At 51.8% G+C, this 246,054-nt stretch overlaps 13 protein-coding genes across 22 annotated transcripts; 7 read left to right on the top strand and 6 right to left on the bottom strand.

Moving 5' to 3' along the window:
* Positions 1-3,383: 3,383 nt before the first annotated feature.
* On the bottom strand, positions 3,384-8,574 carry LOC309836695 (cytochrome P450 2A13-like; the record flags this gene model as incomplete). Its single annotated transcript, XM_082676795.1, is given in 12 exon segments — positions 3,384-3,565; positions 4,088-4,229; positions 4,778-4,799; positions 4,801-4,844; positions 4,848-4,862; positions 4,864-4,949; positions 5,155-5,236; positions 6,450-6,542; positions 6,544-6,611; positions 6,860-7,058; positions 7,877-8,062; positions 8,413-8,574. Coding segments are annotated over 12 exon segments (1,281 nt in total).
* A 41,431-nt stretch (positions 8,575-50,005) lies between these two features.
* Positions 50,006-62,472, top strand: LOC309836768 (cytochrome P450 2S1-like; the record flags this gene model as incomplete). Its single annotated transcript, XM_082676922.1, has 9 exons — positions 50,006-50,179; positions 51,409-51,574; positions 53,435-53,584; positions 54,086-54,246; positions 54,385-54,564; positions 57,213-57,354; positions 58,044-58,231; positions 61,076-61,217; positions 61,311-62,472. 9 exons carry the CDS (start codon positions 50,006-50,008, stop codon positions 61,490-61,492), a joined length of 1,485 nt encoding a protein of 494 aa, XP_082533048.1. The 3' UTR covers positions 61,493-62,472.
* Positions 62,473-70,423: 7,951 nt separating this feature from the next.
* AXL (AXL receptor tyrosine kinase) lies at positions 70,424-100,788 on the top strand. The gene is made up of 20 exons (XM_082676147.1): positions 70,424-70,699; positions 71,808-72,030; positions 72,359-72,459; positions 73,032-73,208; positions 78,351-78,431; positions 78,563-78,678; positions 82,466-82,676; positions 82,963-83,102; positions 83,799-83,949; positions 84,164-84,190; positions 86,259-86,391; positions 86,685-86,776; positions 89,318-89,413; positions 89,544-89,621; positions 91,700-91,792; positions 92,178-92,299; positions 92,894-93,003; positions 96,927-97,086; positions 97,610-97,746; positions 99,484-100,788. The coding sequence occupies exons 1-20, from the start codon at positions 70,636-70,638 to the stop codon at positions 99,833-99,835; spliced, it is 2,664 nt and encodes an 887-aa protein (XP_082532273.1). The 5' UTR covers positions 70,424-70,635; the 3' UTR covers positions 99,836-100,788.
* Positions 100,789-103,644: 2,856 nt separating this feature from the next.
* HNRNPUL1 (heterogeneous nuclear ribonucleoprotein U like 1) lies at positions 103,645-138,278 on the top strand. 2 transcript variants are annotated; one of them, XM_082676484.1, is made up of 15 exons: positions 103,645-104,054; positions 108,000-108,125; positions 110,202-110,355; positions 112,293-112,366; positions 113,909-114,048; positions 116,098-116,197; positions 117,979-118,091; positions 122,929-123,195; positions 124,324-124,446; positions 124,544-124,672; positions 132,369-132,537; positions 133,163-133,444; positions 134,582-134,871; positions 136,271-136,465; positions 137,049-138,278. In XM_082676484.1, exons 1-15 carry the CDS (start codon positions 103,760-103,762, stop codon positions 137,163-137,165), a joined length of 2,574 nt encoding a protein of 857 aa, XP_082532610.1. In that variant the 5' UTR covers positions 103,645-103,759; the 3' UTR covers positions 137,166-138,278. The 2 variants fall into 2 exon arrangements, with proteins under 2 accessions (XP_082532610.1, XP_082532609.1); XM_082676483.1 differs by having other exon boundaries at positions 110,199-110,355.
* Positions 138,279-140,790: 2,512 nt separating this feature from the next.
* Positions 140,791-151,182, top strand: CCDC97 (coiled-coil domain containing 97). Its single transcript, XM_082676209.1, has 5 exons — positions 140,791-140,978; positions 142,901-143,356; positions 145,589-145,867; positions 146,329-146,458; positions 148,389-151,182. The coding sequence occupies exons 1-5, from the start codon at positions 140,927-140,929 to the stop codon at positions 148,507-148,509; spliced, it is 1,038 nt and encodes a 345-aa protein (XP_082532335.1). The 5' UTR covers positions 140,791-140,926; the 3' UTR covers positions 148,510-151,182.
* A 4,617-nt stretch (positions 151,183-155,799) lies between these two features.
* TGFB1 (transforming growth factor beta 1) lies at positions 155,800-170,392 on the bottom strand. 2 transcript variants are annotated; one of them, XM_082676207.1, is made up of 7 exons: positions 169,171-170,392; positions 165,993-166,153; positions 164,022-164,139; positions 162,149-162,226; positions 161,832-161,982; positions 156,586-156,739; positions 155,800-156,082 (listed from the first exon to the last, which is right to left on the bottom strand). In XM_082676207.1, the coding sequence occupies exons 1-7, from the start codon at positions 169,523-169,525 to the stop codon at positions 155,924-155,926; spliced, it is 1,176 nt and encodes a 391-aa protein (XP_082532333.1). In that variant the 5' UTR covers positions 169,526-170,392; the 3' UTR covers positions 155,800-155,923. The 2 variants fall into 2 exon arrangements, with proteins under 2 accessions (XP_082532333.1, XP_082532334.1); XM_082676208.1 differs by having other exon boundaries at positions 161,832-161,979; positions 169,171-170,390.
* A 676-nt stretch (positions 170,393-171,068) lies between these two features.
* Positions 171,069-184,357, bottom strand: B9D2 (B9 domain containing 2). Of its 4 annotated transcripts, none has more exons than XM_082676565.1 (4): positions 184,202-184,357; positions 177,560-177,651; positions 174,483-174,608; positions 171,069-171,639 (listed from the first exon to the last, which is right to left on the bottom strand). In XM_082676565.1, exons 1-4 carry the CDS (start codon positions 184,249-184,251, stop codon positions 171,326-171,328), a joined length of 582 nt encoding a protein of 193 aa, XP_082532691.1. In that variant the 5' UTR covers positions 184,252-184,357; the 3' UTR covers positions 171,069-171,325. The 4 variants fall into 4 exon arrangements, with proteins under 4 accessions (XP_082532691.1, XP_082532694.1, XP_082532692.1 ...); XM_082676568.1 differs by lacking the exon at positions 184,202-184,357 and adding an exon at positions 178,229-178,294; XM_082676566.1 differs by lacking the exon at positions 184,202-184,357 and adding an exon at positions 178,137-178,263.
* Positions 184,358-187,909: 3,552 nt separating this feature from the next.
* Positions 187,910-190,992, top strand: TMEM91 (transmembrane protein 91). Its single transcript, XM_082677887.1, has 3 exons — positions 187,910-188,128; positions 189,979-190,128; positions 190,669-190,992. Exons 1-3 carry the CDS (start codon positions 187,919-187,921, stop codon positions 190,825-190,827), a joined length of 519 nt encoding a protein of 172 aa, XP_082534013.1. The 5' UTR covers positions 187,910-187,918; the 3' UTR covers positions 190,828-190,992.
* Positions 190,993-193,425: 2,433 nt separating this feature from the next.
* EXOSC5 (exosome component 5) lies at positions 193,426-201,346 on the bottom strand. Its single transcript, XM_082676622.1, has 6 exons — positions 201,146-201,346; positions 197,627-197,740; positions 196,754-196,875; positions 195,591-195,731; positions 194,510-194,599; positions 193,426-193,787 (listed from the first exon to the last, which is right to left on the bottom strand). Exons 1-6 carry the CDS (start codon positions 201,291-201,293, stop codon positions 193,695-193,697), a joined length of 708 nt encoding a protein of 235 aa, XP_082532748.1. The 5' UTR covers positions 201,294-201,346; the 3' UTR covers positions 193,426-193,694.
* A 408-nt stretch (positions 201,347-201,754) lies between these two features.
* BCKDHA (branched chain keto acid dehydrogenase E1 subunit alpha) lies at positions 201,755-220,620 on the top strand. The gene is made up of 9 exons (XM_082677618.1): positions 201,755-201,902; positions 209,809-209,988; positions 210,097-210,183; positions 213,919-214,027; positions 216,359-216,520; positions 218,239-218,445; positions 218,568-218,709; positions 218,946-219,117; positions 220,161-220,620. The coding sequence occupies exons 1-9, from the start codon at positions 201,795-201,797 to the stop codon at positions 220,329-220,331; spliced, it is 1,338 nt and encodes a 445-aa protein (XP_082533744.1). The 5' UTR covers positions 201,755-201,794; the 3' UTR covers positions 220,332-220,620.
* Positions 220,621-221,211: 591 nt separating this feature from the next.
* B3GNT8 (UDP-GlcNAc:betaGal beta-1,3-N-acetylglucosaminyltransferase 8) lies at positions 221,212-222,756 on the bottom strand (the record flags this gene model as incomplete). The annotated part of the gene is made up of 2 exons (XM_082677135.1): positions 222,720-222,756; positions 221,212-222,436 (listed from the first exon to the last, which is right to left on the bottom strand). The coding sequence occupies exon 2, from the start codon at positions 222,403-222,405 to the stop codon at positions 221,212-221,214; it is 1,194 nt and encodes a 397-aa protein (XP_082533261.1). The 5' UTR covers positions 222,406-222,436; positions 222,720-222,756.
* Positions 222,757-227,238: 4,482 nt separating this feature from the next.
* DMAC2 (distal membrane arm assembly component 2) lies at positions 227,239-231,969 on the bottom strand. Of its 2 annotated transcripts, XM_082676989.1 has the most exons (6): positions 231,943-231,969; positions 230,593-230,789; positions 229,100-229,180; positions 228,211-228,344; positions 227,940-228,102; positions 227,239-227,555 (listed from the first exon to the last, which is right to left on the bottom strand). In XM_082676989.1, the coding sequence occupies exons 1-6, from the start codon at positions 231,958-231,960 to the stop codon at positions 227,375-227,377; spliced, it is 774 nt and encodes a 257-aa protein (XP_082533115.1). In that variant the 5' UTR covers positions 231,961-231,969; the 3' UTR covers positions 227,239-227,374. The 2 variants fall into 2 exon arrangements, with proteins under 2 accessions (XP_082533115.1, XP_082533116.1); XM_082676990.1 differs by lacking the exon at positions 229,100-229,180.
* Positions 231,970-235,471: 3,502 nt separating this feature from the next.
* Positions 235,472-238,964, top strand: ERICH4 (glutamate rich 4). Of its 4 annotated transcripts, none has more exons than XR_014298153.1 (4): positions 235,472-235,759; positions 236,882-237,106; positions 238,090-238,125; positions 238,847-238,964. XR_014298153.1 is itself a non-coding variant. In XM_082676564.1 (3 exons), the coding sequence occupies exons 1-2, from the start codon at positions 235,586-235,588 to the stop codon at positions 237,071-237,073; spliced, it is 366 nt and encodes a 121-aa protein (XP_082532690.1). In that variant the 5' UTR covers positions 235,472-235,585; the 3' UTR covers positions 237,074-237,106; positions 238,867-238,957. The 4 variants fall into 4 exon arrangements, 2 of the variants coding, with proteins under 2 accessions (XP_082532690.1, XP_082532689.1); XR_014298154.1 differs by having other exon boundaries at positions 238,867-238,963; XM_082676564.1 differs by lacking the exon at positions 238,090-238,125 and having other exon boundaries at positions 238,867-238,957.
* The last annotated feature ends 7,090 nt before the right edge of the window (positions 238,965-246,054 follow it).

Here is a 246,054-nt window from a genome sequence, read left to right as displayed (position 1 = left end):
GGCAGGTGGGATCTTCCCGGACCAGGGCTCGAACCCGTGTCCCCTGCATTGGGAGGTGGATTCTAAACCACTGCGCCACCAGGGAAGCCCTAGGCAGATTCTTTAACCTTCCTCTGAGTCCGTGTGCTCATTTGTAACAAGGATCATCACAGACTCACCTCGCAGACACTTTATTTGGTTGAATGAGTGCATGCCTAAGTGGTGTTATGGATTGAACTGTCAGGAAGGTACTCTAAAGTCGGAACTCCCAGTACCTCAGAATGTGATCTTATTTGGAAAAAGAATCACTGAAGATATAATTAGTTAAGATGAAGTCATCTTGGAGTATGACTGGTATGCTTATAAAAAGATGGCCAGTAACAAAGAACAAAATAATGTCCTTTGCAGCAACATGGATGGACCTAGAGATGATCATACTAAGTGAAGTAAGTCAGACAGAGAAAGACAAATACCATATGGTATCGCTTATATGTGGAATCTAAAAAAAATGGTACAAATGAACTTATTTACAAAACAGAAATAGAGTCACAGAGGTAGAAAAGAAACTTATGGTTACCAGGGGGCAAAGGGGAGAGGGATAAATTGGGAGATTGGGATTGACATATACACACTACTATATGTAAAATAGATAACTAATCAGGACCTACTGTATAGCACAGGGAACTCTACTCAATACTCTGTATTGATCTATATGGGGAAAGACTCTAAAAAAGAGTGGATATACATATATGCATAACGGATCCACTTTTTTCTACGCTTGAAACTAACACAACATTGTAAATCAACTCTACTCCCATAAAGTTAAAAAAAAAAAAAGATGGCCATGTGAAGAGAGACAAACACAGGGACGACACCATGTGATGACAAAGACAGAGTTTGGAATGACACAGCTGCAACCCAAGCAACTCCAAAGACCAAGAGCTGCAAACTACCGGAAGCTAAGAAGAGGCAAGAAAGGATTCCCCTACAGCTTTCAGAGGGAGCACGGCCCCGCTGACACCTTGATGTTGGACCTAGCTCGCAGAACTCTGAGACAATACATTTCTGTTGGTGTAAGCCACTCAGCTTGTGATACTTTGGTCTGGCAGTTCTAGGAAACATCATACAAGGGGCTCAGCACAGTGTCTGGCACATAGCGGGCACTCCACACATGCTACTTGTGCCTGTCATTACGGCAAGAGCAGGATTCTTGTTTTGGTAGAAGAGAGTAGTGAAAAACAAGCTACCCAGAAACATCACCACTGTCATCCTCCCATTCCTGCAGCCACTGAGTTTTAAAGCTCAACACCAGGCTATGTTTCAATCTTCAAATGATTCCTGTGAGGAAGGAGACAGATGAGAGACTCAGGAAGGTCCAAAGAGTTAGCAGCAAAGCCTGGACCAGAATCCAGGGCTCCTGTTAACATCTCCGCCCCAGCACTGTCTCTTTGCTGGGCTGGGTCACTGGCTCTTCCAGAGCAACAGAGCTGAGACTGCCCTATCTGGACAGGTGAGATCGAGGCATTGGTGGCTAGAAGGTGACTTCTCTTGGCACCTTTGGTCATGCCTTGATGGACTCCTGCTTTTTTTCCCTTTTCAGCTGTAAGTTTGAGGACTCTGGAGATTAATACTTGTTCTCGCTTCCCTCTCGTCTCCCTTCTTGCTGGGCAAAGACTTACTAGCCACTCTACCTTCCCCTGGAGATATGCCTCATTGGCAGAACCCAGCTAGTTCCAGCCCCTCCTTTCCTCTCTTGACTCTTCCTCAGAAGGAACTTTCAGCTTGGAGATCTGACGTTTGCCACCAGAGGGGCTGGGAACGCAGTTCCCAAGGATGTGGCTAAAGGAAACTCTGATGCTAAAACTCTAAGCATCAAGAGTTCCAAGCATCAGTAATTCAAATGTTCGGAGTCTAAGGTTCTGGGAATCCGAGATTCCAAGATTATGAATTGTGGACTCTGCAGTTCCAAGATTCGACCGTCGAGTTATGCCACAATTCTAAGATTCCCCCAGGTGAGGTTTCTAGAAACCTCTTAAAGTGACATGCACAGGAATGGATAAAGTTTGATTCTGACTCTGAATTGTTGAATAGTGTGTTTGTCATAATAAAGAGTGTGACCCTGTGGATCCTTATTTCCCTCCAATGAGTAGGAAGCAGCCAATTTGTGGAAAACGAGTTGCCAGACACAGATCATGGAAATTGAGAAACTTGAGAATCATAGCCTGTTATGAAACTTGCAGGGTTCAAAGGACCAGATTTCCTCTCACTTGACCTCAATCACTGGTCCTTCAAGTGTGGCAAGTTTTGTGGATGCGAGGATCTGTGTAGCATTTAGATCTAAGGTTAGATCTAACTCTAGATCTAACACAAAGATCTACAGCTGATGTGTATGAATGTTCAGATTGTGCAATGCTGAAGGATGCCACTTCTAAGGGAACATATGCTAACTTATCTGAGAGTAAGCAGGTGATTCAGACCCTCACAGATCCCAGATCCACCAGAGAGAGCCCCACCTTCAGAAGCTCAGAGGAAATTTGACTTCCTGTATACACTCAGGAGAACATGCAATCATATACTCGAATGCCTGCACGCACACATGCGCACACACACGCACACACACAGACATGGCTGTGCTGCTACCAAACTTCTCCTGGCATTTTCTCTGAAAGTGTTTCTCTCTCCCACCCATTTCATTAAGAAGTCTGACTCCTGTCCCCAGGTCTGACTCTGATCGGACACAGTCGCCTTATCTGGTGTTGGGCACGAAATATGCTCTCGCATCCGAAGTGTGCGTGAGTGGGCAAGGGTGTGGGCAAGTATGTAGTGAAGCCAGGCCAGCTGCCTGTCAGGGCTCTGGAAAAAATCTCCTGGACAGAGCTGTTCAGGTTGTGTAACAGTATGATGAGTTGTTGCTTTTTCACTTGAGGAAGGGGTGCTTTTTAAGAATCTCCCTAAATGACTGTGTGCTAAGTACGGCCATCCCTATACAGATATGTGTTCATGTACTTGCTGAGTACTTACTTGTGTTCTGTGGGACCTCAGATAGAGACTTAAACTCTCTGGACCTCATCTTTGTTACCTGTAAAATGGGCATGAATACTGTTCCCCGTGACATAGGTTTGTGAGCGTTAGGTGAGTATATGACGCTTTTAGCATAGAGCTGACACAGTGTACTTGCTCAATAAATAATATCTGTTATTGTTACTATTCAATGTATAGTATAAGGTTTCTTTTCCTCTCAACCCACCTCTAGCAAGGTGAACAGAGTCCGTTTGTTTCTTCCTCTCCTATCCATCTTGCCCCTTCCTTCCCCTGACCCCCGTCCATCATCCTCCCATCCTTAGCCCCGCCCTTCCCTCCCCCATTTGCTCCTCCCACCAGCCCCACCCTGGCACAGCCCTGGCTCACCGGGGCAGGAAGCTCATGGTGTAGTTTTGTGGGATGGTGACAAAGCCCACGTGTTTGGGGGACACGTCGATGTCCTGGGGCGACTGTGGGGACTTGAAGTGGAAGTTCTGCATGATGGTGGTGAGGAAGAGAAAGAGCTCCATGCTAGCCAGGCCTTCTCCGAAACAGTACCGCTTTCCTGAAGGAACAGGGGGGAGGCATGGAGGTGAGGCTTGTTTTCATTGCTACCTGCACCCCACTACCGACCCCCGGCTGTATTCTCCCAGGGAGGATGGGCTGGATATCGAGGCCTGAGAGACTTTCAAAGAAGTTGCTACTCCTCTCTGAGCCTGTTTCCCTAGAACATGGGGTGGGGTGAAGCAAAACAGGCTGTAGCAATGGGAACTCTAGGTGCCCCTTCTCCTCAAATACACACTCAAATATGGCTGCTGTGCCATCGCCTTTCTAGGAATCTGAAGAATCTAAGTGACCTTGGACAAATCTCTGACTCACTCTGGGCCATGATATTCCCCATCTCTGAAATGGGTATGATCATCCCTTTTCTTTTGCCTGGGCCCAGGTTCTTGGTAGTTATGGGGGTTGCAGCTGGTTGGCTCCAAGGTATCTGGTAAGAGGGACTTCCAGGTTGGAGAAAGATACTAGGTTACACCTTAGAGATGAAGGAGGCCCCTGTTGGTGTTGGCCTGGCAGTGTGTCTTACCGATGGAGAAGGGCACAAAAGCATCACTCCTCTTAAACTGCCCCTTCTCATCCAGGAAGTGCTGGGGGTTGAAATCTCGCGGGTTGGAGAAGAGCTTGGGGTCTCTCAGCATGGAGCCCAGCATAGGGAACACTTCGGCGCCCTGGCTGGGAGGAGGGAGGGGACTTTGATAAGGTGGAGTGGGGGATGGGTGTGCTGAAAGCACCCGGGGGTGGAGGGGGAATTTGTGTGACCTAGGTGAAGGGAAGTGGGAGGCATGGGAGTTGGGGTCCTCTGAGGGAGGAGCTTTGGGGGACATGAGATTCATGGTCCCGAGGCAGGAAGTTTGGCAGCCATGGGGTTCATGTCCCCTGAGAAGGGAAGTTTGAGGAACATGGGCTCTGTGTCTCCTGGGGCAGAAGTTTTCACAGACATGCAGTTCATGTCTGCCAAGGCAGGAGGTTGGGGGAACAAGGAGGTTATGTCTCTTGAGACAAGAATTTTGGGGGGGACATAGGGTTCATATTCCCTGAGGCAAGAGGTCTGGGGAGATATGGGATTCAGGAGTGCTGAGTGGGAAGGTGGAAAGGACACAGTCGTTGGGAAAGTCTTTGAGGGAGTGGGACAGGGGCTAGGAAGCTTCTAAGGGGAACGGAGTGTGGGGTCACAGGGAGTGGGCTGGAGATCCCTTTAGGCTGGGTGGGGCAGCACCTTGGAGAGGAGGAAGTCTCGCGGTATCCTGGGTGATTCTGCGGGCCGGGCCCATGGGGATCATGTCTCAGAATCTCTGGATCTCAGTGGATCACCGCCTCTGTGTAAGGCATCTTAGCTCCGTCCTTGAACTTGGGCTGATGGTTCTTGTCAATCTCCTCATGGGTTTCGGCTTGGGGAGGAGGGGGAACGTGTTTAGCTATTGGGAGGACTCAGGGCAGGGATGACCGTCCAAGTAGGTACAACATGCATGACATCCACGTGTGGCACGGACATAAAACATTCAGGCCGTAGGCGCTGCTGGTGCAGGGTCTTGCTCACCTGGTCCTGCCAAAGTCACCTGGGAGGTGCAAGGGGAGGGTCTTGGGGGATGGTTTAGAGGAGCAGGCAGTGGGCACTTGGCTGGTTCAGTGTGGGCCCTGGCAGGTATTTCATCACTGAGTAGAACATCTCACAGAGCTGAGGGTGGGGAGAGAAGAAGGGAAGGGAAGGACAGCTGTCAGTGCTCAGGACCCAGTGGGAGTCGGACCTGTCGCAGGGCAAGGAAGGCACTGGGTTAAAGGCACCTACACAGATGTTTAGGTATTTCGATGGGGCTGGATGGGAATAGAGATCTAAGTTTTCACATGAGTTAAGTGTGAGGGACCCTGTCCAAGAATTAAAGTGAGATGGACTGGGACACATAACCAGGTTTCAGACGTTCAGGTGATGCTGGATTGGAGCATACATCTGGTGTTCGTATATTCAGGTGAGGTTGGGTTGGGAGACACCTGTCCAGGTGCTTAGCTATTTAGGTGGGACTTGGAAGGGGGGGTCACCTAAGTGTTTAGGCATTCAGGTGGTCTCAGTTGGAAACAGCTGTGTGGATACTTAGGGAATCTGGATTGGGGGCTTCTGTACAGGTGTTAAGGTGTTCAAGTGGGGCTGCTGTGCAGGTGTTCAAGCCGGGAGATACCTGTTCAGGTGTTCATATATTCAAATGGGCCAATAGGGGGCACTTCTGTAGGTATTTGAGTGAGCTGGGCTGGAAGACACTTATTTGGGTGTTTGGGGAACAATCTGTCCAGGTGTTTACGTGTTTAGGGGTCTTGGTTTGGGGTACCTGTCTAAATGTTGAGATATTTAAGCGAGCTGGGTAGGGGGCACTGTCTAGATATTCTAGTGGGCTGGTTTGGGACACCTGTGTAGATAACAAATGATTTTGGTGGGCTGAATTTTCCTGCACCAGGTGTTCAGGTAGTCAGGATGTGGGCTGAGGTGATCTCTTGTCCAGGTGTTAAGAAATTCAGATGGAAAGATAGAATATCTTAAAAGGGAGCATCTGTTAGATATTAAGGTAAGTTGGGGTGAGGACACCTGCGCTGGTGAGAAGAGAGAGCTGGGTTGAGCACATGTATCTTGCCTGCAGTGTCTATTTTTTTTCATTCTTTTTTTTTTTTTTTGTGGGGGGAGCATCTTTTGAGATATCCAGGTGTGTTTGGAGACTGAGTATTGGCCACCTGTCCCGGGTTCTGGTGCAACTGTTCAGTTGTCCAAGTTCAGTTGTCCAAGGGCTGGTTTTGAGGGGATCCTGTCTGTTGGAGGATGGGAGTTTGGGGCACCTGTCTTGGTGTGGAGGGGCAGTTGGCAGGTTGAGGTAGAGGCATGGTAGAGCCAGGCTGGGACAGGTTACCTGGCCGGTAGACGTAGCTGTGAACTGGAAGCTTTCCGGCATCATACACAGCAGTGACAGGAACTCTTTGTTCTCATAGTCAAAGCGGCCCCCCAAAGACGATGGAGCTGATGACACTGGAGACGGTTCGGCTCAGGAAGAAGATGGGATCGAGGAAGGCGCCTGGGGGATGGGGTGGGGTTAGGGAGAGACAGGGATTTGGGGGAGAGTCAGCGTGGCGGTCTGATGCCAGTCTGCGAATTTGAGGAGGGCGCGGAAGTGCTGAGCCAGACTTCCAGCCTCAGACCCCAGAGCTGGAAGGCCGGAGGCCTTCGCCCAACCTGGACCCCTTCCGGGGCCAGGATGCGTGTGTCGGTGCGGGCTGTCTTCCTCCTCCTCCCCCTCGCACTCTCCGGGGTCCCCCCACTCACCGTGCGTGCCCCGGCAGGCCTCGATGAGGAAGTCCGCCTCCCCCTGGATGCGCTCCTCGATGCCGCGCTTGCCCACGCCCAAGTCCCGCAGTGCGGTGATGGAGAAGCGCCGGAGTTGCTCGGCGCGCTCCCAGCTGCCGAACGCCAAGCCTGCAGAGGGGGCGTAGGAGTCGGGGCGGGGCAGGCCCAGACCAGCCGCCTGGCCCGGAGAGCGAGAGAAAGGTGGGCAGAGAGAGCGAGTGGGAGATTGAGCGGGGAGGGGAGGGGTGGGGAGGGAGGGAAAGAGGGTGGGAGGAAGCAAGGGAGGGAGGGAGGGGGTGGGCGGGGGAGAAAGAGAGAGACAGAGACAGAGAGAGACATACAACTCAGAGAAATGCAGAAAGAGGTAGAGACCGAGTTGCAAGAACAGAATCAGAAGGAGAGAGGCAGGAAAGATACACTGAGAAAAGAGATACAGAGATACTCACAGGAAGAGAAAGAGACAGAGGAGGGAAGGAGGGGAAGTGAGATACTCGGAGATCTGGGAGGCGGATATAACGATTGTGAAGGATTCTAAAACTGAACTGGAGAAGAGAGAAAAATAAGGAGAGAGAAACAGAGAGGGTCTGGGAGGAGGAGAGACTGTTACCAGGAGATGGAGGCATGGGGATTTTGAAACAGAAATAATGTGAGATTCTAAGACTAAGAAAGAAGAGAGAGAGGGAAGGAGAGAGAAGCCTGGGGAACACAGAAGTTGAAAAGGAGAAAAAGACAAAAAGGCATAAGGAGATAGAGGACCAGGGTTCCAAAGCAGAAGTTCCAAGAGCTCCTAAGAGATAGAAAGAAGAGACATCTAGTGAAAGAGAACGGGGAGATAGGAGAGAGAGAGGCAGGGAGAAGCAGAGCTGCAGAAATGCTAAGACAAATGAGAGACAGAGGGGGAGGCAACCATGAACAGGAATGGGGACAGAGAATGCCAGAGGAAGTCAGGACAAGAAGGCTGGGGACACTGAAGCCATCAAGTCTGCCTGGCCCCACCCCCGCTCTGAGGTCCCCCTCCCCATAGCCTTTGAAGAGCCAGTTGAAGTTAGCCTGCTTGCCTCGTCCGCTGAGTTCCTCAGCCTGGTCCACCAGAGCCTCCGTCACAGTGTCATATCCACACAGCACCACGACCCGCCGGGGCCCCGGGTGGACTGTGGACACAGGGCCATAGCGCTCACTGACCTTATGGAGGTGAGTGCGAGTGGTTAGAGCAGCCTCTACTCTGAACTGGCCCTGTACCCAGATCTCACATCCCGAGATGCATTTCCCTACAGGTTCTGACGGTCAAGGAGCTGGACATCCCAAGATGTGGCCTTTCCTGGCCAGGACCCTGACCCTGAATCTTTAAAACTCCCCTTTCCTTTCCTATGACTCTGGTCCAACATTGTCAATTCCCAGCCACAAAGCCCCAACCAAACTGGGCAGGCCACCACCCCTGTCCCATCCCACCCATCTCTCTGCCTTGGGACACCTTCATGAAGCAGTTGTCACCATCTGTCACCATCATGTCACCATCTGTCACCATCTGTCACCATCTGCTTGGTGTTCAGCTGCAGGTGGTTCCCGACGAAGGGCAAAGGGGTGGGTCCAGGAGGAAGTGTCCCCTCGAGCTTCCTCCACCGCCAGACAGACATCAAGACCAGTATAGTCAGACAGGCCAGCAAAGCCGCAGGAAGCAGCCCTGAGGCCAGCATGGTGGCACTGGGGGTGACAGTCAGTTGGTGATGTCTGGGATGGTTTGCTTTTATACTACCTGGGAGAGAAGGGCTGACTTTGGTCCTGACTGCATAATTGTCTCATTTCACCTCCCAGCTATACCCCCCACTATGCTCCCCACCTAGCTTGGGACAGAGCCAGCAAGGAAGGAGGAGGGGGACCTCAGATCAGAGTAACAGAGAGTGGGCCCCAATATGGAATTTGTGGTTCCCTCGGGAGGCACGACCCTAGGCTGTGGAGGGCAGCTGATAAGTTCCAGAGTTGAAGATTGTGGAATATTTGCTTGGGGGAGCCCCTAAGCTTTGGATTTGGGATCTCAGAGTGAGAAGGGACCCCAAAGTGGTGGATTTTGGGGTCTTGGGAAAGAAGCATTCAAAGATCTGGATATAAGGGTATTAGAATGAAACAGGATGTGTGGCTGTGGATTGGGGGGTCTTTTGGTGAGGAGAGATGTAGGTTGAAGGGTCTCATAGTGGGGGGAGATTCCAGGGAATGGGTTTGAGGGTCTTGAGGTGAGAAGGGACCCCGGGCTGCGGATGTGGTGTTCCTGGGAGGAGAGTCCAGCTGGATCATGGAATCTGACCCCAGATGTTGATCTGCCTTTACTTTGGACACAATGCTCCCTCTTGATTCCCAGAATTCTCATTGGGACCTCAAAGTGAGGTCAGGATAGGGGTCATGGAACTGACTATCTGTGGTTGGGCAAGAGGTAAAAGACCATAGCTGCACTTCCATGGAACTTCCCACAGAACTGGAGAAGAGTAACTCACGGTCTCAGCTGGCAGAGGGACTGGCCAGAGCTTGGAAATAGTAATAAACACCAATATGATACTGAAAAATCCCAGCTGTCTCAAGGATTAGAATTCACAGAGAGCCCCAATGGTTCCCTACCCAGATGCTTAGGGAAGCCCTCTACATTGATTGTATCATTTCCGTTATTATTATTGATGTTTCCCATTTTACATGTGGGTATACTGAGGACAGAAAACAGAGAGTGGGCAAGGGGCACACGTGTGAACCCTTTCTCTCCTGCTCTGCACTCTGGGTTTCCCCACCAGTGGAAAGGGAGTATTTGGGAAGCGAAGGTTGTATTTGAGGGTGTGTGAAGTCCCCGTTAGGCGTGATTCCTGGTGTGTCAGGGCTGTTATTAGCAGGCAGAGAGAACTATGTCAGGAGAGATTTGGGTAAACTCCAGTGTCGGGAACAGAGAGGGACCCTAGGATGCTGAAAGCGAGAGTAGAGAAAAGAGGAGTGGTCCTGCTGTTTCTCCCTCACTGACATTTTTCCTTAATAATGTTGGTTACCCCTGGTAAACACCAACTGTGAAGATTAAGCCCAGGTACGTGTGGTGTGATCCAAGAACAAAGAACAAGATAAACTCAAAGGGCCAACATTGCCGGAACAAAGAGTTACAGGACCCCTGTCACTTATGCATCTTTGTGCTGTGTGTGTTGGTGCATAAGTGAGTATCCACACCTCTTTATGGCCATATGTGCACATCTGTGTGAGTGCCTTACAGGATGCCAGTGTGCCTGAATGCATGCCAATCTGCCTGTGGGTAACATGAGTACATGCTTTGGCATATATGTCTGTTGGGGGATATTTACATGTGTGTCTCTGGGTCCAACACGTAGACTGTGCATTCACATCCGTGTGTGCGCATGTACAACTTGTGACTATACATAAGTGGGTGGGTGTTTTTGTGTGTGTATTCTGGTGTGGTATGTAGGCATGCGGGCCATGTTGTGAACATGGGAATTTCTGAGATCTGCTTGTTCCTGTCTGTGTTTGGATTCCAAGAGACCTGGCCCAGATCCATTTCCCTAAGTCTTTATTGAATTTGTTACAATATTGCTTCTGTTTTATGTTTTGGCTTTTTAGCCGGTGAGGCATGTGGAATCTTACCTCCCCCACCAGGGATCGAACCCGCACCCCCTGCATTGGAAGGTGAACACTTAACCACTGGACAGCCAGGGAAGTCCCTCCATTTCCCTTCTTAAAAAAAAAAAACAAATAGTTCCCTTATTTTTCAGGATATTACCTCCTTCAGTCTTCAAGCGTCATACTAAGTAGAAAAACTTCCATAGGACAGATGTGTCCTGAGAACATTCTGAGGAAGGTCACTCCCATTGGATCAACTTCTCAGAAAATTCTCTTTCCCACAATATTATCCCCAGGCTCTTAAGCCTTTTAATAGAGGCATTCAACCAGTGTTTACTGAACCCACTACTTCATGCCAGTTTGTGCTGGGTGATGTTGAGGGCACAGGGGTGACCAAGACAGCCCTGGGACCTGCCCTCATGGAACTCTCACTCCACAGGGGGAGACAGATCAGTCACCAGGCAATGACAGCTCAGAATGGATAGTGCTGGGATGAGGAGGCACAGGCAGAGGGGTCAAGGTCAAGATGGGGGCACAGGCAGAAAGGTCAAGGTCAAGATGGCGGGGCTCAGGGCTGGGACACCTGATTCAACCTTGTAGTTTCTGGGTAAACCACTAGGGGGCTCAGTAGGTATTTTTCCATGGAAGGATAAGGAGAGTTGGGAGGGAGAGTTCCAGGCAGAGGAATCAGCCTGTATAAAGGCCAGAGGCCCGTGGAGCATGGTTGAGAGCTTGTTAGAGCACAGAGATCTGGGGCCATGTTCACTGGTGAGTCTGGAGCCATGAGCAGGTGTCCGATCTGGTGGACCATATGCAACTGGGTTGAGGGAGTTTGGACTCTGTCCTGAAGCTACGGGGAGTCACAGAAGGCTTTTAAGCAGGGGAACAAAATGGTCAGCTTTGTGTTTCAGAAAGATTCTTCAGAGTTTGGGAGATGAGATCATAAGCGGAGAGATGAGGAAGTGACTTCTACAGGTGAGAGAGGACAGGACCATGGAGATGGGGAGAGAGTGCGGATTGGAGAAAGATATGGAAGGAAGAACTAATTCTTACTTGGTTCTATGTTGACTTTGCTGTGGTGAGGGAGGAGGCTAGTGTTGGGGAGAGATGGTAGTGTTGTTTATTGGTTTGGGGACACAGGTCAAGAGCAGGTCTGAGGCAAGAGAAAACGAGCTCGACTTTGGACATGTTGAACCATGGCATAGTCCCTGCTCTTAGGGATTTCTTAGGCTAGTGGGAGAGCAGATCTGGATAAATTAAAGTCCTCAGTGATGCCATTAGTTTTAATTAGTAATTATTAGTAATAAATTACTACTTAGGGTTGAGAATTGGGAAGGCCTGGTAGGGGAGGTGTCATTTGAACTGGGTCTTGTGGGATGAGTTCACAGGTAAGGGAAGAGAGAAGGGCGGTCCAAGCCAGGTCTTGGACATGTGAGATGGATGGAACAGAGCAGGTATATTTCACAGTAACACCTCACCATTCCCTGTCCCAACCTTATCAATTAACTCTCTATCCTCTACCCCCTAGCCTGACCCAAAACTCTTAGGAAAAACCTGGCTCATGCCCACAAGTGTGCCTGAAATGTATGATGCTGTCCAAATGAGAATCTTTTTTTAAAAATTGAAGTGAAATTTATACACCATAAAATGTTCAGCGGTGTTTGGTACATTCACCGTGTTGGGAAACCACCACCTCTAACTAGTTCCAACAAATTTCCAGATGAGAATCTTTTTTTTTTTTTTTTTTGGCCACACCGTGCGGCTTGTGGGATCTTAGTTCTCTGACCAGGAACTGAACCCGCACCCTTGGCAGTGAAAGCATGGAGTCCTAACCATTATACTGCCAGGGAATTCCCCAAATGAGAATCTTAAGTTAGCCTTCTTGTTTTACATTTAAATACTAGTACTGCAATAGTGATATCATTCATTGAACTTAGCATCTTACTGTGTGAAATTTTTAATGAGTGTGATCTTATTAAAGTCCTCATAGCAAGCCTATGGTCTTGGTTTTGTCATCCCCATTTTGCAAATGAGTTAAGTACGGTCCGAAGAGTTGGAAGTGCGTTGCTTTGGGTTTCACAGGCAATAAAGGTAGAGGCTGAACATGGTCTCGTGTGGCTGGCTCTAAATTTCATGCTCTTCACCACCGCTCTAGACTGCCAAGCTCCACCTTTTCTTCTTGATGAACCATCAGAAAACTGTCCTTGATAGCCGTGGTTTTTGATAAACTTCCTTGTAAGCCTGAAACAAAACATTCCAAAATGTTACAAATGTATATTTAAAAGGTCTCTTAATAGGGAGGAGACTTGACCTTCTATTGTTTTTGTATTCTTTGGAACATTAACCAAAGACCTGCTCAACCAGTGTTACCATCCAGGCTATTGGCAGTGAAATGGTGAGTGAGCCTGGAGAACAAGGGGTTTGGTCAGGGAGTGAGATGTTTGTGTTTCAGATTTCAGTGATGACAAGGATTAGGGTAGGGCTGGTGGGAGTGTTGGCTGGAATTAGTGAAGCCAAAGAAGAGAACACAGCCAAGTTTCCTTTTGTCTGATTGTTTGGACAGCCATGGCCACTGAAGAGGCTCCTTCTCAGAAGAATGTCAGGTCTTGGAGTAGAGAGAGGGGGGAAAGTTTGCTAGATGACAGAGATGAAGGAGGCAGACTCAAAAAAGAAAGAATTTTTATAAGTGGATGGAGTGGTCATACTCTAGACGTGCTCTGAGGAGTTTCTGATTCCAGTTATGGTTGAGTAGCTTCTATAGGGACAAGTATCCTGAAAATAACAACTATAAACTCAGAATAAAACATTAAAATAAACCCCAATTCCCTGAAATTGCTGAAAAGTGAATAAAGCAGGCAGATACTGAAGGAAGCTAGAGGCAGAGAATTTCCTGTTTATTATATATTTTGGCCTGAAGGCAAGCCCTGGAAGGTGCCTTAGAGGTGGCTAAAACACAGATAGAAACATCGGAATTTTTCTGACTTGAAGAACCAGAGGACAGAGTTTAGGGTGATCGTTACACCTGGTGGTAGTGGTGGTAGAATCTCAAAAAAGGAGAGAGACAGAGAGGGGGAGCCCCAAATTCTATGTATAAACTCTGTCCAAATTTCTGACTGATTGTTGAACTATTTATGTGCTGGAAAACTCCACGTGGTGTCAACCAAGGCTAACAGAACTGAAATAAGATTTCAGAGCTGAGCCTTTGAGCTCAGTCAAATTAACTGCTCCCTGAAAACAAAACAAAATAAATCAATATTCTTCAGCAGAACATGACAGAATCCAGAGTCTTTACAATGTACCACTTGCAATATCCAGGATAAAATCCAAAATTACTAGGCATATGAAGATACAGGAAAATATAACCATACTTGAGAAAAGGAAATTGATGGAGAACAACCCTAGCATGACCCTAATGTTGGAATTTAGCAGACAAAATTTTAAAAACACCTGTTATGCCTGTGCTCAAGGGTGTCAAAATGGTATTGAGCCATAAGAGGTATTGACCCTAATTCTGACCCTGAGACTCACTGGAGGTGGTTGAATGAGTAACTTTCATTGGAGAGAGTGTTAGAAAAGCTGTGCTATTAAGAGGAGAGACTATTCAGAGTAGGACCGGGAAATGGAAAAAAAATTTGGACACGTGGTTCATTTATTTAGCAGCTATTAATAGAACACCTGTTAAAGTGGCCAAGATGGCAGAGCAGGAAGACCCTGAGCGCACCTCATCCCACAGGCCCACCAAAATTACAACTATTTACAGAGCAACTGTTGATGAGAAAGACCTGAAAACTAGCAGAAAAGATCTTCTACAGCTAAAGGTATAAAGAAGGAACTACAATGACATGGGTAGGAAGGTCAGAGATGCAGCATAGTCAAGACCTATACCCCCAGGTGGTCAACCCACAAACAGGAGGACAATTTCAATTGTAGAGATTCCTGCCAAGGGCCGAGGGGCTCCAAACCCCACATTGGGCTCCCCAGCCAGGGAGTCCTGCCGCAGGAAGATGAGCCCCCAGAACATTTGACTTTGAAGGCCAGTGGGGGTTATTTTCAGGAGCCAAGTCTTGAGCCATGGCCAAAGTTTCTGGCTTTTTTTTTTTTTTGCGGTACGCGGGCCTCTCACTGTTGTGGCCTCTTCCGTTGAGGAGCACAGGCTCCGGACGCGCAGGCTCAGCGGCCATGGCTCACGGGCCCAGCCGCTCCGCGGCATGTGGGATCTTCCCAGACCGGGGCACGAACCCGTGTCCCCTGCATCGGCAGGCAGACTCTCAACCACTGTGCCACCAGGGAAGCCCATCTGGTTTTTTTTTTTTTAAAGCCACTCAGTTTGTGATACTTTGATATGGTACCTAGGAAACTACCTGTCTTAGCAAACTAATACATCCATTAACAGAAAAATGGATAAGCAAAATATGGTATAACCATACAATTGAATTGTATTCAGCCATAAAAAGGAATAAAGTACTGATACATACTGTCACTAGCAGGAACCTTGAAAACATTATGCTAGGCAAAAGAAGCCAGTCACAAAAGACCACATACTGCATGATTCCGTTTATATGAAAGTCAAGAACAGAGAAGCTATAGAGATAGAAAGTAGATTAGTTGTTGCTTAGGGTGGGGGGTGGGGTGACAGAGTAGGGGAGTGACACCTAGAAGGTATGAGGTTTATTTTTGAGGTGATGAAAATGTTCCAAAATCGACTGCAGTGATGATTGCACCTATCTATGAATGTATCAGAAAACATTTAATTATACACTTTAAGTGGGTGGATTTTTTGACATGTGAGTTATATCCCAATAAAACCTTTCTAAAAGCCAAAAAAAAAAAATAAAGAAAATGTCCTCTCTGACTCATATATCCTGATGTGTTCTTCCTACCAGCGAAAGTATAAAGACAATCGATTCACCTAATTTCTGAGAAGAATTTACTCCAAGGAAATAAAAGGGATATCGACTCTCTCAAAACTTTCTCATACCATCTGGTGTCACCCCAAACCCTTGGGCTCCTCTTCTTGCATCATAGCCTTCGACACTATCCTGTCCTTCCATCAGAGCCCTGGCTACTCTTGCTGTCACTGTCCAGAGATGTTAGTCTTTCACTTCACTGTGAGCCCCATGTGGTCACTGAATGAATCTATCCTGGTCACCATTATGGCTTCAGTTCCTTCCACAGGGCCCCATTTAGAATAGGGATGTTTGTTGAATGACTACAGTGCCTTATAGCTCTCAGAATTTCTAGGAAGTTTCTAATTGACTCTCCTCATCAATAAAAGTGAAGGTGGGTACAAGGCATGACCATTTCTTGTCCGACATGAGATACCCCTGACAGCAATCTTCACTACAGAGGTACCCATTAGGTGACTCTCCATGGTGGTCCTAGTCTCTCACTGCCCAACTCTTCTCCCTCCCTTCTTTCCTTTCATGGCTGTCAGATCTGTATCCTTGTCTGAAGACTTTTACTGACGCACTCTGCTTTCTTCCTCTTTTGTCTTTCCCACACATTACCCCCCAATAAAATGATGCACTCCCAGCTCTGTCTGAACCTCTGTTTCCTGAAGGACTCAAGTTACATACTGTCCATCATGGCATTTGTTCTTTATCCCATACCCAGTCTCAAAACTCCTCCAATTTTAGAAAATCCCATATTGTGTGACGCTTCATCAGGGGAAAGTCTTTGTCTCCCACCACAGCAGCTGAAGGGGTAACCATTAATTCTTCCTCACCACATTCTGACTGTGGCTTGGCTAACTGGATCATCCTACTGGGAACTTTGACTCTTGCTGGAGGAAGTGACACAAAAACACAGACACGATTAGGAAGTTGTCCACAGTGGCTTCAATGGGTCAAGAGTCCCAAAGCAGTAGTGTTCAGTGCCTGGGGACTGGGTGGGGTGGCAGTGGCAGCAGCAGCCCCTAGCTGGATGGTTCTGGTCATTACCTTGGCTGATGTCCTCCTGACACAGCTCTTTTTCTTCCTACTCATATTCTTAGCCTAGCTTTCCAGAATTCCTATTGATTTTGTAGGCTAACCAATCACCTTCCAGTAGCTGGCAGACTTTTCTACTTAAATTAGCCAAAGACATTTTATGTTGATTAAAAATAGGAACCTTGACTGTTAGGGGACGTGGGAGTCTCTGGGAGGTATCCTGTTGAGAAAGAAGTTATAAAGGATGAGCTGTTATCCCTAGAGTGATACCTGAAACCCCTCTTTCACTCACGCCCTGTGTTCAATACATTAGCAAACCCTGCGATCTCATGCATCATAATAAATCCCAAACCCATCATCTTCTCCCCACCTCCACTGGTTCTGCTGTGTCTGAGCCAACATCACTGCTTATAGTAGCTTCCCAATTGGTCCCTGATTTTGTCCTCCCTCCCTCCCTCGGTTTATTCATTGTATAATAGCTAGAGCGAGCCATTCAGAACATGTCGATACATGTCACCCTATGTTCCCCAACCTTCCCAAAGACCTCCATCTCGCTCAGGTCCTCACCAAAGGCCACGAGGCCCCACACAGTCCAGCCCTTTAACCCTTTGCCTCATCTCATTCACTCCTACTCTCTCATTTCCTCCTCTGCTCCAGCCACGTGTCTCCTTGTGGATTCACTCACACACACATAGTCTTCTGCCTTATGACTCTGCTCTTCTTAATTGTTCTGCCAGGAGCGCTCCCTTCCCAGATATCTGCACAGCTTGCTCCTCACTGTCTTGTGAAACCACCCATGCCACCAACTGAAAATTCCAATTCTGGAGTTCCCTAGGCCATTTCCCTGCTTTGCTTTTCTAATGCACTATACCATTTAAAAATTTTATTATGCTTATTCTTCATTGGCCGCCTTTGGTCTTTATCAGGGAAAAGTCAAAGGAACAGCATAAAGGTATGGAGTCTACAACAAGAATTTGGCACAGTCGGAAACCTAGCTGGAGGTGAACAAATGAACTTAAAATCTGCACGCCGTTGCCAAAGTCTTGGACAGAGCATTGCTTTTCTGCTGGATGTAGAAGACACACAGCTCCTTATTTCTGGGTGAACCTCGCTGACCTGTGTCCCTTGACAGTGTAATAGTGCCTTATCTTAGGACTGTTGTGAGAATTTAGGAAGATGAAGAGGTTGGGCGCGCGTGGACACGTGGGCAGGGCTCTGTTCTCGGACGGTTCCTGCCACATCCAACAGGGGGCGCTCAGCGGGCCGTGAGGCAGAGCTCATAGGTCGGAGGGATGTTGCCAAAGCCCGAGACCTTGGGCGTGACATCGATGTCAGCGGGTGGCACCGGCGAGCGTAGGGAGAAGTTCTGAAGGATGGAGGTGAAGTAGAGAAAGATTTCCATGCGGGCCATGGCCTCGCCCAGGCAGACGTGCTTTCCTGTGGGCATAGAGGAGGGCGGGAGGGAGGGCCAGAGCTGCACGGGATAATGGGAGCAGGGAGAGTGTTCCGGTCCCACCACCCCTCCGCCCCTCCGCCTCAGCTGCCTCCTCAGCATCTCTGGGGTCATGATAACACCCACTTTTTAGGGTTATTATAAAGATGCAGTGGGTTTCTATAGTAGTTGTGGTTCACGGGCTTAGTTGCTCTGAGGCATGTGGGATCTTCCTGGACCAGGGCTCGAACCCGTGTCGCCTGCATTGGCAGGTGGATTCTTAACCACTGCGCCACCGGGGAAGAGGTCAGAGACTCCACTCTTAAAGGGCACACAAAACCTCATGCTCTGAGGCCGGGGCAGAAGCAGTACTATGAAAGGAGTATAGGTCAGACCCACCTGCTGACCTTGGAGAGTCTGACAGGGCAGCCTCCAGTTGGTAGGTGGAGCCAGGCCCAGGGGGTCCTGGAGAGGCAGGAGGCAACTGGAGCTCACCTTGGAGACGTAGACACTGGGGCAGCCATTCTGAGGGGCTCGTTCTACCGTGAGGACTTTGGTGTTGGCAAATACGATTTTTAAATCCTCTCTTTAGCTTATTAGCCTCAGGATCCAACACTGCCCCCCACCCACCAGACTTTACACACCATTGCTGGGACTTCTCAGGCCAAGCAACTAATTGGGTGGGGACACAGCCCCACCCATCAGCAGGCCAGCTGCTGTAGGACCCCCAGAGCCCCCAGCCACCCCAGGACCCAGCCCCACTCACCAGTGCACCAGCACTAGTGCCAGGACCCCTGAGGCCTCACAGCCAGCCATTCGGACCCAGCCCCAACCACCAGCAGACTGACACTAACTCTGAGGCGCCCAGGGCCTTGCAGTCAGTGACCCCAAGACCCATCAGTGGCTGACACTAGCCCCAGGACCCCCTGGGCCTGGCTCCACCTACCAACTGGAGGACAGCAGCCCTAGGACCACAGCAATCCTGCAGCCTGCCCTGTCAGAACCCAGCACACCCACCAGCACCCCCTGAGCCCTAGCCCTGCCCACCAGTGAGCCAGCACTAGCACCAGGACCCCCTGGAGCTCCACAACCAGCCACCATCTTGTGTCTCAGCCCCAACCACTAGTGGCTGGCCACCTCTACACAAGGCAGGACCTGGCAACCAACCAGACTGGGGCTAGCCACATCTACCAGACCACAGCCCACTACTACCAGAGGGCTCATGCAGCACACATAAGGGGCACCCCTAGATCACACAGTACTGGTGACCAGAGGGGAGTATCCTACTGGGTTGCATAGGACGTCTCCCACAAAAGACCACTTCTCCAAGGTCGGGAAACATAACCTACCTACCAAGTACATTGAAATAAAAACAGTGTATTAGGCAAAATGAGGCGACAGGAATATGTTCCCAATGAAGGAACAAGATAAAGCCCCAGAAGAAGAACTAAGTGAAGTGGAGATAAGCAATCTTCCCAATAAAGAGTTCATGGTCAAAGATGGTCATAAAGATGGTCATAAAGATGGTCAAAGAACTCAGGAGAAGACTGAACGGACAGAGTGAGAAGTTAGAAATGTTTAACAAAGAGTTAATAGAGAAGAACCAAACAGGGCTGAAGAGTACAATAACTGAAATTAAAAATATACTCAAAGGAATCACCAGTCGATTAGATGATACAGAGGAACAGATCAGCAAGGTGGAAGACAGAGTAGTGGAAATCATGGAAGCTGATCAGAGAAAAGAAAAAAGCATTTTAAAAATTGAAGACAGGGCTTCCCTGGTGGCGCAGCGGTTGAGAGTCCGCCTGCCGATGCGGGGGACACGGGTTCGTGCCCCGGTCCGGGAAGATTCCACATGCCGCGGAGTGGCTGGGCCCGTGAGCCATGGCCGCTGAGCCTGCGCGTCCGGAGCCTGTGCTCCGCGACGGGAGAGGCCACAACAGTGAGAGGCCCGCGTACCGCAAAAAAAAAAAATTGAAGACAGTTTAAGAGATCTCTAGGAAAACATCAAGGATACTAATATTTGCAATACAGGGGCCCCAGAAGGAGAAGGAAGAGAGAACGGAGCAGAGAACATATCTGAAAACAGAATAACTGAAAACTTCCCTAACCTGGGTAAGGAAACGACATCCAGGTCCAGGAAACATGGAGAGTCCTAAACAGGATCAAGACCAAATAAGACCACACCAAGACACATAACTAATTAAAACGGCAAAAATTAAAGATAAAGAGAGACTATTAAAACCAGCAAAGGAAAAGCAACAAATTACATAAAAAGGAACACTCATCAGGCTATCAGCTGACTTTTCGGCAGAAACTCTGCAGACCAGAAGGGAGAGGCATGATATATTTAAAGTGATGAAAGGGGAAAAGCTACAACTGAGACTACTCTACCCAGCAAGGCTTTCGTTCAGATTTGATGGAGAGATCAGAAGTTTCACAGACAAGCAAAAGTTAAAAGAGTTCAGCACCATGAAACCAATTTTACAAGAAGTGTTTTTGGGTTTTAGGTTCGGAAATCTTTATTAAAATGAAAAAACAACATGGCTATACAATGACACAACTAAAATTTAAACTTAGATCTGTATTCTCTGAATCACAGATTTCTAAACATGTTCCTCCTGAGGGGAAAATATTGAATCTATGTATTTCCTGGATGTCCCCTCACACATCAATGATCAGAGACCCCCTCTCTCTTACTACAGCTATTCTCCTTTCAGTACGTTCACATAGTCAGTCCCCATGCCCAGTTTCTCCTGACACAGGAGGATCTCCATCTAATAAACATTCACCCCCTTCTCTCCTCAGCTTTACAGATCCATTTACAGATCCATTCTCCTGGGGGAAGCTCTCCCTGCCTGCAGCCTCTGCCTCCTCTTCTAAGCACCCCAACCCCCTCAGGTCCTGTGCTATTTAGTCTCTACCCTCTCCAGGTGAGGGGGCCGGTTATCAGATCTCTCCACCCAATCCAGGAAGAAGGGAGCTGGAGAGGCGTGTCTGAGGCCAGGCTGACGGACTGAGGAAAAAGGAGAGGTTAAGAGGGTGAGAAGGGAGAAAATGTTCCTTCCTGGCCTCCTCCACGTCCCTCACCACCTTGAACTCCTAACAAAGTTACATAATCAGCTCCCTATTACTCCCTCCGTGGGCAGCGAGCCAGATGGGTACGTATGGGGCAAAAACAACAACAACAACAAGCAATGTGTGTTAAGTAAGAAAAGAGCAAGAGAAAGCGATTTCAGAGTGACCAAAATCAAGAGAGAGGAAGAGTGGCAGTGGAGAGAGAGAGGGAGAGAGAGAGGTAGAAAGAGAAGGAGAGAGAGGAAGAGAGGGAGAGGGAGAGAGGGAGAGGGAGAGGGAGAGAGAGAGAGAGGGGGAGAGGAAGGGAGAGGGAGGGAGACAGAGGGGGGGAGAGAGAGAGAGAGCGAGGGAGAGAGAGAGAGAGGGAGAGAGAGAGGTAGAGAGAGAAGGAGAGAGAGGAAGAGAGGGAGAGGGAGAGAGGGAAAGGGAGAGGGAAAGGGAGAAAGAGAGAGGGAGAGGGAGAGAGGGAGGGAGAGGGAGAGGGAGAGAAGGAGGGAGAGGGAGAGGGAGGGAGAGGGAGAGGGAAGGAGAAGGAGGAAGAGGGAGAGTAAGAGAGCCAAGGAGAGAGAGAAAGAGACAAAGTGTCAAAGAGATGAAAAGAGAGAAGTGGGGAGAGGATGAGGGGGAGGGAGGAGGCAGGGAATGATTAACTAGGACCCAGAGAAACAGGGAGAAGGCATCAGAGAAGGACAAAAATTGCAGACAGAGGGAGAGACAGAGCCAGAGATGGAGAGAGACACATACAGAGAAAGGGAGAGCTAGAGCTAGAGAGACACACGCTCAGAGATGTGTAGACACAGATAAAGACTGAGAGAGACCTGGAGAGATCTAGAGAAGCAAGAAATAGAGATTCAGAGTAGAGAGCCAGAGAAACACAAAAGGACTGGGACAGAAAGTCAGAGAGAGGGGCAAAGAGACACAGAGAAGAGAACAGTCCGGGGAAGGACACAGAGACCTGCCTGAGGCAGAAACAGAGGCGGCAGCAGGGAGGAGATATATAATCCAATCAAAGGGGTTGGCGACCTGGCCAGGCCTCGTGAGCAGCCAACTCAGTCAGTATTTTTTCTAGTGTGTCTTACGTGTCTTGCGTGCCAGGCCCCGACAGACTTGATCTCTTAATCCCAGCAACAAGCCTCAGTGATGATAATTGCGGCTAACACTTGGCACTATGTCCCAGGCACGTTCTAAGTCCTTTGCACAGATCTCACCTGGTCCCACAGCAACCCTACATGGTAAGTGCAACTATTATCTCCATTTTACAAAATATGTCACATATGCTGACTAAACCCTACAGATGAAGCCATGCAGAGGATGAAGTTGATCCCCGGTGGCCTTGGCCTGCAGCGGCTTGAAGCAGGATTTTGGTTCCCCGCCAGAGACTGAGGTCGGGCCACGGCAGTGAAAGTGCGGAATCCTGGCCACTACACCACTAGGGGCCAGTGACCAGTGAAAGGCCCTGGCCCGTCAGCTGCGTAGAAATGAATTTCCACGTCGAAATGGAAAGTAGTGAAGCAAATGAAGTATTTATGAGGAGAAAAAAGTCCAGTATGTGTGGACAGACACACGGGCGGGCTCAGAGAGAGAGTCCTGCCCTCGTGGTAGTTTGAATCACTTTTATGGGGAGCTTCGTCTGGGTTTCCTTTGGTCAATCATCTTGCTTTGCCTGGTTCTGCGTCCGTATTTGCTATAACTTAGGCTCCTCATCTGTGTGTGTGTACATCTCTTAGCCGAGATGGATTCCAGCAAAGAGGCCTACGGGTAGCTAGCATCACTTACTATGGGGTGGCGCCCCATCCCTTTTTGACCTCCAGGGAGCCTTTCTGTGCGTGTATTATAGACAGGGAGGTCTCCTTGATTTCAAGAACGAGGAATAAAGAGCCTTTTATCTATTATCTGGGCAGGGCCCGGCCTCCTCTCTTGACTGTCCTGCTATTGATATTTTGGAGTTTCTGTCCACAGGGAACGAACTCCAGCTGCTCAGCCTGGGGCCCATCTATCTCCTGCCTCAAAATCACTTATCTGGGGCTTCCCTGGTGGCGCAGTGGTTGGGAGTCCGCCTGCCGATGCAGGGGACACGGGTTCGTGCCCCGGTCCGGGAAGATCCCACATGCTGCGGAGCGGCTGGGCCCGTGAGCCATGGCCGCTGAGCCTGCGCGTCCGGAGCCTGTGCTCCGCAACGGGAGAGGCCACAACGATGAGAGGCCCGCGTACCGCAAAAAAAAAAGAAAAATCACTTCTCAAGGTCACCAGCTAGTGGTCAGATGCAACACCCAGGCAATCTGTCTCCAGTCCATCATTTCAACACGTACCCTCCCAAGAGAGGAACGACTGAGGACTTTAAGGATATGCCCCCCAACCCCCAAATTTGGAGAAGTGAGGGTTCTTTGCCTGGAATCCAAAGATTGATAGCAGGAGCCCACAAATGCCCCGAAATGATTGTGCAATGTGACTGTCGTGCCCACCTGGAGAAATTGTGCACAAGTATTTTGGATCCCTGGAAGATACAGCTCTTATGTATGCCACACATGGTTATTATGAACCCTATTATGTGCCAGGCACTATTCTGGAGGATGAGGGGTCCACAGGGAGCAAAGCAAATAATCACAATAATGAAAAAATCGGTAAGAATCCCTGTCCTCACGGAGCTGTCACTTGGGTAGGAGGAGTCATTGTCAGAGGCCACCTCTGATGGCTCCTAGAGTTTGTCAAGCTGGCTCTCACCTTAAGGACATTGCCCTTGCTGCTCCCTCTGCCAGGAACATGCCTCCACACACCTTCCCATGATCGACTCTCAGAAGTCACCGCCTCCAAGAAGCCCTCTCTGACTACCCAATCTGAAGCAGCCCTCACCAGTCAGTATCCATCATATTTCCTTCTTTAATTTGCTTCGTGGCATTTATCACTAGCTGAGGTCATCTTATTTATTCAATACGCTGTTTGCTTTAAGACTGTCTCGTCTGCTAAAAGTTACCAATTCCACGAGGCGAGGGGCTTTGAGTTTCTTGTTATTTGCTAGAGTCCCTATGCCTACATTAATATGTCACATATGCTGACTAAACCCTTGTCGATCAGTAATGACAACTAACTCATGTATCACGTTCCCACGGGCCACTAGACGCTCCATGCTTCTTACAAGTATTAACTCAGTTAATCTCCCGGTGACCCTTGGAGGAAGGGATTCTACATGGGGAAAGCGGGACAGAGAGCTTAAGAAACTCACTCAGACTCACAGCGCTGGGCAATGGCAGGGTCATGATCCAGACTCAGCGCTGTGGCTCAGTCCCTGCTCTTAACCACTCTGCCTGGCGGGTCACCTGAGCCCGTGCATTCTGTCCCTCCACCCCCAGCCCTGGAGTGATGGGACCAGGCTCAGCACCTTGACAAGATCGGATTCTGCAGCCTCTAGGGCTGTCTCATTTGTGCCCATGGGATTCTAATTGATGGAGGTGACTGAGTGATAACATGGAGAGGTCAATGCCATTCAAGAAAAGTCTAATGTTGGCCACATTCCCCCCAGGAATGAGAGGCACAGCACGCAGGGCCACAGGAAAAGGCCGCCAGCAGCATTGGTCAAGAGGCAGCAAGGAATAAGAGGAAGACACAGGCCACAGCCTTCACTGGGAAAGGCAGGGCAGAGGCAGCAGCATAGGACTGGCTAATCTGAATCATTCCAGTGGGCTCTGGAGCATAGGGGCTGTCCTAGTCGTCTGGTACCTGGCCCTTGGGTTGATTTAGTACTGGGAAAATATTGGCTTGCCTGTCACTGTTCCAGCGTAAGTGCCTCTCCCACTGGACTTGTCTCAGTCTTTGCTGTGTCCCCACCCCCTGAGAGGCTACTCAATAAATGTTCACTAAAAGACAATTTAATTAAGAAGACAAGGAGTCTACAAAGGCTACGGAAGTATTCCAGGAAGTATCCCCCCTCCCCCTCCCCTCCCCTCCCTCTCCCCTCCCCCTCCCATCCCCCTCCCCTCCCCTCCCCTCCCCCTCCCCTCCCCCTCCCCTCCCCTCCCCTCCCCTCCCCTCCCTCTCCCCTCCCCCTCCCTCTCCCCTCACCTCCCCCTCCCTCTCCCCTCACCTCCTCTCTCCCTCCCCCTCCTCCCTCTCCTCTCCCCCCTCTTCCCTCTCCCCTCCCCTCCCCTCTCCCTCCCCTCCCCCTCCCTCTCCCCTCCCCTCCCCCTCCCTCTCCCCTCCCTCCCCTCTCCCCTCCCCTCCCCTCTCCCCTCCCCTCCCCTCTCCCTCCCTCCCCTCCCCTCCTCCTCCCTCTCCCCATCCCCACCACCTTCACCCATTCCCCACTTGGCCGGATCCTCTGATTGCATAACCTCTGTTCTGGCTCCTGCTGCTGAAACTGCTTCTTTTGGAAACAAAACAAGGGATTTCCCTGGTGGCACAGTGGTTAAGAATCCGCCTGCCAATGCAGGGGACACGGGTTCGTGCCCTGGTCCTGGAAGATCCCACATGCCACGGAGCAGCTAAGCCTGTGTGCCACAACTACTGAGCCTGCGCTCTAGAGCCTGCGAGCCACACTACTGAGTCCACGCGCCACAACTACTGAAGCCCGCACGCCTAGAGCCCGTGCTCTGCAACAAGAGAAGCCACCGCAGTGAGAAGCCCGCGCACCGCAACGAAGAGTAGCCCCCGCTCGCCACAGCTAGAGAAAGCCTGTGTGCAGCAACGAAGACCCAACACAGCCAAAAATTGATAAATGAATAATTTTTTTAAAAAGGGAAGAAAAAAAAAGAAACAAAACAAACACTAACCTTGGTGATACTAGTCCCTTCCACGCACATATCTGGCCCTGGCAGGAGAGCTGATTCTCAGCAGGTGTCTGGGCCAGGTGTTGGGCCGGACAGCTCTGGCCAGTGACCCCTGCAGGCTCAGACTGGCCAACCGTGCGAGTAGCACCCAGCTGGTCACCATGGGGCTAGTGCTCCCTCCTTGCAGGACAAAGGCTGCAACTGCAAGGCCGGTTGAGAGGTGAGAATGCCGGCTGCCAGCAGGTGAGGGAGGGAGGGGCCCCAGACTCTGCAGCCCAGCCTTTCTGCGTCTCTGCGGCTGTCACGATTTGCCCTGAAGAGAGGCTACCATCTTGCTGATCTGTAATGTTCTAGAAGATCTGTACTCGACCTCAGACTCTTACTGTCAGGCTCTCTCTCTCTTCTTTGGGCCTCCCGCCTTCCCCAGCCCTCTCTCCCTCCCTTCCTCTCTCTCTTCCCTTTAGGGGAAAAAAAAGCCTCAGTGGGGCCTTCAGCTGTGTAAAAGGAAAGCCGAAGACTTACTTAGGATCAGAAACATCTAAGCCAATGAGGAGGAAACATGCTGCATAATAATATTTACCCCCTAGATGTGACCGATCGTGCTGAACAAGATGCATCGCCCTCACCCCCACAGGGTGGTCATTAGCCTCTTTCAGAGTGCATTCACCTCAGCTCACAAAAAGAGCCTTTTAGCAAGGAGGGCACACTCACCAGTGCTCGGTAAGCTGTTGACTTTAGGGAGAAAAAAGTTTTTTTGTTTCATTTCGTTTTGTTTTGTTTTTGTAAAAGAGAAAAGGAAAAAATGGGAAAAAATGAAATAGCATGTTTAATGAATAAACCTGTACAATTGTACTCCTTTGCAGTTACTTTCTGTTGGGTAGGGCCACAGGTGAATTTCACAGATGTTGCCATTCAGTGTGTGTACTTTTATTTCAGCCCCAGACTCATTTTCTTTCACTTTGGAGCTAAAGCCAGTTGCATGTCTAGTTTTGAGTGTGGGAAAATAGAATCAGCAAATCACATTCATTGTTCATCCTTTTCCAGTATTTTGCTTGTTTCTGCAGCAGCAGTGTATGCCAACTTTTCCTGTATATACACCGCAGCTTAACTTCTTCCTCTGCCCACTGCCTCGCCTTCCGTTTCCTTCCACAGGTGTTTGTTGATCCCAACCGCACTCCTTAATAAATATCCTACCCACCAAACATCATCTCAAAGTCTGCTTCCCAAAGAATCCAACCTGCAATGGCCATGACTGCTCAAAGCCAGCTGTCTATATGCATAGAAGTTAAGGAGTTCCCTGTGGTCTAGTGGTTAGGATTCAGAGCTTTCTGTGCCAGGGGCCCTGGTTCAACTCAGGGCCAATGGGGGGCCTTTGTGTTAATTAGAAAAAGATTCTCCCTCTAGATGGAAACAATGATTTCATCTGGGCAGAGCCATTAGTCAAAGTGCAGTTTGATGAGTGTTATCGATATTTTCTTGGAAAAAAATGTGTCCTCCTGTGGTTGGATGTAGCTCTGCACCAAGGTGGGTGACTTGGCAGGTGAAGTGTGAGCAGGTTGCATTTGCTGCTCACTCCTTGTGCAGTGAACAGCCTGCACAACCACACAGCCATTCACTGTTTGGAACCCATCCTCGAGAGTTTGCCTCTCAGCAACAGTTATCAGAGCTCTAGACCCCTGAGGGGAGTCAACAGAGCTGGACTTACAGACAGATGTTGGCCACGTTACTAACGGCAGGTGGGAGCAAGGGTATCCGTCAGATCATCTCCAAGAAGAAGGCCCAGAGACTGTCTCTATTAATTAATGTAAAGGCCAGGGAATTTCCTGGTGGTCCAGTTGTTAGGACTACATACTTCCACTGCAGGTTAGATCCCTGGTCTGGGAAATAAGATCTCACATGCCGACTTATGCGGCCAAAAATAAATAAATAGATAAGGAATGTGGCAGGGCTAGGGGACAAAGCTCTCAACCTGTTTGTAACCCTTCCAGATTCTCACAGTCACTTGGGCAGATGGAGAATTCCCTTAGTAAAGACAGGAAACACTGCCCAGAGGCAGATCCAACCCCAGAAACAGGTGTCCCGAAAGGTATGCACGCACCAGGTAATGCGTCAGGCACTTTACATCATTGTCACTGAACCATCCTATAATTGTCCCCACTTTAGAAATGAATAAAATAAAATGCAGAGATAGTAAATGTCCAAGGTCTCACCTAGGAAGCAAAAGAGCTGGATTCATACTCAGGGCTAATCATCTCCTGCGCCGACTCCCTATGGAGCTGGGGGTACAGCGTCACCTGGTGGTGTCTTGTCTGAGCTGCTTCTGGAGGAGCAGAGAAAACAAGATAAAAAGGGAATAGCTAACACAGGGCATTTACAATGTGCCGGGCACTGATTTCAATGCTTTACTTAGATTTAACTTAAATTAACGTCTTTAATACCTCCTCCTAACAACGCTTTAAGGCAGTTAATTAATAATTAATCATCTCCACCCCTCTCCATTGTTATTTTACTCTTCTTGCTTTGAAAAAAAAATTTTATTGTGGAAGATTTCAGGCATATACAAAAGTAAATATAGTGATGTATCCATCATCGTTCAACAATGATCAACTCATGGCCAATCTTGTTTCAACCATACTCTCAACGTCCCCTCCCTCCACAACCCCCCAAAATCAGGACTCTTTTGAAGCAAAGCCCAGGTGTATCAATTTTCACCTGTAAATACTTTCACTTATATACCCCTAAAAGTATCCCCCTTTTGCTGTTGGGGAAACTGAGGCATGAAGAAGTCAAATACCTGATCAAGGTCACTTTGCTGATGGGGTGCAGAGGCTGGATTGACCCCAGTGGTCTGGTTGCAGGGTTTTTGCCATTGGCTATTGTGATACCTCTGGAGTGTGGCATCACTCAGACAACAGTACTACTCAGCCACTCCTTTTCCAAGTTGTCAATTTGCTTCTCAAATTGACGAAGTTGGAATATAAAGAGTAGGAGATGAAAGTATTGTTATCAGCGTTAACGTCACTAAACTTGATAACCAGACTGCAGCTGCACCAGAGAATATCTCTGTTCTTAGGAAATGCACACTGAAATATTCAGGGGTAAAGACCACGTTGTGTGAAATAATGTAGCCTAAATGATTCAGGAAAAGCATTAGATAGATATTGGGCATGGGAGAAAAATGATACTGGGAATGAAATAAAATGTTAACCCCATGTTAATCTGGGTAAAGCGCACCAAATGGATGTTTTTATGCTATATTTATTTTTGAAACGTTTTTAGGTTTGAAATTACTTTGCCCCAAAAGTTTTAAAATTTAGAAAAAGAGGGACTTCCCTGGAGGTCCAGTGGCTAAGACTCCAGGCTTCCACTGCAGGGGGCACAGGTTCAATCCCTGGTCAGGGAATTAAGATCCCACACGCCATGTGGTGTGGCCAAAAAATTAAAAAATTTAGAAAAAGAATGCTTACTATACATAGCATATGATTCCCTTTAGGTGAACGATTTTTTTAAATCTTATAAAAGGACTTTTATTCAGAATTTATAAAGAACTCTCAAAGCTCAGTAATGAGAAAACTTACAATCCAATTTAAAAATGGACAAACAATTTGAACAGATACTTTTTTTTTTTGCGGTACGTGGGCCTCTCACTCTTGTGGCCTCTCCCGTTGCGGAGCACAGGCTCCGGATGCGCAGGCCCAGCGGCCATGGCTCACGGGCCCAGCAGCTCCGCAGCATGTGGGATCCTCCTGGACCGGGGCACGAACCCGTGTCCCCTACATCAGCAGGCGGACTCTCAACCACTGCGCCACCAGGGAAGCCCTGAACAGATACTTTTAAGTGAAGTTTTAAAATAGGCAAAAGTACTCTAGATGACAGACGTCAGAATAGTGGTTCCATTTGGTGAGTATCAGCTGGAAAAGGGCAGGACAGAGCCGCCCTCTGTATATAAAAAATTCTATATCTATTATGAGCATGGCTCATTAAGCTGTATGCTTAAAACCTTTGTGCTTTACTGTATGTAAATTATACCTACAAAAAAATGAAAGCAAAAAAAAAAAAAAGTCAAAGGACCAGAACAGACACATCGTCATAGTCATAAAGTCAATTACTATAAAGCAAGGAAAATGAATGAACTACAGTTTTATACAATAAAAAGGATGAGGAAATTCCCTGGCGGTCCCGTGGTTAGGACTCCAAGCTCTCACCGCCAAGGACCCAGGTTCAATTCCTGGTTGGGGAACTAAGATCCCACAAGCCATGTGACGCGGCCAAAAAGTTTAAAAATAAAATAGAATAAAATAAAATGTAAAATGTGTTCTCTCTGACAAAAAAAAAAAAAAAAGAATCTCAAAAACATAACTTTGAGCAAAGGAACCAGACACAAAACAATATGTATTACATGTTGCACTTATGCAAAGTCCATAAAAACAGGCATTTAAATTTGCATACTTAGGAGGTAAAATGCTAAACACCCTAAAACTCTATGAAAGTCAGGAAAGTGCTTTTCTTTGAGAGGAGAGAGGTACCATTCATGGGGAGGAGGGGTAGAGGGGCTTCAGGGATGCAGGCTACATTCTGTCTCTTTTTTTTTTTTTTTTTTTTGCGTTACGCGGGCCTCTCACTGTTGTGGCCTCTCCCGTTGCGGAGCACAGGCTCCGGACGCGCAGGCTCAGCGGCTATGGCTCATGGGCCCAGCCGCTCCGCGGCATGCGGGATCCTCTCGGACCGGGGCATGAACCCGTGTCCCCTGCATCGGCAGGCGGACTCTCAACCACTGCACCACCAGGGAAGCCCTGCGTTCTGTCTCTTAACCTGGGTTTCACTTTGTAACAATTCATTGAGCAGATACTTGTTGTGTGTACTTCTCATATATACTGAAACAAAATACACATAATTTTCCATCGCAACTAAATCATGAGATACTAAGGGATAAATTTGATAAAATATGGGTAAGATCCATACACTGAAAACCACAAAACATTACTCAAGGAAACTGAGTAAGACAATAAATGAAAGATACACCATGTTCAAGAATCAGATGAGTCAAGACTGTTGAGGGACTTCCCTGGTGGCACGGTGGTTAAGAATCCTCCTGCCAATGCAGGGGACACTGGTTCAACTCTGGTCCGGGAAGATCCCACAGGCCATGGAGCAAATAAGCCCTATGCGCCACAACTACTGAGCCTATGCTCTAGAGCTCGCGAGCCACAGCTACTGAGCCTGCATGCCACAGCTACTGAAGCCTGCGTGCCTAGAGCCCGAGCTCCATAACAAGAGAAGCCACTGCAATGAGAAGCCCACACACTGCAACAAAGAGTAGCCCCCGCTCTCCGCAACTAGAGAAAGCCTACACGCAGCACCCAACGCAGTCAAAAATAAATTAATTAATTTTTTTTAAGTCTACAAAACAAACAAAAAAAGGACTTCCCTGGCGGTGGTTAAGTGGTTAAGACTCCACGCTTCCACCACAGGGGCCGCAGCTTTGACCCCTGGTGGGGGAACTAAGATCCCAAGTGACGTTTGACATAATCAAAAAACAAAAGAAGTCTACAAATAACAAATGCTGGAGGGGGTGTGGAGAACGGGGACCCCTCCTACACTGTTGGTGGGAATGTAAATTGGTGCAGCCACTATGGAAAATAGTACAGAGGTTCCTCAAAATAAACCCCTAAAAATAGAGTTACCATATGATCCAGCAATCCCACTCCTGGGCATATATCTGGAGAAAAGTATAATTCGAAAAGATACATGCACCCCTATGTTCATAGCAGCACTATTTACAATAACCAAGACATGGAAACAACCTAAATGTCCAGACGAATGGATAGAGAAGATGTGGTTCATATAAACAATGGAATATTACTCAGCCATGAAAAAGAATGAAATAATGCCATTTGGGGACTTCCCTGGCAGTCCAAGGGTTAAGACTCTGTGCTTCCAGTGCAGGGGGCATGGGTTTGATCCCTGATCAGAAAACTAAGATCTCACATGTCATGCGGCCAAAAAGTAAAAAACTTAAAAAAAATAAAATGTTAAATAATGCCATTCACAGCAACATGGATGGAGCTAGAGATTAACATACTAAGTGAAGTAAGTCAGAAACAGAAAGACAAATACCATATGATATCACTTACATGTGGAATCTAAAATATGACACAAATGAACCTATCTAGGAAACAGAAACAGACTCACAGACTTCAAGAACAGATTTGTGGTTGTCAAGGGGGAGGGGGGTGAGGGAAGGGAGGACTGGGAGCGTGGGATTAGCAGATGCAAACTATTATATATAGAATGGATAAACAACAAGGTCTTACTGTAGAGCACAGGGAACTATATTCGCTATCCTGTGATAAACCATAATGGAAAAGAATATGAAAAACAATGTATATATATATATAACTGAATCACTTTGCTGTATAACAGAAATTAACACAACATTGTAAATCAACTATACTTCAGTAAAAAAATAAATAAATTGGGTTTCCCTGGGCGCAGTGGTTGAGAGTCTGCCTGCCGATGCAGGGGACACGGGTTTGTGCTCCGGTCCGGGAAGATCCCACATGCCGCGGAGCGGCTGGGCCTGTGAGCCATGGCCGCTGAGCCTGTGTGTTCGGAGCCTGTGCTCTGCAACGGGAAAGTCCACAACAGTGAGAGGCCCGCGTACGGCAAAAATAAATAAATTAATTAATTAAAAAAAAAAATGAATCCTGCCTTTTACTTCATGTGATAGCCAAAATTAACTTGAAATGGATCAAAGACCTGAAAGTACCAGCAAATATGAAATATGGTATAGCCATATGATTTTGATCAGTAGCTGATACAGCATCTCCTTGCTACCTTCTCCAGCCTTCTCTGTGGACCACAGCAATACGTTCAGAAGCCTGTTAGCTAACACTGGAGTTTTGGAACACTTTTCCATTGTTCGTTCACCTGCTCACTGCCTGTCATGCCTGAGGCCTGCTGTATATCCTTTTAAGATTTAAAAGTAAAAACCCAGAGGGGGGGAAAGAAAACCCCCCCAAACAAAAACCCACCTTAGAGGTTTGGGGAAAAACCTTTGCTTCCCTGTTCTCCGCTTAATTGACAGGATCCATACGACCGCTGCAATGACAATTTTTAAAAGTGTCAAGAGGCAGTCAGCACCCAGGTGGGCTTGCAGCATGGTTTCTGTGGCCCAGACAGTTATTCTGGTGGTGCATATCCCTTATATCACGTCTGCCTTGGACAAATTTTAAAAAAAAGGAAAGAAAAAAAATAAGGTATTAAGAATCAAGATCTTCAGCTTAAGAGAAAGTGGGGCAGGGGGTTCCCAAAGTACAGTTTTACTAAAAAAAAAAAAAAAAGCAAAAGAAATGCTTGATTCTTTCTTTTATTTATCAGTTTTCCAAAAAATGAATTTGTTCCTCAGCATCCTTCAAAAGTGACCCATGAGGTTCTTTTTAGTCTCATGATGATTGTCTGATATGCTTGATCACAGTGAGAGTTTCCTGGTTATGTCAGAATCTAGAGATGAAATACTGACAAGCGCCTAGAAAAGTAAGCAAATAAAAGACAAAGCAGTGGGCTTCCCTGGTGGCGCAGTGGTTGAGAGTCCGCCTGCCGATGCAGGGGTCCCGGGTTCGTGCCCCAGTCCGGGAAGATCCCACATGCCGCGGAGCGGCTGGGCCCGTGAGCCATGGCCACTGAGCCTGCGCGTCCAGAGCCTGTGCTCCGCAACGGGAGAGGCCACAGCAGTGAGAGGCCCACGTACACACACACACAAAAAAGACAAAGCAGTGATCATCTTTAGGAAAAACATGCCTGTAGGAGAAAGAACAAGTAGCTATAGGTCACTACATGGCCCAGCTAGAAACTCTATTACACAGTCATAATAATGTAAACACTCAATGTTGATTTAAGTAGAAATGGCGATAAATTCAATTGAGGAACTGAGGAGAGGGGAAGAGGGTGAGGAGAGGGGAATTCTCACCAAAGGCATCCCAGGATCTGGTTCCTGAAGGAATTCTGTAAGAGACTGAGGTCCCTGGATCAGCTGTCTTCCAGAATGGGAGGCTGAATAATGGCCCCCTTCCCAAAAGATGCCTAGGCCCTCACACTCAGAACATGCTCCCTTACCTGGTGAAAAAGACCTTGCAGGTGTGATTAAATTAAGGATCTTGAGATGGATAGATTATTCTGGATTATCCTGGTGGCCCATTGTAATCACACGGGTCCTTAGGAGACAGAAGGGTCGGAGTCAGAGAAGGAGACTGTGACAATGGATTGCACGATGCAGCCATGAGCCAAGGAATGTGCGCAGCCTCTAGATTCTGGAAGACGCAGGGAACAGATTCTCCCCTAGAGCCTCCCCTAGAGTTTCCAGAAAGAACCAGCTTTGCTGGTTAAAATCAAGACACCTTGATTTTAACCCCCTAAGACTCATTGTATTTTTTTAATATAAATTTGTTTATTTATTTATTTTTGGCCACGTTGGATCTTCGTTGCTGAGCGTGGTGCAACACGCTCTAGTTGTGGTGAGTGGGGGCTACTCTTCGTTGTGGTGCACGGGCTTCTCGTTGTGATGGCTTCTCTTGTTGCGGAGCACAGGCTCTAGGTGCGCAAGCTCAGTAGTTGTGGCTCACTGGCTGTAGAGCGCAGGCTCAGTAGTTGTGGCGCGCGGGCTTAGTTGCTCCACGGCATGTGGGATCTTTCCAGACCAGCGCTCGAACCGATGTCCCCTGCATTGGCAGGCAGATTCTTAACTGCTGCGCCACCAGGGAAGTCCCTCATTGCATTTTTTTTTAAAGCACGATCATTATTCCCATTTTATATTTTTTAATCTATCAATTTTTTTTTTTTTTTTTTGCGGTACGCGGGCCTCTCACTGTTGTGGCCTCTCCCGCCGCGGAGCACAGACTCCGGACGCGCAGGCTCAGCGTCCATGGCTCACGGGCCCAGCCGCTCCGCAGCATGTGGGATCTTCCCAGACTGGGGCACGAACCCGTGTCCCCTGCATCGGCGGGCGGACTCTCAACCACTGCGCCACCAGGGAAGCCCAATCTTTTTCTTTTTTATTCTTTTATAGTTATCATTTTTTCTGGGTGTGGGGGGTGGGGCGGGGCACACCGCGTGGCTTGTGGGATCCTAGTTCCCCGACCAGGGATTGAACCTGTGCCCCCTTCAGTGGAAGAACAGAGTCCTAACCACTGGACCCTCAGGGAATTCCCTAAGACTCATTTCAGATGTCTGACTTTCAGAACTCTAAGAGAACAAAGTTGTGTTGGTTTAAGCTGCTAAATTTGTTATAATTTGCACCAATAGGAAATTAATACACCCAAGTATCAAATCCCTCTGAAATGGGATGAAAAGGGGGCCCCATACCTGAATGATCCCCGACCTCAACCTCCTCCCTTCCATATCCCTGCAGTGGCTTTTGTGGCAACAAAGGATTGGGGAGTTCCTCTGGCTTAAACAGCCTCCTGGTCCCCCCAATCAGACCACCTATGTCTCACCTCTTGCTCTTTGCCCAGGCTCTCCCCTCTCCCTGGATTTCCCTCCATGGATGGATTTAGGGTTCAGTGTAGATCCAGGGTTAAGATTCATTCTGGGGCCTGGATTAGCAGTCAGTTTTTACCTGGGGTCAGGGCTCCGCTGATGTGGACTCTCCTGGAATGTCCCCTGATAGTGTAAGATTGGCCAGCCCCTGTTCATTGAGGTCCTGGAAGAGAATCCAGGCTCTTATTGCACCTCTATTGGGCTTCCCTGAAGTCATCTCAGCCCTGCCCCTGCCTCAGGGAGAAATTTCTCAAAAGATTAAGGAACCCAGCTATTGCCTTAGGTGTTTATCTTCAAAAGAAATTGTGCCACCTTAATGAGCCGTGTGTGCCAAACACTACAGGAAGCATTTTACACCCATTACATCATTTAGCACCTATCCCCAAACCCTATAACAACGGAAATTTTAGTATACATATTTTAAGATATTGTTAATTATTCATCCCTATTGTATGCTAATAACTAGGGAGGTTCTAAGATCAAAAGGCAATCAATTCCTTCATTGAGGTAGAGAGATAGTGGGAGTATAAATCCAGATTTCAAGGTTCCAAAGATGTATATTTAAGCACTATAATTCTATCCTAGATCTCTAATCTTTTCCATATGATTCTCATGATATTTCATTACTTTTAACTCTCGGATACCATGACTTTTTAATCCAATTTTTAATCTACCTCTAGTGAGTTTCCATCACTGTTTAACCATATGGGGATCTATTTATCTGTGAAGGTTTAAAGCCCTTTGTCTCTCTACTAACATTTTTCATTCCAGTGTATCACTTTATACATAATTTTCATTACACAGTATTTTATTTATATTTACAGTGATTTTAAAGTTAAGTGTGGGAAAAGATTATAGAAGAAACATTTTATCTGACTTCAAAACATCTGGATGAAACATGTGGACAGGTCAATCCATCAAATTTTTACTACATATTAAAAATGTGTGATTGAGGACTTCCCTGTGGCGCAGTGGTTAAGAATCCACCTGTCAATGCAGGGGACACCGGTTCGATCCCTGGTCCAGGAAGATCCCACACGCCACGGAGCAACTAAGCCCGTGCGCCACAACTACCGAAGCCTGCGTGCCTAGAGCCCGCGCTCCGCAACAAGAGAAGCCACCGCACTGAGAAGCCCGTGCACCGCAGCGAAGAGTAGCCCCCGCTCGCCACAGCTAGAGAAAGCCCGCGCGCAGCAATGAAGACCCAATGCAGCCAATAAATAAGTAAATAAATTTCAGAAAAAAAATGTATAATTGAATGAAGGCTACCCATTTCATTCAGGTATTTAATATCTGTCAGATATAGTGTTTATTAAAATTTACATGCTTTTAAGGTAGGTTCAAGTGAGAGACTGAGTTTGATTACAAAGAAAAATCGAGTTGCTTTCTATAGGTACAAAACCAGTTATTTCCAGTGCTTAAATAAGGCTCCCAGAAATGAAATGCTTTCCGATTTTCCTATGTATATTCGGTACTATGATGTACACACATTCCAACCTTCCCTAAGAATGGATAGCTTTTAAAACGAGTGTCTTTTTACTTACCCTTATTTTGATAAATGTCATTTAAGAAAAAGGAAGTGTGAAGGAACACACTTGAATTTTTCACAATTTCAGAGGACAGAGAAACCGTAGTATGCAGGTGAGTACTTAAGAAATATCTTCAAAGGTGTGAGTTTTCCGTTTGATACAATGTTGCCAAAAAGAAAAAAGCCCAGATTAGGAAAACCTTAGTAGATAATATCAAGAGTGCTTTGTGGGTGTGCAATTTTATTATATTCCTGAGACCCTTGGGCATTAGTTTCAAACAGCCCATTTATGGTTATCCCAGATGAGTTAGCAGACAAAGTTCCTTGGGACAGAGTTCTCCATAGGAATGCTTCTTTTGTACAACTAGTTACCTACGGAATTAAGGTTGGTATCAAGTCTCCTCTACTGCTAGATTTGTTTTAAAATAAACTCATTTGTTTTAAAAAAAAAAAAAAAGAAGAAGAAAGAAATTGTGCCAAAGGTTTAGATATCAGAATGTCAACAGGGAGAGGTTCCCACCAATGCCTCTGGCTTCTCCCATCACACCCTGCACCTGTTAAGCCTGGATGTTTTGTGTATCTGCCACTCCCTGACTCTGGCGTCATACATACTGAGCAGAATTCTGTTAGTAAAATGAGTCATATTTATTCACAGATACAAGAACTAATTAGGAAAAAACTCATTCATCTTAAGAAATATAATTTTGCTTTTTATATTTAACAATTGCATATCAACTTATGGAAAGATTTCTGTTTTGATCACTTGTGTACAAATGAGTTGTATTAAAAACCCAATTCAGGAGGGAAAATGTTAATTGCTTAGAGCCTAATGGTCACAAGAAAAACAATTATTTAATTTCTATTTATTTACATATATTTGTTGGGCATAAATATGATAATATGCCACTAAAAGTCATTTAAGCCCAAAAATATATTAGGATAAAATTGTGTGGTGGCAGTGGAATGAAATAGAACTTCAGAGATAACAAGGAAAATGTTAAATTAAAGAAAAAGATGTTTATGTCTTTTTTTTTCTTATTTCTTTTCTTTAAATGGTTAATAGTGGATCACAGGTCTCAAAGATTCCACTGCACATATTTAAAAGAGTGGCAGGGACATCCCTGGTGGTCCAGTGGTTAAGACTCCTCACTCCCAATGCAGGGGGCTAAGGTTAATCCAGTAAAGATCCCTCACACGGGGCTTCCCTGGTGGCGCAGTGGTTGAGAGTCCACCTGCCAATGCAGGGGACACGGGTTCGTGCCCCGGTCCAGGAAGATCCCACATGCCGCAGAGCAGCTGGGCCCGTGAGCCATGCCTGCTGAGCCTGTGCGTCCGGAGCCTGTGCTCCACAACGGGAGAGGCCACAACAGTGAGAGGCCCACGTACAGGAAAAAAAAAAAAAAAGATCCCTCACACAGCAAGAAATATCCTGAGTGCGGCAACTAAGACCCGGCCCAGCCAAATACATACAAAATAAAACAATAAATAAATATATATATTTTAAAAAGAGTGGCATACCTTTTATTTTTAAATGCCAATATTTACAGTACACCAGAAATTGCAACAATTTAAACTTATGAAAAAAAGTTTGCCATCAATTTAAAAATGTTCAGACATAAACTTTTTCAAAATGTTTTATGTGCTACGTAAGCAAAGGAGTTAGAGGACTACTGGGACTTCCCTGGTGGAGCTGGGACTTCCGTGGCGGCACAGTTGTTAAGAATCCGCCTGCCAATTCAGGGACATGGGTTCGATCCCTGGTCGGGGAAGTTCCCACATGCTATGGAGCAACTGAGTCCGTGCACAACTACTGAGCCTGCGCTCTAGAGCCCATGAGCCACAACGACTGAAGCCCGTGCAGCTAGAGCCCATGCTCCACAACAAGAGAAGCCACCACAGTGAGAAGCCCGGGCACCGCAATGAAGAGTAGCCCCCGCTCGCCGCAACTAGAGAAGACCCAATGCAGCGAAAACTAAATAAATAAAATAAAATAAATTTTTTAAAAATTAAAACAAACAAAAAAAGACTACTGCTCTTCAGGTAACTGAGAAGGAACTCAGTCAAATTGTGGTACCAAATTCAAGGGTTCACAGAGGAGGATCCAGAAAGCTATGATTTTTAAAAACACTCAACTCTGGTCATAAATTTTACAATATTGGTGAAAACTTCCTAGAAAATAGTAAGCTGGGGGGAGTTCCCTGGTGCTCCAGTGGTTAGCACTCTGCACTTTCACTGCTGTGGCCCACACAGTGCAGCCAAAATAAAAGTTAAAAAAATTGTTTTAATAAAAATTTTTTAAAAAGAAAATAGTAAGTGAGAGTAGCAGTATCTCCCGTGATCTCCAAGACTGACACAGAATTCCAAAAAGATAAATGTTAATGCAAAATAAATATTAGCTACACATCGTTTTTGAAAAGTATACAAACTCTGGCAGGGAGTTGGTTGAGTACCTCTCCTCCACCTGCCCGGTGGTGCTATCTTCCTCTCTCTGGAGCCCCTCACCCTCAATCTTCTTGATCCCCCCTCTACTCACCTCCAAAAGTAAGGATTCCAGGGGCTAGGACCCAGGTCTTCTCCTTGCTCTCTCTCCTGGGTGAACCCAGCCGTTCCCAGGACTTCAAAGGCACAGGGCTTCTGTCTGCTAAGGACCCCACACCTATGCCTGCTGCGCAGATCTGGCATCTTCTGGCCCCTGTCTGCCCCCTTCCCATCCAGCCACAAGGCCCTTGCTGGGTGTCCATGCTACCTCTCAGGTCTCAGGACAGGCTGATTCCCCACCTGGAATGTTTGCTCCCCTCTTTCCTCCCAAGTCCTGCCCCTCCTTGAGGTGAGACACCAACTCCCACACTTGCCCCCCAACACTCTGTGCTGGAATCATCATCCACAGCCCTGAGTTCCTCTACTCTGAACCTCCCAACATGCTGTTCCCACTGCAGGGAACACTCTTCCCCAAGATCTCCCTCTACTCATTCTTCAGAAGCACATATGCTCTCCTCCAGGAAGACCTCCCTGATACGCACTACTCCCAGGCTGGGGTAGGCACGTACTCTGCGTTCCCACAGTCCCCTGTGCCTCCCCTTTCCAGGACATGACCCCTCTGCCTGTGCTTTCCCCGTCCCAGCCCAGACCACACTGGGCAGTCAATGTGACTGATCTGACTACCCCACCAGAGGCAAAGCTGTCTCTGTCACCACTGTGACCCCAGCATCGCCCAGCTGAGCTTGGCCATGGAGGCAGCTGGCATCAACTCTGGATGTAAAGAGCTGAGGCCAGGGTTTCCTGGGGCCTCCAGCACTAAGAACAGACAGAGGGACCTTCTGCATCCTCGCCCTCTGGATCTCCTCCAGCCACTTCTTATTCGGGAAGCTAGGGTATGTTGAAATAACACAGATTTAAATGCAGGTGGAATTTACTTTAGATTTGGAGACAAAGGGGGAATGTGACATTCCCAAAGTGACACCAGGAGCCAGTGACCTCCTGACCCTGGGCAGGGCCTTCTGTCAGCTGTCCAAGGGTGGGTCTCCTTTGGCAAAAAGATAGAAAATAATGGAACCAGTCCAGACCTGTTCGGGCAGCTGAGAACTGAGAACATGAGAAAACTTAGGTGTTCCCCCAGATTGAGGGCTGGGCCTGGGGGCTGAAATGGGCAGGTCCAGGGTGTGAGGAGTTGAAGGGATTCTTTCCGTGCAGCCTTTGAGATTTTTCTTTTTTCTTTTTTGGCCGCATCACTTGCGGGATCCTATTTCCCCAACCAGGGATCAAACCCGCGCCTTCCACAGTGAAAGCACGGGGTCCTAACCACTGGACCGCCAGGGAACCCCTAGTCTTTGAGATTTTTAATGAGCTCATAATCATCTACTACTTGTGTAACTGAATTTCTATGGAAAACGATCATGGAGACAATGGCACTGACTTTGGGCTGCTGTGAGATCAGAGCGCCACGTCTGACACATTACGCACACCCAGAATGACACAGCAGTGAACTGTAGCACTCACACGGCCTGCCAGGATTTGCCATTAGTCATGCGATGTCTTTAATCCTTCCGGGAAGGTATGCTGATATAACGTCCCCATTTTACGGATGAGAAACTGTGATAGAGGGAGGTTAGTAACTCGCCTGACCAAGGTCACACAGCTTCTCGAGGTCAGCGCAGGATTTGAACCCAGGTGGCCACACTTGGCAGGTGGAAAAGGCGAAGGAGGGAAGGGAGGGGGAAGTTTATCCTCCGTCCCTCTCAGGTTCTCGCTCCCTCCAGTCTAAGGTTTTCTCCCCCTCTCTGGTCATCTCCCTTCTCTACCCCTCAAGGCTGAAGTCCAATGACCTGTGGGGCGGAGGGCGCCCCCAGGTGGAAGTCGCGTGTGAGCCACGGAGGGAGCTGGAGGGTTGGAGCGTGGGAGCGAATGGGGGTGAGGCCCTTCCGGGGTCCTACCAGGATATGGAAGGGTGGGCATCATAGTGGGGCTCACTCCTTCATTTCTTAAACACTTTTTATTTTTTTTGGCCCCACTGAGCAGCATGCGGGATCTTAGTTCCCCAGCCAGGGATGGAACCCTTGCCCCCTTCAATGGAAGTGTGGAGTCTTAACCACTGGACTGACAGGGAAGTCCCACTCCTTCATTTCTTCATCACAGCCCAGAGCAACCACTCTGTAACAGGCAAGTTGCCGGGTAGGGTTGGAGCAAAACAGTCCTCCTGAACTGAGGTAGGAGGGGAAAGAAACAATCCAAAGCAATAGATATTTATGTGACCCTGAGCAGGTAACCTCGGCTTTCTTCTGCCCCAATTCTTCATCTGATGTAGATGGTATACCAGCTCCTCCCTCAAAGCATTAATAGGGGATAATAGGATTCATGCCTTTTCTAGGAGGATCCCAGGGAGATTCTTTAACCCAGCCTGGGGTGGGAGATGAGGGGTCTGGACTGACTATTTACTTAGGCTTTAAAGCCCAAGGATTCAGAGGTGAACCAAAAACCCAGCCCCTGCTTTTAGGGCTCACCAAAATGTTCTGTGCAGGCCAAGGAGAAGAGTAGCCCCATTATCACATTTGATGGTGACTATATCCCTGGGAGGTAGGTAAATTACGAGCCCGATTTACAGATAGGGAAAACTGAGAGGTTGAAATAACTTGCTAGAGTTACACAGAGAGCTGCGGCAGTGGCAAGGCAGAGACTTGAATTCAGATAATTCCTGTTCTCAAAAGTTTCCAAACTGCAGGCTCCAGCCCTTCAAAGCTCACACTTGGGCCTCCAGCCCATCTCCCCAAACTTTTCCTGTTCCTTTTGAACGCTAAACCATTCAGCTTTCCACTCCACACCCTCCCACCCCACAATCTCCCGCCGGCAACCCCCCACACAGCCCCACCACCCCCATCTCCACCTCACCTCCACCAACTGGCTAAACCACATACTTTCATCAACGAGGCAGTTCTTCCCCTAAGAGAATTCCAAAGTCAGATGCTGAGACTGTACACTTCCATCCCACTTAACGTCTGTGTCTTACTGGCCAGGTGTTGCAGGGTGAGGAAGATGGACCCTGTCCCTGCCCTGGATGCTGTACAGCTCTGGGCTTGGGGCTCAACCAGCATCAGAAATGATCAAAGATGGGCAATTTAAAGACCCTCTGGCTTCAAGTGGAAGGTGGATGGGAGTCTGCAGGCCTGGATGCCAGGAGCTCTAGGAGGAAACTAGGTTGGACCCAAAGGGAAGATAGGAGGGGGCAGACTGAAACCAAATGTTGCAGGCAGAAGAAACCAGACCCCCATGACTCAGGCATTTGAAATGAGGAAATTCTTAACCAAGAGAAAGATACGGGTGCTTTCTGTAAGAGAAATGGAGACATTGTGTCAGAGCCATTCCACGAAATACCTCCCAGAAGTTGAAACAAATGAACCAGAGCTGCATGTACTGGATATGAATGATCCCGAAAACCAAGAAAAAAGGCCAGTTGCAAAAAGATATATGTATGCTATGTGCCACCTTGTGTATCAAGTTCTTAAACCTGCAAAAGAATACTTTCCCAAAAATTGTGTTGGATGCACACATATGTAGTAAAAGAATAAAAAGATATGTCAGAATATTAACAGTAAGAGAGTGGCTTCCCTGGGGAAGGGAGGGAGTGGGGCGGGGCGGGGGGAGGAATATGACATCTGGGAGGGGACACAGGAGACCCCAACTCAGTCTGGAATATTTTCTTTCTCTAAATAAATAAATGGTAATAAATGCTAAGATATAATAAAGATAAGTGTGCAGACACAACTAATTATGACAATTCCTCAAAACCTGTCCTGTCTCTGTATTTGAAATAATTATTTCTAAAACAGAAAGGGAGGGTAGGTGGAACCAGATAATAATCAGATACAGTTGTAAATGGAGGGGAGGGAGCAAGAATCTTCACAGGAAAGACCTGCAATTTTATTTTTCTCAGCCTATGGCTGCCTTCCTGATGTGAATTTATGGGGGCAGTGCCTTACTTATTTTTTTAACTCCCCTCCCCCACTACAGTATGATACACAGAAGGTATCAGGAAAAGAGAGGATGGAGTGAGAGCGTTACTGAACCCAACTTGGGTTCACTCGCCCACCATGTAGCAAAGCCAGTCTACTGATACCAGGTTGTGGTGAAGGAAAGTACAGCATTTATTGTAGGGTGCCAAGCAGGGAGAATGGGCAGCTCATGCTCAAAAGACCCAAACTTCCCAATGACGTTCAGGGAAGGCTTTTTAAAGGTAACATTTGGGTGAGGTTGCAGTTTGTGGACTTTCTTCTGATTGGTTAATGGGGAGGTAACAGGATGATGTTTCAGGAATCTTAATCGTCAACCTTGTGGTTCCAACCAGTCTGGGATCTACTTGCTTGTGGTCCATGTAATCACCATCCTCCACCTGGGTGGGGTGGAGGATCTTAGTTTCTGCAGAACAGCTCAAAGATTGTATCAGATTGCTGTGTATACCAGTTGAAGAGGAATTAGGGCTCTGTTTTATCAGTGAAACCAATGAACCATTGTTTAAGCCATCATTACTTTTCTTGCTCAACTGCTCCTCCTTTGCTTCTGCATTCCCTCACTTCCCTAATTAGTAACTGTATAAGTCTGTTCTTTGGAACTCAGAGAAGGCCTAGGAGACAAAAGCCTTTTTCTAAAAACAAGAAAATGGGGACACAAAGGGGTTTTTGTACCCAAGAAGGCCCCACAGGATCCTGCTCCCTCCTGCTGAGGGGAACAGGGCTGGGACAAGAAAGGGAATACAGTTTTGGATAGAGAAGTTAATCATAGACTCAGCAGGGGAATGTGGTTTTAGGGGGATTTGGTTTCAAGAGCATGGGATGAAGTGGTGAGTGAGAGGTTATATGAGGGGGTGGATGAGGGGATGGATGAGAGATGGGATAAGGGATGGGATGGGGGACAGCAGTAGAAGACCAAACAACATTGCTGCCTGTGGTCTGTGACATAGTCAAGTCCCTCATGTTACTCACAGCCAAGGATGCTCTTGGAATCTGGGGAAGCTCTAAGCCCAGGGTAGCAGGAAGGAAACAAGACTCAACTGAAACTTCCCCTTTGCCCAGTTCTGGGTGCTGGGTGGGGTAGATTTGCAGGAGGGAAGGCAAAGAAACTAAGATAAGCAGAGCTGGGAAAAGAACATTAGCAGGAAGGCATAGGCCAGAGAGCAGATGGCCATGGCTCCTCCCCAGATAGCAAGTCAGGTTCTAGAACTGTAAGGTTAGGAGGATCTCAAGCAAAATAAACGCCCAGCAATTTCCAGAACACACCCACCACTCAACCTGCTGGAACCCTGGGGTTGGCAGCCCCCAGAGCGGTCTTAAAAAATTCATCATAGGACTTCCCTGGTAGCGCCCGGGGAAAACAGGTGGATAAGAATCCGCCTGCCAATGCAGGGCACGTGGGTTCAAGCCCTGGTCCGGGAAGATCCCACATGCTGCGGAGCAACTAAGCCCGTCGGCCACAACCATTGAGCCTGCATTCCAAAGCCCATGTGCCACAACTACTGAGCCTGCATGCTGCGACTACTGAAGCCCACGTGCCTAGAGCCCATGCTCCGCAACAAGAGAAGCCACTACAAGGAGAAGCCCGCGCACCACAACGAAGAGTAGCCCCCACTCGTCACAACTAGAGAAAGCCCACGCACAGCAACGAAGACCCAATGCAGCCAAATAAATAAATAAATTTTTTAATCTTAAAAAAAAAATCCATCATAAGAGGCTAAATTTAAAGTCACCCAGAATTCCCTGGCAGTCCATTGGTTAGGACTCCGCACTTTCACTGCCAGGGCCCAGGTTTGATCCCTGGTCTAGGAACTAAGATCCCACAAGCCACACAGCATGGCCAAAATATTAATAAAATAAATAAATTAAAAGTCACCCAGGTCCTCACCCAGTCCAGATCAGAGGGGGTCTGATGGGAAGTAACAGGTGAGGGGTCAGCTGTCAGCCACAGAACAAGAGGTATGGGCATCTCCCAGTCCAGGGGAGGAGAGGCCAGGATCCACCACAGATAACTCAGTTACTGCAAAATCTATGATAGGAATCTCTGCATCTTTGCCCTTTAGACTGAGAATTTGGGAACCTTTATTGCTCTTTAGATGAATTTGAGAGACTAGCAAACTGTATTCAAATCACTCATTCAACAAAATATTTATTGAGTACCTACTGTATGCCAGGCTCTGGGGACACATCAGTAAACCAGACAGAAGTCCCTGCCATCGTGGAGAGAATATTTTGGTAGGGGAAGGCAGAATGAAAATGTAAATCAATATATAAGATGCGTTCAAGGTAGTGATAAGAGGCTATGAAGAAAATTCTCTATGTATTTAACAAACACATTCAAAGCTGACTATATGTCAGGCACTATTATTGTAAGTGCTTAGAAAATATTAATTCATTTAATATTTATTAAATACCTTATTTAATAAATTAAAGCAGGGTCTGGGATTGGGGAGGGAGCTAATTCAGCTTGTTTCATCTGGAAAAGTCTCTTCTGGAGGGGACCAGCCTTTAAGCTGAGCACAGAAAATGAGCCCATCTCAATCTCCAGGCCAAGCATTTCAGGCAGAGAGCTGGTGAAAAGGCCCTGAGGCCAGCTTGGTGTTCAAAACACTGAAAGAGGGCTAGCATGAGCAGAGAATAGAGTGAGTGGGTCAAGATGATGTCAAACTCAGCAGCCAGTGGACAGATCCCCAAAAAGGGCCCTGTAGGCCTCCATGAGGGACTTGAATTTTATTACTATGGTATTGGGTAGTCTCGTCTTGGAATCTTTAGAATCTTGGGAACTTCTACATTTTCTTATCTGTAGGATTTTGCAATCAAGTTCATCTTAAAACAGTAGACTCTTAGACCTTTGCAATCTTGAAATTTCTATTCTAAGTCAAAACCCTTTCTCTCAAAACATGGCCAGAATGTTCTCTGCAGTCTCCTCGGGCCTTGATTCTAGCCTCTGACATCCCAGGGGCGTCTCCTGAAACCGGAGAGAGATGGGGGGAGGCTGACCTACAGTTTGTTGCCGTGAAGTGGGTGCCAGTTCTTAGTTTCTCCTTTGCATTGTTTTGGAGGGTCTTGGGAGGTCCCAAGTCCAACCTCTAACCTGTCTGTGCTCTCAGCTCTTCTCCTGGGATAGCTAACAGGCATCTCAAACTTCTTGGGGCCAAAAGAGAATTCCTGATTCCGCTCCCTCCTGTAAAACTTCCTGAAAAACTGCTTCACCAGTTTTTCACCTCTGTTGGTCCCCATCTCCTTTCCACTTGCCGAGGACAAAAGCAATCTAGGATTAGGGAAAACATTTGTTTCACTAGAAAATACATCCTTCTGGGTATTGTCTTTGCAATAGTCTCTGTCCCTCTACTGCAATAGTCTTTTGTTTTGTTTTTCTCATACATTTATTTATTTATTTTATTTTTGGCTGTGTTGGGTCTTCTTTGCTGCGCACAGGTTTTCTCTAGTTGTGGCGAGTGAGCAGGGGCTACTCTTCGTTGTGGTGCGCGGGCTTCTCATTGCAGTGGCTTCTCTTGTTTCACAGCACGGGCTCTAGGCCTGCGGGCTTCAGCAATTGTGGCTCGCGGGCTCTAGAGCACAGGCTCAGTAGTTGTGGCCCACGGGCTTAGTTGTTCCACGGCATGTGGGATCTTCCCGGACCAGGGATCGAACCATGACCCCTTCACTGGCAGGCAGATTCTTAACCACTGCGCCACCAGGGAAGCCCCTGCAATAGTCTTTTGTAATACAGTCTCTCCTTACCTCATACCAGAATTACTTGTATTCGACAGAAAAAAACCCGGGTTCCTTCCTTTGCCTTCAAACTCAATTTGTCAGCAAATCCTACTGGCTCTACCTCCAAATAAATCCCAGATGTATCCATTTCTTTCTCTCCCCACTGCTACCCACTCTGCTCCTAGCCATCGTCATCACTTGCCTGGACCTTGCTTGCACTAGGCTCCCAGCTTTTTCTTCCCCTGCTCCCCATTCCCCACAGTTCCTTCTTCAGAAGGCAGCCAGAAGGATCTTTTTAAATGTAAAGAGAGGGGAGTTCCCTGGAGGTCTAGTGGTTATGACTCTGCACTCTTCACTGCCAAGGGCCCAGGTTTGATGCCTGCTCAGGGGAACGAAGATCCCACAAGCTGCGCGGCTGAAAAAAAAAAAAAGCAAAGAGAAAACGAATCTTTGGTGGGGGGCGGGGCGGCATTGATCAGTACAGTGGTGGGAGTGGGGGAATTGACGGGAGAGGTCAGGAGGGAGGTTTCTGGGATGATGGTAACTCTCTGTATCCTTATAGGAGTTTGGGTCACACGGAGGATGTACCTATGTGTCGAAATTTGTGCATTTCATCGTGTGTAAATTTACCCGGGAGGTGGCAAGGAATGACCTGTACACCAATGTTAACTCTAGCAAATGATATGCATGCTGATGTGTTTAGGAGTGAAGGGTACTGGTGTCTGCAACTGTCTGTTTATTTTTAGGTTTTTCTTGGCTGCGCTGGGTCTTCATTGTTGCGCATGGGCTCTCTCTAGTTGCGGTGAGCAGGGGCTACTCTTTGTTGCAGTGCGCGGGCTTCTCATTGCGGTGGCTTCCCTTGTTGCAGAGCACGGGCTCTATACTGGCAGGCTCAGTAGTTGTGGCGCACGGGCCCAGACACTCCGCAGCACGTGGGCTCTTCCTGGATCAGTGCTCGAACCCGTGTCCCCTGCATTGGCAGGCAAATTCTTAACCACTGCCCCACCAGGAGAGCCCTGCAACTGTCTTTGAAACGTATCAAAAAAAAAAAAAAAAAGATGAATTGAGACAAGATTAATAGATACATAACAAAGCAAGGATAGTTCAAATGTTATTGGTGGAAGCTAGATGGTGAATATATAGGTGTCTGGTATGTTTTAAAGGTTTCCTAATAAAATGTTAAATGAAAATGCAAAGCAAACCAAGTAACTTCCTGCTAGAAACCCTTCAACTGCTTCCCCTTGCACTAGAGATAAAATGCCAAATCTTTTCCACAACGTCCCTGCTGACCTCGATAGCATCATCGCCTGCATTCAATCTTTGATGCAACAGATATTTATTGAGCATCTACTGTGTGCCAGGCACTGCTCTAGATGCTGGGGCTACAGCATGGATCTGACATTGTAATCATCTTCTGCCTCAACAAGCCCATTCCCCTGGCAGGCCTTTGCACTTCCTGAAATTATCTTAACTTACAAGTTCATTTGCATGGGGACAAGTGCTCTGAGAGGGCAAGGTCCTTCTCTCTATTACAACTAGACCTCAATAACAATTAATTGGAAGAATATTAGCTTTGCATTTATTTAATGCTTGTTATATATGCACCTGGCCCTGTTTTAAGTTATGTACACACGTACCTATCTTTTTTTTGGCCGCACGGCTTGTGGGATTTTAATTCCCGGACCAGGGATTGAACCCGGGTCCTCGGCAGTTAGAGCCCGGAGTCCTAACAACTGGACAGCCAAGGAATTCCCACACATAACTATTTAATTCTGAAACAGATCCCCATTCTTAAAGAAGAATTAACAGAGAAGCTAGGCTGTGAACTCAAGTGGTCTGGCTTCAGACATCATGTTTCTAACCACTATACTATACTGCTAAGTGAATGAATGATTTAGTCAATCATTCAGACCGGTCTGAATTCAAACCCCAACTGTGCCGCTTTGTTAGCTGTGTGGCCTAAGACTCTCTGAACCTCAGATCCTTTATTGGTTTTCTGTTTGTTAATTAATTAATTAATTGTTATTGAAGTATCGTTGATTTACAATGTCGTGTTAGTTTCAGGTACAGCACAGTGAGTCAGCTATACATACATATATATATTCTTTTTTAAAATTAATTTATTTTTGGCTGCGCTGGGTCTTCATTGCTGTGCCGGGGCTTTCCTTAGTTGTGGCGAGCGGGAGCTACTCTTCGTTGTGGTGCGCGGGCTTCTCATTGCGGTGGCTTCTCTTGTTGCGGAGCACGGGCTATAGGCGGGCGGGCTTCAGCAGTTGTGGCACGCGGGTTCAGTAGTTGCGGCTCGTGGGCCCCAGAGCGCCGGGTGGCCCACGGGCTTTGTTGCTGCGTGGCATGTGGGATCTTCCCACACCAGGGCTCCAACTGTGTCCCCTGCATTGGCAGGCGGATTCTTAACCACTGCACCAGCAGGGAAGTCCCAGATATATATTCCTTTTCAGATTCTTTTCCATTACAGGTTATTACAAGCTATCAAGTATAGTTCCCTGGGCTGTACAGTAAGTCCTTGTGGGTTCGCTATTTTATGTATGGTTCAAGGTCACGTCCCTCCTAGTTCGTGGTGAAGATGTAAGGTGTTGGAGGAAATTGGCTTAAAGTCCCCACACACGCACGCACACACACGCGAATGCACACCGGATAACAGTGAGGAGGGAGGTAGGAGTCGGGGAGGGCGGTGCGGGGTCACCGCCAGGCACGGGGTGTGGCCTCCTGGTGGCGGCCAAAGTCTCTGGTTCCTAGGATCTCCCCGCCTGCCCACGCCCTACCTGTGGCGCAAAGAGCTGTCTCCGCCCCCTCGAACCTGGGTGACCAGGGAGACTAGCGTTCGAGTGTGTCCTGGACACCAGGCGGCGGCGGTGGTCTGGGAGAAAGAAATCCGGCGGCGGGGAGACAATCCTGCCCGGAGGCAGGGGGAAAGGCTAGCTGCCCCGCCTCCCTCCGCCAGATTTCTTCGGGGAAGGAGCCGCCCGGCACCCGCCCCCAACTGGCCCAGCCGCGTGGAGCGTCTGGGAGCCCGAGAAGCAGCCTACCTGCCCAGATGGAGGCGGCGGGCACCTGGGCGCTGCTGCTGCTGCTGGCGCTGCTGCTGCTGGCGCTGGCGCTGCCCGGGACCCGGATGCGAGGCCACCTGCCCCCTGGGCCCACGCCGCTGCCGCTGCTGGGGAACCTCCTGCAGCTCCGGCCTGGGGCGCTGTACTTGGGGCTCTTACGGGTGAGGGGGCGCGCCGACGCCCTGGCTAGGAGGGGGTGGGAGGGTACCAGGGCCAGGAAAGGGAGGGGACCCCAGGAAGACGAACCACGCAGCGAGGCCCTTAGGTATCCTAGGGGCTGCGGATGAAGGGTCCCAGGGCAGAGCTGAGAGAGTTGGAGGAGTCGCAGGGAGAGGGGGTGGGGCACCCAGGCTAGGAGGAGCAGAATCCTGCCCCCCGAATCCTGGAGACGGCGTGAGAGCTGGAAAGCAGGCTCCAGGGGCCAGGGGTCCCGGGTTAGAGAGACTGGCAGAATCCTGGGAAGGTTGAGAGGGGGGAGGGGGGCAGGGAACCAAAGGTGAGAGAGACGAGTCGTCAAGCGGAAGAGAAACTGATGGTGTGATGGTGGTGGCTTGACCCAGAGGGAGAGGTAGAGGGGAGATACACGTGAGTATCCTGAGGAGGGGGCAGAGAATAAAAAAGAGAGGGTGTCCCCGGGGGAGTTGGAGGCAGAGGCTGGAGGATTCCAGGAATTTGTCTGCGGAGACCGATGGGGCTGGGGGGCTGGGGGAGGGGGGGATAAGCGGAGCTCAGCTGGGAGGGAGGGAGCTGGAAGTTCGTGGGACAGAGAAAGGAAGGAGAGACAGGAGGCTGAGGCAGTCTCCAAACTTTTGGCGGGGTGGGGTGGGGTGGGGTGGGGGCGGGGGGGTAGTGAAAAGAGGCCAGAGGTTCCCCATTCCGGTGTCTTCCAGACATGGCAAGGAGGGGGTAGCGAGCATGGCACGAGTGCTCCGTGGAAGCTGCTCCAGCATTTGAGGATTTAGCAGTGGTTGAAAGGGGTAGTTGGGTTTTTTTTTTCGGGGATGGGGAGATGAGGGATTATGGGAGTCCACAGCTGCAGCTGCCCATTTTTGCTGCTATAGGTCTGTGCTGTGGGAGCAGGGGTGGGTTCTGGGTTGTCCCAGTGTCAGAAGTTAGGGCTCTGCAGGGGGTAAGGGAATGGGGACCAGAGAGTGTGTTGGGTGAGGGAGTTTGAGGAAGGAGGACTCTTGTGGGGGAGGGGGGTGACATGCTGGGAGCTTGGTGCAAAACAAGAACTGAATCTTCCAAAGGGACTGCTTCAGTTTGGGGCGAGGCAGGAAGGGCTTCTCTTAGGTGTCTCATCCAGCGACAGGGGCCAGGATGGACACGAGACTTTAAAAGGCAGTAGACTTCCTCACGTCACTCACCCCTTCTCGGTCCCTGCTCCCAGCTGAGTAAGAAGTATGGACCGGTGTTCACTGTGTACCTGGGACCCTGGCGGCGCGTGGTGGTCCTGGTTGGGCGTGAGGCTGTGCAGGAGGCCCTGAGAGGTCAGGCCGAGGCGTTCAGCGGACGGGGTTTGGTGGCAACACTGGACGGAACCTTTGATGGCCATGGTGAGTCAAAAGGGGAGCTGGAGGCTGCTGGGTCCTTCACTCAGAGCCTGCCACCACTTACTCGTACGTGACCTTCCACGCAGTTCAGTGTCTCTGGGCCTCTGTTTTCTCATCTAAAATGGGATGATGACAGTGCCTATTGCATAGGATCGTACTGAGGATAGCACGAAGTAAGCACTCATTAGTTACCTGGTTGTAGTAGTGTTATTAATGTTCCAGGCGAAGCCCCAGGGCTGGGAGGAAGAGAGAGAGCATGTGAGGCACTGGGAATCAGTGGGCAAACACTCAAAATGTACAAACTATTCTCTGTTAAGACTGAAAGCTGGAAGCCGGTGCTGGGCGCTCCAGGGAACACAGCCTTGAATAAACAGCCTCAGTCCTGCTCCCAGAGCGCATGGGCCAGGAAGAAACAGACCTGTCACTAGACAGTGACAGTCCAGAGAGGAATTGGAGGAGGCGCCTGGCCCAGCCTGTCGGGTGGAGGTTGTCCAGGACGTCTTCCTAAAAGACGGGGTGTCTGAGCTGAGACTCATAGGATGAGTGGGAAGGGTGTTCCAGGCAGAGAGACCAGCACGTACAAAAGCATGGAGGTGAGGGAAGAAGCATTCACTCATCAACTGACAAATTTTCATTACACCTGGCTTGGTACTGGGGACACAGAGGTGACAGATGTGGTGACGTGTCTTACTGTGGGACATGTGGGCTTTGCAATAAGACAATGGAGGGAGAGACTAGATTTCTAAAGTGAGAGGTACAGCCTTAAGAGCAGGACATAGGGGACCTTTACTGGCCAGGGGGGCAGAGGGATTTGGAGAGGAGAATGGGAGGAATCAGAGAAGGCTTCCTGGCGGAGGTGACATTTGAACTGAGACCTGAAGGCTGAGTGCAGTCAGTTCAGTGAGGATGAAGAGGTGCGTGATCCAGGAAGAGGGAACAGCCGGGGCAAAGGCCTAGAGGGGGCATCCTGGCACTTTGGAGGAAGTGAGAAAAGCCCAGTGCCATTGAATTAGCAGCAAAGCTGGAGACGTCTTCAGAGCCTGATCGCGCAGGGCCCGCCTCAAACCAGAGTTTGGACTTTGGGTTTTTCTGGGAAAGGGTAGAGTCAGAGTTAGAAAGGTCCTCTGGTTGCTGTGTGGGAGCCCAGCAAGGGGACTGGGCTGGACCAGGGCTGGGGCTGTTGAGTGGGGGAGGGGAGGTGATTGGGAGAGGAATGCAGGGCTCTAGCCAGGGGATGGGATGTTGATGAGAAAGAGAGATGCTGAGGCCAGTTTGGGACACAGTGGAGGGATGGGTGGGCAGGGGACATCCAGGAGGAGGTGCCCAGAAGGCCGTTATAGACTGGCATTCTACAAGTGGAAACAGCTCAGACCAGGGAAGGGACTGTCCAGGCCTCTTGGATAAGGAGGAAAAGAGTGCAATTCCATCCTCCTCCCTCCCTTTTCAACCTCCAGTTGGCATACGGCATGGGACCCAATAATACTCCATAAATGTTGTTATCGATGGATGGATGGATGGATAGAAGGGTGGGAGGGAGGGAGAAAGAGGAAAGAGGGAGGAATGGTAAATGGATGGGTGGGTGAATAGAGGAATAAAAAGATGGATAGCCAGCGGGAAGGAAGAAATCTTCACTCACGCTGGTGAATCACAGAACACAAGGAGCCTGGATAATCCCAGGTACCAACTCCTCAGGAGGAGGTCACCCTCTGATGCAAGGTTAGGCAATTCTTGAGCACCTCGTGGACCCTCCTTCTTGCGCTAGGCTCGTGTGGACTCAGGACAGGGCACCTCACTGGGAGGAAGGGAGGAATCCTGGGGAACGGGGGAGGGCTGGTCCCTCCTTGAGTCTAGCCTTCTGTGCAGGGGTTTTCTTCTCTAATGGGGAGCGGTGGAGGCAGCTGAGGAAGTTCACCACGCTGGCCCTGCGGGACTTGGGCATGGGGAAACGAGAAGGTGAGGAGCTGATCCAGGCGGAGGCCCGGTGTCTGGTGGAGGCGCTCCGGAGGACCAAAGGTCAGCAGGGTGCCCGAGTGTGGTAGGGCCTTCCCTCGCGGACTGGGCTGGGGACTCCAATCATTCCACCTCTCTCCTCCTCCACCTTCTGCCTCTATCCTGCAGTCTCCCTGAAGGTCTCTGTGTCCCTCGTACTGTCACGTCACTCTTTCTGCCTCTCTTCCTTTTTTTTTTTGACTGTGCAGCATGTGGGATCTTAGTTCCCCCACCAGGGATCAAACCCGCGCCCCCTGCATTGGAAGTGCGGAGTCTTAACCACTGGACCACCAGGGAAGTCCCTATTTTTCTGTTTTTCTCTCCTGTAAGTCTGCCTCTGTCTTTCTCTGTCTCTCTCCGTGTCTAACTCTCTCTTTCCCTGTCTGTCTCTGTCTCACTCTTTCTGCCTGTCTCTTTCCTTTCGGGTCTGGCCCCCACTCCATCTTCGTGGACAGGCTTCGCCCTACGTCAGCGCCCCTCTGCCCGTCTCCATCACGACCCCCCTCCCTGTCCCCTCCTTCCCAGGATGGCCTTTTGACCCCTCACTGCTGCTGGCCCAGGCCACCTCCAACATCATCTGCTCCCTTGTCTTCCGCCTCCGCTTCCCCTATGACGACGAGGAGTTCCAGGCGTTGGTCCAGGCAGCTAGTGGCATCGTCGTGGGGGTCAGCTCCCCGTGGGCCCAGGTAAAGGGGTGGGATCCCTCTCTCTCCAAAGGCTCCTGCCCACCTCTTTCAGGTAACCCCAGAGCGCCCTGTCCACCCACCCCTCTGCCTTGGTGCAAGGCCAGGCCCCCGTGAAAACGGCTGCCCGTCCCCCCGCAGACCTACGAGATGTTCTCACGGCTCCTGCAGCACCTCCCGGGCCCCTACACACAGCTCCTCGGCCAAGTGTGCACTGTGGCTGCCTTCGCCACCCAGCAGATACAGCGGCACCAGAGGACCCTGGACGCCTCAGGCCCCGCACGCGACGTTGTGGATGCCTTCTTGCTGAAGATGGCAAAGGTGGGGGAAGCTTAGGGTTGGGGGCCTCCTGGCCAGCCCCTACACCCGGGTATAGCTGGGACACTCTGTCACCCTCCTTCTTTCTCTCTGCACGTCGCTCTGTGAATGTGTGTCTGAGTCACTTGCATCTCTCCTTTTTCTCCTCCCTCCAACCTCAGCCCCCCCCCGCCCAGGCCTGATGCCCAGTGACCTGCCACCGGCAATCCCCACCATGACTTCCCCCAACCCACACAGGGAAGTTCCTATGAATTGCAATCGTTTACTTATGAAACCTTGCAATGTCTAATTAGACTAATAAAGTCCCCTTTATTAGTTATGTGAGAACAATTATCATATGAGAAAATTAGAATTAAGATGATCCCTGTGGAAATAACTCGTTTTGAATTGTACATACTTCGCAATTATGGGAGATATTCAGGGCCACATCCTTTGAATAAATGTTCACGGAGAGAGAGATTTTTTTTCTTAACTCTGTGGCCCTTTTTTTTGGGGGGGGCTACCATGTGGCTTGTGGGATCTCAGTTCCCAACCAGAGATTGAACCTGGGCCCTCGGCAGTGAAAGCACAGAGACCTACCACTGGATAGCCAGAGAATTCCCGAATTTTTTTTTTATACATTTATTTATTTTTATTTATTTATTTTTGGCTGCGTTGGGTCTTCGTTGCTGCGTGTGGGCTTCATTAGTTGTGGTACACGGGCTCAGTAGTTGTGGCTCGCGGGCTCTAGAGAGCAGGCTCAGTAGTTGTGGCGCATGGGCTTAGTTGCTCCATGGCACGTGGGATCTTCCCGGACCAGGGCTCGAACCCGTGTCCCCTGCATTGGCAGGCGGATTCTTAACCACTGTGCCACCAGGGAAGTCCCCTGAATTTTTTTAATTTTTATTTTTTTACTGAAGTATAGTTGATTTATAATGTTTCAAATATACAGCAGAGTGATTCGGTTTTACATATATATATATATTTATTTATATATATTTATATATATATATACGAAACTGAATCATATATATATTCTTTTTCAGATTCTTTTCAATTATAGGTTATTGTAAGACATTAAATATAGTTCCCTGTGCTATACAGTAGGTCCTTGTTTATCTATTTTATATATAGTAGTGTGTATCTGTTAATCTCAAATATAATTAAATCTTTTTAATTTAAGAAATGAAAGGGGGGCTTCCCTGGTGGTGCAGTGGTTGAGAGTCCGCCTGCCGATGCAGGGGACACGGGTTCGTGCCCTGGTCTGGGAAGATCCCACATGCCGTGGAGGGGCTGGGCCCGTGAGCCATGGCCGCTGAGCCTGCGCGTCCGGAGCCTGTGCTCCGCAGCGGGAGAGGCCACAACGGTGAGAGGGGCATATACCGGTTAAAAAAAAAAAAAAAAAAAAAGAAATGAAAGGGAATGGGAATTCCCTGGCGGTCCAGTGGTTAGGACTCCGTACTTCCACTGCAGGAGGCCCGGGTTCGATCCCTGGTCAGGAAACTAGGATCCCACAAGCCGTGTGGCATGGCCAAAAAAAAATTTTTTTTTAATTTAATTATAGTAAAATACACATAACACAAAATTTACCAACTTAGCCATTTTCAAGTGTCCAGTTCAGTGGTGTTAGATATTCACATGACCACCATCCATGTCCAGAACACTTTCAACTTGCAAAACTGAAATTCTATACCCATTAAACAACAGATCCCCATCCTTCCCTCCCCCAGCCCTCAGCCCCCACCCTCCTACTTCCTTAATCCATGAATTTGCCTACTCTAGGGACCTCATATAAGTGGGATCACACAGTATTTGTCCTTTTGTGGCTTATCTCACTTAGCATAATGTGGTCAAGTTTCATTCACACTGAAGAATGTGACAAGATTTCCTTCCTTTTTAAGGCTGAATCATTTTCCACTGTGTGGATATAGCGCATTCATCTATCAGTGGACACCTGGGGTTGCTTTCACATTTTGGCTATTATGAATAATGCTGCTATGAACATAGGTGTACAAATGTTCTTCAAGATCCTGCTTTCTACGCTTCTGGATAAATCCCCAGAAGTGGAACTGCTGGATCACATGGTAAATCTATTTTACTTTTTTGAGGAATCACTGTATCATTTGCCGTAACAGCTGCACCCTTTTATATACCCCCTTGGTGACAGGGGTTCCGGTTTCTCCGTGTCTCCACCAACACTTGTCATTTTCTGTTTGTTTGTTCGTTTTATAATGGCCACTCTCTTTCATTTTTATTTTTTGTTTTGTTTTGTTTTTGTTTTTGTTTTGCGGTACGCGGGCCTCTCACTGTTGTGGCCTCTCCCGCTGCGGAGCACAGGCTCTGGACGCGCAGGCTCAGCGGCCATGGCTCACGGGCCCAGCCGCTCCACGGCATGTGGGATCTTCCCAGACCGGGGCACGAACCCGTGTCCCCTGCATCGGCAGGCGGACTCTCAACCACTGCGCCACCAGGGAAGCCCCTCTCTTTTATTTTTAAAACATTTCACCCCGAGAGAACTAATATCAAAAGCCCACTTCCCAACTTTCTCACACATTTATTTAAACTCCCTGACAAAGTTATAACTTGCTGTGCTGCACCCCAAACCTGGCTGTGCTGGGTCTCTACTCCCAGCAGCCTGTGTTCTCTGAGCCCCTCTGCCTGGTTTCCCCCAGGAGAAGCAAGACCCTAACACAGAATTCACGGACAAGAACTTGCTGATGACGGTCATTTATCTGTTGTTCGCCGGGACGGTGACAGTCAGCAACACGATTCGCTACACTCTCCTGCTCCTGCTGAAATATCCTCAGGTCCAAGGTAGGAAGCTTCTCTACCAGCCAGGCCCTGGGAACAGGAGGGAGGGCTCGAGAGGAAGGATGTTTAGGGGAGTGGACAGCCTGAGCCAGAGCCTGGAGGCGAGAATGAGCGGGCATCCAGTGCGTCTGAAAAGCAAGAAGCGTGCGGACTGCCGGCTGCAGTGAGAGGTCTAGTAAAATGAGAAATGAGGCAGGAGGCGTCTCCGGCCTTGCCGCCTTGGTGGTACATTGTGCACCTAATCCTGAGCCGTGGGGAGCCATGGAAGGTCGTTGAGCAGGGGAGGGCAGGGACAAATGAGCATTTTAGAAAAATCCTTTGGTCTGTCATGAAGAGGTAAGTTGTAGGGTCTGAAAGAGGATGCCAGGAGCCCAGGGCAGAGGACAAGGTAGGGACCTAGGCCGGAGAGAACAAACAGGGCTGGGCCAAGCTGTGGGGAGGAGAGAGGGGTCCAAGTAGGCAGGTGGTGGAGAATGACAAGGGAGGGAGGCATCCAGGGACAGGATGGGACTCCGCACTTTCACTGCCGAGGGCCCGGGTTCAATCCCTGCTTGGGGAACTAAGATCCGTGTGGCACGGCCAAATAAATAAATAAATAAACCTTAAAAAATAAAGAAGATGGGGCATCGGAGGGGAGGATCGTAGGGCCCCGCCCCACCTTTGACCTCCAACTCTCCTCTTCTTGGGTGCAGAGCGAGTGCAGGCGGAGCTGATGCGGGAGCTGGGGCCCGGCCAGGTGCCAAGCCTGGGGGACCGAGCCCGCCTCCCCTACACGGACGCGGTTCTGCATGAGGCGCAGCGGCTGCTGGCGCTTGTACCCATGGGAGTGCCCCGAGCCCTCGTCAAGACCACCCGCTTCCGGGGGTACACCCTGCCCCAGGTGGGTGTGCGGGTCAGCCAGGCCCAGCAGCTGTCTCTGTCTCGGGCCTGAGGGCTGAGTCCGTTGCTATCTTTGTCTCTTTTTCTGAATCTTGGTCAGTTTGTCTCTGCATCTTCTTCCTCTTTCTCTCTCCTCTCTGGCTGACATCTTCCTTTCTTTTTCTGTGCCCGTCTCTGCATCTCTCTTTGTTTCTTTCTGTGTACATTTTTCTTGCCTTTTGACTCTGTCTCTGAGCCTCGGTTTCCCCCATGTGTCCGATGGATCCTAATTCTACCTCCTTCCAATCGTGGTGGGGACAATCAGATAACGTGACAGGCAGGGAAGCAATATGAGAACTGAGGGCCGACGGAGGCCCTCACCCTCCACCCGGCTGCAAACACGATCAGGCTCTCCCTCCTTCCCAACACACACACACACACACACACACACACACACACACACACACACACACACACACACACACACACACACACACACTCACACACTCTTTTTCTCTCTCTCTCTCTCTCTCTCTCTCTCTCTCAGTTCCTGCCCCTTCATTCCAGAGCAACTCAGAACCAGCACCACCAGGGGGCGACCTCTCCCTGGAAACCGAAGGTGCCTTCCGGGCAACCTGCTCCCTCCTTGAGCTTCATTGTAGAATCCAGTTCATAGCAGTTAGAATCCAGTCCTGCTGTTTTCTAGCTGAGACCTTGGGCAAATCACTTCACCCTCTGAACCTCCATCTACTCCTCTTCTTTTTTTTTTTCTTTTAAATTAATTAATTAATTTATATATTTTTGGCTGCGTTGGGTCTCCGTTGCACACAGGCTTTCTCTAGTTGCGGCGAGCGCGGGCTACACTTTGTTGCCGTGCGCGGGCTTCTCATTGCGGTGGCTTCTCTTGTTGTGGAGCCCGGGCTCTAGGCGCACGGGCTTCAGTAGTTGTGGCACGCAGGCTCAGTAGTTGTGGCTCACGGGCTCTAGAGCGCAGACTCAGTAGTTGTGGTGCACGGGCTTAGTTGCTCCGCGGCATGTGGGATCTTCCCGGACCGGGGCACGATCCCGTGTCGCCTGCATTGGCAGGCGGACTCTCAACCACTGCGCCACCAGGGAAGCCCCAAACAGGTGGATTCTTAACCACTGTGCCACCGGAGAAGTCCCTCCTCTTCTAAATTGGGAGTAATAATAGTATCATCTTGGGATTGTAAGGAATCTGTGAAATGATGCTTGTAAAACACCGAATGAACTCTTTGTGCCGGGGGTGGGGCTCCTATGTACACCACAGCAGCGACTATTGCTAAAGCAATGACTCTTGCAACTACAGCAACTACTGATAACGATCATAGCAATAACAGGCATCTGTGATCGAGGATCTGCTCTGTGCCAGGTATTATTCTAAATGCTTTACATGTATTACCTTATTTAATCTTCAGAGCAGCACTACATCATTATCACATCATTATCGTCATTATCACACCCATTTTACAAATGAGGAAACTGAGGCCTTGAAAGGTTAGAAGACTTGGCAAGCTCTCCCAGCCTACAAGCGGTAGGGGCAGGATTTGAACCCAGAGCCTATGCTTTAGCAGTGGTTAAACACTGCTATCTGCCTTTCTCTTATTTTAACAGCATTAGCCTGACCTTTTCCTGAAGCCTCACTCACCTTCCCAACTCGAAGCCCCGTTAGCCAGAATCCCTAACAAAGGAGACCCCTCGCCCTCTCCTCGTACTCCCTACCTTCCTTCACCCTCCACCACAGCCCTGGAAACATGGGGACTCTGATCTCAGCGGAAGGGGCTGCCCCTCTCCCCAAACCTGGGCGGGGGAAGCCTTCACGGGCAGCCCCCATCCACCCACCCTTCACCTCCAGAAGATCATAGTGGCAGAAAGCTGGACTCTTAGCCAAGTGCCTTAGGACAGCCACAGCTGAATCACAACATAGCCCCAAAGTTTAAAAACAAACATAAAAATAACAAGCTCTGCCACGTCCAAATGTTGCTTTGGGCAAGTTGCTTACGTTCTCTGGGCCTCTGTTTTCCCACTTTTTGTTTGTTTTGGCTGTACCACGCGACTTGCAGGATCTTAGTTCCCTGACCAGGGATCGAACCCGTGTCCCCTATAGTGGGAGCACGGAGTCTTAACCACTGGACCACCAGGGAAGTCCTCCATCTTTTTTTTTTTTTTTTTTTTTTTTTTTTTAATATTCCACACTGTTGCATCCGTGTTAGCCCTATCCTTTAATCCATTTGTACTACCGAGTTACAGACCTGACTGTTCCTAGTACCCTGTTTAACCCGTGGACAGTTATTTTCCCCGCCTTATAAGCAGCCTCTAAGACATTATCTTTCGTTGGTTTGGTTTTTTAAATATTTAATTTATTTATTTATTTGGTTGTGCCGGGTCTTAGTTGCGGCAAGAGGGCTCCTTAGTTGTGGCATGCGAACTCTTAGTTGTGGCATGCATGTGGGATCTAGTTCCCCGGCCAGGGATCCAACCCTGAGTCCCCTGCATTGGGAGCGTGGAGTCTTAGGCCACTGGACCACCAGGGAAGTCCCTCCCCCATCTTTAAAATGGGATCATATTACTAACTGTTCCCTAGACTTGTTAAAAAGATTTAGTGAGTTTGTGTGGACGTTTGTGAGTGTGTGTGTGTGAGTATAATACATGTACCTATTACATATGAGGCGATACGTATGTAGGCTTAATAAAGTGCCTGACACGTAACAAGCCCTTGATAAACATTGATGCCGCTATGTTTCGTGAACCCGTTTCCCCAACACACCAGACTCTTGTGCTCTGCCCTCGAGGACTGAAGGCCTGCGGGGTGAGGGATGTTTGTAGTTTTGTTATGATCTCCCCTCAGGGCACGGAGGTCTTCCCCCTCCTTGGTTCCATCCTGCATGACCCTGAGGTCTTCAAACAGCCCGAGGAGTTCAACCCAGGACGATTCCTGGATGCAGACGGAAAGTTCAAAAAGCACGAGGCCTTCCTGCCCTTCTCCTTAGGTATCTGCTGGGTCCGCCCCTGTCTACCCACTGGTCCTCCCACAGGCCTGGGTGTGAGGATGGTTGGCACAGCGCCATCTGTCTCCCCTCCAGGTAAGCGTGTCTGCCTCGGGGAGGGCCTGGCTCGGACCGAGCTCTTCCTCCTGTTCACCGCCATCCTGCAGGCCTTCTCGCTGGGGAACCCGTGCCCACCGGGTGCCCTGAGCCTCCAGCCAGCCGTCAGTGGCCTTTTCAACATCCCCCAAGCCTTCCAGCTGCAATTCCGGCCCCGCTGACCTCCACCCCACCCCACCGTGTGGACCGGATGAAGAAGGGAAACTTGGGAGGTAGTAGCCTTGGCGGTTGCCATGGACATGGCTGTGTCTCCTGAGCCACACGCCTACACCACAGGCAGCCACCTTCGCACACCTGTAGCTGTTTTCTAGAGTCGGTCACACATATATTCAGCCTACACATCCACAGGGTCATCAGACCACGCAACCACACACCCAGACACACCCATGAGGGCCACAAGGCAACTCGGCCACGCAGCTTTCTACTGACAAATTTAGTCCATCTGGAATCACAACCACATGCCCGGATAACCCACCAACTCATACACAGCACAGCTCCCCCGGACCCACAACCCACGCATGGGGATTCAGCTGCCGCCTTCACAAGCCACGGAAACAGCCACAGTGTGTGCAGCCCACGTGCCCTCTTAACTCATCAGACTTACCAGGGCCACCATCTCTGGGAGCCTAGAGCAGAGAACATGCCCCATGCCACCTCATGTCACCACACAAAGACCATCTCTGTCCTCAGCCCTCAGGTGACCGTACCGCTCTCCAGGCATAAGACTGTCGTCATCCACATGCCCCCAACCACTGAACCACGCAGCCAGCCCATGTGGGACACCCGCCCGCCTCCGGGGTATCTTCCCGCTAAGATATACGACTCCTGCGGAGGCCCAGCCCTGGCCTCCTCCGCACCTTCAGCCCTCAAGGGCACCCCTTTCCAGGCAGCCTGATCCCCCAAATGCTCCCAAATACAGACACACCCCAGTGTGCAATTGTGCACAAGCCTGGGGACAAAGTAAACTTGGACATACGTGGAAACTCAGATCAGGGGAACACACCACACACACACACACACGCACACGCACACGCGCACACACACACACACACACACACTCCAGCTTATATAACCATGTTGAAAACCTCCCCTGCTCCCCCCACCCGCCTCCAGTTAGACCCAGTGGATGGAGCCAGATTCCAACTCCCCGTTGCAGGGAAGAGGCCAGGTCTGACGTCCTTGTGACTCGAAGGTCCCCGTTTTGCAATAAAAGTTTGTCTCTGGCCCAGGGCAGGGCCTAGTATGTGTGTGACAGTGTCCATCATTGTGAGTAAGGAGTGGGGATGGAGGGGGTCCACCCCTCCCTGGAGGCTAGGCGGGAACCGAAAAACATGGCCCCCGCCTACCCTGGCTGTTGACATCAGTAGCAGATGTGGAGGTGGCGGGGCGGGGGGGGGGGGCGTGCGGGGCGGGGGGAGCTGTCCTGGGCCTCACTTCCGGTGAAGCTGATGTTGGGGGGTGGGCAGAACTGCAGGCCTAGGGCAGGGGGTGGGAGGCTTGCGGGTAGGAGAGTTGGGGGCCTCAGTTAGGGAAAACCCGAAGGTGACCGCTTCCCACCCTGGGCGCCCTCCCAAACTGAAAGCACACGCCGAAACACAAACCCTACCCTCACTCTGGCCTCTCCTGCCACCCGTTCCCTCCTCCCTTCTCTTCACTAGAGAGCCAGAAGTATCTTTTTCTTTGTCAATTATCTAATAAGGAAGTTTTCAAACACACACCAGTAGAGAGAATAGTACAATGAACCCGTGGGCCCATGACCGGGCCTCATTCGATAATCATCAACTTTCGGCTAATTTTATTTCATCTATCACTCTCTTACAGTGATTTTAAAGCAAATCTCAGAAAATAATTGAATACACATTTCTCATAGTAAAAGACATTTTCCCCCCCAACATTTTATTATGACAATTTTCAAACATGCAGCAAAGTTAAGGGGATTATACGGAAATACCCATGGGCTACCGCCTAGGCTCTCCCACTTTGGTTGCCATGCTGCATTAGCACACTTCTTTCCACCTGCCCAGCCAGCTCATTTTTTTAGGCATTTCAGAATAAATTGCAGGGAATTCCCTGGCGGTCCAGTGGTTAGGACTCCACATTTCCACTGTGGAGGCGCAGGTTCGATCTCTGATCAGGGAACTAAGATCCCGCGTGCCACGCCGCACGGCCGAAAACAAACCAAAAAATAAATTGCAGACATCGACCTCTGAATGCTTCAGCAATGCATAGATCGTTAGCTAAAGTTTCCTTTTTTTTTTTTTTTAATTTTCCATGATGTTATCACTTTATTTTTTGGCTTAAATTCTACAGAGGTAGCACAAAACAGTGATATGATGGAAAATAGAAAGATGTGATGGGGATCAGATCTTAACTTTGCCACTTTCTAGTTAATGACACCTTCACTGAAGATTTAGCATCTAAAAGACTTGCCAAACTTAAAAGAAGAGACGTGAAAAATTCTGGAACTTAATAGGAACAAAATACGTGCTAAGTTCTTGGATTTATTATTACTACTTTTTATGTCAGTGTGATATGAAAAGGAATGAATGAGGTTTGATGTTTCCTCCTTTTAAATTAAGGCAATGACTTGCTTTCCTTTGCACTCAAAATTCACATTCAGGGAATCTTGGGATCAGAAATACCAGCAAATTCATTTATTTGAGGAAGGATGGACCTTGCACTGCATCAATATGAAAGTTGACATGAATTAGGATGATTCCAGGAGCAGGCAAAAGAAAAACAAAAACTCAAAATGTCTTAAACAATAATTATTGGACCCCAAAGTAAAAGTCTTTACAATCAGTGTGGGGTTCAGTTTGTTTTTTTTGGGGGGGTGTAAAATATATATAACATAATATTTATCATTTTCACCACTTGTAAGTGTACGATTCAGTGGCATTAAATATATTCACAATGTATAACCTTCACACTATCTACACCCAAAACTTTCATTACGCCCAACAAAGACTCCTAACTTATTAAGAAAATAACTCCCCTTTAAAATCCACTCTTTTGTTGTTTTTTTTTTTTTTGGCCACATGGCTTGCAGGATCTTAGTTCCCTGACTGAACCCAGGCCCACAGCAGTGAAAGCATAGTCCTAACCACTGGACCACCAGGGAATTCCCTAAAATCCACTTTTTAAAAGTCACAACTGGGTTTCCCTGGTAGCGCCGTGGTTGAGAGTCCGCCTGCCGATGCAGGGGACGCGGGTTCGTGCCCCGGTCCGGGAAGATCCCACATGCCGCAGAGCGGCTGGGCCCGTGAGCCATGGCTGCTGAGCCTGCGCGTCCGGAGCCTCTGCTCCGCAACGAGAGAGGCCACAGCGGTGAGAGGCCCGCGTACCGCAAGGAAAAAAACAAGAAGAGTCACAACCGAGATACCATTTTCACACCTATCACAGTTAGCAATTTTGCTGTGTTAGTGTTCACGTTTCCCTGATGGTTGCAGAAATGTACTTCATAGGCGTGTTTGTTCAAATCTATATCCAAAGGCTCATCATTCAGTGCCTCATTTGGATGCTTAGGTCTTCTAAAGCTGTAACCATTCCCAACCTTTTTTATGCCACTTATTTTTTTAATTTTTGTTGAAATATAGTTGATTTACAATGTTGTGTTAGTTTCAGATGTACAGCACAGGGATTCAATTATACATATACATAAATATATATAATTCTTTTTTTTATATTCTCTTCCATTATAGGTTATTACAAGATATTGAGTAGTTCCCTGTGCTATACAGTAGATCCTTGCTGGTTATCTATTTTATATATAGTAGGGTGTATATTTTAAGTCCAAACTGCTAATTTATCCCTCCCTGCCTTTCCCCTTTGGTAATGCCACTAATTTCTTCAAGAAACTAGTCACACAGGTCGTTTGCCCTGTGTCATTTTTCACATCCCAGATTTGGCTGATGGCATCTTTGGGGTGCTCAAGATGTCTTTCCATTGCCAGGAATTCTCTGTAAACTGGAAGTTAGATCAGATTTGGGCTCATTCTGGCCCAAGAGCTCCTCACTGGGTGGGCTGGGCCCCTTCCAGGCTCATCATATCTCAATAATAAATGTTCCCATATAGTGTGTCCAGGTCCTGATCCCTCTGTTAGAAAGTTTCCCATCAACTTTTCACTTACTGGCCTTTAAAACCAAATCAGGGCTTCCCTGGTGGCGCAGTGGTTGAGAGTCCGCCTGCCGATGCAGGGGACACGGGTTCGTGCCACGGTCCAGGAAGATCCCACGTGTCGCGGAGCGGCTGGGCCCGTGAGCCATGGCCGCTGAGCCTGCACGTACGGAGCCTGTGCTCCACAACGGGAGAGGCCACAACAGTGAGAGGCCCGCGTACCGCAAAAAAAAAAAACAAAAAAAACCCAAATCAAATCAGGTCTCTCCCCTGCTCTGCCTCCCAGTGGAGAACCCTTGTGCACCGTTGGTGGGAATGTAAATTGGTGCAGCCACTATGGAAAACAATATGGAGGCTCCTCAAAAAATTAAAAACAGAATTGTCATAGGATCCAACAGTCCCTCTCCTTGGTATATATCCAAAGGAAACAAAATCAGTGTCCCAAAAGAGATATCTGCACCCCTGTGTCCATGGCAGCATTATTCACGATAGCCAAGATACAGAAGCAATCTAAGTGTCAGCAGATGAGTGGATAAAGAAAGTGTGACAGGCTTCCCTGGTGGTACAGTGATTAGGAATCTGCCTGCCAACGCAGGTGACATGGGTTCAAGCCCTGGTCCGGGAGGATCCCACATGCCATGGAGCAGCTAAGCCTGTGTGCCACAAGTACTGAGCCTGCGCTCTAGAGCACACGAGCCTCAGCTACTGAAGCCCACGTGCCCATGCTCCGCCCAACAAGAGAAGCCACTGCAAGGAGAAGCCCGTGCACCACAACAAAGAGTAGCCCCCGCTCGCCGCAACTAGGGAAAGCCCACGTGCAGCAACGAAGACCCAACGCAGCCAAAATTAAAAAAAAAAAAAAATTAAAAAAAAAGAAAATGTGATATAGATATATAACAGAATATTATTCAGCCATAAAAAAAAGGAAACCCTGCCATTTGTGACAAACATGGATGGACCTTGAAGTCATTATCCTAAGTCAGACAGAGAAAGACAAATACTGTGTGATCTCACTTATATGTGGAATCTAAAAAAGCTGAATTCATAGAAACAGAGAGATGTCATGTAGCATGGTGACTATAGTTAATAAAACTGTATTATACATTTGAAAGTTGCTAAGAGAGTAAATCTTAAAAGTTTCATAACGAAAAAAAATTGTAACTGCGTAGTGATGGATGTTAAGTAGACTTACTGTAGTGATCATTTCACAACATATACAAATAGAGAATCACTGTGTACATCTGAAACTAATATAGTGTTATAGGTCAATTGTCTCGCAATAAAAATTAATTAATAATTACTTAATTAAGTAAAAGAATTGTTGTTGCCAGAGGCTGGGGGTGGGAGAGAAATGGGGAGATGTTGATCAAAGGGTACAGATCTTCAGTTACAAGATGAATAAGTTCTGGGGACCTAATGTACAGCATGGTGACTATAGCTAATACTGTACTGTATACTTGAAATTTACTAAGAGAGTAGATCTTAAATGTTCTCACTATACATGCCAAAAAATGGTAACTATGTGAGGTAATGGATGGGTTAATTAACTTTATTGTGGTAATCCCTTTGCAATATATACATGTAGTAAATCATGGTGTACACCTTAAATTTATTATTTATTTATTTATCTATCTATTTATTTATTTATTTTGGCATGCTGCATGGCTTGTGGGATCTTAGTTCCCCAGTTCCCCAACCAGGGATCGAACCTGGGCCCTCAGCAGTGAAAGGGCCAAGTCCTAACCACTGGACCGCCGGGGAATTCCCCATTAAATTTATACATTTTGACCAATTATCCCTCAGTAAAGCTGGGTGGGGGGAATAGCCCCTTAGTGCATTCTGTCATATTTAGGATAAAAGCCAAAGTCCTCCTCCCCAGGCCAATGCCCTCCCTGATCTCACCTACTCCCTGACCCCCATCCATTCCAGCCACGCGGGTCTTCTCCTTGAAGTTCCCTGCAGGCCTGCCCCCAGGCCTTTGCACCGGCTGTTCCCTCTGCCTGGAATGCCCTTTCCTATATGACTCACTTGCTAATTTACTTCAGAACTTGATCATAACCTCAGAGAGCACTTCCCTGACTACTTTCTCTAAAATGGCACTGCCCCCGCTCCCCTTGATATCCCTTCCCCAACTTTATTTTTCTTCGCTTCCCGTGTTGCAATCTGATAAACATTTCTCTGGCTTTTCTCCCTCTTCCACTTGGAATATGAGCTCCATGAGGGCAGTCTTGCTCACTGTGGAATCCCCGCCTCTGGCACAGGGAACATTTCTATCCACCTGTCCATCTCACCTTTCTTTTTTTGGCCGCGCCTCACGACTTTCAGGATCTTAGTTCCCCGACCAGGGATCGGAACCTGCACCTTCAGCAGTTCAGCAATGAAAGCACCGAGTCCTAACCACTGGACCGCCAGGGAATTCCCCCATCTCATTTTTAAAATGCATTTGAGGGACTTCCCTGGGGGTCCAGTCGTTTAAAAGACTCCGTGCTTCCACTGTAGGGCTAGGGTTAGGGTTCCATCCCTGGTGGGGGAATTAAGATCCCACATGCCGCACAGCGGGACCATAATAAAATAAAAAATAAAATAAAAATACTATGTATAAAAAATAAATAAATAAAATGCATTTGAAAGCCAATTGCAAACACATATTAGATACTCAGCAAATAGTTCTTGAAAGAACGAACACAGATTCAAGTTGGCCACGCACACAGCTGGGTCCACTGTGTCCTAGGTGTGTAGGGCCACCCAGCGTATTCAAACAAGTGGGCAGATCTTTGCACATATTTGCGTCCCCCCAAAATGCCACAATAATGAATTGGCCCCTTTAGGAAAGGTCTTTTACATGGTGGTGTGGACACAGTGGTATCCAAGATATACCCAGTGCCTACACTCCCAGAGCCCGCAGACCATGAGACACACAGTCACACCAATAAATATATTGTGACAACCCAAGCCAAAGAAAAGGACAAAGTGTTAGGAGTGAACAACACGGGGACCTAGAGTTGACTGGGAAGGACCAGGCAGTGATGCCAAGGAGAAGGGACAATTGAGATGGGGCTGAGGGTGTGTAGGAGTTGGGGGCATAGAGCTGCAGGAGGAGGCCCTAAAGCTTGTGAACAAGAGAAAGGAGCCAGGTGGACATGAGGGGTCAAGGCAAGCAGTTTCGGGGTTTATCTTGGAAGGTTTGGGGCAAAGGTGGAAAAGGGTTTGATTTGGGATTGAGAGACATTCTTCTTGCTGTTGACAGGTTAGAGGGAGAGAGAGTGGAGGCCAGGAGACCAGGGAGGAGGCCAGAGCAGGGGTCCAGGTGGGAGAAGATGGGGCTGGACCAGGGTGAGACCATGGGAAGGACAGCAAGGCCAGGCAGGAGAAAGGTTTGTGGGGCTAAATCGAATCCTCCTTGGCACCTGGAAACTTATTGAGGGTGGGGGCTGTCCAAGAGGACCCTGAGGGTCTGGCTTGGGTGGCAGAATAGATGCTGAGGCTGTCACTGAAATGGGACACAAATGACACAGCTCAGGAAAGCTGATGGGGAAGAGCCCTGAGTGCCAGGTTGTGGAGCCGGGAGCTCGCCCTGAGGGCAGTGGGGAGCCAAGGTTAAGCAGGGAGGGGACAGGGTTAGATTTGAGTTTCAGAAACATCCCTCTGCTTATGAATGGGAGATGGGTTGGAGGGAGTAAGAGTGGAGGCAAGGAGGCCTGGGGGGAGGCCAGGGAGGAGGCCAAGGCAGGGTCCTGGTGGGAAAGGATGGGGCTGGACTCCTCGGAGTGAGAAGAGGCAGGTGGGAGAGACATTGGGAGGCTGAAAGGAGAGGAGTTTATAAGGAGCTGTAGGGATGCCAATACACAAACAGAACAGCCAAGAGCAGAGAGATGGGTGGCCAGCCCCCTCCTACACAGACACTCAGGCTTGCAGAGACCCCCCCAACACCGCCACCTCCACCACGTGCAAAACACATGGTGGGAAGTAAACGGACAAGCAGGAGAACCAGCACACAGGCCTTGGATCTACAAGGATCAGGATACACAATCCACCAGAGGGAGACAGCCATGCAAGTGCACAGAGAGACATACAGATGAGATGCAAAAAATCAAGGGCACCTTGTCAGCTGTCGTCACCACGTGCAAAAAACTGCACGTGCACTGTCCCAGGACAGCTTCTCCATAGCCTGCTAAGTGGGTTCTATTGCTGTTCCCACCTTACAGATGGACAAAGCGAGGCTCAGGGAGGCCAGTCACTTGTAAGGTCACAGGGTTAGTGGTAGAGGCGGGATTCCCACCCAGGTCTTTGGGCACCCCTGTGAGTGCCCATCCACTGATGTCCTGTTTCCGTGCCCATGTGGATCTCTTTTGTATGAGGATCCACGTCTCCCCAAGTCCTCCCCCAGGGATGCCCACGCAGCAGTGTCCTCCCGTTTCTGGTTTCTCCACGAATGGAGGAGCTCCTGACCTGGCTTGTCTGAGTGTGAGCCGGTGGCGTGCCCCTGCGTGTCTCCTCCTGTCCCAGCCTCTGTGTGTGGATGACATCTGTGAGTGTGTGTGAGTGCGTGTGTGTGTGTGTGTGTGTGTGTGTGTGTGTGTGTGTCCTTGTCTGAGGAGCTGTGAGTGAGAGGGGGAGTGCCTGGCTGGGCTGGGCTGGGGGTGGAGGCAGGGGAGGGGGGCGTCGCAGAGGGGAGAGGAGTTCTGGAGGAATGTTTACCAGACACTGAGAGAGCCCAGAGGGACAGCGCCCAGAGCCGGGATAGGGAGACGCACAGCTTCCCTGCCTCGCTGGCCCACGATTAGGGGCGTAGCCACCTGGGGCCCCCTTCCCCCTCCTCAGCCTCCCTCCAGGGCCCCTTTAAGACAGAGCTGGTCCTCTTCTCTCCGCGTTAACCCCTTGAAGTCCAGGTGGCCCCTTGGGCTCCGGCTGGTGGGCGGAGGCGGGGAGGGGGGGGGGAAGCCAAGGGCGGGGAAAGCCTTGCCCAAAATCTGGGAGGGAGAGAAGGAGGCAGGGGAGCTGGGAAGGCGCCGCTGAGCAGAGCCGGGTGAGGGCGCCCCCCGCTCCGCTGTGCCAGGCGGGCAGTGCCAAATCCGGGGAGCCCGGAGCTGGGGGGAGGGCCGGGCACAACCCGGCCCTGCCCCCTCCCCCACGGGGTTCCCAGCAACTTCTGAGGAAAGTTTGACATTGATTGCGTGGTGCCCCGAGGATGGGCAGGGTCCTGCTGGCCTGGTGCTGGGCGCTGTGCTACTGGGGGTGCGTGGCTCCCAAGGGTGAGTGATGGGGGGCGCTGGGGGAGGAGGGAAAGGAGAGGGATGGATGGCAGGTGTTTGAGGGGGGTGAGTCGGGAGTCCTGGTCTGGCTCAGGGAGTTTTCTTGGGACAACAGAGGGGGAGGGTATACACAGAGACAGACCAAGAGAGGGAAGGAAAAAGGGACTCTTGAGAGAGCAGAAGGGCAAGAAACAGAAACTAAGAGGGTCAGAGATGGGGAGAGATGGACACAGACAGACAGACAGGAGAAGCTGAGGGCAAGGGTAGGGGCTGGACTTGAGTTGGGGGCCTTGGGGAGAGGGGCTGAGCTGGGGGCTGCCTGGAAAGGAATCTTCCAGAAAGGAGCCCTAAGTCAGGCAGCGGGATGAGGAGGCTCCAGAGCCCTAGGGGAAGTCCCTCGTCACTGTCACCCCCACTTCTCCTTACCCCAGGGCTGTTTGTCTGCGCGTTCCACCTCTGGGGCCAGGGGCTCTGCCTCCAATCCTACCATCTCTGTGGGTCTCCATTTCTCTCTCTCTCTCCAGTCTCTGTCTTTATCTCTCCCTGTGCCCTAAGTGTCTCTATCACTGTCTCTGTCAGTCTGTTTTTGTCTCTTTCTGTCCATTTCCCTCTGTGTGTCTCTCCTACCACTTTTTCCCCTCTGGGGTGTCTCTCTCCATCTCTTATCCTCTGTCGCTCCGGGTGTCTGTCCCTCTCTGTCTGCCTGACTTTCTCTGGTTCCTCTCTCTGACTCTCCTTCCCTGTTTCTCTCTCTCTCCTCTCCCTCCCATTCCCTTTTCTTCCCCACCATCCACCAGCCTAATCTGTCAAGTCTCTAGAGACGCTAAGGGAGGGCAGGCCTGCCGGGCAGTCAGGGCGTGGGAGGCTGCCAGACCCCGGGCCTACTCCCAACGGACGGAGGCTGGAGGCCGGACCCCAGTCCCCAGGGAAGGCTCCCATCTTCCCCTCAAAGCCTCTACCCTCCACACCCCCTGCTGAGGTCACTCTGCAACTATGTGGGCCTAAGGGCCTGGCGGGGTCCTGGCAGTAGGCAGGCCGGCACGGGTGGAACCAAGGAGTCGGAGGGGAGCAGGGTTTCCTGAGTGAATTCTTCCCCATCTCCCTGCAGGCCCACAGGCTGAGGGGCACCCCTTTGTGGGGAGTCCAGGGAACATCACTGGTGCCCGAGGACTCATGGGGGCCCTTCGGTGTGAGCTCCAGGTTCAGGGGGAGCCCCCCGAGGTGACCTGGCTTCGGGATGGACAGGTCCTAGAGCTGGCAGACAGCACCCAGACCCAGGTGCCCCTGGGCGAAGACGGGCAGGATGACTGGAAAGTGGTCAGCCAACTCAGGTGCCCGGCCTCCGCTAACCAGACGCGACCCGCATCCCTCCTGACCCCTGTGTCCCCACCTCCACCACATGGTGGCTGCAGAGTCACTCGCAGGAGCCCACCTGGGTTGGACCCCAGTGTGGCCACTCGCTAGCTGCATGGCTTTGAGCATGTGACATAACTAACCCTGGCTTTCACTTTCCTCTTCTGTAAAATGAGTTAATAATAGTACCCACTTACTCGGTCTTACGAGTTTCCAGCCCAGACTCTCCTCTTTCAGTTCTGAGGACCCCCTCCCCGGGTGCAGCTTTGACCCTGAACCTCTCTGTCCCTCCTCTTGCCCTGTCAGAATCTCGTCCCTGCAGCTCTCAGACGCTGGATGGTACCAGTGTGCCGTGGTCCTGGGCAGAAAGACCTTCGTGTCCCAGCCTGGCTACGTCGGGCTGGAGGGTGAGCCCTGGGCTCAGAGGTCGTGGGAGACCAAGAATCCTGAGGGGTCAGAGGGTGCTGGAGGATTCACGGCGTGCGTTGGGGACGTACAACCTAAGAATGTCAGAGATCTTGGAGGGTCAGGCAGCTGGAGGGGTCTATAAATTATTGGGGGCAGGCCTGCACAAGATTATATGTTTTGGGCGGGGGGGGGGATATCTTTGGGTCTGTCAGCTGTCCTGAGGTCACACATGGTTGGGGCAGGACATTCGGGGGTCAGATCAAGGGTCTGAGGCACAACTTAACCCTCTCCCTCACCCCCCAGGGGCCTCACTTTCCACATAGATAAGGTGGCATGAAGAGCAGGAAGGAGTAAGACATTCTGGAAAAGAGACATGAGAGGCTCAGATGTCCTGGAGCTCAGACATGGGTGGGGAGAGTCGGATATTGGGATCACGTTTCCTGGGGGTAGAGGTGTCCTGAGGGGTCAGACATAGGGGTCAAAGACCCTGCACCCTACAACGTCCTAGTGGTGAGTCAGACACCTGGGGGGCTCAGAGGGACCCCAGACTTCACCACTGCCCCCCGCCCAGGTCTGCCTTACTTCCTGGAGGAGCCTGAGGACAGGACTGTGGCTGCCAACACTCCCTTCAACCTGAGCTGCCGGGCCCAGGGACCCCCAGAGCCCGTGGACCTACTCTGGCTCCAGGATGCTGTCTCCCTAGCTGCAACCGTGGACCACGGTGCCCAGCACACACTCCGTGTTCCAGGTGAGTCCAGGGATGTGGTCAGCTCAGTGTAGAGGGCCAGACAGAATGGAAGTGGGGAGCCCTTCATGCCTCTGTGTGAGGGTCTGCTCGTCCCGCTGTCCTTCTCTGTCTGTCCCTGTTTCTGAGTCTCCCTCTAGTTTTTTCTCTTTGTCTCTGAGTATCTCTGTCTCTGCATTTCTGTCCCCATCTATCTCGTTTCCCTCTGTATGTTTTCTTTCTGTCTCTGTTCTCCATCTCTCTCTGTTGCTCTGTGTGTCTCCCTGTCTCTCTGCTCTTTCCCCCTCCATTCATGCCAGCCTCTCTGCAGAGAATTCTTTGTCCTGGGTTTCCTCTGAGCTGCTCCATGGCCAAGTGTGTGGAGGTCTGATGCCCCTTGTGTCAGCCCTTGACCCTAAGCAGGGCACAGGAATCAACTGGGCCCTCCTCTCCCCTAGCTCCTTACAGAAGTAACCCAAGATGGAGAGAGACACGACAGGTCTGAGTGACAGGAGAAACCCTCCCAGCCTCAGGGTGACCATCCCCTTCCACACCTCACAGATGAGGCAGGACCTAGTTTGGGGTCACACAGCGGTCAGCCAGAGTTGGGGGACCCTGAGCACGGGGGGTTCCCCTCACTGAGGAAGGAGAGGCAGAGGAACACAGATGGGGGAGGCTGAGTCAGTCAGAGGGAGGCGGCTGGACCTTGGAGGGCATCGGCTTCCAGCATCCCCAACCTGCTGCTTCCATCTGCTGGCATGGGGAGGGGACTCCTGACGGAGAGTCTCTTAGGGTGGAAGGAGGTGCTCACATTCCCAGCATTCCGGGGGCCCTGAGTGTACGAGGAAGCAGGGGTGAGCATGACGGCCTCCAGAGGGGTGACTCAGGCCCACAGCTCTGGGGCCTGAGTCAGCCTGGCAGGACCCGGGCAAAGGGGAGGGAGAGGGGGATGGTTCCCCCACCCCATCCCAGGAAGAGGGAGAAATGGGGGACGCAGGGGGACGCAGGTGTGAGGATCTGTGTGTGTATCAGCGTGTGAGGGAGCTGCCAGGTGGGGATCTGTGTGTGTGTCTCTGTGTGTGGGGCGGGGTGGGGGGTCTGGGTGTGTCCCTGTCCCTCTCGATCTGTGTCTCAGTGCAACTACCTGTTTGTACGAGGGTGTACCTTAGTGAGGGCTGGCTTCTGTGTATGTCTCAGAGTGTGTGTGTGTGTGTGCGCGCGCGTGCGTGTGTGTGTGAGACTAGGTATGTTACTGTCGCCTTAGGTGTCTGTCCCACTGTGTTTGGGTCTTTATGGCATGTTTCTGTAAGTTTCTCAGGGGCTGTCAGTGTGTGTGTGTGTGTGGCGGGGGGGGTGTGTGTGTGACTAAGTACTCCAGTGTCGGCCAGCTATCTGTCCCTCTTTGTGTTTGTGTGTTCACAGCTGTGACTCTCTGTGAGAGGGTGGAGTGCACATGTGTGTGTGAGGAGAGATGGCAGAGTGATGGACGGCAGTGTGCCTTGTGGCTATTTTCCATACCTCCCTGTATAGAGACGATGCCAGCTTACAGGCGTGTGCCTCTAGGTGTCAGTGTGTCTTAGTGGGACCTTCTGTTTCTTTGTGGACTCAGGATGTGTCATTGGACAACCTGGTGTGTTTCTTGGTGTGGTTCCACTGCCTGTGGCTGTGTATGGATGGCTCTGTGATATCTGTGTGTATGTCACAGGGTGAGCATGTTGGTATGTGACTCTGTCCCGTGGACCCCTATAGACGTGTGTGTGTGTGTGTGTGTGTGTGTGTGTGTGTGTGATTCACAGCAGGTAGTAACAACACCCTTCTGCTTCTGTCTGCTCTCCTGCTATGCTGGTCCCAGCCCTGACTGCCTCTTTGTGGACGAACTTGAGGTACTCACCAGCCAGTGTGTATATATGTGTCTGTGCCACCTATATGCACAAGGCAGCGTCTCCACGTTTGTGTGTCTGCAGCAACCCCGTGTGTCGATGCAAGTGTGTGTTTCCGTATCAGCCTGCATCTTGAGGAATGTGTCTGAAGCAACCTGAGTGTGTCCAGATGTGTTTTGAAGGCTTGGGTGTGTTTCTGTGTGAGCCAGTTAACATCAACCTGATTTGTGTCCTGTTGTGTATCCGTTTGTCCACTTCAACCTCAACGTACGTGTGTTGCTTGGTGGGTGTATCTCGCGCTGCGGGGAGGTTTGTGTGTCTGTCAGCTTCAGCCTAGGTGTGTATTGTGCTGCTAGGTGTTTGTAGTCAGCGTGTGCTCGTTCGATTGCGTGTTTGTGTTCGTGTGTGTGTGCGTCTCTCTTTGTGTATGTGCGTCAGTGTCAGCCCCTTGTGTATACATGTCAGTCATAGGGAATGTTTTTGTGTCACTGCGTGTTGGCAACAGTGTCCTCCTGTGTAGTTAACCAGTTTTCTGTTTTAGGGCCAGCAACGTGCCCTGTAGGCCCCTGTATGTTAAGTGTGATTCACTGTGTGTGTAGGAATTCGTGGTGTGTGCTGCCTCAAGGAATTTCGTCCGTTTGTGTGTGTCTGTCCCTGGATCTGACTCAGGGCGTGCCCCCTCTCTCCTTCCATCCCTCCAATTCCCTCGGAAAAAGCAAACTGCGCTCTGGGGTGGGGGATGGTGGCGCCGGGCGCCGAGGGGGAGAGGGACGGTACATCTGGAAAGCACATCTGGAGCTGGTCGTAGAGGGAGAGCCCGCCGGAGGGGAGGGGGTCCTAGGCCCTTTCGGCCCTGTCTCCCCCCTCCCTCGAGGTGCGGGCCGCTGGGGCCCCGGGAAGGGGGATCCCAGTCCGGCCGGAAGTGCCGGGTGGGGGGGGCGCCCCGGTGACTCACGCGGGGGCAGGAATGCTGCGGTCGGAACTGGACCGGGCTCCAGACCCCCATCCCGCCCCAGGGCTCCAACGGCGGCGGGCAGCGCGGTCCCCGCGCGGTGACCCTGGCGGACCCCCACGTGCCAGGTGGCTGGACGGGACCCAGGTTCCCCGCCCCCTCGGGCAGCTCGCCCGGGGCTGTCCTGTCCCTCCCCGGGGCAGCGGGGGCTGCGGGCCGGGCACCTGACCTTGGCTGGGAACTGCGGCCTGGGCAGCGGAGCTGGGGAACTTCCCTGCCCACCCCCCTTCCGGCCTCGCCGCCTTTCCCTCCTTCTACTCCCTCTGCTAACTGAGAAAAGGAAACTTTGTGTGTGCGGGTAGCTGGTGGTGGTGGGAACACAGCACAGCGCAGAACAAACGCAGGAGACGCACGCGTTTAGCATCCACAGACACGCAGAGAAACACAGGCAGATACAGATCTGCAGTCACACATAGATCGAAGACTTGGTCCTCCTTACATCCTATCACCCAGACATTACGGGTGTGCGTGTCTCTGTTGCCGTGTGTGTGAATCTGTGTATGTTGTATAGCTCTGTGTGTTGTGTATCTCTCTGTGTTTGTGTGTCTGCGTCTCTTGTGTTTGTCTGTGTACTTGTACGTGCCTCTGTGTGCGTGCATGTGTGTGTATCTGTCTGTGTTCCCACCACCACCACACTGAGAAAGGGGAGGCAATCCACCCCCAGACACGCAAAAACACACGAACTCACCCACGGAATTACACATGCTCACGTTGCTACGTACACACCCGGAAGTGCTCATAAGTACATAAATTCATCCACTCATTCAACAAACATTTGTGGAGAACCTACTGTGCGCCAGGCCATCTTAGGCCCCTGGGGGGATACAGCAGGGGGCAAAACAGACAGAAACCCCTACCCTCCTGGGCTGACGTGCTAGTGGGGTCAACGCACAGTGAACAGGATACGTAGGACTGTGGGAAGGGTGCTGTGATGAGAAGAATCAGAGAGAAAGTAAAGCAGGGAAGAGGCTAGTTGTGGAGGGGAGGTTCCAATTTTCAACAAGGTGGTTGGGGACAGAGGCGACTGGAAGGTGGAATCTGAGTGACAAATGTGAAGGTGGGCAGGAGGGAGCCACGTGGATGTCTGTGGGAATGCTGTTCCAAGCAGAGGGAACGGAAGTGCAGATTTCCCGAGGTGGGAGCATGCATAGTACCTTCTAGAAACATCAGGAGGCCAGTGGAGCTAGAGTGAGTGAGTGCGGGGGAGAGGGATTGGTAGCAGCTAAGCTTGTCAATGAGCAAACACCTCTACATTTCCACACCCCCATGAGGGCCTGTTTCTTAAGTGTGTGTCTATTAGATGTGTATGCCTCGAGACAGGTGTCTGTGTGGCTCAGTGTGATTGTGTCTATTCTTGTGTGTATATGTGAGTGTGTGTACGTCTGTGTGTTTGTCTAGGTGTGAGTATGTGCATTTCTTTTTTTGATTACCTTGTGTTTTTTTTAAATTAATTTATTGTTTGGTTATTTATTTTTGGCTGCGTTGGGTCTTCATTGTTGTGCGCAGACTTTCTCTAGTTGCAGCGAGTGGGGGCTACTCTTCGATGCGGTGAGCGGGCTTCTCACTGCGGTGGCTTCTCTTGTTGCGGAGCACAGGCTCTAGGTGCGTAGGGTTCAGTAGTTATGGCGTGCAGGCTTTCGTAGTTGTGGCTCGCGGGCTCTAGAGCACAGGCTCAGTAAATGTGGCGGCGCCCGAGCTTAGTTGCTCCGCGGCATGTGGGATCTTCCCGGACCAGGGATGGAACCCATGTCCCCTGCATTGGCAGGCGGATTCTTAACGGCTGCGCCACCAGGGAAGTCCCCGAGTATGTGCGTCTCTGTATGTGAGTGTGTGTTTCTGTGTGCGTCTGTGTGTATAACAGTGTGTGCTGGTGCGTGCGTCTGGTGTGTCTGTGTGTGAGTATGAGTGTTCCTGTGCATCTGTATATCTGTGTATGTATGTGTATCTCTGTGCATAAGCGTGTGTGTGAGTGTGTGTGCCTGTGTGCGTCTACGTATGTGGTTCTGAGTGTATATGTCTGTGTGTGTGCGTGTGCATGTGTCTCTGTCTGTGTGGGTGTCTGTGGGGTGGGGTGTTAGCTGGCCTTGTGTTTGGGGATGGAGACCTGTGTTCCCAGTGTATTATCTCCCTTTCCCACAATCTCCCTTCAAGCAGGTGCCCCTGGGTGCCAGACTGACCCTGCCGGGTAGGGCGTGGTGGAAGGGATGCTCAGCGTGGCCCGGGAGCCCCTCCTTCCCCTTTCTGACTGGACCCCTCCCTCTTATGACTCCCCAGGCCTGAACAAGACTGCTTCTTTCTCCTGTGAAGCCCATAACGCCAAGGGGGTCACCACGTCCCGCACAGCCACCATCACAGGTGACAGGAAAGGGAGCTGGAGAGCTGGGTGTCAGAGGGTGGGGCATTGGGGTCAAAGGTCAGAGCTGGAGTTGAGGGCAGGGTGGGGAGCTTTGGGCAAGGGGTCAGCTTCTCCCCTCTTCTGTCCACAGTGCTCCCCCAGCGGCCCCGCGACCTCCACTTGGTTTCCAGCCAGCCGACGGAGCTGGAGGTGGCTTGGACCCCAGGCCTGAGTGGCATTTATCCCCTCACCCACTGCACCCTGCAGGTGAGACCTCAGGCTTTCCTCACCTCCGTCTCAGCCCTCCTTCCATCCACAGCCACAGGCCCTCATCCTCTCCCTGGGAAACAAGCCCTTCCCACCCATTCGTGTGTTGAGAAGCAGTAGAGCCTTGGGTTAAGCCAGATGTCCTGGGTTCAAATCCTGACTCCACCAGCTGCTGGCCGCATGAGCTTGGGCAGGTGACCCAACCTCCCTGGGTCTCAGTTCTCTCATCTATAAAATGGGCATAATGGTGGTACCTACCTGATAGGCTGGCTGTGGGGATTCAATGAGTGAATGCAATTAACAAAATAGTATCTGGACCTTTGGAAATGTGTAATAAACTATTGGCTGCTTTTGGGAATTCCCTGGTGGTCCAGTGGTTAGGACTCTGTGCTTTCACTGCCGAGGGCGTGCGTTCAGCCCCTGGTTGGGGAACTAAGATCCCGCAAGTCATGTGGCACTGCCAAAAAAAAAACAAACAAAAAAAACCACTATTGGCTGTTTTCATTTATTTAGTGTTAGTGATATTGACTCTAGCTGGAATGGGAGCCCTGAGACAGCAGGGCCCAGAGTCATCACCGGGTACCCACAGCCCTGTACTTCTCCTGTCCCAGCCCTGACCACCCTGGGTTGTCACTGTCTGGGGGTGAGTCTGTCTCCCCCTGGACTGTGAGCTCTGGGAGGGCAGGGCTGGCCTGGTTTAGCCACCACTGGGTCCCTATTATTTATTGCCCAACGCAAGGCCAGACATCGACTAGGGAATGTTTGCTGGAAGAATACCTAACAATTGAGATGAGCTAGACCCAGCCTGCGGCCCTGAAGTTGTTCCTACTCTAGAATAAGAAAAACAAAGCGACACACATCTCTGAATATGAGATCCAGTTCTGGCCTGAAGTTCTCTGAGATTTGAGAGTTTAAGTGAGGATGGGACAGTGTCTGTGATGGGAGATGACAATAATGGAAAATGACCAACTTTTATTGAATGTCACCTATGTGCTGTGCCTTGCGTTACAGCTTTTCACACAGCCTCTCAAGTGTTTGTGGAGCAGGGTCTATGGATACACTCATTTTCCAGATGAAGTAACTAAGGCTCAGGGTAGTTAAGCAACTTGCCCAACGTCACAGACAGGAAGTGGCAGATGTGGGATTCGAACCCTTGTCTCGCCAAACCCAAAGGGCACTCCTGACCTCCTAAAGACCATTTAGAGCCAGTGCTTGATTGAACGGGAGCTGCCTTTCTTATAAGACAGACTCTGGCCCTGGAGACAACCTCACATTGAATTGACATTTTAACCCCAGAAAGGAGTGGCTGTTCATCTTCCCATTTTCAAGATAAGAAACTGAGGCCCAGAGAGGGGAAGTGACCTGCCTTCCCCAATGGCTAGAAAGGATAAAACCATTTCAATCCCAGAGGCCAGGCTGATTTGGGAAGACCTCAAATGCCAGGTCAGGCACCGACTGTACCCACAACCCACATCCATCCAGTGTCCCCAAGAAAGCAGAAGTGTGCCCTCTTCCCTCTCCAGGTCTCACTTCCTGCTGTGCCTGGGCTAAGGGTTCAAGTGGGAGGTCACAGCCGTCCCAGGGAAAAGAGAAGTGGAGTGGGCAGGGGGAGCCTGACTGTCTGCACCCACGTCTCCTTTGTCCCAGAAGAGGTTCCCCTTCTGGTCAGTCACTGTGGGTCAGAGATCAGGCATGGAGACCTACTCCCCCCATCCTGCTACCCACCATCTGCTCATTTCCTCCCCAGGCCTTGCAATGCTGTTGTCTCCCCACATGGGGGCTGTGTGACTTTGGGCAAGCTGCTGAATCTGGGCCTCTGTTTCCTCATCTGTAAAATGGGAATGAAAAAAGAAATTGACCCCATAGGGTGGTGGTAAGAAGGCAATTTGCTCATCCAGGAGTGTGCTTGGCAAGGTGCTTGGGACACAGCTGGCACTCAGAAAATGTTAGCTGTTGACAGGATGGCAAGCCAGTTCACGTGCATCATTTCTTTAAACCTCGCACCTTGACAGGGAGGGACTCTTGGAAGCTCATTTTCCAGAGACAGGAACTGAGACCCAGGGAGGTTAAGACACTCACTCTAAATCACACAGCAAATAATATCCAAGCCAAGATTTGGACCCAAAGGAATCTGGCTTTAGAGCCTTAAGCAATAAACTTCCCAACACACTGTGTGGTGTGGTTACATCGCCTGATTGCTCCCCAGGGTGAAGGCAGCACCCCTGAGCTGTGTGGCTGTGGGTTGTGTGGCTGTGGCGGGTTGTGGTTCTGTGGGGAAGGGCTGTACAGACGTCTTCCCCAGCCGTGGCCCCTGCCATCCTGATGGTGCCACTCCTGGCAACCAGGTGGGTGTAGCAGCCTGTGCCTCTGTGCAGGGTGTGCAGAGGTTGACACTCATGGCCAGACAACCTCACACACACAAAACGATAATGACAAACTCTCGACACGCACAAACACTCTTCTACACACTTACGAGAGTCAATTCAGTTAACCCTGCGAAGTAGGGAAACACTGTTGTGATCCCATTTTACAGATGAGGAAACTGAGGTGCAGAGCTAGGGAGTGGGAGAGGCTGGATTTGAATACCAGATGCGGTATCCGTGCTCTTCGGCACTAAGCTGCATTGCCTCTCTGAACAGAAGAGAAGTATTATTACTATTACTGATGCTCTTAAATGGACGTTCTTGTTGTCAGTAGGGCAAAGGTTTTGAAGACAGGATGGGGTTCAGGTCCCAACTTCATCAGTGACAAGCTGGCGTCCTTGAGCCAGTGATTTCATCTCTCTGAGCCTCAGTGTCCTCATCCGTATAACGGGCACAAACACAGCACGTACTTACAGCGCAAAGCGGAGGTGAGGATCAAACGAGTTCAGATTTGTAAAAGGCTTTTCTTATTTATTTAGTTAGTCATTTGGTTACACCGGGTGTTCGTTGCGGCTCGCTGGCTCCTTAATGGTGGCATGTGAACTCTTAGTTGCGGCATGCGTGTGGGATCTAGTTCCCTGACCAGGGATCGAATCCAGGCCCCCTGCATTGGGAGCGTGGAGTCTTAACCACAGTGCCACCAGGGAGGTCCCAAGGCTTTTGTTTTTTTAAATTAAGGTATAACATACATAATGTGCGTAATCTTTGGTGTACACCCAGATTGCTTAACCTATGTGACCTCCCTCTGAATCAAGATGCAGACACTCCTCAGCTCCCTTGAAGGCTCCCTCAGCCCCCAGAGATGCCCACTCTTCTGACTTCTTTTTTTTTTTTGGCTGAGCCGCTCGGCTTGCAGGATCTTAGTTCCCTCACCAGGGATTGAACCGCGGGCTCACGGCAGCGAAAGCACAGAGTCCTAACCACTGGACCACCAGGGAATTCCCTCTTCTGACTTCTATTGTGGGACATTGCTTTTGCCTGTGGTTGACCATCACTGTCATTATTGTTGATGCTGACCACCTGCCATGCACTGTGCAACTGTCCTACATTGAATCTTTAAGCAGCCCTGGAAGGCATTTGCTCCTCTAAGCCCCCATTTTCCAGATGAGGAAACTGAGGCTCAGAGAGGGAAAGTCTTGTCAGAAGTGACATTTGCAAGTGATGGCAGAGCCACATTGCGCAGCTGGGTGGTCTCCTCGCTTTGCAAACTCAGGTGCCCGTGTTGCCCTAACATGGAGTTGTGACACACACACACATCCTTGCAAAACTGTGTCATCACAGCAGGATCACCACCACTGAGAGTTGTGTGAGCACCTCCAGTGATTGCGTGGCCACCCTGTCCTCACGCGCCCCTCTCTCCCCAGGCTGTGCTGTCAGACGATGGGGTGGGCACCTGGCTGGGAGAGCCAGACCCCCCAGAGGAACCCCTCACCTTACAAGCATCTGTTCCGCCTCACCAACTGCGGCTGGGCAACCTCCATCCTCACACCCCTTACCACATCCGGGTGGCGTGTGTCAGTAGCCAGGGCCCCTCACCCTGGACCCACTGGCTTCCTGTGGAGACACTGGAGGGAGGTAAGAAGGGGCTTGTGGCCAGGAGACGTCGCTCACTGCCCCACTGACCCTCGCGTACATCAGTATGATCCCCGGCATCTCCTCTCGCCCGTTTAACCCCTTCCTGCCTCGTCCCCGACTCCTCAGCATGGCACACTGGCATCTCTCCCCCGTGCTTCTGCTCACGGGAGGCCTGCACGAGGTGCCCACGTGCATGCCCTCTGTACCCTGGCCCTACTTCCTGGGAACAGGGGTGGGGGTCAGGAAGAGGTGGGGATGCCAGCTTCCCCTCTTCCCTGTCCTCCAGTGCCCCTGGGCCCTCCTGAGAACGTTAGCGCCATGCGGAATGGAAGCCAAGCCCTCGTGCATTGGCAGGAACCAAGGGCGCCCCTGCAGGGCACCCTGTTAGGGTACCGACTGGCCTATCGAGGTCAGGATACCCCCGAGGTGGGTGCTGCTGGCTAGGTTGGGGCGGAGTGGCTGTGGAGGAGCGAGGAGTGGTGGGGAGAAGATGACAGGACAGACATGGACAGTTGAGCGGGTTGGGTAGGACACCATCACACTGTGCTAGGAGGGCACATTGTGGGACGGTTAAAGGGGTCCGGGAGAGGGTTAGGGATGGCTATTTCTGAATCACGTACAAAGCGTTTCAGTAGACCTATATGTACCAGGACAGTTTTCCAGCAGATAGTGGCATAACATCTTGAGGAAGGGGTGCCTCTTCCTAATTGGCATCAAGGTACTATCTGAGCAAGCAGCACCCTGGGGTGGAGAGATGGGGTGGGAGAGGGGGTGGGGAGTTAGAAGGGGATGGAGCGATGAGGGTGAAAAGATGAGAATTCAGTTCTTCAACACAAGTACCGTGTTCCACGCATCATGCTAGGACTTGAAGACGTGGGAGTGAATGAGACAAAGTCCCAGTCCTGGTGGAGCTGTTATTTTAGTGGGTGTAGAGATGGAGAATGGAAAGGAGAGGACGGGATGGGGGATGAGAAATGAAGGGTAGGAAGAGGTAGGGGATGAGGGACTGCAGATGAGGAGAGAGGAGAGGGCTTTGAGAACGATGGGGAGTTGAGGCTGAGGGTGAAGGCTCAAGCGTTAGGGGCTGGAGCTCTACTCTGATGCCACGTCTGGACGTCCTAGGTGCTAATGGATGTAGGGCTAAGGCGAGAAGTGACCTTGGAGCTGCGGGGAGACAGGTCTGTTCCCAACCTGACGGTGTGCGTGGCAGCCTACACCGCCGCTGGGGACGGACCCTGGAGCCTCCCTGTGCCCCTGGTGCTCTGGCGCCCAGGTAACTCCAAAGCCGTGCTCAGCCCCCTTCAACCTGCCCACAGGGACCTCGTCTCTCCCAGATGCCCGTGACTTGCTTGCTGTACCTTTGAGCATTACCCCAGTCTAGGCTCTGTTCCTACCTGGAACCTTACTGAGAGCCTCACTCCCTCAGCTGTGTCTCACCAGTCTTGCCCTCTCTGAGCATGTCCTCCCTCTGTCCTTTCTCCTCACAGGACAAGGACAGCCAATCCACCAGCTGGGTAAGGACTTCCGCCTCTTCTCCCTCCCTTCCCTCATTGTCGAGTGAGGACCCCATCACCACACACACTCTTTGCACATCCCTTTCGTATTTCTCAGACTCATCACTCTAATCCTCTGCTTCTTGGGTTTGTGTGGTCCTTGGTGGAGGTGGCTGGAATGACCCAGTGCATTGTAGGTACTCAGTGAATGGTGGATGGATGGATGGATGGATGGATGGATGGATGGATGGATGGATGGATGAATGGATGGATGGATGGATGGATGGATGGATCGGTAGTTGGGTAGATGAATCAATTAGTAGGTGGGTGGGTGGGTGGGTGGGTGGGTGGGTGGATAAATGAACAGACAGGTGAGTTATCCCCCTCATATCCATCCTTCTCAAATATTTCTCCAACAATTCTCAAACATTCCTCCTACACCCATTGTACCCTCCTAGCACTATTACAGCCCCTCTTGTAACTCAACCCACGTTCCTTACATGCCTTCCTGCATTTCTTTGCATACCTTTCCACACTAATCCCACCCTCCTTTCACGTTCATCCCATTATAACCCTTCATTCGTCACACGTGCCTCCCAAACCCAATGCACACCCACACTTCTCATTCACACACTCTGCATACTTTTTACACACTCACCGTACCTCCAACATTGCAAGCACTGTAAAACTTTCAGTCCACACGATCCCACATTCTGCAACTCTCCTTGCACACTCACTCGACACTCCTTACACGTTATTCCCTCACCCCAAGCCGATCCTAACCCATGTCCGCTTTCTGCACACACCCACACCAAACTCCTGGTACACTCAGCACATACCCATCCTCCGTTCCTTACACACTCACTCCCACCTTTTTGCACACCCCTTCCATTCATCCCGTGCTTCTCATCTTCCCTTCCCATGTCCTTTGCGCACTTGTTGCACACTCACCTCACATCCAAGTTACATCCTTACGAATACTGCTCTTCCTTGTATCTAAAACTCCTTGAATACTCCCTGAATCCTCACATATCCCAGTTCCTCCAGTACTTATCTGACACTCTTTACACACTCCTTTGCACACTATGGCCCTTTACACGTTTATTTTACTCTCATCCCTTGCTTTACGAAAACCCTTCCAGGGAATTCCCTGGCGGTCCAGTGGTTAAGACTCAGCACTTTCACTCCCAAGGGCCTGGGTTCGATCCTTGGTCGGGAAACTAAGATCTCAGAAGGCGCAGGGAGGCCAAAAATAAAAATAAAAATAAAACCCGTCCATAGCCATCACACACTCCTCCTCAAAAATATTCCTTGGCCATTGGTCCCTGGAGCCTCAAACTCCTTGCATGTTCATTGCACATGCCTCGTGCACCCGTCCTACACGGTATGCGTTCTCTCCCCACTCATCTGTCTTCCACACCCAAGTCCCCCCTCCTTGCACGATCATCACACATATCACACACCCATAGACCACTTGAGATTTACTCACGACCATCCCGTGCTCACATTACATTGCACAGCCCACCTTGCACAGGTCTCTCACTCTCGTCCCACACTCCTTCCACACGCATCACACAGTCCCCCAGTGTCCATCCCATTCTTTTTGTTAATATTTATTTATTTATTATTATTTATTTTTTTATCTTGGCTGCGCCAGGTCTTAGTTGCGGCATGCAGGATCTTTAGTTGAGGCGTGCGGGCTTTTTAGTTGCGGCATGCGGACTCTCTTAGTTGTGGCACGCATGTGGGATCTAGTTCCCTGACCAGGGACCGAACCCGGGCGCCCTGCATTGGGAGCGTGGAGTCTTATCGTCCACTGCGCCACCAGGGAAGTCCCTATCCATCCCACTCTTAACTTACCATACTCATCCTACAAGTTTCACACTCTTCCTTGAACATCCACTCCTATCTATCGTATCCACTGCATGCCCTGTCCAGCCCAGCCCAGTCTCCCCAGATAGGGGAACGCACCTGTCACATGCCTCATCAAATATATCCACACCTGCCTCCTTTCAACATCACCCCCTTGGGGCTCAGGGAGCTGGAACCAAGACCTCAACCATGACCTGTCCTGCGTACCCCCTGACAGTGAGTGAACCCCCAGTCCCTGCCTTCTCATGGCCCTGGTGGTATGTACTGCTGGGAGCAGTGGTGGCTGCCGCCTGTGTCCTCATCCTGGCCCTGTTCCTCGTCCACCGGCGGAAGAAAGAGACCCGCTATGGGTGAGTGGGAGTCACGTGGGTTGGAAGGCCAACATGGACTGGGATGGAGGGGCCGGAGGTGGGGACACCATGAGGAGGCTGGTGCAGGAGGAGAGGTTACCGAGAATCAGAATGAGGGCAAGCCTCTGGGGAGTGAATGGAAGGCAGAAAGCCATCCAAGACGTGCTCAGCAAACACTGGAGGAGAGGGCAGGCAGGCCTGGGGGTGGGGATGGCGTTCGCTTTCACTGTTGGTGGAAGGAGGAGGTTCCACATTGTTCTGCCCTGCCCTCATCTCCTCTCTATTCCCCCCAGAGAGGTGTTCGAACCAACAATGGAGAGGGGCGAGCTGGTGGTCAGGTACCGTGTTCGCAAGTCCTACAGCCGTCGGACCACTGAAGCCACCTGTAAGTGAACCCCATGCCTCCCTGCCTGGGTTTGGGATAAGAAGTATAGAGCTTTGGGCCTGTTGGGCTTCTGCAGGTGCATGAACCAAAAGTGTCTGAAGGCCTTGGAATACTAGGATGTTGGAACCACAGACCCTAAGAGCAACAGAATCGTGGAACCACACACCACCTTAGAATCAACCTTAGAATAACTGAATCTTAGACATAGTAGATCTTAGAAAGACCAAGCTTAGAGCCACAGGATCTCAGAACAACGTAATCATGATGATGATGATAAAGATGATGATGATGACCATGAAGAAGACGCTGCTGATGAGATGAGTATGACGCTGATGATAACAGCCAACCCTAGCACTGCCTCTGTGACAGGTGCTGTTCTAAGTGCTCTACACAGGTCCCTTCATTTAATCCTCACAACAACCCAATGAGTTAGGTACGTTATCCCCCCGCCCCACTTCAAAGATGAGGAGGCTGCAGCATAGAGAGGTTAAGTAACTTGCTGGAGGCCACACAGCTTGTAAGCTGGAGAGTTGGGATTCAAACCCAGGCCGTTTTGCTCTCAAGTCCATCCTCTTACCTGCCTCTTGGAATTAAAGAATGTGAGAGAGGTAGAATAGATCTTGGCCGAAAGAATTATAATCCAGGACTATAGACCCTTAGGATCTTAAAAATCATAGAATCTTAGAACTATAGACACTCAGAGGATTGTAGCGTTATGGAGGGTCCCAGCTAAGCAGGGACCTCAGAGGCCATCCAGTCCAATCTCTTAATCTCTCCATTTGGAGAAACAGATCCAGAAAGAAAAGGGACAGAGTTAGGTATCTTCCTAGCACACAGTGAGAAGACCGCCAGGGCCCCAGGGAGACACCAGAAGGGGCTGGGAAAGACATTTATTGAAAAGGAGAAGGAAGAGGAAGTGACGGGGTCACAGCAATCTAACGGAATAACGTGCGGCGGCAGTTCTCAAAGTGTGACCTGAGTCCCCGGGAGTACCCGAGACCTTCGCAGGAGGTCCACGAGGTCAAAATTATTTTCATATTAACACCAAGACATCTTTTGCCCTTTGGCACTCTCATTCTCTCGCAAGCACTCCATGGAGTTTCCCAGAGGCTTCCTAATATGTGATGATGTCATCGTTCTGTTGATTGATTGAACATGTGCTTATGTATGCTTGTGTTTGGGAAATCTACCCGTGGGACTTCCCTGGCAGTGGCGGTCCAGTGGTTAAGACTCTGTTGCTTCCACTGCAGGGGGTGCGGGTTTGATTCCTGGACGGGGAACTAAGATCCTGTATGCTGTGCCACGAGGCCAAAAAAAAAAAGAAAAAGAAAAAGAAAATCTTTCCGTTTTCATTTTGAACACAATAAATACTGGTGTATAGATGACCTACATAAAAGAAAGCTCTTTTCAGGCCTCAATAATTTTAAGAATGTGAAGGGGTCCTGAGGCCAATAAGTTGGAAAACGATTGCTACACAGCAGTGAAAATAATAGATCCGACTACACACGACAACTACATTACAATGATCTCATAGACATTGTGTTGAGTGAAAGAAGCCAGACACAAAAGAGAACATATGATGTGATTCCACGTTTATAACATCCCCAAACAGAAAAGACTCATCTGGGGTAGGAAAAGTCAGGGAAGTGGACTCCCCTGAGAGGGCAGGTCATGGTCTGTTCTTCACCTGGGTGCTAGTTACACTGTAGTGTTTGGTTTGTGAAAATCCACTGAGCTGCTCACTTATGATTTTTGCAGTTTATACTTCAATAAACAGTTAAGAAATATTTCTAACAACTGGTACGGCAGGACGCTAACCAATCAGGGTGCCCGCTAGTGCAAGATTATGTGCCAGGCTCTAACCCTTTAGTTGCTGCTCTGGGGGAAGATTCAGGGGGGTTAGAGGAGAAGCTAGGGTGGGGCTGGGGGGGTGCTCTGGGCCATTAGCTAATTTTGAATGAATGCAGAAGTATTTCAGCATTTTAACGATGGGTATACAGGCATACCTCAGAGATGTGGTGGGTTTGATTCCAGACCACCACGATAAAGCAAATAATGCAATAAAGCAAGTCACACGCATTTTTGGCTTTCCCAGCGCATAGAAAAGTTATGTTTACACTATACTGCAGTCTACTAAGTGTGCAATAGCATTATATCTTTAAAAACGATGTACATACCTTAATTTTAAGTTGCTTTATTCCTGAAAAATGCCAACCACCATCCGAGCCTTCAGTGAATTGTAGTAGTAACATCAAAGATCACTGATCACGGGTCATCATAACAAATATAAAAATAATGAAAAGTTTTGAAATATTGCCAGAATGACCAAAATGTGACACGGAGACACGGGGCAAGCAAATGCTATTGGGAAAATGGCGCCGATAGACTCGCTCGACACAAGGTTGCCACGGGTCTTCAGTGTGTAAAAAACACAATATCTGCAAAGTGCAATAAAATGAGCACGCCTGTATCCCTATGGGCGAGCGTCGTCTGGGTGTCAGCCCCGCTCCATGGCTCTGTCTACCCCTACCTCCCATGCAGTGAACAGCCTGGGCATCAGTGAAGAGCTGAAGGAGAAGCTGCGGGATGTGATGGTGGACCGGCATAAGGTGGCCCTGGGGAAGACCCTGGGAGAAGGTGAGTCCCCCCTTAACACACACACACATCTCCCTGAACCATGAAGTTCTCCCCACCCCCGCCCAGCCACAGGAAATGCAGTCTCTACGACGCCCCCCTGAGGTCAGCATCTCTCTCTGGTCCCCCACAGGAGAGTTTGGAGCTGTGATGGAAGGCCAGCTCAACCAGGATGACTCCATCCTCAAGGTGGCTGTGAAGACGATGAAGAGTGAGTCTGTACATGCATGTGCACACATGTGGGACCCCCATCCCTTAATCTCAGGTCCCTTCCCTGTTCCCCTAAGGAAGCAGAAGAACAGGAAAGGTAACAGCAATTTAGCCCAACCACAGAACCTCAGTGTTTCCGGACAGGAAATGGAGTCCCTGCCAGGTCCTTCAACAGAGGGAACTTAATACAGAGAGATTACTCAAAGGTGTAGGGAAAACTGAAGGAACAGCTGGGAGCAGTGAGACAATTAGCAGCAGCACTATGTCACTTCCACCCCCAGGCCCGAAGGGCAGAGGCAGGAAGTGGTGTTACCAGAGCCCACAGCCAGAGCTCCCTGATGGGATTTAGGAATCACAGAGTTAGGGGCTACCTCGTGGGAGCTCGAAACACAAAGGAGACACAGCCACCGCCAAGGCAATACTGGAAGCAGAAAGAGAGAGGATGAAATGCCCTGACTTCTCCCCTCCACTCGCCCACCTGTCAATCTCCCATCGGTGCTTCCCATTGGCAGGCTCCAACAGGAAACAGCAGGAAAGGGAGCCTGGGAAATGTAGTTTTCAAAGGGCCCAGCCCCCTGTGATGCATAGCAGAGCAGGGTAAGGTCGAGAATGAGGCACACCTGGCTTCATCATTTACCCGCTGTGTGATCTCAGGTTAGTGACTATCCCTCTCCGAGCCTCCCATTCCTCATCTGGAGAAAAGGATCATAACGTCTCTACCTCCTAGGGTGTTGTGTGGCAAAGCACTTAATGCTGGGGTTGGCACATTGAACTCACAATTAATGTGGACTAAAACCCTATTATTTACATCATCAGAGAGGGTGGGAGCCAGTCCAGGTTCACACAGCACAGGAAGTCCAGGGCCAAGTCCTTTCCACATAGGGATGAAGCTTAGAGGGTCAGGCTGGAGGTAAGGGAGAAATGATCCTTTCAAAGTCACAGCGGCTAAAAGCTTGGGTTATGGAGTTATAACTCATTCCCTCATTCATTACTGAGTGCCTCTTGCATACCAGGTTATGTTCCTGACCTGGGTTTGAATCCCAGCTGTGTGACGCTGAGCAAGTCACTTTGCCTCTATGAGCCAGTGTCCCGAGTTGCAAAACAATGGGGACAATGGTAGGGATCCCAGGGCGGCTGCGACTGTGCTGGGAAGCAGCCTAGCACAGAGCTGCACATGGACCCCGGAGCCAGACTGCCTGCGTTTGAGCTCTGTCTAGTCCTCTTGCTAGCTGTGTGTGCCCTTAAGCAGGTTTCTTAACCATTCTGTGCATTGGTCTCCCCCATCTTTTTTTTTTTTAATTTATTTATTTTTATTTTATTTATTTTTAGCTGAGCTGGGTCTTCGTTGCTGCACGCGGGCTTTCTCTAGTTGTGGCGAGCGGGGGCTACTCTTCGTAGTAGTGCGCGGGCTTCTCATTGCGGTGGCTACTCTTGTGGCGGAGCACGGGCTCTAGACACACGGGCTTCAGTAGTTGCGGCACGCTGACTCAGTAGTTGTGCCTCTCGGGCTCTAGAGCGCAGGCTCAGTAGTTGTGGTGCACGGCCCTAGTTGCTCCGCAGCAAGTGAGATCTTCCCGGACCAGGGCTTGAACCCACGTCCCCTGCACTGGCAGGCAGATCCGCTGCGCCACCAGGGAAGCCCCTCCCCATCTTTAAAATGGGGAAAGTAGGGCTTCCCTGGTGACGCAGTGGTTGAGAGTCCGCCTGCCGATGCCGGGGACGCGGGTTCGTGCCCCGGTCCAGGAAGATCCCACATGCGGCGGAGCGGCTGGGCCCGTGAGCCATGGCCGCTGAGCCTGCGCGTCTGGAGCCTGTGCTCCGCAACGGGAGAGGCCACAACGGTGAGAGGCCCGCGTACCGCAAAAAAAAAAAAAAAAAAAAAAAAATGGGGAAAGTAATAGAAACTCCTCAGAGGATTAAATGAGGTAATAGATGTAGAGTGCTGAATACAGCACCTGGTACTTACAAATCACGTTTGATAAAGAAGAGGATGATGATGGTGATGAGGCCGAGGAGGAGGAGGGAAAGAGTCCTCCCTCCCCACCCCTCCTCCTCATACACCTTCCTCTCTCCCCCAAGTTGCCATCTGCACAAGGTCAGAGCTGGAGGATTTCCTGAGTGAAGCCGTCTGCATGAAAGAATTCGACCACCCCAACGTCATGAGGCTCATCGGTGAGGGAGGGCAGATTTAGGGGGTCGACAGGCCCCGTGGAGGCCGCAGCAGAGGGAAGACCCCTCCCTTGGGCACTGAGAAAAATCAAACCTCCAGGCTTCCTCCTCCCTGCTCCCTGAGAGTCAGCAAGTTCCCCCCTTCCTCTCTCCCTCAGCTTGGAATGTGACATCTGACCTTTCCCAGAAATAGCTGAGGTCCCCAGGAGGGCTGGAGAAACAACCCTGGGAACAGTGCTGGAAATGGCTTCTCTGAAGCTTGGTCCGTCACCCCCCTCCTCAACAATTTGGAGGCCAGACTTGAGGGGGAGGGAGAGACAGAGCTGAGAGATGGGGTGGCTTCCCCTTCTGCCCAACTCCAGTGACAGGGCTGCCTGGGGGCACTCAGGCGTCTGTTTCCAGGGTTCCGAACGAGAGGGCTTCCCGGCACCCGTGGTCATCTTACCTTTCATGAAACACGGAGACCTACACAGTTTCCTTCTCTATTCCCGGCTTGGGGACCAGCCAGTGGTGAGAGCATTTTATTGTCTGGCCCACAAGTGTTAATTGAGCACCTACCAGGTACCCAGAGCCGCTCAGACACTGGGAAGGCCAAGGTGACCAGGAGCCTGCTTGCATGGAGCTGTCTGCCAGTGGGGGGACCAGACAATAAATAAGTTAAACAAATAAGCAAGATAATTTAAGTGCTAGGAAGGAAATAGAGCAGGATGAGTGACAGGGAGGCCAGGCAGTTAATTTGGGTGAACAGGGAAGGTCTCGCTGAGGAGGGGAACTTGAAGGAGGAGGTGGGGAGATCTGGGAGAAAGCAGTCCCAGCAGAGGGCACAGCATGTGCAAAGGCTCAGAGGTGGGAACAAGCATGGCTTGTTTAAAGACCAGAAAGGGGGCTCCCTGCTGGAGCATACGTCAAGGACAAGAACAATAGGAGATCAAGACAGAGGAAGGCAGGAGGGGATGACATAGGGCCGTATTAGAAAGGGGTGGGATTTAATTCTTGGGGCCCTGGGAGAGCATCGCAGGGCAGAGCTAGGAGAGAGGAAGGGAGGAGGGATAGATCTCCGGGACTCTTCTGACCCTCTACTCCCTCCTGCCCCGGCCCCCCCAGTTCTTGCCCACTCAGATGCTGGTGAAGTTCATGGCAGACATTGCCAGTGGCATGGAGTATCTGAGTACCAAGAGATTCATACACCGGGACTTGGCCGCCAGGAACTGCATGTGAGTTTCCACCCTTCCAGGAATCCCCCCTCCTTCCGGGACACTGCCCCCCGCCCCACCCTCCTTCCCAGGATGGAAGAGGGCGCTAGAAACACACAGCCTTCAGGCAGGTCAGAGCTCAGGAGTGGAATAGAGAGGTGAGCAGCGAGGCTGGGGCCGGCTTTCTGGAGGAGGTAGGCCCTGAACCGAGATCCTGAAGGAGTACTGAGATGTGAAGAAAAGTGACAAGAGTGAGGGCTCGGTGGGTAGCATGTGGTGAGCAAAAGGGCAGAGGTGACCGATGAGGGTGGTGACATTTAAGCTTCATCTTTGTCCCCCTCCATGCTGAGTGTCTTACCTGGGGCTACCCTTGGGGAGGGGCCACACTGGGTAAAGAGACCACACCCCCTGCCAAGGGACAAGCAGAAAATAGGTCAGAACCAGGGCTAAAGTGAAGGTGAGGTGTGTGTATGTGTGTGTGTACACACAGGCTTAGAATATTAGTCTCATTACACTCTTGGACTCAGAAATAGGAGCTGGAGAATCAGAGAATCTTTGGGAATTCCCTGGTGGTCCAGTAGTTAGGACTCTGCACTATCAGTGCTGAGGACCCAGGTTCGATCCCTGGTCGGGGAGCTAAGATCCCACAAACCACGCAGCACGGCCCCCCAAAAAAGAGAATCAGAGAATCTTCTATAAGACATGCAAATTTTCACAAATGTCTTTATTCCCGCCACCCCCAGTTTTTTTTTTTTTTTTGGCCATACTGCGAGGGCATGCGGGATCTTAGTTCCCGGACCAGGGATCGAACCCGTGCCCCCTGCAGTGGAAGTGCGGAGTCCTAACCACTGGACTGCCAGGGAATTCCACCCCCCCCCAACTTTTTACTTTGAAAAATTCCAAATCTGCAGAAAAGTTGAAAGAATTGTGCAATGAACACCCATATCTCCTCCTTGTTGAGATGTTGCCACATTTGTCCTCTCTTCTCTTTCTCTCTCTCCCCTCAACCATTTGAAAGTAAGTTGCCAAGATGGTGACACTCCACCCCTAAATCTTCAGTAGGTATCTCCTAAAATCAGGACTTATGCCTAAACAACCACAATTCTGTTATCACACGTAAGAAGATTAACAATAATTCTGTAACACAACCTACTATCCAATCCATGTTCCAGTTCCGCCGATTGTCCTTCAAAATGTCTTTTCGGGATATTTTTTCCCCCAAAACCAGGATCTATGCAAAGTTCCCAGATTGCGTTTGGTTGTTGTACCCCTTGGTCCCTTTTAATCTAGAATTACCCTCCACCACCATTACCTGTGTATAGTTGGGTTTTTTTTTTGCAGTACGCGGGCCTCTCACTGCTGTGGCCTCTCCCGTTGCGGAGCACAGGCTCCGGACACGCAGGCTTAGCGGCCACGGCTCATGGGCCCAGCCGCTCAGCGGCATGTGGGATCTTTCCAGACCAGGACACGAACCAGTGTCCCCCGCATCGGCAGGCAGACTCTCAACCACTGCGCCACCAGGGAAGCCCTGTGTATAGTTTTGTGGCATATTCTTTTGGAAGAGATCAGGCCAGTTGTCTTGTAGGATGTCCCATGTATAAGATGTGTCTGTTTCCTTGTGGTGGCATTTGCCTTGTTCCTGTGTTCCCTTTATTTCCTATAAACTGGAAAGGAGGTCTAAAGGCATGAATAGACTCAGTCAAAATGGAAGTTCTTTTATTTCTGTAACGTGGGCTGATCCTCGTTAAGCCCACAATGTAACAGTGACACCAAAAATCAGGGCGGACAATCAATTGTTATGCACCCGTCACATTTTCTGTTAAGTTGTTAAAATATTAAAATACTTCCTTACCAGTTGGCAACTGGCCACTTCCCCAAGCTTCCCATGTGCTCCACAGCCACCAGCTTAGATGCCTGAGTATCACCCATCTCCACCCCCCACCCCCCAGACACAGCAGTTAAAGGTTAACTCCTAGCATATTAGGGGCCTCCGGGGTCTGTTCTGGTTGGTCATTACCCAAGTCCATAACCCTGGGTAGAAATAATCAATTCTTTTTTTTAAAATTAATTAATTAATATTTATTTTTGGCTGCGTTGGGTCTTCGTTGCTGCACGTGAGCCTCTCATTGCGGTGGCCTCTCTCATTCTGGAGCACGGGCTCTAGTCACGCGGGCTTCAGTAGTTGTGGCTTGCGGGCTCTAGGGTGCAGGCTCAGTAGTTGTGGTGCATGGGCTTAGTTGCTCCGCGGCATGTGGGATCTTCCCAGACCAGGGCTCGAACCCGTGTCTCCTGTATTGGCAGGTGGATTCTTAACCAGAGCCACCAGGGAAGTCCCCGAAATCATCAATTCTTTTTTTTTTTTTTGCGGTACGCAGGCCTCTCACTGCTGTGGCCTCTCCCGTTGCGGAGCACAGGCTGCGGACGCGCAGGCTCAGCGGCCATGGCTCACGGGCCCAGCCACTCCGCGGCATGTGGGATCTTCCCGGACCGGGGCACGAACCCATGTCCCCTGCATCAGCAGGCGGACTCTCAACCACTGCGCCACCAGGGAAGCCCATCAATTCTTAAAAAAACAGAATCCCAGATACTCAGATGCAAGAATCAGGGTATCTTCTATTTATATAAAGCACAAAAACAAGCACAAGTAATCCATGCTGCTAGAAGTGAAGATCTTGATCACCTAGGCGGGGTAGTTATACGCTAGGAAGGAAGGACCGGTAACCTTTCTTTCTCATTTTAAAAAATCGATGTCTATTCTACATACACTGAAATATGCACATTTTCTGCATGCAGTTCAATGAATGTTTACGTGTCTATAGACCCATGGAAACAACCACCACTAGATCAAGATAAAGAACATTCCTAGGCCCTTGGCAGGCTGTCACCTGCCCTTCCCAGTCACTGCCCCCAAGGGGTAACCACTATTCTGTACTTTTGTCCCCATCAACTTCTGTCACCTCTTCTTAAATGTCATGTAAGTGGAATCGCAATTTTGACTCCTTTGTGTCTAGCTTATTTTGCTCAGCATGAAGTTTTGAGATTAGTCCATGTCATTGTACGTATCAGTAGTTCTTTTTCTTTGCTGTGTGGTATTGCATTGCACAGATGCCCCACGATGTTCTGTTTCTTAATCTAGTTTCTGGTTACCTGGATGTGTTTATGAAAATTCAGTGAGCTTGGGCTTCCCTGGTGACGCAGTGGTTAAGGATCCGCCTGCCAATGCAGGGGACACGGGTTCAAGCCCTGGTCCAGGAAGATCCCACATGCCACAGAACAACTAAGCCCGTGCGCCACAACCACTGAGCCTGTGCTCTAGAGCCCGCAAGCCACAACTACTGAGCCTGTGTGCCACAACTACTGAGCCCGTGCGCCACAACTACTGAGCCTGCACTCTGGAGCCCACAAGCCAAACTGCTGAAGCCCGTGCGCCTAGAGCCCGTGCTCAGCAACAAGAGAAGCCACTGCAATCAGAAGCCCGTGCACCACAACAAAGAGTAGCCCCCGCTCACTGCAGCTAGAGAAAGCCCGCGTGCAGCAACAAAGATCTAACTCAGCCAAAAATAAATAAATACATTTATTAAAAAAAAAATTCAGTGAGCTCTTCATTTAAGATTTGTGCATGTTTCTGTGTATATAGTATACTTCAAAAACACAGTTAAAAAAAAAATCAGAGACTCCAACCCAAGGAGTCTAGGAAGGACCTTAGAATCTGGCAAAAAGCCAGATCTGGGAAGGCCCATAGCAGCCCTTTTCCCACCCACCTTTTACAGAGGGTATAAGAAGTAACACGGTTCCCTCCCAGTCTGGGGCAAGGCGGGGAAACTGATCCCCAGCCCCAAGCAGGACAGCCAGGGCAAGAGATGGAGACGTGTCTGAGAGTAAGGGCAGGCTTCCTGGTGGAGGGGGCTGATGCTGTGACCCCATTCCTCTCCCCAATCTGGTAGGCTGAACGAGAACATGTCGGTGTGTGTGGCGGACTTTGGGCTCTCCAAGAAGATCTACAACGGGGACTACTACCGCCAGGGACGCATCGCCAAGATGCCGGTCAAGTGGATCGCCATCGAGAGCCTGGCTGACCGCGTCTACACCAGCAAGAGCGATGTGGTACGTGCACCCCTGGCAGGAGTAGGGAGCAGGGGGAGGGCGTGGCCTGATCATCTCACACCAGACCTGGGCTCACAGGGACGTGAGGGCTTCCCTGCGCAGGGGTCCGCCGCAGGGACCACGTGTGGTGGGCATCTGTGAACGGTGGTGTGGACATGCTGGGGGTATGCATAGGCCCATGGGTGCATGGTGACAGGTTGCTACATGGGATATGTAGACAGTTTAGGTTGGGAGAGGCAGTGGTAAGTGTATACATGTGTATAGCCAGGGTGTGGAGGGTGACCCGAGACCACGTGTCCGTGAAGCGTATAATTGTTTGCACGGGTGGGCAGGTCTATGTGTGCCCACAAATTGCCTCCGTAAGTGTGTACCTGTACCAAAGTGTTTCTGTGAATAGCTGTGATGCACCCACAAAGATAGCTGTGAACACATAAGTGTGGGGACACCCATGAATCTGTATGTTGGGTGAGGGCATCTGTGCAGGAGAGACCCCCTAAGTTCTCTCCCTTCTACCCCACCACAGTGGTCCTTCGGGGTGACAATGTGGGAGATTGCCACTCGAGGCCAAACCCCATATCCAGGAGTGGAGAACAGCGAGATTTACGACTACCTGCGCCAGGGAAACCGCCTGAAGCAGCCTGTGGACTGTCTGGATGGATTGTGAGAACCCACAGGATCCCCTCCCCCCATCTCAGATTTTACAACCAAACTCTGAGCACCCCACATGGCCCTGACATCTCCAGGACCCCCTAAAACCACAGAATCCCTCAGACTGTTGAGGAACCCACCTGCCCCCTCACCCATGCTCCACAGAACCACCATTAGCCCATGAGGTATGAATTAGCAAAAGGTGCCCTTTCCTCCTTTGCTTTGTGTGTGGAATAGAGGCTAGAGCAGCACCCCTACCCTGGCCAGGTATCCGTGGGCGATGAATAATGACACGCCCCCACTCACAAAGAATTCTAATTCCTCCCAGACTCCTGGGTACCCACACTCCCCCCACGTGCTCTTCAACACGAGCCCTCCGCCAAACCCTTATAATGAGCTTCTCCAAACTCTCCAGGCTCCTCTGAGACGTTCCCAGAATCCTTTAGGGTGGTGCTTATCAAATTTTGCCATCCCATGGAACACACAGAGGAGAGCACCTTGGGGGTAAAGAGAAGATGTTGCTTGGATCGGGAGGGGAGAGCCCGGGGCTTCAGACTCTCCAGGTCCTCCTTGGGTGCTCCAAGAGCTGAGGGCAGTAAGAATAGCTAACATTTCTATAGAACTTACTAGAAGGTATGGTTTTAAGTGCTTTGCGTGCATTAAGTCATTTGGTCCTTACTACAGCCATACGAAGTGGGTTGGCACCCTTATTATTCCCATATGCAGATGAGGCCCACGTCAAGGGAAAATCATTTGCCAAAGGTTGCATAGCTGGTGTATTAGTTATCTATATCCCCCAAATCCAGTAGCTTAAAACAACAAGCATTTATTACCTCGCATGGTTTCTGAAGGTCAGGAGTCTGGGAACTGCTTAGCAGGGTAATTCTGGATCAGGGTTTCTAATGAGGTTACAGTCAAGATGTCAGCTGGGGCTGAAGCCATCTGAAGTTTGAGACTGGAAGATCTCTTGCAAGGTGGCTCACTCACATGGCTGTGGCAGAAGCCCTCGGTTCCTTGCCACGTGGACCCCTCTATAGCGCTGCTTGAGTTTTCTCATGACATGGCGGCTGGCCTCCCCCAGATGAGCGTTCCAAGAGAAAGAACAAGGAGGAATCCACAATACCTTTCCAACCTAGTCTCAGAATCACACACACTATCACTGCTGCCGAGTCAGAATCCAGTGACTAAATCCAACCCACACTCAAGGGGAGGGAGGGTAGCCTCCATCTTTTGAAGGGAGGAATGGCACAGAATTTGAGTACGTATTTTATTTATTTATTTGTTTGTTTGTTTTTTTGTTTTTGGCCACGCCGTGTGGCATGCGGGATCTTAGTTCCCAGACCAGGGGCCGAACCCGTGCCCCCTGTAGTGAGAGCGCAGAGTCTTAACCACTGGACCGCCAGGGAAGTCCCTGAGTACATATTTTAAACCAATACAGCTTTCAGAGCTTTGATGCTATGGTCTGTTCTGGGGAACCACACTGGGAAGCTTTACTCTAGCAAACCCTCACTAGAACATCACCCCCTACCCAGAGAGATTTCCCAAGACTTTTTCCATTTCCTGAGTGTCTGTCCCAGGACCCACCTCAGAAACTCTTGAGAATTCCCAAGTCCCCATGGATCCCCCCGAACTGCTACAGTTCCCTCCCCTTCCTTGTAATACCCTCAGTCCTCTGAGTGTCCTAAAATGCCCCCAAACTCCCAGAATGCTCCCCTGTTCAGTCTCCCACTCCTCATTTTGCTACCCTAGGTATGCCCTGATGTCCCGGTGCTGGGAGCTAAACCCCCGAGACCGGCCGAGTTTTGCAGAGCTTCGGGAAGATCTGGAGAATACGCTGAAGGCCCTCCCTCCTGCCCAGGAGCCAGACGAAATCCTCTATGTCAACATGGATGAGGGTGGGGGTCATCCTGAACCACTTGGAGCTGCTGGAGGAGCTGAGCCCCCAACTCAGCCTGACCCCAAGGATTCCTGCAGCTGCCTCACTGCCGCTGAAGTCCATCCTGCTGGACGCTACGTCCTCTGCCCTTCTACAGCTCCTGGCCCCGCCCTGCCTGCTGACAGGAGCTCCCCAGCACCCCCAGGGCAGGAGGATGGTGCCTGAGACAACCCTCCACTCGGGACTCCCTCTCAGGACCCAAGCTAGGCACTGCCACTGGGGGACCCCCCCCTCACTTTCCCACTCCAGGCTTTACCCCCAACCTTAGCCCTCTCCTCCTACCCATTCCACTTCCATCCCAGACAGATCCTCTCCCTTTTCCACACCTTAGTGTCCCCATGTGTAAAAGGAAGGGATTGGGCTACAATCCCTAAGGGTCCTCCCAGGTCTAACATTCCAAGATTCTAGATTCTAAGGTTTAAAGAGTCTAGATTCAGAGGTTCTAAGTTTCAAAGATGAGTCTGATTCTAAGGACCTGAAATTCCAAAGTCTCTAATTCTAAAGTGCTAAGGGTCTAGACATGGAAGTTCTAAGGCCTATATTCTAAGGCTGTGAGACTCTATGGCTCTAGACTTTTCTGGTTCTAAGAGTCTTGATAAAGCCCACAAGATTTTAGGTTCGAAAGCCCTAAGATTCTAATTCTAGGATCTAAGGCTCTATGATTCTAGATTTTATTTTTCTAGGGTTCTGAACCCCTAGGGTGTAAGATTCTACAATTGTAAAAATTCTACAGTTCTAGACATGGAGGTTCTAAGGTCTGATGTTCTAAAATTTGATGTTCCGAGCCTCATAGAGCATAATTTCTCTGGTTGTAAAACTCTAGATCATAAAGCTTCAAGATTTGATCTTCTCAAGTTCTAAGATTCTAATGCTGGTCAGTTATAGGTTCTAAGGCTTTATGATCCTCGAAACTTTTGTTATGAGATTCTGAATCCTAAAGATCTAAAATGCTAGAATCTGCAATTAGAAAGTTCTAAGAGTCTAAAGATGGAGGTTCTAAGGTCTAATGTTCTAAGATGCAATGTTCCAAGACCTAGTCTAAGAACCTAGATTCTCTGTGTCTAAGATTCCGGATCATATGCTTCAAGATTCTAGATTATTAAACTCTAAGATTCTAATGTTGTTCTGTTCTGTGTTCCAAGGCACTCTAGATCCTATTGGTCCAAGATTCCGGATCCTCAGCATCTATGGTATAGGATTCTACAGTTGGTGGTGACTAACCAGATGCCAAAGTTTTAATTATTTTTAACGTTAGACACCTTTAAGTTCTATGCTGCATTCTGTCTTTCTAGGATTTTAGTTAAGGAGCCAAGAATTCACAGTTCTAAGTCTTAAGATTCTAGGCACTATATTCTAAGATTCACATGTTGTAAGATTCTAAAAGTCTACAGGTCTAGAATTCTAAGATACAATTCCAAGGTTTTAAACTTATAGTTTTATCCTTTTGGGAATAGTTTTATCCTTCCCTTCTTAGCCACCTCTGCTTCCTCTTCCCCTCATGTGGGGTGTGCCCCCTCAAGCCTGTGCAATGCATTAAGGATGCCTCCTTTCCCCAAAGGACAAACTCCCTCCTTTGGGGCCATGCTGCCCCCCTGAGCCAGTCCCTTATGCCCCTGAACAGAGTGTGGACTCTGAAACCTCCAGAGGGGCTCAGATCACATAAAACTTTGTAACCATGCTTGTCTCCTCTTGTCTCCACTTAGTTGTCATATGGCCCCTCTCCCTGGCAACTCAGTTTCCTCAGTAAAAAGGAGGGTTTGGTGGGGTCTTGGAGTTCTCCCCTCACTAAAGAGGATAGAAATGAACATATACATAGACAAAAAGACAGGCAAACAAAAGCAGAATCACTGAAACCCCTAGTGAGGAATAGGCACATAGATATTCACAGGGTCACACAGAGACCCTACCCCTCTCCAAAGTAACAGACCCATGAATTAATGGACATACTCAAGCACACCTGGTCACAAATACAGAGACACAAATTCAGACACAGAGAAACACAAAATTACTCAGATACAAACACGTTTACAAACATGCACAGGCAGGCAGTCACCAGGAATAGGAAGAAACTAGAGTAACAGATACAGACACAAATACTCAGACATATAGAGTCCGTATAGGGCACTCACAGACCCAAACGTTCAGATTCACATAGAAACACAGGCACAGAGCACCTCCGATAATCACGAGCCCACAAATGGACTCCTGCCAAGGCAAGCCCACTGTGTTTTGCAAGCATCGCAGGCATAAGTTCCTGGGTGTGTCCAGCAGCAGATGGAGAAATCCTTGGCAGCGCCCGGACGCCCCCCGGTGGTGGCTCCTGCGAACCGAAAACAGTTCAATCCGGGCCACAAACTTTTTTAGAACAAATCATTGTGGGAAGCTGGGAGGAAAGAGGAAGTCGGACGTGGGCGAGGGGCGGGGTGTCTGGACTGGAACCTACGGGCCCACGTGAGTGTCTGTCCCGCTTCTGAGTGGGTGCTGTGTGTCTAGGTTTTGCCGTGGTGTAAGCTTGTAGTGTAACTGTCCTGTGTGTCTTTATCATTTGAAGCCCCCTGCCTCTGGCGACCTTAGTGGGCTCATCTACACCGAAGTTTGGTGTATTATCCCCTGAATTGATGCTTCTGATCCCACACACGCCATTTGTTTATCTGTATTGTGTGTGCGCCTTTGTCTAAGTAGAGGTTTTGTGTGGCTTTTGTGGGCTTTAGGTATGGCTCAGTGGGCAGCGGACGTTTGCATTGTGTATCTCGATAGTGTACCTTACAGAAGCTTTGTGTCTTTTGAGTTAGAGGCGACAGGTGGTGTAGTGTTAGACATTGTGAAACTCTGTGGAGTTTAGTAGAGTGAGGCTTAACTACGGACCTGTGTGTTTGAGCTTGTCAATATAGATACCGAAAAGGCGGATCTACTGAACAGCAGTTTAGAGGATGTGGAGTAGAGACCCTTGAAATTGTGGAGGTCTTTCCGGAGGGGAAGGCTCTATGATCGCGTGCAGAGTGCCCATTCCACGTAAGATACCAACCATAGAGAAAGACGGTAGCGCAGCTATAAAGAGGCGCCCCGTGAGATGTACTATCAAAGGGGAGAGAGTGTGATTCCCTTTACAACTTTTCTCCCGCTGTTAGTCTAGCCTCTATTTTCAAACCTTCAGGATTCTCTGAAGTCAAAGGGTTGCTTTTCATAAAGGCAACCGAGTTTCTTCCAGATTAAGAATAATTTATTTACTTAATCTCGATTTCGTATACTTCCCTCTACAGCAATATGCGTAAGGCCGACAGTAACCAGAATGGCCAATCTGGGTAGGTTTTCCTAAAACGATGCAACTGTACTAGCTTTAGTGAGATAAGACAGTAACTGAGATTGGTGGACAGACTGTTTTGAAACCGCCCTAACGGCAAGGGGCAGGTCCTTAATGAATTCATCTCTTTCCGGTTTCCTAAAGGCAATCGTGAAAGGGGGGCGGGGGTGTCTGCCGACCCTCCATTTGATTGGTTTCTAGTGGTTTTACCCGCTTGGACTCCTCTAGGGGCGGGAGATTTAGACCAATCAAGATATGTGTTACAGAGACAGTAGTCTGATGAAAGGACCGCACAGGAAAGGCAGTGGGGGGGGTGGCCCCGCTCATTCTGAGATCTCATCACTGATTGGTCCAAATCTTTACTCCCTTTCCCTCATTTGACCCTACGGGAGCGGGCGCGCGGGCACTACCCAATCACCGCGCGCTCCTCCTCCCTCCTTTTCCCGCCCTCCCGCTTCGGTCCCAGTACCGACGTAGGCCAACGCTTCCTCCCCGGCAACTCCTAAGCCCTTTCATTGACGTTCTTTTGAAAGACGCGCTCTAATTGGCTGAGCTCCTGGGCCCGCGCCCATTGCCCTCATGCGATGGCCAATTGGCACCCGTGTTGCATCGCACGGGGCCACGGAGGAGGGGGGAGGCGGTGGCGGCGGCCATTTTGAGCCGCCGCCGCCGCCATTGGAGTGGGGGCCCCCCCCTTTCCCCCTTCGCCTCCTGACAGGAAAGGTTTAAGGGGGACTGAGCCCTGGGAGGCCGGGCCGGGCTCGGGGGCCGCCCCGGGGGCCCGGGCCATGGATGTACGCCGTCTGAAGGTGAACGAACTTCGCGAGGAACTGCAGCGCCGCGGCCTGGACACTCGCGGCCTCAAGGCCGAGCTTGCTGAGCGGCTGCAGGCGGCGCTGGAGGCCGAGGAGCCCGACGACGAGCGGGAGCTCGAGGCCGACGACGAACCGGGGCGAACCGGGCACAACAACGAGGAGGTCGAGACCGAGGGGGGCTCCGACCTGGAGGGGACCGCGCAGCCACCGCCGCCCGGGCTGCAGCCGCACCCGGAGCCCGGCGGCTACTCGGGGCCGGACGGACATTGTGAGAGTGCGCGGGGCGAGGGCCGGGGAGCCCGGAGTCCGGGCCGAGGAAGGGCTGTGGGACGCGGGATCCCGGCGCCTGAGGTCGGGGAGACGATCTGAGGATCGGGGGATCGCGCCATCCGCCGCTGAAAAGGATCTGGGGACAAGGCCCTTGGGACGACCGGAGGGTGGATCCTGGCGTTCGGTGCAGGGGAGATACTGGAGTGGGGGCTCTCGGTTTCGGAGATGAGGAAGGTCCGGGGGTGTAGAGGATTCCGGAGCCTAGGGCTCGGAAACCGGAAGCCGTGGTTTCTGGAGCCGGAGACAGTCGGAAGAACAGGAGGTTTTCTGTCGGCGGGCTGAGGAGGATCTTGGAAATGGTGATCTTAGGGTTTACAGCTGGGTAGGCTTGGGAGCCATGCTAGCCCAGTCTATGGGCTGGGCGTTGGGGGCCGTGTTTTCAGGGCTGGGAGAGTTTTGAGGATGGAGGGTCCTGGAGTTTGCTGCTGGATGGGGTACCGAGAATTCTTATGGGTTGCTTAAAATCGAGTGCTGATGTCTGACCGGGGAGGGTCTGATGGACTGTGTGTTCTGGTGTTTGACTGGGGAGCACTTAGGGGATGTGGGAGACCACCACGTGATTGTACTAGGGGGGACTTCCATCTGGCTGAGGATGGCCTAGGGGACTCAGATCCGGGGCTGAAAGGCCAACCTTGAGGCATGGGGAACCTGGGCATTTGATGCTGGCAATCTGGGGGCCTTCTGGTTGACTTATAGAGGAGGTATATGGAACCTTGGTGTCCAGAAGCTGGTGGAGGAGAGAAGGATGCTTCACTGGGTGAGGGACCTGGAGGGCTAGAGCTGGGAAGGCTCTGAGAACAAATAACGCAGTGGCTACTGCTGAATGGTCTTAGATTAACAGTATGGGATGTTTGGAGAACAAGGGTAGCTGGGGGTGGGTGGGGTAGATAACAAGTAGATACTCGATGGAGTATCTAGGGGATAGAGGATCCTTGTGTCCAGCACAGGAGTGTGTAGCTGGTCTGTCAAATATAGGGGAGGAGAGAGTGTGTAGCACGTGGAGGGTGAAAGAAAACCTGTTGACTTGGCTGGGGACCTCAGGGTGGAGTAGGGGGGAGTGTTTCTGGGGCTGAGCATCTCCACAGGAGGGCTCCTTGGTCCCCAGAAGCAGTTATTTTTGTGCCCAGGGATTGGAGGGGCCTCAAGGGGTAGCTGGGAACCTGTGCATCAGCCAGAAGGTGTGACTCTGAAGGAGAGGGGATGGAGTAGATCTGTTACTTTCTGAAGGGAGGTGACCCCGGTATGGGAGGGACTAAATCTGGAGTTAGAAAAGGGTGGCTTTCTAGCAGGACAGGGATCGGAGAGGTTGAAGAGTAAGTAGAAAGGACTCTGGCGTTCAGAGTTTGTGTTATTTCTCTGAAAAGAGGGTATTCTCAGCCATAGGGCTAAGGAAATGGGGAGAGCAAGGGGGTCAGAGAAGAGACTGGATTTGGGGTTGGCATTGGGTATTTACTTGTTGAAGAGAGATGGAATCTCCTGGAGCAGGGCAATCTGAGGGTAGATTTGGGGTGGAGAGCGATTGTCTAGGACTCAGATGCTGGGAAAAGTACTTCCCATTGCAGAGACCTGTGAAGGAAGGAAGGAGTGGCCCAGTGTGCCTGCCTAGGGCAGGCGAGACCCTGGCAGGAATGCTAGGAAGAAGGGCCAATGGCTGGAGGTGGTTCCAAAGAAAAGTGATGTGCTTTGGAGCATAGACTCTAGACTCAGATTTTGTCCTGGGCAAGTCACTTCACCTCTGTGAGCCCTGGTTCCCTTGTGTGTAAAATTGGGATAATAATAGTGTCCCCACCCCCCAGGGTTGTTATGAATGAGATTACGTTCATAAGGGGCTTAGCACTGGACCTGTCTATTGTTAGGAGGTGGATGTTTTAGAGAGCGGAGAAGGGCCCCAGAACCATAGCTTCTCTGAGCAAGGCTTCCTCTGTGAGCACAGGAGATTCTCAGAAAGAGAGATGTGAGGCTTCCGTGGCGAGAAGAACACTGTGCTTGGAGCCTGGAAGAAAGAAAGTGGTTTGAAAGGGTCCCTTGTGTTCTAATTAAGGAGTTATTCTGTGTCTTCCTTTCTCCCCTACCCCTTACAACAAAATCCTTTGGGTCCCTTTTTATGCCCCCCTCCAACCCTTCCTTCAACCCTGGTAAACAGACCTGTAGCAGACCACGTGATCTGTGACTTTCCTCCCTTTGGCCGCACCTGGTTTGTGCCCAGATATATTTGTCCTCTGAGAAAGGATCCAATCAGTTAGCAAGCAGCAGAGTAGTCTGCCCTTCCCTGTGGTTCTGCCTCACTAGTCCTGGCACAGCCACTAGTAGGGCTCTGGAGGCACCTAGCAAAGCTTGCCCCTGGGGTGGAGAACCTGCTTACTACTAACCCTAGGTTTCCAGAGTTCCCTCTGGATTTGCCTACAAGGTTCTTGAGGGAGTTTCAGGTTTTAGTTCCACCTCTGAGCTCTCACATGTGTCATCCCAACCCCAGGAATGTTTTCTCCGTTCTCGTCACTGAATTATCATCACCTATGTATCCTTTGAGTCAAGGCTTATCTCTTACTTTCCGGGTCCCTGATCTTAGCCCCTGGTACTTCTTCATAGCCCTTAACCCAATCATAATTTTTGTGCTTACGTATTTGTTTAACGTGTGTCTGTCTTACTAAACTGAAGGTTTTAGTGGGGCAAGCTTATTCTCAGCTGTATCCCAGCATCTGGTATGTAGTATGTACTCCATAAATAGTTGATGTTATTATTCTTTTTCCTTTCTTTCTTTCTTTCTTTCTTTCTTCCTTTCTTCCTTTCTTCTTTTCTTTCTTCCTTCCTTCCTTTCTTTCTTCCTTCCTTTCTTTCTTCCTTCCTTTCTTTCTTCCTTCCTTTCTTCCTTCCTCTCTTCCTTCCTTTCTTTCTTTCCTTTCTTTCTTCCTTCCTTTCTTCCTTCCTCTCTTCCTTCCTTTCTTTCTTTCCTTTCTTTCCTTTCTTTCTTCCTTCCTTTCTTTCTTTCTTTCTTTCTTGTTTTTTTGGCTGTGCCGCATAGTTTGCGGGATCTTAGTTCCCCAACCAGGGATTGAACCCTGGCCCTGGCAGTGAAAGTGCCGAGTCCTAAACACTGGACCTCCAGGGAATTCCCTGATATTGTTATTCTTGCCACCCTTCAGTTGAGTTGGTCCTGGACCCACAAGACACCTTCCTGGAACCCTTCCCACCTAACTCCAAATATTTTAGGATTTATCCCTAATGAGTCTGAAGGCCACTATTATCATGACTCCTGTTTTCTTAACAGTTCCTTTCCTTCCTCCCCCATTTCCTCTTCAACTGAGATGGTTACCCCTGGTCTTTACAGTTATTGCAGGGTGGAAGTGATTCTTAAAGAGGGTTGGCTATGCAGGTGGGAATAGTGAATTGGGTCGGACAGAGGAGTGGTTTGTGCTCTGAACAGTTTTTAAGGTTGTACCCTAAAGGTAACTCTCTAAGCATTATACTACATCAGAGAACAGCTAGGCTGGTAATTTTTAAACTGTGCTCCATGGAATCCCAGGTGTCTGTGGAGTTACCCCCCACCCTAGTGGGGACTTAGAGGGTGAGGTCAAGCTGGACCCCTTCTCTGACTCTCCCATCTCCTTGCTTCAACCAGAGCAGTTCTGCTTCATTTGGTTTTGTATGTTGGGATTCTGTAGAACCCAATCACAGATAGATCTCCAACCTTTTGAGGGGTAAGAAAGCATGTCCTCAGGCAGCTGGGGCCCCTGATTTCCCAGGTGGGTTTCCATCTGAGGGTGTTATCACACCTTTTAGCCTCTGGCAGACTAATTGTCCCCAGTGGGGATGGTGTCGTTTTGCATTAAAAAGCTACCTCTAGTCCCAAGAAACACCCTTCTAACTGGCCATTTTTTGTTTTAAGATGTCATGGACAATATTACCATGCAGAACCAATTCTATGAGACACAGGTCATCAAGAAAGAGAACGAGTCAGGCTACGAGAGGAGAACGCTGGAAATGGACCAGCAGCAGCAGGCCTATCGCCCAGGTAGGAAAACACACATGATCTCTCTCTCTTGAAGGAAATAGAATCTATGTGTGGGTAGCCCTTACCTTCTGCCTAGTGCCTATCTTCCCAGAGACTTTGCATCTTTCTCTTGGGCATTCCACTTGGGCTTTGTCACTCTGGCAAGGTCTTTTTGAAGGAAAGAACTTAGTCCCACTCCCAAGTGTTAGGAGAGGGGAGTCTTCAAGGTATGTTTTCAGATGTTAGTACCAACATCCTAGAGAGTTGAGACCTAGAGGCCAGTATTTGAGTCTTACTTAGAATCTTAGAATGTGGAAGCCAGAAAGGACCTTCTAAATCTAGTCCAGTGTTTCCCATGTTCTGAAGAATATCTTTCCAGGAGATATTATTAGGGACTTCTCAGGAAAAGGTTCCTTGGACAAACACATCTGAAAAATGGAGCGTATTCTATACCGCCTCTGGGAGAGTCACTGTGCTCATTAGAGCATTAAAGATGCTGAGAAGTCCTGGATTGGGAAAAGCTCTGTGTCACATTGTTTAAACCCAGGATTTCCCAAACATGTAAATGTGTCTTTGTAGAAAAAAGTTCCCTGTAGTGCCAGTTTGGGAAACACAATTGTAATGTAGCTGTCTCCCAATTTTACAGATGGGGGAGGTGGCAGGGCTGGGGCTGGAACCAGGAAACTGGCTTCTGGGCCATTGCTCTTGGTCAGTAAGCAGCACTCCTCACCAGTAGTGTCCTAGTATTGGGGAAGCAGGGTCCTACCGTTGAGTAATGACAGAGCCAGGACTGGCTCCCAGTCTTGTGCTCCTTTCACTGTGCTGTGGCCCCAGTGCCTTTTCTTAGTGAATCTAGCTGGTTCTGATTCCATTCTGCTTCATCCACAAAGTGAAATCCCCAGACATTTCTTGTGGGTGGCTCAGGATTTTAATGAATGTAGGTTAAACCGTAGATTTGTGTCAGGCTCTGTGAGACTTGTGGGATCATTTGGCCCAAGGAGAGTATTTTCCGTGCAGACATTTATCAAGGCCTCCTGTGAGCCCAGCTCTGTGCTGGGAACCATGGAAGTTCTCTTCAGGTGAGTGAGCACCATCTCTGCCCTAGCAAGCGAGGAGCCTTCTCTGAGAGGTTTGGTCTGCATGCCAAAGCCAGGGAGTGACCCAAGGTGGTCTTGAGTTGAATGCTGAAGTGTGTAGATGTGAGTGATCCACGGCATCCGTAGATGCTGTGAGAGAGGCGAGGCTAGACTGAGTCCACGGGTTTCTCTAGATGAGGCCAGACTGAATCCACGGGTTTCTCTAGATGAGACTAGACTGAGTCCACGGGTTTCTCTTGGTAGGCACGGATTCTTGAAGTCTGCCCGAGACTGGGATTTCCTGTGGTCCACAGCATGTCATCCCATCCTGACTTCCTATTTGTGGTGTGACTTAATGAGGCCGTCACACCTGTGGGCTGGCTTAACTGCAGACCCTCCCTTCTGAAATGATTCTGGGCTTTGTCATAGAGTGATTAAAGCCGGTAGAGTTAGCTGTGGGACCACAACACTGTTGAATTGACTTTCTCCCCTCCATTGTTAGACTGAAGAAACTTTGTAAGAATTGAAGTGAAGAGATTCTTAGGGAGGAGAAATTAGAGAATGTGGAACTGTGGAATCTTAGAAGTTGTGGGGGCTCCCTCCCACTTGGTGCAGGCCAAGGTAGCTGCCAACTTTCGTGGGGCCTTTGGCAAGATAGCCAAGGCAGTCATTCGCCTTTAGGTAGGCCCTTAGCGAGCTTGTCCTTGTTTAGTGCTGAAGTCCCCTCTCCCTCCCCACGAAGCCTGAGAGTTATCTGACTGACATCTGTTACCCCATCAACTGCTGGTGCTGATGTGCCTGGATGGCCATCCCCAGCCTCCCTTTATTCTAGCCCTGTTCTCCAGGACAGCCGTCTTGGCTCCCTCAGCAGGCTTCTATTGAACTCAGCAAGCTGCCTGTGCCCAGACCTCATCACCATAGTCAGGATCCTTCCAGTATCTCCTGAGGTAAAGGGGACAAGAAAAGTGATAGCTGAGGAGTTTCTGAGTGTCTTGACCATCTGGATTTGTCCTGACAGTAGAAGTGAAGACAGAGATGAAGCAAGAAGCACCCACCAGCTTCCTCCCGCCCGAAGCATCTCAACTCAAACCAGACAGACAGCAGTTCCAGAGTCGCAAGAGGCCTTACGAAGAAAACCGGGGACGGGGGTATTTCGAGCACCGAGAGGATAGGAGGTGGGTCTGTGAGGCAGTGGTCACCCTTTTTCCGGTAGGTCTCTATGTCTGTAGCCTGGTGCCCACTGGGACCTTCGTACTAGCCCGGAGGGGCAGAGCAGAGTTCTCCCTCCCTCACACTCTCCCCCAGTTCTTCCTGCACTCACTACCAGATTCAACTTTGCTAAATATTTGGTTCTTCCCTCAGTTCTTCCCTTCCCATTACTTTCAGGGTAAAGTTCAAACACATGTGAGATGCCAGCCTGCCTTTTCAGTCCTTTGCCCCACTGCCCTGCAGTCCAGCACAGTGTTCTGTTCTTAATGGTTGCTTGATATCCCTCAGTTGAAAGAAAGATTTATTTCCTGACCTACTCCGAAACACACCCCTTCCATCCATCTGTTCATTCATTCATTATCAGCCCTCGTAGTGCTTTCACACGTGCCCGCCCTTGGGATAGTTCGTGGAGGCACAGGTGATTTGGACAGTGGGTTTTGTGTGAGGGTCAGGAGCTCATGGGTGGGAGTGGCCTCCCCCTGGTCATTTCCTTTTCCCTTCCCTGACAAGCCTTCCCCCTCCCTTCATCCCCAGGCCCAGACCTACCCCTTCCTCCTTCCCTCCTTCAGCTCCTGTGTGAAGCCTTTTCCAATCAGGGAAACTAGGAATGATCACTCCTTCTCTATTCATCTTGGCTGGTCATCTGACACATTTTATTTCCTATCTGGTGGAGTCCATCCTCTAATTAGCTTGTGACTGTTTAAGACAGGGCCTGGGTCTCATGACTGTGACTGAAGTCAGGAGATGGAACCCACCTCTTATGAGTTTCTCCTACTACCCCCCATAGAACAGAGGCCTAGAGCTACTTGCTGATGGAGGGCAGAGGAAGAGCACTTGCTTTCATCCAGGGGTGACAGAGAAAGCTTCCTAGGATAGACCTACCATGTGATGATCTCTTTCTTCCTACCAGGCTCTGTGCTAGCCTTGGACTGGCAGGGTAAGAAGGGCACTCTACCAGAGGCAAGCCTGCTGCTGGGGGAGTGCCAGGAACTAGATGGGCACAGTGTACCTGGTCTGAGCATATGGTGGACTGAGGTCATCCAGCCTGGCTCAGGCAGGACGCTGAACATTAGACTCCACACTTCCACCCCTTTCCCTTATTCCCATATGTTGGAAACCACCAGTATTTTCACATAGTCCCTTTTAGTATTTTGGTAGGAGGGACTCTTGTTCATAATTTAGGACACTTTTTTTTTTTTTTTTCTGTACGCGGGCCTCTCACCGTCGTGGCCTCTCCCATTGCGGAGCACGGGCTCCGGACGCGCAGGCTCAGCGGCCATGGCTCATGGGCCCAGCCGTTCCGCGACATGTGGGATCTTCCCGGACCGGGGCACGAACCCGCGTCCCCTGCACTAGCAGGCGGACTCTCAACCACTGCGCCACCAGGGAAGCCCTAGGACACTTTTAAAGAGAAAGAGACTGAAAAAAATGGTTCATTTCAAATCCTTTCAGATGTGGAGTTTTAGGAAGCCTGGAATATGGACAAATTGTAATAAAAGGTTTATCTAAATTCTTACAGATTCCCACTCCTGGCCCAGTACTCTTTGGGCTACCATAGGCTCCCAGAGTTCAGCATGGAGGTAATTCTCAGCGTGTAAAGGGGTGGATCAGAATCTGGGGGTGTGAGAGAAGAGTCTTCTTGGAAAAGCTTCCTAAATGATGCCGATGGCCCTCGTTAGCAGAGCCGGCCCTCTTCAGTCCCTGACCCTGCCCTAGGAGTTAACAGTCATTGCTCTTACTGCAAGGATATAAGGTTCCAGAGTTCTTTTGCTAACCTCTGTGGCAAGAACTTGAAATCCAGGAAGCAGCTTGGAGGCCACTTGTAAATTCAAGCAGAACCTTCAGTTCCCTTCTTCCCTTGTCTGTCCGTTTTCATGTAACGTAATACCTCTTTATGACACAGGGGCCGCTCTCCTCAGCCTCCCGCTGAAGAGGATGAAGATGACTTTGATGACACCCTTGTTGCCATCGACACATGTGAGTCTTTGGAATGCCTGTTTGATACTGCCTTCCACTCAGTATTGGGAGGTTGCCTTAACCTTCACAGAATTCCTGCCCGGCACCATCCAGAGCCAGTGTTAGTTCAGATGTGAGAAACAGCAGAGCTCTAGAATGAGGGTGCTGGTTTGGAGACAGAAGATCTGCTCTCAGCTCTAACTGTGAGATTCTGGGCAAGTCATTCTACTTCTCTGAGCTTCTCTTCAGGGAGGAATAATCCTGCCCTAATACCTCAGAGGACTTTGAGTGACATTCATCAGAGAGTGGATACCAGAGCAAGTTGGAAAACCCTAGCACCCTGTAAACATGGAGGGTTGTCATTTAAGCGGGAAGGGAACCTGAGTGCTGCTGGGGAAACTTAACTCTTTGACGGCCGTTTCCCCAGTTTCCATCAGCTGCTCACGTTCCTGGTGAAACCAATGCCGTTTTGTCTTCTCAGGCATTAACCTGGTCTGTCCTCCAGTTCAGTTTTCTTTCCTCTGGATAAGTGGTTTTCCCCTTGACTGTGCATCTAAACACTTGGGGGAATGAATATAAAGGTCCTGTCCCTCCTCAGACCTCCTAAGACAAATTCTAAGTGGTAGAGCCTGTGAATCCGAATTTTTAAACACACCCAGAAGCCCAATCAAGTCTGAGGGCTGCACTTTTCAACAGAGTGGAAAGTTAACAGAAGTTCATTCGTGTACTTCTTTACGAAGCTCATGTTTATAGACCAGTGGCTACATGCTTTGGAAGAGATAAAGACATCTCGTACACAGTCCCTTCTATCGCAAGATCTCAAAGACATATACCCAGAGTAAAGCTAAACATTTTTTAAAGTATTGGGTGGCGGTGGTCCCTGAAGCAGCATCTGATCAAATGCCAGTTGTACAGACCATGGCACTCAGCCTTTAGAGAAAGGAGAGAGCCTACTGGACGAGATGGTCAGAAAAGACTTGAAGACAGGGGAGAGTCCGAGCAGCAGAGTCCTAGGCCCACTTGAGGAGGTGGGAGTCTGTGGTGCACCTGACAGTGGTCCTGGGTGGTGGGTGTGGATCAGGGTCAGATGTTTGTGCAGCTGTTGGCAGCAGGAGTCTGGCTTCCACACTAATAGAGTTAGCATGGGAGATGGTTGAAGTGTATGGCAGTGGGGATTAACCTTTTTAAATTCTAAAATCCCTTGAAACTGGTAAGAATATGGACCCTCTCCCTAGCAAGTATACATCCCCATCAGAAGCATGTGTGTATTATTTCCAGGGGCGCCCCCGACAGCCATCCTGGGACCTCAGCCAGGTGAAAAACCCTCGTTCCTATGTAGAGTGGCTGTTTTCATCCTGTGCAGGCCAGTTTGCAGTAGTCCAGGGCCTTTGTGCTAAAAGGGAGACTGGTTAGGCGATGCGGCTGGCTTCTCATGAACCTGCCCCCATGATGTGTCAGCTTGTGTACTCCTGGTTAACACTCTTGGGGAACTTACCTCTGCCTGTGCCTGTCCCTCTCGGGACCATTAAAACATCAGCCAAATACAGGCTTTTTCCTCCACAGATAACTGCGACCTCCACTTCAAGGTGGCCCGAGACCGGAGTAGTGGCTACCCACTCACAATTGAAGGTTTTGCATACCTGTGGTCAGGAGCCCGCGCCAGCTATGGGGTCAGAAGGGGCCGTGTGTGCTTTGAGATGAAGGTGAGTGGGAGCAACCAGACGGGATAGGGACAGAAAATAGGTCCATCCTTTGGAATAACCTGTCACCAACCACCTTGGTCAGAGCCATGATTGCAAAAGAGATTTGATTGAGCATAGACTGTGTCCCAGCAAAAAAAAAAAAAAAAAAAAGTAAAATGAACTGAGAAGAACTATGTCATTGCTAAATAATATATGGGGAAAGCAGGCTGACCATACATTGCTTCTTCAAACAGATTTTCCCTTGATGGGGTTTGACCCAGGTATTGTATAGCCAACCATTCTAAGGATGACATACTTGTAGAACTAGGAAAAGGAGCTGTTTGGAAAAACAGTGAGCTAGAAAGAATTGCTCATCACCAATTAAAGGGAGGACAGGGAAGAGCAAGAAAAAGAAAGGTTCTGCCATCAGGTCATCCTCTACCATCATCTCTCCACAGTTCCACGTCCGGTTATGTTTATGAAAATAATATGTGCTCGTGTTTAATAAAGTTCAGAAAGCATAAAAGACTATAGGGTGAAAACCAGAGTTATACTCACATCCTCCCAATCCCCGTCCTACCCTCCAAAGATACCTTATGTGTTAACAATTTCTTGTGTATCCTTTGCATATCCAAACTTATTTATGATAGGTAATACTTACAAAACACATTGCATGTGTTAGATACAGTGCCAAGTTCTTTTCATGGATATCTCTATTAATCCTCACAGTATCATCATGAAATACATACTGTTGAAATACATACTGTTTTTAGAGGTGGAAGCTAAGACCAAGGGTTATCGTATTTGCTTGGCTAAGACGTTGATTCTAAGTTGTGCATTGTTTTGTGCTGCTCGTAGAGAAACACTGCCAATTATACTGACGGGGCTTTCACACATCAATTGTAAGATATATCCTGACTTTGGAGATGTTAAAATGTGAAAGATGTGTGTGCAAAAGTCAGTGACATAGGGTAACTTTCTGAAAGCCACAATCTAATGCAGATAGATATTGGTTATTAGACAGTCTAACCTCTGATTTAATTAAAGGTTAAGTCAGAAGATACCTTTTTTTTTCTTTTTAATTTTTATTTATTTTTGGCTGCATTGGGTCTTCATTGCTGCATGCAGGCTTTCTCTTGTTGCGGCGAGCAGGGGCTACTCTTAGTTGCGGTGCACGGGCTTCTCATTGCAGTGGCTTCCCTTGTTGCAGAGCAGGGGCTCTAGGCACGTGGGCTCCAGTAGTTGTGGCACGTGGGCTCCCGTAGTTGTGACTCGCGGGCTCTAGAGTGCAGGCTCAGTAGTTGTGGCGCACGGGCTTAGTTGCTCCGCGGCATGTGAGACCTTCCCGGACCAGGGATCGAACCTGTGTCCCCTGCATTGGCAGGCAGACTGCGCCACCAACGAAGTCCCCAGAAGGCACCTTTTATTCTTTCTGCTGCTTTTACTTAATACTGTGTCTTGGACATTTTTCCATACCCCAGTGTATCAGCCCTGCCTCATTCTTTTTAACCGCTGCATCATATTCTGTGGCAGGAATGTGCCATAATGTGACCAGTGCCTTATAGGTGGTTTCTACTTGCTTTCTCCCTCCCTGCCTCCCTCCCTTTTCAACATAAACACTGCCTCACTGAATATTTTTGGGTGTATGTATCTATAGGATAAACTGGAAGTTGAATTGCTTGGTTATAGAGCATGTGCATTTATAGTTAATAAAGACTGCTAAGTTGCCCTCCAAAGACATTGTACCAGTTTATGTTTCTACACCAAATGTTATGAGAGTCCCTGTTTCCCCTGCAGCAAGTGTTAAAACTAAAACATAACTGGTTCTGAAATTCCCTTCTCTGTGGCCCTGAACTCTCCTAAGCCCTTTAGAGGCCCTGGTTTCAGTACAACAGGCCCTTCAGAGCAGTGTAGATACCTTTTCCCCAGCAGCAAAAGCCTGCTGCTTTGTTTGTTTGTTTGTTTGCTTGTTTGTTTTTTTTAACATCTGCGCACTTCCCTCCTGTATTGCCTCGTAACCCATCAGCCTCCAGAGAATCACTTCTGAGCCCTCTTGTTCTCTGTTCCCAGATCAATGAGGAAATCTCTGTGAAGCACCTTCCATCTACAGAGCCCGACCCACACGTTGTCCGTATTGGTTGGTCCCTGGACTCCTGCAGCACTCAGCTAGGTAAGAGGAGGTCAGCCAAGCAATCCAGAGAGTAGAGCGGGTGCCTCTGTCCCTGGAATCTCAAGCTTCCTAAGTTTCTCTTTCCCGCATTGGACCCAGAACAGAACCACCCTGGGATGGAACAGACAACAAGGATTAGGCTTGTGCCGCTTCCCATCTTCAGACATACAGGATTCAGTTGGCAGGACCACAGTGATAACAACTTTTCTACAAAAATTTATCCTGCATCTTTAAGGAGAGGGTCCAAAGTCCTCTTTAGAAAACTGTTCCCTTTCTTAAAAAAAACACCAGTTGTCTCCTGTTCTCAAACCAAGCTGAAAGTAATAAGTTCCTCAAGTCCCATTAAGTCCTATCTGGAATTTTCTGTCCAGAGCTTAACCCAGAGTAAAAGAGAAAGCAGAGACCAATGGGGCCAGGGCTGGCTGGTGGAGAGGGGCAGGGGCTGCCTTGAGAGGTTTTGAATTTTCACAGAACCCCAGGCCTCAGTGACCTTCTGACCCCAAGTGACTGATTTCAGTGACCAATGCTGAGAACCTTCTTCCTTGGTCATAAAAACATTCTGATTATGAAAATAATGTGTAAAGAAAAAAATGAAAATAATGTGTGCTCCTTGTGAAAATTCAGGCCATTACAGAGGAGAAAAATGAAAATCCTTCTAAACCTGTGAGATAACAACCAGTGTTAACATTTTCATCTGTAGCCTTCCAGACAGTTTGTGTTTTGTCCTTTGTGTTTCTCAGATGGGGCACATTATACGGACTACTGTAACCTGATTGCTTTTTCCCACTTAATATCCATGGGTATATTTTTGTAAATAAGCATAGCTTTTTTGACCACTGCATAATTTTTCGCTTTACAGTTGTATCACTTATTTATCAATGTTTTGTAGGTCATTTAAGTTGATTGCAAATTTTTGCTGTTAAACACTTGAGCTGCCCTTGTGTGTAATTAGTCTGATCTTTAAAAGTAGAAGTGCTAGGTTAAAAACAGTGAACACTTTTCATTTTGATACGTATTAGCAGTTTTTATTTAAGACTCATGTGTCATCTCCTTTTATCTTTCTTTCACTTTTGAGGTATAAGTGGAAAGTAGTTGATACAGATAAAGATACAAAGCCCAGAACAGTGGAGCAGATGTCCAAGGTTACACAGCTGATTCATACTAGAACTGGGCCTGGAGTTCATGCTGTTGGCTCCTGCTTTACTGGCAGGATGCGCCTTGGGTTCCTGGCCTAGGATCTCTCTATAACCCAGATGTCAGCCAGGGCCCCTGGGGTCTCAGTCATATTGCATCAGCACCCAGTTCTGTAGCCTAAGGCAATCCAGTACCTTTCCTAGGTATTAGACCTTATGGTCTGCAGAAGCAAAATCCTTTTACTGATTTCTGACCAAAACTCATTGGCACCAAAAATTGACGCCATTAGGAGACTTAACTGAATATTGAAGGTCACAGCAAAGGGATGCATCTCAGCATACAACCTTCCTCTATCCCAGCTCCTCTCTTCCCTCCTCCCTTTATTTTTCCAAATTCTCCCTTCTGTGCAAAGCAGTTCAGTTCAGCTCCTACTCCCAGACTTAACATCTAAAGCCATCAAGCCCTCAGAAGTTCTGCATAATGAGGGGCTTCCTTTCAACGGAACCTTTCTTACCTTCCCCGCCAAAAGCATCTGATTAGTAAAACTAGTAAAGAAAATGATTTTTTAATTTAAAACTACATGACAGCCATAAAGGCTGTTGTGACCATCGCAGGTTTAACCTGCCTTTGCCTGTTTCTTCCATCAGGCGAAGAGCCTTTCTCCTATGGCTATGGAGGCACTGGGAAGAAGTCCACCAGTAGCCGGTTTGAAAACTACGGAGACAAGTTTGCAGAGAATGATGTGATTGGCTGCTTTGCGGTGAGTGCTGGCAGCCTGTGGGAGTTGGCAGAACCAAATGTTGGTCCTGTCAGGTCAACCTGCAGACTTTTCTTTTTCAGAATACCTCTGTCCATTGTCTGCCCTGTGTCCAGCCACTCTCGCCATACCTCTTTGTCTCTCTTTGACGCACTGGAATGTTTGCAGTCATTTTGTGCAAAATTCTCCCATTCTACCCCTTCAGGTCTTTTGTGCAAAGCCGTCAGGTGGCAACCCTGAAGAAGTTTGGGGATGTCAGGTGTGCACAACCTTCCTCCCTTCCTACATACCAGAGTTACATTTTCTAAACAGACTCAGGAATTTCTTATCTTCCTTTGCTACAGAATAGCCTATCCATTCTCAAAGGCAGTGATGTTGGCTCTTTTCCCACTTTAGCATCATCTCATCCCAAAACTTCTTCCTTCCTTCACCTCACATTGGTTAAGCCAGGCTTCCAATAGTGCGTTGCCTTTGAGGACGGTGGGGATGGATGCAAAGCAGAACAAGATGGAGGATGCCTGAACTGCTGCTGAACTTCAGTCCCCAAGAACAGTGACCAGCACTCACAGTGCTGTGGAGTGTGGCTGTTGCCTCTGGGTCCAGAATCCCTAGACCCAGACCCAGTCCCTGCTCTTCCTCTCACAGCCCTGGACTACCCTCCCTGTATTTCAGTTTCTTCTCGATGAGAATGTTTGCATCTACTCTAGAATTTCATGTGGAGTCATTAAGTTAACCCATTAGAAGCACTTACAACAACGTCTGGCACATAATAAATGCTCAGTAAATACTACTTAACACTATTATCACTAGAAGTTAAATGTTTGTAAAATGTGCCGTGAAGCCCCAGGGAGGAGTGACTACCCAGGTGGATGCTTCTTCTTGGTTTTGTTCCCTCTGCATCCTCATGTTTGTACACAGGTACTCTTTTTTTTTTCTTTCTTTCTTTTTTTTCCCCTCTTTTTTTTTGTGGTGCGCGGGCCTCTCACTGTTGTGGCCTCTCCCGTTGCGGAGCACAGGCTCCGGGCATAGCGCAGGCTCAGCGGCCATAGCTCATGGGCCCAGCCGCGCCGCGGCATGTGGGATCTTCCGAGACCGGGGCACGAACCCGTGTCCCCTGCATCGGCAGGCGGACTCTCAACCACTGCGCCACCAGGGAAGCCCTTTCCCCTCTTTGAAATAATTTCAAACTTAAGGAAAAGCCATGGAATTCTCATAGAGCCCTGTCCAGATTCTAACATTTGCTTTACCATTTTTCCCAAATATATGTACATATATGTATATGATTTTTATCTGACCTGTTTGAGAGTAGGTTGCCTACATTGTGTCTTTATTCCTTAATACTTTAGCATACATTTCTTAAGAATAGAGCTATTATCTTAACCACAGTACAGTTATCAAATTTAACATTGATTTAATGCTATTGCCCACTCCATAGTCCACATTTAAATTTTGTCAGCTGTCCCAACAACATCCTTTAGAGCAATTTGGTTTCTAGTTCAGGATCACGAATTGCATTCTGTTGTCATGTCTTTTTTAGTCTGAAACAGTTTCTCAATCTTCCTTTGTCTTTCACAACCTCATTATCTTTTTAATAAAAAGCATGTTTTCTTAAAAATTAACCATGTTTATATTCTGCACATTGTTCCAAACCTTGCATTTTTTTTCCATTTAAAAGTAAATCTCTTAAAAAAAAAAAAAGTAAATCTCAGCTATCTTTCCCTGTATGCACAGATAGTATAGATCTAGCTCAATTTAAAACATTGTTGAATAGTTAATAAATTCCTGTGGTTTCCAAAAATATCCAGAAATACAGAAAGGTATAAAGTCTTCTTGAGACCTTCCCACTCCACCCATGGTTCACATATGCCCTCCCCTACACATAAGCCCACTGGTATTCAGGATTTCTTTATAAAAATACAAGAAAGATGATTGTTATTTTTCTTCTTTTACACAAAAGGTAGCATGTTATACATGTTATTTTGTATCTTTTTTTGTTTAACTATGTATCTTAGAGTTATTTTTTTTAATATATCGCTTCACAGAGGATTTCTTTGTTCTTTTATATAGTCCATAGTCATTGTGTTGATCTACCATATTTATATAATCAATCCTCTATTAATGGACATTTGGTTAGTTCTCACCTTTTTACTTAGTAGCTGCCTAGTATTCTGATGCAGGTGTCAGTTTCCCGGGTGGACCTGAAAATTATTTGCCGGAAGTCAGTGCTGCAGTGACAGCTTATCTTTTTCCCACTTATCAGAGTATCTTGGAGGGCTTTTCGTGTTCCCATACATGGATATCCTGTGTGATTTAGTCTCTCCCACTTTCCCTTTGGAGCACATTTAGCAGTGCTGGTGTGAGCAATTTGCACATCTTTGCGTTCTTGTGGGAATGTGGTTGTAATATTTACCTCTGAAAGTATAACTTCTGAGTCAAAGGTGTATTTTTAATTTTTGATAGCTACCATCAAGACTGTACTCCAGGGAGGTTGTAACAATTTAATGTTTCATCAACGTGTGACTGGGTTCCCCAGACTGTCCCATCTGAGCGTGAGGTTCTGTGAGTGTGTGGCAGTTTGGAACTTTAGGCCTGACTCTTGCTTCAGCCTGTTCATTTTTACTTCTACTTTTAAGATTTTATGTTCAGTTTCCTTTGTTTAAAGAATGCCATCACTTTAAAAGACTCAGAGTGAAGGGTTAGAAGGGGTGTGAAAAATCAATGACCTGAAGGAACTGGTGGGGAGGACATTTGTGTCAGAACTTGAGTTCTCAACATTCACAAAACAGAAAGGACAAAATGGCCTTCCAGGTAGAGAGAACAGTGTAACTCACTTCAGCAAACCGTAAGGAGTAAAATACTTGGAGCCTCAGGCTGCAAAAATGGCACACTTTGAATAATGCGAGGCTTAAGGACTTTGGGTCCTTAGGCCCTGGTGTGGCACTCGGGAATGGTTTTGCAGAAGTGACACAGCTACCCTTGCGTCTTTGACAGTTGGTGCCGTCGGTGGTGGGTTTGTCAGTTGAGGGTGCTGGTTTGTGTACAACATGGTAAGTTCCTTTAGCGAAGCTGGTGGACGTAAGGAAGGCTAACCCCCACGCTGCTCATTTCCGCGGTAGAGCAAAGGTGACCTGGGCCACTCTTGCTCAGGTGAGAAGACATGGCAGGGACTGTGCTGTGAGGATCGAGGCAGGATTTAGTCCAACAGATGTTTGCATGTCTGCCCTGCATGGTCTCGACCTGTGTGGGTGCTTACGGACACTTACAGATATAAAGGACTGTGTAGAACTGTGCCCTGTGAGCACTGAGGAGGGTAGTGAGGAGGCTCCTTAGGGAAAGGGGCTTTCACAGCTTCTCAAAGGGCAAGTCCCAAGGTGGTCTCCGCATGCAAAAGGGAGGAAATACCACGTCTTGTACTTTTCTGTCAGGAACCCGACCTGTGCTTCCGTCTTCCGTATGATCCCAAGTTTTGAGTCTCCCTTAATTGTAAACCTTTACCCTGCAGCCAGAGTGATCTTTCTGAAACACAGTTTTGACCAGGCCATTCCCCTATTCAAAACAAGTCAGGAGCTCTGCTCTGCTGCTGTCAGCACGAATTCGAACTTCTGAGGTAACAGAGAGCCCCTCCCTCGCTGAGAACAGGGACCATGTCTCCTCCCCACCACTTTAGCCCAGAGCAGTGCCTGGCATCTTGGAATGAGAGCACGCATTCATAATGCACTCACTCTATAGTAAGCACATTCACCTGTTAGATCCTCAGAACAACTCTATACAGTGTGGAATCTTATCATGGCCCCTCTTTTTTTTTAATAACTAAAAATTATTTATTTATTTATGCTGGGTCTTAGTTGTGGCACACGGGATCTTTGTTGCTGCGCGAGGGCTCTTAGTTGGAGTGTGTGGGAATCTAGTTCCCTGACCAGGGATCGAACCCAGGCCCCCTGCATTGGGAGCTCAGAGTCTTATCCACTGGACCACCAGGGAAGTTCCTGGCCCCTCTTCTTTGATAAGGAAACTGAAGATGGAGTAAATGGTAGAGCTGAAGCAGCCTGCCTTCCAAAACAGGATCTTAACCACTAAACTTCAACTGATCAGTAAGGACTCAATAAACTGTTGAATTAAAGAATATGGTCCCTTCCTGGCTCTCCAGCTGTACCTGAAATCACTCCCCAACCCCCAACCCCCAATCCTTTATGCTTCAGCCAGTCTGACCCTATGTTCGCTCACTGCCAGATATGTACACAAACAACACTTCTCTTTAGGACTCTCTCCTCTCACCCCAGACTTGGCTCCTTCCCGTTTATTGTTCAGGACTTGACTTCCTCCTCAGAGAATCTTGCTCCTGTGTAGGTGCTCTTAACTGAATTAGGATGGTGTCCTTGTCTAATTCCCCACTAGGCTCTGAGCTGTGTCAGGCCCAGATCACTGTAGACATAAGCATCAAGAAGAGCATATAAATGAATGCACGTGTAGAGCAGGGCCTGACTTAAAAGGCCCTGCTGTGGCTTTCTTTCCATCTGTTACCTGCTGGGGATGAGAATGGACAGGACTGCTTTTGCCTTCCTCTGTCTCAGGCTAGGCACAAGACTCAAATACTTGGAGCTTCCTAAAATTACACACTTCACATCCACCAGCTTTTTGGGTCTTGGGCAAGGAGGACTTTGGGCTGCATGTTGTCTGAGCTGTTCCCTGGTGCTTCCCGATGCATCTGTACATTGAGGAGGGACGCACTTGAATCTGGGAGGCCAGCTCTGTTTCCATTCCCTGCGTCTGCTCTGACTTGTGCCTCCCAGTGCCTTAAGCAGAACATTGGCAGTTATCTTTCTCTGGCTTTATTTCCTAGGACTTTGAATGTGGAAATGACGTGGAACTTTCCTTCACCAAAAATGGGAAGTGGATGGGCATTGCCTTCCGAATCCAGAAGGAAGCCTTAGGGGGTCAGGCCCTCTACCCTCATGTCCTGGTGAAGAATTGTGCAGTGGAGTTCAACTTCGGGCAGAGGGCAGAGCCCTACTGTTCTGTCCTGCCAGGCTTCACCTTCATCCAGCACCTTCCCCTGAGTGAGCGAATCCGGGGCACTGTCGGACCAAAGAGCAAGGCAGAGTGTGAGGTGAGTGGGCCTGGAAGCCTGAATTGGTGGCCGCCTCTCCAGAGCCACGTTGCTGCCAAGACAGAGGGGAGACATTCAGTAGCTGAGTGTGGTGAAAGCTGCTGTGAGAGTGAGGTGAGGGCTGTGCGTGTGTGACTTAGTCCAAGGAGGGAGGGGCCAAGGTAAGACACCTAAATGTCAGAAAGATTCCAAAAGGAAGTTGCCACACTGCTCCTTGGGTGTGGTCAGAATCTTGGAAAAGGAGGCTTTCCTCCCAGCGGAAGAGGGTGTGAAGGCACTTCCTGGTGAGCGAGTCCTTGGAGGAGGTTGTGCAGCTCCATGCTCCCATCCAAGGCTCTCCGAGAACAAAAACAGCAACTGGACTTAGAGCTGATTTGGTTGCAGAAGCTGTACTGGTGGTCTTTGTCCTCAAATAATGTTTCTTTCTGATATATAAGTGATTTTGTGTTTATTCTAGAAAATTAAGAAACATAAAGAAAATTAAAGTTCCCTTTAATTCCACCATCCACAAATAAGTTTTCTTTGAAAGTTTTGGAGCTTATCCTATGCCTTTTGCTGTGCTAGGTGCCATTTATACACACACACTTACAGTTGAGATCTTAGGGTGTAAGCATTTTGATATCATGCCCTTTCACTTAGTGTTATTTTGTGAGCTTTGTCCCACCACGTGAACACCTCTTTTGAAACTCATTGTTATTAGCCTCACTATTTTCCTCTTTTTGGGCATTTTGGTTACATCCAGTGTTTGCCAAATTGTAAACGTACTGATTAGAAATGATGCTCGTCCTTATGCATACAGTCTGTCCCCATCTGAGACTCCGGGAAGGTTATACCACTCCTTGTGCCTATTCCGTGGACCTTTCCCTTTCAGAGGCCCCTGAATCCCGCCTAAACAAAAATGTAAATACTCATAAGAGCAGGCCCTCTGCTGAGAGTCTGACAACCCTCATCTCTTTGAATCCCAACAACAGTACTATGAGGTAGACGCTGTTACTGCTTCCATTTCCCAGAGGTGGCCATGAGGTTTAGAGTCACCCTCACGGTCACCATCAAGTCAGGGTGATGCCAGGCTGCCATGCCATACACTGTTTCTGGTTCACAGTGTCCCTCCTGGTCCTGTTCTTATAGATTCTGATGATGGTGGGCCTGCCTGCCGCCGGTAAGACCACATGGGCCATCAAACATGCAGCCTCTAACCCCTCCAAGAAGTACAACATCCTGGGTACCAATGCCATCATGGATAAGATGCGGGTAAGGATAGCCCCTGGTCTCTCCTCTTCCACCTCCCACTCCCTGAATACTGCTCAGCAAACAGGACCAACCACCCCTCACCACCCCCTGCCCACAGGTGATGGGCCTACGCCGTCAGAGGAACTACGCCGGCCGCTGGGACGTCCTGATCCAGCAGGCCACCCAGTGCCTCAACCGCCTCATCCAGATCGCTGCCCGAAAGAAACGCAACTATATCCTAGATCAGGTACTTACTGGTGACTGTCACGCCCCAGGAGAGGGAAGGGGCCATTGGATGCCTGGGAAGTCCTCTCTGGTCCTTGTATTTTTTTCCCTGTAATGCTCTTAGACTGCAGTACTGGTTAGAGGTCAGCCATACATGATGGCACAGTCCCAGACTCTTAACACAGCTTTCTGAGTCTGGTCTGCAAGCAGGGGTCTGGAGCAGCAATCCAGGCCTAGCTCAGGCCACAAGCAGCACAAAAGAACATTTTGTGAGAGCAAATTTTGTGAAATGGAAAGGCATGGATTTCTGAGCCAGACAAACCTGGGCTTGAATCCCAGCTCTGCTGCCTCCTAGCTGCGTGCCTGTGGGCAGCTGACTTTATCCTCTGAGTCTCCTGGTCTGTAAAACACAGCTCAAAATGGTGCCCGCACACCTAACACGGGAACTGGCACATAGTAGCTGGAGGTGGTTGTTAACCTACAGGATAGGTGTGTCCCAGCTTCTCTTAGCATGTTTGTATGACTGTCAGGTACCTATATGTTACATATTTTTTACCTGCATTTCAATGAAGAGCAAGGTTCTTAACATTAGGCAATTTGGGAACTTTTGAAATTAAACACAGAATTTTGTATGAAGATGCAGATATGTTTGTTTGTTTGTTTGTTTTGTTTTTTGGCCTCACTGCATGGTGTGTGGGATCTTAGTTCCCTGACCAGGGATCCCATGCCCCCCTGCGTTGGAAGCGTGGAGTTTTAACCACTGAACTGCCAGGGAAGTCCCAGATATGATCTTTTTTTAACTAAAATGTTTTGAGTTGGGATAGGAAGATCGTCTGTGGCTTTTGGCATTCCCAAAAGTATGAGTGACCCAAACGTGGTTAAAGATCCCTGTCTCAGAGCAACGAGTGCTTCTTGTTTACCACCTGTGAGACCTCCTTGACGTTTGTCCTGAAGGCTTTCTCAAGTAGCAGATTTTGTATTTGAGGATGTACAAACAAGCCTCTGTTCCCCCTCAGCCTTGTATTTGTGTTTTCTTAAAAACCTGTAAGTGTGCAAATATGTAAACTAAGTAGCACCCCCAGCCTGGCAGCCTTAACTGGAGTGCCTTCCGTATGTGTAGTCCTGAGTACTTGGTTACCATGAGTTCAAAGGGCTTCTGATGAGGGTGGAGCTGGTTTTAGTGGTTGATCAGAAAGGTGGTGGAGGGACTTCCCTGGCGGTCCAGTGGTTAGGACTCCATGCTCCCACTGCAGGGGGCCCAGGTTCAATCCCTGGTCAGGGAACTGGGATCCCACAAGCTGCATGGAGAGGCCAAAAATAAATAAGTTAAATTAAAGCCAACTTCCAACCTTTTTTTAAAAAAAAAAAGGAAGAAGGAAACGTGGTTGGAAACTCCAGGGGATCAAGGTGCTTTTGCATAGGAGTGAGCATCTTACACAAAACAATTAAGCAGGAGCTTCTGGGTTGGTGAACAAGTGGACAAGTGCTCTTCAGAAGAGCATGGAAGTTCTGTGCCCCTTCCCACATAGCTTGCCCTTTGTGTTTGTTCCATCTGGCTGTTCCTGCATTATATTCTTTTATAATATATTGGTAATCTAGTGTTTAGAGTTGAAAAATTGATGCCTCGATATCCAACCTTTGAAAGGAGTACAAAGAACTTATTCTTAAAGACAAAAAAAATGGCTACTGGCTGGTGATAGTTCTTTATGACAGAAAAATTAAATGATCTTGCCAAGCAGTTAGGTACTGAGAGTAGAAATCTGGTTTGCTGATGAAACAGTTATGCTCAGTTGGCCAAGGCTATGCAATACAATTGGCATTCTTCTGTGATGGTGGAGATGTGAGATTTACTCTGGGTTCTGCTTTTCTGGAAAGTAGACATGAAAAGATGTACTACTTTTATCCAGTGACCAATGCCGCAACCATGGGATTGAGCCCTGAAGACACATTTGTGAAGAAGACAGAACATGATCCCATAATAGTAAATTTTGATAAAAAAACTACTAATTGGGCTAATGTTTAGAATATATTTATGGGGGAAGGGGACAGTTGGGCACAGGGTAGTCCAAGAGCTACTCAGGGTTGCTGCCCCAGCTCAGCCCCATCAATAATGCGTACAGCCAGCCTTCTCCCCCGTTGAAGACTTTGTTTGTTTGTTTGTTTGTTAACCCTAACCTCACTTTGCCCCATTTTTCTTGTCAGGGCATTTTGGAGCTGTAGTCCAGCTTGGCCTCAGTGGGATTCTGTCCTGAAAGATAGAGCAGTGGTGTTTTAATACCTTGAGAATTCCTTTTTTGGATACCCCAGCAAGTATTCCCTGCCTGTCTTTTTCTCAGTTTACTAGTTAAATCAGCTGTGAAACCCATTTCAAATATGTGGCCCATGGAGAAAGTTTATAATCCTAGAGGTTATAATTGTCTTAACATCTCTGTCCAGCATTTCAAAGTGGGCTTTCTCTAGAGGTCAGGGCCCCAGCCCCTCAGCCAGGCACAGAACAGTTGAGCACAGTAAAGACTTGCCGTTGGCCCTCTCAGCTTATGCTGCCTTGTTCAGGGACAGGGTCCAGGGCTGTTCCAGATGCACCTGTGGTCTTCAGTGCTGCTGGCCTCCTGGTGGAGGAACATGAAGATCAGGCCAAGTGTTCTAGGCCAACAGTGAGGCCAAAGAACGTGAACTCTGAAGGTGGGGGAGCAGGGTTCTCTGGTTGGCCACAGATTGGAGGATTGACTTGGGGCCCGAAACTAGAGATTACTGAGGCATGGGAAGAGGTCTGAAGCCAGTGGTTCGACCTGTTTTGGCTTAAACCCCAAAAAGTGTGTTCCAGAAAACCCTGGGTGGGTGAGCGTGTGTGTAGGAGATACAGAGCAGGCCCCAGGCCAGACCCTGGCATTTCCTACCCCACCAGCCTTGGCAGTGAGGGGTAAGTTGATGCTTAGCTGTCTCCTGAGTTAGATGGGATTCCCAGAGCAGAAACTGGTACTACAGGCAAAGTCCCTGCGGTCCCTGGATCTCAGCCCAGCACCATCTTTTTTCTTCTCTGGTTTTTCCTGAGTGGTCAGACCTCCTCACATTTGGCTCTTCTGGGTCTCCTGTTGGTAGTTTGACCTCAGAAATGCCCCTCCTTGAGAGGGGAGGAGAACGTAGCTACAGAAGCCAAGCTAGGCCAAGTGAACCGTGTAGTTGGGGCTTTTACCTACATTCCATGGTGACCTGAGTACTCTCTTCAGATTATGTGGGTGTTAGAGCAGTGGAACAGCCGAGGAGAAAAAGAAAAGAAAGAAGAGGTAGGCCACATTGCTTCAGGTGGCTCTGCTGCCAGTGGAAATCCTCTGGAATGAAACGCTGCCTGGCCTGTCCCTTGCCTACCAAGGTGCAGAGTAGGAGCTGGCCTCTGTGAGGCAGCAAACTTGCCTTCCTGGAGGCTTCTGAGAAAGCCCCTGCAGGGCCATATGTGAGGGCCCAAACCACCCCCAGGGTTGAGGTCTGCAGGCTAGGAGTTCTCTTAGGATTCTAACAGCCCAGAGCTAGGCCAGGCAGTGATCAGAGGCAGGGCTGGATATGACAACGTCGCTGACCTTGCCTCAGCCCTCAGAACAAGTGATTGTAGTCCTGCTTTGCATCCCTGTTGGCAAGAGCCACGCCTTTGCCTGAAACAGAAACCCAGGGCTACAGTGGAGACCCAAAGTAAACTGCCTCTTGTTGGCAGGCGTTGGAGAAGAGGATGTTTCTTTCCTCTCTCCTCCCCACCCCCAGAGCCTCAGCCCATTCCATTGTTGACACTCTGGCCAAGTCTCTTACCTCACAAGTGGTTCGTTCTACTGGGTTCACCTCACGCTGAGGCTAGAGTGAACTCTTACGTCACCAGCTTTAAGTTTGCTCCCCTGGGATCCAACCCTGTCTCCTGCTGCCAGCCTGACCTTGTTGAGTTGTGGGTGGGGGACAAGAGTTGACAGGGGACAGAGGGGCTCTTAGAGACCTCAGGCTGTGAGCGGCCTGTTGTGTTCCTCCCTACTCCCCCAGACTGTCACACACCAAAACTACCCCCGCAGCTCCTCTGAGAAACCCAGCCCCTGTCCTTCGGCCCACATCACGGGGGCAATGGAAGTAGCCCGGGGCCAGGGAACACAGGCGGCCCCCGACCTCCTCAGAGTCAGCATCTTCAAGCAGGGTGGGGCTGGGAGAAGCAGGAACTAGGCTGAGGGAGCCTGCACAGCGGGAAAAGCTGACCTGCCGTTGTGCTGGTCTCTTAGCAGCAGCCCCCAGTGACCACAGCAGTGCCGGGCCAGCCCAGGGTCTCTGACCTCACTGTGTTTGCTGTGGCAACGGCACCAACAGCTAACTCCCTTTCCTCCAGGGAAGCCAAGCACTTGCATTTCTGCTGGCTGGCCTAGTTGCTCTTCTTTCCTTCCTCAAGCCGAGGAGGGAGGGGAGGGAGGCGCGGTCTTGAAAATTGTCACCAAGAGGGTTCTCAGCACCTCAGTTCCAGAATGTCTGAGGAGCCATTCCTCAGAGTCTAGCCACTTCCCAGGACAGAGACCAGCTGTTTATGAGTCCTGTCTGCTCTGCCCCCATTCCGCCCACTGTGAAGCTGCAGGGACTAGCCCTCTTGGCAGTGATGCTTCTCGTCTCTATCCCCTCATCAGGACGTTGACGGGGTAGGTCTCATCCATAGAAAACCACCAAGAGGTGTTTATCCATGCCCTTGGGGTTCAAAGGAATCAAAATAGGATCACTTCTTACGGGCAAGCAAACAGTGGAATGGATTGTCCACAGAGTGGCTGGGGCCACAGTCACCCCTGGCACCTGCCTACTCTGGGTTTTGTGCCAGGAGAAAACCTCATTATTTAGCTAGAGGAAAGCAAATTCTGTCTTTCTGTGACCAGATGCCACCTGATTTGCTTTTAGGAATGGAGTCTAGGAAGAGCGGTGAGGAGAAGGACTTGACTTTTCCTTTGTAACCTGTGTGCTTTTTAACCATTTGTGGCTCAATGCCTCTCCTTGGGCCAGTGCTCAAGGCACAGATTATAACACGTGTATGCCCACCACACACCCACTTTGAGGGCCCCCACCCCCAGTTAATGTTGAGACGTTTTCCCTGGGGAACAGGGAAGACCATCTTTGCCTGCTGTGTGTGTCAGGGCCACAGAGTTGGGTTGGTTTAGAAAACAGCTGTACCCACAGCCCACATCTCCCAACAGGTGTGCACTGGCGTCCCTGGCCTCTAGCTGACCCATAACCCAGCTTCCTGTTCCTTGTGTTTTGGAATAGGCTCTCTTGTGCCTCATCTTTTCCTCAAACTTAACTTTCCTTGGTCCTTTCCATTGGGAAGCCTCTCCTAGGACAGCGTCAGTCCTGTTGGTCATATTTGCAGACTTCTTTCCCTGCCATTTTCACATCTATAAATCCTCACCAGAGCCAGGAGGAGGGTGATAGGATCTCTGTCTTATAGATGTAGAAATTTGAGACTCAGACTAATTAGGGGACTTGTCTACAGCCTCACAAATAGAGGCCACAGCTGCGATTTCAACCTCAAGCCTGTTCCCCAGAGCCTGTGTTCCTTCCACCCTGTCTCACCATCCCTGCCTTTCTGATGGGAAGTCACTATAGCTTGACGTTCCTTGGTCTGAGTTGCTTCAACTTAACCTTACAGTAAGAAGATCCAGTGCACCCCACCCAGTGACGGCCACATCATATCAACCATTACCTCCATTTGTTGAGTGTTGGCTGTGAGCCAGACCCTGGGCTAACCAAGGGCTTTTACTCACATGAGCTCCTTCAGTGTTAATAGTGACCATATGATCTTCCTATTGTTTTCCCTTTTCAGGGCTTGAGACTTAGTAGGTATGCAGACTGAGGCTCTGAGTGGAAGTCACTCACTCAGGGCCACACAGTGTGACTTGACCAAGTCACCTTAGAGCCAGGGTGTGCTGAGCCATCCCCCCTGCGCTACCTGCCTCTGTCAAGGCAGCTTCCACCCTGGAGGCCACAATGTAGCCCCCACTCCAGGAGTTCCTCACACTTGGTCAGTTGCTTTGTGGTCCTTTTCCTGCTCAGTCCTCACCAGGCCCAGGAGGGAGGCTTTTTTCCCTCCATTTTAACAGATGAAGCAACTACAAGGACTGGCCACACTAGGACTTGATGCTGGACTTTTTCCACCCTGCCAGGCTGCATCTTCAAAATACAACATTTTTTTGTCTGTCTGTGCATGCCCCTTTACAGATCTCTTCCCCTCTGTGGCTTCTCCCTTGAGTACCTTTCAGAGCTACTAAAAGTTGTTTAAATGCAACATTACTTATTACTCCAGTTCTGTTGAGTGTCTGAATGGGAAAAGATACCCATACAGGTGCCTGGGTCCCACCTCCAGAGACGGGTTGGGGAATACTCTGGTGGGGTTTGAGCCACTCTCTTTTTCAGTAGTGTCCGAGTGATTCAGGTACACAGGCTGAGTCCGTGGAGCACTGGGGTTTGACAGATCTGGGCGCCAGTCCCAAAGAGCCCAGCATGTGGGAGGTATTCAATGAACGGAAGCTGTCTTTACTACGGCTCTCAATCAGATGTGTCATAGAGCACCGCTCTATGCCAGCACCAGCCCAGGAAGCACCTAACCATCATCTAGAAGAAGGGAAGAGAAAGTTAGTAGCAAAACTGCACTTGCTAAAAGCACAAGTTATCGCCTTGTCAAGCTCCCTGGTTAGAAGCTTGTGGGTGAGTCTGGTGTTTTAGAGCAGGACTAAGGGAATAAAAGAACCACAGTGTTGATGAAAATGATCTATACAACTGTCAAAGGGGCTGGTTAATTATGGCATCCATTCTATAAATATTATTAAAGGAGAATACCACGGAATTCCGTAAAGGTCCAGTGGTTAAGACTCCGCACTTTCACTGCCGAGGACACAGGTTCAATCCCTGGTCGGAACTAAGATCCCGCAAGCTGCGTGGTGTGGCCCAAAAGGAAAAAAAGGAGAACACCAGCACAGAAAAATGACAGAGAAACATTAAGTGAAAAAAAGACTTCAGAAGAGTGTGTGTTGTTTGATTCCATTAGTGTTAAAAATCACCCTGGTGGTGCGGTGGTTGAGAGTCCGCCTGCCGATGCAAGGGACACAGGTTCGTGCCCTGGTCCAGGAAGATCCCGCATGCCGCGGAACAGCTGGGCCCGTGAGCCATGGCCGCTGAGCCTGCGCGTCCGGAGCCTGTGCTCCGCAACGGGAGAGGCCACAACAGTGAGAGGCCCATGTACCGCAAAAAAAAAAAAAGAAGAAGAAGAAAAAAAAAATCACACAGATATTTCTAGAAATACATAAGAAATTCAATACAGGTCATCTCTGGGAGGTAGGAATGGCAGTAAGTGGATGAAAGGATTCTTACTCTAAACTTTATAGCTTGTACTCTGAATTTTTTTACTGTGAGCATGTGTTACTTTTAGAATGGGGGCTGAGGGGGCTGTAATGCACAGTACCACGAACAAATTGGATTAAAAAAGGAAAGCCCAAACTTTAGGAATCCCTTGTCCTGTTACTGTCAGCAGCCACTTTCCCAAGTCAGTTCATTTTCTGAGGGTAGTCTCAAGAATCTTAAAAGTGAAGAGCAGTTTCCTGAGTTTCTCTGCTTAGGAGAACTAGTATCCCTTTCTCAGTCCCTGGCCTACATAATACCCCACAGAGGAAAAGACCAACTTGTAATGACCATCTCTTGCCTCTTCTGTTACCTACCCCTAGACAAATGTTTATGGGTCAGCCCAGAGACGAAAAATGAGACCATTTGAAGGCTTCCAGCGCAAAGCTATTGTAATTTGTCCCACTGATGAGGACCTAAAAGACCGAACAATAAAGCGAACCGACGAAGAAGGGAAGGATGTCCCCGATCACGCGGTCTTAGAAATGAAAGGTAGGAAATGAGCAGTTCCCCGAGGGACATCGCAGCAGGGTCCTTAAGAGAAAAAGGGCTTTGCACAGTTTTTCCCTTCCCAGCTTCTTGATTATTCTTTTTTTTATCTTGTTCTTTCTGTGCTTCTGCTTTGTCCCTTCCCCGTCTAGTACAGCTGTGAATGGAAAAGCTGCCTGTATCCCTCCTGGGGCAGGGTTTTCAGACTAGATGGGGCTGGGGCAGGATGAGGGAGAGGATGTGTGGGAACAGGTGCTGAGAGACCTGCACGGTTGGCCGTCTGCCTCTGGCACCCACTGGGTGGGCCAGCTGAGCAAGCCTCAGTTTGCTTCTCTGTAAAAATAAGGAAGATGATTCCACCTGCCAGGCTCACTCCCTGGGTTATAAAACATTGGTTTGGTGGGGCTTAGCCACCTCTTCAGGAAAGGGAGGAGAGGGTCTTTGTTAGCCCCTTACTGTTGTCAGGGAGGCTGAGCTTGGGACCCTGTCTCTCATCTGTCGCTCACACTGCAGTCCCCTCCTCCTCCTCCCTTCTGGCAGGCCAGTGTCCTGGGGGTGAAGGAGACCAGACCTCAGAAGGTGCTGACCGCCTCTTCTTGTTCCCTCTGGGGCCCTCCCTTCCTCCTAGCCAACTTCACGTTGCCAGATGTTGGGGACTTCCTGGACGAGGTGCTGTTCATTGAGCTGCAGCGAGAGGAAGCAGACAAGCTGGTGAGGCAGTACAATGAGGAAGGCCGCAAGGCTGGGCCACCCCCTGAAAAGCGCTTTGACAACCGAGGCGGTGGCGGCTTCCGGGGCCGTGGAGGTGGCGGCGGTTTCCAGCGCTATGACAACCGAGGTCCCCCTGGGGGCAACCGAGGAGGCTTCCAGAATCGGGGAGGAGGCAGCGGAGGAGGCAGCTACCGAGGAGGTGAGGCATCTCACACTGAGCTATCCCTGCTTTTGGTTCCTGGTTCAGGGTTGCATTTTGTGAATGCTTCCTCAGTCAGCAGATGACATTTCCCTGTCACCCGCAGTGGGCTGAACTCTGGTAGAGAACTAAGATAAATCAGAGTCTGGGGCCTCAGGGAAACTCTCCCACTGTCATGCTCCCCCTGGACATTGCTCCTGAAGCCCTTGCCCATTTGTATGTCGCATTGCTATTATTTTTATGAATCTTTCCCACCCCTCATCTGACCATGAGCTTCTTGAGAAGAGCGGCCAGACCGAGTTTACTGCCAGTCCTGGGTCCCACCTCAGGACCTGGCACAGGGCAAATATTAGGACTGGTTTTGCTTCTGAAACACATGGAGAAACAGGCTTGGAGAGGTTAATTTGCCCAAGATTCACCCAGCTGAATCCATAGTTGGGATCAAGTGAAGATGGATCCAGAGCCCAGGTTCTTATTAAGTTATGCTGTCTCTGAAGTGTATGATCATGATTTAGTAAGCATGCCCTACTCTGTTTCAGTCTTGTGCTGGGTGGTTTTAGAGACAGAGCCTTGACCCAGACACTATATCACCCTGTAGTGACAGTCCAGAAGGATTCTGGGCTGAATGGCACAGCCCGGGGGTACTTTGAGCTCCAGTGATATCTGATCCAGCCTGCAGGGGAGCAGGGCTCAGGAAAGGCCTCTTGAAATGCTGATATCTAAGCTGAGATCCAGAAGCCTGTAGCAATTAGCTGAGGGAAGGGTTCTGGGCTCATGAAAACTGCACAAAGGCTCAGAAGAGGCCAGCCCATTTGGCCAAGCCTGAAAAGGACTGTCCCAGTGCTTAGATGTTGGGGACACAGTAGAAACTAAGACAGCCCTGGTCCCAGGCTTACAGTCCATTGGGCAAGACAGACCTGTCAGCAGGCCCTAACAACTGAGTGTTACCAAGGCGGCATGGGGGGGTGCTCCCAGGGCTCTGGGGAAGGCCGGAGGGAGTGCTTTACTTGTTCACTGGGACTGGACTCCTGCTCTGTGCCTGGTCACACTGGAGCTACAGTAGTCTTCAAGACAGCCCAGCTCCTGAGGGTCCCAAATTGAGAACAGTGGGGCCTCTCACCTGATTCTCCAATGCAGGTTTCAACCGCAGTGGAGGTGGTGGCTACAATCAGAACCGCTGGGGTAACAACAGCCGGGATAACAACAACTCCAACACCCGAGGCAGCTACAACCGGGCTCCCCAGCAACAGCCGCCACCACAGCAGCCACCGCCACCGCAGCCACCGCCACAGCAGCCTCCACCACCACCCAGCTACAGCCCTGCTCGGAACCCCCCAGGGGCCGGCAGCTACGCTAAGAACAGCAACATCCCTGGCTCGAGCGCCAATACCAGCACCCCTACTGTCAGCAGCTACAGCCCTCCACAGGTGAGAGGATAAGCGTGCGTGTGTGTGTGAACAGGTGAGAGGAGATGGGTCCAGGGAAATCACCAACATGTGCTCCAGCCACAGGTCTTCACTCTTACCTCCAGCCCTGCCCTTTCTCCCTTCCCTGCCAGTGCTTTTGGCTGAGACAGACGCTAGATATTCCCAGATGCCTTCCAGACCCAGAGTAAATCGGGGAACCTACCTGTTCTGTCATCTCTCTCAGGGCGGGCTGTATGTGTTGGTCCCACAAGCAAGTACATTTCTCTTGGCTGCGTTCTCTTGGCTGTGTCACTGGCCTCACTGAATCCCCAAGAAAGCACTCAATTGGAGTTACCCCTTCAACCTAGGCTTGAAGGGGCTGATCCCCTTGTCTTCAGGATGTAGGGACAGACTCTAAGGTTGGTGAGGACTTGACCTCTGCCCTGAGAGCTTCACTGCGGAGCAGCTCCAGGCTTAGTTTGAGTTCTCAGAGAGCCAGTGCTCAGCTCTGGTACACACAGGCCCCTTAACCAGAGCAGTCCCCATTTACTGTGCACCTTCCACACTTCAGGCCTGGAGGCAGCTGCCAGGAGACACAGATGAATGGTTCTAGTCCTGGTCTAACCAGAATATTTCCTAGAACAGGAGTTGGGCAGACACAAATTCAAACCCCAGCCCCACAGCGTTCTGGTTTTGTGACCTTGGACAAACAGCTTCACCTCTTGGGACCTCGTTTTCCTCATAAAGGACTAGAGTTAGTAGTAGAACTTACTTCCAAGGTTTGTTGTGAGGGGAAGATGACATCATAGCTTTGCAGGTAAGGCTCTGGAACTAGGCGGACCTGGGGGCAAGTCACAGCTCTGCCACTTCTTACCTGTGTGGCTTGGGCCTAATGATTTCACCTCCCTGAGCCTCACCTTCCTTCTCTGTAAAACGAAGCCAATGGAGCCTGCCTCAGAGAGTTGATGGGGGGATTAGAGGAGTTGAGGATCCAGCCTGGACATGGGAAGCACTTAGGAAATTGCCACTACTGTTTTTCTTAGCAGGTCTTCCAATAACAAATACCACCATTTATTGTGCCCAATGGATGGTGCACGTAAGCTTAGTGAATACGCAAGGCAATCCAAAGGGGTGGTTCTGTTGTAATTCTCATTTTACAGAGAAAAAAACACTGGGATTTCAAGAGCTGCTGTGTGCCTTGCTCCCCCAGGGTCTCATAGCTGGGATTAGAGTCCAGAATTTAGCTCTTGATCCTACCCTGTCCTGCCATGTCACAGAGCTGACCCATCTCCTTCTCAGCCCTGAAACAGCGTCCACCAGGGAAGTTCCTTTGTGGACCCACTGCTTACAAAGGCCCTTCCTCCATCCCAGCTGAGCTGGCTATTTCACAGAGACTTGTTTTTTTCCCTCCACTTCCCAGCCGAGTTACAGCCAGCCACCTCCCTACAACCAGGGAGGTTACAGCCAGGGCTACACAGCTCCACCACCTCCACCTCCGCCACCACCTGCCTACAACTATGGGAGCTACGGCGGCTACAACCCAGCCCCTTACACCCCTCCGCCGCCCCCTACCGCACAGACCTACCCTCAGCCCAGCTATAACCAGTACCAACAGGTAAGTGCCACAAGCAGAGGGGGGAGAATGGGGAGACTTCTAGGGGCCCCACAAGGGTGTGTATTCCCAGACCTGTGTCCCTGCTTATCCCTAAAAAGATGGGCAGCTCTCTGGCCTTGGGCTGGTGTCCATCTAGTACAGTACAGCCATGCCCGTTTGTTGAACACTTCTACACTGGCTGCTAAGTAGCTGCCATCCTAGTTCCTCTCCCCAGTGCAGCAAGCAGAGGGCTTAGCAGGGGCCTCAAACCCTGATTCAGTACCATGGCCAGTGTCCATTCTGATTGGTTCATGCTAGGCCCCATACCTGCTTTTGAGTATTTTGAACATGGTATCTAGCTGTACCTGAAAGGGCATTAGGTTGGCAAGCCGGGAGACCGGGACTTCAGTCTCTAACTGCCCACCCATGTGACATTAGGTCATTCACTTATCCTCCCAAGGTACCTTGATTTCTCTGTCAGACCTATGTGTTGACTGTCATCACCGTACCCATCTCCACCATGGGTGAGGGTGGGGTCAGGGGAGAAGCCAGATGTGGGTCTGGATGAACGACAACCTGGTGCTCTTGGTTTCTCTCTCCCCAGTATGCCCAGCAGTGGAACCAGTACTATCAGAACCAGGGCCAGTGGCCACCGTACTACGGGAACTATGACTACGGGAGCTACTCCGGGAACACACAGGGGGGCACAAGCACACAGTAGCCAGTGTGTCCTGGAGGCCCCTGCCGGCTTCCTCCACCAGCGCCCACCTTGGCCCCCCTTGTCCACCCCCTCCGGGTCACGTGGTGCTGGGGGACGGGTCCTCCCAGGGCTGCCTCTCCTCCAAGGGGCTCTTCCCCCACACAGGGCCGGGCATTTTCCTCCGGATTCAAACAGGCAACAATGACCATTTATTTTGTTTGTCCCCCCACCCCGCTCCTCTTCCTCTTCCTCCCTTCCTCCTTTTTGACTAAAGACCCCCCCCCCTCCCTTGGTCGTACAGTGAGGCTACAGGGCTGTGGGGAGGGCCCCTTCCTGTCCTCTGGTCCCAGCCCTACTCCAGCCCCTCAGCTTCCCAGATTCTCATGCAGTTGGTTGTAAATTCTTCCAGGAGCTGTTTTACTGTCTACTTTTCAGAATTTAAAAAAAAAAAATCAAAAACTTAAAAACACACACAAGTTTAAAAAAGCAAAACGCAGAGGGAGGAAGAAGTGACATATTTTTTTGGTAATTATGCTTTTTTTTTTAATTTTTAGAATTTGTCCCTTTTTACTGTGGGTCGGCTGTTGATATTTCATCAGGATAACCATTTCTTTGCTGAGTTCAGGTGACCGAGGAAGAGCCACACCCTCAAAACAAAACACACACAAAACAAAACCACAGAATCATCTTTAACCTAACTTTTTATACAATGTCTCAGTTTCCGGTAACTTTGCACACAAGCTTCTGTGTTGAGTTGAATTGTACCTGCCTTTTGTATTTGGAGAGAGTGTGACTATTGAACTTGAAACATTTTATTCTGGGCGTCTTGGTAGTTTCTGGTGGGATTAATCGGGTGAGAGGGAAGAAGGGAGTTGGGGGGCTCCTTCCTTTCAGAACATGAAGTTTCTCCCACTGCCTCCTCTCCAAAGGTCTCCCAGGTGCCAGACCTAAAGGTTTTTCCTACAGTGATCTTCTGATTATTTTTACTTCCCCTTGACCCATATGTTTTAATAGGACTTTAACAAACTGCACTTATTAAGAAATGTGTTTGCCCTGTTTTGTTTTGTTTTTGTTTTGTTTCAATAAATGACATGGCACCTCCTAGCAGGAAGGAAGCAAGGTTTCAACCCTGAAGTGTTACTGCAGTTGGCCTTTAATTGGGGCGGGGGCCTTTTCAAGGGGACATTATTTACTCACTCATTAAACACTTATTGTGGGATTTGTGTGCCTGTCCCCATTTTTGGTGCTGGGGATGCCCCCTTAAACCTGGGGCCCTCAGTTTAAAATCCACTAGTTCATTTTTAACGTGGTTTTCTGGTCTCTGCCCTTTCCAGTTCACCCACAGTCCCAAATCCCTCCTGGAATTTGTGAGTAGAAAAGGATGGAACAAGTCCCTAGGCAGAGAGCAAGGTAGGGTGATGGTTGGAAACTAGGGCTGGACTGTTGGGGTCATCCCTTGGTGTGACTGCCCATCCACATTAGGCCTGGCCTCTGTGTTGGACTTAGGATGGTTCTTGACCGTGCTCCTGGATCCAGGCTAGTGGGGATTCCAGGAGCTTCTTTATCCAGCCAGTGTTAGGTACTTGCTCTGTTCCTTACCCACACCCACTCTGGACAGTGCTGAGGACACAGCATGACCAAGGCAGTCCTGGACCCTGACCTCATGGGGCTCTCAGTCCAGAGGTAACACGGACCTGTCATGGAATGGTGACAGCGCCAAGGTCAGCTGTGAGAGCTTGGGGTGGAGGGGGGTGGTGAGGTGAGGCCTTCGTGGAGAAGGGAACTTTTTTAAAGAGGAATGAGCTGCGACAAAAGACTTTCTGGGGCTTCCCTGGTGGCGCAGTGGTTGGGAGTCCGCCTGCCGATGCAGGGGACACGGGTTCGTGCCCGGTCTGGGAGGATCCCACATGCCGCGGAGCGGCTGGGCCCGTGAGCCATGGCCGCTGAGCCTGCGCGTCCGGAGCCCGTGCTCCGCAACAGGAGAGGCCACAACAGTGAGAGGCCCACGTACTGCAAAAAAAAAAAAAAGACTTTCTGATTGCATCCCCACAGCCTATCCTCCTTCCCCAGCAACTTGAGTCATTTCTTCAATCCCCTTAGGCATGCTGTACTCCTGGCCCCTTGTGAGGGACAAGGCTGGGGCACAGGAGCAGCCAGTTCAGCTCCATCTCTTCCCTCACAGGAACTGTCTCAGAGCCTTGTGAAGGGAACACAGGCTACAAAACAGGGAGGAAGTTTGACTACTTTTGAGGTCAGATGCAAGGCATCTGAACACGAGGCGGAGCCAAGGTTGATGGCTAGTTGGGCTAAAGGGAATCCTAGAGTGGCCTCTCCCTAGGGAGGGCCTCAGGTCCTCTAGGCTGGGAAGTCCCCTTCCCTGCAGGTCCATGTGTTGGGCAATAGTGCCCTCTGCTGGCCTCTCCTGGCAATATGTCTTAAGTGTAGTCAGTCTCCATCTATCCCAAGTGACAAATGAGCCACTTTCTTCCAGATCCCTTATCCTGGGAATGCAAACGGGAAGTTATTCCTCTGCCTTTGGCCTTAATATCTGGGTTACTGCATCAGCCTCCTCACAGATCTCTCTGACTTCCAGTCCCTTACCCTGATACCCCCCTGCTCACTCCCCACAGGATAAAGGAGCTCAAGCTACTTAATATGGCTTACAGGCTCCACATGCCTGGCCCCTGGTGACCTCACTGGCATTACCTTTTACCACTCCCCTTTCAAACTTAAGATCACTAGTTTGTTCTAGGGGAATCACAAATCCCTTTTAGAATCTAAATGCCATGAACTTCTGCCTTGGAAATACATGTGTACGGTTGAGAGGTTGGTTGAATTTTGCATAAAGATTTGTGAGGTTTTCCAATCCTTGCAGCCCGATCATGACCTTCAAGTTAGAACTCCTTTCCTATTACCTGGCCATACAGAAGCAACCAGAACTACTGATGCCTGCCTTCCTCTCCAGGGGTTTGCCTTGCCCATCCTCCTACATGAGACCCTTCTCTACCTCCCTCTTATCCTGATTCCTGATTATTTTTCCGGTCTCATTTTGGGTGTCCTTTACTCTCAGAAAAGAACCTTCCCATGGCCCTCCAGGCTGGGGTGGGCAGCTCCCTTAGCTGGACCTCTGGGTCCATCAGCCCGGCCCACTCAGGGCACTGGTAACACTTGAATGTGAGTCCCTACCCGTCACGTAGGGCAAATCAGGACCAAGGTCTCTCCACACCTGAAGATTCTTCAGGTCCTGGGAGCACAAAGTGGGAAGTTGAGTCTGATCTCACCACCTATCTCATGCTAAGCAGGGACTGGGTGTGATGACAGAAGCAAGCGACAAGGCTTAGTAAATATTCTTGAGGTGGTGAGGAAATATGATAGCCTGGGGTCTAAACCAGAGCCCAAGCCCTCAGAGGCCCTGGAGGGTGGTCATTCAAAACATTCATCCCCAAATTAAGCATGCTGGGCTCTGGAGTCACAGCAGTCACAGGGTGAACAAGGCCTTCCCTCTTGATAGTCCAGTTTCGCAGCGGTTCAAATTGCGGGGGTGCGGCGTGCCGGAAGAATCTATCTGACCCTGGTGCCTTTTTCCTGCCTGGGGTGGGCGGGGCCGGGCGGAAGCACGCATGCGCATAGGAAAATCCAACTTCGTCCCGGAACTTTGGTTCCTGGTGCTGCGGGGCACCCGGCCCCGGGAGTGTGCTCGGCCGGAAGTGGCCGCTGAGGACCTGGGGTGGGTATGGTGTGCGGAGCCTGCCACAGCAGGTAACAAGTCGTAGAGAATCGGGATGGAGGCCGTAGAGACTGCGACTGCGACGGCGGCGACGGAACCCGGTGAAGGTGAGGTCCTGGCCACGCGGAGGCGGCGGGAGGGTGGAGTTGCGGTGTCACTGGGAAATGATTCCCCGTGAAGGCGAAGGAGGACTCTTTAAAAGGGGACACTTGGGTTTCTCTGGTGGCGCAGTGGTTGAGAGTCCGCCTTCCGATGCAGAGGACACGGGCTCGTGCCCCGGTCCGGGAAGATCCCACATGCCGCGGAGCGGCTGGGCCCGTGAGCCATGGCCGCTGAGCCTGCGCGTCCGGAGCCTGTGCTCCGCAACGGGAGAGGCCACAACAGTGAGAGGCCCGCGTACCGCAAAAAAAAACAAAAAAACAACCAAAAAAAGGGGGACATCTGCCCTCGGCCCTAACTGTTCCCTTCACCACTTTGTCAGATTAACCCCTTTCGTTGCAGGCTGACCTCCTTTACCCCATCCCCTCCCCCGAAATTAACCTCTTCCAAGTTCCAGCCGGCTCTTTCCGTGTCCTAGGCTAATCTAGTTCCTTACCAAGCTCTCAGGCTAGCATAAACGTCTCTGTCCTGGGCTCTCCCATTGTCCCAGCCAACCGTGCTTCTTAAGTTCCCTCCTTCCCTTGCTTCCTCCTGTCCCATGCAAACTCTACTTAGACCATACTAACGGTTCCCCCCATTTCATTCTAATTCCCGTTCTCCGAAAGTCCACAGTCCCATCTGCTTCCTCAGGGTCGTTAATCCATTTCTGTGCTCCCCCATCTCTTTTGCCAGTCTCTTTATTTCTCCTGGTGCCTCCCCATCAGTACCTAAAATGCTTTTGTTTTGCTCATCTTAAAATTCTATCCTGGGGGCTTCCCTGGTGGCGCAGTGGTTGAGAGTCCGCCTGCCGATGCAGGGGACACGGGTTCGTGCCCCGATCCGGGAAGATCCCACATGCCGCGGAGCGGCTGGGCCCGTGAGCCATGGCCGCTGAGCCTGCGCATCCGGAGCCTGTGCTCCGCAACGGGAGAGGCCACAACAGAGAGAGGCCCGCGTACCGAAAAAAAAAAAAAAAACCCTCCCTGAAACCCGTTGTGCCTATAACCACCACCCTCTTTCTCTTCCCCACCCCAGCCAAGCTGAAGGAGTTGTCTGTACCTCCTGTCTTCACTTATTTCCTGCTTGCTGTAGCCTTGCTCCAGTTGCCACCACTTTTGAGAAGCAGCTTGCACCAGGGTTTGCCCAGCGCTCAGCTTTTCTGTTCCCAGTGCCTGTGCTGTCTTTGACCTTGCCTGTCTTCCCCCATCAGACAGGGTGCTCCCTGGGAGCTGAACTGGATCCCTCCGGGGATCCTCAGCATTGCCCAGCTCAGGGCCCGGCATAGATGTAGAGTTGCTGAAGAGTGGTTGGATGGATATGCAAATGAGTAGGAGAGAATGAATGAGTGGGTGAGTGAACGCGTTAGTGAATGTATTGATGATTTCGTGAGCAAGGGAAAAGGCAAAATTGGGTGAATCAATGAATGAAGTGGTCAAGGACCAAGTAAATACACCAAGCACACTGTCTCAGGGCCTTTGCACTGGCTGTTCCCTCTGCCAGTTCCCACAGAAATCTCGTGGCTCAGTCCCTCACCACCTCAGGTCTCTACTGAAATGTCACCTTTTTGGCAAGGCCTTCTCTGACTGTCCATTCAAAATTGCAGCCTCACCCCCATTCCCTCCTCCTTCCCTTTTTATTTTCCTACACAGCTCTTGGAACCACCTAACGCACTATATGTTTTCACTAACTATGTTTTCACATGCCTGCGTTCCCCACTAAACTGTCAATCTCTTGCTTACTGTGGTATCTCTAGGGCCTAGAAGGGTGCCCAGAATATAGGAGGTGCTCAATAAATGTGAAATGAGTGAGTGAGTGAGCACCCAGTCCCTTTCACCCACTGCCCCATCCGCTTTCCCATCCCCGGACTGACTGATCTTCCCTCTCCCCACAGGCTGCACGGAGCCCAGTCCTGGGCACTGGGGGGAGCTGAGCTGGACGCCGGTCCCATCCAGACCCCAGGACAAGGCAGAAGCAGCAGAAGGAGCGCCAAGGGCCCTAGACACTGACCTCTCAGAGGTCGAGGACGCGGCAGTGAGTGCTATGCTGCACGCCGTGGCGGCCAGCCGCCTGCCCGTGTGCAGCCAGCAGCAGGGCGAGCCCGACCTGACCGAGCAGGAGAAGGTGGCCATCTTGGGCCAGCTGTACCATGAGAAGCCACTGGTGTTCCTGGAGCGCTTCCGCACGGGCCTCCGGGAGGAGCACCTGGCCTGCTTTGGCCACTTGCGCGGTGACCACCGTGCGGACTTCTACTGTGCCGAAGTGGCCCGGCAAGGCAGCACCCGACCCCGCACCTTGCGCACCCGCCTGCGTAACCGCCGCTACGCTGCCCTGCGTGAGCTCATCCAAGGTGTGGGGGCGGACAGGTTGGGTGGGAGGGGAGACTGAAGCAGAGGAAGTAAGAAACAAGGATGCAGGAACAGAAACGCAGACAGAGATCCTGGGAGATAAGTTTTAAGACAGGGACCCGGGGAGAGACAGAGACAGAAATGTGAGGTGACAGGGTGAGATAGGGAGAGACAAACAGGGCCCCAAGGGAAGAGAATGGGACAGGCAGTGAGAAGGGTCAGAATTTAGTAGATAACAGAAGTGCCGTTTCAGACCAGCAGGCCGAGGACACACAGTATCCAGCACCGTGAGAACTGGTTACCCCTCAGGGAAACCAGATCCCTACCTCACACTGTACACAGAGGCATTGACAGAAACCTAGGGGAATATGTTCCTGACTCAGGAGAGGCAAAGGCCTCTTGAAAAAAAAACACATGTGAAAAGCATGAAGGAAAACATTGGTACATTTCTCTTTTTTATTTGTTTACTTATTTATTATTTTTGTAAGATTGGTACCTTTTTGACCATGATGTAGTTACAAGCAGGTTTGTGACCAAAGACACCAGAACTAAAGTTAAAAGATGAGAGCAGGGGCTTCCCTGGTGGTGCAGTGGTTGAGAGTCCGCCTGCCGATGCAGGGGACACGGGTTCGTGCCCCGGTCCGGGAAGATCCCACATGCCGCGGAGCGGCTGGGCCCGTGAGCCATGGCCGCTGAGCCTGTGCGTCTGGAGCCTGTGCTCTGCAACGGGAGAGGCCACAACAGTGAGAGGCCCGCCTACCGCAAAAAAAAAAAAAAAGATGAGAGCAAATGAAGGAGAGAGTGAGTTAAGATTCTAGTTAGGGAGAAGGCACAGGCTGTAGAGAAAGGGATCCGGAGAGAGTGGAGCACAGTGACCGATGAGGAGCAGGGATGAAGAGAGGAGGGAGGATGAGTGAATGAAAGAAGTGGAGTTAGGTGACAGAAACTGAGAAAGCCAGAGAGACAGAGATGGGTGGAGACAGAGGGGCAGAGGAGGGGAGGGAGAAACTGAGACCCAGAGAGAGAGAGTGACAGTGAAAGATAGGGAGAAGGAGGGAGAGAAACAGAATGTGGTGGGAAACATGGGGAACAGAGAGAGGCGGGTAAGAGAGAGAAGGCAAGATGGAGGGCAGGACAGGGATGGTCCCAGGATTCCTGGGCTCTGAGGGCGGGGCTAGGACCAGCGGCGGGAGGGGCTGGGCAGGCTTAGCTGTTATCTGAGGGACAGAGCTGCCTATGCTGAGAGACATCAGGAGACGTATGAAGGCCCTGGGTTTGGGGAGTGGGGAAGCCAGGCCCTCAGAAGGGGTGGTTGCAGAGAGGAACGCTCTGAGGAGAGGTGAGATCTGGGGTCTGGAAGACCAACAGGGACACCCACACCTGGGCAGATGCCCTGCTAGACCTGACGCTGTGCACACACACGTCTGCTCCATGAAGATGTACACTTATGTGCCCAGCAGTGCAGGCGTGTCCAGGTGTGTGCACCAACAGCCAGAACGGGGCTCAGCAGACAGGCACACACAGTCTACATACTGGCTTCCATGCACAGTATACCTGCCCGCAACGTCCTGCACACCAGCTCCCAGATGCAGGGACCCACAGCAGTGTACACACACACACACACACACGAATCCTGCCCAGGCACAGTCGTACACGGGCCCTAGGCCAGCAGTACACACACACACACACACACACACACACACACGCACGCACGCACACGAATCCTGCCCAGGTACAGTCGTACACGGGCCCTAGGCCAGCACACACACACACACACACACACGAATCCTGCCCAGGCACAGTCGTACACGGGCCCTAGGCCAGCACACACGCACGCGCGCGCGCACACACACACACACACACGAATCCTGCCCAGGCACAGTCGTACACGGGCCCTAGGCCACCAGTGCCTCAGGCCAGGATGTCCAGCAACCTGACTGTGTACCCTACATGTTTGGACACATGAGTCCACACGTAGATACAGGCCTGATCGCGCACACGTGCTTAGACACGTGCATGAGTTCTCGTGGTCACGACCTCAGGCATCTGTGTGTGTTTGTATACATTGCTGAATGTGGACAAACACACTCACACTTGTGTGTCTACGGCTTCCTGTCAGCGCAGTCCCATGCCTGGGTGGACACAGGTCTGCGCAGGCCCACTCACCCTCCGCCCAGCCCCTCGCCTGGCCCGCAGGCCCTTGCCTCCACGCCCACCCTGTCTCCTCCGTGCAGAGGGCGAGTACTTCAGCGACGAGCAGATGCGGTTTCGGGCCCCGCTGCTGTATGAGCAGTACATCGGGCAGTACCTGACCCTAGAGGAGCTCAGCGCCCGCACCCCGGCCCAGCGGCCACCCAAGCCCGGCCCCCCTGGCACTCCCGCCTGCCCGCTGTCTGACCTGCTGCTCCAGTCCTACCAGGAGCGGGAGCTGCAGCAGCGGCTGCTCCAGCAGCAGGAGGAGGAGGAGGCCTGCTTGGAGGAGGAGGAGGAGGAGGAGGACAGCGACGAGGAAGGTGAGGCCCGGCGGTGGGGAGGCCCCAGTGTCGCACAGCCCGGCCCCAGGCTGGTGTGTCTCAGCTCCACAGCACTAGGCCGGGCCCGCTTGCGGGAGCAGATCACGGCCCTGCCCTACCTGGCCTGAGTGCCCTGGCCCTTCCCGTCCTCTCCAGCATCCCTGTCCCTGGTCCTCGAAGATACCAAGCAGTCCCTCACCTCCAGGCCTTTGCTCATGCCGTTCCCTCTGCCAGGAGTGCCTTCCCTTTGCCACCCTTCAGGCGTCAGGTCCTAACCCTGCTCTGTGGCCTCCAGAGCACTGTGTTGTCACGTGTTCAGTGTGTGCCCCGGGAAGGTAGGGACGGGGCCATCTTGGTCACTGCTGTGTTCCCAGTGCCACCCAGCACGAAGGATGCAGCTCTCTGTGGAGGTGTGTTCAGCACAGTCCTCACACACCCCACCCTGGGTGTCTCCCCTACAGACCAGAGGCCTGACAAAGACTTGGAGGCCTGGGTCCCCGACTCGGAAGAGAGGCTGATCCTGCGGGAAGAGTTCACCAGCCGGATGCACCAGCACTTCCTGGACGGCAAGGATGGGGACTTTGACTACAGGTGCTCCCATGCCCTCCCCGCACCCCCCACCAGCCCCCCAGCCCGGCACCCCACAGGACATGGGCTCTGGGGTCACACAGCCTAAGGGGTTCAGATCAGAGATCAGTGGGTGACCTTGGAGTAGCTTTGTCCCTGTCCGAGCCTGTCCCCTCACCTGAAGGAGGGGAGTGAGCAGGGCTGACATTCAGCTCCGTATTGATAAAACACTGGAACATTCCCATTTGGGTAGGTGGTGGTGGTGGCCTGGTAGGATGCCAGTACTCCAAGCTTCCTAAGTGTCCCCCAGGACCCCGGACTTCCTCATGCTGCAGGAAGTAACCCCTGGCAGGGTAATGCCTGGCGTGGAGGGGCCTGTGGTGGGTGCCCCTGCAGCGCTGGTTGTTCATTTCTCCAGTAGAACCCCAGGGATAAGATACCTGGGCCACCTGCTTTGGAAGGATTTTGCCATCAGGGAAAAGGACACAGGCGAGTGAAGTATCAGAGTAAAAGATAAATGGTTTTGTCAGCGGAGGCAGCCTCGCCTTGTGGTCTGGAACGTCACGTGTGGCAGCAGAGGGCCCTGGTTTCAAACCCAGCCCCCATGACATGAACAAGCAGAGCCCCGGGGCCTCGTCAGTAGAATGGCGGCGGGGGCGCGGGGGGTGGCGCGACTGCCACAGCTACAGCAGCGCCTGGTACCAGAGCCTCGCTGGTCCAGTCCGGGATCCCCAGCTCCAGAGGCGAGTCTGGCTGATGCACTTTTCCATTGACTGATCTCAGTGTTCCACACAAGGCAGTGAGTAAAGTCCCTGGGCTGTGGGGAGCCCTCATAAGGGCACCACTGCTGTCATAAAGCCAGGTGCCCACGAGGAAGTCGGCCCTGGTGTGAGGAATGGGGCGTGGTGGGGACCGAAGCCTGTCCCCTCTCCGAGGGGCAGCTGCTGAGCTGCCTTCAGCCACCAGGTGCTCAGCGCTGCTGGGTCCAGACTGGGGATGAAGCAGGGAACAAAACCGATGGAAGGGTTCCCTGCCCTGAAGGAGTCCCACTCTGGCGAGGAAGGCAGCAAGGAGCGGAAGGGAGGTGCTGGAGGTGCGGAACATCTAGTGGCGATGGGGCTGGGAAGAAAGACAGATCAGGGTCCCGGCATTGGGGGTGGGAGCAGGGTGATGAGGTGGCCGGGGAATGAGCAGGTGACATTGGAGCAAAGACCTGCAGGAAGTGAGAGGCAGGCGACATCAATACCCTGGGGAAGAGCGTTCCTGGCAGGGGGGGCAGCAGGTGCAAGAGCCTTGAGGGGCACAGAGGAACAGCACGGTGTGCGAGGGGTGAGAGGGAGGCGGTCTCATCAGGAGGTGGCGGGGCTGGATTGGACAGGGCTTCCTGCACCAAAGACAGTGTGAGGGAGCCTGGTAGGGTTTGGAGCACAACCGGGGGTCCTTCTCACAACTTAGGATCACTTGTTGCCTGAGGGCAAGGTTTCTCAACTTCAGCACTGTGGACCTTTGGGGCTGGATAACCCTTTGTCCTGTGTGTGGCAGGTGTCGAGCAGCATCCCTGACATCCACCACTGGATGCCAGTAGCAGCCCCCCAACTTGTAACCACCAAAATGTCTCCAGTTATCACAAATGTTCCTTGGGGGGGGAGGCAGAATCTTCCTGGTTGAGAACCACTGCCTCAGGGCCCAGATGTGGGCCCATGTGTCACCACATCTTCTGGCTTTTTAAGAGAAACCAGAAGTTTTCATGTAAAATCTCTGCTTTGGAAAATGTTGCCTTTTGTTTGAAGCCCTGAGAGAGGCAACATAACCCAGCTGTAAGTTCGCTCTGACTTACAGCTGCCAGCGTATGGCCTTTCACTTCAGGGGGCCCCGGGCCCCAGCTCCTCTCCACAGAAGCGGGGAGGCTGGGGTGCAGGCAGAGCCAGCCCCTGACAGCTCCCTCCCCCTGCAGCACCGTGGACGACAACCCTGACTTCGACAACCTGGACATCGTGGCCCGGGATGAAGAGGAGCGGTACTTCGACGAGGAGGAGCCCGAGGACGCACCCAGCCCAGAGCTGGACGGGGACTGATGGCTGCGGCGCCCACCCCGTCCCCCGCCCCAGCGAGGCTGCTGGTTACAGGCCAGGCCGGCTCAGTGACTTTCTCTAGGCGACAGCAGGGTGGCTGCCCTATACCACCAAGCCTCGCTAGGTCTGGTCCCGTCTCCACGGCCCCCTCCCCCTTGCTCTCCATTTCCTTCTCCCCCTGAACCCTGGTGCCTCTCTCCCTCCTCTCTCCTCTCAGTCTTTTTCTCACCACCTTTCTGTCTCCCGCTTTCTGTGTCTCTCGCTCTTTCTCCACCTCCCTCTTTTTCCTTTCTGTCTTTCTCTTTCTCCCCCTCTCTCTGTGCCTCGGCCTCTGTCCCCACAGCAGGGCCCAGGATGAACATCCTCCCCTTGACCTAGGCCGGTGGGGCCCTTTGTCGCTGGAGCTGGCCAGGTTGACCCCGGAGCGGAGCTCCGCCTCTCCCTCCCCAGCCCCGCCTCTGCCCTCCTGCCCCTCTGTGCTTGAGGCTCCGTCTCACACGCACCTCCTTGCCTCTGTTGCGTTCCATCTCCTTCGGCCTCCCTCCATCTTTCGCAGCCTCTGTGCTGGCTCTGTCCCTCTCTGTCTCTCAGCCTTTATCTCTGGGTTTCAGTACCCCCCGCAAGGCCCTGAGCATCCCCCATCCTGGCTGCTGTGGGCCACAGAGCCTGACTGCGGAGTGATCGGGCCTCACTGTGGGCAGTGGGGAGACCTTGGGGGTGGCCACCGGCTCTCACCTCTCCCTCAGGACCCAGGTTTGGGAGAGGTGTGCAGGGGCAGCGTGGGATCGTGGGCCTGCCAGGTTGGGTATAGAGGGAGAGGAGGGACTTTCCCCTCCCAGCCCCACCAGCCCCCCTCTGCCCAGCCACAATTTTCCCTCCTTCACTTCCTCCACCTCCCTCTCCCTCTCCTGTTTACACTTCCAAAATATGCACAGGCTGTTATCATGGGTCCTGAGTCATCACACACACACACACACACACACACACACACACACACAGCCGGCCCCAGCATCCCTGCCCCAAGCCGGCCCCACCGAGCCCCCTGCCGCCCTGGGCTAATGGGAGCCAGATGGCCGCCTGGTGACTCAGCCACTGGCCTGTGGGAACCCAGGCATCCCGCCTTCCCATGCCCCCATACCCAGCTCAGGCTCCCCCAGTAGACATACGCAGGGAAGGGGCCAGCTGCTAGCGGGGGAGGACACAGGCCATGTGTTGGAGAGGTGGGGCCCGGGGACCCCTCACTCCTGTGAGCCAGGCCTGAAGGACCCTCAAAACTGCCTTCTCCAGCATGGGGCCCAGAGTGCCGGGGAGACCCCACGGACTCCTGGGGCCACAGCTTTTGACCCCCAGGCCTCGCCTCTGCCCTCTGGCTCAACTGGAATTAGAGCCAGACACAGAAAGTGAGAGCTAGACAGAGGCCAAGGGATGTTCAGACAGACTATTAAATAAGGAAGCTTCCGGTTACTGAGCAGTTCTGTCCTGTGCCAGGCCCCAGCAAGGTGCCCAATGCCGCACTGAATCCTCCACACAGCCCCGCGAACGAGGGGCTCAGCTCCGTTCTGCATGTGGGTCACAGGAGGCCCAGAAAGGAGATGTCACGTACTCAAGGCCACGTGGCCATCAGAGATGGAAACTCGGGTGTAGAATCGTAAGTCCTGGAGACCACCTCCTGGCCTGCCTGTCCGCTCTCAAGGCCACACAGAGTAGACAGACGCACAGACTTCTTCAGGGGTAACGACTGAAGGAGAGTTAGCTGTTGAGGATAACAGCAGCTAACAGCAGCTAACACCTTTGGGGCCCACCTGGCGTGCTAGGCACAGATGGATGGCATCATCTAGTGTTTAGTACCTGAGTCACTGAACCATCACAGAGGTCCCATGCAGTATAAACTGTCAGTACTGATAGGGTGTCTCCCAGAGGAAGCCCAAGGCGATCCAGCCAGCTAGACTCACAGTTGGGAGAGATGTTTGTCTCGGGTGCTTGTATTGCTGCCCTCAAGTTGTGAGAGGTCTTTCATAATACAGGCATCAGCCCTGGGTGATGGGCACATTTTTCAGCAGTCTGTCATTTGATCATTAAATTTGTGATACACTGCGCCATGCCTAAATTTGTTACATACATTTTTTAAGTGATGAGAGACGGCAATTGAGTCAGAATTAGGGTTAGTCAGATGGCAGAGAAAGAGCGTCTGTCTCAGAGACCGAGGTGGAGCCCAGAGGCACTCCCCCATCACAGCCTCAGACCCGCTGAGACCTGGAGGTGCCCAGAGAGGCGCCTGGCCCTCCACTCCTGGTTCTGGGGTTGGGGTGGGCGGAGAAGCTGAGTCAGGGAAGGGAGAGCCCCTCCGAGGGCATCCGGCCCCCACCCCGTGTCTCCTGTCTGTCCTGGCCAGGCTCTGCTGGCTGCCACCCCACCCCCCCATGTCTGACACCTCTTTGCATCCTGCCTCTCTCTCCTCATCCCCTCCAACCGCCTGCCTCGCTGTCCCTTCTCCCTGCTGCTGCTGTCTCCTTCCTCTGCCTCTCCCCTAGCTCCGTCTTCCCTTTCGGTCTGTCTCTGCAGCTCTCTGACTGTCATCGTCTTCCCATCGCTTCTCGTCTCCCCTCTCTCAGCCCCTTCTCTTCCCCCTCGTTGTGCCCGGGCCTCTGCCTCCTCTTCTCTCCTCTCCCTCCTTGTCATTCCCTCCCTCTCTGTCTCTGCGTCCCCGTCCCCATGCCTTTCTGTCAGAGCCCCCCCCCCCCCGGCCTCGTCTTCACCCTCATTTTTTCCTACCCCTCTCTCCACTGTCTCCTGGCCCACCGCCCTTGTCCCATCTGCTGGTCTCTCCCAGATCCTGGGAAGCCCAGCGGGGGTGTCGGGGTCAGGGCTTCACTGGTGGCCCCTGGGAGCCCAGAATGAGGGGTCACCACCTCGCCCCCACCCAGAAAGGGGGCAGGGAGGCTGCGGCCTGTCTGGCCAGAAGGAAGTGACTGTGCTGTGGCCTGGTCACCCCCGCCCCCAAGAGCTGCCCGGCTGCTGCCGCCCCCGGGCTGGGGCCAAGTAAACACAGCCGCCGGCAGCCCAAGATATTTATACTGAGGTCCGGGCGTGGGTCCAGTGCCCACCACAGCCCCTGCCCTGCCCTGCCCGCCACGGCCAGCCCCGAGCCAACGTGGCACCAGCCGGCAAGGGGACGCGCCGCAGGCACAGCCTGCACTCAGCATGGAGGCCGCATCACTCGGGATGCCAGCGGCTTCACTAGGGACACAGGATGCCCCCCATCCCTGGAAACACCAGCACAAATGCAGCCCCACACGTGCAGCTGCTTGTGAACACGAACACACTCACCCCACTGAAAACTCGAGAGTGATAGAGCAAAATAGAGACCCACACGACTGCTTACACACTGAAGTCATCAGCCCACATGTGGGGACACAAAATGCAGACACCACCTGCTCACAGACACCCCTAGAGGCTGAGAACACCAGTCCCGGAGATGGACACACTGGGAGGAGGACAGCAAGCATGTGGGAGACACACCCCGTAGACACACAAACATGCTCGGAATACCCACGACGCACACGCTGATCACAAAACGTAACCCAGAAGCTGCTCACCCGCAGACACAAACACTGGGAACCGCCACACACAGGCAGTGAGAACATCCTGAGTAGGAAACACAATGTACACGCGCACACACAGTACCTCCTGGAAACACTTCTCACAGACCCATGAACATACACGGAAAACACCCATACTTCTCATCAAACTTATGCTAATAATGTGCAAATTTACACCCAGAAAAGAAGAGCAAGTGTGCTGAGAAAAAATCCAGACACATAACACACCCCAGGGATACAACCAACTCGTACACGCAGACTAGCCGAGTCACACAGTGTCCGGACACGGAACCCAAAGTGCACACTGGCTTGTGCAGCAGAAACACAAAACACAGGTGCAGGCACAACAAATGCAGCACAGTCTCACACACACACACACACACACACCTATGCAGCACAGTCACACACACACACACACACGCAGCACAGTCACACACACACACACACACACACACACACACACACACACACACACACACACACACACACACACACACACACACACACACACACTTGAACCCGTGCTGGAGAGACACCAGTTGAAAATCCCCCTTGGTCCATACCCAACACAGCCGTCAGGCACCCAGCCGTGTGTTAGAGACCCCTATGCTGGACACACAAAATTCACACCACAAAGCTTGCTGGGACACACACAAATTCACATTAGAAACACGAAAGACACCAACGCGCTGGATGTCCAGAGATCTAGGGGGAAGGGGGCTTTCTCTCCCTCCCCCCACCTCGCCCCTCCCTTTCTCCCTCTCACGCTGACCCCGTCCCGGGTCCCAGGCCTGTCTGAGGGAGGGGGCAGGAAGGCCTGAGCTGGCCTTCCCCGGCCCTGCTTCCTGCCCCTTGGGGGCAGGACGGGAAGCCGAGGCTCCAGCCGGAACCCAGGCTCCCCCCAACGACTTCCCTCGCCGCCCGGCCTGCCTGCAGAGGCGGGGGAGGGGAGCGGGGCGCCCCGAACCCCCGGGCCTGCCCCTGCGTCTGGCTGGGGGCCGGGCCCGGCCTTCCTGCGGGGCCAGGTGCCGGGAGGGGCGGGGCAGGAGCCGCCCCCGCGGCCGGGAAGGTGCTGAGCCCGCGGCTTTCCCCGTCCCCGGCGCCCGGGCGGGTGGGCGGGGTGCGGCCCGAGGGCGTGGCCAGGGCTCGGCGACCGCGGGAGCGCGCGGCCCGGTGTGCGGCCGGGACTTGTCCTGGGCCGAGGCGCGAGCTGGGCGTGTGAGGGCCACGGCCCCGGGGGTGTGTCTGGGTGTGCGGGACTCTCCGTCTGGGACCCGGGGTGTGACAGTGAGTCTAAGTATGACGGGTCGGCTACCGTCCGTAGGGCCGTGTGGGACTCCCCAGGCCTGAGCGTGTGGGGCCGGCAGATGTCAGGCCGAGTGGGCACGACCGCCTGGCGGTCTGCGAGATCCTGACGTGTCAGATCTCCGTGTGTGGTATGTGTCTGGGTGGGACTGTGACGTGTCAGGCCCTGTGCGTGCACACGGTGCCTGTTTGTGACCGTGACCCCATGGAGGATGTTTGTATAACTGTCGGTGGGTCGGGGCCGGAGTCTCTGTTTCATTTCCTGACGGGGCTCTGATGCAGTGAGGAGTGTGTCTGTGCATGGCACTGCCTCTGTATCTGTGTCCGCAGTGTGGTGGTTGTGCCTAGGATCCTACAGGATGTATTTGTGTGATTCCATCTTGCTGCGTCCCTATGGAAGTCTCTGCTTATGTTGTGTCCCAGCCAAGCTCCAAGGCTGGGCTGTGTGCACGTGATGGGGCGGCTGGTGACAATGGCAGCACATCCTTGGATAGGGAACTCCTCCGGCCCCCACCTCACCCCCAGCCCTCTATGGCTCCCAGACCTGGGCCAGGAGGAGTGACCACATTTCTACCGCTGGGCTGGGCTGGGCAGGCCCCGGGGCCCACCCATCCAGACCTGGTGCCACTGACCCACCTGCAAAGGAAGCTCAGCACTCACACCATCCTCCCCCAGGGCAGTCACTGAGCAAAGCAGGTCAAGGCCCCGGACCTGAGAAGGGCCGGGGAGAGAGAACGGGAACTGAAACCAGGGAGGAAGAGGGGAAGCTGAGAAGCCAGAGAAAGAGGAAGCGGGAGAGAGTTCATCAGCAAGACCCCAGCAGATGGGAAGAAACACAGCAGAGGGAAACCCACCCCGGCTCAGGGTGCTGTCATTTCTCTCCTGGACAACTGGTCTCCCTGCAGTCACCCTCACACCCGTTCAGTCTACTCTCAACCATCAACCAGAGGGACCCTCTGAGCACTTCAGTCAAATCACATCCCTCTTCTGTTCCAAACCCTGTCATGGTGCCTTCCTCTCTCAGAGTACAAGTTATCACAGGTCCCCACAGGCCTGATGTGGTCTGGAAGGCAGGACCAGTGCAGAAGTTGTGGGCATAAGCCCTCAACTCTAGCTGCCTGGGTTTGAATCCCAGCTGTGCCGTTTGCTAACTATGTGACCATAACAAATAAGTTAACCTCTCTGTGCCTCAGCATTCCCATCTGTGGAGTGGGGAGCAAATGATCTCCAAAGCAGGAGTTGGCAGACATTTTCTGTCAAGGGTCAGATAGTAAATATTTTTGACTTTGCACAGTTTCTACTCAACTCTGCCCTAGTAGCACTAAAACAGCCACAGACAGTACAGTACCAAGTGAGCATGGCTGTGCTCCAATAAAACTTTATTGACAGGGCTTCCCTGGTGGCGCGGTGGTTGAGAGTCTGCCTGCCAATGCAGGGGACACGGGTTCGTGCCCCGGTCCGGGAGGATCCCGCATGCCGCGGAGCAGCTGGGCCCGTGAGCCATGGCCGCTGGGCCTGCGTGTCCGGAGCCTGTGCTCCACAACGGGAGAGGCCACAACGGTGAGAAGCCCGCTTACCGCAAAGGAAAAAAAAAAAAACTTTATTTACAGAAACAGGCAGCAAGTCAGAATTTGCCTGCAGGCAATAGTTTGCCAACCCATGCTCTCTTGGGCTGTGGGGAGAATGCCATGAGCTAGTAGAGTGGAGTGGAGAATTGTTGTTATTATCCTCTGGCCTGTGAGTGTTACTTTCTGACTCAGATCTTAACACCCTTCCCCTTGCCCCTCCCTTCCAAATGCACTGGCCCCTTTCCTGCCTGTGTAGCTCACCCCAAGTTCATATTCACTTCCAGGCCTTTGCTTTTGTCTTCCTACCAAGAACACCCTCCCCCAGGCTGCCTTCTTGGCTTCCTTCAAGTCCCAAATGCCACCTCGTCCAAGAAGCCCTCCCTCCTCCCCAAAGCCATCTCTTACCCATCCTGCTTTCCTGTTTTCGCACAACTTTACTATGTCTGTCTCCTCCCCAGAAAGTAGGTTCCTGGTAGGCAGGAACTATTCCCTTAACCTCTCTGGGCTTCCATTTCCTTACATTAAAAGTGGGTGTTATCAGAGTCTATCTCAGAGCTTTGTTATGGTGGTTAAATGAGTTAACATAAGGGTCCAAGGTGCTCAATAAATAAATCTAACCCTTGTTCACCAGGAGTAAGAAACATAACAAGCGCTAAGAAGTGTTTGTGTGAGGAGGGGCAAATGAATGATGGGCAGAGACAGGAGGAGGCAGATGTAAGTGTAAATGTAAGGAGATGCAGGGGGCATTGGGGGGGAGGTCGGGGAACGTCGGAAGAGAAACCCTAGTTAGGCGCCCAACGACACAGAGACCCAGTCCTCTCTCCACCTTTAATGGACCCCAGGTGGGCTTGGGCGCTGTGTCCTTAAATACAACTCTGATGAGGCGGGTGGGGGGCGGGGCCGGGCCTGCCGGGGTGGGCGGGACCTGTCGGGAGGGGCGGGGCCTCAGCTGCACTTGCAGGAGCGCACGATCATGTTGGACAGCTGCTCCACCTTGGGCTTGCGGCCCACGTAGTACACGATGGGCAGCGGCTCCAGCGCCTGCGGCACGCAGCACGGCGCCGCCGACGCGCCCGGGTTGTGCTGGTTGTACAGGGCCAGGACCTGCGGGGCGGGTGGGCGGGGTCAGGGTCGAGGGTCATGGGGAGGGTACCCCCACCCCGCCAGCCTCTCCCCATCTCCCTCTGTCTTATCTCATTCCGTTTCTTTCTGTTTCTCTGCCTCTCCCCAGTTTCCACTCTTGGCTTGTGTCTCATTGTCTTTCTCCTTCCATCTTCCTAATTCTCTATCCTCCTGCCTTTTTCTCTCTCATTGTGTCCCTCCGTTTCTCTCTTTCTCCTTCCATCTCCCCACCTCTTCCCAAGCCCAAGTTATGCATCTCCATGGGTCTCCCCATATCTCTGTCTCCCTCTGCCTCGTGTCTCTAACTGCTCAGACCCTGCCTCTAGTTTCTCTCCCATCCCTTTGCCACCTCCCCGCCAATCTCCCTGTCTCCTCCCTTTCTGACTACTATCTCGCCAATTCATCTGATATTACCTCTTTTTCTCCTTCTCCTCCCTCGGTTCCTGCTACCCTCATCCCACCCCCAGCCAGGGCTCCAGACGCACCTTGCTGTACTGCGTGTCCAGGCTCCAGATGTAGGGGCAGGGCCCCAGGCAGAAATTGGCGTGGTAGCCCTTGGGTTCGTGAATCCACTTCCAGCCCAGGTCCTTGCGGAAGTCAATGTAGAGCTGCCGAACGCAGCAGTTCTTTTCCGTGGAGCTGCAGGCCGGAGGGAGGGAGGAACCCGAGTCAGGAGAGCGGAGGGGTGCCCCTCCTCCCCCGGCTGTGCATGTGTTTCACCCTGGTTGCCCGCCAGCACGGTCTCCATCTTGGTCTCCCTTGCAACCCCTGTGATGATAACAGCAATAACAGTAATAGTAATGATCATCACTAACACTGATAAAGCACTTCCTCTAGTCCAGCACTGCGCTAAGGGCATCCTCATAAACATGATCTCAGGCAATGCTCAAGCCTGTAAGAAGCCAAATGAACGTCCAGAGGGGGCTACACCGACCACAGCACATCCACACACTGGAACATAAAAAACACAACGCAGCGCCACGTGTACTGATACGTTCTACGTGTGCAACAAATGTTCACTGAGCTACGACCGTGTGCTGGGCTGCGGTCTACTGGGGACGCAGTACAAACAAAACAGACAGAAATCCCTGCCTTATGGGGCCACATACTAGAGACTGTCCAGTCGCTCCTCTGCTCTGAACAAGGCAAATGCCCAAGCCCTCGCCATGGACCACAAGGCGCTACCAGATCTGGCTGATCTCAACTCCCTCCCCACTCCCACTCTCACTCTCCTTCGGCCACATTACCATCCTCGCTGTTCCTGAGTCCCAGCTCAGGACATTTGCACTTGCTGTTCCCTCTGCCTGGCTGGCTATTCCCACAGATACCCACTCTGGCTCTGTTTCTTCACTCCATTTGTATGTATGCTCAAACATCCCTCACTCAGGGACCCTTAACTCCTAGAACACTGCCTGGCATGCAGTAGGTGCTCAATAAGTATCAGTCAAACAAATGAATGTCGTCTCCTCAGAGTCCTTCCTGGACCATCCTACCCAAAATACCAATCCAAATGTTTGTTAATTCCATACAGTGTAATAACAGCATTCAGTTATGTGAGAAAACATGAAAATGACTGCAGCTGAAATGGGGCAAATCTTAATACTTGTTGATACTGGATGAGAGTTCGTGGGGGTTCCTTGCACCATCTTGGTTGCTTATGAATACATTTAAAGTTTCCCCTAATAAAAAAAATTTCGATCAGAAGAGGAAAAATAAATCATCACAATGACTTCTTTCTTTCCCCTTCCTCAGATTGGTTTTCCTTCTTGCCACCTGCTCTTTTATTAGATACTGATTTGTTTATCTGTTCGTTTTCTGTCTTCCTCTGAGGACAGGACTTTTTGTCTATTTTGTCCCTAAATGTGTCCCTGCAACAGTGCCTGGCATACAGCAGGTGCTTAGCAAGTACTGGCTGTATAAAATAATTGATCAATATGTTAGGTCTTTTAAAAGCACATTGGAGGGACTTCCGTGGTGGTCCAGTGGTTAAGAATCCTCCCAATGCAGGGGACGTGGGTCCGATCCCTGGTCGGGGAAATAGGATCCCACATCCTGCGGGGCAACTAAGCCTGCACGCCGCAACTACTGAGGCCACACACTCTAGAGCCTACTGAGGCGCCACAACTAGAGAGAAGCCAGCCCACGCGCCACAACGAAGAGCCCGCTCACCGCAACAAAGAGCCCGTGTGCCGCAACTAAAATCCAATGCAGCCAAAAAAAATAAATACTTTTTAAAAAACAAAACAAAATAAAAAATAAAAGCACATTGGAGAGTGGTGGTATGTAAGACTCTACTGCCCTGGACTCATGATCTCTGTCCCAGGCTCGGATGCAAAAGTCAGTCCTCCCCAGTCTGCGGCCCTGGCTCCTTCATGTCTGGAAGGAAATGGGGCATTTTCTGTGCTGGCCCCTGGGGCCATGGTTGAGATGGGCTGGGAACTTAACTAAAAAGCTTGACTCATGGGCAGCTGAGAACGCTTTAAATTCCATGTTCATAACATATGAAAGAAACACTATGCAAAGTTACAGGTACAGCATGATCCAAATTCTGTTTTGAATAGAAGGACTGGAGGGCAATATATTAAAATGTTGACAGTGACATTTCATATGTGGCAATGTGATGGGGGATATCGTTCTGTATTTTCCAAATTCTCGATAGTGGGTATGTGTTACTTTTAGAATCAGAAAATAAAATTTAAAGAAAGAAAATGCAGTACCCCCCCCCCAAAAAGACTATACCATTTGGACAAAATAAAAAACATATACATGGCTATGTGTAAGTGTCTCATACAGAGACTCTCTGGGAGGAGACAGAAATACAATAAAAGCCTCCTCATAGAGGGGCTGGGGGCCGGAGCTGGAGGGTCTCTGAGTATCCTTTCTGGGTTTGATCCAAGTGCATGCATTTTCCTACTCAAGAATCAATAGAGGAAAAAAAAAATCAATAGCGGGAATTCCCTGGCGGTCCACTGGTTAAGACTCCATGATTCCACTGCAGGGGGCACGGGTTCGATCCCTGGTCAGGGAACTAAGATTCCGCATGTGTGCGGTGCGGCCAAAAAAAAATATCAATAGAGAATTCCCTACAAGGCAGGTCTTATTATTATTCCCATTTGAAGGATGAAGAAATTGAGCCTCAGAGAAAGGGGGATGTTGTCTGTTCGCTCGTAGCCTACATGTGGTGGAGTTTGGGGCCAGGTTCACAGCTAACTCTGTCCTGCCCTGGAGTCTGTGCCCTCATCTGCCCAGTGCAACCATGTCAGCTTAAGCAGAGGGGGAAGAGGCAATGTGACAGGATCTCCCAGGGCAAGACAAGGCCTCTCCCAAGAGCCACAGGACGTTGAGAAGGAAGTTAGGAAACTTAGATTCCTGTGCGTTCAGCCTGGCGCCTCCCCAGTCTGGCTGGGCCGCAGTTCCCTCATCTGTACAAAGATGCAAGGGATGTTGGATCAAATAAGATGTTGTTAAGGGCCCAGGAGGCGTCAGGAAATCCATGGATGGGCTGAGGGAGGGGTCTGAGCCCCCCAAACCACAGGCACCTACGTGTGTATGTATAGGCATATTCTGGGGAAAAAAGGTTCCTGGCTTTCGACTTCTCAAGGGGTTCCCGGACTCACAAAAGGGGAAGAACCACTGTCCAGAATAATCTTTCATTTCTGGTCCAACTGTGCCAGGGTGCTGAGGTCCTAAGACTTGAAGTGTGTGATTCTATTATCCAACTCAACTTTCTCCCTGTAGGGTCCCTGGAGCAGCAGCACCGCCTGGGAAATTGTGGGAAATGCAAATTCTCAGGCCCCACCCCAGACCCACTGAATCAGAAACTGGGGGTGGGGATAGGTGGGAGACAGCAGGCCACATTTAACAAGCCCTCCAGGTGACCCTGAGGTGCATGCCTGGGGCCTGCTGCTTTCCAGGTCCTGTGATACACGTAGTCCAGGCCCTTGCAACTCTGCCCTCCAGTCTACCAGGACCCAACAGGGCCTGACGAGTAAAAGAGACCCACTTGGGGGACTTGCCTGGCAGTCCAGTGGTTAAGACTCTGCACTTCCACTGCAGGGGGCAACAGTTTGATCCCCAGTCAGGGAACAACTCAGATCCCACATGCTGCGTGGCTCGGGCCAAAAAAGAAAAAAAAAGACCCAAATATGGTCTATACGTGGCAATTATTTGATACATATTTTAATATTCTTTTTTGAAGTCTACAGAACCATCTCTCTGTTTCCCCACTTTGTATTGTATTTGTTGAAGAAACTGGGTCAGGTTTCCCACGATCTAGATGTTGCTGACTGCACGACCACGGTGTTGTCTAACATGTTTCTCTGTTCTCATATTTCTGGAAAATTGGATCTACCGCACTGATCAGCTTCAGGTTTGATTTTCTGGGAAGATTTCCTAAGTGACGCTGTGTCCCTCATGTGGCTGGCACTCTCTCACTGTAATAGTATAAGCTGCTGGCACTCACGACCTCAATCCATTCATTCATCCACAGGATTGTTGGGCAGAGGGTAGGATCTGGGGGTGAAGGAGTTTGGGAGCAGAGCTGACTTTCCGGCAGGAGAACTGCATGTAACAAAGCCCAAAGGCACCATCAAAATATTAAGCAGGGGAGGGCCAAGGTCACATTATCATTCTAAACTCGCAACACTCTAACTCTGAACTTCAACATTCTAGGACTACAACTTTTCAGTTTTCTTGGACTGCAATACACCAGCCTCTCAAGATTCTAACACACCAACAGCTTTCCAGCTTTCTAGGATTCCCACATTCCAGCTCTCCAAGATCTTGGCATTCTTGAATTCCAATATTTCAAAACTGCATTCCAGGGCTTCCCTGGTGGCGCAGTGGTTGGGAGTCCGCCTGCCAATGCAGAGGACACGGGTTCGTGCCCCAGTCCGGGAAGATCCCACATGCCGCGGAGCGGCTGGGCCCGTGAGCCATGGCCGCTGAGCCTGCGCGAACGGAGCCTGTGCTCCGCAACGGGAGAGGCCACAACAGTGAGAGGCCCGCGTACGGAAAAAAAAAAAAAAAAACAAACTGCATTCCAACATTCCACAATTCTGAGCCCATCACTCAAGAGGTCCAAGCTGCCACGTTCTAAGATCACAGCCTTCCAAGATTCTCACAAGATTCCAGCCCTGAGTCCCAACATTCTAGGTGACCAAGACTCTGGCTTTCTCCAACTCCAACATTTGTGGATGCTAATAATGTAACACAGGACTCCACTATTCTGGGCCCAACAGTCAAGGACTCCAATCTGCCGATACGGGAGACTCCAGTCTGTCAATGGTATAGGAATCCAACACGGGCAATCTTCCAGTTCTGAATTCCCAAGTTCTAGGATCCCAACATCCCTTGAGTCCAACATTCTCAGATTTCAATAATGAATACCGATTCTCACATCCTAGAATCCCCACATGCTCGAACCCCAACCTGCCAGCAGGACAGAAATCTAACGTGGCGACCTTCCAGTATTGAATTCTCACATTCTCAGTGTTCAACGTTCTAATAGTCTCTGATTGCAACCCACCAGCCAGAGAGCCACCTGCTCTCAGCATTCAAGGACTCCCAGTTCGCACATCCCAGCATCCTAGGCCTCGGACCTCATTCCCCGAACGCTCCAGGCTGAAGCAGATGCCAGCCCAAGCCAGGTGCCCAATCTGCGGTGCCTGCTCAGCAGACGGCAAGGAGGCCCCCAGCCCAGAAGGCGTCAGGGAAAGGCTGCAAGGTTCACCTGAAGCAGTAGTTGGTGTCCAGGGCTCGGCGGTGCCGGGAGCTGTGCAGGTGCTGGGCCCTCTCCAGCGGGGTGGCCATGAGGAGCAGGAAGGGCCGGTTCATGCCATGAATGGTGGCGAGGTCACCCCGGCGGCCGGAACTGAACCCTGCTTTGGTTTGGGAGTCAGGCGGTAGGGAGGGTGGGGGAGACATACACACACTCTCAGATGGATGAATGGGAGATGGTCAAGGGGAAGAAACACACACACACACACACACACACACACACACTCATCACTGGTGGGCATGGGGCCGGGCCAGGGAGGTGGGCCTCACCGTTAATGTCCACTTGGAGTGTGTTATCTTTGCTGTCACAGGAACAGTGGGCACTGAGGCGAAAGCCCTCTATTTCCTCTGTGGGAGTGGGGAAAGGGAAGCCAGTGTGAGGGGGCGGCTCACCCAGTCCCTGGGGGAGGAGAAAGGAAGTAGCAAACCCCCGGCGTGGGGGTGGGGGGACCTCCTTCCTGCCCCTTCCCCTGCCTGGCCTCTCACTGCACCCTCGTGCTCCAGTCCTTTGCCTTGCAGCCTCCTCCTCCTGCAGGTCTCAGCTCAAAGGCCACCTCCTCCTGGAAGCCCTCCAGGACACAGCCCCTCCCCCACTATGACAGCACTTTATTTTCTCCATAGCACTTACCCTGACATTTGTATCTGACTATTTATTCCCCTCTTTGTTCTCAGTGGCAAAGCAGGATACGTGGGGGCAGGGATCCTTGTTTTCTTGTTCCCCACTGGGCCTGGCCCACAGTCGTAAAAACAAACATCTCCTGAGTTCGCACTGGGTGCCAGACCCTGTTCTAAACACTTTTTGTGCGTTATTTCCTTTAATCCTCACCAAAGCTCCCCATTTTACAGATGAAGAAGCCAAGGCCCACGGAGAGGGGGTGACTTGCCCAAAGTGGGAAAAGGCAGGGCTGGGATGCAAGTGCCTGGGCTCTTGTCCCAGGGCCGGTGTGGAAGAAAGTTTTCTTGAATGAATGAGTGAATGCCTTTCTAAGCTCCCACTATGTGTTGGACCCTGTGCTGGGGGCTCTGGACTCAGCAATCAGCCCAGGACACTTGTCGCAGCGCTCACCTGCTCCCTAACCCCCATCTTTTCCTCTGGCCAAACCATCACTTATCTCATGAGTCTCAACACAATCATCCTCATCCAGGAAGCCCTCCTGGACCCCTCCAGATGGGTTTGGATGCCCACTCTCGGCTCCCCCATCCCGGCCCTGGTCATTGTGGCCATCACAATGGGAGTCAGGCGGGCTCCCTGCTAGGGCCTTGGCAAGATTTCCTAGGTGTCTAGAAGTGACTGTGGGCCCCATGAGGGCAGGCCTAGAAGTTGTCATGGTTACCACTGTGTCCCCCACACCACCCGCACAGGGCCAGGCACATAGCAGGAATCTACTGGCATCTACTGAGTGAAGGAATGAACGAGACGGAGACTAGGAAGGGAGATGTGGGTACTGTGGACTCAGATGAGACAGGACAGACAGTCCTCTTCTGGACAGATCAGGTGTGTCAGGCTCTCCCTGGACTCAAGGGCTCTGCACAGCCTATCCCTCTGCCCCTATCCACTCTTGCCCCTCCGTCTTTCCCAGGCTGGCTCCACTCATCCCTCAGACAACCGCTCTAATGTCCCCTCTTCCAGGAAGCCCTCCCTGATTTCCCAGGCTGGGTCAGGCACCTCCTCTGGGCTCCCCCTCCCAACCCTGCCCACTCTGGGACATTACTACCTGGTTTTCAGGTCTTTCCCCCAAATCCCTTAACCCGAGCAATGGATGATAAGCTTCACGAGGGCAAGTATGGTGCTGTTTTGGTTACTGTTTTGTCCCCAGCATCACCCAGCACAGGGCAGGTGCTCAGGAAATGGATTTACCATTAATCACTCAGGTTTGAGTGCCTGGAAGGAGGCCCAGGTCTGGGCTCTTTGGCACCAACATGGGGTGGGCGGTGCTAGGCAGGGGAGCCCCAGGACAAACAATGGGGTCAACCCCATTACAAAATAGGGGTTGGGAGGGACTTCCCTGGTGGTCCAATGGTTAACAGTCCGCGCTTCCACTGCAGGTTCGACCCCTGGTCGGGGAGCTAAGATCCCACATGCCACGCAGTGCGGCCAGAAAACACAAAAAAAATAGGGGTGGGGCAGACAAGCGGTCCTCACCTCCGTGGGTCAGCCACTGCCGCACAACTCCAGTGACGTCAAAGGACAGCCACTCGGGCGAGTCGCTGGGGGCCAGCAGTCGGTTGCTGAGGTAGCGCCAGGAATCATTGCTGTATTTCTGGGGGATAATGAATTGGGGGGAGAGACAGTGGGTAGATGCTGCCACACACCCCTCATGTACACTGCACCCCTGAGTCCATCTGCTCCCCGAAAAGGGCTTCCACACAGTCCTGCAGACTGTCCCCTCCCAGACACCCAAACCGAGGGGCCCACAGGAGCCACCCACCCCACAGCAGCCCAGAGGGGAGAGAGAACCCCAGGCTGGGGGGTCAAGGCACCTGGGCAGCTCATCCTCTATGCCTGACCCCGGCGTGGCCATGGAAAATTCCTCTCCCCTTTTGTCCTTGGTTTCCTCACTGATGAAATGCCAGGCGGCCCCTTTCAGCTTGGACAGCCCACGATGCCACGATTCTCCTACTGACATCGTAGGGGTCACTGACTATAGACAGTTCTGCAAATTTGGCCCCCCAAATTCTGAGAGTCTATCACGTTCCTTCTTTTTTGAAAAAAAAGTATTTATTTTTTATTTATTTATTTTTGGCTGCTTTGGGTCTTCGTTCCTACGCGCGGGCTTTCTCTAGTTGCGGCGAGCGGGGGCTACTCTTTGTTGCGGTGCACGGGCTTCTCATTGCGGTGGCCTCTCCTGTTGTGGAGCACGGGCTCTAGGCGCACGGGCTTCAGTAGTTGTGGCACATGGGCTCAGTAGTTGTGGCTCGCGGGCTCCAGAGTACAGGCTCAGTAGTTGTGGCACATGGGCTTAGTTGCTCCGCAGCATGTGGGATCTTCCCGGACCAGGGCTCGAACCCGTGTCCCCTGCGTTGGCAGGCAGATTCTTAACTACTGCGCCACCAGAGAAGCCCCGAGTTATCACTTTCTAGAAGTTATGTTAGAAGTCATTCCATAACGCCAGTGCTCAGTGGCACCCCAAGAATTACACATTCAATGAGCCTGAGACATTCCAGAGGACTCATGTTCTACAAACCCACGAGTCTGACATGCCACAAACCTAGACGTTGCAGACGCCTGACATCCATGTGGAATGATCCCCTGGGAGCTGGCAGGATAAAAGCGAATTCTCTAGACTCCAAGAAGTTAACATCAGACAAAGTTCCCTTGTTTTGGTTTTTTTTTTTTTTTTTTTGCTGTACGCGGGCCTCTCACTGTTGTGGCCTGTCACGCTGCGGAGCACAGGCTCCGGATGCGCAGGCCCAGTGGCCATGGCTCACGGGCCCAGCCGCTCCGCGGCACGCGGGATCCCCCCGGACCGGGGCACGAACCCGTGTCCCCCGCATCGGCAGGCAGACTCTCAACCGCTGCGCCACCAGGGAAGCCCAAAGTTCCCTTGTTGTAAGAGTCTAACACCTACTACTGAATCTAACATTCCACGTGACAGGGATTCTGGGTCACACAACCTTCAAGAGAATCCAGAACTTCTTGAGGCTCCCATCTTCCTGGAGACTCTTCTAGAAAAGAGCTAACCAAGAGATCTTTCCGTGATGATGGAAAAGTTCTTTATCTGTGGTGTCCAAAATAGCGGCTGCTAACCCCATGTGACTACAGGCCACTTGAACTATGGCCAGTGAGACGGACGAACTGAATTTTTTCTTTTATTTAATTTTGATCAACTTAAATGGCCATAGGTGGCTAGTGGCTACTGTGTGGGGACAGAGCACTTTGAAAGTCTGCAACCCTTACAGAGATTCAAACTTTCAAAAGTCCTGAGTTCTTAGAGTCCAACTCCTAAGATTCCGGCCTTCTAAACGTTTAACCTTCTAGGGCTCTAGGAGTCTGAAAGCTTCAGAGCCCTGTGATCCCACAGTCCGTGCCTTCAGGATCGGTCACTATGGACCCTGAAGCCACCAGCCTTCCAGCCGCCCCAGCCCAGGCCACCTCTGGGGCCCTCGCCCCCACCTGGTACAGCTCCACGTGCTGCTCCACTTTTAACTTGAGCCTCAGCAGGCGCAGCTCTGCCCGAGAGAGCAACACAGGTTCGGGCACCGCTTCCCGGAGCTCCGACGTGTTGAAGAGCATATACATGCTGTGTGGACTACGCTTGATTTTCCCATAGATTTCTAGGCACAAGGAGCCGAGAGGGGGGATGTCAGGGTTTGACAGGGTCAGGGGAGCTGGCGCACCCCAAGTCAAAGAGCCCTGGGTTGGAGTCTAACCCTAACACATTTTGGCTGTGTGACCTTAGGTGACTGGCTTCCCCTCTCTGGGTTTGTTTCCACCTCTTTAGACGGGATCTTACCCACCCTTCCCTCCCATCAACTGGGAAGTGCCCCTCAGGACAAAGCTGGCACAGGGCTGGGCACTGCTCTAACTGCTTAGGCCTCCCCAGCACGTGGAGCCTCAAACGCAAGTTATGTCGCAGCCCAGGGATCACGGGCATTTGAATCGGACTGTGCCTCGACTGCCTTCTTTCCTGGGCAAGTCACAAGCCCTCTCGGAGCCTCAGTTTCCTATTCTTTGGGGAAAGATCAACCTGACATCAAGTTCTCTGCCTCCCAACCCAGGCTCTCCTAACTGAAGCGCAGGAACTTTGGGCAAGTGAATTCCTCTCTGTGTGCCAGGTTCTCACCTGTAAGACAAGGACTGATTACAGGTTGCTAGTGTGAAATAAGCGAGATGATGCAGATAAAGTATGTCGTACAGAGTCTGCATACAATGCTTACTCTAATGTGTGTGTTCAACAACCCCATGAGGAAGATACTATTAGTATACCCGTTTTATAGATGGGAAAACTGAGGCAAAGAGATGAAACAATTGGCCCCAAGATCACGCAGCCAGGAAGATGCAGAGTGGGGATTCAAACTCAGCCAGTCTGATTCCAGAGACTGTGCTCTTAACCCCTAGGTTATGCTGCCTTCCTGCTAATGTGACATTACTCTTGTTGTTGTTGTTATTATTATTATTGTTTCCTTCCCCAGCTGGTTAGAAAAGGCAAAGTTCATTCTAGGTAAGAATGGCTTCGGGGGCGGGGGAAGGGGAACAGAGAAAATTAGGAAGTTTTCTAGTCTAGGAAAAGTTGGGGGTTGGGAAAGAGCGGGGCAAGCCATGAACTCCTGGATCAACTGGGACAGCTGCTTTAGGCCTCTGCAGTGGGGGCATGGAAATGGTGGAGACATCCGATGAGAAAAGACAGAGGAAGCCCCTTCTGTGGGCCTCCTTCCCCTACTCCTCCCCTCTCTAGCCGGGCCAGCCCCTGCCCCGCACAAAAAAAGCCCTATCTTGGCCCAGGAGTTACTCAGCAGACCCCAAAGGAAGGGTAGAGCCCAGGCCTGGGAGACAGATAGGGAAGAAGAGAGATAGAAGGGGCAGGAACGGTCAGAGGGAGAGATGGAGAGTAGGGTATGGAGGAGAAAAAGCGAGAGAGAAGGAAGAGATGGAGAGACAGAAACTGAGAGACCCAGACTGGGACAGAGAGAGTAACGGTGATGCGGGAGAGATGGAAAGGCAGAGATGGGAGACAGACACACGGGGAAGAGAGACATAGGGTTTGGGAGCGAGATGGAGGCAGAAGAGGAATGAAGAGAGATTGAAGGTATCAGTGTTGGAAAAATCTCTACAACCAAGGTGAAGCTACGACGGAAAAGGTGAGACGGAGATGTGGGAGGGTAGGGGTGTCATTCGGCTGAAGCGGCAACTGGGTACACAAATGGGCCAGAGACCCACAAGTCTAATGCCCAAGAGGGAAAGTGAAAGCAGGGGGGTCGCCCCCAAGCCTCGGGGCCACGCGGAACGCCTGGGTCTCCGCGGGCGCCGATGGGGCGGGCCCAGCGGTAGTGCCGCCCTGAGCTGGGGGTGAAGGGGGCGGGAGGCGCCGCTGCCACCGCGAGGGCGGGGACCGGACCTGCCTCGTCTCGCCCCAGGCTCCGCGCGCGATCCCCGCCCCCCGAGGCACGGGAAGGAAAGGAAGGGAGGGAGGGCTAGGCGGCCGGACGCTGGGGTTTCCCCAGCCTCCTAGAGAGGAACTAGGAGTTTGGGGTCCAGGCTCTCAGCATTCAGCTCTGCTGGGGTTCTCCTGTCCCCTTCCGGAAGCGCAGGCTCCGCCCCCCGCGCGTGGCACACACGTGGGGCTTCCTCACCCCTACCAGCTCGGTTTTCTCACCCGGGTCTTGTAGAGTCGCACCCACCCACCTCTCCCTCTACGGCTCGACTCCTCACTCAGCCCTCTCCCTTCCATCCCGCGGCGTGGCGGAGGCTCGCTGCTCCCAGCATGGCACCGTCCATCTCTCCTCTGCCCGCTCCCAGGTCCACCTTTCCCACGCTTGTCTCTCCGCTCTGTATACCCCTTCCCACGACCCAGTATTCTAGGTTTCCTGGGGGCTCGCTTCCTCCGCTGGGCTTCCTCCTCTCACGTCCGTCTGCGAAATAGAGCACCTCCCGGCGCATCCCCGGCATCCCCCTGGGGTCTCCGCTTCTCTCCCGCCAGTTTCCCCCACCCTACGACCTCGCGCCCCCTTTTGACCTCGCATTGATCACCCCCTCCCCGCCTCTCTCTCTAAGCCCTTCCCCAATCCCGCGTGTTCTTCGCGCCGTGTGCAAATGCGTCCACTCTCCACTTTCTGGAACCTCTGGGGTTCGCTTCACCTAGTTTTTCTGTCCTTCTTGAATCTTCCTGCCTCATGACCCGTGAGCTCTGGGTCAGCTTTCCCCACTACCTCTCCTCTCCCCAATGCCAGGGTCCTCGCTTCTCCCAAAGCGAGCTCCCTCTCTGCGGGCCCCACCCACGACCCCCGCACTCTAGTGCACCCTGCAAGGGGAAGTCTTTTTCTACACCCCCACCCCGTAACTACTTCGCTTCTCTCCCTCTAAGGGACTCCCCCCGCCCACGATCTCGCATGTTCCTGTAGCCCTCCAAAAGCGGTCCACTCCGCTCACTATCTCCTCTTCAAGACCAGATACCTGGGGGGTAGGGAGCTCAGCCCTATCCTCTTTGAGACTCCCCCTCCCAAGTTCCCGGCGCCCCCGGGGGTCCTCTTCCCCCAGCCAGTTTCCTCTACCGGTAATTTCCTCCCCGTGACCCCTGCACTCCGGCGCCCCCTGGGGGCTCCCCGCCAGGGTTCCCCTGCCCCTCCGAGCTCACCGTTGCTGTTTTCCACCATTAGCACGCGGGTGACCTCCTTGGCGTAGTAGTCCGCCTCTGGCTCAGGCTCAGGTTCGGCACTTTCCCCGGCCACCCGGTCACGGGTACTGTTGTAAAGAGCCAGTACGGCCTCGGGCAGCGGACCGGGCGGCACCTCCCCCTGGCTCGGGGGGCTGGCGAGCCGAAGCTTGGACAGAATCTGGCCGCGGATGGCCTCGATGCGCTTTCGCTTCACCAGCTCCATGTCGATGGTCTTGCAGGTGGACAGTCCGGCGGCCGGCCGGCCAGGCGGCAGCACTAGTAGCCACAGCAGCGGCAGCAGCAGCGGCAGCAGCCGCAGCCCCGAGGGCGGCATGGGGGAGGCGGCGCCCCTGGCACAGCCGAGAGCGCAAGCCGGGCTGGGGTGGGAAGAGGGAGGCCCCGCCCCTACAGGGGCTGGAGGGGGGGTCTCCCGAGGAAAGGTAGGAGGGTCTGGGGAGGGAGGGAGTTGAGGCCCTCAGGGAGGACGGAGCGGAGCTGGAGGGGCGGCTCTGATGGGTGTGTTCTCGGTATCCCACGGCAAAAACCGAGATGAGCGAGATCTGGTACCAAAGGTGGGTGGTCTTGAATAGGAAAGCTGAGGCAGGTCTGAGATTGATCCCGTCTCCTGGATCCCGGAGGAGAAGGGTCCTTGGATGCGCGGGGGCTCAAGAGAGAGGCTAGGAGTTGGGGGCCGTGCGGGAGGGTGCGACCGATGTCTGGGGTCGAGTCCTCGCGGGAGTCGGGTATGAGGCTCCTGAGGGCTGGTCCGGAATGGGGGCGCCCGGGGAACGCCGTGTGGGGGGAAGAAAGGGAGCAAGCGTCCGAGGCAGTGCAGGGCGGAGGTGCGGTCTGGGGTCCCCCAGTCCTGCCTCGCGGAGCAGCGCTGCGCGAAGGTCCCCGCGCCTTTGGCTCCCAGCGGCAGCGGAAAAGTCTCAAAACTTTTTTCCTCTTCTCCCAACCAGCTCGTCCCTCCTCCCGCTCCTCCTCCCCCTCCTCCCCGCAGTGGCGGCGGCGGCGGCGGGGGCGGCGGCGGCTCGTCTCAGACTCTGGGGCCTTGAGCTGCTCCTCGGCGGCTCCCTCCTCCGTTCCCGGCTGAGGCCGGCCCCGCGGGCGGCTTCGAGCCGGGGGGTGCCCCGGAGGGGGCGTCCCCCCTGCCCCCGGCCGGGGGCCTCGCTGTCTGGCGGATCCGCGGCGGGAGGAAGGGAGTGGGACGGCCTGGGGCGCGAAGGGCGGCGGCGGCGGCGACCGGCTGGGGCGGCGGGGGGTTTTTGAAGCCGCCCCGGCCCCACCCAGGAAGCGCGCGGGGCGGGGGCGGCCCTCAGGGGGAGGGCATGGGGGGGGCCGGTCCACAGTCCTCATCTCGCGTGGGCGGGCTCCGAGGGGGGTCCCTTAAGCCCTGGGGGGAGGGGGCGGGCACCCGGCTCCGCCCCACCAACAGGGTGCTGCCTCCTGGCGGCTGAGCGCTACCAAAGCGGGCGGCTGTGCTGCGTGTGGCTTTGAGGACTGTGCGAGGGTCACCGAGGGAATAAAGACCTGGCGGGGAGGGCTCAGTCAGAGGATGGGGACGCAGGGTACAGGGAATCCGAGGACGACCACCCCGAATGGAGAGTGGGAAGCTGGGGCAGTGGGGGAGAGGCTCAGTCAGAAGACAGGGAGCCAGTGGGGAGAGGGGCACAGAGGAGGGGGACCCCCAAGGAGTGGGGGCCATAAGAGCATCACCCAGAGTGGGGAGGGGGTCAGAGGTTGAGGCAGAGGACAGGGGAAGGGGGCCTGAGGAAGGAGGGTGACAGTGAGAGGATGGGGCACTGGACATCCAACAGATGAAGGTCAGAAAAGCACTCACATCTGAAAGAACTGCTCTCCTTTACTGAGCCCTTCCATGTGCCAACAGCTTCTCTGCACCCAACCCCTGTGAGCCCACACATTTACTGCCCCCATTTTACAGATGGGGAAACTGGACCTGGGAGGGGCAGCCACTGGGCTTCAGATGCTAGTCAGGATAGAAGCCACACCAGTCTTGGCTGGGGTCAGGTCAGACAGTCTCCAGAGCCCATGCTTCTGACCCCTGTGCCATCCTGCCCCTCACCGGGTGTCCAGAGATATGGCTGGGGGCCAGCGGTCCACACAGGGTCCTTCAGCATTCGACGCCATAACGATCGAAGTGGCGCAGCAGCAGGCCCAGCTCAAGGTGCACGGTGCCACCGGCAGCAGTGTGCAGGCGATAGCGGTCAGCCCCACTGTAGATGGCATCTCCGTGCAGCAGCTGAGGCCCGCCACCCACGAAGGCCCTTGCCAGCTGCTCCCGCCAGCTGCCTAGGGGCCGCCATGTGGGGCAGTCCAGCTGGTGGGTGCCTGGACTGCTGGGCACATGGCAAAAGCCGTAGCCTGCAAGCTGGCAGCGGCCGAAGCTGTCCTGGGACCATACCTGGAGATGGAGTCGGGGCCAACCTGCAGCATAGGAGGGAGGGAGGCAAAGTGGGATGGGTACAGCCCAGCAGGAGCTCCTGGAGATCCCAGGCCCGTCCTTCCCCGCCAGGTTTCTGCCCCAGCCTCCTCTCTGGACTCCTACCCCCACAGAGCAGCCAAAGGGATCCTTCTGAATCCGTATTCCTCCCCTGCTCAAAACCCTTCTATGATTCCCCAGTGCACTCAGTATAAAGTCCGACCTGAACATTCAAGGTCCTTTAGGTCTGGCATCTGTTGACTTCCCTCTCCGTGGCCTCTTCCTCTGTGTCCCGTCTCAGGGGAGCCCAGTCCCCAGGTGAGTATGTTGGGCCTTGTCCTCGATGCCTCCCTCCTTCCCTCCCCGTGGCCACACCCTGTCCTCTTTTCTGGCCTCAGGGCCTTCTTTCCTGCTCCCTCCAATCCAACTTTCACCTGGCAGCTGGAAGCATCTTTCTCTCCCTTCCATAGGTTTCCCAGTGTCCTCACTCAGAATATAATTCAGCTCCTCAGCCTGTAGGCAAAGCCCTTGGAGACCCAGCTCCATTTCACCCTCCTTTCTGAGTCCCTCCGTGCTAGGCCCTGTTCTAGAAGCTGGAGACACAGCAGTGAACAGAGCAGACAAAAATTCCTGCCCTTGTGCAGCTGACGTCTTGAACAACGAACACAGTAAATACACAAATTATAGGGTACGTCAGATGGTGATAACTGCTCTGAAGAAAAACAAGCTGGGTACGGCGGGGGTAGGCATGCAGTTTTTGTTTTTGTTTTTTTAATATTTATTTATTTGGTTGCACTGGGTCTTAGTTGCAGCAGGCAGGCTCCTTAGTTGAGCCATGCGAACTCTTAGTTGCGGCATGCATGTGGGATCTAGTTCCCTGACCAGGGATCGAACCCGGGCCCCCTGCAGTGGGAGCGTGGAGTCTTAACCACTGGGCCACCAGGGAAGTCCTGGCATGCAGTTTTAGAAAGGGGGTGATCAAGCAAAACTTTCCTGAGAAGGTGACATCTGGGTGAATGCTTAAAGGAGGAGAGGGAGTGGGGGCTATGTGGATATCTAGGGAAGAGCGCTCCCAACAGAGGGAATAGCTAGTGCAAAAGCCCTGAGGTGGGAGCTGCCTGGTGGGGCCGATGTGGCTGGAGCAGAGTGAGATGGGGGAGGGGGGGAGGAGGTGACAGAATCAGATTGAGCAGGGCCTTGTGAGCCATGGTAAGGTTTTGCCTTTTACCCTGAGTGAGATGGGGACCACAGAGGGTTCTGAGCAGAGGAGGAATGTTACCTAACTTACGTGTTCACAGGGGGACAGACTTATGGGGCTGAGGTGGGAATACCAGTAAAGAGGCTACTGTAATAGCCCAGTGAGAGGTGAGGGTGGACAGATCGGGGTGCTGGGAAGAGGGTAGGGGGAGTGGTGGGATTCAGGATTCATTTCAACGGTGGGGCTAATGGGATTTCCTGATGGACAAAATTGGGGCGGTAGGAGAAAAGAGGAGGCAAGGATGATGCCCACATTCAGAGACTCGGGGTCCTTAAGAGCTGAAAGGACTGTTGCCTGCCTCACTTTCCAATCCATCACCCACAAGGCAGCCAGAGGGATCTCTTAAAAGCAAAACCTGACTTGTCAATCGCCTGCTCTGGCTCCCCAGTGCCTTCAGGATATGGCCTCCACTCTGCGGCCTGGCATTCAAGGCCTTGCAATGGCCTGTCCCCTGTCCCCTGCCACCTCACCCCCTGCAGTCCTCCTGCTCTCCGTCGGTCCTCCAAACGCCCCTGGCTCACTTTCCCCCTTGAGGCATCCACACATGGTTTTCTCCCCAGAACCCTCTTTCATCTTTCTGTTTTAATAGCTCCTACTGTCCTTTCACAGCAAAGCTCAAACATCCCCCTCCTCCAGGAAGCCCTCCCTGAACCCCCCAGCAGGGTCAGGCACCTCCGCTGGCCTCCCATAGCCCTTCAAGATCCCCCATACCAGTCCTGCCCACTCTGGGTTACCACTGTCTGAGGGCAGCTCTGTCTCTCCCAAGGGATGATGAACTGTGTGGGGACAGGGCTGGGGAGCTGTCTCAATCACTGATATCTCCCTGGCTTCACCTGACACAGGGCAGGCACTCAGTAACTATTATTTATATGGTAGAAATATATGGCATATTTACCTAGGCTATTTCCTGGAATCCACCCCTCTTTTTTTTTTTTTTTTTTTTTTTTTTTTGCGGTACGCGGGTCTCTCACTGTTGTGGCCTCTCGCGTTACCGAGCACAGGCTCCGGACGCGCAGGCCCAGCGGCCATGGCTCACGGGCCCAGCCGCTCCGCGGCACGTGGGATCTTCCTGGACCAGGGCACGAACCCGCACCCCCCCGCATCGGCAGGCGGACTCCCAACCACTGCGCCACCAGGGAAGCCCCAGCCCTCTTTAATGACCCAAATGTTCTGCCAGAAGAGGTTTTCTGATACCCCTCCTCCCCCACGTATTCATCTCCCCTCTGAGCAGCTGAGGAGCCCTACCTGCACAATAGCTACCAGCCCTCACCTCTCTCTCTCATAACCCCTCCCAGCTTCCTGCTGATTGAAGACTCTCTTGCTTTGTCTCTGTGAAAGCCACCTCCCTCTCCCCCTGGCTCTCCCCTTGACCTTGCCCCGTCCACCCCTGCCTCTGCCCCACTCCTAATGCACTCTACAGCTGGCCTGGGGAGGCCTCAGCTCACCCTCTCCAGGGCCAAGCGTGGTCAGGAAAGGGACCCAAAGGGCATGGGGGCAGGAACAGCACTTGATGTTTCCAGTCCCCGCAGCAGTGAGTGCCTCTAACCCACCTCCCCTTAGTCTAGCCTGGGGCCCAGGCCGGGAACTCACCTTGTAGGCCTTTGGTGGCAAAGTGCAGGTCGATGGGATGGGACCAGTAGGCCATGTCCCCTATCTGGGGGGTGTCCACCTGTGTTTGGCCCTCCCGCACGCCTGACAGGAGCTTCCATGCTGCCCCTGCAGTGAGAGCCAGGACACGGATGAGGCAGGGCGGGGTGGGAGGCAGCCATCAGGAAGGGGATCCCACTGTGGCTATAGGACCCCATTTCTCCCTGGCATTGGGGAGCGGAGGGTTGCAAAGCATGGACCCTGGAGCCAAATGTCTGGGTACAAATCCTGGCACTATTTCTTCCTGCCCATGCAAACTTGGGCCAGTTACCTTTCTCTGCCTCCGTCTTCCCATCTGTAAGGTGGGTGTAATAATAATGCATTCCTCCCAGGCTTGTGAGAAGATTAAATGAGTTAATGCACATGAGGCACTGAGAACAGTGTCTGGGGCATAGTGAGTGCCGGATGAGTACCGGGGATCATTTTACTACTATTCTCACCCCACGCTTAGAGGCCAAGTCCAAGGACTAAGATGGAGCTGAGGCGCTCCTTCACAAGCAGAAGCACAGAGCAAATCGTGAACGGTGCGTCGTAACAGCAATCCTACTGAGGGTGAAAATAATAGCAAAAATGCACCGACTGCTTACTAAATGCCAGATGCTGCGCTAAGCGCTTTAGTAATGAATTCATTTAATCCACCCTCTGGGACTCTTAATCCCCACCCCACCCCCAGTTTTCAGACTCTCCTCCACAGGAGGAGAGTCTACAAGGCCTTACATGGCCTGGCCTGTGCCCCCTCCAACCCCTTCCTGAACTCATCTCCCATCACTTTCCCCATTCCTCACCACCCTCTAGCCTCAATGGTCCTATTTCTTTCCCCTCCTCAGGGCCTTTGCACTGGCTGTTCCCTCTGCCCAGAAAACTCTGCTCCTGGATGTCCCTATGCCTGGCTTTTTTTCATCCTTCAGGGATCAGCTCAAGTGCCACTTTCACAGAGGGGTTCTCCCTCACCCTCTTATCCCAAAACTAACCAGTCCCTCTCACATCATCTCTCATCTCATTTCTTCCTAGTACCTAGTACACTACCTGTAATCATTGCACTCACGTCTTTATCTGCTTATTTCTTTTCTGTCTCCCCTGCTGTGAGCCCCAAGAGAGCAGGGATGTTGTAAACTACTGGATCCCTAGAACCTCAAACCCAGATCTTGGTACACAGAAGGTGTTCAATAAATGTTTGTTTTGGACAAATAAATGATCCTAGGAGGTGGGGGCTAATACAATCCCCATTTTACAGGTAAAGAAATCTTTACCTTTCATTCCACAAACCTTTACTGAACACCTACTCTGTGCCAAGCACTGTTCTCCATGCTGGGGCTACAGCAGGACCACAGCAGACCAAGGTCCCATGGTGGAGCTGATTCAAATGGAGCTCTGCTTTCATTTTTAGGTTTTCGTTATTTTTTTTTTTTTTTTGGCCGTGCCACGCCACATGTGGGATCTTAGTTCCCCGACCAGGGCTTGAACCCGTGTCCCCTGCAGGGGAAGCTCGGAGTCTTAACCACTGGACCGCCTGGGAAATCCCTCAAATGGAGCTCTGACTGACGGCAGAGACCAAGCCCTTTATCTGACCGCGCCTTGGCTCTCTATTGGATTAACTGCCCCCTACCCCGCTTCTCCCTGGCCAAGAGCCCCCTGAAATAATAAAAATCATGTTGGTTACTGCTCCCTTGCAGGCCAGGTGAGGAGAGCACCAAGCCTTCAGTCAGGATCCTCACATACAAGACTTCCTGACACCCCTACGAAGGACAAAGAGTCACACTTTACAGATAAGAAAACTGAGGCTGCGAGAGGGACTAGCACTTGCCAGGTCACAGAGCAAGTGAGTGGAAGAGGGTACTGGAAACCAAGTCTGATTCCAGGCCTTGCTTCTTATTTGCTCAGCTGGAGGATCCCAATTTCCCAGGGAATCTCAACCACCAACCTACCCACCAGTGAAATCGCAAAGAACCCCAGGCCTGAAAAGATGATGATGGCAATGGCCACACTCATTTCTTGGGCATTTATCTGTGCTAGGCAACATACCTAGGGCTTTAGGAACAAGAGCCCATCCAATTTTTACACAAGCCAGGCAAACACTTACTGAGGACTTACAAGTCTAGGCCCTCTTCTAAGTGCTACTGATATTCATTTAGTCCTCACAGCAACCCCATGAGGTAGTGTTATTATTCCCATTTCATAGACAGGGAAATCGAGGCAAAGACAAGTGGCCAGGGTCACACAATTAATAAGCAAGAGCTGGTTTTGAAACCCAGGCAGTCTGTGCTCTTAACCTCAGCACTCTGCTGCCTCGGCTGCCATTAGCTTCATTTTCAGACAAGGAAACTGAGGCTCGGAGAGGTCAAGTCCAAAGGCTCACAATAGGCAAGGGAGTTCGTATTTGAGCCCAGACCTCGTGGCCACCTGGTGGCCTGTGGCCCTAGCCATCACACCACCCACCACACTACACTGCCTCTGATGGAGAGGCGTGAAAATTGAGACCTCCAAGGTCCTCCTGGGCCTGTGTGGATGGACTTGGATAACTGTCAGAACAGCGTTCCTACATTCTCACAGAGAAATATGAATACAGGAGGGTGGCCTCGCCTCTTCATTTCAAGATGGAAACTTCCATTTTACATTAAGAGCTCAACAAATGGAGATGGTTAAGCAAAGAGTTAAGATGGGGGAGGCACCAGAGCAGCCCTAAGACAGTGAATGAAGTCCAAGCAGTGTCGTTACCGCTGTCAAGTGTTTTGAGGACAGGGAGTGTGTGCTGGGGTAGCTGGGTGGGTCCAGCCTATAGTCTCATATCCTTAGGGAATGTGTGTTGAGAGAGTGGGAGTCTGAGTCCCCAGAGATGGGATGGGAAGGGATAATAAGAAGGGAGCCTGAGACTCACATGAACAAAGCGTGGTCAGGGTTAGGAGTCCTGAGAGCCCATGGAAGCTGAGGATCAGGGACTGAGGTCAGGGGATCAAGGAAAGTAGGTGGAGGCGTCTAGGCTGCGGGGTCTTGGTGGGGAAATGAACCACGCTCGGGAATACCTGTGTGGATGCCCCACTTGCAGAAGAGGCTACTTTCCGAGAAACCGGTGGCCCCCATGATCTGCCCAATCACGTGCACCTCAGCCATGGCCCTGGGGAAAATATAATCACAGCCTTATGAGAAAAGTGTACAATTATCTCCACCTAATAGATGGGAAAACTGAGGCCCACCAAGTAAGGAGCAGTACTTGGGATTCCAAGCTAGTTTCGTCAAACCACTGAGGCTGCTGTCTTAACCATGATACTAACTGCCTCTCCAGGAGAGCCGCAGAAAAATGAGGGGCGAGAAACGGACGCTCCAAGGAGCTGGCATCTAACTCTGCCTGCCTCTAAAGTAACCTTTTCATCCCGCTCATTGCAGCAGAAAGTCCCGCCCCAGGGGAACATGGCTCCGCCCACAACACAAAAGCACCGCCTCCTCGGGTCAGATTTCCACCCCCCACCGCCATGAGGCGCATGCGTTCTAAGTGCAGGGCACCTTAGCTCCACCTCTGAGCCCGCGCATGCGTTATTCCTACCTCAGAGCGTCTAACGGTTAGGAGAGGCGAAAGCGGGGATTGGAGTTCATGGACCTGACCTGTCCCTCTCTCCGCAGGCGCTGACTTCCCAGGCCTAGCTCGCGCCTCTCGCAGGACCTTCCCGGCAGCAAGATTGCTGAGACGCCAATACCTCCGAAGCCGCGCCCGCCTCCCGGCTCCCTAGTTGTTGCTGGGGCAACGGCAGCCTCCTCCCCTGGCCTTGTCCCCGCCCTGCGGGTCGCTAATTGGCCCTAGCAATCTGTGGGGGCGGGGCTAACCTGTGATGGACACTTTCTCTCCCCCCTCTCCATTTTGGGAAAGGCGTCTCTCCAACCGCGAACCACGGTTCAGCCATTTGCGGCGTGGCCTTATGTGGCCATCTTGAGCGTGGCTGAGGAAGTTTGTGCACCAACTGTTTGTCCCAGATACTCTCATAACAAAATAAGCAAATCCATCGATGTCCCGTGCCCCCTAAAACTCTCTCTCAATCGGAGCCACAAGTCAGAGACTTGAGCCAGAGCCAGGAGGGAAATCTCCCTCACGTCATTGTGTGCATCCCCCTGCCTCATAACTGGAAAAAAAAAACCTCAGAGAAGTTGGGGAGGGGGTTCGTTTTTAGAATTCCTCCAAGCTCCTCAAGAAATGATAAATTCAACTTCCTTCACTGTTAGTGCTGATTCTGAGCAAGCAGGGGGTGGGTTGGGGGAAGGGGTATGAGAAATGAGGAACTGAGGCCTCTTTATCTGCAAAAAATCCTGTTTTTGAAGACTGGACTCTGTCAGTAACTTGTGACCTTGCACAGCTCTAGGTCTCAGTTATCGCATCCATGTAATGGACACAAGGGGAATGACTGAGTCAGAGGCACTCACACATTGTGATTTCCTGAGCTGGTGCCTTCCCCACCGTAGTTTGTGCCTTATTCCTCCAGCCCAGACCGGGAGTCCAAAAGGAACTTATTCCTCTACTTTTTGCAAAACGGGGACTGCAAAAGTTAGAGTCACCAGCTGAAAGTTATAGGGAGAGGGCAACGTTTCAATAGGATAGTATTTATATAGATAAAATAATTCAATAGGTATACAATTCAATAATATTTCACTAATAGGTATATTTGAAAGCTACCATTTATCAAGTGATTTCTCCGTGCCAGCAGCTGTAAACTGATTGTTTTGCATCCATGATCTCCTTTAATCCTCACAGATATCCCACAGGGTGGGTAATTATCAGCCTTACTTCAGATGAAGAAATTAGGGCAAAATCGTTTGCCCTAAACCAAATTGATGGGCTTCCCTGGTGGCGCAGTGGTTAAGAATCCCCCTGCAGGGGACACGGGTTCAAGCCCTGGTCCAGGAATATCCCACATGCCGCGGAGCAACTAAGCTCCTGCACCACAACTACTGAGCCTGCGCTCTAGAGCCCGCGAGCCACACAGCTACTGAAGCCCGCACGTGCCTGGAGCCTGAGCTCGGCAGCAAGAGAAGCCACCGGCGATGAGAAGCCGGCGCGCCGCAACGAAGAGTAGCCCCCGCTCGCCGCAATTAGAGAAAGCCCACGCGCAGCAACGAAGACCCAACGCAGCCAAAATTAAAATAAATAAAAAATAAATAAATTTATTTTTAAAAAACCCAAATTGATTATAGCTCTGTCTCACTCCGTCCCCACACCTTATGTTCTTAACTTCCTGCTGTCCTGCCTCTCTTGGATACACATCTCCCAGTATCAAAGGAATATGGAGGTTATGGGTGTCATCCTCAACTCCATCACTTACCACGTCCAACCAGTCATCAAAGTCCCGTACATGGGACTTCCCTGGCGGTCTAGTGGATAAGACTCCGCGCTTCCACTTCAGTGGGCATGGAGTTCGATCCCTGGTTGGGGAATTAAGATCCTGCATACCACGTGGCATGGCCAAAAAACAAACAAAAGTCTCACACAATGCTCCTTCTTAAATATTTTTTTCTTCAGTTGGTTTCTTTCCCACTGGTTGACATTAGTGATTAAGAAAATGCTTCCAAGTTCAACTACTGGATTTAAGTCTTAGCTCTAGCTCTTCTGTGTGACCTTTAGCCTCTCTGTACCTTAGTTTCCTCATCTGTAACGTGAGAATGAGTGATGGTACCCACCTTGTTAGATTATTGTCAGGATTTAATGAATGTATGAAGCTGTTTTAAAATATGTCCACAGATTCTTTGACACTCCTTCTTTCACTAGGTGGAGCCTAATTTCCCTCCTCTTGAGTATAGGCTGCACTTTGTAACTTGCTTCTAACCAGCAGAATATGGTAGAAGTGTTGCAGTGTGACTTCTTAGACTAAGCCATAAAAGGCATTGAGGCTTCTTCATCCACCTCTCTATTGAATGGCTCACTTTGAGAGAGACCAGCCACTATTTGTGACAGCAGTGAAGCAGCCAGCGGAGAGACCCAAATGGAGAACAACCGAGGCCCCGTGCCAACAAACCAGCACCATGTGAGTGACCCATCTTGGAAGGACATCTTTCAGCCACATCAAATCTTCCAGTGACTGTTGCACCTGGCCAACATGCTGACTGTAGCTTCACGACACCCTGAGCGAGAACCAGCCAGGTAAGCCATCAACAGATTCCTAACCAACAGAAACTGTCTGATGGTAAATGTTTGTTTATTTATTTATTTATTTATTTTGGCTGTGTTGGGTCTTCTTTGCTGCGCGTGGGCTTTCTCTAGTTGCGGCGAGGGGTGGCTTCTCCTGTTGCGGAGCATGGGCTCTAGGGCGTGCAGGCTTCAGTAGCTGTGGCTCGCGGGCTCTACAGCACAGGCCTAGAGCGCAGGCTCAGCAGTTGTGGCACACAGGCTTAGTCACTCCGCGGCATGTGGGATCTTCCCGGACCAGGGATCGAACCCCTGTCCCCTGCATTGGTAGGAGGATTCTTAACCACTGCGCCACCCGGGAAGTCCCTGTTTGTTGTTTTAAGCCACTAAGTTTTGGGGGATAATTTGTTATGCAGCAATAATAACGAATACAAATGCCTAATGAAATCAGAGCAGGGCCTGGCACATAAGAAGCACTATAAATGTTTGTTATTATTGATGGTTTTTATTGTTTATGTTGTTGTTACTGAAATGGCATATTTTACATTTTTTTACGAGAAGCACACTGAATATTTATGTACTTTTTATTCTTTTTTAAAAAATTTATTGATCTTAATTATTTATTTTTGGCTGTGTTGAGTCTTCGTTGCTGCGTGCGGGCTTTCTCTAGTTGCGGTGAGCGGGGGCTACTCTTAGTTGCAGTGTGCGGGCCTCTCATTGTGGTGGCTTCTCTTGTTGCCGAGCACGGGCTCTAGACGCGCAGGCTTCAGTAGTTGTGGCTCACAGGCTCTAGAGCACAGGCTCAGTAGCTGTGGCGCACAGGCTTATTTGTTCCGCGGCATGTGGCATCTTCCCAGACCAGGGCTGGAACCCATGTCCCCTGCATTGGCAGGCGGATTCTTAACCACTGCGCCACCAGGGAAGTCCCTGTACTTTTTATTCTTAAAGTTTTTAAAATTGTGATAAAATACACATAACATACAATTTACCATTTTAACCATCTTTACGCGTACAATTCAGTGGCATTAAGTACATTCACATAATTGTGCAACCGATCTCTAGAACTCCTTTCATCTTGCAAAACTGAAACTCTGTACCCATTAAACAAAAACTCCCCATCCCTCCCTTCCTCTGGCCCCTGGAAACCACCTATTTACTTTCTATTTCTATGAATTTGACTACTCTAGGTGCCCCATCTGAGTAGAATCATTATTTGTCCTTTTATTACTGGCTTATTTCATTTAGAATAATTTAGCATAATGTCCTTAAGGATCATCCATGCTGTAGTGCATGTCAGAATTTCCTTTTTTGTTGTTTTTAATTATATGACAATTTTTATTTATTTATTTTGAAGTATGATTGACCTACAACACCATGTTAGTTCCAGGTGCACAACATAATGATTCAGTATTTCTATACACTACAAAATGGTCATCAAAGAATTTCCTTCCTTTTTAAGGCTAAATAATATCCCATTTTATATATACACCCCATTTGCTTTATCCATTCATCTGTCGATGTACAGTTGGGTTGCTTCCACCTTTTGGCTATTGTGAATAACGCTGCTATGAACATGGGTGTACACATGTCTCTTCAAGACCATGCTTTCAGGACTTCCCTGGTGGCACAGTGGTTAAGAATCGCCCTGCCAACGCAGGGAACGTGGGTTCGATCCCTGGTCTGGGAAGATCCCACATGCCGCAGAGTAACTAAGCCCATGCACCACAACTACTGAGCCTGCATTCTAGAGCCCGCGTGCCACAACTACTGAAGCCCACGTGCCACAACTACTGAAGCCCACGTGCCACAACTACTGAACCTGCATGCCACAACTACTGAAGCCTGCGCGCCTAGAGCCCATCTCCGCAACAAGAGAAGCCACCACAGTGAGAAGCACGCACACTGCAATGAAGAGTAGCACCCCCTTCACCACAACTAGAGAAAGCCCACACACAGCAATGAAGACCCAACACAGCCCAAAATAAATAAATAAATTTATTTTAAAAATTTATTAAATTTATTAAAAAAAAAAGACCCTGATTTCAGTTCTTTTGAGTATACACCCAGAAGTGGAATTGCTGAGTCATATGATAATTCTGTTTTTAATTTTTTGAGGAAGTGCTGTACTGATTAACAGAATGACTGTTCATATTCTTTTACATCTTGCTTTTTTTTTTTTTGGCGGCGCTGCACAGCTTGTGGGATCTTAGTTCCCTGACAGGGATTGAACCCAGGCCGTCGGCAGTGAAAGTGCTGAGTCCTAACCACTGGACTACCAGGGAATTCCCACATCTTGCATTTTTCACTCAGTGATACATCTTGGAAAGTTATCCATATCTTTAGATCTAACTCGCTCTTTTTCAAAAATAAATGTTTTGAAGTGTACAGAAAAGTGCACAAATCATAAGTGAACAGCTGAATTAAATTTCATAAACTGAACACACCTGGTAACCAGAACTCAGTTCATGAAAAGAACATGACCAGCCCCTCCAGGATGCCCTTCATGCCTGTTCCAGGATGCCCCCAAAGGAAACTACTAACTGGACTTCTAACAATATGGATTAATTTTGCCTGTTTTTGTACTTTATATAAATGAAATCTCGCAATATGCATTGTTTTGTGTCTGCTGTCTTTTGCTCAGTGTTTTTTTTTGTTTTTTTTTGTTTTTTTTTTTTTGCGGTACGCGGGCCTCTCACTGCTGTGGCCTCTTCCGTTGCGGAGCACAGGCTCCGGACGCGCAGGCTTAGTGGCCATGGCCCAGCCGCTCCACGGCATGTGGGATCTTCCCGGACCGGGGCACGAACCCGTGTCCTCTGCATCGGCAGGCGGACTCTCAACCACTGCGCCACCAGGGAATCCCTGCTTAGTGTTTTGTTTGTGAAATTCATCCCATGCTATTGCATGTGGCTGTAGCTCTTTCATTCTCATTGCTATATAGTTTCCTCTGTGTGAAGATGCTACACTTTATCCATCTGTTGATGGGAATTTGTTTTTTGGTGGACATATGTTCATATCTGATTGGACTGCAATTGCTGGGTCATAGGATACATTCAGCTATAGTAGAAACTGCCCAACAGTTTGCCTAGTGGTTGGACCAATTTGGATGCCCACCAGCAGTGTATGAGAGTTTCCCCACTCTATATCCTCACCAACACTTCCTGGTGGTGTCTTCTTTCATTTAGCCATTCTGGTGGGTGTATATTGGTATCGCACTGTGATTTTAATTTGCATTTCCCTAATGATTAGTTGAGTAACTTTTTAAATGTTCCTCTCTCCCTTGGATTTCCTCTTTCTGTGAAGTTTTGTTCAATTCTTTTGCTTGCTTTTCTGCATACATACACACACACACACACATATACACACATATGCAAATATATTATATTCGTAAATATAATTCGTAACATTATATTAGTAAAATTCTCCTAAGAACAAGGGGATTCTCCTATATAACCATAATACCAGTTTAACATTTCCCCAAGTATCAGTTTAAGATTGATAGAAAACTATCATCTAATTTATAGTTTATATTCAAATTTCTCCCATTGTCCCAATAACATACCTTGTCACCATCTGCTTTCCATCCGGGATCACACTTTGTTTAGTTGTCATGTTTCTTTTTTTTTTTTTTTTCCCGGTACGCGGGCCTCTCACTGTTGTGGCCTCTCCCGTTGCGGAGCACAGGCTCCGGACGCGCAGGCTCAGCGGCCACGGCTCACGGGCCCAGCCGCTCCGCGGCATGTGGGATCTTCCCGGACCGGGGCACGAACCCGCGTCCCCTGCATCGGCAGGCCGACTCTCAACCACTGCGCCACCAGGGCAGCCCTGTCATGTTTCTTTAGTCACCTTTAATCTAGAACTGGCTGCCAGCTTTTAAATTTTTGTTATTGTTTTGGTTTTCATGACACTGACATTTTTAAAGTGTACAGACCAAGTACTTTATAGAGTGTCCCTCAGTTGGGCTTTGACCCATGTTTTCTCATGATTCAATTCGGATGATGCATTTTTGGCAGAAAAACACCACAGAAATGATGTTGTGTCCTTTTCAGTGCATATCAGGAGGCACACGATGTTCATTTGTCCCGATACTGGTGATGTTAACTTCTATCACCTGGTTTTAGGTGGTGTCTGCTGGTGTTGTCCGTTAATACTATTTTTTTTCCTTTGTAGTTAATAAGTAATCTGTGGGAGGGTACTTTGAGACTAAATAAATATCCTGTTCCTCATCAAACTTTCACTCAGTGGTTTAGGCTTCTGTTGATGATCCTGGCTGGAATTTTGTGTTTAATATTCCAGGACCATCACAAACCCCAAGAGGCCTGGGCCTCTAGTGACATCCTGGAAGGAGTGGGGAGACTGTACGAGGCTGATGGTGGCCAGAGAGATCTGTTGGAAGTGAATAAATCTCTACGGTGGCCTAGGGGGTCGAAGGGACCCACATTGCTCAGGGATTTGGTAAAAAAACTGAGGCTGGTGAGAATTCATGCCCTCACCCTACAAATATGTATCAAAGTCCTGCTTGGGGCCAGGCACTGTTCTAGGCCCTGAGGCACAGCAGTAAACAAAAGAGATCAAATCCCAGCCACGCTGGAGCTGGCACTGGTGGGAGGATTCAAACCAGCAGAAATGTGTAATATGTTTCATAGTGATAAGAGCGAGGTTAAGGAGATACAGAGTAACAAGGGTGTCTCTCCCCATTAAACAGTTCTGCCCCCTCTCCTTCTCATCTATGCTCCTGTGGGTCTCCCTGCCTGTTGTCTGCCAGAAACTCTGGCTGAGCCAAGGTCACTTCCAGACACCGTCTGTTCTCCCCAGGAGTGGGGCCTGTACCAGCTTCAGCGTCTGGACTCTTGGCACGGAGCCCCAGAGCCCTGGAGCGAGGGAACGCTGGCCTGCCCCACATCAGGAAGGGAATCCTCCAGTTTGGCTGTCTGGGACTGGTGAGATGGAGGGCTTCTGAGAAAGAGAAGCCAGTGCAAGCTGGGTGGCCTCCCTGAAGGAGGTGGAGGACTGCTGGGCGAGAAGAGTTCCTTAATTAGACTGATGAAGACGGATGTAAACAATTATATTCCTAAACACCATCAAACACGTTCAGAGTGCCTAGTTTGGGGCAAATGTTGGACATTTGTTATGGCACCTAATCTAAGTGCTTTATATATGTTATCACAGCTAAGAGGCAGGGGGTATTTACGCTATTTCACAGATGAAGAAATTGGAGTTCAGAGAGGTGATGCCATTTTCCAGAGGTCACACAGCGAGTGCTTTGAAGAGCCTGTAAAGGAACTCAGGTCTGTGTGGGTCCAAACACTGACTCATAACCACCACCTGTACCACCTGCTAAGCAGCACGCCATCCTAGGCCCACTCCCAGCACCGCCCCTTTCCCTGGAAGCCCCCGTCGCACCTTCTGCCTCTGCTTTCTCCCCTCCACTGGGGCCGGCAAGAAATACAGCCCTGGGTTACAATCTGCGGGTCGGTCCTAGTACCAGTCGTTTACCTTGGCCAAGTGAGCACACATCTCTGAGCCTCAGTTTCCTTAACTGCCTAATAGGGATAGAAATAGAGCTACTGAGAGGAGTCCGTGCGTTGATGAACTTAGGGTATCTAACCCCCGCGCCGGACGTAGGCTGCACTCAGTGACCCGGCGGCACGCTTTTAGGCAAGTTCTAACTCTCTGTGCCCGTTTCGTCCTGGGCACGACAAGACAATCAATGATAGTGCCTCTTAGGTCGTTCTCGGGAATAAACGTGTACGTGTACATGTAAAGCACTAAGAACCGTGCCCACAGTTAGCCGGGGTTGCTGTTTTTACTGTTGGGGACGGGGGAGGGCAGTGGGGTGGAAGCAGGGCCAAGCCAGGAAGGCTCTGGAGAATCGGGGCGCCCCGTCCTCCGTCCTGCAGCGTTTGGGTCTGGGTTCGGGATGTCAGGGCCCGCTGACCTCGGAGACCTCCGCCTGCTCCTCCGCACCCGGGATGGCAAAGACCAGCGCCTGGCGCTGACGTCGGCCTTCAAGGCCCCATTCCCCCCCCCCCCCCCCGCGCCCGCCCGCTCACCGCGGCCTCCTCTGAGGGCGGAGCCCGGGAGCCCACCGCCCCGCCCCTGCGCGCCGCGGGCCCGGGGCGCTGAGAGGGGCGCGCAGCGGAGCTCTCAGACCCCGTACCCCGAGGCCCAGACCCCTAGGAGCGCGGGACTCACTGAGTTCCCCCACCCTGAGCGGCAGGATCGGGGAGGGTGTCGGTGCGGAGAGCCCAGGAGGTCCCGGCCTATAGCCGTGGGCTGTGAGAGGCGCAGCTGGGGGGGCACCGCTCTTCTCCCGGGTCCTGGCGCTGGGGACAGGGAGGCAAAACCTTGGCCAGGAAATCGGCTCAAGCCAGGTTTGGACTGAGGGCGGGAGACTTGGGGACCCCCGCAGGGGGACTGTGAGGGCGAGAATAGTCTCCGTGGTTGAGTTGTGTGGTGGGTTGGTGGTGTTATGGGGGAAGTGTGCAAAGGTGGATTGTGGTAAAACAGGAGGTGCCAGCGGAGCGGGTGAGTGTGGGCCATGGATGTGGGTGGAGAAAGAGAGGGGTGTGTGGCCCCGGGTGTTTGGGCAGATGTGCAAGGGAAGTGATGCGGACGGGGGAGAGTGTCCAGGCTGCATGTGTGGGAAGCCTGTACATATATGTGCCTCTGGGGAGAATCTGATGCTGGGGGGATTAGGATGAATGTGCAAGGAGTTATTTAGGGTGAGTGAGTAAGACCGTTGGGAGCTCGTGTTGTTTGGGGCAAGTAGGCAAACAGTCCCTTGGGATGTGAATGTGCACAGGTGGAGGTGGGGACTGGGCTTGCCTGGATGGGTATGTGTGGCAGGTATTGAGAGTGTGCAGGCTTGGGGGCACAGGCGGTGTGTGAACTAAGCATCATTGGGGTTGGGTGTGGGGGAGAGGGATGAGAGTGTCAACCCAGGATGGGTGTGTAGTTCATGGGCCAAGTAAGTGTGTAAGGCATGGTTTGGAATAAATGTGCAACAGGTGTGTGGTTTTTGCCTGAGGAGAGAGAAGCCTGGAACTGAATGTCCAGAGTCCTGAGTTCTCTTCACAACTTGGACCAACCTCTGTTACTCTCTGGGCCTCGGTTTTACTATCTGTAAAATGGGTCTGAGGATGGTTCAGCTACCTTGTCTCTGCCTGGAGTCTCTCCAAAGCCAGGACTCAGGGGAAAGATAAAAGTGAGACTTCTACAACTTGTCTTTTTCTTTCCCCTACTCCCAGGAAGCCCTTCTGGGAGCCTCTCCCGAGCCATGGACAACCCCAGTCTTCCAGATCTCCAACAGCCTCTGCTGGTGGGTGTAGGCGGTGAGCCCCCTGTCCAGAAGCCTGGCGAGCCTGAGCCAGGGCCTCCCTTTCGAGAGACAGCCTTTGCAGAATCACTGAGGGGTTGGCAGTTCCTGCCACCATCTCTTCCTTCTGTGAGTGCTGTACTGGGGGAGCCAGGGCTCCCCGACCTTGAGGTAGGAGCAGGACCACTAAGGTAGGCTCCTTAGTGGGAGCTGGGGGAGGGGGCTGGAGGTGAATCCAGCTGTGGCCAACATCCGGCAGGCTGCTGGCCAACTCCAGCTGCCAGCTGCTGGCCTGGAGTCTCACTTCGCAACTGCGTTTGGCCTTCCTGGGTTTCCAGGTGTGGTTTTTCCTGTTCTCCATCCCCCCTGGCTTCTTTACCTTTTTCTCTCCAGATTCATCTCTCATCTTTGTTCCCTTTGTGTCTGTTTGTCTTCCCTCTGATTTCTGACCCCCCTGTTCTCTATCAGTACATGTCTTTCCAAAGCCAATGCATCTCTGTGCCTCTGTTTGCCCTGGTCTCTCTCTCTCTCTCTTTTCCAATTAATGCCATTTTTTATAATTTCTTATTCCTTGTGCATTTTGTCAAGCTTGTCTTTTATCTGCTAAACATGGTTTTCCAGTTGCTATTGCCACATAAGAAGTCACCCCAAAGCTTAGTAGCTTAAAACAACAACAATCATTATCATGGCTCATGGTTTCCATGGGTTGGGAACTTGGGAAGGACTTGGGTGGTTCTGCCTCAGGGTCTTTCATGAGGTTGCGGTCAGCCAGTGGCTAGAGCTGGAACAGTCAGGGTCTGAAGCAGCTGGGGTCTGGTTGACTAAACTCTCTCTTAATGTAGTCTCAGGGCTTCTGCAGGAGTCTCCCCACGTGGGCTGGTTTGGGCTTACAGCACAGCGCCTTCAGGGCAGCCAAGACTCCTTATGTGCCTCCAGCCTCCGGCAGGAGTGTTTCAGCAAAGCAGAAGCTGCCTCACCTTTTCTGACTTATGCTTGCAAGTCGCGTTGCATTACTTCCACCACATTCTATCAATTACAAATGAATCATAGCCTTCCCAGACTCAAGGAAAGTGGACATAGACCTCACCCCTGATGAGATTATCAGTCACACAGTAAGAAGAGCATGTGGGAGGGGAGAGATGGGTGTGGCCATCTTGGGAAACACGGTCTGCCCCACTGTGGCAGTAAGCTTCACTTTGACATGGTTTGTGTCAAAGAATCCCATTAGTTGAAGACCTCGAGGGCCTTATTACCTAGCTCTCCTCCATGGTTCCTGTCTGCCTGGTTATCTTTGCACGCTGGTCACTGTATTTGAAAAATTGTTTTGAGGCCTAGAATGAAAGTACCTTCCTCAGGAGAGGATTTGGTTTGCTTTTGTCAGCTGTCTGGGGGTACTACCAGTGAAAGATCATTTTTAATCTAGTTCAAGGTCTGAACGAAAGGTTAATTTTTCATTCAGGGATTGGTAAATGGGATTGGTAAATGCCTGCAGGGCGGAAGGGGCCTTCTCTGTTCATTTGACCTCTCTGTTAAATTAACCTTGATTTTCAGTTCAGTTTTGGCTTTACAGTAACTCCTTAAAGTCTTGTGAGCTATTTGATGCAAGATTTAAAAATATATATTTTTAACCTAGAACCTGTAGTTTCAGCAGGCAGGTTTGTCCTAGTAATTTAGGCCACCAGAGCTGGCTCCCCTAATCGCCATCTTTTTGCAGGTTCCAGTCACCATTGGTTTCTGTCTCCACTTCAGCGGTTTTTAACTCAGAGCTTATAAGCGGCTGTAGTATCCATGAGTGGACCTGTGAGCTTGAAACTGAACTCAGAGCTTTTGAGTGTGGGTGAGGCTTTTCTCTGGAGACAGGGTCCAGAGCTTCCCGTCAGAGGGATCCAGGATGTGGGCAAGTGAAGGGCCTACCTCTTGGAACATTTTTCTCTCTTGGTGTCTTTGGGGGCACGGGGAGTGGAGCAGTGGGGCAAGGAGGATGGGTGGAGATGACCACTTAGGCTGTCTCCTGCCCATAGGATGTGTCATCCAGTGACAGTGACTCGGACTGGGATGGGGGCGGCCTTCTCTCCCCACTCCTACCCCACGACCACCTTGGCTTGGCTCTCTTCTCCATGCTGTGCTGTTTCTGGCCCGTGGGCATTGCCGCCTTCTGCCTGGCCCAGAAGGTCAGTCTGTGGGTGGAGCTGGGAGGGGGTTGGATAGAGAAGAGAAAAATGCATTCGAAAGAAAAGAAAAAAAGAGGAGGCCTGCTTGGGGGGGAAAAAAAAAGTGATGGAGAAAGGATTTACATAGAAACATTCAGGGGTAAAATGAGGCATTTTTCACAGAGGGCAGCCCAGAGTGGTGGTTAAGAACCTGAGCTCCAATCCTAGGCCTGCCACCCTCTGGTAAGGTTGTGGGCAAGCCACTTAAACTCCTGGTGCCTCATTTTCCTCATCTGTAAAATGGGAACAAATAATTCCTGCCTCAGGGTCATTGTGAGGCTCAGCGAGTTAGAACTGTGGCATATAGTAATATATGCATATTTTCATTAATCACCCAGTATCCCCAGTGCCCAACTGTGCCTGACCCACAGTAGCTGCTCCCTATGTTTTTGGAACATATGAATGAATACGTGGGTGTGTTGGGTGGGGGAGGGGTCGGGCTGCGGGAAGCAGGGTGGGATGAGGGGATACCTGAGTCACCGCTGCCCAACGCCTCCACAGACCAACAAGGCTTGGGCCAAGGGGGACGTCCAGGGGGCAGGGGCCGCCTCCCGCCGCGCCTTCCTGCTGGGGGTCCTGGCCGTCGGGCTGGGCGTGTGCACGTACGCGGCCGCCCTGGTTACCCTGGCCGCCTACCTCGCCTCCCGGGACCCGCCCTAGTTGCCCCTGCGGTCCCCACTGTGAACCCAGGGGCCGGCCGCCCAGCGCGTCCGCGGTCGGAGTGGAGAATCCAGGTGGATGAGGCGGCGGCGGCTGCGGCGGCAGCAACGTCCAAAAACGGGGAGTGAGTCGGTTCTCCCCCTCCCCCGCACCCCCCTTCCTGGAGGCCGCAAACAGCGATTAAACACCAGACACTCCTGCCGCCAAACCTGTGTCAGTCTGTGTGGGAAGGCGGAAGGGACGGGCCGGAGTGACAGGGTGCCCCCCGGGGTGCTTCCGGACACCTCAGAGCCAGTGAAGAGGGAATCCGAGGAAGCTCGGCGGGCTTCCAAATTGCAGAATATTCTCTTCACAACGTGGGTGATAGGTAGAGAATTAGAGAAAGCCAGGTTCCAAGGCCTTCCTCCTCCAAGTTCACTGTGTAACCTCTGCCCACGTACCTTCTGAGCCTCACTTTTCCTCATCTGCAAAATGGGACTAATTTCTCCCACACCTGGAGCAGTTCTGAAGACTAAATGAGTCATACAGTGTAAACAGCAGCCTCCCACAGAGCTCCTTCGCCATCAAATGGCAAAATCCAACTCAGACTGCCTTACACAACAAAAGGGAAGCTGAGGGAGAACTGGATTGAGGGCCTCAGATAAAATAGTCTGGTCTCCCCATCTCTTGGCTTCACTGCATAGGCTCCGCCTCGTGGGGGAGGAGAATGGAGCAGGCAGCTCTGGTACCCCAAAGGTCCTCTTTCCCAGGCACCCTCTCAGTGGCCCACCCGGGCTAGGAGGCAGCCCCATCACATAGCCTGAGATTGGGAGGGATGGGGCCTTCAGGCCTCAAAGTGCTGGCACTCTGGCAGGCAAAACAGCCCTGTTCTGAGCTTATCAGAGGTACATTAAACGGAGCCTGATATTACCAAGTAATAAAGTGAGAGGGGTTTAGTTTTTTTCATTCCACTTAATGCCATTTAATCGTACTTCTTAGAAGAAAACACTATTCCGTTTGTACTCTCCTGCGTGTCTTCACGGAGTGTAACTTCAAGGTAAAGATATTTATGCATTTCCTTCTTGTTTACTGGGGATGAAAATGACACCTGCTCAAAGGGGCAATTGTGGGCACCGTGTGGGCCAGTTTAAGCATGTGAAGTGTGCAGCACAGGGCCCCCAGATGTGTCATAAAACCCTACACGTCAGTGGCACACAGGACCTGGCAGCCACGTGGCCCACCTGTGGGGACGTTATGCCTTGCTGGATGCTAGCGTGATCTTGGCTCCTGACCCCTGAATGGGAGGGTGGGGATCAGTCAAATCAGAACTGAAAATACACCCATTTCCAAAAGCCCCTCAGGGGGTGCTATCACCCCTGAGAGAGAACCAAGAGGCCTTGGCCACTTCCTTTCACAGACAGGGACCCGAGGTCCAGAATGCGCTGGCACCTCCAGTGTTTGTCTGCACAGTGAGGGCTCTGGGTCTGGACCTTTTTTTTTGGCCGCACCAAGTGGCACGCGGGATCCCCAACTAGGGATCGAAGCCGTGCGCCCTGCAGTGTACGCGTGGAATCTTAACTGCTGGACGGCCAGGGAAGTCCCTGGGTCTGGACTCTTGAGTGGGGCCCGTGCTCCACCACTTAACTAGCTGGTGACCTCTGGTGGATAACTGGCTTCTGAGCTTGTTCCCTTACCTTATTCTTTTTTTTTTTTTTTTTTTTGTGGTATGCGGGCCTCTCACTGCTGTGGCCTCCCCCACCGCGGAGCACAGGCTCCCGATACGCAGGCTCAGCAGCCATGGCTCACGGGCCTAGTTGCTCAGCACGCAGGATCCTCCCGGACCGGGGCATGAACCCGCGCCCCCTGCATCGGCAGGCAGACCCCCAACCACTGCGCCACCAGGGAAGCCCTCTTTCTTGAATTTTATTTATTTTTTTGGCTGCGTTGGGTCTTCATTACTACACGCAGGCTCTCTCTAGTTGCGGCGAGTGGGGGCTACTCTTGTGGAGCACGGGCTCTAGGCACGTGGGCTCAGCAGCTGGGGCACGTGGGCTCAGTAGTTGTGGCTCGAGGGCTCTAGAGCACAGGTTCAGTAGTTGTGGTGCACGGGCTTAAGTGCTCCTTGGCATGTGGGATCTTCCCGGACCAGGGCTCGAACCCGTGTCCCCTGCGTTGGCAGGCGGATCTGTAACCACTGCGCAACCAGGGAAGTCCCTTGTTTCCTTACCTTAAAACAGACTGTAACAACAGCCACACCTCACAGGGTTGTCGTGTGGGTAAAAGCAACATTCAGAGCCAGATTCCCCTCCGAGGCCCACGAAGGCCACTGCCTCCCTGACCGTCTCCTTGCTCTCCTTAGTCCTCTGCTCCAGCCACACTGGCCACCTTGCTGGTCCTTGAACCTCTGCCCGTCTCTGCCAGGGGGTCCTCCCCCCGCATGTCCACGAGTCCCCGAGTTCGTCCCTGGCCTCTTCCTGGGCTTCCCTCAGATGTTCCCCTCTCCACGGAGGTGTCCCCGACTGATGTATTAAATCTGCCCTCCCCCGACTCACCTAAACCCGTCTTCCCTGTTTGTTCTTAAATAGCATCCACCATCCAAAAAACACCAATTTTATTTGTCCATCACATCACTGCTCCTCGAACCTGGGACGTGGGCCTCATTCACTGCTGAGGCCTGCACACTCTAACAGCAGTCCCACTTCACCGGGCTGTTAGAATGAGTCGAGTCAGTCAATAAACGCACCATCCTACTAGTGTTTTCCTGGGGTGGGGTGGAGTCTGTGCCCCCCGGGCCCAGGGGCTGGCTATAGCCACTTTCTCAGCAGGGCTGGGCTACCAGTTTATTTGATGCTGGAGGTGGTGGGAGGGGCAGCTTGCCCCAGCGTGCCTCAGCTCTTCGAGTAACGCCTCTGCAGAGATTCCCGGTAGAAGCGGAAGACGTGCTGGGAGGCAGCCTGGGCTGCAGCCAGGCACTGCTGGAGCTGGGAAGGGAGAGGGGCTTAGTGCTGCGGGCCCAGGCCTGCACCCACACGGCCTGACAGGCCCCACCTCCCAGTTCACCGGGAGCCCCGCCCCCCAAGGGGAGGCAGGTGGAGCGGGATTTACTCTCAGTGCATTTCCTTCTTCCCCACCTCATGGGCTCCTTCAAGGGGAAGAGGCCTCAGGGGTCAGGTTCCAGCAGCTCCAGGCCCTCAGACCAAAGGCATCAGGCATCCTGACCCCTGGACGTGACCCCAACCTTGTTGAGCTCCGGGGCCAGATTGGAATTTTAGAGCCACAGGCCCTGTGACTCCAAATAGTCTTAAAAGCATGGAACCTGAGACCCCAAATCTTTACTGCCTTGTATACCTGGATTCACAGGAGGGCCAGGTGGGAAATATTCTCGGAGACCATTTGGCCCAACAGGTGCCAAACTCTGTTTTTCAGACACCCCGAGTTCCAAGGTGCACAGCTCTGAGCTGGAAGCTGGGAGGCTTCAAGGCGCCCCCATCTCTTGATTTCAATCTGTGCCCCTCTCTTCTCATAAATTGGTCTTCCCTTTAAAATTCCCACAAAGGTTTCTATGGCTACAAAGTTTGAAAACGCCTGTTTACAGAAGGGATGCAAGGACGAGGCCCTCCTCAAGCTTCCTAGGATTGGGACAGGACCTCGTGTCAGGTGGGTGGGAAGGATCTGGCATTCACCCCCAATTGCACACTGGTACCTCAGCATCAGAGTAGAGCCCCTTAGTGGTGGACATCAGCAGCTTCCGTTCCACGCTGTCAAGTGCAAAGGTCAGGACTGCCCGGGCCTCCTAGGGATGAGGGGTACAAGGTGGGGGACCTGGGACTCTCTCCTCAGACACAATCTTAGCTGGTCCCAAAGAGGAGGCTTGCTTTTCCCTCACGTATCAAGTGTATTTTTTTTCTTTTTGGGCTACATACCACCCCTTCCCTGCTTCCTTGAGTAATCACTACCCATGCCAAATTCCACCACATGGTTCTGACAGGGGGTTCAGAGCACAGTATCCTGCGCCACAGGGGCAGCAGCCACAGTGCAGGTCATTCCCCGGTGCCTCCCATCTCCCTGCAGTGCTCTGTACCCCTGGGGCTGGAAGCCAGCAAACTGTACTTCCCAGATTCCCCTGCCAGTTAGGTTCTACCAGCAATCTGGTGGGAGACTGGGAGGGAGGAGAGAGCACCTTGGTCCTCACTGCAGCAGGAGTTTGGGGTATATCACCTGCCACAGGAGGCATGGAGATGGGGTGGGTTCTGGACTTCAGCAGCCAGGGCAAAGCCAGCCCATCTCTGTGCATCTAGATCTGACTGCATCAGTGCCTCCACCAGTACAGAGCAGGAGCTGGCGTCCGGCTTCTAATCTCTGGGTGTCCTTTCTTCTTCCCTTTTGCTCCTTCAGCTCTTCCAATACGGTTATAACTAGTTCCTTGCATTAAATTCTGTCTGAAATCCCCCCAGGGGTTTCTGCTTTCCCGACTGGATGTGACTGTTACAGTCCTGAGCAGATAACTGGGAATAACCAGAACCCTAACACACTGTGACCTTGAGCCAATGAAGAAAAAAAAAACTCTTTCCTCCTTTGCTTTTGTTTTTGAACCTCTTAAAATCAGTTCCTTTTTTGCTTCAGCAGGTTAGAGTTGGGTTTCTAGCACTTTCCCAGATGAACAGGGCAGAGTTTGCCAGCTGAGACTGAGGTGACAAGCCAACTGTTTTGGAGAAGTGAGGCCTAGAGGAGGAGAGGAAGAGTGTCTGCCCAAGGCCTTTCACCACCCTGCCCTTCATACCTACCTTTTCTTGCTTGGCTGTGGGGTCCAGCAGGAGGGTCCCATCAGAGTCCAGAGCACAGGTGACCCCACAGAAGAGGGCCCGCATGGGCACACCTGCGTCCACCAGTGCCATGCAGGCGGCATTCAGGCAACAGGCCAGGAGCTGAGTGCCACAGGCAGTGGTTAAGAGTTTCTTTTTTTTCTTCCTTTTTTTTGGCCGCACTGTGAAGCTTGTGGGATCTTAGTTCCCCAATCAGGGATTAAACCCAGGCCCTCAGCAGTGAGAGAGCAGAGTCCTAACCACTGGACCGCCAGGGAATTCCCAGGTTAAGAGTTTCTACTGGAGGGCTGGTCAGCAGAACATATCCATGCCTCCATTCACCCTGCCAGTGCCTGTAGCAGACATCACTAATTGATCACAGAAAGGCAGAGTAGTTCTGGGATCACGTATCCTTGGGTTCCAGACCTGAATTTGCCACCTCTAAGCTGTGTGACCTTGAGCAAGTTATGTATTCCCTCTGAGCCTCAATCAGGGATCATGATGATATTCAACAGATATGCACCTTCAGGGAAACGGAGGGCAGAAGCCTTCCAAGATCACACAAGTAGGCAGTGGCAGAGCCAGGCCTGGAGCTGGGGTATCTAGAGCATGCAGTGCTACCAGGCGATAGATGGGCAGGGTGACAGAGGGAGGGGTCGGTGTCCTCAGGGAGCCCACAGTCCAGGGGAGAGGTGTGGCCCTGGCATAGTGCAAGGTGAGCACAGGCCTGAGTCAGACAGGTGGCCCCACCTCAGTTTCCTCAAGTCTTTCCTCTCCAGGGCCCAGTTTCACAATCAATCAGTCCCACCTCTGCCACTGACCCTCCATTGCCTCCCCTCTGTGAAATGGGTTCGCAACAGTCCTCCTTTTCCCTCATCTGTGAAGTGTCTGCCCAACGCAGGGCCATGCACCTGCAAAGCCATCTAGAAATGCCTGTTTCTGGTCCTTGGCCTCTACCTTTCTCTACCTCTACCCAAACCACAGCGATCTTTCAAGGCTGAGCTGCTGAACCTAAGGTTCTACCTGCTCAGGGCTCCCCCGGTGTTGAGCCTCAAATCCAAGCTCAGGGTCAGAGTTGAGGTCACTGGCACAGGCTTTGGATTCTGGAGGACTTCCTGGAGGAGGTGGCCTAGAGGAAAGGATACAGAGCCAGCATCGCTGACGACCTGCAGCACCACGGTTATGGAGGTGCGGGGGTGCAGAGCTCCCAGCACCACCGCTTCACACGTGTTTCTGATCAGCCGCTCCCGGCTCTTCTCCGCTACGCCTGGGGAAATCAGGGGTGGGGTGGGGTTGTCAGGCTCTTCCCTTCCATCTGGCTCACCTTCCTCCATATGCCCCACCCAAGCCCTCTGGAAAAGGGCCTGCAGTCCCAGTCCGGGCTGCTGGAAGACCCTGAATGGATAACAGAGGAGTCCCAGTGGGAAGGAGGCAGGGCCTGACTGCCACCCACCAGACCCCTGCCACTTCCAGCACCCACCAAAGGAGCCTCCCGGAGAAGAGAACCTCTGAGCTCCCATGTCCAGTGCTGCTGTCCACTCCCATCCCAGTGGGCCCAGCCCTGGGGAGTGAGGGGGACAGAGTAAAAGAGTGGAAAAACAGGTTAATGGAAAGGAGGAGAGATGGAGCCAGGAAAGAGGAGGGGAAAGTGAAGATGGAGAGAGACAGGGAGAAAGAGAGAAAAGTGACAGAAACAGGGACTCAGAAGCAGAGAGTTGGAGAAAGAGACAGAAATAGCTGAGGGCAGGGGACTTCCCTGGTGGTCCAGTGGGTAAGATTCCGCACACCCAAAGCAGGGGGCCCAGGTTCGATCCCTGGTTGGGGAACTAGATCCTGCATGCATGCCGCAACTAAGAGCCTGTATGACGCAACTAAGACCCGGCACAGCCAAAATAAATAAATATCCAAAAAAAAAAAAAAAAAAAAGGAAAGAAATAGCTGAGGGGTGATGAGAGGGAGGGGGGGAGTGGAGACCAGGAACAGCAGTGAGGCAGACATGGGGTGAGAGGCCCAATTACCAGGCAGACCGATCTTCGGCCTCAGGGTCACCTCCAGTGTGGCCTTGTTGAAGATCTCTTTGCTGACTTTCACCTCTGCTGGCCCATACACGCCTGCCAGGACGGAGGTATCGCCTGGGGAGACAGCATGGGAGGCCTCACCCAACTCTTCCCTGCCTCTGGGGCCCAACGCCTGGCACTTAACATTGTGGGCCCTGAGCCAGGTGGCCAGGGTTGCCCACATCACCCTCACCGTGGCTCACCATTTGTTGGCAGTGATTCTTTGAGCACTTGCTTCATTTCTCTGCCTCCACTTCCTCATCTGTAAAATGGGGATAACTACAGTACCTCCCTCACAGCTGCGAGGGTTACATGAGATAAAAAGAAAACCACTTACGACTGTGCCTGTAAGTGCTGAGTGCCCAAAAGACTTCAGCTATTACTAGAAACTTTAATGGGAAGTTCTTCCTGAGAGCTAAACTTTCTCCCTCTTACTGCTGCTGGTCCCAACTTCTCCATCCAAAGCTTCCCTTAGCCCAGCTCTCTTCCCTCAGGCTCACATCCCCAAACTGTGCGGCAGTCGGGACACCTGAGAAAGAGATAAATATCTGGGGGTGGGGCCTGACGCCTGCTTATTTCCTCCAGGCTCTGTAACCTCAGCCGATTTTGCTCACTTCTCTGGGCCTTAGTTTCACCATCTGCAGAATGAGGAGACTGGACCTCAGCAGCAGCTTGCAAACTTTCCTGACCCTAACTCCCAATAAGAAATACGTTTTAGAGCAGGACCTAAAACTCACCCAAATCTGTGTGCATGTAAATGGAACAAAAGCCTCACAAAACAACTCTTACCGTTATTGCTTTGATATACTCTGATATCTTCTACTCTATTGCAGTTAAAAATAACCACGAATGACGCAGTGGTTCTCAACCCTGGCTGCACAACGGACTCACTGTGTAGCTTTAAAAGATACTGATGCCCAGGTCCCTCCCCCAGAGAGCCTAATTCCATTGCTGGGGGTTGGGGCTCAGGCACCAGCTCCACAGGCCATTCTACTGTGTAGCTGGGCCTGCAACCTGCAGTGGGAAGAAACGGAGCTCCAGCAAAGCTTCAAAACACTGGGCTGCAATCAGACTCACCACAGCAATTAATTCAAAAATGGAGAAGGCCAGCCTTAGTTGGGAGTGGGTAGGTTCTGGGGCTTTGCATTTTTAACCTCATCAGAGATTCTGAGGCCAGAAGCATGTAGGACACACTTTTGAAGGTCTGCAAAGGACCCTGCTCCAGGGTCCTGGGCTTTGGGGTTTTAGAACACAAAAGGGGCTCAGTATTTCTTCAGCGCTAAGAAACTCCAGGCATCTGCATTGAGCAAGAGAGCTAAGCCCTGGGGAGGTCTCCGGTAGAGGCCTTTTTTTCCCTGGGGTTGGCGGGGAGGAGCTGCCACACAATGGAGGGGATTCTCCCGGCTCCAGGAGAATGCACCCGGCTCCAGGAGAATGCACCCGAAGGGGGAAATTATCCAAGCAGAACAAGAGCCACACTGGGGCCTTCCTTCCTGTTACTCCAGTGAGCACAAGAGTCCCTCCCCTCTGGACCCCACATCCATCTAACTCCTGCCCCATGTATCTGGTCCTCTTACAGCAAAGCTCCTGAAGAGCGGTCTCCACTCACTGACTCCTTCTTTTCCTCCTAGACCCCATCCCTCCACCAGAACAGCTCTTGACTGCGCCACCAATGACATACGTCCAAGTTGTCAACCCACAGGTCTAGCCCATCCTCACGTGATGCAGCCTCTCAGTAGGACTGATGCAGCTGGTTGGCCCTTACAGCTCAAACACGTTCTTCTCTGGGCTCCAGGTCACCGCCCTCTCTTGGTTTTCCTCCTACCTTACTATCTTCTCCTTCTCAGTGTCTTTTCCTAGCTCTGCACAAGCTAGAAGACCCAGGGCTTAGTCCTGGGACTGCTTCTCTTCTCCATCTATACTAATTTTCTTGGTGATCCCATCCAATCGGTAGCTTGAAATACCATTTACCAATCGGTAGCTTGAAATACTATTTATAGCCGAAGGATTCCAAATTCCAGACTTGTATGTACTGCTGCCCAGTCCACACTGCCACGGGGATGTCTACTATGCATTGTAAATTTAATGTTCCAAACTGAACTCATCTTCTCCTAGCACAGCTGATCTGGGAAAAAAACTTTTGCGTTATCCCTGACTCCTTTTTTTCATATCCCCAAACCAAACCATCTGCAAAATCTGTCAGTTTTCCCTTCAGAATCTCACCCCCTGCACTGCTTCCACTCTGGTCTGAGCCACCCTTACCTCCCCCTTTCCCCCTCTAACCTCAACAGTGCAGCCAGAGAGATTCTGTTAACATATATTCAGATCATGTCACATGGCTGCATTCTCAATCACTAGGCCTTACATGACGGGCAGGCCTCCTTACCTCCCTCCCGCCTCCTGTCTCTGCTGCAGCCACACTTGTTCCCTGACTATTCCTCACCAAGCAAGTTTTGGCCTCAGAGGTTCCCAATGCTTGGTAAGTTTTCCTCTTGATCTCTTTAGGGTTTGCTCCCTTACCTTTAGGTTTTTATTCAGAAGGTACCATCTCAGTGAGGCCTTTCCTTACCATCCTAATTAAGACTGCAACCCTTTCTGGCACACCCTAATCCTCTTCCCTACTATATTTTTCTCCACCACATTTTACTATATATTTTACTTAGTTATCTTTTGTCTGTCTCTTTGACTAGAACGTAAACTCCATTAGGGCAGGGATTTTAAAAAATTTTTTATCCATGTATTCTCAGTGCTAGCAAAAATACGTGTGTTCAATGAAGGAATGAATGAAAGCAGGTTCTGTACCTGGGTCTGAGGTAATGCCCTAAGGCAGGGCCTGAAGCATTTATGGGGGTGATCCTTAGGCCTGTCTCCAGAGGAATATTTCCCGGGGTCAGGGAGGTGAGTCTAGTCTGAGAATTATTTAGCTAGGGGAAGGGGATATTTACCTAATAGGTAAGACCTGCCCCAATCTTAGGGATATAGAAAGAGTTGTGTATCCCAATCAAAGGGATATTTACCCAATGGGTGGGGGTGGGGCTGGGGACATCACCCTCGATCTGATAAGTATCTACTTCGGTAGAAGATCTGCCACGGGTCCAGGGAGTTATTAAACCGCTAGTGGTGATCTGCCAGTCTACTGGGTATTTATGCGAACAAAGGGGTTTGCCTCACCCCGGGATGTATGGACGCAGGGTGCGTGTGTGGGAGGCGGGGGAGGAACCTAGTCAAGGGAGACACCCGGGTAAGGAGATTTCCCCTATTCTGGAGTATTCGTTCTTAAGAGGAAGTCTGCCCCTCCCTCATTCTGAGTACTTACCAAAGTGGAAATACCTTCTCCCGGCTAGTCTGGAGGGAGAGGTGTATGTATGCAGTAGTATCCACCCCGGCAAGAAATGCACCAGTCCAGGAGGAATATTTACCAGCTAACACAGTACACTGTAACCGCGCCCTAAAACGAATACGACCTGGGTGAGTTCCTACCTTGCAGGAAAGAGGCCGAGCCATCAGGCCGGGACAACAAATTCTGTTCGCAGGCAAAGTTCCGGAGGCTACAACCGGGACCCCGAGGGCCGGACTCTATTCCAGACTCAGCGCGGATCTTAGTCTCAGTCTGCATCACTCCCTCCATCGCCCCGGAGCCCACGTGCAGCCGGGATTGTCGCTTCTGCCCAGAAGCGCGGGCTTGCTTACAGACTGCGTACCTAGTGCGCACGCGCCGACCCGGGGCGGGGGAGGGGGCGTCTCCAGGATCAGCTTCCGCACGTGGCTCCGCGTTTACTAACAATTTGGTCCCTCCCACTCCCGCCTCGAAAGTCCAGGAAAGCCATTGGACAGAAGCGAAGAGAGGGAGGGCCTTGGTCCTACCCGAGGTCCCCGGGCCCTGAAACCCTGAGGCTCTGGTCAGGTTGCCCTCTTCTTTGCCTGTTACAGGAACAACGGCGATGAGGCGGTCAGAGTAATTTTGGGGAAGCTAGATTGTTTTATCCATCTGCATATGTGCCCTAGATACCGCAGGACTAGTAGCAGGTGGTTTCTTGACAGGGTGATGCTGGCATTTGCGTCAGGCTTATGAAGTGGCAGCCCCAAGCTCGCCGTGGAGGGGCGGATCGGCGAGGGACTGTTAGCAAAGATGGCGGTGGCGGCTGCCGCGGCGAGGGTCTGGGGATCAAGTCGAGGCTTGGGCCGGGTTGGCCTTCTCCACCTGCGGCGGCCAGGGGCTCGTGGGCTGGCTATATCAGTGAGTATCTGGGACAACGGGGAGTTTTCTGCAAGGAGGTATAGGGATGTTTACGCTGTCTTCAGAGTGTGGGGGTCCCTCTAGGGAGTGGAGGAAGAACTTTTAACAGAAGGGACAAGGGCTGGGAGAACCACTTGGAGAGGACACCCAAGGGAAGAACTTCCAGTTCCTTAGGAGGAGAAAAGCCAGGCAGCTCCTTTGTAACCCTGAAGGAGAGAGACAACTTGGAGAGAGCGAGGGAGCTTCTTGTTAGTTGCCGCCGTTCCCCAGGGGAGGCCGCTTGGAGGACGCGGGCGGGGGAGGTGTGACCTTTCCTCTCAGTGGTTGGAGAAAACTGCCTTTGTAAGGGACAGACTTTCTTCTCGGTAAAGACTCCCCCCCTTCAAGGAGGAGAAAAGAGAGATCAGGTTTCCCATCAGGGACTTTTATGGTGCCCTTTGCTCCAACTCTGATTTTAAAGTGAATTGCGTAAAAAAGTCGTTTGATCCTGTGGTCCCGATAGAATGCCTTGTCGGTTTTGATGACTGTACAGAGAAGATGATCAATAAATATTTGTTGAATTAATGAGGGAGTGGGAGCGGGGGCGGGGGGAGAGAGGTCCAGACAGAGCACTTAGCCCACATTTCTTAGAAACACTTGAGAAATCCCTTGTTTCTTGTCAAAAGTGTTAGGTTGATGCTGCTAATTGCTAGCTCACACAGCAGAAATCTAGTTAGAAGCCGCTATTTAGGAGAGAGGCCGGGGCCTGAGAAAAGCAGTGAACTAAGATTTCGCACATAAGAGAGTCGTGGTTAAGAAGATGGGCTCAGGAGCTAGACCATGTGGCACCATGTCCCTAATCTGCCACTTTCCAGCTCGGTAGCTTTGGGCAAGGGACTGCTCCTCTCTGGACCTAATTTCCCCCTCTGTAAAATGCTAACAATGGCCCCATCTTAGGGTTGTGTAAATTAAATGTGTAAAGTGCTAAGAACAGGACCTGGTATATGACGAGTGCAATCAGAATGTTGGCCGCTGTTGAAAGTGAGGGTGGAGGGAAGGGACAGAAACTGGCCTCGGAGATGGGGGAAGAAGAAAGGAGGTGACCTTGGGAGGGTCTGGATTGGTGAGGGCCTTGGCGGGAAATCTATCAAGATCTTGTGGGGTTGGGCCTGACCGTCTGATGCCCAAACCATTGGGAAGGGAAGATAGAATCTGTGGGAAGAAGCTCTAGCTAGGGAGAGAAATGGGGGCAAGAAGATGGGCTGGGAGTGAGGTGTGGGGACACCTGGGAAGGGAGTTGAAGCAGGTAATTTCCGAAGGGCTGCTGGAGCAAGATGGAGGTGGAGAGTCCCTGCCTTTGGGCTGTTCTCGGTCAGTTTTGTTTTGTTTTGTTTTTGAGCCCTCAGATTCCCCACAGCTGAGCTCCCTAGAGCCCATTGGTTGGGCCTGCGCGGTGGGGTTGGGCTGGACTGGGGCAGGAGTAGGGAAGGGTCATTCCTGACTGATTAAATTGGTTTCCTTCCTGGCTCAGTCTCCTTGCTGCCCTTCACGCTTACTTCCCCTCCTTTTTTTTTTTTTTTTTTTTTTTTTGGCGGGTTGGGTTGGGAGCAGGAGGTCTTTCAGAGTCTCTACGTTTTGCGTTTATATTTTTAGAGTCCCTGTTTTTTCTTCTCCACTTTTAAGTATTTCACTTGTTTTTTTCTTTTTTTTTTTTTTTTTTTTTTGCGGTACGCGGGCCTCTCACTGTTGTGGCCTGTCCCGTCGTGGAACACAGGCTCCGGACGCGCAGGCTCAGTGGCCATGGCTCACGGGCCCAGCCGCTCCGCAGCATGTGGGATCTTCCCGGACCGGGACACGAATCCGTGTCCCCTGCATCGGCAGGCGGACTCTCAACCACTGCGCCACCAGAGAAGCCCCTCACTTGTTTTTTCTTAAGATTTAAAAAGGAAATTTTTTTTTTTTTTGAGGGGAGGGAAGGAGTAGTAGCATTTAGTCAAAGATTTTGAGCCTGATCTGGTCAATAGGACTTTTTGTAATGATAGGAGTGTTCTGAATCTATGTTGTCCAGTATAGTAGCCACTAGCCACACGTGGCTGCTGAGCACCAGAAATGTGGCTTAGCGTGACAGAGGAATTGAAGTTCTCATTTAATTTTTTTAAATAAATTTATTTATTTATTTATGGCTGCGTTGGGCTTTTTCTAATTGCGTTGAGTGGGGGGCTACTCTTTATTGCGGTGCACGGGCTTCTCATTGTCGTGGCTTCTCTTGTTGCGGAGCAGGGCTCTAGGCTCACAGGCTTCAGTAGTTGTGGCTCGTGGGCTCAGTAGTTGTGGCAAGCGGGCTCAGTATTTGTGGCGCACAGGCTTAGTTGCTCTGCGGCATGTGGGATCTTCCCGGACCAGGGCTCGAACCCATGTCCTCTGCATTGGCAGGCGGATTCTGAACCACTGCGCCACCAGGGAAGTCCTTGGCTAGTCTTAATGAAGCACTTTATCATTTATAGTGCCAACTGACACCATTATTGTATTTTTTTATTTTTTTCATTATTGTATTTAATACTGCCATACTGCAAGGTATGTACTGGTAGTTTTCTTCTATTACAGGGGAGGAGACTGAAGCTCAGAGAGGTGAGGTCTGAACTTGGAGCTCCGGACTCCAAAGCCTAGTCTCTTTCCACAGTACCAGGCTGCCAGGAGGAGAAGGGGTAGGGCTTCGGTTCAGGTCTTGCAACATCCTGCTTAGTCCAGACATGGTGTGTATCATCAGAGTCTGCCCGGGGCTGGTGGGAAGAGCCGACCTCAGCCCCCATCATGCCCTCCCTTCACTGCCCTTCAGCCCCACTGGCCGTTTTCCCCTTTCCTTGGATGAGCTCCTCCCACCCGGAGGCCTTTGTAGGGATATGGTCCTTCAGGTGTCAGGCTGAGAGTTCACTTCCTCAGAGAAGCTTTCCTGACCCCATGACCGGTCTCAATGTGTAAAACAGGGACAATAGCAGTACCTCCCTCAGAGAGAGACGCTGAGGGTGAAAGGAAGCAGCTCTTAGGAAGCACACGTACATCCATGTGCTCGGTAAGGGCTCAAGAAATGGCGGCGGCTGCTTTGCCCCAGGAACAGTGAATCTGTCGTGGCCTTGACTGATGCAGGGAAAGGATGCTTCCCATCTTCAGTGGCTGGGGAGCTTAGTGCTGCTAAAGCCGCCGGGTCCCTGAGGCCAGAGAAAGCCTGACGCATCTCCACACTTCCCTGGCCTCCCCAGCCGGATCCCCCTGGAAGGGAAGGCCGCTGATGAGGTCACTGACATTCCTGAGCTGGAAGTAAAGCCAGGGTCAGCTTTGCACTCTTTGAGGCAGAGCGCCTCAGACTCCAGAGAGAGAGCAGGCTTGGCTGGCCTCAGCTGTCCTAGCTTCCGAGGACTCGGTTACCTGGCACCATCCACACAGCCTTCCCGGGCTGGACCCCGCTCTTCTCTCCAGCTGCCTTGTAGTGGGCAGGCTGCCTGGCTTCAGATGCTGACACCGCTGCGCATCATCTCCCTGGGTCATGGCCAAGTCACCTAACCCCTCTGAGCCTTGGGGCCACCTGTGTGGTACGGAGGTGTGGTCATGGCGCCTGCTTCACCTGGGTGCCGTGCAGGTTCAGTGAGTCACAGGCACCATACAGCAGGTGCCTGGTGTGGCGCCGAGGCACGTAGTTAACTGCTGTGGTTACCGTGCTACAGCCAGGTGGTCTCCAGGATGCCAGGATCTCTCCTCTTGCCTCAGAGCCTTTGTCCTTCCCAAGGACTGACGTGTTCTCCCCCCAGCCTCTGCCTGGCTCACCCCTGCTCGTCCCTCAGGCCTCGGCTTCGCTCCGCCTTCTCCAGGAAGCTTTTCCTCCTGCTGCATGTGATGCAGCTAGTGAAAGTCTTCCTACTCGATCTACAGCAGGTGCTTTATACCCGCCTCACCACCAGCCAGTGAAATAGAAACTCTTATTTCCACAAGGGGACGCGGGTTCAGGGAGACAGTCTCCTACCCAAGGTGACGTGGCTGGAAAGGGGCAGAGCCAGGATTCAAACACAGGCCGCTTGGCTCTCCAGCCCTCATCCTACCCTGCCTGTGTGTTAACTAACCTCTCTGCAATCCTGCCTCTTCCGACATCGCCTCTCCTGACTATGACTTGTGTGTTCAGTGTCTGTCATCCGTCTCTCCCCGTTGTCCCCAGCCCTCAGTTCAGGGCCTGACTTGGAGCAAATATTCAATGATGACTTGTTTGACCGCTACAGTCATCAAGTACACTTGTTAGCTAGTCATAGTTATCGAGTGTTTGTTACGTGTCAGGCACTGGGCTGAGCACTGTACACCCAGGGGCTCTTTAAATCCTCAGGACTGGGCTTCCCTGGCAGCCCAGTGGTTGAGAATCCGCCTGCCAATGCAGGGGACGTGGGTTCGAGCCCTGGTCCGGGAAGATCCCACATGCCGTGGAGCAACTAAGCCCGTGTGCCACAACTACTGAGCCTGCAGTTTAGAGCCCGCAAGCCACAACTACTGAGCCCTCATGCCACAACTACTGAAGCCTGCGCGCCTAGAGCCCGTGCTCCACAGCAAGAGAAGCCCCCGCGATGAGAAGCCTGCGCACCGCAACGAGTGGCCCCTGTTGGCCGCAACTAGAGAAAGACCACGCACAGCAACAAAATAAATAAATAAATAAATGCAGCCAAAAATAAATAAATAAATTTAAAAAAAAAACAAGCACTGTAAAAAAAAAAATCAGGACCGTCTGTGAGATAGATGCTCATACCGCCCTTGGTTTACACATGAGGAAACTGATGCTCCAGGAGCTGTACTTACACTCCCGAAGGCAGCAGTCAGCTCAGAGTCCCTGCCCTTAACTGTGGCCCCGTAGGGAGTGGCTCGAGGAGGGGCCACCCCAGGACGTGTGGGGCAGACCTTGGCCTTCCAGAACAGGCGTCTGTGTCCTGTGTGGTAGGAGAGAGCGTGGCTTCAAGGCTTTGTGTAAATCTGTGCAGCTTCTGCCATTGTAGGTCACTGCCACCAGGACAAACCCACTCCCCCGCCGAAAAGAAGGGAAAATGGGTGGAGACACATATTCCCTCTGCAGGCATTTTACCGCCCACTCCCATTATGGAGCGTTTCCTCAGGGCCAGGCACTGTGCCGATCCCTTTGGTAGCTCAAGGAATCAACACAGTAACCGTGGGGTAGGTACCACTTTCATCTCTACAGGCCCAGGAAGAGTGGGCACGGCCAAAGCCCAACTCCAGGGTACAGGGGGCATCAGTGTACCCTGACTGTAGCTCTCCAGCCTCTGGAGGCAGACAGTCCTGCCCTGACACCAGGGTTTGTTCGGAGCCCCATGACCCTGTCTTCCTGGCCCCTGGCTTCCGTCCTAGAGCCCCTCCCCAGATGGCATCTCCCGTGTCTCAGCCTGTCTCTGGAGTGCCCGCTGGGGCCTCGGTCTGGAATTACAATACAGTCTTGAGATGCAGTCAGCCCTTCTCCCCAGCTCCTCTTTTCCCCATCTTCCCAGGGTGCCAGTCAGTTTCCTTTTTCCCATTTCCTGACCCTAGATTTTGGTTTTTTTCCTCTTCTACCAATTTTTGAGCATGTAATGTGTCCCGTGCCTTTGCTGAACCCTTCGTGTGCCTTAGGAACTTTCTGCAGCAGCCCTCTGCAGCCTTTTCGCAGATAAGGAAATTCAGAGACACGGTGTTTTGCAGAGGGCTGTGCAGTGAGCTGAGAAATTGGAACCCAGGTCATCCAGGTCAGTCTGATTCTAACTAAGCCAGTGAACTTAACCGCTCATTCATCCGTTCGGTCAGTAATTGGCTGTTGAAGTGTGTGCTCTGTAAACCATTGTGGACATGCTTCTTGCCTCCCTGGAGCTTGTGATGTGTGTGGGAGATACACATGAGAGGAATGGATCCTCCAGGTGAATGGAAGGGTCCGGCCGCGTGAGCGCTCAGAAGGCGGAAGCACGGTCTGCAAGAGTTGGGCCGCTTGGGCCGCTGCCGTGCTGTTGTCAGGCCTGGGCCCGCCCTGCCGTTGGGAGTATAATTTCCTTTATATCCTCGCAATCACAAATGCAGATAAACGCACACAGGTTCACGTTCCCCTGCTGGAACCCGGGAAGGGCTCTTTGCCGCAATTAAAGGAGGGAGGGCGGGGAACACATTTGAGCACCCGTGTGTGAGATCCAGCTCACGACAAGCCCAGACATTCTTCTTTAGCACCTATTGGAAGTGAAGCCACAGTTACTGAGCTGAGAGGAACCTGGCGACCGGTGGAAAGTAAAGATGCAGATGTGTGCAAAGTGGGCCAGCAGTGGCAGCTGGAGTTCGGGGCCTGGGTTTCGGGGTCTGGGTGTCAGCCCTGCCCAGGTTGGAAGCCCAGTCCTGACTTATCTGTTTTAGCCCTGGGGCCTGGTGCAGGGCGGTTATGTTACCTGCCTGAACCTGGGTTTCCTCGTCTGAAGGGCAGCAGTACATACTCTGCCTCACGGATGTGCTCTGAGGACTCAGTGAGGGTTCTGCACGCGGACCTCAGCCTGGTGCCCGGCAAAGGCTTACTGCAGGGGCACTGTTGCAGTGCTCAGCCTAGTTCAGGGCATTCTAGCTCAAGTGCTGAGAAATGGAATTGGTTCCCCTCCTGGTGCATGTGTAGGCTTCTCCCGGGCTTTCCCCAGCAGGCCTCCTCTCAGCCGGGGGGGGGTGTGATGCTTTCCACGGGGCTCCTTCCCAGGTCCAGAAGGGACATGCCATTGCTCACTGTTTGCCTTTTGTGTGTCCCGTTACCCCAGCTTCAAATGCTCTGTCCCTGACCCCTAGATATCCTTCAGGTCCCAGCTCTCATATCACTTCCTCAGGGGAGCCTTACCCTCTTTCCACTCTGCTCTCACCCCATGGCTTCTCCTGGGAGAATACGCATCACCCTCATCCGCTCAGCGTTACTTGTTGAACCTCTGTCTTCCTTGCTGGGCGGCAGGGACAGGTGTCTTGCCTCTCTTAGGTCCCCGGAACCCAGCACAGGCCGTGGAACGAAGCAGGTGCTCAGATATTTGTTGAATGAGTCAGTCTGGGCTCCTGAACTGGAGTGGAGAGGGTGGTAAAGTGTGTGGAGCAGTTTGCCAGGCGGTGGGGAAAGAGGCTTCTGGTGCAGAGACGAGAGCAAGAGATGCGGTGGGAGAAACGATGATCGGCATCTTTCTGAGCCTTTACTATACATGCAAGCACTCTGCTCGCCGTTCTATACACGTGATTTTGTTTGAGCCGCGCAACGTTTCCATGCGGTGTTCTCCATTTTACAGGTTGAGAAAGGGGAGACTTGAAGAGGGGAAGTCCCGTTCCCATGGTCACTCAGCAAGGGATTTGAACTTGGCAGGCTGACTCTTAAGGGCTCACAGACATAGCTCTAAGCTGGGTGGCCTCCTTGTGGGTAAAGGGGTCAGTAAAGAGCCCTTCTGGCTGACTGGAGGTCGCTGTGCAGCGGTGTGTGTGTGTCTGTGGTAGCCGAGGGAGATGGAGAGGACGGGGTAGCGGCGGTCAGCCCTGGCGAGGCCTTGAATGCCAGGGTGAGGAGTTTGGGCGTCTGATAATAATAGCTACTGGTTCTTGAGCTGCCTGCCACTTTATTAGATTATTTAACCTTTACAGCGACCCTGTGTGATAGATACTATAATTTTTCACCCCAATTTTACAGCTGAGAGCTGAGACACGAAGCAGTTGTAGGAACTTGCCCAACGTGTGACACATTGGGAAGGTGGCCGAGCCGGGATTCAGACCCTGTGCATCAGGCCCCAGAGTCCACCGCGGCTGTGGTGGCTTAATCACCAGGCCGTGCTGCCTGCCGCTGCGGGGTTGAGCCTGCAGAGCCTCCGCTGCTCCTGACATGGGTGTCTGCTCCCCCCTCTCCCCCGCCTTCTCTCCGCAGCATCCCCAGAGGCAGCAGCAGCACTTCTCATCCCTGGATGACAAGCCCCAGTTCCCAGGGGCCTCGGCGGAGTTTATAGACAAGCTCGAGTTCATCCAGCCCAATGTCATCTCTGGGATCCCCATCTACCGCGTCATGGACCGGCAGGGCCAGATCATCAACCCCAGCGAGGATCCCCACGTGAGAGGCCGCTTCCCCCCGACCCCGTGCCTCCACGCCCAGGCCCCTTGCCCGTCTCCTCCCCTCTGGTCCCAACTGGCCCACATATGTCTGTGCCTCCATCTGCAGCTGCCCCAGGAGAAGGTGCTCAAGTTCTACAAGACCATGACGCTGCTCAACACCATGGACCGCATCCTCTATGAGTCCCAGAGACAGGTGCGTGGGCACGGGCTGGGGAGAGGGGCGTGGGGTTACCTGAGGTCCCCCTACCTGTGTTTGGGCCAAAAGACAGCTCGCAAGGAGGAGGGAGTGCAATGGAGATCCTTGTCTTGAGGTCCTTAGAGTTCTTGGGGTTCTGCTGGGGCTCTGGAGGAAGAGGGTGGGAGGGTCCTGCCCAAGGGCAGAAGGGTGGACCAGATCACGGAAAGCCTGCTGTACGCCGGGCTGGGGGCTTAGCTGTGCTGGGAGAGGGCAGGCAGGAGAAGACTGGACTCCCCTTCCTGTCAGGCGCTCACAGTCCTGAGAAACAGCGTGGCTCTCGGTGCTTCCGGGAGTGCCCGTGTCCACTGTGCTGCGGTGGGGCACTCAGCTGTGTTAGCATCAGCTGACAGAGACCCAGTCAGAGCAGTGTCAGCAAAGAGGGAATTGGGTGACTCGACTAACTGCAGGTCCATAAGGCCCTGTTTCAGGCACAGCTGGACCCAGCGGGCTCAAAACATGTTTTCAGACGTGTTTCTCTCTCTGAGTGTCTTTTCGGCTCTCCTTTGCCTTGGCTTCCTTCATTCTCAAGCTGCGGTGGTCTCTGGAAGCTCCAGATTCACGGAGAGGTGGCAGAGAAGGGGTTCAGGGTACGAGCTGTGGAGCTAGACTGCAGTTCGAGTCCACATTCTGTCACTCTCTAGCTTTGTGGCCCTGGGAAAGTTGCTTAGCCGTTCAGTGTTTCAGTTTTCTCGTCTCTAGCTCTAGCTACTTTATGGGGTTGCTGTGAGGATTGATGGTGGCCTGTGTAGTGGCCTTAGGAACAGTGAAACTGGCATTTGTCATGGATACCAGTCTTGCAATTATTATCCTTTCTGTTTAGCAGTGGAAAGAGAATGTCTGGTCCCTAATGTTCCAGCAAAAGGCCCAGAGCTGATGCTTATTGGCCAGGCTTTGGTCACAGACCCCCCCTTGAGCCAGCCCATGTGATTGACCGGCCAAGCCGGGGCCACGTGCCCATCCCCAGGAACCAAGGGCGCAGAGGCCTGGAGTCCGTCCCTCCCAGGCTGCGGAGACAGAGGGCAGGAGCATGGGGTTCCTGTTAGGAAAGTGGGAAGAATGCTGGGCAGGCTCGTCCTCAGGAGTGGGGATGGGCTTGGCAGTCTGCACTTGTATCAGGCCCCCAGGTGACCCCCCTGTGACCCCACTGTGCACTGAAAGCACAAGGCCCACTGAGGACAATTCCGAGCAGGTCAGGCGGGCAGCCAGCTCCCTGGTTCTCTTGCTCACAGGAGCACTACGTGTGGGTTCTCCATCTGCCCAGAAACTTCCCTTGGCTCCTACCGTCCACAGAATCAAGACCTGCCCTTCCTGTCCACCCCGTCTCCCATTCACTGTGGCCTGGGCCATCTGCTCCCCCCTGCATGGCCTCAGTGCCAGGCCACCCCTCCCACACTCTCTCACATGGCCGGGCTCCTTCCTGACCCCTGGGTTGTCTGCGCAGACGGGGGCTTTGGAACCTGGCAGACGTGGGTCCAGTCAGAAATGGGACTTTAGGCAGGTGACTTTTCTTGTCTTTGCCTCGGTTTCTTTAGTGTATTAAAACATAGAAATAACGACAGAACCCACCCCACCCCACCCGACCAGGTGGGGGTTGGAATTCTGTGAGACCCGGCACGTAAAGCCCCTCGCCCGTTGGCTGACACAGGGAACCCTCAGTAAGATCAGCTCAGCCATCAGGTTTCAGCCTTCCTTAGCTAGGGTTATCCCAGCAGGCCCCATCCCAACAGAAATAAAAGCAGTAGTTTAAACAGATTAATAGGTTTTTTCTTCTGCATGAAAGAAATGTGAAAACAGGTGGTCAGGGCTGGTGTGGTGGTACCACAATGTCACTGGATACCCAGCACTGGCTTCTAGCCTCCAGGGCCCCTCATAAACCAAATGGCTGCTGGAGCCCCCTCCGTCACGCCTCGCTCCAGGCAGGAGGCAGAAGGAAGGTGGACGGTCAAACGTGGCACCGCCCAGCTGTCTCCCCACACCCACATTTATAGAACTTTCCAGGCAGTCCCACCAAAAAACATCACACGTTTCATCGGTCACTCCCAGCTGCAAGGGAGACTGGGAAAGTAGTCTTTTAGTCTGGGCAGGTGTTGTCTGTGGTGGAATGAGATCTGCTAGAAAAGAGGATCTGATACTGGGTAGGCAACCAGGGACCTCTGCCCCTAGCCCAGGTCCTGCTTCCTCAGGGGGCCCCCCCTCAGGCTCCTCCCCACACCAACCTCGACAGCCCTGCCAGGCCCTCAGCACCCAGCATCCGCCCCACTCATTGCTTTCAATTGGCTCCCCACCTGGAAGAAAGTGTTGTTCATCTGTGGTTCCCCCCCTGCGACAGGAGGCCCCTGCGGAACACATGAGGCCTGGGCACAGGGCGTCCTGCAGCTGCTGACCCGGTTGGCTCCATTTTTACCTTACATACAGTCCTGCTTACCTCCATCTCTGTGCCAGGCCTCCCGGATCTCCAGCCAGACTTCACCTCTTAGCCCCCGATCTGCTTGGCTTCTCACCCTGGGTGTCCCTCACCAAATTCAGCCCATCCAGGCTTGAGCTCAGCACCTTCCTCCCGGACCTGCTCCTCTTCCGCCCTTAGGCCATTTCTCAGTGCCGGTACCGCCCTCCACCCATTTGCCCAAACTGGAGACCTACTGGTATTCCCTGTCCCCTCCCACCCCCTCACTATCACTTTCCCCTTTCATTCACTCTGCCCTTAGGTATTTAGTTAGAAATCCATTCTGCCGCTCAGCACCACCGTCAGGCACCCAGACTTCTTTTCTGCTTCACCATCGTGGGCGACTTGGCTTTCGGCCCATGCTTCTTGCCTCCCGTTCACAAGACGGCTGCCACAGGTCCAGGCTTCATGGCTGTGTGCAAACCTGGAGGGAAGGGGCGGCAGCAGCTGCAGTGACCTCTTTTATCAAGAAAGCAAAAGCAGAATTCCGCTTAATTCTCTGCCTAGAACTTGTGTCCTGTGGCCACTTCTGACTGTAAGGGAGGCTGGGAACATATTTTTCCAGGCTCTGGGATTAGGGGGCTCAGGAGAAGGGAGTTGCCCTGGGCACCGGTGTAGCGAACCAACAGGGACTGCCGCTCCCTGCACCGCTCACTCTGCTTCTCAAGACTCTCAGTCATCCTCTCCCTGCCGCCTGCCACCACCAGGCCAGGCCGCGCCCCCTCCCACCTGGCGCTTGGCACTCGTTCCTGTCTCCTCCATCCGTTCCCACGTGGTAGCCTGAGAGACATTTTTAAAACATCTCTCCCCTGAGAACTGTTGGCGGTTACCGTCCTCAGGGTAAAGTCCGGATACGTCGTTCCCTGCCTCTCTCTCCCTCCTCGTCGTTCTCCACCCCTCCCACTTTGTGTCCCAGCCCTTCTGACCTCATGGCCTTTCTTGTTCTCTCTGCCTGGAAACCTCCACCCTCCCTACCTTTGCTCGGCATAGGCATCGCTCCTCGATGCCCGTCCACAGTGGGGCGGGTACCCCTTCAGCCCCCATCACGCAGCCCCATCACCCTGGCTGTAACCAACCTGGCGGTTCCTCTGTGAAGGCAGGAACGCCAGCGCGGCCTGGCCCAGAGCCGGCCTCCAGGAAGCATCTGTTGAACCACAGAGTGGTCGGAAGTCGGTCAGTGTTCGGATGTTTCTCTGGCATTGCCCAGTCTAACTGAACCTCCCCGCTGGGCCCTCTTCCACCCCCAGGGCCGGATATCCTTCTACATGACCAACTATGGTGAGGAGGGGACGCACGTGGGGAGTGCAGCAGCCCTGGACAGCACGGACCTGGTGTTTGGCCAGTACCGGGAGGCAGGTACGTCTGCCCGTGGCCCGGCCCTGTGGAGCAGGTGCCAGGGACCTGGGTCTGTGGTCCCCATCGAGACTAGTCAGGCCCAGTCCCTCCTGCTACGAAGGCGAGGCCCACATCAGTTACCAATGTGCTCTTCTAGGAGCGGCACCTTGCCAGAGAGGCCTAAGGGTGCTTCCCCTCCGCGGAGGCCTGGCAGTATTGTAGTTAAGAGCCTGTGCTCCTGACCATTCCATGCCCTGCTGGTGACCAGTTGTTCGATTTTGGGCAAGTCACTTCCGTTCTCTGAGCCTCAGTTTTCTCATCTTTGAAATAGAGATTATGATGGGATGGCAACCCCTTGCGCTGTGGGGCTGCCGCGAGCCTGCAGTGAGCTCAGGCCGAGCTGGCCTCTTCCCAGGTGCCGTGTCCTTCACGCAGCCACAGCCGAGGCAGATGGGTGGGCGTGTTCCAGCCTGGGAGTGGCTAACTTCTGAGTGAATGAGGGAGAGGATGGAAGGAGCAACGACTAGGAATGAAGAAAACGGATGAGTGTTAAGGAGCGACTGGGGGTGCAGGAGTGAGCCCGGGGAGCTGAGGGTGGGGTTCCACAGCAGTTGTTGGCATGGGGCCCAGCAGGGGAGCCAGATCTGACCCTTCCTGTCAGGTGCTGCACGGTCTTGGGCAGGTTGCCTGACGGCTCCTTGCCTCAGTTTCCTCATCTACTGGGGGAGACAGTGAACCCTCCCAAGACGGTTGTTGAGGGGTTTCAGAGGGCAGATGACGTAAAGCCCTCAGCACAGGGCCTGGCGTGGGGTGAGCACTCGGAGTCAGAGGCGGTGTCGTGACCAAGGCCTCTCACCCGGGGACAGCTCTTCAGTGGGGAGGTGTGGCCTGGCCAGGCAGGCTGCCCAGAGCGCTCCCGGGACCAGCACGGCCTTCCAGTCTGCTCTCAGACTATCTACTGTCTCAGCTGCACCAGACCCCCCCACCCCACATGCTCCAGGGGAGCAGATGCCCTGTGATACTGTCCGTGGTTCCGCATCATTAGGTTTGCCTGGGCACTGGGCCGCGAGCCAGGCCCCTGCCACGTTTGCTAAGCGCTTCCCACTGTTTCTGCTGAGGGGATCTCTCTGGGGAGGGCTCCAAGCAGGGCCTGGAGCGAGGGTCCTGGAGTTACGGGCGGCCGCTGGGCTCTGCACATGGAGGCTGTTTGGGCCCCAGCCGCCTCTGCAGGAGTGAGCCGTCCTGCGCCAAGGGTCATGGAAGGCCCTGCATCCAGACATCCGAGGCGCCTGTGAGGGGCAGGGAGGAAAGGCAGGCCCCGCTTGTCCCAGTCCTGTGAGGGGCAGGGAGGAAAGGCAGGCCCCGCTTGTCCCAGTCCTGTGAGGGGCAGGGAGGAAAGGCAGGCCCCGCTTGTCCCAGTCCTGTGAGGGGCAGGGAGGAAAGGCAGGCCCCGCTTGTCCCAGTCCTGTGAGGGGCAAGGAGGAAAGGCGGCCCCGCTTGTCCCCGTCCTGTGAGGGGCAGGGAGGAAAGGCGGCCCCGCTTGTCCCAGTCCTGTGAGGGGCAAGGAGGAAAGGCAGGCCCTGCTTGTCCCAGTCCTGACTGGGCCGCTACTCCCCATGCGACTCTGTGTCTCCTGTGAAGTGGGGAGAACAAGGGCACTGAGAACGGTAGCGCTCACTGAGCTGTCCTCAGTGCCCTGGAGCCTGTGTCGGTTCCCCTCACAGCAGAGTGGAGGCCCCTGCCCACCTCCCACTGGAGCGGCCGCAAGGGACCCCCGCCAGCCCCACCAGCTGTGTGAGCCAGCTAGTGCGAAGCTCGCGTCAGAGAGGTGCGGCCTTGTGGCGCCTTTGATGATGAGGTGGGCATCCACCAGGGTTTTGTTTGAAGAAAGGATTTTACTGCCATGAGCAGGTTTGAATGTTTCCTCTCTAGTCCACAGGTCGTGAGCACGGCCCATACTTCTTTTTGGTTCATGTGATGATTTTTTTTTAAGTCGATGAATTAGTGGAAACTCTTAAAAATCAGGTAGCTTCCCCTCCTCTCCCCTAGTGGCCCTACCAAAAAAAGCACGCTGGATTGCTCCTTTTGAAAAGCTGGACCACCTGCCTCCCTGGGCAGAGGTCGGTTGGTTTGAACAGCAGCCTCCGTCTTGAGGCAGGCCTGTGCTTTCTGCTCTGCCCGCCTGCTTCCCGCACCCGCCTGGTCCCTATGAGCATCCGAACGCGCCTTCCCTGCTGTAGGACAGTCAGCGGAATGGGTCCCGGGCAGGAAGGGCCTGGCCCAGGGGCCCTCACAGGGTTGGCCTGTCCCGCACACCACCCGCCACGGTAACCCTGCCTTCTCCTGCACCAGGCGTGCTCATGTACCGGAACTACCCCCTGGAACTGTTCATGGCCCAGTGCTACGGCAACGTGAGCGACCTGGGCAAGGGGCGCCAGATGCCCGTCCACTATGGCTGCAGGGAGCGCCATTTCGTCACCATCTCCTCTCCACTGGCCACGCAGATCCCTCAGGGTGAGGATGCACGCCCCGGCCCGCACACACAGTCTGACGTCGTCACCCTGCTCGGGCCCTAGCCTCCCCCATCCCTTCCGGGGGCTTCCTGGTGGCGCCACGGTCCTAGCGCTGGCCTGGGCTCTAGACTTACACGACCCCTCTTGTCTGGGACCCTCGCAGGAGGGCTCTAGTGGCATCTTCGCCCCATTCGGCAGGTTTGAGCACAATCACGCTGTCAGTTTCTCACGCTTGTGCCCAGCCCGTGTCCGTTCACCGGCACAGCCAGCTGCGTGGGACTGAGCGTGTGCCAGCTTCCTTACTAAAGGTCACCCGGCCGGTAGCAAGAAGAGGAGGCACTCAAATCGTGGACCATGTGGCTCCAGAGGCTGGGTTCTCCACCCCGGCCCTGTCCTGCCTGCCCTGAGTGCCTCCCCTAAAGCTTACTCCGCAAGTCCACGATGCTTAGCGCAGTTGGTGTGGCTTCTGTTAAAGGTGACTGCTTGTGAAGCAGCCCCGCCAGGGGGAGGGCTGTGGCCACACACACAGTGCAAAGACAGGGATGTGGACAGCCCCCGCCCCCGCCCTGTGGAGCCTGCACTTGGTCGAGGGTCAGTCTGCTCCAGGGCAGACACGTGAACTGATGTGTACAGGGCTTAGAGTGCCTGGCATGTCAGAGGGCCCTGGGCACGTTCGCCCGGTGTGTTCTATTTGGGAGCAGGAGCGGTTTGTGTCTGAGGTGGGAGGCAGACAGGGCAGCTTTCTGGGAAGAGGTAGCATTTTCACTGATTTCCATTTCGTAGGCTTTCCATAAGGTGGGGCCTGGCCCTCATCTTCCATTTGGGTGACCAGTTAAGTCACTCAGTTGGCCAGTGTACGGAGTCCATGCTGTGTGCTGGGTGCCATTCTAGGTGCCTTGAACAGAGGCAGCAAAAACCTCAGCCTTCCTGCTGCTGACACTGGTGGGAGAGACGGACAATAAACAGGATGAAGTAACACATGGAGTGTGTCAGGGGTGACAAGGCCCACAGGGAAAAGTAAAGCTGAGACGGAGTGGTTCTTGATGGGGGAAGGTGGGGACAGCTGTCACCAGGTGACAGTACAGACCAGAAGGTGAGAGAGGGAGCCACTCGGGATGTGGGGGCGGGTGCCTGCTCGGTGACGTGTCTGAGGTGCCAGGAGGAGCCAGCGGGGCAGGTGTGGAGGGAGGGGTGCGCACAGGTGGGGTCTCAGGCTGTCGACTTTTGAAGACACTTTGACCCGGAGTGGCCCCGAGCTGGGGGAGGGGGAGGAGTCCGCTGCAGAACCACCTGCCGGCCCGGCTGCTGCCCTGAGGGTAACAGCTTGGGTGGGAGGAGCAGGGGGCTGGGGAGGAGGCTGCTCGGGCCAGAGGTGGGGCTGGGACCACCAGGGAGAGGTTAGGGAATGGGGAGAAGGGGTCGGATTCTGGCTCCGCTTTGAAGGCCGAGCGGGCATGGGGGCGTGACAGAAAGTCAGGAGTCAAAGATGCTGAAGTTCGTGGCCTGAGCAGTTGGAAGGATGGAAGGATGGAGCTGCCGTCAGCCGACGGGAGGAGACTGGGCGGGGCAGCTTCTGGGGGGGGCGGCGGCTCAGGTGTTTTCTTTCCCCTCAGAGCCTGGCAACAGCTAGCCTGAGGGCCGGAGCCCCGGGTTGGGGTGCGAGGGTGTGGACGCAGGGAGGGTATGAGTGCAGGGAGATGCGTGTCTCTGCTCCTGCAGCGGTGGGGGCAGCCTACGCGGCCAAGCGGGCCAACGCCAACAGGGTCATCATCTGTTACTTCGGAGAGGGCGCGGCCAGTGAGGGGGACGCCCACGCCGGCTTCAACTTCGCTGCCACCCTCGAGTGCCCCATCATCTTCTTCTGCCGGAACAATGGCTATGCCATCTCCACGCCCACCTCTGAGCAGTACCGCGGGGATGGCATCGGTACGGGCCCTGGGGGCTGCTCCCCGCTCTGCCTGCGCCCTCTCCTTCCTCCCCTCTCGCCCCACTCCCTGCTCCTGTCTCACCTGAGCCCTGGGGCCTGACCTGCCTCCCTGTCCCTACAGCGGCTCGAGGCCCCGGATACGGCATCCTGTCCATTCGCGTGGATGGCAATGATGTGTTTGCTGTGTACAACGCCACCAAGGAGGCCCGGCGGCGGGCCGTGGCGGAGAACCAGCCCTTCCTCATTGAGGCCATGACCTACAGGTGCCTGCCGCGCCCCCCGCCTCCGCCCCCGTCGGCCCCCAGCCTCGACCACTGCCGTCCTCAGCACCTCCCCCACGTGGATCACCGTCCCCGCGGTACAACCCTACTGCCCTGCACCGTGTAGCCCCTTCCGGCCTTTATTCCATTTCCCGCCTTCTCCCCTAGTCCCCCCCGTTCCTTCCTGACCCTCACCTGAGGGGCGCCAGCCTGACCCTGGGTCCCCCTCCCGCTGGTAGGATCGGGCACCACAGCACCAGCGACGACAGCTCAGCGTACCGCTCAGTGGACGAGGTCAATTACTGGGACAAGCAGGACCACCCCATCTCCCGGCTGAGGCACTACCTGCAGAGCTGTGGCTGGTGGGACGATGAGCAGGAGAAGGCCTGGAGGAAGCAGTCCCGCAAGAAGGTGAGGAAGGGCCACCCTCCGTTGGAAACCACCCCAGGGGTCGTGTTCCGGGATGGTGTGTCACGGAGAACCCTGGAAGGATGGGGAGGCTGGGGGTTGGGGGCCATTGAATTGGCAGCCTCGGGGATAACCCTGGTGATGTCTCTAATGTCATGATGCCAGGACACGTGCACCTTAGCCGTGTTCTGCCCTCAGCTCCTCCGCCTCTGAAGAGGGATACTGGGGTACCCACCTCAGGAGCTTGTCTGAGGGTTTGCATCTGATCCAGATGGGGTGTAAGTGTCCGCCAGAGTCTGTGCACTGCCCTCCTCGGCCCTGGTCATCAGACACCAGAAGCACTGCGGCCCAGTGGGCAGGGCAGACCCTGGTGTCGGGCAGCATGTGCTTCCTGGCTCTGCCCCTGACCACGGCATCGTGGGCATGTCCCTTCTCTGTGCCTCGGTTTCCTCACCTCTGAGCTGCCTGCTTCTTAGGGCTGCTGAGAGGCTGAATCGATTCCATACTCTTAGTATAGTGCCTGGTTCTGCTAAGGATGGAGATGCTGGGATTTGGGACATCAGTTGTCACCACTATTTTTTTTTTTTTTTAATTTATTAAATTTATTTATTTTGGGCTGCCCTGGGTCTTCGTTGCTGCGTGCGGTCTTTCTCTAGTTGCAGCAAGCGGGAGCTACTCTTCGTTGCGGTGTGCGGGCCTCTCATTGTGGTGGCTTCTCTTTGTTGCAGAGCAGGGGCTCTAGGCGCGTGGGCTTCAGTAGTTGTGGCACGTGGGCTCTAGAGCGCAGGCTCAGTAGTCGTGGCGCACGGGCTTAGCTGCTCCGCGGCACGTGGGATCTTCCCGGACCAGGCCTCGAACCCTTGTCCCCCGCATTGGCAGGCGGATTCTTAATCACTGTGCCACCAGGGAAGCCCGTCACCACTATTTCTATTGTCCACGTGGGAACTTGAGGCTCAGGGGGTTAACCCCTCGCCAGGATCCCACAGGTAGGAAGCAGGTTCCTGGGTGAGAGGTCGGCTGCCTGCCCACTGCCGCTTGTCCCCCAGGTGATGGAGGCCTTTGAGCAGGCCGAGCGGAAGCTGAAGCCCAGCCCCAGCCTGCTCTTCTCAGATGTGTATCAGGAGATGCCTACCCAGCTCCGCAAGCAGCAGGAGTCTTTGGCTCGTCACCTCCAGGCCTATGGGGAGCACTACCCCCTGGATCACTTCGAGAAGTGAGGCTACTTGGCCCATCCCCACCTACGCCAACTCTGCCTCTGAGGGCAGAGGCGGCCAGGGCAGCACTTGGGGCGGCTCCTGCCTCTCCATGCTGTTAACGTTGGTGGGGCCTTGGTCAGCCCCTTCTTCGCCTTTAGTTACAGGGTCTTCTCCCAGGGGCTGGGCAAGGGCACCTCCAGGACTGGAAGCCCCTCAGGGCTGGGGGTGGACGTGGCAGGTCAGCCTGTGGAACTTACTCAGAGTGAGAGGTGGTCAGCAGGTAGTGAATAAACTATGTCTCTGCATTTGGCTTCATGCTACCTCTGGTTTCTGTTTCCTGGAGTTGGGGATGTGGGAGGAGAGGCCAGCATGACTGGTTTGGGACCACCCGTGCTTCTCCAGTTGAGATAAATAAGGCCAAGGCTGTTGAGCTATCTTCTTCCTCCAGAAACTTTTGCAAGCTGGAAGGTCAGCTTCAGCAAACAGGATGGGGGTGGGGTCCTCCAGAGATGGCCTCTTGTCTCCCATAGAACGGGTCAAAGCTGGTGTCCAGCAAGGTGACCGAGAGGCCATCGGAGCCGGCCTTGCCCAGTAAGGGTGGGGAGAGCGTCTGGTGTGAAGGTCAGGGTGCAGCTGAGCTTTGCTCCGTAAACTGCCTCAAGGCCCCATAGACAGAGACGACAACTCCAGGCCCCGTAGACAGAGACGACGACTCCAGGCCTCAGAAACTGAAAGACGGAAACAGTCTGTCGCCTCTTGGGGAGGCCCAGGGAGGGCTCAGGCAGCCTCCATTCCAGGACCTCCTTCCTCGCACCGAGGCCTAGAAAGAGAGGCTGAGCAAGGGGCTGGCGCCAAGGCCCAGGCCAGGTCTGCCCTCCCCGCCCCGCCCCACCTCCGAGTCTCAGCACTGGAGCTGAGGGTCCCGCAGCTGTTTCCAGAGCCGGACGCTGTCCTGGGGGCTGAGGGGCCGCACCAGCAGCAGGTCACGGAAAGCACAGGGGTCAGCAGTGCGGCCTGCCGGCCAGGCCGTGAGGAAGCCTTTGTGGGTCCTGGGGGCCAGGCCCAGGGCTTGGAAGCACAGGCCGGTGTAGACATCATCGAAGGGGAAGGGGGCCACGCGGGCCGCCGCCCGCAGCAGCCAGGGTGCCAAGCGGCCCGCGATGATGTAGCCGCCCCCACTTGCGTAGGCTGGGTAGCCGCCTTCAAAGAAGGACCCAGGCACGTAGAAGGGTCCTCCAGGCTTCCGGAGGGGCTTGGCCTGGGTGAAGACCTCACCCAGGTAGAGGCCACGGGCCGTGCTGGGCGGCAGGGCCCGCAGGTGGTCCAGAAGGGCGGGGACGCGCACGAAGGCGTCATCCAGGGCTTGCAGGATGAAGCTCACGCTGGGGCAGTGGCGGCCCAGCCAGGCCAGCAGCAGGAGGTCCTTGAGCGTCTGGTTGAAGGGGGCGTCAAGGAAGTCCCAGAGCAGCAGGTCGCTGTAGCGGCGGCTCTCCCAGGCCACCAGGGAGCCTAGGTCAGGCCTCCCCTCGCCCGCCGGGGACCCCAGCAGGAAGAGCAGCCGGACCCCGGGAGCCGGCCTGCCCCACGTCTCCCTCACGGCCTGTCGTTCTGCAAAGCGCCCTGGTTCCGACTTGACGGCCAACAGCAGGTAGGGGACGTCGGGGTCCTCGCAGCTGGCCACCTGGCCACCGCCACCCCTGGGCAGCCACCGTGGGAAGCTCCGGCAGGCTGCCGACAGCAGGAAGTGGCGGAGGTCCTCGGGGTAGGAGGCGAAGTCGGGGATCTCGGCCGCAGCGGCAGCTCCCCAAGCGCGGCAGCCCCCCACCTCAGTGCTGTCCCCACTGGGCAGGGTCCCCAACCGCCACTGCTGCTGGTTCCAGTAGGCCGAGGGCAGCGGGTCAGTCTGGCCCAGACGGGCCGAGAGGTTAGCCGGCAGGGTGGGCTCGGGGCTGGCTGGCGTGGGGCCTGGTGGGGTGCTGCGGGGTCCCGGGTAGGCCTTACCCAGCCGGGGCTCAGACGTCCACTCGATGTACACTTTGAGGCCCAAGAGTGTGAGCAGTGCTGACAGGCAGAGAAGGCACTTGGGGCAGCGCATGACCCGGCCCAGGAAAGGGCAGCTGTGGGACCTGCGAAAGAGCCACAGAGGCCTTTTGGGGTGCAGGGGCGGGCCCTCGGGCCCTGCCGAGCCCTCCAGGGCTTCTCGTAGTCTCAGACCCTAAACCAGCCCTCCACCAACGACCCTGTACGAATCCCTATTCTACTCGCATTCCAGCACCCTGTTCTTTCCACTCAGCCTAGCTCCTTCTACTTTCGTAGAAACCCGGGAGGCTACCTATTCCCCATCCGCACCCCAGAGACCAGGGACTCCGCCATTCCAACCTCCCTCTCCCCCCAGTTCATCCCCCTTACCAGGAGTCAGTATCACCGGGGTCACCTCCTCGCCCGACAGTCCCCACCCCAGGCACGGCTCCCTCCCCTTTACCTCTGGGTCTGGCTCTGGCCAGCTCCAGCGCCCTGGGCCTTGGGCCGGCCCTCCGCCCTCGTCCGGCAGCGCTGGTGTCTCCAGCACTGTTGTTCTCCAGCCCAGCCCAGCCCAGCCCAGCCCAGCCGGTCTGTGGGAGGCTGGGAGGGCCCCAGGGGCCGGGAGGGACCGGGGCGGGGCTGAGGGAGGGGAGGGGGGAGGACAGGAGGCAGATCTGAGGGATGGGGCTGTGGCGTGTTGGGGCTGGTTTTCTGGTGAGACAGCGGGAAAGGTGCAGGGGTGGCTGCAGAGACCGGGAGCTGACAGGCTGGGGAGGGGAGAACCAGGGGGCCTGGGAGAGAGTCCAAGGGAGGGTGAGGCCGAGGGGCTGGGAAGTGTCAGAATGGCCCAAGGGCAGGCAGAGTCCTGAAGTGGCCAGGCTGGAGGCCAGGGGCAGGGCCTGGCCGGGGGAGGAGGGGGTGTGTGTGTGTGTGTGACTGTGCTGAAAGGGCATGGGTGACCTTGCCAGAGGTGGGGGTGTGTGGCCCGGAGTCAGGGTGGGGATGGGGAAGGGGGCTGTTGGGGAGGAGGGGATACAGGCAGAGACCGACATTGCAGAGAAAGAAGAGACAGCCAGGGAGACCCCGGGGGCAGGCAGGGAGGAGACAGGCGGCAGAGATTCAGGAAGGCCCAGAGGAGAGAGCTGCAAGAAGAGAGAGATAGGACGGGAAGGTGGAGACAGCTGGCGAGAGATAAGGGAAGCCCTTGTGGGGGAGGGTGGAGAGATGTGCAGGGGCAGGTGGAGGGACGACGGGGTGGGAGCAGAGAGCAGGGAGTCTGCCAACCGAGCCAGAGCCAGGCAGAGGCAGCCAGACCCAGAGAGGAGCCGGGGAGGAGCAGATGGAAGGGGTGGGGGGAGGGGGGGCCAAGCCAGAGGGCAGTGAACGGGGCGGTGGGGGGCACCAGGAGCCCTGGAGCTGCGCTGACCCCTGTGCCTCCTCCCTCCCTCCCTGGTCCCACACGCAGGCCCTGACTCTGCCACGCCCTGAGGCCCTGGCTCTGCCACGCCCTGAGGCCCTGGCTCTGCCGACAGCGGCAGGCATGGTGATTCCAGGGACACTCCCATCCGGCCCCCCGGGACCAGAGAGGGTGTCTGCCGGTGTTTCCGTCACAGCCCTCCGGAGGCGTCTGCTGTTTGGGCTGCATCAGCTGTCTGGGGTGGCAGGCAGGTGGGGCCGCCTCATACCAGAGCTCCTGGAGCCTGGGCTGGGACGCAGGGCCCCCCAGTGAGCCCGGCCTGACCCCCTTCACCCCCACCCGGGTTGGGAACTGCCCGGATCACCTCAGGAACCCTGTCCTGGACAGGGCAGCAGCAGCTGATCATCTGTCTAGCGGATTCCCTCTCCCCAGGATTGAATAATGGAGCCCATGGGACCAGATGGAGGACGAGGGTATGGAGAAGGTGGGGAATACTGATGGAATAAAAGCAAGAGGGGGCTGGGGCCGGGCCCTGAGAAACCTTGGAAGGGGTCTCCAAGCCCTCTTCTCCCCAGGCCGGGGTGGGGCCGTCCAGGCCCCCCCGACTCGGCTCATCTAGCTTCTCCCAGGGCGCGGAGGTTTCTCCACCGGGGGCCGAGCTGCCGCGTGCCTCAGTCTGCAAATGCTCCAGTCAGGAGAGAGAAACCGCTCGGCAGCCGGAAGGTAAAGTGGAACGTCGAGAATGACTGAAGAGCTGCCCTCTTGTGGAGCGCGGTCGGGTGGGTGTGCGGGCTGAAAGCGGAGCACCCCACCTTCCTGTCTCCCCCAGCCTTTGAATCTCCCTCTCCAGATTATGCGAGGGCGGTTCTGGCTTCTCGCCTTAGTAACTGTAGGTCACTGTTGAGTCCAAATGCCGGCCAGCCAACTAAGCAAGCTGTCCGGACCACGCCAGCTGCACTGGCTAACTTGTTATACCCAGAAGCTCTAGTAAGTGCCCTCCTAGCGGTGAACTTGGCCCCATGCAGTGTAAGATCCACTGGCCTAACACCCTGAGAACCCACTGCTGTGCAGGTTCCCCAGAGTTGACTCTACATCTGTCTGCAAGTCTTGCCCTTCAGTGTAAGAGCAGTTCCCTTCTGGGTCGTAGTGAGCACCTGTCCTCTGGAGCGTGCTGAGACTTGACCCCTGGCATCTGTGGGTCTAGTGGCAGCAGGGAATGCTTGTGAGCAGGATAGCTGGTGGTCTCCTCACACGGGTAAGGGAGGCTCCCAGTGACTTGGGAGTTCGAGATCATCTTTCCTTTGGGTCCAACCAGATGACCCGATTCCAGATTTCTGGATCCCACTGTTTACCAGTGCCCTCACTTTCTTATGAGAAACTTGTCAAGACTGGGAATTCAACTGTCATAACTCAGCAACTCGAAAACCCAAATGTTGTGTTGTATTTTCAGCAGTATCTACAAGTAAGAACTTTGGGGGGCGGTGGGGGACTGCCATGGGAGCTTTCCAATTCTGAAGGGGTGACTTGAGCTGGGCACTCCAGGCAATCTGCCTGGCCCTATCTTTAGCACTGTCATTACTGCCACAGCATCAAGTGCAGCAGCCATAGGGCCTCCCAGGGCACAAGGCTTCAGTTGGCACCTCATCACGACCCCAGGCAATAGCGTTTTCGTGATGCGGTTGCATGCCTTAGATTTTTGGGTTTTTTTAAATTTTTATTTTATATTGGAGTATAGTTGATTAACAATGTTGTGTTAGTTTCAGGTGTATAGCAAAGTGATTAATGTGCATGTATCTGTTCTTTTTCAAATTCTTTTCCCATTTAGGTTATTACAGAATATGGAGCAGAGTTCCCTGTGTTATACATTAGGTCCTTGTTGGTTATCTATTTTTTATTTTTTAAATGTTTTTGGCCGCACTACACGGCTTGTGGGGTCTTAGTTCCCCAACCAGGGATTGAACCTGCGCCCTCAGCAGCGGAAGCACGGGAGTCCTAACCACTGGACCACCAGGGAATTCCCTATCTATTGATATTTTAAATATAGCAGTGTGTACATGTCAATCTCAAACTCCCAGTCCATCCCTCCCCCCCACCCTTCCCCCCTGGTAACCTTAAGCTTGGTTCTCTAAATGAGTCTGTTCTTGTTTTTTAAGTTCATTTGTATCTTTTTTTTTTTTAGATTCTGTATATAAGTGATATCGTATGATGTTTTTCTCTGTCTGACTTAATTCACTTAGTATGATAATCTCCAGGTCCATCCATGTTGCTGCAAATGGCATTATTTCATTCTTTTTAATGGCTAATATTCCATTGTATATATGTACATCTTCTTTATCCATTCGTCTGTCGATGGACGTTTAGCCCATGGATTTCTAATGTCTCCTTTCCCACTGCCGAGGAGCTTAGCAACGCACTCAAGCCAAAGGCGGGATGAAACCAAGCCCCAGATCCCATCTTCGTGTGTTTATCTCTGGGAACACTCCAAACGCCAGTGCTCTAGCAGTTTGGATCCAGTCTGGAGAGAAGAAAAACCACACGGTAATTTGAACAGGGAAAAGTTTAATATAGAGAATTAATGACTTTCACAGCAAAGTGAAATAAGGAGGGAGATTCATTGGTAAGGTGCCTTGGAATTTACTGGAAATCCGCCTTCAGGGGTGTGGTGGAGAGGCATTCACAGGGAGGTGCGTCAGTGGAGGCTCTATAGAACTGCCAGGTCAGGGGTGGTGGGTGCCGGGGAAGCTGCTGACCACCTGACGCTTCAGGAAGCAGGTGCGCAGGGCAGTCATGTGCTGCAGGGCCGCTGAGCTGGCACTCCTGAGTGCCGCCAGAAAGCAAAAGCCTTGCCTCTCTCAAGGAACGTCTCTCGAGCGCCCTCTACTGGCAAACCTTATCAGGCCACTTAGCAAAGGAAAAATATTTCAAAGGCCCAGATCAATTTTCACAGAGCAAACAAGCCAGCTGAATTTGGAGCTGAGTCGGTAACTCAATAAGCGAGAACACTGTGGGGCTTGGGATGCTCCCAGCATTTAGTGGGTGTGGCCCAGGGATGCTTCAGCCTGCAGGGAGCTTAAGTCGTCCCACACAGGGAAGAACCATCCCTATAAAATGCCCATAGCACCTTCTGTATCAGTCAGGTCCTGGCAGGAAACAGTAGCACACTCAAGTGAGATAATCCTACAAGAGTCTTCTGAGAAAAGTCGAGGTTTCTCTGACAAAAGTCAAGAGAAGTTTCTTGACATAGAGGTGGGCGCGCTGTGGGAGCACCACAAGGGAGAGTGCAACTCCCTGAGGCTACTTGCAGCCAGAAGCCCTTACCTCCCCCAGGCCTGAAGAGGCAGGAGACGGGGGTTCCTGGGACTGGGAAGGAGAGAATGGTGTGGAAAGGGCTGCCTGACAGGCTGACAGGAGCTGCGAGCTTCACCCCAGGGTGCAGCCAGCCAGAGCACCCCCGTGGTAGGGGACAAGCCACCTCACTCCTCTTGCCTCTGACCTGCCAGTGCCTCTGATCCTAGCCCGACCCCCCGAGTTGAATGAACCCAACTGGAAGCTAGAAGAAGGGTGAGCTGTTAACCTCTCAGCACAGCCCAGCTGAGACCCAGCTCCACACGGACGGGGCCAAAGGCTAGGCAGGGATGGGGCTGCTGGCTGTGTCGCGGGACTGCTCCTCTGGCCCCAACTTGAGGCCCTGGGCCCAGTCAGCCCCCAGAACCTCACAGTTGGGCAGCATCTCCTCCACCAAGATCTGAGTGAGGCCTGGGTTGGACACGGCAGGAAGGTGAGAGATGTCCAATCTGCGGAGGTTCCTGAGGAGGCAAGGTTGGGGCGTGAGGACACGCATGAGGATGGTGTCTGTGGCAGCGGGTGTATGGGAGCATACCCACCCCCACGTTAACCCCTAGCTTTCTAATAAAAATCTTTGTTCAACTACGTGAGACCCACCGTGTTCATTACAAACAGACACCTCTGGCTCCTACTGTGGTTCTGCAACAGTGTAAATTTCTTGGGGTCTCATTAAAACAAAAAGAAAGGCAGGCTAGGAGTCCTCCCATCCTCCTAGAGGCTCCCTGTGCCACTCATCTGTGCTGACCCACCGCAAACGCTCTAGGTCCACCGTGGAGGCAGGGATGTGGGAAGTGCCCAAGAGCGCCCCTCCCTGGCTGGGGGCCCAGCCTGAGCTGAGGTCTCACTGGAGGTGGTGGAGGCAGGCGAGGCCCCGTTCTGAGATGCGGGGGCAGCCGGCCAGCGAGAGCTCTCGTAGCGAGTTGGCTAGCTGGTAGAGGCGGCTGAGACACCAGTCATCCACGTGGGGACAACACTGCAGCGACAGGGACTGGAGCTCCTTCAGGGCCACTGCAGGGGCAGAGGGCACACGGCACTGAGGGTCCTTCTGGGGCCCACCACGAAAGGGAAAGCGCAGACCTTGCCCACCTCCACCCGTCCCCGCCACACCCCACTCACAGAGGTTGTCCAGGCCTTGGTAGGTGATGGCACAGCCGCTGGCGTCAACAGCTTCTATAGGCACCTCCTGGAGCTTCCAGAGCTCACCAGAGAGACCACGCCCATTTGGCCGCATCCACTCCTTGTCCTGAAACCTGGAAGGGGGGAGAGGGAGTGTCAGCAGGGTCCCCCAGGCCACCAACCTCTTGAGAACACTCCCAGCCCCGTAATAAGAGAACATGGCACACGCACTACACACCAGGCCCTGTACTAAGGGCTTTACGTGTCTGGTCTCACTGGATCCCCTGACAACCCCATCGAAGATGGAACATCTGGGCAATTTTACATACCTGGAAGTTGAGGGTCGAAGAGATTACTGAGAACAGAGAAAAGAGCTATACGACAAGAATCCTTGTAGATGGGCAAAAGTTGAGGCGTTTTCAGACAGGTACATCATTTCTAAGGAAGGTGCTGGAGGAAGTGCTCAAACCAAGTGAAAATTTTACTTGGAACCAAGATGAGGGACAGATGAAGCCTACATGAATTGTTTTCAAAAAAGGAAAGTAAAGGGGAAAACAAAGGGAGGAGGAGGAAGGCAAGAAAAAGGAGGGGAAAGGAGGAAGGAGAAGACGCACTAACGCCGACTGAGCCACTTGCTAAGCCAGCCTGTGACCTGTGACAAGTGTCCAGATTGCAAAATATCTTTGAATCTTTACAGCGCACCTTGTAGGTTAGACACAACTACCATCCCATTTTACAGATGTCAGGAACAAGTCCCCAGCCACACAGCCAGGAGGGGGCAGAGACCAGGGCACGCACGGAAGCCTGTCTGACTGACTGAAGAGCCCGGGGCTTAGACAGCCGCTCTCCCGCCTCCCCCAACCCCACTGTGACACCTTTGCCATCATACTTGACTGCGCCTCCCTGCTTCAGGATGAAATAGGCACCTGCGACGTAGGGGCCATATCGCTCCTTGATGTAGGTGGAGGACCTGCCGGGAGAACAGTAGCCGAGGGTGAGCCTTGGGAACACCACACCCCTCGCCAGGCCCCAGTGCAGCTGAGAGGGTCAGAGTCCACAGCACAGGACTGAGACTGGCAGGCAGGAAAGACTGCAAATATTTACTGAGGGCCTGTGAAGTTCTGGGCACCGGGGGACAGTGGTAATCAAAAGGCAGATAAGTGTCCCTGCCCTTGTGAAGTTATTTCACCGGGGAAACAGGTAACCGAGAAGTAAAAACAAATTGCAGAGTGTCAATTCTGTGATGAAATTAACACCAAGGGACAGACCAGGAGTGGCTTGGGTCAGGGGTAGGGATAGAGGAGGCTAATTTAATTTGGGTGTTAAGAAATGCTGCTTGGAAGAGGTGACACTTGAGCAGAGATTTGAGTGTGGGAAGGAATGCAGAGGCCAAGGTAAGAACCTGCCAGGCTAAGGGAACAGCTAGTGCAAAGGCTCAGGGCTTGAATTACGATGGTTGAACGAATAGCAATAAGGACACTGAGCTAGCGGGGGTGAGGGGTGTCCCTGGTAGGGGTCTCAGAGCTCAGTAGGGCCCAGGTTTTCGGCCTTAGAGTTTGGCTTTTATTCTAGTTGCGGTTGGAAACCATTTGAGGGTTTTTTTTTTTAAGATTTTTTTTTTTTGATGTGGACCATTTTTAGTCTTTATTGTGTTTGTTATAGTAATGCTTCTGTTTTATGTTTTGGTCTTTTGGCCATGAGGCATGAGGGATCTTAGCTCCACGACCAGGGATTGAACCTGCACCCCCTGTATTAGAAGGCAAAGTCTTAACCACTGGACTGCCAGGGAAGGCCCCATTTGAGGGTTTTAAACAAAGTAGTAATGTTATCTGTTTCCCTTTCTTAAGAGTCCTCTGGCTGCTGTGTAGACTATAATAGGGGGCAAAAGGTGACCAGTTAGGAGATGACTGCAGTAATCGAACCATAAAATGAAAGGGCTCAGACCAGGCTATAAACAGCGAGGAGGTGACCGACCACCGGTCAAATTTGGGATATTCTGGTATTTTATTGATGGACTGGATGTGGAGGGAAGGGATGCAAAGAGAGGAATCAGGGATTCCTTAGAATGTGGTCTGAACAACTGGGTAAGCAATGGTGCCGTTGACTGGGATGGAGAAGGCTTGGGGGTGAGAAGACTTTTTACGGGGGAAACCAAGGGTAAGCCATGTTAGGTCTGAAGTACCAGCTAGACCTCCAAGAAGAGATGGGTGTTGGGTTGCGTCTGTGAGCCGGAGAGCTTGGGAAGTGTGTGGGCTGGAGACGAAGATGAAAGTGGGCAAGGCTGGCACTGGAAGCCCCAGGGCTGCCAGGAGTGGCAAGGGCAGGGTGGGCACTGACTGGGGAGGCCTGAACAGCAGGGTCGTGTAGGCCAGGGGTTCTCACCGATTTTTCCGGAGCACCTTCAACACCTGCTTCTGGAGCAGGTACTCCCTCACAGCCTCCACATCATAGAAGTGGTCAGCCAGGAACTGGAGCAGCGTCCTCCCCTTCCTCTGACTGCCCCCCGGGTCCACTGACCTGCTCAGGCCACGGATGCCGCTGGTACCCCTGTTCCATACTGGAGCCACCAGGCGAAGGGACTGGGGAGGAGGAGAGGGGAGGAGAGGCTGAGCCTGGAGCCTCCTGTGAGACACACAGCCAGGTCCCCCTGCTTTTGCTCCCAAATCTCCCCTCCTCAGTGCTTCCCTGCTCACTTAATTCTTCTCTTAGAACTTCCAATTCTTTCGGATCCATAAAATTTCCCCATGTTTCCCCCAAGTTCCTCCCCTTAATCAACCTTAAATTCTCTTTGATTTGGCCAAACGGTCTTGGTTTTCCTAAATTCTCCCCCTAATTTCCCCCTAAGCCCTCACTTTCTCTCAAAACCTCTATTATCTGAACTCTTAATGTCCCACAAATTCTCCCCTTAATTTTATCCAAATCCCACCAGACTTCCTGAATAACGCATTCCTTTCCCCCAAATATAATCTTAATTTCTCTCCAAAGCACCCTTAGCTTATCTCTTAAAGCTCCCAAACTCTTCCTTCAATTTCCCCTCCAAAGTTTTCTTAGTCTGCCTCAATTTCTTTTTGCTTTAACCAAGTTCTCCCGATAATTTTGCCCAAATCCTTACTTTCCCTTAAAATTCCTCTTAAGTTCCCAACCTCTTACTTTAAGTTTTCCTAGGTCCATTCCTTGATTTTGCCCAATTCCTTCTAAATTCTCTCCACAATATGGCAAATCCTCCCCTTAATTTCCCCTAGGTCCTTCCCTTAGAATTCCCAAATTCACTTCTTGGATCCTGCCCCCACCCCCCATCATCCCTTTGATTTTCCATCAAAATTTCTAACTCTCCCATGAGTTTCCCTCACCTTTGGTTCCCTACCCTTGCACCTCAAATCCCAGTTTCTCTGCCAATCCCTCCCAAACCCTCATCCCTTGCAGGTCCCACTCTCGCCAGCCCCTCGGCTCCAGGAGCTCGCAGTCGGATCCCTCCCTCTGATTGGCTGGGCGCGCTTTCTCGGACCGCACGCGCTGCTTCCCCATTGGTTACCACTGGTTTCTCTCCTCCGCGGCCTGGGAGCCTCACCGATCCTTCCCGGCCCCCGACGGCTACACGTCTCCGCGCCCAACTCGAGGCCTAGCGGGAGAGGCCCCCTGCTCCCCCTCGCTACTTGGTCCCTGGGCGCCGACAGAGGCCCTGAAAGCAGAGCGGACATTAATTGGGGGGCTCCAGAAGCTCCGTTCACTTACCGCCCCGGGGGCCGCCATCTCGCTAGGATTACGTAACCGGAAGGGGCTGGTCTTTTCTTACCTAACCCACCCGGTTCAGGGTTGGGCGTCTTCTCTTATGGCCACGCCCCTCCATTTTTCCAGCCCTCCTCTTAAAGGAGCACACACTTATTACTCTTCTCGGGTTTAGGGATCGCTTGGAGCTCCCTCTGCCATGGGCCTTAAAATGGGACTCGGCAGCCTTTCCCTAGGAGGGCGTGGGCAGTTCTTCCTGTCGGAATACCATCCTTCCCTCCGACTGCACTCTTAGTCCGCCTGAGGACTTCTTCTACCTCTAACTTGCTACCTCCTTAGAACAGGGAATGATGCGTTGAGAAACTGTCCGCCTCTTCTTTAAAGCAGGGTCAGGGAAGGGAAGCGTCCAGTAGATGGTGAGGTTAGACCTCAGGGTAAAGGACAGAGGTGAGATCTCAAGACTAGTATTGTGATGTGTTGGCAATTTCAGTTTGGAGTTCCAGGCTACATCTTAATGCGAAAATTCAATATGAAGTCTTGTGGATAGAATTACTCATTCATTCCTTCTACAAATATTTACTGAGTCCTACCACGTGGCAGGCACTGTTGCAGTAGTGAGGTTGCCATGGGACCAAGACTCTTTCTCAGGGAGTCGACATTCCAGGCAGGAAGAGGCTAGATAAGAAACACATGAATAAGCAAGATAATTTCAGACAGTGTTTGATAAGAGGCAAATAAAAACAGGCAATATAACAGGGAGTGACTGGGGCACAGGTCCATCAGCAAAGACCTCTGTGAAGTGGTGACATTTAAGTGGAGGTAAAGGATAACAAGGGAACAGCCATTCAAAGATCTGGGGGAGGGCTTCCCTGGTGGCGCAGTGGTTGAGAGTCCGCCTGCCGGTGCAGGGCACACGGGTTCGTGCCCCGGTCCGGGAGGATCCCACGTGCCACCAAGCAGCTGGGCCCATAAGCCATGGACGCTGGGCCTGCGCGTCCGGAGTCTGTGCTCCGCAGCGGGAGAGGCTGCAGCAGTGAGAGGCCCGCGTACCGCAAAAACAAAAACAAAGATCTGGGGAAAGAGTGTTTCAGGCAGAGAGGTACAGCCAGTGCAAAGGCCCAGAGGTGGGACCAGCTTGCAGAGAGAGAGGTGGGAGACTGGGTCAGAGAGGTTAGCAAGAAACTGCTTTATTCCATTCGCCGGGGCATGCCACGATCTGATTTACATTTTGTAAAGATCATTTCTGCCAGGTGGAGAACAGACCTTAGAGAGCAAGGGGGGAAGCACGGTGCCAGCAAAGAGGCTACTGCAATCGTCCAGACAAGAGATGAATGGGGACAGCAGCAGGGACCGGGCAGTGGAAGTGCTAAGTGATCAGATTATGAGTCTTTTTTTTTTTTTTTTGCGGTATGCGGGTCTCTCACTGACGCGGCCTCTCCCGTTGCGGAGCACAGGCTCCGAACGCGCAGGCTCAGCGGCCATGGCTTACGGGCCCAGCTGCTCCGCGGCATGTGGGATCTTCCCGGACCTGGGCACAAACCCGTGTCCCCTGCATCGGCAGGCGGACTCTCAACCACTGCGCCACCAGGGAAGCCCCTATGAGTCTGTTTTGAAGACAGAGCCAATAGTTCGAGAAACTAAAAGGATAGCGATGCCATTTTTGGAGAGGGGGAAACTGGGAAAGTAGCAGGTATGGAAGGGTAGGTGTGGTAGGCTGAATAGTTCCCCCGCCCCCCAAATGTCCACATCCTGATTCCTGGAACTTGTGAATATGTTACATTGTATGGTAAAGGGAAGATGTGATTAAGAATCTTGAGATGGGGAGATTATCCTGGATAATCCCGACAGGCCCAATGTAATCACAAGAGTTCTATTTTTCTTTATAAATGTATTTATATTTATTTATTTATTTTTGGCCGCGTTGGGGCTTCGTTGCTGCACGCGGGCTTTCTCTAGTTGCGGCGAGCAGGGGCTACTCTTCGTTGCGGTGCACAAGCTTCTCATTGCGGTGGTTTCTCTTTGTTGAGAAGCACGGGCTCTAGGCGCGTGGGCTTCAGTAGTTGTGGCTCGCGGGCTTAGTTGCTTCGCGGCATGTAGGATCTTCCCAGACCAAGGCTCGAACCAATGTCCCCTGCATTGGCAGGCGGATTCTTAACCACTGCGCCACCAGGGAAGTCCCAAGGGTTCTATTTTACTTTTTTTTTTTTTCCGGTCATGCTGCACAGCATGTGGGAATCTTAGTTCCCCGACCAGGGATCGAACCTGTGCTCCCTGAAGTGGAAGTGCAGAGTCCTAACCAGTGGACTGCCAGGGAAGTCCCACAAGAGTCCTATTTATTTATATAAAAATATTTATTTATTTATTTGTCTGCGCCAGGTCTTAGTTGCAGCATTCAGGATCTTTAGTTGTGGCATGCAAACTCTTAGTTGCCTCATGTGGGATTTTAGTTCCCTGACCTGGGATCGAACCCCGGGCCCCCTGCGCTGGGAGTGCAGGGTCTTAGCCACTGGACCTCCAGGGAAGTCCCAGAGTCCTATTTAGATGGAGGCAGGAAAGTCAGTAAGTAGAGGACGTGATGACAGGTGCAAGAGGTTGGAATGATGCAGGGAAGGGTGTATGAGCCAATGAATGCAGGTGGCTTCTGGAAACTGGGAAAGGCTAGGAAATGGATTCTCCCCCACAGCCTCCAGAAGGAACCCAGACCTGTGGACACACTTTAGACTTCTGACCTCTAGAACTGTAAGATGATAAGTCTGTGTTGTTTTAAGCCACAAGTTTGTGGTCACTTGCTACAACAGCAATAGGAAACGAATACAGTGGGGTAGATCCCAGCTGAGAGTTCTGTTTTGACCACATTCACCCTGAGATGCCTGAGACATCCAGCTGGAGATGCTGAGTAGTGGTCTGGAGGTCAGGACTGGAGTCAGAGACTTGGGAGACTTGGGAGCCATTGGCGTATAGGTGGAATTTTAACACCCCTGCAAGAGGGGTTCTAGCGGAGGGAGGCCCGCAGTGCCTCCCCACCTTCTCCATGACGGGGCCCAAGCTGCTAGTGATGATGTCTCTGGGCAAGTCTAGGGTCGGCGGAACTGGCTGCTCAGCTGTGGGCCAACAGCCTGGACACCGAGGCACCCTGGCCAAGGGATCGTTTTCTCGGAAGCCACTCCTGGCTCCTCAGCCACATTGTCTGGGAAGCCCTGGGAGGGCCCGAGTTGAGAAGACTGGCAAGGCCCAAGCCAGGGGAAGCCAGAGATCAAGAGGAAAAGAGGGCTGCAGGGGAGGCTGGGGAGGAGGAGTGGGTGGGACCCAGGAGGGGGCGGGACGAAGTGAGGCCGGGCACCCACACACTGGGGAGGGGTCAGGCCTGAGAAGAGGCCGGGAGAGGTGGAGTTTGACCTCCGCCAGAGGGGCTGAGGTTGGATCCTTGTGAGCAGAGTTAAGGTTAGACTTTGATTAAAACAAAATAAAAACACACGAAGCTGCTGATTCTCAGTGGAGAATGGACTTTGGGTGGCCCGAGGGGGTGGGGCTGGCCCTCTCCTACCCGCCACTGCCCTTTACTCCCCCCACCCAGCCCCCGGCTCCCCAGGGGACTGGGTCACTCTGGACCTTGCCACTTCCTGCTCCTGGCTGCCACTGCTCAGAGACTATGGAGCTGTGGAAGCAGCTGAGGCAGGCTGGACTGGTGCCCCCAGGGCTGGGCCCACCCCCGCGGGCCCTGAGGGTGGTGCCCCCAGTGAAGAGGGTGGATCAGACCCTCATGTTCCCAGGGGCTGACACTGGAGATGCCAGGGAGAGTCTGCTGTGGCTCTGGAAGGAGCTGGTGAGTGAGGGGTTTGGAGGGGTAAGAGATGGGGTGGGGGGAGTGGATAAATGAACAGGAATGAATGTAAGTAACAAGGGCCAGAGATTGAAAGGCAGAAAGTCAGAGACAGGAATAGAGAAATAGAGGCAGAGGCAGACACAGACACACCCAGAGAACGATGGACACAGACAGAGACACAGAAAGACGCAAAGAGTGAGAGACAGGACTAGAGAGAGGCAGAGACAGAGAGACCCAGAAAGAGACGAGAGATGGAAAGCAGAGATTGAGAGCCGCAACAAGGACAGACTCATTAAATCTGAAAGACAGAGAGGTGGAGACAGTCCAAGGCAGGGGCAGAGAAATAGAGACAGAAAGAAAGACAGGGATATGGAAGGACAGAGACAGACAGAGACAGCCAAGTAGAGACAGAGAGATGGAGACAGATCACAAGAGAGGGAGACCCAAGAAGAGAGACAAAGAGACTAGGGCTCAAGACACAGAGAAAGAACGAGAGAGATGGAGACAGCGAGGGACAATGCAATGGAGAGACCAAGACAAAGGGAGACAGGGCAGAGATCAGAGACAGAAGCAGGACGGCAGAGTCCAGGGACACAGTGAGGATCCCACCTGCGGTGCTGTGGGCCAGGACTGTTAAAGAGAAAGTAATTTATGACACCTGTTAAAGATGGCAAGGCTCTAGGTATGAAGACTGCTGTGATGGGGATTTTGCAGTAGAGGAGAGAGATTGGGCTCAGCTCTGAATACAGCATGGGCAAGGGGGAATTTACGGCCAAGGAGCAGGAGAGGGGTCAGGGGGTAGAAAATTCCAAGGAGGAAACATCAGGGGTATAGGGGGGATTCTGGCTCAAGCTATCTAGCAGGATTCTTGCTGAAGGCGGGTCAGGGTGAGCCGCCATCACCTGGGGGAGGGGGGAGGGGGAGGAACCCGATCAAATAAGGAGGAGGGGGGGATTCTTGCCAAAACTGGATTTTACAAAGAAGTGCTGATGGGCCTAGGAAAAGGTTCAGGATCCTGGGACTTGAGCTGAGACCTGCTCCCACGCAGGTTTCATGGCAGGGGCACACTAACCCCTTGCCCTCTGGGGTGGGATGCCCATGACTGCCCCTTCCCACCCGCAGGTGAACCTCCGCCTGGTGGATGTCCAGCTGCTGGGCCAGCTATGCAGCCTGGGCTTGGAGATGGGGGCAATTCAGGAGGAACTGATCACCTTCCTGGAAGAGGAGGAGGACAGAGAGCTGGAAGGGAAGCAGGAGGGGGCCTGCGGTCCAGCCCCAGGTCACCGCCTCCCTGACTTTGAAATGACTATCTGAGGCCCTGCTGCTGTGCTTTTGGACCCATGAATGGTATGCAAATTTATGCCAAGAAGATGGGGAGATTTGCAGGTCAAATCAACCTGCAAACGTCGATTTGGCATTGGCACGCGCTCCTTGAGCAAGTGCTTTCTCTGAAAATGTCGGAGATTAGATTGAGGGGTGGGCCCCTGAGCTGCGGGCATGTTTGCAGGGGATGTGGGAGGCTTGCAGAGAAACTCTAGGTGTATTTGCAGTTGCGCTGCAGGTGTGTTGCAGGGGAGGCGTGGGTCTTTGCAAATATGATGGAGATGCGTGCAGATGGCTATTGAGTGCTTGAAAAGTGGCTAGGTCTGACTGAGGTGTGCTGTATGTGTAAAATACACGCTGAATTTCCAAGTTGGGTGTGATAAAAAGAATAGACAACATTTCAATAATCGTAAAAATTAATTACATTTTGAAATGATAATATTTGAAATGATAATATTCTGGGATAAATAAAAATGTGACTAAAGCTAATTTCACCTGTTTGTAAACTCTTACTGTGGTAAAATACATATAACATAAAAGTTACCATTTTAACTATTTTTAAGTGTACAATTCAGTAGTGTGAAATATACTCACGTTGTTGTGTGGATGTGTTTTCATCTTGCAAAACGGAAACTGTACCCCTTAAACAACAAGTCCCCATTCCCCCTCCCCCAGCCCCTGGCAACCACCCTTCTACTTTGTGTCTCTATGAGTTTCGCTACTCTAGGGACCTCATGTAAGTGGGATCACATAGTATTTGTCTTTTCGTGACCGGCCTATGTCACTTAGCATAATGTCCTCAGGGTTCATCCATGTTGCAGTGTGTATCAGAATTTCCTTCCTTTTTAAGCCTGAATAATATTCCATACATGTGGTATGTACAACCACGTTTTATTTGTCGATGGGCCCTTGGGTTGTTTCTACCTTTTTTTGGCTGTGGTGAAATACATTACTCTGAACAAGGGTGTACAAATGTCTGTCCAAGTCTCTGCTTTCAATTCTTTTAGGTATGTACCCCAGAAGTGGAATTCCTGGATTGTACGGTGAGTCTCTGTGTAATTATTTGAGGAAGTACCATACTGTTGGCTCTACCATTTGTCATTCCCACCAACAGTGCACAAGAGTTCCAACTTTCCACCTCCTCGCCAACACGTTATTTTCTTTTTTTTTTTCCTTTTTTCACGATAGCCATCCTAATGTCTGTGAGGTGATACCTCATTGTGGTTTTGATTTGCATTTCCCTAATGACTAATGATGTTGAGCATCTTTTCCTGTGCTTATTCATCTATTTCTTTTTACATCTTAAAATATGACTGCTAGAAAGCTTAAAGTTACATAAGTAGCTCCCACTGTATTTCTCTTGCACTGCACTATTTCAGACGTTTGAAAAAGAAATGTGGGTGTGAGCAGATGAGCGGCGAGGTTTCCTCGATATTCCCAGACGCGTTGCAATTGTGTTACAGCGCCACCTTCAGGAGACAGGCAGATAGAAGCAGGGCTGCAAATATAACTCCTGCCCAGGTCCACATTTGTAGAAAAGATGCCCAAGACAGCAGGTGTAGGGCTCCAGCCTGAGGAGAGACAGCTCTTCTGGGAAGATAGTTGGACATTCCTCATAAAACCATTACTCCCAGTGAGGAAAAATACACGCTTGCGTTTCTTCGATTCTTCAAAACAATTTTCTGGTTGGGAGTGAGGATATTCCCAGAGAAGTGAGATGCTGGCAGGTGCTGAATTCCTGTCCGTGGGGATTTCTGTCTTCAGAAAACCTGCTTCTACTCTAGAGCCCGCGAGCCACAACTACTGAAGCCCGCGCGCCTAGAACAAGAGAAGCCACTTCAGTGAGAAGCCCGCGCACTGCAACGAAGACCCAACACAGACAAAAATAAATAAAATAAAATTTAAAAATACTCTGCTTCTTTTTGTGCACTGGAGTCACCCAAGACTCGAGGGGTTTGGGGGTTTGGGCTCCATCCTCAAACTGGTCCTCCTTTGCCTACCTTAGCCAGGTCTGCAGCTGCTGGGAGTTCTCCTGTAGGGGGTGGTGCTGGGGAGAATGCTGGAAGTCAGACCCCAGTACCCAGGGAAGGGGAAAGATAAAGCAGAGCCCCCTCTCCGACACTGGGCACTCTAGAAAGAGGCTGGGGGCAGTCTGGGTCTCTTAGCAGCTACATCGAGTCCGTGGGGGTCACCAGGGCTGGGGAGGTGGGGCTCCATGGCCACAGGGTCTGGGTCATGCTTCACAAATGCCAAGGTACTCTGCCTCTTGGGGAGAAAGAGACCGGGAGGGAGGGAGGCACAGACGGGAGACTGGAGGGGGCGACTTGGGAGGGAATGCTTACTGTTCAAGAACAGCATGATGGGTGGCCCCTGATGTCTGGGTGGGAGTTGCTCTGGGCCATAGAAATGACATCTATGGGGGAATCACCTCAGTCAAACACTAAGGGAAGCTTGGGTGAATGTAGTCAGCTCCCCCTCCCCGGTACTGTCCTTCTCAATGCCAACTTACTGAGCTACATCCAGCAATGATCAAGTCAGCACCAAGTCTGCCCTCTGGAGCTCCCAGCCCAGCAAGGTGGGGGGACCCCTTAACACACAGAGACAGCTAAGATGATCAGGGCCGGGATGGGGGAGCACGGACTCCCCCATCTGCCAACATCTCATTTCTCTGGGAATATCCTCACTCCCAAATAGAAAGTGTTTTGAAGAAGAATTGCAAAAATGTAAGCGTGCATTTTTCCTCACCGGGGAGCATGGAGCAGGATGGGGGAGGACTCAGATAAGGCAAGAGGCCCAGCCTGAAACATCAGGAAAGTGTTCTTGGAAAAGAACCTAAGGAATAAGTAAAGAGCCAAGCAGAAAAAGAGAATGGGAAAAGAGTAACAAGAAGGAAAATTGCACATGCAAAAGTCCTAGAAGGTCTAGTGATCTAGCTTCTTGTTACTCAAAGTGCGGTCCATGGACCAGCAGGATGAGCATTGCTGCAGCTACCTACTGCTGCATAACAAACAACCCCAAAACTCAGTTATTTTAAGCAATGACAGCATGTATTTTGCACATGAATCTGCAGTCTACGGGGATAATGTATGACAGGGACTTCCCTGGTGGTCCAGTGGGTAAGACTCTGTGCTCCCAGTGCAAGGGGCCCTGGTTCGATCCCTGGTCGGCGAACTAGATCTCGCATGCGTGCCACAATTAAGAAGTCTGCGTGCCGCAATTAAAAAAAAAAAAGATCCCACATGCCACGAGGAAGATCCCACATGCTGCAACTAAGACCTGGTGCGGCCAAAATAAATAATTAATTAATTTAAAAAATTAATATACAAAGGGGAAGAATATACAAAGGGGAAAAGACAGTCTCTTCAGTAAATGGGAAAACTGGGCAACTCATGTAAAAGAATAAAATCAGGACATTTTCTAACACTATACACAAGAGTAAACTCAAAATGGATTAAAGACCTAAGTGTAAGATCTGGAGTCAAAAACACCTAGAAGAAAACAGGCAGAACACTTTTTGGTATAAATCACAGCAATAATTTTTTTTGGATTTGTCTCCTAAGGCAAAGGCAAGGATGAATGGATAAGCAACATGTCATGTATCCATACAGTTGTACATTATTCAGCCATTAAAAGGAATGAAGGACTGATACACACCGCATCATGGATGAACCTTGAAAACATTATGCTACACTAAGGAAGCCAGATACAAGGCCACATATGGTATGATTTCATTTATACAAAATATCCAAAGGAGGCAAATCCATAGAGAAAGTAGCTTAGTGGCTGCCAGGGGCGGAGAGGAGGGGAGAATGAGGAATGTTGCTTAATGGGCACAAGGTTCTATTTTGAGATGATGAAAATGTTCTGGAGTTAGTTACAGTGATGGTTGTCCAACATGAATACACTATAAGCACTGAATTCTATACTTTAAAAGGGTGAATTTTATCTTATTTATTTTTTTATAATTTTTTTTTTTTTTGACCATGCCATGTGGCATGTGGGATCTTATTTCTCCGACCAGGGATCCAACCTGCAAGCCCTGCATTAGAAGAGAGGAATCTTAACCACTGGACGGCCAGGGAAGTCTAAAAGGGTGAATTTTATGATGTGTGAATTATATTTCAAAAAGCTACAGTGTTGGTCAGTAGAGGACCCTGGTGGGCTAGGATGGGGCTGGACCAGGCAGGGCTGTGGGGAGGGGAGGAGAGCCCCGGGGGAGGGAGGCTCAGGAGACCGATGGGCAGGGCTGGGGTGGGGAGGGGTGTTATCCCCGGGACTGGGGGACTGGGACACAGAGGAGGGTGATTCTGGGGGGAGATCACATTTGTGGTTCTGTTGCATCTTGAATGCGTGTATGGGAGGCGTGCAAAGGCCCATCTCGTGTGTGCACACACGTGGACATGTTAATGCCACTGCCTCTTGGCCTTTATGGCCAGGCCAACCCCTCCCCCAGGCTGTATCCCTTCTCAGAGTCCCCTCCCCCCACCTTCCCTCCACTGATCCCTCTCTCTGCCCCTCAATCTTCCTCTAGCTCTGTGCTGTCCAATACGGCAGCCAACCGCTACGTGTGACTTCTGAGCACTTGAAATGTGGCTGGTGTGAACTGAGAGGTGCTGTTAAGTGTCAAATACCCGCCAGACTTCGAAGGCTTAGTATGAAACAAAGATTTGAAAGTACTCGCTATTTTTGTTGTGGATTACATGTCAAAATGAGTGTGTTTTAGATACATTGGGTTAGATAAGCTATACTATTGAAATAATTTTCACCTCTTTTTCAATATGGCTATTAAAAAATGAAAAATTACATACCTGGCTTGTACTGTATTTCTATTGGACGCACACCTGCTGTGGCACGCTGTGTCCACCAGATGGCGCCAAATACAGACTGCCGCAGCTTCACTAGAAACGGGGGAAACTGGGCGGAGCTGGCGTGATAACCCACCTGTGAAGCCCTTTGAAGTAGGACCTTATTAAGGACATTGAAATATGCTCTTCCCACACCGGAGGCCACTGTTGGGGGAGAACCCCCAAGATCTGATGAACAGGAGATAGTATGGTAGGCTGAATGATTACCCACTAAGACATCACTGTTGTAATCCCTGGAACCTGTGAATGTTACCTTATAAAGCAGGACTTTGCTGATGTGATTCCATTAAAGATATTGATGGGAAGGTTATGGTGGATTATCCAGGTGAGCCCTAACCCACCTTGGCCTCTCTACTCTCCAGAATCACTGGAGCTTTGGGCCTCCACCCCCATCTCAAAGGCCCCAAGAGTAACTGCCCGAGGCTGAAGCAGGCTGATTGGAAACAGGAAATGAACCCTCAGACCACCTGCACTTTGTACTTATCGAGCCCAGAGCTTCCCCTTCAAGGCAGGAGGTTCTCAAAAGCCCCAGGGTTCTTAACCCCAAATTTCTCCCTCAAAAAACTTTAATTATCATAAAAAGCACAGAGCATTAAGTTTACCATCATAACCCTTAACCAGTATACAGTTCAGTGGCTGTTATATGTAGGCTGTTAGTTGTGCAACAGATCTATGGCACGTTTTTATCAGCAAAACTGAAATTCTACACTTTAACAACTCATTTTTTCCCTCCCCACCCTAGCCACAGGCAACCACTGTTCTTTTTCTGTTTCTATGTATTTTTGACTACTTCAGATATCTCCTATATGGGGGAGCACACACTGTCTGTCTTTTTGTGACTGACTTATTTCACTTAGCATAAAGTCCAGAAGTACCCTCTTTTCTAAGGCTGAATAATACTCCATTGTATGTATAGACCACATTTTCTTTTTCCATTCCTGTCTGTGGACATTTGGGTTGCATCCATCCCTTGGCTATTGTAAAGAATGCTGCAGTGAATATGGATGTGCAAATATCTCTTCAAAATCCTGCTTTCAATTCTTTGGGATATAAAACCAGAAGTGAGTTTGCTGGATCATATGGTAAATCTATTTCTTGTTTTTGAAAGAAACTCCATATACTGTTTTCCACAGCAGATTCACTATTTTATGCTTCCACCAACAGTGCTCAAAGTTTCCAATTTCTTCACATTCCTGCCAACACAGGTTATTTTCTGCATGCCTGTGTGTGTGTGTGTGTGTGTGTGTACATGCATGATGGCCACTATAAAATGAGTGTGAGGTAATATCCTACTGTTATTTTGATTTACATTCCCCTAATGATTAGTGATGTTGAGTATCTTTTCATAAGCTAGTTGGCCACTTGTATATCCTCTTTGGAGAAATGTCTATTCAAGTGTTTTGATCATGTTTTGATCAGGTAATTTGGGTTTTTTTTAGTGTCGTTGTTGTTGAATTGTAGGGTTTCTTTATATATTCTAGGCATTAACCCCTTAACAGATATATGATTTTCTTTTCTAATAAATTTATTTTATTTATTTATTTATTTTTGGCTGCATTGGGTCTTCGTTGCTGCACGCGGGCTTTCTCTAGTTGCGGCGAGCGGGGGCTACTCTTTGTTGCGGTGCACGGGCTTCTCATTGTGGTGGCTTCTCTTGTTGTGGAGCACAGGCTCTAGGCGCGAGGTCTTCAGTAGTTGTGGCGCACAGGCTTAGTTGCTCCGCAGCGTGTGGGATCTTGCCGGACCAGGGATTGAACCCGTGTCCCCTGCATTGGCAGGCAGATTCTTTTTTTTTTTTTTTTTTGCGGTACGCGGGCCTCTCACTGCTGTGGCCTCTTCCATTGCGGAGCACAGGCTCCGGACGCGCAGGCTCAGTGGCCATGGCTCACAGGCCCAGCCACTCCGCGGCATGTGGGATCTTCCCGGACCGGGGCACGAACCCATGTCCCCTGCATCGGCAGGCGGACTCAACCACTGCACCACCAGGGCAAGCCCTGTTTTTTTCTGTTTGTTTTTTTTGTTTTACTTTTAATATTTCTCCCAGACTTCTTCCCCAAAGTGACCTTTGACCTTTTACCAGAGTGACCATACATCAGGGAAAAAGACATAATCAGACTTTTGGGGGGATTGATGGACACAGGCTCTGAACTGACACTAATTGCAGGTGACCCAAAATGTCACCGTAGCCCACCAGTCAGAGTAGGACCGTATGGAAATCAGACAAGCAATGGAGTTTTAGCTCCAGTCCATCTCACAAGGGCCCACTGGGTCCCTGAACTCATCCTGTGGCTATTTCCCCAGTTTTGAAATGCATAATTGGAGTAGATATATTCAGCAACTGGAAGAATCCCCACATTGGTTCCCTGACCTGTGGAGTGAGGGCTATTTTGGGGGGATAGGCCAAATGGAAGCCACTAGAACTGCCTCGACCTAGGAAAATAAATCAAAAGCAATACTACATTCCTGGAGGGACTGCAGAGATTAGTACCATCAAGGAATTGAAGAATGTGGGGAAGGTGTGATATTGTGGTTTATAATCAGAAGCACACATTTGGTCTTCGTCCCCATTTCTGACACAGAGCTCCTTAAAACCCTTGGAATTTCCTAAGTGCTTAGAGCCGCGAAGGTGTCTTTTGTTATGTTAATGAGGTCTCTACTGGACTGCATCTAAAGATGAGGGCTGGTGGCTAGTGGACCCAAAGGAGTGATTAGAGGGTTGGAACTTTCCGTCCCATCCTGCCACTGGACAGCCACATGCAAAAGAGTAAAACTGGATGACTATCTTACACCATAAAGCAAAATTAACTCAGAATGGATGAAAGACTTGAATGTAAGACCTGAAACCGTAAAAATCCTAGAAGATAAACATAGGCAGTAAGTTCCTTGACATTGCTCTTGGTGATGAGTTTTCGGATTTGACACCACAAGCAAAGGCAAGAAAAGCAAAAATCAACAAGTAGGACTACATCAAACTAAAAGGCTTCTGCGCAGTATAGGAAACAAACCATCAACAAAATGAAAAGGCAACCTACTGAGTGGGAGATAAGATTTGCAGATCATATATCTGATACGGGGTAAATACCCCAAATGTTTAAAGAACTGAGACAACTCAATAGCACATAACCAAACGATCTGATTAAAAATGGGCAGAGGATCTGAGTAAGCGTTTTTCCAAAGAAGACATACAGATGGCCAACAGGTACAGGAAACAGTGCTCAACACCACTAATCATCAGGGAAATGCAGATCAAAACCGCATGAGCTATTACCTCACAGCTGTTAGAATGGCTGTTATCCAAAAGACAAGAAATAACGAGTGTTGGTGAGGGTGTGGAGAACAGGAAACCCTTGTGCACTGTTGGTGGGAATGTAAATTGCATAAATTGGTGCAGCCACTAGGGAAGACAGAATGGAGGTTACTCAGAAAGTTAAAAATAGAACTACCATGTGACCTAGCAATTCCACTTCTGGGAATTCAGCTGAAGAAAATGAAAACACTAACTTGAAAAGATTTATGAACCCTCATGTTATTGCAGCATTATTTACATTAGTCAAGATATGAAACGAATCTAAGTGTCCATCTACGGGTGAATGGATGAAGATAATGTGGTGTACATATATATAACGGAATATTATTCAGCCATTAAAAACATGAAATCTTGCCATTTACTACAAACATGTATGGACCTTGAGGAGATTATGTTAAGTGAAATGTCAGAGAAAGACGAATGCTGTATAATCTCATTTATATGTGGAATTTAAAACAAATCAAAAAACCTCAAGCTCAAAAACAGAGAACAGATTGGTGGTTGCCAGAGATGAGGAGTGGGGTGTGTGTGAAATGGGTGAATGGAGTCAAAAGGTATATATTCGGGTTTGGGCTTCCCTGGTGGCGCAGTGGTTGAGAGTCCGCCTGCCGATGCAGGGGACACGGGTTCGTGCCTCGGTCCGGGAGGATCCCACATGCCACGGAGTGGCTGGGCCCGTGAGCCATGGCCGCTGAGCCTGCGCGTCCGGAGCCTGTGCTCCTCTAATGATCTCCTCTAATGATCCACTAGGAAAATTTACACTTCCTGTTCCCGTGACTTTATGTTCTGCTGGCCCAGAG

The sequence above is a fragment of the Grampus griseus genome, assembly GCF_964374135.1.
Source record: "Grampus griseus genome assembly, chromosome: 19".
NCBI lineage: Eukaryota > Metazoa > Chordata > Mammalia > Artiodactyla > Delphinidae > Grampus > Grampus griseus.
The sequence above is the reverse complement of the archived record's forward strand: the minus strand, read 5'-3'. Positions and strand labels throughout refer to the sequence as shown.

Coding starts and splice junctions, on each gene's coding strand:
- AXL (XM_082676147.1), top strand. CDS start 70,636: ATGGGCAGGGTCCTGCTGGCCTGGTGCTGGGCGCTGTGCTACTGGGGG. Junction 78,679..82,465: donor TCACCCACTGCACCCTGCAG/GTGAGACCTCAG, acceptor CTCTCTCCCCAG/GCTGTGCTGTCAGACGATGG. Junction 97,087..97,609: donor ACACCAGCAAGAGCGATGTG/GTACGTGCACCC, acceptor ACCCCACCACAG/TGGTCCTTCGGGGTGACAAT.
- HNRNPUL1 (XM_082676483.1), top strand. CDS start 103,760: ATGGATGTACGCCGTCTGAAGGTGAACGAACTTCGCGAGGAACTGCAG. Junction 114,049..116,097: donor GTGTGTGCTTTGAGATGAAG/GTGAGTGGGAGC, acceptor CTCTGTTCCCAG/ATCAATGAGGAAATCTCTGT. Junction 136,466..137,048: donor GCTATAACCAGTACCAACAG/GTAAGTGCCACA, acceptor CTCTCTCCCCAG/TATGCCCAGCAGTGGAACCA.
- CCDC97 (XM_082676209.1), top strand. CDS start 140,927: ATGGAGGCCGTAGAGACTGCGACTGCGACGGCGGCGACGGAACCCGGT. Junction 143,357..145,588: donor CCTGCGTGAGCTCATCCAAG/GTGTGGGGGCGG, acceptor TCCTCCGTGCAG/AGGGCGAGTACTTCAGCGAC. Junction 146,459..148,388: donor GATGGGGACTTTGACTACAG/GTGCTCCCATGC, acceptor CTCCCCCTGCAG/CACCGTGGACGACAACCCTG.
- TGFB1 (XM_082676207.1), bottom strand. CDS start 169,525: ATGCCGCCCTCGGGGCTGCGGCTGCTGCCGCTGCTGCTGCCGCTGCTG. Junction 164,140..165,992: donor AGCACGTGGAGCTGTACCAG/GTGGGGGCGAGG, acceptor ATTATCCCCCAG/AAATACAGCAATGATTCCTG. Junction 156,740..161,831: donor GACACCAACTACTGCTTCAG/GTGAACCTTGCA, acceptor TCCGGCCTGCAG/CTCCACGGAAAAGAACTGCT.
- B9D2 (XM_082676565.1), bottom strand. CDS start 184,251: ATGACAACTAAACAAAGTGTGATCCCGGATGGAAAGCAGATGGTGACA. Junction 177,652..184,201: donor GGAAAGCAGATGGTGACAAG/GTATGTTATTGG, acceptor TATTTTCCCCAG/GGCCATGGCTGAGGTGCACG. Junction 171,640..174,482: donor TGCCACCAAAGGCCTACAAG/GTGAGTTCCCGG, acceptor CCTATGCTGCAG/GTTGGCCCCGACTCCATCTC.
- TMEM91 (XM_082677887.1), top strand. CDS start 187,919: ATGGACAACCCCAGTCTTCCAGATCTCCAACAGCCTCTGCTGGTGGGT. Junction 188,129..189,978: donor CAGGGCTCCCCGACCTTGAG/GTAGGAGCAGGA, acceptor TCCTGCCCATAG/GATGTGTCATCCAGTGACAG. Junction 190,129..190,668: donor CCTTCTGCCTGGCCCAGAAG/GTCAGTCTGTGG, acceptor ACGCCTCCACAG/ACCAACAAGGCTTGGGCCAA.
- EXOSC5 (XM_082676622.1), bottom strand. CDS start 201,293: ATGGAGGGAGTGATGCAGACTGAGACTAAGATCCGCGCTGAGTCTGGA. Junction 196,876..197,626: donor GCCGAAGATCGGTCTGCCTG/GTAATTGGGCCT, acceptor TGATTTCCCCAG/GCGTAGCGGAGAAGAGCCGG. Junction 195,732..196,753: donor TCGTCAGCGATGCTGGCTCT/GTATCCTTTCCT, acceptor TGTGGCACTCAG/CTCCTGGCCTGTTGCCTGAA.
- BCKDHA (XM_082677618.1), top strand. CDS start 201,795: ATGGCGGTGGCGGCTGCCGCGGCGAGGGTCTGGGGATCAAGTCGAGGC. Junction 216,521..218,238: donor GGCCACGCAGATCCCTCAGG/GTGAGGATGCAC, acceptor CTGCTCCTGCAG/CGGTGGGGGCAGCCTACGCG. Junction 218,446..218,567: donor GTACCGCGGGGATGGCATCG/GTACGGGCCCTG, acceptor CTGTCCCTACAG/CGGCTCGAGGCCCCGGATAC.
- DMAC2 (XM_082676989.1), bottom strand. Junction 229,181..230,592: donor AAGGTGCTCCGGAAAAATCG/GTGAGAACCCCT, acceptor TTCTCCCGGCAG/GTCCTCCACCTACATCAAGG. Junction 228,345..229,099: donor AAGCAGGGAGGCGCAGTCAA/GTATGATGGCAA, acceptor CCCCCCTTCCAG/GTTTCAGGACAAGGAGTGGA.
- ERICH4 (XM_082676564.1), top strand. CDS start 235,586: ATGGAGCTGTGGAAGCAGCTGAGGCAGGCTGGACTGGTGCCCCCAGGG. Junction 235,760..236,881: donor TGTGGCTCTGGAAGGAGCTG/GTGAGTGAGGGG, acceptor TCCCACCCGCAG/GTGAACCTCCGCCTGGTGGA.